We start from the raw sequence: 274,494 nt of genomic DNA on the forward strand, positions 1-274,494 counted from the left end.
CAGGGGCTAAATGAAACAGAAGTAATCTAATCTTATTCCTTGCAAAAACCTTAAACCATTCTGGGATTAATACTTCTTTGTATTAATTATTGCAGTAAAGCTTTCCAGGACACAAATTGGTAACCTGAGTCAATTAAGTTCCTCGTGAGTATAAAGGTGTGATCTAGTTCCATCAAACTGGAGGCGAGAGAAGGTTCGGTACAGGTCTGATGGGGGAAGGGAGACGTTCTTGGGATGGAGACAGGGCCAATGTGGCTGGTCTGTGTCCTGTCTCAGTGGGAAAGGTGCTGGGATGGGCACCTGAGGGTCACTGTTCTCAGTGAGACTGCCTTTTGCACGTCAGGGATTTAGAGAACTGTAACACAGAGCAAATTAGTCACCCCCAGAAGGAATTACTAATGAAAAATAGCAAGTGATTTATTGCAATTCCAACTCAAACTCTAGAAGGAAGCAGCAAGACAAAAGCAAATGCTAATGAGCCATAGAAAATTGCTATTAAGGAAACCTTTTAGGCAGGGCAACAGTTCTGCCCTTGGCTGCAGCAGGAGGTAACAGAATGGCTGTTACAAGAGAGAGCAGAGGTGTCTGCACAGCCCCTAGGCCAGGAGATGACCATTAGTGGCTGCTGAGGAAGAAGGGCAAGAACAGGACACTACATACCTAGAGATACTGCACTAGAATGAGAGCTTTGGGGCTCATTCACTTTGCAAAACATGTGAAGTCTTCATTAGTTGTCTCATCTTTGTATTTGGGCAGGCCAGCTGAGTGTTTTATGTAACACCTACTGGCCAAAAGGCAAAACTTCTTCTGATACTCATGGTCACACAGAGGCCCGGCCTCTTCCCTCCCCTCACCTTGCTCTTGCTTCTCTTCTAGGAGTAGCTTTTCTTCCCATGTAGCATTTTACATTAAAATTGTTCTCTGAAATCCTAGTTCAACACATCTTCAAATTTCCTTCTTTCAACTGCAATTTTGCCATATCACTGACTTTTTTTTTCCCATGGGGATGTGGTGGCAGGACAGTTAAAAGAAACTCCAAACCACTAAATGTTTTTTTTCAGCTTGAATTTTGAGTGCAATAGTAAGACTTCAAGCAAACTACTTTCAGCTTAGACAAAAAAAACCAAAGAAACAACACAATTTGAGCAGTTTAATTATACTACCTCATGCTGAGCAAGTAATGCCAGAACTGTTCAATTACTAATCTACTACTCCAGCATTTTAAAAGGATAGAAGAACTTTTTGAAGAGGCTTATTATTGAAAGCATAAAAACCTCAAGAGATGAAGACATCTGGATCTTGCAGTGGAGACCCCCTGTACTGATTGTGTAAGGCAACAGGAAAGTAGCTGTTTCTAACATACTGAATTTTCTCCAGTCACAAAAGCCAGGAGTTCTGTTCCTGCCCACCTCCCCTCTTTCCCTGCAGTCTCTTTCTATACTGCTTTCTAGTCCCATGGGAACTGCCTGTTACTTACACATCACGATGTTAGAATACAGATCTTTGTTAAAGAGATGATGAAATGAGTCAGGCAACACCAAATTACAGCATCAATCTTTATTTATAAAGTAAATTACAAAATAGACAAGGTAAACTTTGTTAATTTTAGCATCTGAAGGTGGTTTTCATTGAATACATAGACAGTATAAATCAAGAGTTTCCTTTATTGATCTGTTTATCCAAGCAATAGAGCAATTATTACCTTGATTAGTTTTAAAAGCCTCTGATAGGAGTGTTTTAAAAGATCAAGTTCTCCGTACTTTGCAACATAAACATTTCAAAAACAATTACCTGTGGTGTTAATTAACTATTTAATAGCTTGTGAGTTAACTGCAAGCAGCTGCATTGCTTTTGGGCTTTATGAAGGCAAACAACAATCTGAATGGACACTTTTTCAATTATGAAATGACCAGAGACAGAACAGGAGTAACTGTCATTAATGCCCTCATTTTGTGCTGGCTCTGAACGTGCAGTAACAGTAGTAGTGTCATGTGAGGCAACTACGCAGATATAAACGTGATAGATCTCACAAAAAGTTCAGATGCTTCTTATTGCTTTGTCAGGAGAACAGCTACAAGAGGCTGAGAAAGGCAGGCGGCAGTGCAAGACTTCATGAAATTCTCTTTTAGGGGAAAGGTGAGGGGGAAATATGCTCAGGACATGGCTCTAGTGGCTGGTCAGGGGTTTGCACACCCATGTAGAATATTTGTAAGTGAAATAATTTACAGTGTCTGGTTTGGGCCAAACTCTAAAGCAGCTCATTATAAACACCCTCGCATAATCACTTAACCAGCTCTCACCAACCTCCAGATTAAGCTCTCTACCTCGCATCCTCATCTACTTAGGGCAGGATTAGGAAGAAAAAAACCAAAACACAACATGCACATAACCATATCAGGTCAAATGTTCATTATTTAAAACATCTGGTATTGAAAAGCTCAACTTCTTTACTGGCTCAAATAAGTGGAAGAATGTATATGGACTCTTGGTAGGGATGACACGTGGGCATGGATACTAAATCCAAACAAAAACCCCTCTAGCAGTAACTTTTAACTGCTACACTGAAAGATTTCCCTTAAAAAAAAAAAAGGAATTAGGTGTGCTGAAAAGATTCAGAGCTCAACTAAAAATACATTTAATTACAGTGTACAATGAGCTGTACACATATTAACCATGCTTAAAAAACAATTATATTTACCTGACAGGGAGTACACAGTTCAAGGACCAGCTCCTTGCCCAAGAGGGAGAAGGCAAGAGGCAGAAAGAGAACCTGGTAGCTAAGGGCAAGCAGGAGATTAGCGGAGGATCAAGAACTATTGAATTGGATTGATGTAGTGTGTGAGATTAAATGAAAACAGCTGAGGTGTCAGATTTCTACTGCATATATAAAAACACAGCCAAACCAACGACTACTGCAATCTTCACATTCTACAGTGCAATCTCAGACGTCAAGAATGAGCTAGTATCTCCAAACAAAATAAATTTTGTCAGGAACTAGTAGTGTCAAAGCATTATTTCCCTACAAAACTAGGTTAAAACTCACCAGGTAAACACATGATTCAGCTATATAACGTGTACACCCAGCACCTATGATAATATGGAGTGAACCAAGACTTGCAACTCCCATGTAGATTTAACAAAAAATAATTGAAAACCCACAAAGCTCACATACAAGACAGTAAAAAGTAAGTCCCCACTGGGGAATATAATCTATCCACTAGTATTGGCCTCATTACACAATTTTAAATATTTAAGGTCATCCAATACTTGATTTCCACATCTAATTCTTCTTTAATCTACTTATTAAAATAATCTATTCTTCCTTTTCCTATTAAACACATTATTCATAGTTCAATCAAGTTTACGCTTTTCTGGCTGATTTTAGTATTTCAGAGGAGAAAAAAAAAAAAGACAAAATCCTAACCAGATGCTGTCAGCAGTTATTCAATACCTACTTGGATTTTGTTACAGATTTAAGTTACTATTCAAGTTCAAACATTCAGGAAAAGTCATTTTCGGAACACCTTGAAAGTTAAAATTGCAGTTGATACTGCAAACACAATAGGGTCTCAAAAATAACCCACCATTACGAAGTCTGATTCATTTTTTCCTGAATTTACACAGTTTTAGATCCAAGTGCACAGATAATCAATTATTTATTAGAAACCTTAAGCATATTGCTTTGAAAGCAGCTCCATAATCTACTGAGTATACTAACTCATGCACTTTTAATTACCTTTTACTTGGCCTTTCAGTACTTAATATATAAGGCTTACAAGTGGTATAGAAGTCTGGAAAAGCTGTAGTGGTTTTATGTCAGATTTCTTTTAAAGACAATTCCGAGAAATTAGTTATAAATTTTAAGTGACCATGCTTTTGTGTGGGAGAATATCCAACTATTCCTGAACACTTACATTAAATGCTTGATACCGGATTTTAGTTTATATTTTCTATTACAAAAAAAACCCAAACAAACCCAAACAAAACAACAACAAAACCCAACAATGCATCATGTCAAAACCAGAAGAAAGCCACCCATTGTACTATTGTCCATAAGAGCTACAAGGGAAAATAAAGATTTATCCGGGACAATTCTATATAGCCCTTCAGCTCTTCTCACATGGAAAGTCTTACGGATTTCAATAGGTTACTCATAAGAATACAGGTTTGTTATCTAGGCATTCAGTGGCAATATAACCACAGAATACATGGGCTTAATAGTCTTACGTCTGCAAAGTTTATGACCAAATGTACAGATATTAAATAATGGATTCTAATTGAAAATAAACGGCTACTAGCTTAGTTCTTCTCTTCTAGCTTTAAAAGGATTAGCTCTTCCACATGTCAAAACATGGTCAACAAATATAATCGTGTAACAATATAAAAAGTGTTGAGGTCAGAAAAGAGAAGAGTACAAAGAGCCTTTTTTTTCCCCCTAACATCTATGAATGGAATGATTTCAGTTCATTGCCAAAAGCCAGAATTTCACTTCTTAATGTAATACTTAAGTGCAAACAACAGTTTCTAATCACTAGGTGTTTCAGTCTCTGCTGGACCTCTAATGAGTCTTCGTATTCCCCTCTTCCCCGCAGGACCTTTTGGTTTAGCAAAACTTTGTTTGTGAGCATGTGGTTTTGGATGAACCTCCTCATAAAGAAAGTCAGCAGTTAACTCATCACCATTATCTATTTCAATCTGGGGAAAAAAAAAATCCAACATTTATCATATTCAGCTAAAGGTAACATTTAAAAAACATTTTGAAATTTTGCTGAAGCTCTAAATAATATATTGAAACCATATGTGCCATAATGTTCAGAATCTAGCATGGAGATGTTCTCCAACTTGTGCCTCTGCCCTGAGCAATCTTGGGTAGTTTTTCCAAGAATCCACTCTACTCTTACCCATATTAAGTATGATTTGACTTAATTATTTTTCCTGACATTTAAGCACAGATACACAGTACAAATGCCAAGAAACCTCCCCTGTCCCAAGCTTTACCACATTCTACATGTTAACACTAACCAGGAGTAAATATTATATGTGGAAACAAGTGGTTATTTACTCAACTGTAAAGTAACTTCCTTAATAAAAAAAGCAGCACGCAGATCCTTCAGAACTACAATTTCCTTTCTTCATTCTCCCCTCTAAAATCAAAAAAACTTTTCACTGTCTCAATTTAATCTCCATATTTTAAGAATTTTATTTTTATTTCACTAAAATGTACTTTAAAGCAATGTGCATGCAGACTGTGGTCTCCTGAGATGGAAGGGGAGGAGTACAAACAGCTGATAGGATTAGCTGGCTGCTGCAACTCACCAAGTATTCAAGCCAGGGAAAAGCTGTAAGTAGTTTAATGAACAAAAGGGCGGGTTGCTTTGGTTTTTACAATTTAAGCATATAGACCTGGATGGAAAGAAAATAATGTTCTCAAGCAAAACCCCACTGTTTTCAATTCCAGGAATCTAGAATTCAGAGAAATGCTTTGACCCTGCTCTGCTGAGCTTTCAGCACTTCGTAGCCTGCCAACCATAGCACTTGACAGACCTGCCAGCCATGATATTGCTGTTAGAAGTTCCTGCTTCAGAAATACGTCTATGTGAATTTCAGGAGTCACATGGTGCATTTATTTTGTCATAGAAAGGATATTTCTGAGAAATAATTACATATAAAAAACAGGTAGTGATAATCTACTTAATTCATGTCCCTTCTGTGAAAATGTTTAGTATTAACTCTGCTAATTTTTAGGTAGATATAATCCCCCCAGAAACCAAGCCTGAAAGTTTTTTGTAACCATATGTCACACAGTCCATTCCTATGGTCTCTGCTCTGGAGGTGAGAAGGAACTTATTGTATAGTAGCAAAATCTATACAATGTAAGAAAAAAAAAAAAAAAGAAAATCAGCTTGCTTGCAAATCTTTGTTTGCCCCATCAAGGATTCCTAAGATAGCAGTTCTGAGTTCCAGAACTGCAGCTTGAAACTATTTTGAAAATCCTTAAATAACCTTGGCTTTAAAAGAATTTAATATTCAACAATAGCGATGTGTTGTGGTCCAAAATATGACAGGCCTTTAAGTAAGAAATCATGTTAGTACTAAATAGTCCTTCAAAGCACTACTCTCAAACACTCCCTTGATGTACAAGTGTTTGTTAAAGCTATGAAACTGTAGAAATTAGGAACCAGAAAAAAGCTTCCATAACTTAGCTTTATCTCTGGAGCTTTATCAGCAAGCATTTCTTGGTCAGGACAAACTTTAAACTTTAATAGTTACACAACACTTTTCATTGTTTAGAGAAGGTGGTGGCAGAGACAGTTATAGTTGAATATTAAGGAGGGAACAGGGGGATGGAGGAAATACCAGTATACCCAGTGTACTTACCTTCCTGATTATCTGCATCCACAACTGTGTTTCTACAATTTCTAACAGTGGACTTTTGCAACTAGAGTAGAGCATTCTTTCTCGTATACTACAGGTATAGCCTGGCATAGAGTAGATGAACACTGAAAGGGAAAAAAAAAATTAGACCATAACTACACTCCATCAAAACCCTTACCACAAAATCATGTACAGCAGAGACACATTGCAAATCAACTATGCAATCTGAAATGGAAAAATGTAACATCATTCTGGAACTTTTTTGCTTCAGCAAGCGTTTCATTTCAAATGCGGATGAGAGAATGGCCAGTAACTTTGTTTTCACATGACAACTGATTTATGAGTGTTCATAATCAAAAGGGATAGCTTGCTGCTTTCTAAACATAAGGACTCTTCAGAAGTCAGTTTCACAACCAACTGACTCTGAAATTTATGATCATGCTGACAGACAGATTACTTTTATGACACATCTTTCTCTCTGCCTCAAAATTACTGAAGTATGTGAAACAAGCCAATGAAATTTCATATTGGAGAACTTTCTCATACCTATGGATTCCAAATAGTCTCCTTCATGGGTATGCTTATACAGGAAAAAGTGGTAACGCGCAGCATCCTTTGGAATTCTTTTTGGCAAGTCCTTCAGTTCAGTGTGAAGTGTGTTGGCCAAAATAATAGTTTCATTTTTCATATCAATTTGCTGTTAACAAAGCAAACCTGAATATAGTTAATATAAAGAAAGCAAACCAGAGAACGTAATACAACACTAAAAAATCAATTGATCTAATATAGAATGGTAGTTTATCAGTATACATCACCAATGCACATTGTTTAATGTACAGGTAATCTATTTTATACTCACTATTAAAAGAATAGTTGAAGTATTTTATACTTGCCAGTTGTACATAATTGAGTTTCTTATTTTTCAATTTCTCCAAAGCTTGAATAGCTTCTTTAGCAATGGGGAATGCTACTCCTTGCAGTGTTTGATGCTTGGTATCTATACCAACATCCGTTTGTACCTGGAACACAAGTCAATTGAGATGTACACAGAAATCTCTGCAAGCATTTGTTTGGTTTCATACAATAACTGACAATGAGTTGCAGATGATTACACACAGGTAACAGTAGCTATTCTGAAAATAAACTACCCTAAACCATCATCCCCACATCCAACAGACCTGCATTATGTGCGAGAAATGAACAGTTATTTTAAAGCCATTTTTTGAGAATTTATGTTTATCTTAACATTCATGCAGTTTCTCTTAAAATGACCTCTGGCCTCCAGTCTTCCCAAGTCTGAACTTATCATTGAAGTATTAGCTTTTGAATGTATTAACCTCCTTTTATAATTTTGCAAATACATTTAACACTTTTGATGAAGCAGCAAAAGCCAGAAAATTGTACAGAGTGGAAAGTGTGGGTCTTAAATCAAATGGAAGATGTTCAGCTTTAATTAAAAATGAAATATGAATTAAACTCATAAAAAAAAATAGAAAACAAAGATACTTGGGGAAACACCAGGTTATACTCCACATTTTAAAGAATGGATTGTCAGCAACAAGGAAAGAAGGTAAGAAACAGGTGGAAGAGCTTGTTTTTGTATAAAGCTAGATAAACTTATGAAGAAGTTTATATAAATAAATATTTGCAAAATATATCTGCATAAAAGTCGGATGAATAAACATAAAATAGGCATCACAAAAATAATAAACCATAATAAAATACCATAATATATAACCCATATTAAAATACAAGTACAAAAAACCCAAACATAAAAGCAAGCTGTGAAGTGTGGGGACAGGCAAGGGAAAGAGATAACTGATAAGGAAGAGATAACTGATAAGGAATACAAGAGGTCCACGGATATAGAATCTTAGAATCATTTTTTGAGTCAGAAAGAACCTTCAAAGGTCATCTAGACCAAGCCCCCTGCAATGAGCAGGGACAACTAGATCAGGTTGCTCAGAGCCCCATCCAGCCTGGCCCTCAGTGTTTCCAGGGATGGGGCATCTACCACCTCCCTGGGCAACCTATGCTACTGTTTTCCCACCCTCGTAAAAAATTGCTTCCTTATACCTAGTCTGAATCTCCGCTCTTTTAGTTTAAGACCATTATCCCTTGTCCTCCTACAATATGCCCTGCTAAAATGTCTGTCCCCATCTTTCTTATAAGCAAGCCCTTTTTAAGTAATGAAAAGCCACAACAAGGTCTCCCTGGAGCCTTCTTGTCTCCAGACTGAAAAACCCCAACTCTCTCAGCCTGTTCTCACAGCAGAGCTGTTCCAGCCCTCTCATCATTCTTGGGGCCTCCTCTGGCCTCTCTCCAACAGGTCCATGTCTTTCCTGTACCGAGGGCTCCAGAGCTGGACACAGGACTCCAGGTGTGTTCTCACCAGAGCAGAGCAGAGCAGAGCAGAGCAGAGGGGCAGAATCACCTCCCTTGACCTGCTGGCCACGCTCCTTTTGATGCAGCCCAGGGTACAGTTGGCTTTATCAAAAGGGAGGGGAAAACTGAGGAATAACTTAATGACTTTTCTTTGCCTTCCACACACAATTTTTAGGGTTATCACAAACTAGTAGATAGCAGGCAGCAGCTCATTACATAGCACTTTGTCAAGCTGTGGAATACACTGCCATAGGATCTGTGGCAAACAAAAAACTTTATGTGGTTGCAGAAAAACTACAAGACTAGATGATGGATGAACAACCCATTAAGAACAATAATATAGCAAGACACCTCTTGCTCAGGAAGTTCCCTGCCTGCAAAAGTTGAGGCAACACAAGAGTACTCAAAGGAATTATGGCCTCTTGCCCTGCTCTTACACTCCTTCTAGATTTCTGCTGTTGTTTACTCAGGGCCTTGACAGCAGACTAGGCAATCCTTTAATCTGATCCAGTAAAATATTTCTCAGGGTGATTATGGAAGAATATACATATGGAAAATGTTTGGGGTTTTTTTTTTTAATCAGAAAGCTTTTAGTTTTCAGAGTCTAATTACAAGCTTCATAATGGTGGAAATAATTAAGAAAAAAATTATCTAAGTTAACGTATTGCCAGATGCTTCAAACAAAGTCAAAATGGCAGCAATCTATACTTTGTATATCTCTGAAAAGTACAGCTATTGCTGCTGAAGTTTCATAATAGCATAAAGTTTTAGTCTGCATAAATCAGCTGTCAAACACACTGTATGTAGTGCATAACTGATAATACTAATAACAGAAGCAATCATCAATACCACAGAAATTCTACATTCACACATTAGTAGGGTTTTTTTTAAAGCCATTCAAGTAAAACACAGTCTTTGGTGACTATGAATGCATTTCTACATTGGATTAATCAAAATTAGACTTGGAAAGTAACAAAAGACACCACTGGGGAAAAAAAACAAAACAAAACAGTAAACAACAACGTTACAGCACAAGCACAGTAGAGTGAAAACATAAGAAAATATAGAGAGTTGCATTTAACACCGTGGTTTGCTGGTACCCAGCTGCAGAAACAAACCATATTGCAAACACGTGAACCACGGCTGTAAAATACAAGTCTAAAGAACTAATGAGATGAGCACATGACCTATTTTAATGCATGTCTGAACACAAACAGTGATCAAGTGAAGAAAAAAACATGCAAAAAAATCCTCTGAAATTTTTCAGTCACTAGCTAGTTGGCAATCATCAAATTACTTGGTTAAAAGCATTTGTTAGAGGTTTTTCTATAAAGCATTTGTAGCAAAGGCAAATCGGTCTCTTTAAAGCACAAGCTATTTGTTTTGGATTTCTATTTTATTTTTATTGGAATTCTACTGACTTCCTCTCAGTGATAAAGACAAGTGCACTGGTGCTGGAAGTTACGCACGTTTCCTCTAGGAATAAGGCTGCTGAAATACTCCTGGCAATCATTCACAGCAACAGTTGCTATTTTGTGTTTTCTCTACAATTTCTGCCACCATGGAAAATGTAAGTGGGCAATCACAGAATAGCTGAGGTTGGAAGGGACCTCTGGAGGTCACCTTGTCCAACCACCCTACTGCATCAGGACCACCTAAAGCAGGTTGCCCAGGTCTTTGTCCAAACGGCTTTTGAATATTTTCAAGATGGAGACTCCACGACCTCTCTGAGCAACCTGTGCCAGTGCTCAGTCACCCTTCACACCAAGCATATCCAGTGATTTTAAAAGCATGTGAAGGGCCAAAGTTCCAACAACTAAACTCTGCAATTTGCGAGGCCTCTGACTCAGGCATGAGGCCTCGCAAATTCAGCACCATCATGCCACTTCGACTCCAGCTGTCATCATCCTGCAGCCTCAACTCATTGAGAAATAAATTTATATTCTCATCCACTCAAACTTTGTCAAACTTTCTGTTTTCTGTTTTGCCCTTTTTTACCCTAGAAAGACTTTTTCCCTACAATATGCTTTGAAATCCACACCCAGTTTCCATGCTTGAAGACATTATAAGTACCTCATTAATCTTAATTTGCCGAAGTTCCTCTTCTGCTGCAGTCAGAGGTGCAGGGGAAGCCTGTGATATCAAATATTTTTTATATCCATTCAGTGAAACATCATCCTGAAAACACAATATAAATCTTGATCATTTATTGATAATATAAGTTTTCTTCAAAGATGTTCTATGCAGCATAAAACAAGCACTTCCCTCCCACACAATTAAGGTCATGTCATTTGAATGGATTACAAGTGTAGGTGCATTTGCAAATTCAGCTCATCTTCCTGTCCAGCAGGGCCCACTGGGCTGCTCTTTTGTCCAGTTGTACCACGGGCAGCATCTCCACAATCAGTCCCCAATTACCTTGCTAATTCAAAAATTAGCATTAGAGAAGACTGTGTGCATGAAATTATTCAGCCTTCTTAGGCAAAACCTCACAGAGTTGTCACAACTCTAATAAATAATTTAAAAAAACCCCTATTTTCTTACAAAATTTGCATGCTCAGACTGGAAGTTTATTGGTAGTTTTCTATCTAAAAATGGGAGATAGAAATGCTACCTTAGGACAGGGAGCAAGCACATGACACTGCAAATAGTTTAGGATGCAGTGTCACAGAAATGATGAGTTCTGATAACCTCTTTAGGGAATTCATTAATACTCAGTGTCAGTTGTGGCCCTCTCCAAAGAGATTGACGCCAGAGGCGAATACCGTTGTGTCTTTATTATTAAGGTGGTCACTCAGAGAAGGGCAGGACTTTATGCAATCATATTAATGTGATTTTATACTCAAGGTCTGAGGTGAAAGAGAAAGGTCCTTCTCAGCTCTTCCCTTTCTGAAAGAGACAGACCTTCTCAAATACACTTTCCTGTGCCAATATTTCATTATGTCTTGTTTCAGGAGCCCAGAGGTATCCAGGTTCATACATGTGAAGTAGCAGGACCATAAGCAGGTTCCACCAGGATAAGAGGGCTGGTTGCAACTAAACCATCCTTGTGTCTAACAAAATGAACACAGAGTAAATCACTGGATGCTGACGATCAAGATTCTGAGTGAGGTTTGCAACTTCATACCTTGAAGAAGCTGTGATTTTCATACAGATAAACATTACAGGTCAGCTATAATTAAGATGATTATAAAGACACTGAAACCAAGAATACACTGAAACCAAGAATTTAGAGATATATTGAGTTGCAAAATAATGAACCTGGAAAAAGTGAGTTACATTGACACCATCCTCTAAGTGCCCAAAGCACATTCTGAAATAACAGGAATGGACAAATGAATTGCTTCTTCCTTACAATTGAGATGGAAGCTCAGACTTGGGCTCTGAGTCATAAGGCTAGATGCAAATTCTACATATTACATAGACTGCTAATGGTTTGGTGCAAGTCGCAGTGAGAGGTCAGTTGATTGAATAGGCAAGAAAAATTAACATGACCTCTATGAGTAAACCCTCTAAGCAACTCAGTTATCTACTTCTCCAGAATACGGCCTCTACAGAGAGGTTTGTTAGGATAATGAAAATTCCATCACGGGTTATTAATGCTGAATGTAACAAATTATTTATTAGGTGAGCAGCAGAATTATTAGCCTCGTGTCCTTATGGACTTGTGTGTCCACCACAACAGTCCAAGTTTCTTCCACAGCTTTTTTCCCACTACAAAATCCTCAGTTCTTCCCCAAATCTCCAACTCCTTCCCTTCCTTCAGCACCAGCTCCCTGTGTCAATAGTGCTGGTGCTTTGGTTCAGATTTGTGCATTCGATGAACTAATTAACAGGCCAAACAGAAGATAACTGCTGCAGTCTGTCTTTGCTAAAAGAGGAAAAGGGGAATTATAATTTTGATCTCTAAGTAATCATCAATTTTCATGAAAGCTACAGGAATTCTGTATCTTTGAGAAGTCTAGCTTGTATTTCTTTAAAACTAGCAATGGATTAAAAAGTCAAGACTTTGTCAGGCAGACATCACAATCATGTAAGACTCATTTCCAAAAGAAACCAAGGTAATTCAATAGTCTCGTGTTTCCTTACATGCACAGCACTTGAAGGCTTTTCAACATCCCTTAGAAACTTGTTAGATTTCATACATGCACCTTCCAGTTATCTCACCATAAGTGAACAGTCAACTATTAGTATTTTCACTGAACAAATCAGTAGCTATTAAAATTCTGTTTCCATAAGTTACAATGGCAGCCATGGACTTGAGTTACATTTTAAGAAACTGACAGCTTAATATCCTTAGTTTAAGATAAAAAAAAAATTGTTTTCAGATGTTAATGGCTTAAGATCACTGCTCTAACCCACTTCTGATTCAGCACCATACATCCAAAATGGCTCCTCTATAGAGTTGGCCTGAAAGTTGTAGTGTTACAGCTTTTAGAAGATTCACATGCGTGCAGTGAGATAAGCGATGCTCCTATTATTCCTATTTAGTTTTCATAACCATTTGAAGCAAGGACTTCTTAGTCTCAAGTTGATAAATATACTCACTTGCTTCTTAAAATAAGAGCAATTACATTTTAACACTGGAATAATATACATAGCTTTTAACTTTTTTCCTTAATGGAAAAAGAGCAGAAACACCAGAAATTCACATCAGTAACATAAGCTACTATATTCAGTATTTACAGTCAGTGTCCTGACTTAAAAAGAACAACATACCTGTACCGTTCCAAATACTTCATCCTTAATATGACCACCTCCAAATTCTTTCTTAAGGGTTGCTCGTGTTGCTGCATACAACATTTTTTGACGAACCTATCATATAATAAACCAGTGTTGTGTCAGTTTGGGTTCCTTTATTTTTTCTTTGGTGTAAACAGAGAATTTAGCATGTTAGTGTACCAAGTCCCTTAAAAAACATCTCTCCTGAACAAATATTTTAAGTGTTGAAACTGCATTATGAAGTTGTAATTCTTAATAAACTCCACAGAATGAGCTCTGGATTACAATACTAACACATGCCATGAAATTCTCAAGGGCATGATACTATGCAGTATTATCAAACTAATTCCAAAACTAAATCACAGCCTTAGTAAGAGTATAAGGGATTTTTTTCAAATGGGGGGGGGGTTGGAAGTCAACATAAACTTTATTAATTTTAGATCAGAAAAAATACAATTGTTTAGATCTTTTGTCACTGGTCTGTGTACTAATGGATACAATGTATAGAGGAAAAGCAAACTGCAAATAAGTATTTTTTATTTGATAAAATAAAATTTATTTGTGACTCCTGATAGATTTATTTTTTTCCTCCAACTACAGAGTGGAAAAAAACTAAATATTCTGGGAGTAGAAGATCTAATGATGTTTGTTCCCTATCAACTTGTGCCAAACACAGTTACTTATTCCTCTCTCAACAGTCTCATTTTCCCACTTTAATTCACTGTCATGTCATCCTCACAATAATATCTCATCTTTTCCACATAATCTCTTCCATGCACTGCACCTCTTGGTGTCTTGCTGTTTCCTAACTGCTAATGAAGGTAGTAGGACTATTGGAATAGCTTTACTTTCTGTTTTCCCTTACTCTCACATTCCCAGAAACTGTGCAGAGTATCCTAGTTTCTCATAGAAACTCCCAAGCCTAAGCACAGTTCCCTTCCATGTTCTCTAACTACCAACTAAGAAACAGTATATTCTGCAGCAGGTCACAGATCCACGAGTGCCAGCTGGGCAGCCAGCACCAAACACAATATTAACAGCTTGAGCTCACACTATAATCCTTCTCTCCATTATAACACCCATAGAGATTTCTGTCCTATATCCTTCAACGGATTTTCATGAAACACTGACAGAAAGACAGACAAACAAATAGGGCAAAAACATTGTCTTGTCTCCTCCAGTCAGGCTAGAAATAAATTGGATCAGCTGCACTCCACCTAGACCCACTGATATGGGTCCTCAACCAGCTTCAAGAAAGATGTTTTTCCATTTTTTGTGGGGTAAAGTGAGGGGAAAGCTGGGGAATGCTTCATTCCTCAAATCCTTTTCCTTCGCATCTAAGATTCAGATCAAATGGCTCTGCTGAAAAATCATTAACAACATGAAGTTATCTGTTGACTTTTACTTACAGGAGAGTGATCAGGTGACCATGCAATGAAGATCCATTCATATCCTTGAGCATTCTGAGAATCTAATCTGTATAATATATAACATGGCTGTTTGTCTTCAAGAAGGGGAAGGACAAAGGAATCATAATCCTTTTCCCATGATCCAACCGGCCGCCTAGAGGATCCCACAACAAGCTGCTCTATAAGCAATAACCAAAGCTACAGGTTAGCAACAATATAGTTAATAATGTTTTTCAAAATTAACCATTATAATAAACAGTTAATCAGATACTTCATCTTTCATGATTATGTCCAGAAGAATCGAAGTCAAAAATAGTCAGTGTGAAAGTGGGTAAATTCCTACAAAAGCTGTTTATGTTCAAACCCTAACTTGCTTTAACCCAGATACAAATAGTTGAGCAGTACTGTGCTGGTTGTCATCAAACTCTTTGATCTGAAGGGATAAGAGTGACATTTGTATTTTTAGCATAATGTAGAGAGAAGGTAAATAAAAACTGTCTTCTGCCAGTTAACTTATTTTTAAATGGGAACACTTAAGTAGAAACGAGAGTAAGCTTTTAAATTCTAGAATTATTGATGCTCTTGCTATAACATATTAGTGTTTGTACTCACTGTAAGGAGTCAACAACTCAGTTATACAGTGAAAAGAGTTTGGAATGAATATGCTTGCACTAATCACTTGATTATGTAAGTAGATAAACCTCTTTCTAATACAGCTTCATATCTATGGTCTCTTTAAATGACTGAAGTTGTTTATTATGTATAATTGGCTTATGTCTGCATAGAATACTTCAGATGTAAACTGCTGTAGCAACAAGATTTTTCTCTTATTTATAAATAACATAGCAGCTTCCAAAGGAAAATATTAGTATAGTGTCTTTCAAAACATTTTTCAGCTTCTCAATAAACATTAGGCTCTGCAATCAAAACAGAAATACCTTGTTTAAACAGGATTCCATAACAGTCTGAAGACCATGCAGTAGCCAGTATACAAAATATCTTTTGAGAGTCTAGGACCTAACTTCTAAAACTTCAGACAAAAGTACAACAGTACACAAATGACTTTGCAGCAAGACTTTCAGAGCCAGGCACTCTACTACAGTAAGTCGCAGAACATGAACAGCTCATGGAGAGGGTGTTTGTCTCTTCTCTGATTAGATGCAAAGTAGCTGAAGTTGTACAACTAGACCAGAATATTCAGAATGTACTTGCCAGTTCTGAACTCTAGGTGGCTTTATACTCACTTGGATTTAAGACAAAAAGATACCATTGGAGGAACCCTGTTGCCCAGCAGCAAACCTCTCAATAACTCAGATTAGCAGAACCCAATTTTGACTATTATCTGTTGACTAAGAGCAGTTGCCGAAGGCTCCTGCAGATGGATGAGGCAACTGTCCCAGTATTCTGGGAGTCTTAAAGGTTTCTTTTTGAACTGTGGACAATAGTATCAAAGACTGGATTCTGCTTCTACATGGAGCCAAAGTGCATACACACACACACACGTCTTCCATTTCTATCTTATTTCCCGGGTCATTTCATATTAAAAAGTAGCATACGAACAAAAGCATATTGTTTTACTTTGCCTTGGGAAAACAAAAAAGAACCAGACAAAACACCAACAAAACAAACAACCAAACACGAACAAAATCAATGGTATGCCAGCATTTGCTACCTTGTGCTATGAAGACCTCACCACAATGACCTGCTTATAATATTACTATTGCCACTTCCTTAAGGAAAGCAATATTACAATGTCAGATGACTTCTTAAAGTCAAGCAAAAACAAATAAGGTAACAGTAGGTTATTTACCTAACAATAAAAGTATGTTTATGTACATGTACACACATGTACCTTTCTCCAGCTAACAGGTGCTTCAGTGTACTCCAGAAAAAACACAAAACCCAAGGTGGACATTTAATGAATTTTAAAAGATGGACTAAACCATGAAGTGTCTTGTACACTCAACTAGCACTGCTATTAAAAATAAAATTAATTATGCATTCTATCTTGCAATGTTTGCAGCCTTGATCGCTTGCCAAGAAGTTAAAAGATCAAACTCAAGTTCTGCAAGGACTAAGTAATTTTATATTTATGTAACACATGAGATTTAAGGAACAGTTCTAGCTTTGAAATCTTGTACAAAGTTACAGATTTTTTAAGATACTTTCTATGTAGCTAACCAGATTATTACTTAACCATCTGTTTTAATGGGACCTTTTACATGCAGGTGATCCCAGTATAAAAGGCAGGTAACATTTATACTTCATCTATAGTGACTAGCTGTGGTGTAAGAATTTCTCTGTCTAATGGAAGTGACCAAAGTGCCTAAACACTACACTGGTGTGGATTTTTTTTTTTTCTCCTCCACTCTTTATCTAGTAAGAAGACAAAAGTAAGCCTATTTATAGTACCCATAGGAAGTACAGAGCAGTTCTTGGCAAAATATGAACTGATATTTGGAAAAAAAATTCAAATGCAAAAATACAGTAGCATCATGCTGAAAAGCTTAGCATCACCAAAACTTAAATTTTACCTTTTGTAAATGGAAAATGTTAGTAACATTAAGTTTTGCAGACGTTTGTTTTTCCAACAATTGCACATGTAGGTCACTAAAATAACTACGAAAATATCTAAAAGAATCAGAGAAAAAGATTAAAATTTGACTAACCATTGTCAATGACTATTTTTAGAAGCCTGTATTGTCCATTTCTGGCTCCAACAAAGGTGTCTTTAACACTTCCACTAGCTGAAGAAGAGAAAATAAAATTAACACATTTAATGAAAACACCAAATTAACACATTTCACTTCCCTAGGACAAAGAATATTCACAAAGGTAAGAACAACACTGGAGAAGCATATAGTTGGCCCTTCACAACAAAGTTGGACTGAAAAAGGAACACAGGAGTGATATTTCCTCCATGCTGCATACTGTTCCAGGCACTGGCGTGCCACAAAAAGATGACAGGCAACACTACAAAACAGCCCTGGTTTCTACTGTACCATATGATTTTCAACATTGTCAAAATTAAAGGTAACATCACATCATCACTCTCAGGTTTCGGAGTTAACGCAGCCAACACAATAAAAATATGACGCATCTCAAATTACAATAGCTTCATGAAGTCTGCAGGCTTAGTACAAACTTTCAGACAGAAACTTTACGCCTGCCAGGAAAATGTTAGAGCTTGTCTGGTAAACATGCCTGTCTTTCCTGAGGATACCTCTCTGAAGAATACCAGCAAAGGCTGCAACCTGTTGCTCATATTTCATACCACCTTGTCTCCTTGTATGTACCTTGATGACATTGTTCAAACCCCAACCTGTCACAACAGGATAGCTTTATAATGAATTTAGAAAGAAGTAACTAAAAATACTTTTAAATGTCTGTAATCCACATTGACACTATACCACAAATATGATAGACTTACTTCCCTAAGCATACTGAAGAACTGTGCTTGAGCCATGTGAACATCACTCTTATCTCAACTGCTCTTCTAAATCATCTGAGTGGAAATCAGTTTAATTATACCATAGACAGGAGGTTGTACACCATTTATTGAAGAACATGTATTACAAGCTGGTCCTTTAAGTAATCCCACAGCACACAGCACAGCACCAGCAAAACAAACATCAAACCAGGAAACAAATAAAAAGGAGTATTTATAGTCAGGTTCAGGCCAACTGAACAGATGGTCAGATGGTATCCACAAACATTATTGTCCATACCCAAAACATTTTAAATTTGTGCCCACAAACTGATGTCCAGGCCCATTCTGAAATTCAAAAATGGTGTGGGAGGGGAAGGGGTTGTTAAACAAACTGAACTGGGTTACCAGTTCAACTCAAGCTTCATCTCGGTTAGCATCTTCCCACCAAACCAGTGCAGACCCTCAGTGTAATTCGCTGCCAGCTTTTCTAATCATCTTGGCTGATCCTCACCATTCCATTCAGCATACAAATGCTGTGCCACTTTCTAGACCTTTTGGGTCCCACAGGGCTTTTCTTTATCCTCTTCTTGTCTATTATATTTTTGCTCTTTATTCTCTCACGTCAACCCTATACACCAAAACAAGACCAAAATCCAGCAGTCCCTGCACCAATACCACAGCGCTGACAGCTCCCAAAGTTAAAATTTTGAGACAAGACATTTGAGAAACCACCTATCAAGTGAGCTATGCATTATTTTTTCATAAAGGTTTTCAAATTCACAATGGAGTGATATTATTTTCTACTTCAACTTTCTCCACAGCAGAGACCTACAGAATCAAAACTGGTGGTTATTTCACAAGTATTTTACAGGAATGTTATTTAAAGATTATTTAGAAGACTTCAAACATATTCTAGTGTATTTTCTCACAGCTCCATGTATTCTGCGACTTCCTACACTATTTATCATCACTGGCCTATTTGAAAGTCCAGTCCTTTTAGCAACTGCCTGGTACATTTCACAGTCCCCATGACTTCATTTCTGTTTCCAGAAAAAAAAAGCAGCCCATGCTGCCAAATCTTGCAATTGTTTATGAGTGACAGTAGCCTGTTTGTAGCTAAAGCCAGCAATGGCACAACAAGTGCTATTCCTCTTCCAAATTGCAGAAGTTGATGCTTTCCTGCAAACAGGACCCCCGATCAGTGCCTGCAAGGCAGGATCCGTGCAGGAAAGCTGCCGAGTTCCCTCTAGCTCTCCTCAGAGGACAAAAGATTCTCAAAGCCATGAAGGAGAGCAGCACAAGAGGCTTAGCCACTCTTCTTGCTTGTGATAAGCAACAGACTATTCTTCTGCTCCTTCCTCCAGCACTGCCAGGAGAGAGAACAAGGGAATGAAGAACACTATAGCAGCTTTCCCCATCCTGGGAAAAAAAAAAAAAGCTATGCCAGATGCACTCCTAGCCTGAAAAGGGTTGAAGAACAAGAAGCAGCACAAAAAAGCAAAGAATGGCACGCAGGTGAAGAAAAAGAAGAGAGAACAGAAAGGGTGCAGACCAAATGCAAGTCAATGGACAAAAAAGGGAATGGAAGAGCAGTTAAGAGCTGCCATGGCTGGGACAAAAGTCACCTTCAATAATAAATATGGGAGGGCACACAAAGTACATGGTACAAGCAGATTGCAGAAATCGAGACAGTAAAACCCAGCCCCACGTAATCCTACAGTGTAATCCCTGCTTAGCAATTCTGTGATTCTGGGGAAACCCAGTAACAATGAGAAACAATAAACGGTGTTCTAATTGCTCCTCACACCCTTCAAGGTTTGGAAACGTGGGCAAAAAAAAAAGGTGTCCTCCCACATTTCTCTTTCGGGGCTTCCAGTGACGGGTTTTTCAGGACTCCCCTACTCCGGGGCTCTTGGTTCTCCTCAGGGCTCCCACCACAACGGGCCCGCAGCGACCCTCGGCATGTCCCGTGTTGCCCAACCCTCCCAAACCCGCTGCGGCCACTCCGACCGGGCGACGGCTTCTCCCAGAGCCGGGCGGGTCGGGAGGTGCCCGGGGAAGCCCGCACGGCCCCGCTGCCCCCGCACGGCCCCGCTGCCCCCGCACGGCCCCGCTGCCCCCGCACGGCTCCGCCCGCGGCAGCGGGACAACCTGCGCCCAGGGAAGTCACCTGAGCCAAGAGGGCCCTGCTCGCCATTCGGGGCTTTCTGCAGCGAACACTTTCCTCAGGCGGGCTCCCACCGCTCCAAGGCGGACAGGCGCGGTCAGCCGTGCGGATAACGCCCCCAGGTCTGCGCCTGACCGGGGACACGCTCTGGGTCCGACCCGGAGGAGCGGCGGCCGCCCGGGGCCGCGGCCGCAGCAGTTTCCCCCCCGCGCTCAGCTGGCCTCCCCGCCATCCCGCGGCAGAAAGGACGGGCTCGGCCAGCAGCGAACAAAGAGCCCGGAACGGGAGAAAATTCCGCCGGGAGCGGCCCGTTAAACGGCCACAACGGCCGCCTGCCCGCGTCTCGACCCGACCCGCAGGGAAAGGCGCTGCGCCCGCCCGGCGGGCAGGGCAGGGCAGGGCAGGAGGAGGGAAGGGGTCCCGGCTGTCATGAGGGGCAGGTGGGCACCGCGGAGGCGAGGGAAGGCAGCCGGTCAGCGCCGGCGAGGGAGAGCCGCATGGGTACCTTGGATACCGGTCTGGTGGGACATGTCGCGCCGCGCCCCGGGCTGTGCCGTCTGCCGCCTCCCGGCCCGGCCCGGCCCGGCCCGGCCGCGCACACGTGACGCGCCGCCGCCACTCAGCAGCCGGGAGAGAGCGCGGCGCCTTCCGGGCCCCGCCGGCCCGGGCCGGCCCCAGGGCCCCGGCAGCGGCCGCCGCGCTGCTGCCCCCTACAGCAGAGCCCCGCCGGGCGCGTCGCCTGCCCCGTGTCCGCTCCCATTGCGCCACCCCAGGCGGCTCGGTCTCCCGCTCGGGGAAGCAGGGAAGGAGGCACGAGGTGGGACACCAGGCTGGTTGTGTGTGCTGTGAATTCTGCATTGAACGGTCACCCGAGAAGGAGCCCAGAAATTACAGGGCAGAGCCCAGACCCACAGCTCTATCGGCTTAAGCCCTTGCCTCTGACAAGGCAGTCTTTCTCTCTTAATTTTGCATTATTTGCTACGTGGTGGCACTGTGTCAACAGAAATAGTGCAGATTTCTTCTCTCAGCATGGTTCTGGTGGGTGAGACGCTCATCTGTGCTGGCAAGGCAGGGATCCAGGCACCAAGAGGGTGTACTTGCTTCTCCGTGAGTTTCTTCTCCACACAATAAAAGGCTTTTACACCTTTTCAACTTGCATTGATAAATTTTCCCTAAACATTTAAAGTTCCCACTGAAGGAGAGTCCTGCATTGTGAATTTAGGCATGCTCTGAAAGTAGGTTTGGTTTTGCTAGTTTTCTGTCAACAGACACCTCTGTCCACAGGTTGAGAAGCACTGTCTTCTTAACGACAAAAAGATGGCAACTACCTCTTGTTTAAATATGAGTTCTGTGTCCTGTACTTTAGTCAGTGTTTTTAATCTGTGTTGCAGTCTGGATTAGACTCCATAGGTGGAATGTGCAGGCAGCTGTAGATGTAACAGGGCTGTGGACACTTCATGTAATGTCCTGATGTTGACGATTCCTTTGGATTCCCGGGAGTTAGCCCGAGTTTTATGGGTCACTATACAACCTGTGAACATATGAAATGCCAAATATCTAGCCCAGCAGAACAGGGAAGAATAGATGAGTAGGACAAGCACATGGTAATAATTCCCTGGCTCACCTTCCTAGCTTCCAGAGCGCTGCAGCTCAGGAATTTCTGAAGTCAAATGTGTTGATAGATATGGGTGCCTGCACTTTGTCAGCTTTCCAGTTTAAGGAAGTGAGGGTTTTAGTGTCCTATTTGGGAAATGTGAAGCAGCACTCTAACTGCAGTATGTGAGCTCTGCTGTGTAATGCTGGTCCAGCAAATACAAAGTCACTATGGAGACACGTCAGCAGCCAGCGAGCTGGGACTAACTGTGAGGACTGCAGCAGCTGGGGAAACAGAGATGCTGCTGTTTATCTTTCTTCTAGCAAGGAGGCTGGAAGAGACAAGCAAAGACTTCACATGAAACCAAGAAATGAGAGACAGCAGGTGCCTCCCAGGTACCCAGAGGGCAGCTCTAATTCCTCTATTATAAGCCTCTGAGAGCACAGAGGTTATAAAAAAAATAAAACTCTTGGAGAAGAGCTTTTCCAAGAGGAAAGGAGTACTAGAGATGCAGCCAGAGTGGCAAACAAAGATGCAGTGCTATCACAGTTACTTTAAATCATTTGAGCCTAAGCCTGTCACATATCCTGTGTTCTACATTCCTCCCTTGTGTTGGTGTTAGCATTTGTAAAGGATGAATTTGCCTGAAAATTTATGAGGGAAAAGGATGTTTCCCTTGCTAGACAGATGTCCTGGAAAGATTGATCAGTTCCTTGATCCGGTTAGCCATGTGCCCCCAGGAACACTATTTTGGCACAATGTGGTAATGAGGATATGTAGCTGAGACTTTGGAACTGTGCTTTCAATGGAAACCCATGCTTTGACTGGAAATATTAGAGTGGCATGAGAGTATGATGTCTGTCACCACATTGAGATCACCTTGACTATATGAGGTCACATCACATCAATTCCCACTAATCTGTCAGAGGGCTCTAAAGTACAGAAGTAGGATCGTAACATCTGCTTCATATGAAATAAGGCTGATACACATTGGCATTTCATAGCATCTTTTCAGCAAAAAGACAAACTGAAAGGCTAAAGTATTTTTTAAAAATCTCAAGATCACAAATATTTTCCTGTGTCACAGTTTTTCATGTTTAACAAAGAAGAGACTTTGCATAGAAACAAGCACAAGCAAGTAAGGATTTTATCTCTGTTGAAGGTGCCTAAACTTCTGAATCATAGTATGTTTTTCATTATTAAACTCCTATCCAAATCATACGAGTGACAGCATAAGGAATAGGGAGGTTTATTTGTTAGCACATGCATTAGTAACTTTTTTCTTCTTATTAGGTATATTTTCTTGCCTGTACTTGAATTCTTTTTTTCCAGTGGACATTAGGTTTTGTATCTAAGTAAGGCTGTGATTCTTTTGGTAGAGACAGCATATTACAGTTTTCTGAATTTTAATAAGATTCTTTTAACTGAATAATAAATGACAATTAAAAAAATGAAATCTTTTTAACAGACTTTCATACAGCGTTTTCTATGTGACTTCTGGGTATTGTTTTCATTTTCAGTGTCTTTATTGTCTTTCCTTATACATTTACTTCTTCATTCATTTAACAGTGCTCTATTCACTTATGCTAGTTTATTAAATGCTGTGGTTATGATCTCTATGGAATCCTCAATTAATTGTGTTCACAGTTCCATAATGTTGTGCAAACATTTTCTCCTGTTGTGATGTTGCCAGGAAGGCCTGTTCCAAGTTTGACTATAATTGTCCACCTGAGAGTGGAAATGCACATATTTCTTTACATACAGCTTTTATTACTGCAGTCCATACGTATCTTGTGGTGACAGTTCAAACACTAAACACATTTCCAACAGCTGAAGAGTGAAAACCATTTTACTGGGCAATATTACAACTTCATTTTCTTTCTGTGGAGCTCCATTACCTGTAGATCTCTATCCTGACACTCTTCAAAGCTTCAGCTTATATTATTCTTTTCATCGTTCAGCATGTTCTTAAAAAATGACCATATTTTCAGAAGATAATGATAACATTGGAGAGTTAGTCCCTCAGCAAGATGAACTTTCTTCCACATAGAGTAATAATAAATATAAACTTCTTTCAGAAATATGTGAAAACTTCATTTCTCCAACTCTGCTTCCAGTTATCTCCATTCCCATACACCCGCAGGTATCTAAACAAAGACATTAGAAATCACATCACTCCTAGAGTCAGATTTGCTTAAAGCCTTGAGGATATGTGTGAAAGCTGTTCCTAGCAAAATGGACTTGGATTTCTGAGCATACCAGTGTTACCTGTTTGTAAGTCTCAGTATATTCAGCTTTAATCAAGAACACACCGTGTTCAAGTGAAATAAAACAGTATTTATTTGTGACGGCTAGAGCTTATGGATAGTCTGCTATTAAGAAGTATTGCTATAAGAACTCATTGCTCTCTTGCCGTTACAGTAAGTGGCTTCTGTTGCAGTGTGGACAGCTCTTCCTTTACGTTAATCAGTAAGTCTTTATAGCTGTATGAATATATCTCTTAATTTCTTTATGCTCTGAGGTATTTCTCATAGATGAGAAAAAAAAAAAAATCTAACTCCTGTTCTTAATATTCATTACCTAAGGGGCTTTTCTTTCTGGCTGCTGAAACATCTGACAGAGTAGGCATTGTCTGTGGGTGGCCAGGAATGTGATAGATAGACAACTATTTTAAATTGAATTACAATATAGTAGATAACCAAGTCTGAAGTACTGGGATTTTCCTAGCTGCTGTCATAGATGAAAACAGATTTGCAGCAATATGTTTTGATATCCTAAAAGTTGTAGACAACTGATTCTTGTCATGTTTTGGTATGCTTTGATAACAAGAAGCAAATGTCCTGTAACATAAACTGAACAAAGAACATTGGTGGGCATTTCCATTTTTTAACATCTTTCTGTTCTGTTAAGTACTTCCAGATATTATTAAGGAGTTGTTTATGAGTATGGTTTATTGATACCCTTGTCCATTTGTAGGCATTATTCTGATCTGGTAAATCTGTAGAAAAATACTAGACATGGCATCTCAGCTTTCTCTATGTACAGCATAATGGGCAATATGGTGGTCAAATTATTTAATAATTTCAGTGATTTTTAAATTACAAAAATTCTAAAATGTTTGTTCTTTAATATACTTGCCTTAATGGCAGTGATTAACTAACACGTAAATACCACTGCAAAGTCATTGTGCAAAATCATTTGTGTCACCCTTTCTGCCATTCTTTTCAGATTTTCTGTTCTGCCATCGTGGTATGTTATTTGAATGCATTTCTAAAGTGCATTAAACGATACAACTGGTATTTATGTGGTTCTCAATTTTGTCATTTCTCTCCATTGGGAAAAAATATTTTTATTATTCAAAACCTGTGTTTGCTTTGTCAGTTATTGATGACAAGTTCCAAGAAGTTTCCTTGTGTGTAGAGTGCACAAGAGATTTTTAGGAATCATCTTACATGGTGTTCAAAGGGATTCTTGAGTCAAAGAAAGCAGGAAAAACTGTGTGAAGACCTGGACAGGTCCCTTACACATTTGGAATGGATTTATACGTCACAATTTCCATTTTAAGCTATCAGGACTAAGCTAATGCATGTGTGCCTTCTTCCCGGACCATTGTATGCCTGAGCATAGATACCAAGATTTTAAATTTGACAGGTTTCTAGAGGAAGACTACACAGAAAACAGAAGCAGGACATGATCTGCTCCAGTAGGGAAAGTGGCTAAAGAGATGTACTAATTATTTATAGCAAGGTGCATTACATTGCTGTAGTCTAGATCGAAGATGATAACAAAGAAGCCATATTATTATCTTCATTCAATAGGAATGAAGCCTTCTTGCCACCAAGAAGCTCCAATTAAATAACACATATTAAAAGTGAATATCTTGTTTTGGAAAAAACTCCAAGGCAAACATGAGCTGCTGTTTGTGTTAATGTAAAGCCTTCCTCTGGATCACAGTGTAGAAAAAGTCTTCCAATATCCATTTATTTTTTAAGAGCCTGGGTAGCTGAGTACATTTAATGTCTTTCTGCAGCCTCTCCTTTCACTTTTTCATGTCAATTAGGGCTACTCTACCTTCCATCAGGTTTACTAGCTATCTGATGAGAAAGAAAATGTGCCTGGGACTGTTTCAGTCCCATCTGGATGATCAAACTGATAGCCAAGCACATGGTGACTGTAGAAGGATCCCTTTTAGAAAGCTGGTGAGTCCTGGCAGAGAGCCACCAAACACAATGCTGCCACCTAGACTTAGAGCAGACCTTGTCTGCCAAGACTGGTAATTACCAGTGGGTGGCTTGTGTGACCAGTAGTCATGTCTGAGCACAGACCAGTGTTCGAAGTTTGCATGATCTAATGAGCTGGTACGTAGTTTTGAGTACTCTAGAAAGTAACTATTTTATTGAAGATTTCCTTACTCAAATATTTCTGTTATGACAAACATTTAAAAAGTAATAACAAGGCAAATACAATGATTAGGTCAAAATACATGCTACAGAAAACAGAGATTATACTTTTGTTTTTCTTAACATTTTATGAAGGATATCATGACCCTACTGAAAACAGTAAGAAATTTCTCACTGACTTTGGTACAGACAGGACTTCACTGGTAAGGAAAATGCACTAGGGTGGATCCAGTCATTTTCCTGGTGAACTCAAAAGAGGGATGTTTGGAAACATTCTTTTCATACCTATTTCCACTTTCTTTTAATATTTACTTCAGATGAGTGCACTGAGTCATTGTGGAATTCTATCAGCTGAAACACTAGCACTATGCTGATTATGTGCAGTTGTTTATCTTGTTTTCCATCACTACAAAGATGGCGGTTCCTCTCTTGAGGAGGTACAGTAAGTACAAACTAATGCCAGATGAAGCAAAAGTGACCCTGGCCAAGGCATTGTTTGCACTCTGTGTTGAAGACACAAAGTCCTAAATCACTTCCTCTCTTAATTAGGGTGTTGCAGAGCCTCTGAACCTTGCTAAGATTGTTTACCTTGTAGCCTGGGCGTATCAGTATTTGAAAGTTTCAGTCTTCAGTCTTACATTTTCTTTGACATCTTGCCTATCCTTGCTAAGATCCCAGGTTTCTGCTTGTTGTTCCATGGCATGTATCGCTGTGAACATATTAGATCTCATCTCAGGTTCCCTCTACTAGCTCCTTGTATGTTTCTTAATGCTGTTTTATGGTCTTATCCAAATTTCCAAATAAATTAAGAAGAGGTTCACACTGCTGTTAGATAATTCCACTTTTTGATGTAGGCATTCTGAGGGCAGCTAAGACCTTCTGAGAGATGTGGAAGCTGGGTGAAAGAATTAGAGTGCTTGAGACAAAGGATTCCTCCTACTCATGGGATACTACTTGCAGGAGAAGAATTCAGTCAGACAGACCTTTCTCCTGAGTTACTCATAAGTGACACCCAGATTCTACCCATAAATTACTAGTAAAAAAAGAGTAGCAAGAAAAAATGGGAAGTTTTATCCCTAAAGGGCTCCATGAGGCCAATTAGGCATTTAATTACTAATTGTTTGCAGAAAGTATTCTGAGATGTGACAGAATAAAACTGTACCATAGATTTTTATCTGCAGTGCTTACTGTTTAAATAGACAGGAATGTGGCAGAAGGGTAGGAGAAAGACTGGCAGCAAAACCTCAAGTGCTCACCTTGTTCCCTTCTACCATTTAAGACCGGCTGTTAGTGCTCAGCTCCCTGCACTTAGTTTCCAGCAGAATAAGGCCCTCACAGGCACACACAATCCCAGATGGATGCTATGCCTCAGCATTAGCTGAAGGTCTCCGGTCCTTTATTTTAGTTCCAAAAGATTCTACAGTGCACTAACTACTCGTCTTATAAATAAAAGGAAATTCAATAAACAAACAAAAGACATTTTGACCGCACTGTAAACTCTTTCTTGTTCTCTTGGGCACTTATTCAAAGTGCCTGTCCGTTTTCAATGGATTTCCAGCTGCTAAATAAATTATTACATTTATCATTGTAATTTTTTTTTGTCTGACTATGCTTTTTCACAGTGCATTAGTGTGAGCTAAAAATAACAGGCACTTGTTACAGTCTAATCTTTGGCCATTGAAAAAATGTCTATTTGCATAATAGATACTGCACAAGCCTAAATATGATGAGAAGAAGCTTTAAAGAAAGGTCACAAAACTTGGTTTTCTCATCACTTGTCCAGAACTGAAAATCTCACAGCAAAAGAACTCCACTCCTTGGGCATACCAGTGTATATATTATTCTCTTTTTAATTATCTTCAGACTGGGATTAACTCTGTCATGTTTAATATTGTTACATTTGATTATTTTCAGTGAGATTATAGTTCTGATTCACCAAGTGCTACCATTTGGACAGTCACATTGGAGTTGTTAGCAAGTGCAGCTCAGTTGGATTCCCAGGGTTTGATCCAGTGCTTGGTCAAGCCGTGATTTGCACAAGACACCTGTGTGTATTTGCTTCAGTAGGAACAGATTTGCACCTCAATTACATTAGTGCACTATCCGGTTTGCCATAAACTCTAACAAGACACCCAGTGCAACAGCCAGTGCCTCATAGAACCCCATGCCCCAACTGTGTTTCTGTTCCCCTGTCAGTTGTGTCTGACAGTGCATGATCACCTCTCAGATCAGCCTGTATTGTCTGAGATAGGGTACTCCAATTTCAGGTTCGCAGAGATTTGAAAAGAAAGTCATTTAATCGTTTGAGTTATCACACTGTGCTTGAGTTTAAAAGCAGTACTTATGACAAGATGCAAAATTTTTATGTTATGCTACACCTATTTTTATTCTAATAGAAATAGGATCAAGACACAGGAAATTTATATGACAACACAGTAAAGCCTTCAGGCTTTTTTTTTTACAGAGGCAGTGTATTGTTACAGTGCAGTTATACAAAGTACAATTGTTCATTGCAATTTGGAAGAACATCATGAGATAGAGTACTTGAAAATACAAGACTTTTTTTGTCCTATGTTTTTTCCTGAGGTTAAGAAATTATTCCTCATTATTTTTAATTAACTTTTTCTTTAGTATTGGATAAATCAACACAGCTTAAGTCATTTTCCTGTCAGATAGTAATCTGACAGGAATATAAAAAGAATATAAAGCTCATACTAAAACCATGTGATGTTACTTTTCTTTTACTAGAGTTCAGCAACACTAGCTTATATTTTCCCAAAGACTTTTTGTTACTATTTTTCTAAACTTTTGTCTTCCAGATTTAATCCTATCTTTCTGAAATCTTCTTTTACCATCACAATAAACTTGAGCACTATGCTTAAACAGTATCCACGGAAGGATGAAGTCAGATTCCACTTTTTCTTAATTTGTGTTTTCTCTAATTCTTTATATGCAGCTATCAATGTAGCTGCAAGCTGATTATTCCTCTCTTTTCGTGCTACAGAAGTCACATCTGGTTGTTCTATTAGTTGAAAGCATCCATATGGCCAGCAGATGCACATAAAAGGTATTTAATTAGTGGTGTAAGTTCACCTCACTAGACTTTTTTCAGGGATTTTATCTAGGTTAGGTGTAGGCTGGTTGTCTGTTGAAATTAGTATGATTGTGTGAAGTAGAATGATGCTTGCCTGGAGTAAATTTGGTCTGAATGAACAGAAGTAAGTACTTCATTCAAGTGTAGTTTTGTTTATCATCCGACTATCATCTTCTAAAACTTCCAGTACAGTTTCTGCTTTAACCTTGGTAAGCCCTTCATCACTTGACTCCAGGACTGAAGCTCTGTTTCACTATATGTAAAAGGTCACTTAAACTTCTGGCTCTACAGTTCTCCTACAGTTTTTTGTCTGAGTTCCATTGGCATTGCAAAATTAGAGATATATATTAAGTTCTGCTTAAAATAATATTTTTGCAGTTTAAGCTATCAACAATGATAAAAGCACCTCTTAATTTCACGTTGGTAAAGTTAAACTTGCTTAACAAAGATCAAAAAGTACATATTAACCCCCCAGCTCCCAAAGTGCTGCTACCATTTTTAGCCAGAGCATCATTAGACATAGTGATTTATATTTGTTAAAGTCTATATCCAAGCTATTTTTTTCTGCCTTATAGAAACACCAGGTATAATTTGTCCATATTCACATTCACATTTGAGTTGTAATGTTTTGGATTGTACCTAATGAGTAAAAGAGTCCAGAGGTTTAGCATCAGAGACGTGTCCTTTTGCCATTATTGTTGTTTTCCCTCATCTTAAGTAATTTGCAATCTCTTTATTGTTTCATCCATTAAAAATGTTAAATAGAATCAGGAATAAGGCCCTTTATAATAACTTGGAAGCCTATTAGTTAGTATGTGTACTGCATATAGTGCTGATGTCGTGCCATTCTCGTTCTCTCATTGAAATGTCAGTAGGTATCTGACCACATACCTTGAGGAGTTCATGTATACATCAGACCTGACCTCACCAAATGAACCTATTATCTCCGAAAGTGATATCAGAACAGTCTTCCAAAAACCGTGCTCTGTCAGCTTGTAGTATTGCTGGTTGTGCTTGTAGAAACAGAGGCACTAGTTAGGCCAAAACCACTACTAAGTCTGGTGAAAACTCTGACTTACAGTGTGTGTGTGGAGGGGGAGCTGCATGGCTGCACAGCCAGCGACACTGCCTTCCCTTTGGTTATTCCAATTCTTCTCCCTTTCACTTCTTTTAGTAATTAAGACCTAAACATGTCTTTTCCATATTTTTTGCGCATACTTGCTGTTAGCCTGAAAACCCTGTAATTATGTAGGACATCCTATTTATCCTTTAGATATTGTTACCTTGACTTCTAGTTCTATGAAATTTCCTCAGCATTTCAGAAGTTCTTAGGAAACAAATTTCATTATTAACATTGCTACCTATCACGTCTTACATTTATTTTTCTAATAATTCTTTGACCTGCCATTTAAAAATAGATGTTTAAGTTGCTGTGGTTTACTATCTTTTAATACTATTGATTTAATTGAAAGTATTTCAATGTTACCAAATGTGAAAGCACTGTTTATGGTTTCCAAATAAGCAATAGAAACATTTCTGCTGGTCCACATTCTTTTAGGCAATCCTGTTTTTTACATCTAGTAGTAAAGCAGTACTAGTATTTGCAATGACATTGTCTCTGATTAACTTAACATTCTTCCTAATGGATATATTTTTGCCTTTTTTTTTTCTAAGTTCTTAAATTATTTATCTCTTTAGTTAAACACTGCTGTCAGCTTCTGTTTTAATGTTTTAATGGGCTGCTTTCTCTTCTTTTAGACAGTAAGAAACAAGTTGGGGATGCAGATAATGATAATCTTAAGTGCTGTAGCAGAGAACGGGGTACCATAACCATGACGGTGAAATTTCAAAGGGGAAAATCTTTTGTTCCAAGGATGTTTTTTGCAGGTGTGCTGTATCTGGCCTAGGATTAAATTAACTTTCTTCATAGCAGCGATATTGTGCTGTGTTTTGTGCTTGTGGCTAAAAAAATGTTGAAAACACACCAATGTTGTGGCTATTGCGGAGAAGTGCTTGCATAGGCTCAAGGCTGCCTCTTTTTCCCACTCTGCCCACGCTCCTGCCAGTGAGTTGGCTGGGGTTGGGTAGGAATTTGGGAGGGGACATGGCCAGGACAGCTGACCCCAACTGACCAAAGGGACATTCCATGCCGTATGATGTCATGCTCAGCAATAATACTGGGCAGTGGAAAAGGGTGGGGTGGGGATTGGCTTCAAAGCCGGCTATCGGAGACTGACCAGGCATTGATCTGCGTGTGGGCCTTGGTGAGTGATTGCCTTAGCATCACAGTTTTTTGTTTTGTTGGGGCTTTTGTTTGCTTTGTTTGTTCGTTGTTGTTGTTTGTTTGCTGTGGTTTTTATTTTTTATCCTCCCTTATTACATTTTATTAATTCTCACTTGTTTTGCTTTGATTATTAATCCATCTTTATCTCAACCCATGAGTTTTCTCTCTTTTGTTTCCTATTGTCTCCCTTGTCCTGCTGGGGAAGGAGACAGGGGGAGTGAGCTCGCAGCTGTGTGGGTGCTTATCTGCTGGCCATGGTCAACACAACAGTGGGATGTGAGAAAAATACATTAGAAGCACAATTCTTGAGTAATGGGGTTTTGAGGTTTGAGGGAATTAAGTACTTTTTCCAAGCAGCAAGCCAGGGAAAAGGCATTTTCGCAACCACAGATGAACAGAGTGGGAGGACAGGCTGAGAGATCTTCGACTGTTTAACTTTGAGAAGAGGAGCCTCAAGGGAGAGGATCTTATCAATCTATCTAAAAACCTGATAGAAGGAGTAAAGAAGTTGAAGCCAGACTCTTCTCAGTACTATCCAGACAAGAAGCAATGGGCCCAAACTGAAACATTTAACATATGAAAAAACCTTTTCACTGTGAGGATAGTTGAACATTGGAATAGGTTGCCCAGAGAGGTTGTGCAGTCTCCAGCCTAGGTGACAATCAAAAGCCAACTGGACACAACTCTGCTCTAAGCAATGGGCTGGACTAGAGGATCTCCAGAGGTTGCTTCCAGCCTCAGCTATGATGTGATTCTATGAAATTTCATGGGTGTTATGTGATCCACAATTTCGTGGCTCAAGCAGACAAGCACATAGCCTCTATAGATAACTTGGAATACCAGAGGGCTTTCTGAGTTTAAGCTGAAGCTGTAGCTTGGTGTGTGTTCCTGTACCAGATAGAGTTGTCTGAGGCAGCAGAGTCTTGTCAGAGAATTTTCTGGTTCCAGACTAATGTGCAGAAGGCTGATTCCTCATATTTGAGTGTAAAATGATTCTACAGAAGTCGATACTGCCGTACAATGTATACACAGTTAGTTCAATACTCACAGCTCTGTGCTGGAAACTGTGTCAAAAGGTAGCCTTTACACAAATGCTCTTTTATAGTAGCAGTGCTAGTAAAATAGTTTCATTCACAAGTATTGAAACTAGCATTTCAAGATGACTCATTGTCCTGATTTAACCTATTTTTTAGGTTCAACCTACTGGTTTTACTGCTACCTTGTTCACTTGCTGACAATTTTGTCGATAAGAATTTGTTTATGTTCTTCTGTTACTGGCAGTTCCTGGTTTTTGTTGAGTGGGCCTGATCAGTCTTGTCTGCTTAGATTATTTGTTAATTGTTGCTATTCAGGTATGTACACCTTTTTATATGTAAGTGAAATATTACAGCAATGGCAATATGAAATCTGGGGAAGGTAGACGGTGCAGTTATGGTTTTGATTAACAGAAAAGTGGATGATTTTTTGTTTGATCTACTTGGTGGCTTCAAAAACTTGCTCGCTGATTTACTATCTGAAAAGTGTTCACAAACTCTCTGTAGTTGTAGCATGGGTTTCCGTCAGAGCCGAAGAGAATTTGGTTTTAGTGTGTAGGTGCATCAAGAGTGTGATCTCCTGTGGTAGGTGCTGCCTCCTTCTCTGTGGATTCTCATTTGTTAGACAGAAGGAGACTGATATCTGCAACTGTGGCGTTGCACGCAGAACTGTTGCATGAACAGGCAGTGCTGTATGCTGGATTTCTGTACTTTCTCATCACGCATGATAATTTTTGTCTCTGAATTTTAAATTCCTGTTTGCTGTAAATATAGCTTGGGGGGGAGGGGTAGCGTTAAATATTGAATGTTGCATCTCTACCTGAAACTGAGGGTCTCATAGGTTATTCTGCTGAGGAAGATAATGTGGATGTTCTGTCAGATCCTTTCAAGACAGTTATGTTTATTTACAAAAATATATAAAACCGTATTGATGTAAGTACAGAAGGGATACACAGGTCTTCATCTGGTGCTTTTTCTGCCTGTGCTGGTCTTCTATAACATGACTCAGCTAAAGACTCTTCCACATTTCTCAGTGGACATCAGCCACATTCCTCCGCACCTTGGCCTGAAGTAGTGAAATGTATACCCATGTTTTAAGTTTGATGCCATATTTGAGTTACCTGCTTCAATGGAATTCCAAGACTTTTCACAACAGTACATTGAGGCTATGTCTGGCAACTTCAAGTTGTTTTCACCTGTGTTAAGCAATGAGCAGAACTAGTATGTATTGCATTAAGACTTGGGCATGATGCAATGCTGAGAGCATCTTATAAACGTTTTCCTGGGATGTCAGCAATACCAGCACACTGGCACTAGGGACCACATCCATTGTAAAAAGGCTTTGGTTGGCAGTTTGGCTGAAGTGCAATGTCAACAGCTCTGTCAGGCTGCACAGAGGCATTTTGCCTGACACAGTGACAATACCGACTGTCTATGGACCCTGGTGACTGGCCATGGCCTCATGATAGCCCCTTCCCATGTAAGCAAGATAGGTATTGACCTCCCCTCCCTAAACATGAGGGTTTCCCCCTGAGTGATCTGGCTATTATTGCCAACCCCATGCATTTGCTTTGGGGTAATACCTGTCCAGATTTGACCCTGTATTTCCCATATTTGTGATTTTCTGGAGCTAATTTACTTAATGCTGGAGTCTGACCAGTGAGAACTGAGTATCACTCCAGTTCCGTTCACCTCCCCCGGCTGAACGACCCCTCGTGCCTCCCAGGCCACCATTTTCCAGGGTGAATAAAGACACCCGCGGGAACAACGCGCACGTTTCGCGTCCTTGCTGGCAGGCTCCGGGGGGGAGGGACAGGCAGGGAAAGCCACGGGCGCCGGGACCCTGCCGCAGCGGCACCGCCCGCCCCGCCGCGGCTGCAGCACTGCCGGGGCCGCCGCGACCGCGCTCCCTCTCTCGGCGCTCGCCCGCTGCCGGGAGCGGGGCGGAGAGGAGAGGAGGGGCCCCGCCACCGCCACAGCCACCGCCGCCGCCGCAGCCGCTCCCTCCCTCCCGCGGGGGGCGGGACTCCGCGGCAGCGCCAGCGCCGCTGTCAGCGCCCGAAGGGCTGGGGGCCGTGCCGGCCGCGGGCAGCTGCGGGGGGCGGCCGCCGCGCAGCGGAGCGGCACCTGGCCCGCTGCTGAGAGCCGCACCGCGGCAGTTGCGGAGCCGCGCCGCACAGCACCGCGCCCGCGGCGCCGGATCCCCCGTCACGGTGAGTGAGTGAGGCGGGAGCGGGGAGCGGGCAGCGGGCAGCGGGCAGCCCCGGCCCGGCGGCGCTGCGGGAACCCCGGGCTCTGTGTTTCTGTGCGGGGTAACGCGGCCGCGGGTCCCCAGGTGTGCGCCGGGGGCAGTGGGAAATGGGTCGATTTAACAGGTTGCGATGGGCGACTGATGCGCGGCTTTCTCGACATCCTCAGTTTTGGCATCGAGATAGTCAAGAGCAGGGTTTTTATCAGCGATTTCGCACCACTACTATTTCAAATATTGGCTTCTTATGCTATAAAATGCTTCCTGGGAAGCTGCGTCTTCAGTTGGGTGTCTAGTAACTCTCGTGTGTCCAACTGCTGCCAAAATGTCAGGACACAAGGTTGTTTATCTCCAGACCCATTCGGGCTTTAAGATGGTCCATACACGTAAGGAATGTCAAAACTTTTCTTCCCATTAACATAAAGGAAGGGGAACATGAAATAGATTTGGGCATTTTGATGGCTGTTTAATTTCCCAAAAGTGGTATCTTAGGCTACTGGGCCAATGACCGTTTCTTTAACTCACTTTATTAATGAAGTTTTCAACGGGTTCACACTTCCTTTTGAACTCTCTACTGTGTCTGTGGTTTGTTTTTGTGGTGTTTTGTTTTGTTTTTCGTTATTCATATGTAATTTATGCATAATAGGACAGATTTTTTTTTTTTAAATTTAATGAATGCATTGTCTGAATTTGCTAAGAGTTCTATTCTTTTGATGTAATGAGTACAGGTTTCTTTGTAATTTTACAAAAATAAATCGGATTATAGAGTTAAATAATTTTGAAAGGACTACCTAAAGAGAGGCATTGTAATTCAAGTTGTTTCTAAGTTTGCCAAGTGATACTTAGTCAGAAGTCCAAGAAGGGATGAGTAATTGATTAGGGGTTTTTAGTCTTTTGCTGCGAACTGAATTTAGGGTTTTTTTCTCCTGTAGGGCTTATGACATTTGCAAAAATCTGTGCTGTTCAGTTAAGTACACTGTATCCTTCAAGGATCATGCTGTAATAAACAAGCTATATTATTAGATACTCTTCCTTTTTTTTTCTTCCTACACTTTGTGTCTCTTGAATAATTGCAGTGTTCCACAACAAAAAGGCCTTGTATTTTTGTGCATACAAATTGGTTCAACAGGATGAAACAACTAATTTGTTGTGAATAAAAGAAAGAGAAATCAAATGGCAAACAAATGAAATGTTAACCGTGCTCAGTTGCATTTTTCTGTAGCTGTGGTTCATTAGTCGGTAAGTTTCAAAATACAGTTTCTGTATTCGTACAAAACAGTCTGTGCTCAGGGCATTTTTATTTTCTGATTTTGAAAATATACTTAATTATAGGTGTACTCCCTGAAGTCAGTGAAAACATCTCCACAGACTTGCCTGAGCTGCAGGGCTTAATTCTAGTAACTTTACAGTTGTGTTATTCCTTCATATAAACACAAGTTTCTCAAGTGCTGGAGTCTACGCTTGTAAGCTTCCAGGAGATGAGGCAGTGGAAGACCTGACTGGACTTATGGGAGTGTTCCATCCTTCTACGATAAGGAAAAATATTCAGTTTAGGCTTAGCATGAACATTTGTGAAATCTGTGTTGTAATTTTTTGGAATGTGTCCGGAAAGGCACTCTGAGTTTCATGTAGCTGCTCATGTTCTCACATGCTGTATTTTCATGCCCCATGTGGAGCAATACTTTAAAAGAGATAGCATAGAAATGTTTGAGACTGAAAATCCTCTGCTATAATGGATTTATGTTTATTGTTTCTACAGTGGAATGGGCAAAAATTTCAGTTTTTCTGTACCTGGATCTCACATTGTCTTTTGATTGAAACTTTCATTGCTAGTCAAGTGTTAAAAATGACTGGCGACAAGGTTACAGTGACTTGATTTTTGGAACATGCAGGTATCTCTTAAGCTCCAAGAATTCCAGGTATATATATAATATTGTGCTTTTGTGTCTTTACATACAGGCAAAGAACAGCCCTGAAATATCTGAGGATGGATAAAGACTTCCGCTACTACTTCCAGCACCCGTGGTCTCGCTTAGTTGTGGCTTACTTAGTGATCTTCTTTAACTTCTTAATATTCGCTGAGGACCCCGTATCTCACAGTCAGACAGAAGCCAATGTTATTGTTGTTGGTAATTGTTTCTCCTTCGTAACAAATAAATACCCCGAAGGAGGAGGCTGGAGATTTTTGAAGGTGTTTCTGTGGCTGCTCGCCATTCTCACAGGACTGATAGCTGGGAAATTTCTTTTCCATCAGCGCCTGTTTGGTAAGTTGCCTGATGCACATACTGGCTTCCTGATAATGGCTTTCTGACTCCCTCTTTTACCTTTCTACTCATTGCAGTTTTGTAAGCTTTGCTATTAATCGCTTCAACTGTTTAGAGCTGTATAGAACTCAGTGCATCAAAGCTTATGTCATCATGGAAATTAATGCCATGTCTACTTATGTGAGTGTAATTCACAATGATTTCTGTCAAAAAAGGCTAAAAGTAGGGAAAGCTGACATGTTTGAAATAGTTGAGAGGTCAGTGATTTTCAGTACCATAAAAAACACTTATTTGCATCTTCAGAGCGATTTTAAAATCTTATTATATAATTTTCTCAGCAATTAGAAGAAAATACATTGTTCCTTGGGGCGGCAACACTACATGTCTTGTCAAAAGGCACGCAAGTGGAAACAGAGTTTGTATTAGCAGAGCTGTGCTGAAGAGCTCCCACGTGAAAACAGGAATTCTAGAGAAGCAGGACCTGTCTGTCTCTTAGTACAAGAGTGAGTCAGTGAAATGGAAAGGTAGGAAATGGAAAAAAACATGACAGTAAACGCTTTCGTATACAAGATGTGACTAAACTCGGGAAATTACTGCACATGGACTGACTGAAAGGAATGGAATGACCCTGGCTTAAATTCTGAGACTGAGAACTTAGATGTAAATAGATATACAAAAATATCTGTAATTGTCTGAACTGAGTCATAGAAAATGTTGCATCTGAGGTCTGAAGGCTGTCTCTCAACTTTTAGAGATAAGTAGGAATAATGGAAAAGATTACTTCACTCCTGCCAGCTACACCGTTCCTTCAAACGTCTGATTCTGGGTGTGTCATTGCTGGTCTAGGTGGACTAGTCCTATGTTCTTACACTGGTAGGACTGCAGGATGAATGGTTACGGAACATCTGAAAGCACATGAGTAATAGGCCATTTCTGTAGTGTGTTTTGTTCTATTAAGATAGAGAGAGAGCCACTGTTGTTTTAATAAATCAGATGTAAAGCTGTTATATCAAGGACTGAACAAGCAAAGCCACGTTAAGATACTTCTCTTAATACAGACTTCTCTCAAAGCACTTATTCAGAAAAATAGTTGAGCATCTTGATGGCTGTTTGGTGGATATTTTACCTTAACCTAATGGTAAATGTAAAATGTCCTCATAAAGAGGACATTTTACCTTAGCTCCTGGGCTCTGGAACAAACACGATCACAATAATTCTGGCTTCCACAACTGAAGAATGATTTCATTAAATTGGAGAAGATTAGGGAAGAGTAATGAAACTGATGATAAAATTGGAAAATAAACACTATAGTGAAAGGATTGAGAGGATAAAGGGAAGATTAGAGGGTGACTTGCTTAAATTTGACTTGAAGGACAGAACCTTCAGTCCAGCAAATGTATTGCAAGGTCCAGCGCTTGGAAGTGGCAAATAGCCAGCACTTTTTTTTTTTAAAAACTGAAAGGGCAGGCAGTCGGTGGAACAAGGTGTCAAGAGATGCGAATTTTTCTTTTTGGGAATATGTTCTAATCTGACTACAGAGTACTTCTCTACCATCTGTCTAGGTAGGTTATTATGATAATTCCTTCTGGATTTTTAAGTGTATATCATAGATAGGATGCAGCTTAACATAAGTGTTAAAGTGGCTTGAATCAGCATTACTGGCAAAACCAGAAAGTCTGCCCAGCCTTCAGTGTCTGCTGCTCCATTCAGGAAACCAACAGGCAAGAGATTCCCACCCCTGATGGCAATGCTGGATTATGCATATTCATGGTTATGGTTTGGGTGACAAATATGGCTTTAGATACAATCTGATTTGAGGATATTTGCTGCATGTTGAGTTTCTGCCACAGTTTCAACGTCCTAACCGCAGACACACTATTTTAGTGCCTCCCTGGAGCCAGTGCTGCTGTTCCTGTCATGGAGCAGCGAGCCAGCTCAGGCAGCTGATCCCAAGGAAAACCAGTTGCTTCTGATGTTGTCTACAGCAGCTTCTTGAGCTGACATGATCGCTTGGGTGCCAGTGCCGATGCATCGGCCAAGGACTGTGCCGCCAAGATAGCCAGGGGCCACGGCAGCCCTACCTCGTCTTGACTTGAGTGCTGTGGGACTGACTGCACCCACACGGTGTGTCAGTGGGAATGTGTTGTCACTTGTGATACACTGCGAGCAGATGGCAGGCTGTGTGACTGGAGATCTGATTGTGTTACTGATGGATGTGGCCATGCTAGCTGTAAACTAGCTCGTGTGCATAGCAATTGCATTGATGAGATAATGACGTGGATTTACAGTTTGAGTGTGTCTCTGCTTCTCTAGAGGATTTGTACAGGATTTATACATTTGTACAGGATTTATACATTTGCTGAAATCTTCCCTGCCAGTTATTTGCACTGTTTTAATGTCTTCACTGCCTAGAAATTCCTCATTTTGTTGAGATCCTTATTAAGTATGTCCTCTGGATCTTCTAGCATCAAACACTTTATGAATTCACCCTTTGACTGTTTTTAATTTCCCTAGTCTATAAGTAGCTGCTGATTTTGTCCTTTCCCCCCCCCGCCCTGTTTTTTTCACCATGTATAATTGTTTGGAACCATTCTATTTTTAAACCCTTGTTCATTTATTTATATTTCTCTGCTAAACTCTGTTCATAAGGGAAAATGTGACTTGTTGTTTCTTATGGTTTGTGAATAACTTCCTGCAGTCAGGAAACCAAATAGCACCAGTCAATCTTCCCCTGTCAGATCTTGGCTCACAGTATATGCTGCAAATTGAAATTGAGAAGGATTAGTCTGCACATCTCACTTTAGATGAAGAGGAGTGGAAAGGATTTTCTTTCTCCATGCCCTTCCTGCTCTTCTGTCCCTTGTCTTCTGTATTTCTTGCTGCTGAGTTTGCATATGAACTAGAAAAATAGCGTAGCTAGAAGTACATTGCAATGCAGTTTACCATTTGTGACAGACACTGTCTGATAGCCATGACTGGCGTGACTGATAGAAATAACAGAATTAAGTTCAAGCACATTATATTTCTAAAAGTGGAAGGAGAAGTGCTGGAAACATCATTTAGGCTTCATCGCTCTGAGTTTATAGAGGGACAAGGGAGTAGTTAAACTATATTGTTGAGAAGTAGAGATTTCGACCAGAGGACAAGGTGAGATGTTTTCTGTTGGTAATATTCGTTACAACCTTTGAATAGTAACCTCTTGAGGGACTTCTTCAAGACCCTGCTCATGACTTAAAACAAGATTAGAAAACAATTACATTTCTTGCTCTTCAGCCAAGAAGTTACGCCATTTGATAAACATCTCCCATGATAAATATTTCCAAGGAAAACAGCATTTATCTAGTACATTCTTTATATTTTTTTATGGCATGTGGTCAGAAGAAAGAGGATTTTAAAATTGCCTTATGGCTGTTACCCACTATATTCTTTTGATTCATCACTAAGCATATCTTCTATTTGGTTTGGTACTGTGCTCTGCCATGCTTTTTATTTTGCAATGGAAAGAGAAAGGTCGTAGATGAATATTGGAAGTCTGGGGAAATAAAAAATAAAGATATATACCCCTGTTATTTTTTGTTCTGCATGAGAGTTACTTGAGGCAGGGAAAAGTGGCATCTTCTTTGCAGTTACTTAGAGATTTCTTGATTTATTTTCTGCTTTATTAAAAGCAGAAAGAGCTTGCAAACTGACCCCATTTGATAACACTGTGTATTCAGAAAATGCATTCAAATCTTAAATCCTGACTTAAAAGAAATTCTTGAATAAGCTCTTGCACATTTTTCATGTGGCTCTGGGGCACTGTCTGGAAAATGACACAGTATTTACTTTGTAGAAAGTGTATGTTTTTATTGTCACCTTCTCAGCAGATGCACAGTCTCAGTTCTGTACTCCAACCTCAGGCCCAAATTTGGAGTTCAGTGGGGAGTCTTTTGGTCCAAAGTTCAGGCTGTGTGTTTTGCAACAATATATATAAATATGATCTGTCATGTACATTTAAAAACATTTTTCACTTGCATAGACTTTTAGCAGTATGGATATATAGGCAGTATACTTGAAAAATAATGTCTCAATTTTCTCAGTCTAGCATCTTTGCTTTTCCTGTTTCCATATGTAATAATCCTTAGCTTGTGCTGCATATTAAATACATCATTTTTTAAGAACACACTTACTACAAAACCTGCATGTGTCTCCATGCCCATTTTTTGGATTCCAAGTGATTGTAAAAATGTATTAAAATCTGATTAAAAGCCTGTGATTACAGAGACTGGATTTTATTCAATGAGTGTGCCTGGATTTACATTTGTAAGTTCCTTTCTAAATGATGTGGATGGAATCTAAATACTTAATATGTTAGAACAAATTACAGAAAACAAGATATATAGAACTAAAGGCATATTTCTTAAAATAGGGGAATCATAATACTGCAATGAAATCTGAGCAGTTGAATAAATGTTGAATTTAATGGCTGATCTCTTACAAGTGTTCACAGTATGCAGTTTGTTTAGAATTAAATGATAATTTGAGCTTCATAGACACTGGAGTGAATGAATAAATAAAGGAGACATTAGAGGAATTGCATTGATCTGTGGGTACACAGTAACGTTGCACATATTTTAACGGACAGTAGTGCCATGCTGGGAGCAATTTCATGATAGACACTTTCAAACAGAACACCCACTGAGGAGCTGTTGTCCGAAAGGATCACTCATTTTGTCAAACACCTTCTCTGGGAGGCTCTGAAAGATTTTGCAAACCTGTTATAAACAGACTCTTCAATGTTTGCTTTTATGCTGAAAGTTAAATTGTGTATCAACTGAAGCAATAAGTATATGGAGATTGCAAGAGGAAATTAGGCAGAATGGGTTTTAGTCAGGATGATAGTGCACTACTTAAGAAAAGTGAATCTGTTAGGTGGCTAACAGACTTAGGATTAATTAATCCAGTAGTATATATATGATTAATTAGTATCCTTCTGTATTAGGAGTCATGTTAGTGTAAAATCTGAGCTGTGGTATTACTGCTAGTGTTGCTGTGGCATTTCATCTTCATAGTGGTGCCTGTGCAATAGCTAATGAACCAAATGCAATCTCTTTTGCAAAACAAAACAAAACCAAACAAAAACCAACCAAACAAACAAAACCAAAAAACCAAACGAAAGAGAGAGGTGTGATAGATTTTTGTTGGTTTTGTGATTTTTTGTTGTTTTTTTCAGCCAGATTGTTTCATGTTCTTGTTTGATTGTAGTTATATGAACAGTTGTGCCACCATCTGTAGAATGTAGACTCATAGAATGTCCTGAGAACTCCTGTCCCTGCATATGACAACCCCATACTTCACACCATGTGTCTGAGGGTGTTGTCCAGTCTCTTCTTGAACACTGTCAGGCTTGGGGCTGTGACACCTCCCTGGGGAGCCTGTTCCAGGGCTCCACCACCCTCTGGGTGAAGAACCTTTTCCTAATGTCCAACCTAAACCTCCCCAGGCACATCTTCCTGCCATTCCCTTGGGTTCTGCCAGTGGTCACTAAAGAGAAGAGATCAGCACCTGCCCTTCCTGCTCCCCTTGTGAGGAAGTTGTAGACCACAGTGAGGTGTCCCCTCAGTCTCCTCTTCTCCAGGCTGAACAAACCAAGTGACTTTAGCTGCTCCTCATACGGCTTCCTCTCCAAACCCGTCCTCAACTTCTTAGCCCGCCTCTGGACACTCTCCAGTAGCTTTATATTCTTTTTATCCTGTGGCACCCAGCCCTGCACACAGTGCTGCAGGTGAGGCCGCACCAGTGCAGAGCAGAGCGGGACAATCACCTCCCTGCCCAGCTGGCAACGCTGTGCTGGATGCACCCGGGACACAGTTGCCCTCTTGGCCGCCAGGGTGATAGCCTGGTTCTCCAGTTTGTCCACATCCCTCTGCAGGGCCTCTCTGCCCTGCAAGCGATGGGTGCATGGCAATACTTGGATAAAATTCTAACCTGACAGATAGAGCATATTCTTTTCTGTTGTCAGCTCTGCAACTTACATTACAATAAGATCTGTCACTTAATACCCAGCAACTTTGTTCCTGCTTTTTCTTTTCCATTGATGACTTCAGCCTGGTAGGAAGCAAATAATGCAATAGCTGGTAAAAAATACTGTCTTCAAGAGCCTGTTTGGTATGAATTTTAATAACAATTATCGAGTTAATGCTGTTGATGGCATTCAAGGTCTACTGTGATTTCTTCACAGTCAATTCACCTCTTTTGTTTCCAGTAAAATGTTGAAGCAATACAATGAGATTATTTTCGTCCTACAAAATGTGTGCCAAGGGGCCAATCTAACAGTTTGCTAATAATAACACAGAAATGACTGTGAGCAAGCATTTCTGAGAGCCAGAATCCTCAACAACAACAACAAAAGGCACATAGAAAAGGAGAAGCTCACAGCCAGCCACTGAAGGAGTGCAGGCTCATCAGATTCCAGCTCTGGCACATTGCCAGTAATTAACATGTCAGTTTAAAATATACATCATTCACGTGGGAGACCACAAGTGACCTTTCAAATATAAATGAAAAACATGCAAGTGACCTCCTAATTTCTTCTTTTACTCTTGTATTTTTAGAAGAGCTGTAACACCTACTGCTTCCTCTCTTCAGGCTCAATGAGAAGAATGCCATCTTCTGCTCTTAGCATTAGTTGTGGAAACAATCTCATACCATATTACCTTTGCATCGTAAATTATAGTGTTTAATTGGAGAGATACAGACAGTAGCTAGAACAAGATTATTCTCTCTTTGGTGAAAGCTTCGATTCTCCTGGAGATGGGTATCCCATTCCCCAAGGCACAGCGTGAGACTGTGAGAAGAGCTACATGTGTCAGATTATCCATAATGGGAAAGCTCTATAGAATATTTAGCATCCAGTGACTGAAAACTAAAAATAAGTTCATTGCTGCTTAATATTGATGAGTCAACTCTGTGTTTTGATCTTTTTGACGTGACTTCCAGATTTTTATTTCCATTTGAGACTGCGGTTGAGTTTGGAATGATGCCTGCCACTTACAGGAATAATACGTCTCCATTCCCTGATTTCCAGGAATAGAAGTGAGCTTATTCCTAGCTGAGGCAGCCTGATGGGCATAGTGCAGGTGCAACCTAGTGCAGGGGCAAATTGATTCTATCCTTATTCCATACAGTGAGGAGAGGGAGAGGGTATTCGCATGGAACATCACCTTGCCATGTGTCCAATGGAGAACCCGAAGGAGAACATGATCTCCTTGTTCATGCTATGCCCTTTCCAAGGTCCCCTTAGGCTGTCAGAGTGGCCTGAAGGTCCTTCAGGTACCAGGCAACATGTCCCTTTGTGAGATTCTGCTGGGACTCTAAGTCAGCCTGTGCATCTGCCTTATAAAGTCATATATTTCATTTTTTTTTGTGAAGAAATTGAGACCAGCCAAACAAAAATGTAACAACAATAACAACAACAAAAAAACCAAACCCACCACAACATTCTGGTGTTTAAAAACTTCTAATACATTATCAGGATTCAAGAACTATTTAGCAAATAGTAAGTGTGGTTTATACATTTCCTATAGATATTTTGCATATGGCAAAAGTTAAAAGAAAAAAAAAAAAGAAAATGTACTCACTAACCAGAATGACTTTTGAGGAGAAGGGATAGTAATTGTTCCCTACAAGACAGGTAGGGCAGTAACACGGTATTTCTAAATGTGATTCCTGAGGCAGACAAGGCACTTAACCTCTTCAGATGCTGGAGAAGAGTTTTCTGCTTTCTTCTTTCTGTTTTAGCCAAAAGGGGCAATGCCCCATTCCATGCTGGGTAGCCCCTGTCAGGGGATGGTAGGAACAGCAGAGACTTTTCTGCTTTGAGGATTCCCGGGGTCCCTGGTGCTTCCAGGGGAGAACGGAGTCTCCCAGGGCCAGACTGGGTGCCTGGGTGGAGGCAGCAGCAGCAGAGCCTCAGGGCAAGGTGAACTGGGACAGGAACCAAAGGTGTAGGTGTTGAGTAACTACTGTAATAAGCAATGATCATGTAAAGCTTTTACAAACAAAGGACTTTGCATTCAATTTTTTTCAAAGCTTGGTTCGGATAAAGCATTATAATTTCCTTTGTTTTCTAAGTAAGATATTCTTACCCATTTACCATATTTCACTCCAGATACAGCTCTGTTTTATTCCCAAGCAGAGTCAATTACACCATGTATCACATACCTACCTTTTAGGAATGCTTTAACATTAAATCCACAAATAGCCCTCAGTTGTTATTGCCCAAGCACCAGCGTGTTACGGTTCCCTGATGCCATCATGAAGGTGTCATTAGAACTGACTTTCACTCTGTGTAGTTATGCAGCCACGCAGTCTCTGCAGCACAGTGACTACATAGGTGTTGGGGAGGAAGACTGTTCATTTGAAATTTTCAAGTAAAAATGCTGATGGTAATTTAACAATGGTTATGGCAGTATTTTAATGATGACAGTGGAAATCAGACAAACACTGAGTATTTTCCTATTTTATATAAATATCCAAAAACATTTAACGTGTTTCAAGAATTTAGGATTTCTTAGATTGTATCTCCAAATAGAGAGGCAGAACAATAGTTTATTAAGAAACGAGTTAAAAATTACAAGCTACAATGTTTTCATGTTTTGCACATTGCCTTATCTGCACTGATAGATGCATCTATCAATTAATCACCTGGAATGATTAAAAAAATAAAATATATTTGGCATATTCAAATTGACTACTGAATAAATTATAGCAAGCTTCTGATTTTTGTGTGATTATCAGCTATTTATGATGATGATTTAAAAGACCTTAAAATATAACAAACTTTATGGGTTAAACCAGTGATGCTTCTGATTCAGTATCTGCCAGTAGCCCACTGCGGATGATGAGATAAAGGCATAAACCAGGAAAGACTGTACTGATAACTCCCAGAATAGTTTCCCAGCCCTCAATAATTTGTTCAGAGTTCAAACAAAAATATGTCTATTTTTAGATGCCTTTGACAGTCATGCTGAAGACAAATAATAAAGGTAGCGGTTAGCAGTAGTCTTTGTTCCTGCCTACCTGTTACTAAGAAGCAAGTCCTCAGATTTTCACATGTACTAGTAAACCCCTAAATTTACCAACTCCTTAATCCTTCTACTTCTGTTAAGATACTGGGAAATTTATTGGTTTTGGCCATTTGCCTGAAGTCTAGAAAAAATGAAATATTTAAAACCAATCTGTTGGTTGAAAAGAGGCAGATTCTTCTGCTGAGGTCTTCCTGTCTTTTAAAATGCCTTGAATTCATCTCTCGTCTGCAACACTGGGGTATGATCTTCCAAAGTGGACAGCTGCTTAGGGCTTTGTGGGCTCACTTATGTACATGCTAAATAATATTTTCTATTTCTGGGACACTGATGCAATGTGTGTCTTACTAAGAAGCACACTTCAATTCCGTACTAAAGCAAAGAGGAGCCTAAGTCTATACAAGATTCTGCCAAACTCAAACATGCTAAACAAACAATGAAAATGACAATAATGGCAGGGAGGTTGTAAAGAGATGAGGCAAGACTGAGGAAAATGTTCTTAGAAAGTCACAGCAGCAAGTAAATTTAATGTAAATTTACTTCAGAAAAAGGGAATGAGGCCTAAAAATTGAACATCCCAGCTTTAATTAACAAAACCCCACAAATATCCTAGCTCTCTTAATCATCTGTGGTCAGAGTGACAAAAAATATGGATCTTAGTTCAACCTTGATTGTAGTGTGCTGGAGGTATAGAAAGTGAAGGAGAAACTTAAAACTGGTATTTTATGTGGAGTTTCTGTGGGATTCCTGACCTGGGGAATTCAGGGCTTAGCACAGCATTCAGTTTTGTGTCACTTTCATATAGCAAATGAAAATGTAAGGGCTTTGTAAATAGTTTTCTCTGTGCCTTCCACTTTGCTTGATGTTCTTGATACATACCAGCTTTGATTACTTTGAAGTGGTTTGGGGCCACGCTTGCATCCCATGCACCTCTCTGTGGCAGCCAAAGGTGGAGCAATTTTTACCTAACTTAAGAGGTCGCTTCTGTATGGCCTATCTAAATTCGAAGTGTAAACCAGGAGTACTACTCTCTTGGGGATATCTACAGATTTCCATCTCTCAGACTACAGATAAAAAAGCAAACTTCTCTTGAGACTGTTTCTGATTGCTGTGCTGGTGGTACATACCAGAACGAACGCAGGCGTCAGTGGCAGCTCTGCCGCCTGCGCAGGCTTCGCCCACAATGTACCTGGAAAAGTCTTACCCTCTGCTCTCTACAAACACCCATGAACTCTAGAGAGCCAAAATCCATTTTCTTTCAAATACTATGGTATTGTCATACATTCGCTGCAAAACTCTCATTTGGTTTTGTGTCCTCTGGTGGTGATTCATACCTTTTTATTTATTCTGTTTCCACTGATACTGCACAAGTTCCTCCCTGTAGATGAGCTACTCCAGATACTACTTTTCCCTGGAACCCCATTTGCTGCAGAGCACAGGGCCTTCGGTTACCCCTCCTGTGGGTAGTGCTCTGGAAATCAGATTGACACCTGATACAGTTAAGTTAAAAGACCAAAACTGAGAGCAGGAATTTGCACATTACTTACATTGAGGTATATTCAATGTAAGTATATCTTCAATCCCTCATTTTCATTTTTATAGTTACAAACCTTATCCCTCAAGAGAAATGCCATAAAGCCATCTTATACTATTTTGTCTGGTTGAGGGAAGCAAATTAAGCATGTTCTAGCCATTTCCTTGGTGTGACGTATTATGGAAAGGTGAAGTCATTCAAAGACAATTTCCTCAGAGAAGGAAAAACATGTATTGCTGAGGATGCCAGTGTCACTTAGGTGTCTTTGGCACTATGAAAGGCACTATTCATTTTGTGACTGCATAATTCATATTATTTGAAATTGAACTCCTTTATAACTGAATCTCTCCTGGTGTCTCAGTGGATATTTTGTGACCATTGTAAATGTCTCGAGACAAAATTTACAGTTATTTTGCAGTGCAATGACTGACTACTGAGTGTAGCCTAGCAAGATATTCCTAAAATAAATGAAACTTCAAAATGAATGAAGACATTTTTGACTCTGTTGAAGAGGTTTGACTTCCTTACGCTGAAAAGGAAAGGATCTTCCTCTGAAAGAGCTGGAAATGCTCAGCAGCGAAACTGAGAAAGTGGTCCACAACCTCAAGGAAAAGTGCCATGTGCTGGTTTATATCTGTTCCTAGTTAAGACACTAGTGCCCCAAGATGGAGAGCTCTTTTTTGGCTATTTGAAGATTAAGATGTTGTGCTCTGTCATGCTGCACATAAAGTATTCTGGACCTGAAAGCTGTGTCATTGACATGTCTTTATTATTTCTGTTTCTCTTAGATCCTGAACTAAATAAGTTCTCATGCATCTAAAAGTCAGACAGATGCACCTTTAGAGGTGGAATGCTTTTCTCTAGTAGCATCAGACTTCCCAGGAAACAGCCTTTTGCTATGTTAACATTTAGAGGTGGGTAGAAAAGGCTTTCGCCCCCAACAGTTACCAGCACCTTTCTCCTTTGATTATTTCAGTTTTGCTCATTCAGACCTGTCTGGTGAATCAAACTCAAATAGAGTAGCCTCTAAGCTTAGTTAGCTTGCCTCTTGCAACAGCCTCTGTAAAGTACACCAGTGGAGGATTATACTGTGCTTGCTTCCCTTGTGATACTGAAATTTGGGAAAGGCCTCCCGCATGTCTCCTCACCAGCAGGAAGCTTCTCCCTGGGGGCTGACCTTAGTTTTTAATGGTTTCAACCATTTGAACTGCATGGTGACTTTCTCCTTTACCTTCTTCAGTGAAAATGTCCTTTCTAGTGACTGTTGTCTGAGCTAAAAGTGCTGATGAAATCCAGGCTCTGAAAGGATGCCCAGACATTGCATTGCTTAGTGGTCACTTCTAGACTTTGTCCAAAGTTTACAGCTAAAAGAGTCAGGATCTCACCTTAGCCCATCAGTCCATCCTCATTTCCACTTTTCTTTCCCATTTCTCACCAAAATCTTACCCAGTCCCAGATGACACAAAACTTAAAACTCTTCAGACATTGCACAGGCTGAAGTTTTCTATTAGAAAAACTACCATTATTTCAGCTCTCAGTTAAGGTTTTTGTTGTATATACGAAGAGCTTACAGAGGTGTTCTGCATGTACCCAGAGATTTTCAGAATGCCTTTCTGGGTATCAAACTAAATCTTAACTTGGTTGAGGATCACCTAAGTTTGTAAATAAAAATGAATTATTGATCCTTGGATTTCCAGATATGGTTTGATGTCCTGATACTGTTGGTTTGGAATCAGTATAGATTGTATGCTTATATTTGTATAGTTGTCTTCTAGCTTTTTTTATGTTGGACTCACCTTCTGTCTTCAAACTTCAGACAGGTGTGCGAATGTCTCCCTGGGGATGCATTCTGCCCTGAACTGCTCCAGGAATGGGTTTGGTGGACTTGGCAGTGTCAGATTTACAGTTGGAGTCGATGGTCTTAAAGAACTTTTCCAACCTAAATAATTCTGTGACTTTGTGATTCCTAAACTTACAGAAACTGTGGCTCTTTACAATGCATCAGCTCCACTATGGTTTCCACGCATCACCTTCCAGCAAAACAATTGGAGTCCTGCTCAGCTGGGATTCGGATTTATCAGGAAAATGACTGATAATAGGTCTGTTATTCTCATGCTGTGCTAATGGTTATGGCATATGACGTCCTGCTGTTGTATAACAGGGGCAGTTGTTGCCATTACAGTCTGTGTAAACAGCAGGCCAGAACCACAGTTTGGTATCAGAAGAAAATTAGCTTTGAGAAGCAGTTCAGACAGAAATCTTTATCTTTCAGCAGAGGAGCACCTTCTAGCGGTATCGAATGAATATGGCAGCTAGTTAAATGGTTGTTTTATCAAATTAAGTAGATATTTAAATGCTAGACGGTGAATAATAGTGAGTATTTCTGTACATTATTAGTAAATTGATAATTCACTTAAAAACAGAAGAAAAAAACGAAGCTGAGTAGAAAAAGCATGTATTTTGAAAAATTAAAACATTTTCCAACTACAGTACACCCCTCCAGCCTCTGCCAACCTGCTAGCTTACTTTCTATGCACTTACCATGAAATAGCATTTTTATGTGTTCTGCTGTGGAAACCACCCGCCCTTTGGCTTTTTTTTTTAGTAATTTTGGGTTTATTTTATATCTGATTGAGCTCCAAAGGACATTGTCTATGGAACTGTTATTTTGTTCAAAGTTTCACTGATTGTCAACACAGTTTCTCCATCCAGTGTATTTCTAGTAAAGAGATATATCTTAATTTAATATTTGTCATGGTTACTTTTGCAAATAATAGGATCATATAATTTAAAATTAATTTTTTCCAAATCTACAAATAAATACAGTGGATATGGTAATTTAGCTGATATTGTGGATTTCTACTCTTTCAATTTGTATGTAGCAAATAATCTTTTTTGAACATCATTACATAGTATACATAATACAAATGAATGTTGTGCATTTCTAGAAAGGCAAATTAGGATTAATGAGCAATGCTTAATATTATGTCACTGCAGGAGATTTGTGCATTAGTGGAAGCTATCAGTGTGAAACATCTTCATACTCAGATTTTCATGGGCTTCCTCTGAATTTTGCAGCTGTGTGGAAAAATATCAAATTCAAAAAGCCCAGTTTGAAGGTGGTTAAAAGAAGACGTAGCTATAGTTCTGCATTTTAATTCCGTAAACATAATCCTGTGTTATTGAAGTAGGGAAGTTGTGTTTTTTTGCTGAGTAGATTTTTCAGCATCTGGAAACTTCAGCCAGAAGTTGAGATATGTCTTGCTAACATTTTAACCAGTGAAAGCTCCTTCCATGACACTTGTTTTGTTTGTGCCATTATGAAGTACATTTGTTGAAATAACTTGTATTTTTGCACCCTCATCCCATGGTAGGAGGGCAAACGGGTGGTAAGACAACTGGGAACCTGTGGCAAAGTTAATGAAGTCGGGGTTTTGTCAAGTGCTTTTGTAACAGTGGGCACAGTCGCCTGTTAGAAATACAGCTGCCTGACCCTAAGGCTGTTTTGAGTCCGGTAAAATAATAATCAGCTTTCCCATTTAAGGTCTATGCAACTTGCAGCACATATTAATACTGATAGAGGACTTAATTAACAGATTGTGTTCCGTTTTGGTGCTCAGACAATTGTCTGTCTGGATGCGTCTACAGAAGTATATAGCTTATGAAACAATAGTTTTCACCAGTCTGAAAATGTTCAGGCCTAAGTGCGTACCCTTGTATTTCATTGTAGGCTAGAGAGCCATCTTGCTTTTCACTGGAATATATTTACTCTTTTTCCCACAACATTAATTCTCCACTTGTGTTGTGCATTAGGCTCGTAAACATACTCTGTAACCCTTGAGGTTCCCGTGTGTGCAGTGTGAGGTTTAGTCACTGTGTCCAGAACAGACAGCGTAGTTGAAAATATTTATTGAAGGCAATAAATTAAGCAAGACCCATGCTTAATCTGTACATACTGAGATTAAATCAGAAAGCTGTATCTGGTCAGGGTTGTTTTGTGTTTTTGGTGTTGTTTTTTGTTTGGTTGATTTGGTTTGGTTGTTGTTTTGTTTTTGGTTTTTCTTTTCTGAATGCTTTACACCTCTGATTAGAACTAGAGAGAGGGAACCTCCTGCATGGGAGCATTCATAGATACATAGAATGGTTTGGGTTGGAAGGGACATTAAAGGTCATCTAGTGCCACCCTCCCTGCCATGGTCAGGGACACCTTCCCCTAGATGAGGTTCCTCAAAGCCCCATCCAACCAGTCCTTGAACATTCCCAGGTTTGGGACATCTGCAGTTTCTCTGGGCAGCCTGTTCTACTGCCTCACCACCTCCATGGTGAAGAATTTCTTCTTTATATCTAAATCTACTTTCCTTCAGTTTAAAGCCTTTACCCCTTGTTCTGTCACTACATGCCCTTGTGAAAAGTCCCTCTCCAGCTTTCTTGGAGGCTCCCTTGATCAACTGGAGGGCTGTTATAAGGTCTCCCTGGAGCCTTCTGTTCTCCAGGCTGAACTCTCCCAGCCTGTCCTCCTAGGAGAGGTGCTCCAGCCCTCATCTGCTGAGGGGGTTTAGACAAAAAATAATGTGCTCTGCTCTTGACCAGGAGAAAGTCTAGCTCATTTTATTAATTAAAATGAGCATTGTTTCACTTCCTTTGAGACATAAATTGTTTTTATCAGAACACCTGCTGTCTCTTGTATTTGACTGAGCAAGTGATTACATTTTTTGCCTCAAGGAAATGTAAATCCCTTTTTTTTATTGCTCTCTGTCAGTTGTTGGTGGCTCAGCATGCATGGTCAATAGTGACCCTGACATTTCCCACACTGAGTCCCAGAGGCAGAATTGCTTGCCTTAGTCCTGTAGAAAATCTCTGGCAAAACTCATGGTCAAATCTAAATCTCTTTTGAATTCCAGTTCAACACTGGGGCTATTTGTAGGTGGCTGTTTTCTGTCAACCTCCACTCTGTGTGTTTGATAGAAAGGGGCATTGCTCATTCCAAACAAGCTAAAGTTTTATTACGCATATTTGCTGTTGTTTAAACATATTAAACTATTTACAAATAAACATATTCAACTATATTTACAGTTGTATATGCTCATATTGCAATTAGGTTTGCAATTTACTGTGCCACAATACTGCATTCTGGACTGCTTGCCAAAAAGACTATTTCTGAACCTGTAGATACTCCTAGATGGATGATGACAAAATCTGCCTTGTTTTCTGACTCAAAAATGCTTTGTAATTGTTTATTTTAAAAGGCTGTGTGCTAGATAGCTTGTAAGCAACTCTATTTGCTCTTGAAAATAAGCTTGTGAATCAGTTTTATTGCAGTTTAAGGAAAAGAAGAAACAGTATAGAAAAAAAGAACATAAATATTTTGACAAGTCATTGCAGAATATCACTAAACTGGTATTGAAAAACAGAGATTACAGCACTGCCCTTCAGAGTTCAGCATCAGCATTATATGGCATATAAGTACCACCAGGTTTCTTTTATCTGCTGTGAAATTTGGTTTCAAATGATTTCAAAGAAGGAAAACGTAGTTTCTGTAGACACTACATATAAGATGATGAAACATTGTAGCTCTAATATTACAAAAAGCAGAAGGATCAGGAAATTAGTTTTATAGGTCTGGCAGTTAAAAAAGCAGGTTTCTTAAAAATCTAATTCTTAAAGAATAAAGAGTGCAAAAATATAATTAATACTTCCATGCCCTCTAACCAGTTTTTCTTTTGTTATGCAGTGAGGACATCTAAAGAGAGAAAATTTTTTTCACATTCATTTTATAACCTGGGATGCAGTCACACAGAATTAAAAAACCTGCACCTCAAGAACAACTGCATTAGCATTTCCTATTGCTAACACAGGGTTTTCAGTTGCTTCCCTACTAAAAAATATTCTAAAACATTATAGGAAATCAATATCTATTTTTACAGGTTTCCTTTTAACTACATCAGCACAATTGTCTAAACCTGAAGTAATAGCATCAGTAAGAGTGAAGTCTATAATTAAAATTATATGTTGAATCTGTATAATGGGAATTGACAGATGCAGAAAAATTCAGAATTAGGCCTGCCTACACACTGTAATTCTGGCATAGCCTTAAGTCTTCCCACATTATCTGCCTTTTACAGCTTTTTCACAACAGTAGCTCAAGGTTTTGCATCTAGGTAATATTAATGGCATTAATGTAAAGTGAAGAGGGAGATGTGGTGCTTTTATGAGTCCCTGCAACATTTGGTACAGCCGATGGCACTGAACATTACTGCCCTGCTCTACGTTGCCTTTGGGCAATCCATTAAGAAATGAAAATGTCAGTCCTTCCCTTGCAGCAGCACAAATCCATCTTCCTATTCTTGTTTTTGTATTAAAAGATGAATGTACATTCCTATGAATATTTGAATTTCTGCTCTTTCCTTTGAGAAAGAGCAAGCAATCTTTAAAGACTGTGGCATTTTAGAGGAAGGCAAAGGATTATACATTTCACCTCCATTTGCTGACCTGCAGTTTCTGGTTCAGACCAGGCCCTTGAGACCACCCAGCTCAGGTAAGACAGGCTGCACAGGAAGCCTAATGGAAGGACATCTGGCTACTGTCAGTATTCTGACCAGTATTGGCTGGACTGGTGGGAAACTGGAGATCTGAGGTTCCTGGTGCCCTAGCACATTATGTACTTTGCAAGGACATCACTTTTGTAGCTAGGTCAGTACCTGAGACCTTGACTATTAGGTTTTGTGACATTAGGCTGTATTTTACCTTAGACTGCAAAAGCTGAGACGTGCAGTTCTCCCCGATTAAGGTTCACCTTTCGCAGCCGGAGGAAGCCCCATCCATGCTGAGTCACGTGGAGAGGAAAGGACCAAGCTGCTAAGTGGTGAGCTGGGAGAAGGCCTGAAAAGAGAGCTTGGGGGGGCTACAGAGGTGATGGGTCCCTGCATGGGGGCCAGCAAGTCCCATCACCTCTGAGTACGAGCTCCAGGCACAGCGTGGGGAGACTTGGTTGATTCTCAAAGGCAGGAGCAGAGAAGCTATGTTTTCCTGCAAGGTGAATGGTGGACTTAGCCACATTACCTGCCTCTGCCGTGGTTCTTCCATCTGTAGAATCAGTCTAGGCATATTTTTTCTTCTACTAAAGAGCTTTGGCTTCTGCTGATGAAAGCAGTGTACAGAGGTGAAGTGACAGAGCACTGGAACAGGCTGCCCAGAGAGGCTGTGGAGTCTCCTTCTCTGGAGACATTCAAAACCCGCCTGGACACATTCCTGTGCGATCTACTCTAGGTGAATCTGCTTTAGCAGGTGGGTTGGACTAGGTGATCTCTAGAGGTCCCTTCCAACCCCAGCCATTCTGTGATTCTGGTTTAATTGTCTTTTGCTACTGTTCATCATAGCTTTTTGCCTGGTAAGGTGCTTCTAAGGCGTGGAACTTTGATACCAGAATACATTCATGTATGTATGTTGAAGAGAAAACCAAACTTTCAGGAACATTTGAACATTTTCATTAAAATAGGTAAGCTAATGTCTTAATAAGTGTGAAAATTTCAGATACTTTGTGTGTGAGATAAAAGTCGTACAAAGACAAATGGGGAACAGTGGATGCATAGTGGCTTTCCTCAGAAAGCAGCTTTGGGATATTTGTAGCAAAATTCACCTCTTCATCTTAGAGGTTATTGTTTTAATAATTTTGCTTACAAAATAATGCTGAATTTACAGCAGTAAATGAGACAGTTGTTTCTCTTGACCACAGCTGAGAACATATACATAAACAATCAAATCTATCAGGCCCAGGTCTATTTTGTTTTCATCTAGTATATTACAAAGTTATCCACCACTGTAATATCTCATGATCTAGATATGGTACATGAAAACTACCCACACTGTGCAGTCAGTTTTGTAGGTTAATACATTATTACAACATTCAATAATGTCTTCAAACTCATTATGACAGTTGGGCAGTTAATTGGATGCTGTGTCCTCAGATTTAATCCTAACAAAGATTTATGGGAAACCCATACTGAACATATTTTGTCAGAGAAGAAGATGTTGACTTTGTCTCTTAGCTATTTAGTTTATTGTTCATTTATTGTAGCAAAATGGAATAAAGTTTATTTAATTTTATTTGTTTATGTCAATCTATCGGGGGAATGTTATAATAAAACATTTTAGGAGCTTGTTTTTCCAAGTAAAAATATGACCAAGTAAATATGAACAGATGTCTTATGCCTTTTAACTCTTATTTTGTAGAAAACTTTTGATTTCAATCAGGACAGTATTAGAATTAGTTCAGCCTAGTTGAACAAAAACACTTTAAAAAAGTGTATTTAATTGATTATAGAATCACTTATGAACAGGCAAACAAATGTCTAGAAGACTTATCAGCTACTAGAGTGTATTCATAGCTGAGTATTGTGAGGAACATGAATAGCTGAGGGTAAGAGAGAGAAGGATTTTTCATTCGATTTGTGTTCCGAAGATGATTTTTAAAGACTACCCAGTGCCTTTAGACTCAATTCAGCACGAGGCATGTTGTGTGAGAGGCCCAGGCCAGGAAAACAGATGACAGAGGCATTGGGACACAGGTAGTTTTGTAGCAATGCCCCATCTTCTTTTTTCCCTTCTGTTCTTCATTATTCAGAGTTTGTTGGGAATAATCTTTCCAGAAGCATAAGCTGGTTTCTTTCCTTTTCCTTCCGCTTTTTCTCTTATGTGTATGAGCACCTTGGGACTTCTGTTACAGATGGCTTTATTGATATAAAATTAATGAGCTTTATAGGGTTGTGTGGGCCATGTAGGATTGCATCCAGCTATGGAAACAGACATGGAGACAAGGAGTAACTTTTATAACACAGTTTATTCCATATTTTTATTTCAGTGGGACGCAAAAGGAGTAATGCAGAAAAAGTGCAGTTTCAGAGTCCAAACTGTTTGTCCCTCCTTTTGCAGGTGAGCCCAGAGCAGTGAACTGAGCAGCTAGGACACGTGCCTTAGTCCTACATGAGTGAAGTAGTGGAGTCCCCAGTTTGCTCCTGCTTGTCCCCAGCAAAGAATTTAGAGCAGGGCTGCCATCCCTGCTGCACTGCTCATATTCTTGAGGATCAGGGAGGACCAAAGGATCTGCAGCAGAAACCAGTATCATCTTGCTGCATGCTATTTCATGGTGATTTTTATCTTCTGAGCGCACTGAGATCTGCATTCTCCCCTGGAAAAGCAGGTCCCTGCCCATCGGCTTCCCCGGTCCTTCCCTGGCCGCTGGCACAGCACTGTAAGTGCCCCTTGATACTCTCCCAGGGCCACGATGGTAGTTGCTGACATTGCTCTGTCACGTATGACCTGGACCTTGCAGCTCTTTGGGAGGGTGATGCTGACAGAAAGTAAAAAGCATCTCATTTTGCATCTTTCTCTGCACGTATACTTGCATAATTCAGTCACACTGAGAACATAAAGGTCATTCTTGTTCAGCTACATGTGTTTTATGTTCTGATTACCTGATCAGAATGAAATTTCTCCCAACCTTTTATTTTATTTTTTTTTTTTAAGTCAGACTCTCACATTGACTTTGAAGCATTTCCTTACTGTTGTCTTAGTTTTTCTTTTTACACAGTGAAACACAGGCAGATGAACCCTAGACTTTGCTTGAGAATATCTGCAATCCATTTTAATGCTGCTTGTAAAAGACATTGCATGTGGGTGGTGAAAGGGTTATATGTGAAGCTTTTAAATTATTGTATTAATCTTGAACTCATTGGATGCTTTCAATCCAAACTTTAATTGAAATTTGAAGTTTTATTCTTGCCATCTTTGGGTACTTCTGAGCACAGGCTGCATTTATAGATGTTATAAAGGCAGCACTTAAGGAGGAAACAATTCCAGATTTTTCCAAAATCAGGTGACTTTGATAATATTTTCCACAGTTTCTTCTGAACTGAATGCCTCTTTCCTGATTAACAACAAAACATCATTCATCATTCTAATGGTACTTGCTTAAAATGTAACAGTAACATCTATGTAGGAGATACTATGCAGTGAGAATAAAATGATCTGTCTGTACAAAAAGCCAACATTTTAGTATTAAAAAGCACTACAAAATTTAGTGCTGGTCTAAGTAATTGTTTCCTCTCCTGAAAAACCTCACATATTAGAAGTCCAGGCAGGTAAAACCCAAGAATCTCTGCTTCCCAGAGGTGTGAAGTTATGTTTTCTAGCCCAGGACTTCAATGTTTTATGTTTTCTTTTGTGTCCAGAAAAGCATATTTTGCTTTCACATTGAATTTTACTGAGACAAATTAACTTACTAAAAAGCAATACTGAGGTGGAGAAAGGAGAAATAAACAGTGTACCTATACATTTAAAGATTGAAAGATACAAATGGCAAGTGTTTGATTTTGGAAATAGCTTACTGTTTACAATCTTGGGTGCAATCAGATGGGGGCAATAAACTCATTTCGCCTAGAGCTTCACATTAACATTCTCCTGTTTTATCCTTTTTCATGCTGAGAGCACCTTTGTCACTAAATGGCATTGACATTGTTCCTGTATCCCTCTGAGATTTAAGTGTGTATTATAGTAGGTAATTGCCAATAAGTGCCCTTTTGTGGATTAAAAAGCTGCATTGCTAATAACCCTTTCATGTTTCCAATAGACAATTCATGCAAAAGATTTTTTTTAAGTGAATATTTTTCTTTTAAAAAAGAGAAATTGAAAGATTAAGTAATTATCAAAAGAAAACAAACAACACTTACAATGAGTTGAGTACATAATGCCCCTGCACAGAATATAGGCACACAATTTTGCTACAAGATCCTGTGAGTTTGCGGGTACATCCATACACATGTAAAGTATTTCAGATTATCAGGAGCTGGTTCTTCATTTCATGTCACAGTTATAGGCAATTTAAAAAAATGTTGTTCTAGATATTATATATACATATATATTTACTCAATACAATTGAAACATACAACAAGAGGGATTTAATAATCATGTAGAATAGAATCATTTTCACAGAGAAATATGTGAGGACAAAATTATCTAAGAACTGTGGAAATTAAAGAATTAAGACACTGTACAAAGTATATTAAAAAGTACTTTGTCAATAGTAACTTCTGAAAATAAAGTTAACTTGCTCACTGCTACATGGGCTTTTACAGTTATCATGGTAGTGTGTGGGACTTGGCAAGAAAACAGCTCAGCAGGTGGTTGATTATGGAACGTGATTATTTTGTTGAAAAAACACATAGTTAATGACTCTTGAAGGTAGATGTTTTGATGACTATATATTGTGCCGTTTTAATGACTGAAATGCACTATAGACTATCTTACACTGTCCTGAAACTGTGATGCTAAGACCCTAAAGGAGCAGGAGGAGCAGCACTGCTGTGTAGCAGTGTCGCTTTAGTCTTCTTGTGGCTCAGCCACCTCTTTATTTTAGACTTTTCCTGCGCACAGTTCTCCCTGCTGATGAGATTAGAGTTCATGGCAGAACAACATACTCCCTTGAAGCAGAACAGTTCTGAGAAACAGCTGTAATTGCCCGGGGGTTTGGGGGAGCCACCAGTGTGCCCTGCCTGTTGCTTTGAAACCGCTGCTGCCTGGGGGAGGATTTAACAACGATCTTCAATCCCTGCTCGTTTGCTTCACGAGCAGATTCTCTGTGGCCCTGACTATGCTCAGAGGCTTCATCTTGCTGTTTGGCTTTTGTTTTTTGTCGGAAATGTGCTGCTCTTACCCGAGTTAATGAGGTTCCACTGGCTGTGTCAGTGGACCTCTAGTGCAAGGAGCATTAAAAGGAAGTACTTGTGGAAGGCCTCTCGGCAAGTCCTCAAGAACTTCAGCTCTTAACCATCATGATTATTATTAATTATATAGTCCAATCACAGCAGCACTTACAAACAGATGAAAAAATAATTAACAGAAACTCTAAGTAAGCTCCTCAACACTATGTGCTCTTATCTTACTGTATTGTTATGGCCAAGAATTAGAGTAGCTAGTTAAAACTTCTCTTCATTCTTCATTCCATATCACATGTACATACAGATAAGAAGTACTATTTCACAATAAATTAAGGTATATTTATGACAAGGATATTTAAAATACCATTTCTGTAAAGCCAGGAGTTGCTAGTGTTTCTTTTCTAGTTGATGTACACATTAAGTTTTACTCTTCATTGCTGTGTATTGCTTACTCAAGAGGGTGCTACACAATACAGGAGACCAAATTTTAAACAGGGCTGATGACACAGAGCCAAACAGGCAGGGAGAGATGTGTGTCTTTGTACACTGATGTTTAAGTCATTGTTCTTGGGGACAGAGTAGTGTCCCTTACCCTTCCTGTCAGACAACAGCAGCACTGGCATTTGTGGTGACGTCTTCTAGTTTTAATTCTTTGATAGAGTGTCTGATTTGCTACTGAAAAAATGATTGGGTCGAGGCAACTATTGATGCTGCAGATGATCTCTGTGACTTTAAAAATGGCAGTTAATGTGCTCATGTTTCTACAGGGTGGTTGGCAATTAGTTCTATAAATTAGTATTACCATCATCATAACATGATAAGGTATGAAAGAAACAGCAAATACAATCATAGCAGCTGAAATCAGTAACAGAGGTCTAACAAGTCTGTTCCTTCTTTGCTGACGTTTACTGAGTTGTAGTAAAGCTTTGAGAGTCAACATGTAGCACGTAAATATGACTGTGATCGGAATTAGGAATCTCAATACGATTTTGGAGACCATGAATGACACTTCAAATTGTAAATATCCTTCAGTGCCATCCAGGGAATCTATGAATTCGTCTTTTGTTCCAGCTGCAACTGCGTAGTAGATCTCTGGCATTGATGCAAACACTATGAAGATCCATACCGCGGTGGTACAAAACGTGGCCTTTCCTTTGTCCCACCATGTTAGCGAAGTGATAGGATGGACAGCACCTACATATCTGTCAAAACTGATAAGTGTCAGGAAATAGACACTTCCATAGATATTAATACTAAAAAATATATTTATAATATGAAAAAATTCTGGACTGGAATAGACAGCTAAGTTTTGGAGACTATAATAAACTGAAAAAGGTGCCATGAGAGTCCAAGTGAAGTCACACAGTGCCAAATTAAATAGAAATATAGTATTGGTAGTCCATGTCTTCATGCAGTACACATAATGTCGTAGTGCAAGTATATTGCCGAGAAATCCTGCTAATAAAGTGAAAAGGCAAAGCAGAATCAGCAAATAACAGTACCACTGCAGCTTAGGATTTTTACTGCAAATGTAAATAGTGCATGTACCGTTCATCATCCTTCCGTGGAGCGTGCCTGAAGGGAAAAGAGAGACCAACAGCTTTTAAAATAAAAGTTGAATTAGATATATTGAATTTAAAATTCAAAACTCTTAAGTTAAATCAAGCATGTTTGAATGGGCAAAATAATTCAGAATACAAAATGATGTACACACACTCTCCTATGTGAAAATAAATGTAAATTCCAAATAGATAGCACTTAAATCTTACTTTACAGGAACACCAGCACAGGCAGACCTTCATGAACTTTTAACCTAAACTTCATAGTCTTTTTCTCTCTAATATTTGGTGTAGTGCTTGACAGAGAAAAAAAAAGCACACACTCTCAGTATCAGCAACGTCCCCCTGGCCACTGATGTGTCTGTGTCCAGCTTTGGAAGAAGCAGAGGAGAGGATGGTCATTGCCCCCCTCATTCCATCCTTGCTTTGAATGCCTCGAGTGTCCATTCTGGGCCTAGAGACATGTCTAGTGTGAGCAGCTACAGTGGGCTGTGACTGAGATACAGAAGACGACATCAAAACACATCAGGATGAGCTCATGCTTCTCCTGAAGGCCATCAATCTTTCCATCTAAAGCACTGAACAAGCTGAACAAACTACTTTTTTTTTTTTTTTTTTTTTTTAAATATTCTTCTGTTAATTAATGTCCCAGCCCAAAACATTGTCCTTATTGCAGGGCTGGAGAGAATTAATTTTGTCTCCATCTTTTGGCCTGGTTCGTACTCGTGCCTGTATATCTGGAATACAGATCTGCAGTGTATATTTCAAAGCAAGACTGTTATGCTTGCAAAGTCTAACATTTAATCCCAATGATTTTGTAGTCCTAAAAAAAAAAAAGACTGGAATATTCTGCCAGAATGAGCTGTTACCAACTGCAGTTTGTCATGTTTCTAGAACCTCTCTCCAAGTGATGCAGCAGATGCCAAACTGTAAGGTCTGTCCAAGTAGGAGCTTTTTATGAGGGTCATCCAAGTAGCCATTTATAGATCAGAGTCCACCACAGTACTTGATAGGATGACAGGACAAAATTTTACTCAGTACAAAGCACACTTTGAATGGAAGAAAAGACTTTTTCAAAATGTTATCAATTCCTTGAAAATTTTCGAACAGATTCAACTATTAAGTTGGTAGTAGAATCTAATGTTTTGCTCTCATGTCTACCTTAATGCAATATGACTTTTTCAAAGGTGTGTTCACAGACACAATTCAGAATGTAACAAACACGAGCTACAGTGAAGACCTGCGAAATAGAGACTGTATTATTGTGCTTTGCAAATTTATATTTGATCTAGACAGTGAACTGACGAAAAGCTAGTTCAGACTGTATGGAATGAAATTAAGAAGGAAAGTTGTTTCTCTAGAAGGTCAGTGACCAGAGTAATCAAATGACTTTCCTGAAAGTGAATACAGATCGAAAGCCATCTGTTCTGCTTCCAGTGTATTTCACAGGTGGGGAATGTTTGCTCTTGAAATGTATTTTGTTTAGTATTGAAGCACTGTACTTTAACCTGGAGTAGCTGCACTCTTTCTCTACTTTTCTCCACAGCCTTTGTGGAATCATACCTTGTGTTATTTTTTTCTTCAGCTGAAGTTCATAAGATATCCCTGTAAATTCTTTAAAATGTAGCCACTCTAATAGGTACAGTGCACTTAATTAGCACTTATAGTATGTTCAGCTGAAAGGGTTTTGAATATATATAGGAAAATTATATAATATTTTCCTAAAATCATCTTGGTTCTGCCTTCCTTTTAAATAATTCCAAATGGAGGCACTAAGCACTTCATTCCAAGATGAGCTGGCAGTAAAAATAAGCCCTAAGCTGGCTACAAACAGCACAGCCATAGCTGTGTGAAGGAATTGTAATGTTCCTGATCTCATCAAGCTCCTGGACAAGGACTATAGGTAGGTCTGAATGGCGTGCAGGAGACAGCTGTGCCACCTGCTCCACTGTGCTGTAAGTTGGCTGGGTAAAGCCTGGATGCATAGCCTGGTACCTGCCTTAAGGCAATTACAAACCTGAACTAGTATTAATAAATCCCCTATTCCCTTCATGACCTTCTGTTCACTGCACTGTACCCAGCATTGAGCTCTGTGAAGTTAGTTTGTAGCAGGGGGTGCTGGAACGGCACAGCTGGGTAAGGTGCGTTTGGAGATCAGAGAGTCGTTAGAAAATACGTCTGTATTTGCATAGGCATTTCTCATGTGTCCACCTTGGGATTCATATTTGTGATTTCTAAAATATTCTTCCTGTCTCCTATTAATTCTTTGTATTAGAGTAGAGCTTAGAGGCCATAACCAAGACTAGATTCTTGAAATGGTGCTTTGCAATTGGTGTGAGCAGCTCACAGGGTGAGCACAGGGGAGTGAGTGCAGGGATAAAAGGAACCTTTCCTGAGGTAATCTAATAGGCAAGAGAAGAACATCAGAAGATTGTCTTAGCACGAACAGGATAACTCAAGCTACAGTATGTGACTAGAACATCTTCACAGTTCAAGTCCAAAATTTTGCATCTGTAGTTTAAGAAAACTTTCTTTTTTTTAAACATTGCTGCATTCACTGCTAAGTCCTGGTATTCTTAAACAAAGCCAGCAAACACACATAGACACACCTTAGCAGCGGCAGAATGACCAAGAGCACCATGACAGGTGAGGGGTTGCATATGGTGTTAGTACTAAGAACAGACTTCCCAGACTTTGAAGAAAGTAAGACTGGGCTTTCAAGGCTAAAAAAATACTTCTAATTTATTGATATTAATTTTTCAGCAGAACAGTTTCAGCCATTGATGTAGATGACCATGAATGTTAAATGGGTAGAAAGAGCAATCACATGATGTGGCATCCAAAATTAATGGGATATGTCTGATTTTATAAAGGGCTTGATATTAGAATGCTACATATATACCCAGGAAAGGGTTGAAGTTTATGGGCTCCATCACTCATAATTAAGCAAGCATGCTTAAATGAATGAGTAAGAACTTTATGTTTCTTCTGTAAGAAGCAATCTAATGAAATCAACCATTTTGTGGGCTGTGGATCTAAAGATGCTAGAAAAGTTTTAGTTTGTAAAGAAGTGACCTGTTTGATTGACTCCATTTTTGTACCTGCTTATTGGGTTGTCTCTTCTCCTGGACATGAATGAAATGTGACTCTGAGAATGATTATCTACAAGCTCCTCTGTCATTGTTCCCGACAGCATCTGCTCACTGTTACAGAAAATCATGAGGGTTTCAGCTGAGGAGCTGATTTACTGCTTGGTTTGTTGCAGGGCCATGAATTGTCAAGTGTCTACTTCCATGTGTCCCCCTTGCACCTGTGTTGTGGCCTCCAAAGTCTTGGAGTAGATAGAAGACCTTGTTTCAGTAAAAAATTACTTTTTGAGGAAACTTCTTCTGGAACTAAGAGACATTGTGTCACTGTTTGCAACTCTGTTTGAATCTAGTGCAAATCTATTCCAGTCACCAGATAGGTTTTCCACATTTCTGACTATTGATACACAAATATATTTATTTTACATATGGTCTCAAATGTACCCTTCTAGCTCATCTTATCAAATGAGTAAAGCATTTTACAGCGAGTCCTAGATTCCTTTATAAAAATATCAAGCATTATTTGCAATTTTTACTTTAACATCCTACTTGTTAAGTAATCATCTCATGCATTCCCTTTTTATGTTCAACTGAATTGATATGAAAGGATATAATGCAATGTGGGTATTAAATGGAACATTTCACATATTTGAGTTCAACTGCATTTAGCATATTACACATACTAGTATGATGGGAAAAATAAGTAACATACAGCAGTATTTGTATGCAATTAGGCAAGTAGATTGTGCTAATATCCAATTCCATTCCTCTTAATGACTCCTTCTTTAATGTGATTAAGCTACTATTTCTTTCATTAAAAAACGATGTTGATGTACTTACTTGAGAGTTAATGAGAGTTAATGAGAGTTAATATGGCAAACATAAGCTACAGTAGAAAGAAAATTGGCTAGAAAAATAGAAAGAATTTACCTACCAAAGACAATATTTGTGAAAAAGTACTTTAAAAATATGAAATTTATTCATGTATATATGTATTAATCAGTGTGTAATAGCTAAATAGAGAAAATTATATTGTTTTGTAGAATACATGTGCAATTAATACTTAATAAATCTTTCTCTTACCTGTTTTAGAAAGGTTGAAATTATCTGTTTCACAGAAGTCTAGATTCCAGTCTGTGCTTTTCGTCTCCATTAGTCTGGACCTTCTAAAATCAGAACTCTATTTTGAAAGTACTGTTTTAAATCCAGGGTTTTGGTGATATTCCATATGCAATGGCAGCTCTTCAGAGAGCAGCTGTCAAACTGCAAAGGAGAGATCTTTTATCATTAGGCCCCTCCTCTCAGTAAGTCGGGATGAATTGCTATTGCCATAGCAGCCTCTGCTTGCTTTTTAGGGAAGGACAGACTTACTGCACATCACTGTCTAGACAGGCCCGGGGCTGTCATTGTTTCCAGCAGCAAAAGAGGAGTACAGGGGCTTGGGGCATCTATGTGTGTGTTTGCACTATCCATTTCTTCTCCCTTCTTCCCTGCCAGAATCCTTGTTGTTACTGCCCTACTACTGGACCGGTCCATGGATCTATTTTGCTCTTGTCCCATCACAGAGTTTGGTTCACCCCTCCTACCTACCTATAACTTCCTCTACCCAAGAGTTCCCACCTCATTGTAAAATCCCATCCCTGTCAGATAACTCCCATCCTCCAACTGTGCTTAGTCCAGAGCTTAAATCTTACCTATGAGGTCAGCCCATGGCCCAGGTCTGCTCCAGGTCCTCTAGTCTTCCTGCTCCAAACCTACATCTCCAGTCTTCAGCAGTGCACACCTGTCCTGGGATCTTCCTGTTTCATTCCCTGAATGAACACTTCATATTTCTTACTAATGTCCCCCATGTTATAGCTTCATCATGTGTCCAGCCCTAATCCATGCTGAAACTGGACTTTTCATCTCACAGGTCTCCCCAGCCACTCAACGTGAGTATTTTATTGCTCTCAATCTAATCCTTTCTCCTCACCAACCTATGCCAGAGCATCAGAGGGTGTGTTTCCCTTCTTCCAGCATAGAGTGCCCATTTCTCCATCCTACAGTTACCAAAGGCTTCATGCCCTCAAGCCCATTCAGGTCCAGTCAAGAGCTTTGGCTTCCTAATTAAGATGTTACATTTCCCAACCCTTTCCAGTCTCACTGTTACCATCTTATCACCAACCCATACTGGAAGCTTAGCACCTCATTTCCTTCAAGTTTTCTACCCTAGATTTTGTAGTTCAGCAACAGCTCCCACAGATTGCTTTCATCCCAGACCATTCCACTTTTGAGTCTGCATTATCACCTCTCTTGATACTTTCTGTGCAGCTCCTCATTTTCCTTCTGTTTTCCCTATTTCAACATCTTCTAGCACTTGACTGCACTATTTCCTCGTTAGATGCTGTCCTTCACCTTACTGCTTGGATTATCAGTTGTCTTCCTTACACCTCCTGTCTTCTCCTGTGGCACTCTGCCTTGCAAAAGCAAATTCCCATCTCTTGCACTGATGAGATTTTCAATACCTCAGGCAATTGAAGAACATGTTAAAAAAAACCACCTGGTTTTAGAAAAGAAAAATTATTTCTGGAAAAAGGTAGACCATCTATTGTCTAGAAAATTGGATGGTTTTAGCAGTTGCCCTTCCAGTTCATCACTCCTTCCCATTTTTGCACAATTGTGCAGCACTACTGTTCATTGAGCTTCAAGGTCAGCAGGTTCAAATGAAAGAAAAAAAACCAAAAATGTAAATTTTATTTTCTTCTAGATGGGTCAGCTCCCCACTCTTGTTCACTTGTGCATGTCTACTCATCTTGCTGTGCCAGCATAATAGTAGAGTGGGTAGAGATATTAATGACTGAAACAGGGAAACATCAGAAGCTGCTTAACCAGCATATGGAATCACATGTAGTGTATGCAAAACCACAGCCACATTTTGATCAGGTACCACAGACGTGATGTGGACTCCTTCAGACCTCCACCTCAGTGATTCTGGTTGTGAGAGCCCAAAACAGTTTTTCTTCAGTTTGTGGGAAACAGCTATGTAATTTTGTAAGAATACCTGTTCATGCTGAACTACAGAAGGGTAGTATGGCTGCATGATGCTAAATCTGCCTTCCCCACACATAGTGGAATAATTTGATATAAGAAAAAATACACTTTAGTACTCTATTTTGGTTCTGTTATCATGTAAATGTGTATTTACTGACTAAATATGCTTTCTCATAATCTTCATACCACAGGTCAGTTGCTCCGTCTGAAAATGTTTCGAGAGGACCACGGGTCTTGGATGACGATGTTCTTCAGTACCATCCTCTTCCTCTTCATTTTTTCTCACATTTATAATCTGTTCCTCATTATGGCAGGGAATATGAGGTGGGTTACAGAGTTTCTTTTTGTCTCTTTTGCTCTAGAATATATTCTACTGGAAACTTAATATTATGCTGCTTTACAGTGAACAAGAGCTACAAAATATAAACATAGTATTATTCACTATCTTTTTTCATTCCTCTGCCTTCTGAATTTAGGCAGAACAGTAATTTAATTGGTTAATTAACAAAGAAGATTAAAGTGTCAGTTATATAAAGTGGGGTCTTTGACTAATGATAGCAACTGTTAAACCAGGATATTAATGAATACCATACCTATTTTTCTTTGTTTAAAATTATAGCTCAACAAATTTGATTTGAAGCTAGGGCTGAGTTGTTTAAAAATATAAGTATTACTATTGTGCATACTCAGGAAATTCAGAGTTAAAATTAAAAGAAATGGAAACATCCAAACTTGAGGGAGCTTACACTCAAAACATAAAGTGTGTGGTATAATGCTATTTTGCTTATGTACAATCACACTTGCTGATCCAGTTTGTTAAAAGTGTCCTTATAAATTTTTTTTCCCCCATACAATGCTCTGACAGCACAAAATTATGGTTGACAGAGGGATGAACAGCCATCTTTTTTGATTATGCCTGTATTTATTCTAAATGGAGCTTTTTATATTAATTTTATGTCTTAAGAATACTTGTTTTCTCCTATGATCTCAACACTGCTTTCACATGTTTATTTTCCTGAGAGAATCTACATTATTCGTTATCTTATACATACAAAATGAGTTCATTGGACAAAAATATAGAGTCATGTTGTTTATAAAAGGCAAAATTCCATCTGAAGAGCTTCTAGCAAGGCATAAGAAACCCAATGTACATATGAGTAGAAGAACAGTGCAAATAATTGAATTACGTCTTAGCAGAATATCAGAGCCATACCAACAGAGTCTGATGAAGTTATTAAATGGGCCCTGGGGTGCTGTGTTACAGATCTTAAGTGTGTCAACAGACATGTGCAGTTAACAACGTGACATAAAACAAAAGGTAAGAGGCAGACTGGGTGTCACTGAGTGAACATAAATGCAGACCAGCTGGGCTGATCATGAGATAGTGGCATGAAGACTAAATGTATTGATTCGAGCCAGGCAGGTAAAGCAGCAGAATCATGGAGTGTTTTAGGAAATGATCACGGTAATGATGTGGTAAATGTGAATAGGTGCCCAATAAGAGGCAAAATAATCATCCCTGAAATGAGAAGGGTGGGAGTGTTGCAGGTTTATGGCTTCCGTATTTACACAGTCATACTATTATTGGTATTATGTTAAGATTTATATTTGGTATTTCTAATACTCCATAAACTATATCTAGCTGCTAAACAAAGCATTAATGATTTTGAAAGCTTGACTTATGTCTGGAATCAGAGTTCATTTATCCTCGTCAACATTCCCTCTCCCAATATCTGTTACAAGCTTTCATGAGCTGCATTGAAGAGATTGTGTGGTAATCAGCATCCATGTTGATGGAAATAAGCACAGCCTAGTACTAAAATAGCTGGTGCCAGTAAATCTGCCCTCTTGTAAAAGTGGGGTGAAGGCTCTCCTTTCCTGGCACTTGTGCCCGAGCCCTAGATTTGTTGCGATCATTTTGGGAAGCTGACCATTCTGTGCTCAAGGAATCACACTGCCTTTTTTGAAGTGGACTGAAGCCTCATTACAGTAATTTTGGGCATCTGTTACAGCTGTTTTTTGGGTGTCCGTTACAGCAAAAAGGCAGCAAGCAGATACAGAACAAACAGTTTCAATCTCAAACTGCACAACCTAAACCATCAGTCAAACACAGCCTTTGTATCAGTCCTCTCAAAGTTGAGGTAGAACAACGTGTAGTACTTTTGAAAAGAGGGTTTCTACAACAAACATCATCAAAGCCAACTACTTCATGTTGCTATAATAAAGTGTTTCAAGGAGTGGATTATTTTTTCCTGAGTAAACATAATCTTTATGAAACCTATTTGCTTCATGGTTTGTACTTGTGTGCAAAAGAACACCTCTGTCTATGCCTTTTGCCACAGTACCTTACTGAAATGACTGGCATCAGAGAAACTGGCTTCCAGGATAAAGGTCAGAGTCTCCCTGCATGGAGGTTACAGTCTTTGTAGAGACAAGCTGACCTTTGTGCCTATGGAATTCTATGAAATGCAAGCATCCAGAATATCCATCTTTCCAATAAAAGGGCTACAAAAACCTTATAGTTACAGTCTACAAGACTGAATGAAAAAAAATTTTTCTTTTTTTTTGTTTTATTATGTGTTTGTTCCTTGTGCCCCTTGCCCTCTCTCTGATTCTGCTTACCTGGTGTGCTGGAAGAAGAGTGAATCTGAGAAGTTTCTTTGTCAGATGTTTCATCTCATTAATGAAAATCCCTTTGTGGCTCATGAGTAGGAGAATCACACATCTTGCATGTTCATGCCAGCATAGATGTTTCCAGCAGGAACAATATTCTGGTGAGGGCTCAAGAATCCTGTGCCAGGAGCGCATTAAAGTTACATCGTGTTACCATCTCTAAGAAGATATATTTTACAGTTGCCGAGATTTGGAATTTTTTTGAAGTATTTTTAAAGACACTTCACATGTGTCTTAGTGTGGCAAACCTGAAAAGTATGAATGTGAATATATCCCTTGAAAAATGTAGTGATAGGAACTGTAGTTTGCTGAAAAAGCAGAAGCTAAACAAGTTGCTGGTATTTGAATATCTGTTATAGAGCTGTTTGCTGGGTGAAGGTGTGGCTATTTGAACTGAAAATTTTGTGACAGATTGGAATGTGTATTTTTTAATATTAAGTCCCTCTTCTTTCTTCAGTGACATTACCTTTTAGGGAATTCACAGTTTATGGCACTAACTCATTGTACATTAGGTCATTGCTCTTTTAGTCAGGGCTGAACATCTGGGGAGGAAACATGTCTGAAAATCTGTTGGAGAATGGTCTGCAACTATTATTTCTTACTGCTTCTAATCCCTGAGAACAGTAAGAAGAAGCCAAGCTGGACACAGGACCCATGTCAGACCAAATTTGTGTAACCGTCTGAAGGCCCATCAGGGTTGAGGCACAGGCTTCAGGAATGAGGTGTCTGGTCTATTGACTCCTCCTCTGCAAAAAAGATGTGGAATAATGAAGACAAATGTGAAAACAATCCAGAAGTAGGAAAGGCTCAGCCTTTGTTCAGGTTCAGGTTTAGGTTTAGACACCTGGGGAACGTAGCAGGGCAAGTCAGTCAGAATAGAGCAGCTGGCGTCTAAAGGGCAGGCCTGGTGTAGGCTGCTGTAAGAATAAGGCAGAAAAAGTTGTTCCTGCAGAAGTCAAAGTAGTCTTAAGTAGTGCTTTTTGCTCAAAGGAGGAGAGAAGATTCATTTTGAATGGTTTTAATACTTGTGAAACAGTAAAACCAACTGTAGAATCAGAAAAAATATTGTCTTGTATGATGCCAGGTGCTGAGCGGTGCAGGCAGAATGAGGCCATCGAATTTCCTCTCTGATTCAGAAGTTTTAGATTTTGATGTAGAGGAAAGGGCACTGATGGGTGTGTGTCTCTGTTAGCCAGTGACATGGTACACATGATGAGAGGGACTCTGATATGACATGATGTGATGTTCGTTGGTCCAGGGATCACGCTATGAGTCTTGTGGTGGTTTTCTGCATACGAGCAGATGTACAATGTCTGTCACATTGCAGTACATCACACTTGTGCACAATGGTCCATCACACATGCAGACAACGCTTCTCTGCACAGCGGTCCCAGGCAACCTCAGGAAGAGGCTAACTGCCATCTAAAGTGTCCCTCTGTGTGTCAAATCTGTCACTTTGCCAGCTCCGCACTATTCTTTACCCTCACATTGCTGAAAAAAATCCCTCCTTTATCCCTCTTACAACAGCTGTGGGAGCCTGTTTGGAGGTCTTAATTCATACTCAGCACTATTTCCATCAACACAGGCCTGCTCTCTTTACTATATAGAGGGGTTTTTTTATTATTATAGATGATAAGAAGATGGTGTCTGCTCTCTGGTGGTACTCAGCTTCTGCTTTGCTGGTTTCTCTTCTGGAGAAGCATGTCAATTCCTGTCACTTCATCCTAACATATTCTTTGACCAGTGCTCTGAAATCAGTTTGCTTGGAAGCTAAACCAGAGAATTGCCAGTGGTCACTGAGTGAGGCTGAGGGTTGTGATCGGGAGATGTGATGATGAACATTGGCTGCATCCAGTCACATATTTAGGGCTACAAATGCACCCTGGGGTTCAGGCCTCTGTGATGTGGCCAGGTGGCTGTCTGTCTGTGTGTCTGTCCAGGGAGGTGACTGCACAACCCCCTGGGAACATCATGTGCCCGGGGTCCCCCCACCCAGTCCTGAACCAGGTGGTTTTGTTCATAGAGTCCTGAACCATAGATCATTCTTCAAGTACCTTTATGGTCTTTGGAAATATGAATTGGGTCTTCTAAGTGCTTGTAATACCTTGTACTGGACACTATTAATAACGTGCAGTCAGTTATTGGACAAGGCCAATAATGTTAGCCAAGGCCAAGGTTTCTGTTAGAAGCAGTAAAATTTAATAAGCAGGAGTGCTGTTGTACATTTACAGCAAAGCCAAACCTAGTATTTGCAAAAGAAGCTCAGAGCCCAGCATGCCAAAGTAAAGACCGCAAAGGATTAAACAAGCAGATTGTTTAGCAGAAGGAAATTATGGAAAGCTAGGGTCAGCATCGCTGCCTAGCTTGAAGACTTTCTTAAAACATTTTAGAAACAGGAATTCATGTAATGAATGGTAATAAGGGCAACGTGAGAATAACAGAATTTTATTATAATGTTTTACAATATTGGGTGGGTTAAAAAACCCACAAAATCCAAAAACAAACACGACAAACCTCATTAGAGTAATTTTCTGTCTGCTGCTTGGGGGAAACTGTAGCAGCATTGGGCTATTGAATTCTTAAGGCTTTCCCATTGATTCCCAATTCACAGCACGCAGATCTGGTTAGGTGTCAGGCTCCATGGTGCTTTCATCTGATGACCTTCCCTATTTGCTTGTAATGGATATTCTGTGCTACCTTACCAGAGATGTGATTTCTGACCCTTGTCTTTGTATTCATGGCTTCCATTTTTCAAAAGATAATGTGGCAATTATATTAAAATCTTGAGTAGATAAGCCAACTGTCTAGCAGCTTTTGCACAGTGCTAGTGAGCATACTCATATTTTCTGCCCACTTGTGCAGGATGACTGGAAGACTTGTCTCAAGGCAGTCCAGTCCAGTGGACCGTAACATACTTGTCCTGCACTTTGTCTCCTGTATTTGGCCATTCCTGATTGCTATTTTGCAGCTTGAGTTGAAAAGAGTAGATCTGGATTCCACTAAAAATTAAGGGTTGTAATGTGCTGCTGAGACTATTAGGATTTTGAAAATGATGACTCTAGAAAGATCTTAGCTTTTAAAGAACATGCAGATCTCTCAGTCAAAAAGCCAAAAGCTGTGGAAAGAGAGTAGTTCCTTCTTCAACCTTTTATTAGGTCATGTGTGATAGAGTGACGAAACCTGTAGATGTGTCCGGTGTCCTCTTCCTGCACATGCCCACAGCCACGGCTGGAGGACTAATCAGCACTGTTGTGATCTCCTCTATGTTTCAGTACCGTGTGTCCCCATTGCCAAGGGCATCCTGCATGCTCCAAGGCGTGCTGGTGTGCAGTTCCAGCGTGGTTTCACATGAAGAGAGCCTTTTATCTGGATGTTAAAGGTTTATGAAAATGTGCCTAGTACAAATGTGCTGTGCAGGTGTGCATGGAAGGTTTCACAGTTTAAAAAGTGCCAATGTTGTGTCCAGGGTCCAGAGTTGTGACACTTCACAACGCTTTTCAGATCAAGGGCATGTATTTAATTTCTAATGCCTGTGTCACCTGCCCAGCAGCCTGGAGCCATCTTATATCAGAGCACCATCTATTTTTATCGTAAAAATTACCTATATACGTGTGGTTCATGCATTATGTACTCTAATATAAGTGCTATCCTGACAGTTATCAAGTAACTCAGGCCACAGCTTTAAGTCCCATCTGGCTCCCGACCCAGTGAACTCTTGGAACAACAATTAACTTTGTGGTATCTGAACAGGTAGGATGAAGTGAAGGTGTTGTATGTCTTTTATCAAAGTACAATTTAATACTTTTTTTTTTTTTAGTTGAGGGACTTCTGTGTTTATTCGTTAATTAAAGTAATTTAGACTCTTGAACTTCAGCAGTGATTTTCAGCTGTGTAATACCTAACAGATAAGGATCAGAGCTTATTTATTTGAGGCTGTATTTGAAACATAAATGAAAGGAGGAAATCTCTGGGTTTTCTTAATCAAATGGGCAAGAAGAGGACTGCATAAGAATGAAGTATTCGTGGTGTTCACTCCTAGTGCATTGCGGCAGGGCCCACGTGGTGGCAGCAAAGGGCGCATTTTAAGGGGAGACGAGCTAAATCCATGGAAGTGCACAAGGATTCTTCCTATCTGACTTTTTCTCTGGATTTTCCTGTGCCACAAGTAAATTCACAGTCCTTAATTTATCGCGTCTTTCCTTAAAAGAATTTTGTGTCTTGAACTGTCCAGGGACTGTCCCATATTTTTGTTGTTCATGTGTGACTTTTATATGCTTGACATACTAAACTGATCTGAAGTCAGTACCTACATGTATTGAAGTTTTTCCAATCGTATTGCTTTTAGCGGAGACTATATTGCCTCAAGGAAATCCATTCACCCCTTTGGGAGCTTTGATCATAATGCTTTGATATTTAAAATTACAACATAGCAATGTACTTTTCATATGACATCCGAAAGCTGGAATTGTGACTGCTTGTCTCATAAATGTCAACTGTCTTGTCTTAGATAAAGAGATTTTTAATTGACCAAAAGATGTTCAAGTGCATCATTATACAACATTGTAATGTGTCATTAAAGTTGTAGACACAAACCATTTTCTCTTTTGATGCTAATTGTCACATTACTTTACCAATAATAGGAGTTGTTTGGATTATCTTCTTTGTGGTGCAATGTCTCAGGAGAGGGTTTGCAGTGAACTTACTACCTGTGCTGTCAAAGGGTCTCCATTATTCTTATAAAGTACTAGGAGAGAGTACATCTTTTTGGTGTACTTTCGTCCTCTCTTATTGCTCATTTATTTCATAGAAAATGTGTAAATTTACAATACAGTTTACATTAATAGCAGAAATTCCATAGGAATTAAATATATTCCTTTAAATAATTTTAATTAAGATTCATTTTTAAGAGGACTCTGTTTAAGTGATTTAATGGATTAGGACCTCATTACAAACAGTCTACAGCTGACAAATGCATATAAAGATGATTTGTGTTTCGTTTGACAAGCTGCAACAAGGAAATAGCTATATATATTTTTAGAAGCTATAATAATAGCTTTTTATTAAATACTTTATTGAATCAATTACTGTTCCTTTTCCATTTACCCCAATTTCAGCTACATACAGATTATTGTGTCCCTGGAAATGTGTATTTACTGAAGACTTTATACCACATCTTATTCAGGATTCTGTGTTTTAGTTTGTTTGATTGCTTTTTAATGAGTCAAGGATTAGTCATCATTAGCATAATTTTTAGAGCAAGATTTGGAACAAACAGGAATATATTTTCCTAACAACTGTTACTGTTCTATAGAACTGCAAGGTCCACAGTAGATCTGTACCTGTGCTACCTTCAAAGCTGTGTCTACCCAGCCATATGTTTCATGAGCCTTATATTGATGTATACTTTGTATGTGTCTATTTTAATTATGTATTTGTACTGTAGTCATCTTGTAAGGCAAATCCTAATTTTTTTGTTGTGGTTGGTTGGTTGACTGTTGACTTTTTGTTTGTTAATTGTTCAAGCTCTCAGCTACAAAAGAAAGTGAATATTTGTCCCTACTCATTTGGCAAAGATAAATGTGTTATACTGGGAGCTTCAGAAAGTTCAAGATTTTGTGAACTGCTCGAAGGAAAGGTTTCAAATCCATAATTCCTCTATGCTTTTCCCAGAGATTAATCCCTTGAGTCTTTCCCAAACAATATGTGGGAAACAGGGACTCCCTTAGAATACATGGAGATTCTAAACAGCATAGGCCATGACAGGCGTTCACTATGTAACTTATCATATACAAAGGGCAGAAAGCTTAATGCAGTTGCAAGAATTATGGATGAAATCGTTGCTCCAAGAATGCAGGAGGCTGCAGTCTTTAAGCGGTATTCAAGTGAGGCTTTTTATTGCACATTGTCATCCCGGCTGGGATCCTGAGGCACAGGTGTGTGGTGAGTTCACATCAGCAAAAGAAACCATGTTTTCCGAGTCACTGTGATTGAAAAGTCTCTTGAGCCAGTATTAGTACTTGAAAATTAAAGTGTACTTGAAAATTAAAGTTTACTTAAAAATTTCCGGGCTATTTCAAGGTGTTTGAACCTTTAGAGCTAAACATATTCTCAGTCATATCACCTGGCGAAAAAGTACCTCTTGGTTCCAAGTGCTAAATCTGCCATATTGCTTCTGTCTTCTGTAAAGTAGACTTCAGAAAGCTTTTCCTTCTAAGCCAGAAAATGGTAAAGCAAAGAAAATGGTCTGTTTGCATGTAATTAAAAGATGATGATTCTAAAATCCCAAGTCCTTTAAAGACTATTAAAATCATGAATCAAACCACACTCTTTGTGCAGACAGAGGACAAAATAGGTCTTGCACATCGCAGAATGGTCAGCGTAGAATCGTTATAGATCCCAGGGTGGATCCATAAAGACATTTCAGGAGTACCTTGTGGTCAGCAGGATCAAAGGCTGCCAAAAACCTGTGGCACAGTTGGAGCTCTGTCATTGTGAGGTATCGGTAATACATGTTGACCAGTTCGAGAGCAATGATAATCGCTTCGACAGAATGACTGAAATTAATTGGAGTTTGTGGAGAAAACCAAACTTAAAGGAAAAAAATTCCAAGCAAACTGTTTTCCTGTAAACTTTTTCAGGTAGCTTTAAAACAAAGGCTGAACCACAGGGATTCAAGTGACACAGACTGGTTCTGGAAGGAGTTCTTTGTCAAGCCGACCCAGCTTGGGAGTTAGGTACTTGTAATGTGTACTGCCTGAATTACACTTAAGTACTTGTAAGTGTTTAAGTAAGAATTGTTGTAAAGATCCCTTTCTCTAAGAGCTTTTCTCCTATTGCTAAAATGAATGACTCTGGTTTTAAGAAGGTTGTCACTGATCAGAGATGCCAGAGGGAAGAGCTGTAAGTGCTGAAGGCAGCCAGACCTGTTAGCAAGTAACAGCAAATTCAAAGGATGCTGGAGGCTGCTGTGGGAAAAGCTTGAGAAAGATAAAGGCTTGTGCAGCACCAAAGGGGTCACCCTAAAGCCCTGGGTTGGATAAGTAGCCCTGGAGCGAGTAGCCCTGTGCTGTGACACAGGTGTCATGTAGAGCTGCCATGCTGACACTGATGTGACTTTGGGAATGTTGTAGGGCTGTATAGACTGTTTCCCCTTTCCTCCTCTCACATAAGTATCCTTTCCAGTGCTAGGGATAAGTAACTAGATAAATTGATCAGAGAATCATAATGTAGTTAAACCCTATGCAAAAGTTAATTTGTGGTACTTACGTATTTTTTATTTGCTTTTATTCTTTTTTTGAAATATTGTGCTTGTTTAAGGTGAAAAAAATCCAGAATTTAAAATATCCAAATGTCCACTAATATGATTGTATTAATAGGAAACTGTATACCAAAGAATTCATTAAGGAACTTGTTCATTTTTTTATGATATAGTAAATTTGGCCATTTTGGAAGTGTTTTTGTTCACATCACACATACAACAAGGCAGATTTTTCCTCTTCTGGCCGGGTGGGTACTCACTGACATATTTTTTCTTTTTTGAAGACATGGGTAATGGCTACAACATTACTTTTTTGTTTCATATCACTATGAATTCAATTGACATATAGACACTGAGATTTTTTTTCCCTTATCACACTATGATGTTGTCACTGTAGCATTGTCTATTAGGATTATGTGAAAATACTCTGCTCCATCAGCCCTCTTTTCCAGTTCAGGAGCCATAGCATTGCTACTGCCTACATGTAATTTTTTTTTGTCCATGATACATGAGTTTAGTGTCCTGAAATCTGAGAAATTCTTTGCTCTAACGCAGATTGTTGAGTTCCAAACGGAAAAATAACCTGGGATAAAGATGGTGGGTTACTCTGTGTTTGCAGCTCATCATGTTGGGCCGTATGTCTATGGATAATCATGATGCCGGAGGCTGGAAGTCCAAAGCCACGTCCTGAGCCCTGTTAGGATAAGGGCCTGTCAGGATCTGGGTCTGGGTAAAATGTAGTGTCTTCTTGTGCAGGAAATCAGGTCCTCAGGTCACATTTTCTCACCATAAACTAGGAAATCTGTAAAGATGCACTCTGGACTATTAAAGGGTTCTTCCTTTACTGAGCTTGAAACTGGAATTGGGCTGTATCTTCTGCAGTGCAATCTGAGGGGAACTACTGCCAGGTTCTTGTAGCTGAGGAGCTGGTCCATTGCTGTCTGTTTCCTCATAGTAAGACACTCAGATACACACAAATAAAGTTTTAATAAATAGGAACTTATTAGTGAGAACTTCCATAAAAAGCATTTTTTAAGAAGGAAAATGCTACCTGGCACTTTTTATCCTTGGTTTTGGCTGAAAACCCTGAAGATACCAAGTACTCAGAATGCGAAAACATGTAGCACAGCTGCCACCCTGGCGAGATGCTTACTCTAGGTACTGCTACTATATTATCTTTTATTTTTTTATCATCCGTATAGAAGTGGGGAGCAGAGACCCCACCTGTCCCTGGCATCTCTGCCAGTAGGAGGTAGGTGGTAGCAGCAGGTGAGTAGGCAGCTGCTCCCCAGCCCTGCTGGGCTGCTTGAGTGGAGAGTGCGGTTTTGACAGAGACTGCAGAACATGAAAACCGTGGCACAGAAAAGAAAGAACTGGAAAATGCTGGAAGAAATTCTCCAGGCGCTTCCTCTCCTCTGGCAGCAGCAGTAGCAGCAGCTGATATGACTCAGACAAATTTGGTCCGTGTGGTGCTTTCAGCTCCCACAGGATAATGCCTGGGATGACAGTCTGATGGTGCCCTGCTGATGGCCCTGGGTACATTTAATGCCTCACATTTGAATGTGACATCTTGTGTGAATGAAATTGAGCACCTGAGGTAGCCCATGCCAGTTTATGGCCCTGATGCTGGTGGTTAAACTGCTTTTGCTAGAGAAGGCAATCTAAATTATATGTTTTCTTCATTGCTTTGTAGTACAAGAGAAAATGGAGGAAAATGAAAGACTAGGTTTACTTTCATAGAAAATATTACTTGATTTTATTTAAGCATTCATGATTGCTGTTCTACCCCAAAGGACATGCATTTGTAAAACATCTTTTGTTGTCATCTTGAAAAAGCAGTGCACAGAAAATTTTATAGAAATGTCTGACTTTAGCAACTCTTAATACGTCTCCCCGTTGCTTTATCTGATGTTATAACCATCAATCACCCTAAAACTACAACTGTAACAAAAATGAGTTGTCCGTTTAAAAAATATTTACTTGCATTTTTCAGCAATTGCATGTGTTCTAGGGCTGTTTGAAGAGAACCTATAAGCACAATGTAAAGAAAACCGTGCTTTAATGATTAACCTGTACGATTGCTGCAGGTTTTTTTTAAATAGGGTATCTGGCTCATAGGTGATATCTGTTCATTAATATGTTTGTATCTTTACAAATCAGCAGATTAAGAGATGTGCTTGTACATGTGAACTTTCAAATGTTTCATTCAATTTAAAAATTGACTGTTTTTTTCTAATCTAGAAATGTTGTATTTTTGATTAAAGTTTTATAGTGTTGTTTGTTTTTTTTTAACTGAACTAGAGAGTTTCAACATTTTGTCTGTGACAAAAACTGTGAACAGTTTTTAGCTTTTAGAAAAAACAGGTCTATTCCAGTAAACAAAAAATGGTTGAAAATCTACTTGTTTGGTACAAACTTTTTGATCTCCTTGAATGATATGGAGAGATGGGAAATATTCAGTTTACCAGACAATAAGGGGTACAAATTAAGATGGTAGAACAATAGCACATTACATTGCTGTTACTTGCATTATTTTATTTGATGCTTACCTGTGTTAATCTAAAATGAAACTACCAGTATTTTTACTATGGACTTCAAATTGAATCCTTAGTCTTCTCTAAGCAATACTTATAATATGGAGAAAACTTCATCTCTAGTCCCACAACAGGAAAAAAGACAGTAAGTTTGGGGAGGGAGGAGAAATTTTCAAGGTTTGATAAAAGAAATTTAGTCTACTGAGGAGGTTAAATGCTTTCTTGCTTATTTATTTATTTATTTTGATTACTCAGATACATTTGTTGTTTCTTCTCTCTGTGAGTCTTCATGCCAAATCTTGAGTTGTTTAGTCAGAATACCCATTGGATGATCCAGGATTTTTACTTGTTAGTAGCTACAATACCCTACATTCTTTTACTGGTAAACAAAAAATAGTGTCTTTGAATTTTTTCAACCTTCTTCACAGAAATACATGTTAAGCCTTTTTTTCAGCTGCGCTCATCTATGGGTTTTCAAGTGAATGTTTTTACTTGCTGTGCAGCAACACCATGCAAAATTTTGAGAGAAGGCTTACCACCTTTTTAAATTTTTTTTGTATTTGTGCCAAAACTGCGTATCCTGTAGTTTCAGCATCCAAAGGAACTTCACGCTTGAATAAGTAGCCAAAACACCAGTTACAGTGAAATAACAGTTATTATTTTGAATCAAACATTGAATGCTTGCTGTAAAAAGTTAACGCAGTCCAAAATTCTTCAAGAATTCAAAGATCATTTTGAATAATGTACAAATACCTACTTATGGCTGTACCAGATGGTAGAAAAAGATTACTAAATTAATTAAAAGAGCTTTTTATAATGAATGTACCCACATTTCTCCATGTTACCATTGTTCAATTAAATTTAGTGTTAAAGTATTATAAGCAACATTAAATTTTCAGTATTATTCAGGTAAAACGCAATTACATCCACTGAGTTATTTACCTTGTCCGTTCTGTAGGGATATTCTGTGAAAGGAGGAATGGACAATATATTTTAGAGTGTCTTTGTTGTGTTTGTGAATCAGTACCTATGTTTATGTATACATATATATATATGTAGAGACAGAGGAATTTTAGTGATATAGGGCTATTTCTGTAAAAATGAAGAGGCTCTTTTTTATTCTAGAGAGATACACTTTTGCCTAAAGACATTACCAGGAGTCTATTATTTAAAGTATTTTTATCTTCTTCTTTGTTCCCTCCCCCCCTTGCTTTGTTTTTAAGTAAAACTTTTAATGCAATTCACCAAATTACGAATGGATGAGCTTGAAAATAGCTGAGCACAAAATTCCAAGACTGCATGCCAAAGTGGTATTCATACATGCATGCCAAAAGGTTAATGTAAGTTAGGATACAGAAATTTTCCAATACAAACATTTTCCATGCAAAGATTTCTTACAGAAAATTCTTCAGTGCTGTACAGATAAGCTAGAAATATTTTGCTACTTACCGATGCTCACCTAGAAAAGTGTAGGTTAGGAATTTATTTTTAGAGACATTTTTACTGTGAAAGAATCAGCACGACTGTGATAGAGAGCACTGCTGGTTGTACAAGTTATAATGAAACATTGAAAATGACACGGTTAGAACCTATCGAAATGGAAGCGACCTGTGAAAAGAATTGTGAGAAAATGGCTTTCAGTGACACATTCTCTGAAAAGCAAAGATGCACAATAGGTTCTGCTTCTTTCAGGTGACCCATTGTAATACCTCCGGTCTATCTAATGCATAGTGGTGACTGAGAACATAAATTGGTACCAGGTAACAGCAGCCCTTGACACCTGCAATTAGTTCTCCAGTGATGAATACATGATAATAGAATCATAAGAACCTTTTTCTAGCCTTAAAATGCTTGTGAGGTTAAGAAAGATAATATTCCTTTAGCACTTATGTGTCTGAAGTAACGGGGGGGTGACACCCCACTCTGTGAAGCACAGTGGGGGAACTTGCACAGGGCTTTTGTTCTGTCTCAGAGGAGTGAAGGCTAGAACTGTGTGAACTCTCCAGTGCCTCCCCAAACAGTAGGTCCTCTCCTGAGCCTTCTGGCAGCAGTGGCAGAAACCTGCAGTTTTGGTTCTGTGACACCAGCTATTAGTGACCTGCATGTACTGTGCTTCTTGGGCTTAGCAGCGAGGCTTGCAAGACTGGCTCAGGGACACTAGAACAGAAACCTTACGTACTAGGGTTCAGAAACACATGTCAAAAAAGCCTGGAAGTTTCCAGGCCTGAAAATATTCCTCCTAGCCTCTGGTCGTATGTGGCAACATGTAGCACTTGAGGCCAAAAAGACATCTTTTAGTCTTGCTCAGAGTTATATTCTGTATAATTAAAAATGGCTTTCTCATAAAACTTACCCATAAGAAGCATTCCATGAGGAAACGGTTTTCATATATGCATATGAAAAGGTAAACATAAATTAGGATGGAAAATATTACATGCAGTCAAAAATTCTTGCCAGCAAGTTGAAACCAAAATTCAATAAGCTACACTACAACAACCAATCCACCTATGGTCAGTTCATGTGGCTCAGAAACATCCTCTTTCTGAGATGCCAGAGGGCTTTTTTTTGATTGTTTGTTTGTTTTTTCAAGTAAGAATTGTCCACCTTGTCCAGGAAATGGAGAGTAAATGCTCAGTTCTCATATTTGCAAGGTCGAGGAGGAGAACATTGTTTTTTATCTATTGCTGAAAGCATCCTGTGTCCAGGAGACAGGCCATATCCTAGGATATTTCCATAAAGTAGATATTAAAATCCAGGTTATCCCCATTCTGCTTTAAGGTGCAGCTGCATAACTGAAGTGATTCACAGGCAGTGAATAAGCAGATAAACATGATAAACTGCTTCTGTCTGTTTGCAGCTGACTGGTGTCATCTGAGAAGCCCAGATCTGTGGCTGTTTATTGGTGCTTTCTGATTCAAAACAGGCAGTGTAGATTGCACATAGAAGTAAAAAGTAGGGCAAGGTAGAACCCCATTCTTTCTGTTGATGTTATTTGGGTTCTAAATAAAAGTTGAATCAGGTTTTACTTTTTTCAGACTGCTTTCCTGATATCCACTTTTCATTCTGGGAAATTCAATAAGAAAAATGCATGTTGTTTGTTGGATGTTAGAGAAATGCTGGTTTGGAAGTGGGGTGTGGTGGAGTGAGTGGGTCATCATAGCAAGGAAAAACAGGTAGATAGATCACAGGTAGCAGCGCCTGTCATCTCTCTAGCAGAAATGTAGATTCATCTTGTACTGCTGTAGAGCTTGTGGTTCATACAGAGTTTTTTTCCTTCTGCATATGGAAAACTATATTGAAATTATAAAATCAGAACTAAGGCAGCTAGAGGGCACTGTGGCTAAACATTTGTAATCTGCCTTTTAACTAGACCTGATTTCCTTTCCAGACAGAAGCTATAATTCAGAATTAACAATAGCCTTAAAGTTACCCCTCATGTCTTTTGTCATTTCTAGAATGCATCAAAATTACTATAAAAAGGCATCTGAAAGAGGTGTTGTTTCTGTCTTTGATGAGCTTTTGAATGAAGAGCCAAAAATATACAGAACGGGGTATTATTGAATTGCCACAAAATAATCTATTGACTGTAAAACATATATATATTTACAGTTCCATCTGCACATTTTCAGATGTTTAAATCTTCTATATATTACTCATATTTGTCTAATTAATAAATAGTTGTTAAGGGAAGTTGTTATCCATATGTTGTACTAGGATCTTTATGTATGTAAATAGATGACAGATGAGATATGTCAAAGTTGCTTTTCTGATCAGTGCAGTGCATAAAATATTACTTTGTGAGTTTAGTCTTTACTCTAAATGTCTGGGAAACTGAGTAAAAGAAAAACGGATTTCTGTAACCTGATCAGATCCTTCACACATAACTACCAATATTTCATCTGTGAAATGTATCTCAGGGAAATTTTATTGAAGAAAGATTCTAGACTTTGATTTACTGAGAATGGCAGCTTCTGAACACACAAGGTTGGTTTTAAAGTCAGATTTTGTTATATGGATTTGCTCAAGGAACGCCTTAGCCTTCCTGTAATCCCATTTAAACCAGCAGAAAAATCTTTTGTGAATTGATACTTATGTGAGCAAAGTACACTGAGTCTGTCCATAAGTGAACTGCTAGGAATTAATAAGTCAGGTGCCAGATAATTCCCTCTGAATCTCAAGGTAATCTTTGCTGGATATGTGATACATGCATAGCTAATGGAGAAAATAGATAGGCTTTACAAAGTCTTTCTTTAAATGTATACAGAATAGTATCTTGAAATGCTTAGAGTTATAGTTCAATTTAAAAGCAGTGATTCGGAGTGCCAGCATTTTTCCTATATAAAAATGATGAAAAGCAAATGAAATATTACACTGTTTTTCGTGATTCCAGAGTTCTTGGCTTGATATTTCATCAGGATGCAGACGATAGATAAGGTTTTTTAGTGCAAAGTTTACATCTGACATGTCTGAATGCTTTTATCTACATAAATCATGTACTAATTAACTACCGTTATTTAATTACATCATCTATTTGATGGAATGATTTATTAATCCCACCTAATTTGGTGTGTGCCAGCAACTGTTCACAGTTGTGCAGTTCAGCTGGGATTAGTTCCATGCTGCGTGTTGCAGCTGCACTGTGACTCAACTCCTCTCTTGTTTCTGTTTTATTCAGAATAGTGACAATACAGGTAACAGCTGAGCTGGTTATCTGTTTTGAGGTGGACTGAGTGCATGCTCAAGGCAAAGATAAAGTGATTTCTGTCCTTAGGGGGTGGGATTTTTCCTTTTCAGGCTGTTTATGATTGAGCCTATTGTTCCTGATTTTTGGCCTTGTTATTTTCCAGCATCACTGAAAAATATGTGTCTGCAGCTTCACAGCAGCACTAAGTATATCTTGTAGAACATCTGAATTTGCCATAGGCTTGCAAACAGTAAATATAGATACTGAATTTTTGTCACCCTACCAATAGCTATTCTACTTCTGTGAATAATGCATAAAGTATGCTTTTAAAAATGTTAATTGGAACCTACTGTGCTGACTTAAACAAATGGTTGCACTAAGTGTATTAAATTCATGATTTGTAAGATCTGTTACCAGCTTAACCTTTAGTACTTTTAATTAAAGGCAACTGATTTTTATCAGTTCAGTTGTTCTTTACTTTCAAGGAGAAAACTGCTGTAATAAACCACTAAAAAGAAATAAAAGTTTATTGAATTTGGTGTGAAAAGGATCAAATTGACCTGCTAGAATCCATGGATTACAGGGGAACTACCCAGGGCAACTGATTCCTCTCATTGAGACTCAGAATCTCAACGTGAAAGTAAACTCTCTACATTAACGCTTGGTCAATTCTGAGGTATGTTAGAGGCAACTGAACATGCCATGGACGACTTTTATCTCCTTTCCCTTCCTCTGTCCAACAGGAGGCCTAAGTCCCATCTGTCTTGTGGTATAAAGATCAAAACTAAAGTAACTAAGGGATTCAGTAGGGTGCATGTTTTAAATAGACCTGCTAGCAGTTCATTCTGCAAAGCACCTATTTTATAAGTGTGATTTTTGTATAATCCCAGAAGTCCACAGAAAACCAGTTTTCCTATTTACTTAGGAAAATTAATGTTAACTAGAAGTATTGCTCTGCACCAACATTTTGTGACTGCTTACACTGTGATTTAATGTACAGGTTATGAAACCTGAAAACCGCTTTTATTCTGATCAGTTGATAATCCTTTAAGCCCCGTGAGCTGTTTTGGTCCCTGTAATAATTCCTTGTCACTGTTGACAATGTACTGTACATCTAGGTATTATAAGACCAAACACAGAGAAATATCTTGCACCCATTCTTTTCTTATTGATGCGTCATAGTCAACTAAATGGTTAGAAAGGCAGGATGGATCCAAGTCTGATTTATACAGATAAAAGCCTTTCCCAGATATATGGAGACAGACAGGGATTGATTGCCAGGCTGTATTTTTCTAACGAAAAGCTTGCAGAGTATGGTGCAGATTCAGTTCCCTGCTTCTCGTGTATGTGGTATTTATGTGGGTACAAGTGGGTACGAGTAGATATACAGAGTTCTCACCATATTTCAGCCTGTGATTCAGGTGAACCCCTTTTTCAGCCTGCTCTTAGGGACAAACTCACTTCTCAGTCCTCGGAGTTTTGTCTGTGAAGATGCTATTTACCCTTTATAAGTATGACTGCCTGTATATTTGGGCCATTAAATATCTCCTAGTTTTGGACATGAATGAGTTTGACAGGGCTCAGATATACCACCACACAGGCTCCTAACCTCTGTTATTGACACACACTAGGATATACACACTCTGACATCTCATGGAGGAAGATCTGCAACTCTAAAAACTTCTTGATCTGAAGAGCTAAATATGTCAATGGGCAGTGAATCTGCTGCTTCCTTTGGTAAGCTGTTCTGAAAACTCTTATCCTGCTTTTCTGTTGCAGAAGTCTCCAGCTTTGACTCCTTTCCATAACAGATTGAAAAGTCTTTCTGTCCTTAGTACCCTTTTTTTTTTAATTTCCCCATGAGATATGTGTATTCTCTGAGCAGGCCACCTCTCAGTCCTAGTTTAATCAGGTATGTTTTAGAACTCTATGTCTTTTCTCCAGTCTTTTTTTTTGACACAGTTTTTGAACATCCTCCAGAACTGTATGTGGCATTTTGGCATCAGTCTTACCAATGCTGTGTATAAAGGTAAAATGATTTCTATTCTTCTGCACAGAGCTTCTGTTATTGATGCAAATTAGCCACACATTTCCCTTAATCTTTTGGCCTACATCCCTCCTCTAGTGAAGTCTGTCATTCACATCCACCCCTCAATTAGCTGACATTACTCCTGGTGTAAGCAGTATATTAAACCATTCTAATATACACTTTGATTCTTCTCTCACTACCTGTGGGTATTTGGATCAGCACTGAAAAAAACACCAATAAATACTGGTTTACACAATTTTTTTTAGTAAAAAGACCAATTCCTACTGATAGTCTTATTTCACCATTTGTTTTCTAAACTGCTCCCCCATAGAGGCAATTGACTGTATGGTGTCTAGTACCAGTTGCTGTATATTCCTTTAGACATTTTTGAGTACAGTGCTGAACTTGGAAGTACACAGAACAACTTACATCTTAGAGCTTAGTAGGTAACAATGTGGCAGATGACAAAGTATTGCCTCTCAGGGAAGAGGGCTTGGAGTCAATATAGGTAGTTCTGTGAAAATGTCAGTTCAAAGGTGAGCAGAGAGCAAAGGGAGAATATAAGGAATTACTGGCAAAAGAGCAGAGAACAATTAACTGACTTTAGAACAGGAAACAGAAATCATTGTGTCATTGTTCATACCTGTAATGCTCCTGCATCTTTAATAATATACATGATTCTGTTCCCCTTCAGAAAATAAAGTGAAGAACTCAAGAGTACATAAAGAAGGGGAACAAGGATGATCAAAGGAACACCTTCCATATAAGAAGCTGTTAAGTAGACTAGAGTCTATAAATAGGTCTATAAAATCATGAGTGGCACAGAGAAAATTAACTAAGAAGAATTTTTCACTATTTCTCATGTTATAAAAGTTAGGAATTATCAAATTATATCAACTGGTAGGATGGAAACAAAAGGACGTACATTTTTACACAGCAGATGCTGTGGAACTCATTGCCACAGAATATTGCAGATGTCTGTAGGTTCAAAATTGATTTGTAAACTCATGGAACGAGAGTATATTGGAATTTTACACACAGTAATATCACCTTTGGCTGAGGAAGCCCTTGAGTGAGGCTCAAGGTTGCTGACAGCTGGGAGTCGTGTGATGGGAAGGTATCACCTATAGGGTTTCCCTATTCTAATCCTTTCCTTGGGCATCTATTAGATGTGAAATATCAGGACAGACAGATGTTTGATCTGGCAAAGTACAGACATTATATTCCTATTGTTCTGGTTGCATATGTTTCTTAAGAGTTAGATCATAATAAAAGAGTTATTTCAAAAAATGTTATGTACTTACTAGGCCATAAGAAATACATAGTGAAGAGTATTACAGATCAAATTCCCAACATGCCCTTCCTACCATTCTCTGAAGAGAAAATTAATGCTTTCTGAGTCTTCCTCTAAGTAATCTCATAAAAGATAGAAATTATCTTCCAGACACATGAACTGCTGATAAGGTCATGAGTGATGACCTTAGAAATCTGGAGATGCTTTTGCACTGAAAGGAATTTTAGTGAGAAAGTGAAAAGTGGAAAAAAGTTAAAAGAAGTGAAGTTTCGTCTTTGGTGACTTATGTATATATACTTACAAATGGGAAGTTTTGTTGGAAATGCTGGCCCGAGTTTATTTATCCATCTGAAATTCTGATCTCATGTCTAATTCTATCTGGAATTCTGTTTGTGTACTGTTCTATTTGGAATACCAGCATTTGATTTAGTATCTATTATTTAAGAGTTGCAGCAAGAACATGTTCTTTGTATCAAACCTAACTGAATATTCATCAGAGAATAAATATTTTCTCGTTCTCACAATGCTGCTAAACACAAAGGAAGAATTATATTGCAAAATCTATCAATGTTGCAAAATAGTAAGTGAGATTATGATTTACTTGTTTATGTGAAATAGATGAAAGAGTAGTGAATCCTACATAAACATACTTAAGTTCTACTAACAACCTTACAAGTTGACTTCTATCAGACTATTTAATAGCCTTTTCTTATAAAATCTTAAACTTCCCTTCAAAAGAGACTGTGGATAGAAGAAACATGTGGAACATGAACATGAGAAAATGAAAATAGACGGATATTTTGAAAACCTTTTGTGGTGTATCAGAGATAACATTGTAAATTCCTTGGGGTAGGCCGTGTGTTCTAGTTCTGTCCAAATCCTTCTGTTTCTTAACAGTTCTATACGAAAGAGAAACTGCCTATTTCATTCAGTCAGTCTCCAGTTCATTCATTCACTTTATACAGTACCTATCAGACACTGGACTGAATGTATACCATCAAAAGTTTTCCCTACAGTCCTAAAATATTAGCTAAATAAGCCATCAGAAGTGTGACCCTGAAGAGTGACATCTTGTTATAAATATCCAAAGAAGGAAACATTTGAAAGCCTGACAGGATAAATCAGCTTCTCTCAGTCTCTCTGACACCCACACATACACATGCGCATGTGTCATACAACATATTAAAGATTCAAACCCTTAAATTAGTTCAGTATCTGTCCTCATATTTGCAATTTTCATACTGTTTATCACCACAAGTGTATACATATTATGGTTTCCTTTTTACAAATCATGTAGATAACACATTTTTTTGCATGTCACTAGTGTAATTTTGTTTTTGTCAGCAGGCTGCTAAATGACAGTGAAGTGTCTGCAGTGTGCATAAAGCAGTATCTTGTAATAGACTGCAGGTCCCATGCGAGAACTTAAAATGAATACATTTAAAGTTACAGCAGCAGTGTAGCCTGAAAAATTGCCAGCAATAATGTGATTTTAATGTGTGTATGTATTTCTTTTTGACATGCCTGTATGTATGTCAGTGTAAACCTTCCATGAAGATCAGTGACAGTATTATGAACTCCAGATAGTGGCTCAACCTTTTACTTAAGTAAATGGTATTAGTTCACAGAGAGAATATTGATAGGTCTGCTTCTTCTGTAGAACATGTAGAAAACTTGATGCTCTTGAAGGGCAGTATTTCAGTATTGCTAGCAATATGTACCTGTGTATTCAGAAACACATTACTGGGCCGCAAGGTTTTCCTGTGCAAGAATAAAATAGATTAAATTTTAGCTACACTCATATAATATAAAGACAGAGCATTAGTAGAACATTACAGCAGTGCAGATGAAATGAACATATTGCTGATTTTAGTTCACTTATATCAGAAAGTCAGGAAGCTTTTTGCATTATACTTTTTTTAAAAATATGCAAGTTTTAGAACTGAGATGTGTGGGGGGCATTTCTCTTTGCCATCGTAAATTGTACTGGCTTATATTGTATGTAATTCATAGACTTTTTAAGTCAGGGCATTTACAAGATTGATTAACAGTGAAACATTTCTACCTTGTTTCTACTTCATGTTGTTTTACTTAATCTTTCCACCATTTAATGTTGCTATTGTTTCTTAGGCTGGATTAAAGAGCTCTCTGCTATCAATAATCTCCCGTGTAGGTACTTGTATGGTGTAATCAAGTGCCCTCTTAATCTTTGCTTTGATCAGATAGCCACAGATTCTTAAGTTGGTCATTGTAAGGCAGGATTTACTGTCCTCTGATTTAGTGGTTCCTGTAGAAGTATTTTTCTTTTTTTCCTATGTTTTTCTTTAGACCATCAGAACCCGAAACAGCACTCTGAAAATATACATGCTGTCCAAAAATACCTCCACACCTAGGAGTAATACTGTCATTGCAGTCTTGATAGGTATTCCTCTGCTTATATTCCCAGGGATGTTGTTATCTATTTGCTGTAGTACTGCATAGGGACCCTGTGTTTTGTTAGCTATAGTGATGCTCATAGTGTGCTTTCTCAGATGATATCCCCCTCATTTTACAGATTAGCACTATTTTATTGAATATTGAAATGTTATTTGAATGAATACAATGTGATAAATTATCCAGATGACACAGTTGTGCCTGTGGTTTGTGGTATAGCTCTGTGTCATCTGCAGTTTTATTGACAGTAAACTTGTAGTGTTTTCAGATCACTGACAACTGATCTGGTAGGACCCCAGGACAAATATGTACAGGACTGCATCTTATAACACAGAAGAATTCACTCCTTATTCTTTTAGATCTCAATTTTGAAAAATTGGTTTGTTTTTGCATCCAGACAACATGATGGTTTGGAAGGGTTGTGTTCTGTTGCTGCTACCCATACTGTATGTATTTGAAAGATGGCCTCTAGTTAATGAGACTCTTAAATCAGGAACTTTGAGAAGACTCTCTTACCAGAGTATTTTGAGAGTATTCACCTACATGAAGTCTATTATATGGTGAAATGGTACGTTTCAGGCTGTTAGTGATAATCAATGAAGTGAAATAGTGATCAGTGAAAAGTCTTTGTCAGCTATTTCAAAATGTGGATCCTGTTTCTTCTGTTAAAAAGCTCACCCAGCTGCTTAAGCATAAAGTAACTTTTTAAAAGGGAATCAAATCCTATAGGCAGTACCCTTGAGGTTGGCTGTAAGAGATGCTGTCTTTCTCAGATCCTCAAAACCGCACCTCTCCCATTACGGAAATCAATGGAGCTAAGTGAATTTTTATCAGCTAAGAATCTGGCTTAGCTTATATAATAAGTTTTGAATTCACTGGTTAGGCTGACAATCAGATGTTTTGAAGTCAAACTTTTGAGAAAAAAAAAAATTGCTCTGGCGATATCTGTCTCTGCTTAATCCTTCTTCCTCCCACTACCTCCAAAAATACTCCACTTGCTCTCCCAGAACAGATGAAGTTTCACAGATCATTAGGAGGAAAACAGAGCTGTGCTCTCCTAGGCGCTGCACTGATGAAGTTACCCCTTTTCTGAGTGGTATGCTCCACTTCTCTAAGTCGGGTTTTTTCAAACTCAGATGCCCTTACTACAAAGAATATTATCTACCCTGAACAATCATTAAACTTGTTTTCAGATGTATTTTAAGAATTTGGAGTTGTGAACCTGGCAACCCCTTGCTAGGGACAAAGTTCTGCATGATGTCAGGCCAAACACAGTGACAATTAACTCATTTTGCTGCCACCATCGTACAGAAAAAATAATACTGGGAATTTTGTTTTTCTTTAGTGGAACACCAGAGACTGCTGAAAACTGCAGGCATGAAATTCTTGTCTTATAAGAGTGTTTTCTTCTTGCCACCATCTGTGAAAAATTGAAGCTTTAAACATTTGTCTCATGCATTTATGTGTGGGAGGTGTGATACTTTCAGTTTAATAAATGAGTCTTAGCTTGTTTACAGTATATCAGAATTGACTATAATTTGGACAGTGTGCATCTGTTCTAGAAAATGTCTAGTGTACTTACTTTATAATGGAGTGTGATTATGTTTATACTTGATTTCTCCTGCACAATGAACCATAATTAAAATTTAATTTGTAATCCTTTGGTAATACAGTGTGAAGCTGCTGTCAATTAATTGGAAGCAATTAATTCATTAGATAGAAATGAAAGTACTGTGGGAACAATGAGCATAGATTGTTGGACAGTGAAAATATCTGTGGGTGACCAACAAGCATAGTTCAAGTCTCCAGGCCACAGATTTTCTTCAGGAGTATTAGCAAACCATTTGCTACAAAAAGGTGTGCCTGTACCTGTTTGGGGTTTTTTGTTTTGTAATCTGTTTCTGCTTTGTAAACTCCTCCTTGGAGTCTGACTTCATATGTGCATGAGTTTCCATTTCATATTTGGAAATCTCCTTCAGACTGATGAGCATTTGGTTTGGTTTGGCCATTGCTCGACCTTTCCGGGGGTCAGGTGCTTGAGGGAGGATTCAGGGAAGGAGCAGGGACAAGCTGGCCACTGAGTATTACTTGATATCTTGGTTAATTCAGGAAACATTTTTTTTACTCCTGGGTAGCGGTGAGTTTTCCAGCCTGGAAAATGGAAAGCGAGATTCAAAGAAGGGAAGAAGCAGGGTCTGAGAAGCAGAGCCCTCGGCCACCACTTCCTAACAGGCAGCAATGCTGAATGGAAGTAGCCAGACCTAGGACCAGACAAGCCACATATTCTTCAAATAGATCAATTTGCTCACCACCTCATAATAAGAAGGGATTCAAGATGTTTCTTATGTACCCAAGTATCATATGACTCACTTGGCATGCATTAAATCTAGCTAATTTCTTAAATATGGAAATGATGGACTTTCTTCCCATGCTCTGGCTTCTGGGACCACCTCTGTGCCACTAAGTTATAGTCTCTTCTCCTTGTTGTCAAGGTTGCAGCAAAAAAGAAACTGACATCAGTTAGCATCTATACATCTTCCATATGAACAACGTAATTAAGTGGTGTGCTCTGGCCTGTTTTAACTTCAGGGAATCACTTTAATCGACACGGTCAAGACGTACTCTGATCAGTCTTGGTCTTTATTGTTCCTTATTGTTACTTATTTGATGGAATTCTCTTCCTGCTTCCCCAAATCTGTTTGCATCTCCAGAAGATTCTTAGGCTGGTTCCCTGTCCTGATGTGCCTGTATATGATGGACTGAACATAGCATGGGTAAGCCCTACCACTCCTGAAGACCTGGCTTTTATTGTGGTGTCCACTATGAGAAATTACCTTCTGATGCGGTATATATTTAGTGAGCTTGGATATTAAAACTGTTTTCCTGTTGAGAGCCTACATCTGGTCTAAAATATATTTCCTTAGTTTATTTTATCAGGTCAAAATTCACCCTTGCATAGAAAAAGAAAATGCATGGAATGACAAGAATAGGCTCTGTGCTAAGCTAGGACTAACTGCTAGCCTTCTCAAAAGGATAAGATAAACACAGTCTCATCTTGCTTCCAGCTAGGCAAGAGGAACCTGCACAGCCTGTATCTATGTTAGTAAGTTATGTGGCAAAACAGCAGTGGATCTGTAAAGCAAAAAAAACCCAAAACCCAAACATTCTGAGGGCCGAGCATCCTCACTATATGCAATTTGGGGCGTGTGGGGGAGTTACTTCAGTCTAGCTCTTGTCTGGTCCTGGTGTGAGCACCAGTGCCACTGCGGGAGCATGGGAGATGGGAGTTGAGTAGGAAGCTTGGACCTCAGAAGGGTGCAGCTTTCTCTCTCTCCGTTTCATATTTTTCATTTTGGTTTCTATATTCCTCACCACTGGGAGGCAGCTTATGTCCAGGATACAAACCAGGACACTTGTGCTAAGCAGCCTTGAAAATGGTTTGTGTTGTGGACAAACAGATGCTTTGTAGATTGCTGTGGAACAGCGTCTGATCAGTGCAATGAAAGCTCCAGTTTTGTTCTGTCTCAGTACAAACAGGGAAGCACCTTGTTTCCAGCCCACTTGGCTGGTTGTAATAATTTCCTCTTGTGTGGTTTCTGTGAAGTTCTGGTCATCACTAAAATGAGGTGTCTGGAAACCAGTCATTCTCTGAATGCAATACTGTTAAGAAGTATGGGCTAAATGGAGATAACTGAATTTTAATTTCTGTATACTTACAGTATGTGTTTTTTATCAAAGTATCATTTGCTCAACAGGTGCACCAAGCTATGATTGCCTATTGGTATTGTGTACTAAAGGCCATCACAACCTCAGAGGGACTGTCTTATAGTGCAGCTCTTTTGGGGAGAAAAAGTTCTTTAGAAAGCAGAGTTGCTGATGAAATTTGCTATGGTCAAAATATGCACAGTGTTACCACAGAGTGGTAAAAAAACTTGTGGAGCTGTCTGCAGTTCGGACAAATAGGGGTTAGTTGCTCTATGAAGTTTTCCAAAGTGTCCTTGGATGAAATTGTGTTATACCAGGAGGAACATTAAGACATGAATGTATCAATTTTATTGCCAGTATATACATAAATAAAACACTGTTTTCTGTTTTCACTGGGACCCAGCATCAACAAAAAGCTTTTCTAGTGATACATTTTTTTTTTCCACCTCAGTTTAAACTTATGTAGAGGATCTTCTGGAAGTAACATGCCAACATATTTCTTGTTGCAGTTAACACGTCATAGAAGTTATTTTTTGTTTGCTTTTATGTCCTATGAATGTCTATCATCTTATAAGAATGTAAGAAAGGCTGTGATGTGTCAGACTGTTTGTCTGAGTTTTAGAAGCCTCCTATTTCTGACTGCAATCAGACACCTGCGAAAGGAGCACAGAAGAAGGATCAGTGATGCTTCTCCCAGTGCGCCCTCACATTTTCCACCAGTGCAGTGCTGAGAAATTTTCTGACCTAGATGATGTATGTATATAGTAGTAGCTCTTAATGGACTTTCCTACATGAATTTATAATATCGCTTTTTCAAATTGCCTGCATCTTTTGCTACTACAGTACTCAGCAAGAAGAACTCTAGGCTCACATTATGCACTCTGTGGAAAAATTCCATTGACTATTTTCTTATTTTTGTGTTGGGGGGCAGAATTAATAATATTCCCCGTTTGTATTGTTTCTCCTTTTATAATTGAGTCCTGTGTATGTCTTCTGTTGCTGTTTACTTTCTTTTCTCTGAACTGCCCAATTTAAGCTTCAAAAATGTCATTATCTTCAGTGGTAGGCTGTGAACAGAAATGGGAACTAATCTTTTTTTCATTCTATTTTTTTAAAGGCAGGGGGAGGACACAGGTCCTCTTGAATTATTGACATTCTTGTTCATGCAGGGTCATCACCAGGTGAAATTTCAGTTTACAGTGAAGGAAGAATTGCGCGAGAGAATGCAGATAGAATGGGATTTACTTTCTGAGATATACAAAAATAAAATTAAAATTTAAAAAAATCCATCCTAAAAGAAAATGTATAGACTTTAGTTAGATGAATTCCCTAAACTGTCATGGTCTGTATTTTCCCTCCCTTTGTTACACCTACATGCAGGTGACTCTCTTAGAATTTCTTATTGCTCCTTATGTACTAGTGCAGCAATGTAGTTGGCACCAGACACCTTGTAAAAGAAAGCTAACTTTCTGCTTTCTGCCAATGGAAAAATGATCGTTATTACACCCAGAGAGTAGGGAAGTGGAGCAGAGAGAATGATTTTTGCAAAATATCTCCTATATTCAGCCTTTGTCTCATGATGACTAAACCAGCATTGTTCTATTTGCTGGACAACAGTGCTGTTTTGGCTCAGGAATAAATGCTCCTATTGAAAACAGTGCTTCAAAGAATATTTTGTCTGCTTTTCATCTATTGTACTGGTATTTCTAACTCAATATAAAAAGGCAGCATATACTTAGGACTGTTGCCTCTTTACAGAACATTAAAAAACATTTTTTCAGTCTGTGTTTGTCAATAGAAAGGATGTCATCAAGGCTGTGGGACCAAAATTGGACCTATTTTTTATGCTTTGCATAGTGGAAGTATCTACGCTGAAAGCTTTTTACCATCTGCTTATATTATCACAGAGCATTCATTTTAAAGAATTTGATCTTGCTGTCTGCAGGTGAAACCAGTTAAGATAACAAGAAAATTTGATGCGTAAATGATTTGAACTATACTACAAGGCAGCAAAATTCAGGGTAATACTGTGCTGCTGTTAGTATTTTGAAACTGAAATAAACTGAAATACTTCAGAGTGTGATGGAGTGAAAATACACTACCATCTTTATTATATTGGTGGTGAGTTCTGCTGACATCAGTGGTTGCTCTGTGCAAGTACATCACTTGTCTGAGTTTCATAACAAGGCATTAATTTTGCATTGTGTGTCCTCTCTTCAGAAGTTTTGCAATATGCCTTGAAGAGCTTTATTTTGTCTACTGCTCAGTAGTGAAGGTTTTGAAAGGAAGTCTGATTGAGAATGCTGCCATCCTAAGGTTATCTTCTTGCCTGTGGAACACTGAGAAAGAGAAGAGAAACAGAATATTTAAGTTGGGAGAGGAGACAGTATCTTTCTGTGGGTTTATAAATTCAGAAGAGAGAAGAGGAGAAGGGAAAGTCCATTTATTTCTATTTGTGAACATTGTTGTGAATCTTACTTGTGTTTTATGTACATACAGTTTTGGCATCAGCAGTTGAAAAATAGGAGTAAATTTAGAAAGCTTCTTGAGAAGCTACTTCAGACACTGGAAACTAGGAGACTGATAAGTGGGCAAAGCCAAAAGTGAAGAGAGGTGACATGGAAATGGCAAGGTATAAATATTTCCAAATAGGGTTTCACGTCATAGAACCTCCTCATGCATCCTTCTAGATACACATGGTAATCCATGTACAAAATTCCTCATTTTCTGCATTTAATTTCTTCTATTTTGACTTTCTCATTGCAGCAGAAAAAGAATGAGGTTAGCTCTGCTTATGGCTTCTAACCAAGACTTTCATAATGAGACCTTATAGTGTCTTAAAGCAATTTTAACCCCTCAATAAAACCAGACTTTGTTATAATAATAGTAATGCTGTTTAGCACTTACATGTATTTTTTTTAATCTACACGGAGACTTGCATTCATTATGTAGTCATATCTTCTGTCAGCCACTAAATCTGCTGGAGAAAATGTGGCAGAGAACTTAAGTGATATGTCTGAATTTACAAAAGCTACTCTTTTCATCGGTGGGTTGAAACTCTTGAACTACTGGTTTTCAGCACTCCTGTGGTATTTCATTAAAAATGTTTCCACATTTGCAGTCTTGAAATGTTTCCCCAAATTTGTTCTGCATATGTTTCTGATTTCCCTGATGCAGATTTTTCTTGACATCTGCTGTCACGATAACTGTAGCTGGACTTAGGTGGAAAATGCTCTGGCTCTTCAGGTGTTCTGCTTGATCAAATACTGGTTCTACAGACAGGCCCAGCAGGGGAGAATAAAACCCCACCAACCCTCATAAATTTGTATTACAGTGGATAAAACTGTAAAGACAGAATTTTCTACAGAAAATGTGTTTACTGCCAAATTGAAAATTTAAACACAACAGTGTTTACTTTCTTTTTTTTTTCACTTGTAAGGAAAGGTGCTGAAAAATGTTGGCTTTTAAAAGTGTTTTCCATTACTCTTTGCATGAGTCTAAATCACCATGGCAGTTTGTGGGATTTTAGGAAGTATGGTCTAGGTAACTCATGTTTTCAGTCTTCCCTGTTGCCAATACTCAACAGCCAGACTGTACCTCTTGTGATGTGCTGGATCTTCTTGGTAGCACGATAGTCCGCAGCACAGCGTAGGAGATGCATCTGCAAAATGGCATCTTGGAACCAAAAGTTTTCAGAATCTGTCTTTCTTCAGAAAGTTTTCCTCTATCAACTTTCTGCCCCAATTTCAGAGAAAAATGAGTATTGAAACAATGATTTTATCCAAAAATGGAAAGTTTGTATTTTGTCAGATTAAACATGCATATAAAATTAACCTTTTCCAACTAATTCAGGATATTTTTCAAATATCTGCTTGTTCTTCATTTAAATAAAAGCCAAAACATAATATTCTTGGGAACCTTGGAATAAAGTACAGAGTATTTTACATATTTAGCATATATAATATGGACTAGGAGTAGTACAATAGTAGGATGTAGCACCTGTAACATCTTTTGTACAGAATGCATGCTTTATATGTTAGTAGTTGGAATGCATTCAGTTTGCAATGTGAGTAGATGGAAAAGAATAATTATAAGGAATAACTTTGAAGGAATGAAAAATCTACAACTCCTTACAGCAAATATTTCATATTAAGTTTATATAATTGCAAATACAGTGACGTCTTATGAATGATGCTGAATTCTTTTCAGTTGTGCGAGTTCAACAATTATAAACATTGGTGTGCTTGCAATTAGTCATTCAGGTTGTGGAAAAGAATGTTCAGGGTCTGTACCCTTTGAAATAGTGAGAACAAGCCTTTTGTAGGCAAAAATAGCATCAAAACTGCTGTAGGAAGATATAGCAGGCCACATGCTGTCTTGTTTAAATTAGACACAACCAGGAAATTGGAGTCAAGATCTGTCATATAGGTTACACATATAATCTATCAGTGATCTCAAGCAGATACTTTTAACCTACTAACCGGTAACTACAGAATGTAAATAGATCCTTACCATGAGACACTATGACAAGTTCCAAAGTGGAATAATAAATCGAAAGTATCTGCCACACTTGGCAGGAACAAAGGCTTAATATTCTTAACCTGCCACAAAAACTGGATAGAGTTCTTTAACGCAGTTGCATGTATGAGTCATGTCTCTATAATATTCTTTATTAAGTTTTCAGTGGCTTACCTTTTAATTGGATTACCAAAAAAATTTAACATGTGCACTTGCAGCCCATAGAGCCAGTCATATCCTGGGCTTCATCAAAAAGAGCGTGGCCAGCGGGTCGCAGGAGGTGATTCTGCCCCTCTGATCTGGTGAGACCCCACCTGGAGTCCTGTGTCCAGCTCTGGAGCCCTTGATACAGGAAAGACATGGACCTGTTGGAGAGGGGCCAGAGGAGACCACAAAAACTACCTCTGCTGTGAGGACAGGCTGAGAGAGTTGGGGTTGTTCAGTCTGGAGAAGCGACGGCTCCAGGGAGAGCTTATTGCAGCTTTTCAATACTTAAATGGGGCTTAAGATGGAGAAAGACTTTTTAGTGATGAGAAAAGGGTCAGTGATTTTAAACTGAAAGAGACTGGATAGAAGGAAAAGAATGTTTATGATGATGATGTTGAGACACTGGAACAGGTTGCTGTGCATGCCCCATCATTGGAAGTGTTCAAGTCCAGGCTGGACGGGGGCTCTGAGCAACCCGATCTAGTTGAAGATGTCCCTGCTCATTGCAAGGTAATGGACTAGATGATCTATAAAGGCCCCTTCCAAACCAAACCATTCTGAGATTCTATTCTCTGAAGTGTTCCAAATGCCCAGTTACCTCTGACCTTTGGTTTAGTTTTCCTCTTTTGTTTTGGACGGAGAAGCCCAGGGTGGTCATTTATTGGAAGCTGAAAATGTATTATTCCAAATAGATAAATTATTTTCTGTTATCAGAGTTAGTCTGGAGTTGACAGAAATGTAAGCAACAACCTGAACTGTCTTGAGATAAATACATCAAATTCTACATTCCATCCCGTCAGAACTGCATCTTCGTTCTAATCTGCATGGACCCAGCTTCTTTCTTTTTTTTCTGTAGCTTTAGGATTCATTTGAAATGTCATATGTTAAATTGCAAAACTATCTTCAGTGCTTTTGTGAGAGTGAATATCTGTCTACTAGGAGTTAAATTAAATTATTTCTATTTATGTTTGCAACCTTGAAATGTAAGTGGAAATGTCAACCCTTCTGATCTTGGCATTCTCTAGAGTAAGGCAAGTGATTCTCACAGCACAATCTTATTTATCTCTTGTCAGGTCCAGGTGGTTTCCTTAGTCCATATCTGGGATATTCTTAACAGAATTATTTCCTCCTCAGCCGGGTAGATTTGCAGTGTCAGCATCTTGTAGTTCACATCCTAGTACTGTAATCCACAATCTAAGCAGAAAAGATGAATGTTGACATAAGGACAAATAACAGAAAACCAGAAGACTGCTGACCAAACTAAGCAAAATAATAGAAGATATAGATAAAGTTTCAGAAATGGGAATGTGATTAAGGGAATAAGATAATTTCCTCCAGCTCTCCCCCGATTTATGTATTAATACCAGACAGAAATTTGTACACAGTGCCAATAACTGTAAAATGCTATAAAAAAGGGGAAATTAAAATGCAGTAACATGTTTTCAGGTCTGAGTCAAAAAAGCTCAGAAGTATATGTGTTTAATTCTGAACTGTAAGGAATTACCGTAAATTAAATGGTCCCTTAAGTACTTTGCTGATGATGCTGTTTCAGCAGAACAAGTTCAAACATGTAATAGGCACAAATTTGTAGACATTCCATTCTTCATTTTACAGTGGTTTTCTTAAGTATTATTACTTCAGTCTTCTATTATACGTTAATGCTAGTATTTGATGAAATCAATCTCTATGCAATTTAACAACAACTTAATATGTACTGTTAGTGACCATCATCTATCTCATCTTGAGATTCTTATTTTATTTCCTTTCTAGATAGTAACCATCATTAATGTATCTTAATGAAATGAGATAAATGTGAAAGGCAGGGTCAGCTCATCAGTGGGTGTAAATCAGTGCAGTCCGATTGATACCTATGAGGTCACAACTATTTACAGCTTTCCATAACCTTGTGTGGAGTTTCAGAATTATAGTTAAATACTTGACGTTCTTTTTGCTTTTAGTAGTGAATCAACCAGGAATAGATACTGTTTCACACTGATCTCATCTTCATTAATTAATTTTAAAAGTAATTACTGATAACTTATGATAAACTGTCAACAGTATTATGGATTTCACAATTCTAAATTTCACTCTTCATGGAGGTACAGAGATATGTTATTTAGTATCTGGTTGTTTAGGTTAAACCCTTAGAACTGCACTTGTGAATTTAGAAGCCCATGTTCAGCCCTAGCCCTTTTTGTTAGAACACAATTAAAAAGATGTTAAGTTGAGAATTTTGAAATATTATGAAAGCTGAGATTTTGAACTCCCTCTCTGCAAACTTTACATATTCTTCTAAGCAATTTGTGATTGTAGGAGACAGAAAAAATTAATTATTAAACTTATATTTTGTTGTGGAGGGAATTGGATATTAAAAAATAATAAATCCTGTAGTCTGATAGATTTAAAATAACATCTTAAATTTGGAATTTAATTGTTTGATTACATTGATTTGGAGCTGTTAAATTGAGCTTCTAGAGTTATTGACTATTACCAATTAGAAAGTAAATGATTCCCAGTGGGACCTATTTCGAGGCTGGAATAGATCCAAGATACAAACCCTCCGACTGAATATACACATAAATCTCTAATCTCATTGAGCAGGTTATTTTAGGGAAGTCTAGCAGATTAGTAACATGATGCCTTGCAATTCCATTAATGAAATCCTGTCAGAATAAATTAATGAGTAACATACTGATATTTTAGTCTTATTTTATGGCAATGTAATGCAGTTTTTAAAGAACTCATTGTGCAAAATATACTAAGTGTTGTTGGTGCAAAGTAGTAGCTCATGCAGTTACCGTGTGACTTGATTTTTCATTCTAACAGTAGTATTGATTTGGTGAAAAGCAGAATTTACAAAACTATTTTCCAATAAACTTGACTGGATATGACTCGTGTCCTACTAGCACATGAACAGTGTGAGTTCTGTACAAGATTGGCTTAAAGGAATGTGTGTTTTGATTCGAGATTTTAAGAAACATTCATTTTGATTCATAATAGCCTTTTTGTCCAAGGATGTTATAAGCCTATTTGGATTAAATCAGTCGGGAATGAAGTTAAATTCCTACATGCAAAAGTGCACCATTTCTTTATCTACCTATACCAATTTTTATTTATTAATACGGTTTAATATTCAGAATTGTAGAAGGAATGAAAATGTGCTGTTGTCAACATCACTAAAGAACACCATTGTAAGTCAGTAAGGGGGGAGGGACCAGTACTATTGAACATGAGTGACTTGTTCTTGTTTCCAGAAAGAACTGAAATAAAATCAGGCTCAGAATATCTCACACACATTGTTTGAACTAAAGTGTGAACATTAGTCAGGTGTTAAAATGTGTACTTGCACCATTTTTGGTTTAACTTTACAAATCCATCCTTAGCATGGGGTCTCTTCAGATTGCCGTGGGAATTGTCTTCTTTATATTGCTCAAGACTCTGACAATGTTAACTGAACAGAAAGAGCTAGACCACAGGAGAAGAGAGAATAAACAGCAAATCTTAAGCATGTTTGTTTCTCCTTCAGCCAGAAGAACTTGGTTCTAGGGAGCTCTTGTCCAACCAAAAGTTGAATCCTCATCTGCTTTAGTAAGAAGCATTTTTTTCAAACCAAAGCAAGTTGTCTTAACACCACCTGAATTCTCAGAGGCAGCTTCACTTTGCTACTTCACACTTTTACCTTCAGGATCTTAATTGCTCAAAAATTCTGAGATGGGAGCTAGAACTGTGTCAAATTGGTGGCCCACTGTGTTGAAACTGTTGTCCCCACCTGCAGAGCCCATATTCCTCGTCCTGACTGAAAGAGCAGTTTGATCTGGGAAGTCAGCAATCCATTATGCTAGCCTTTTCTAGCTTGGGTCTGTTCTTCTAGCACTGACCTTTAAGAAATTATTTCACCTTGTTCCCCAGAAGTTCCATTTTTCAGGTTCTCTGCTTCCTGTTTGATGGGTTCATGACTGGAAATGGGAGATTTTCTTAAACTGTAGATCTGAATTTAACTGATTGAGGACATGTGAGATTTCTCGTTGCAGATAGGAGAGAAACATCCACATTACATCTCTCTTAAAAATGCCGCTAAAAATCGATGGAAAAAGGGGAAAAATATTTGATAACATTTGTTAGGCCTAGGTGTGTGGTGAACTTGTAAATGTGTTAGGAAAGGAGTCACATCCCTGATCATTCTGTGGCTTTGATCTGTCCTTGCTACTTGTTTCCTTTGTAAGATTTGATTTTGTTCAGAGGCCAAGTTTGCAAGGACTGTAGAACTAATTGTTTCAGGGAAGTCAGGCGACTTATTAATGTTTTCATCCAAATTGCAGCAATTACCGTAAAGCTTTTCACACCTCAGAAAGAATTTTGGTGGGATCAAGGTCAGCTATAATAATCAATTCCTCTTTGTTGACTTTGAAGAAGGAATAAGTAGACAAAATGGAAAGAGGGAACTGCTTCACTTTCTTGATAGCTTCATAAAGGAATAGGTAACGGGTAACCCACATAAACTCTACTTCTTCCTACCTCTGAGGAAAGAAATTAATTAATAAAAAGAATTATCCAAAAGTAAAAATAGTAGCATAAAAATAGCACAGTACCTGAATAGCACTGTAGATGGTTTCAACAGAATCGGTACTTTCATAAATGAGTACATGTACCAGCAAAACACTTTTCTGCTACTGCAACTACTCCTAGTAGAGCAATGCTCTTATTTTGTGCATGGCAAGTATAATGTTATGATATATACCACAGTGAATTTAACATTATTTTTTTAAAACCTTGACCAAATGAGTTAATGTTTAAACTTGGATTATTTCCTAAAATAAGGAGACATGGATACAATATCATACAGGTTCCATATGACAATTCATGGGAATTAAAAAAAAAAAGGCACAAAACTTTAAGAATAGAGCAAAAAGCATGCTTTGTGGCTTGAGAGTGTTTGGTTTATACAGGAGTAAGTCATGAGGAACTTAAATGAAGCATTTAATTACTGAGATGGAAGATAAGGTTTCTGGTAATGGTGCATTTAGTTTAGCAAAGGGGTAAAACATACAGTCGCTGAGCGCAGTCTGGACAAATTCAGTGTCAGAATAAAGTGCAGATATTTAATAGTGAGATTAAGTAACTACTGGAAAAAATTGGTGATGTGTACACCCTCTGTATGTATGCTTAGAGTACTGAAATAAATACTTTTAATGGACTTAACCACATCTAGAAAGAGTATATTTCTGCTAAGAATTACTATATAGAATTTTATGACCTGAATTATGCAGATCAGAGTGGATTATTGTTTTACATTTTACAGCCTTTAAATCTGTAAATTCACAACTATTCTGTTAACCATCACATGCCTTATTTTTTAATTGAAAATCAAATATTCTAGTGAAAACTTTGTAAACAAGTAATTTAAAAGTTAAAATATTAAAGAAATTAACTTCAGTTGGACACCATGCAGATAAGGGCAAAATGATGTAAGCAGTATTTGCAAGCAAGTAGCAGTCAGAGCTTGAAAATCATACTACAGAACTGAAGGTGAATGACCTTGACCTTTATCTCCACTTATAAACTTATCAACTATGAGTAGTTTCACTCCATTAAAAAAAGACTGATGAGTGAGACTAGAGGCCATGCAGAGTCTGAAATAACAAATATATATGAATTCCTCTCTTTCAATATCGCTTTTCTTCTTGGCGCTTGCCACGCTAGTGTTTCAGGGCTTTCATTCCAGTAAACAGTAGTCACTTAGCCTGCCTTAAACATAAATTTCTTTCTGCAGCCATGGGCATCAGCTTTTGAAAGAGCTACCTATTAATAATGAAAGCCTCTTTGTTGTGGCAAAAATCTCTTTCCAGTAAGAAAGCTCACCGTAGTGCCTCCATTGCCCAAGAGAAGAGAGATTGATGATAAACTTTTTCATTACCCTTTTCTTCTTGTTACTGATGTCTTCTTTATCATGTCAAATTCTTTTTATTTATTGCAGCCTTGGCCAGAAGAACTTCAGGATGAATTGTGTTGAAAATGAAACCTACTTTTACCTTATACTCAGTATATACTTTATTCTGACCATAGTGCTTATACTTTTTTTGAAAATGTCTCAGGAAAAGTTTCCAAGAATTCTTAACAAATGAATGGGTTTTTATTTTACAACAGTAAGAATGTGAAGTGTCAGCATTCCAAATTTGGCCTGTCAGACATGTGTCATCATATCTTACTTCCCTTTCTTATCTTTTGGGGAATTTATCCCCAGACCATCTGTGGGAGAAAATGTTCCCACTAACATAAAAGCTGTTCCACTTTCTAGATTTTCTCTGCCCTAGAGGTCATCTGAGAATATTGAAAGCTAATATTTGTTCCAAACTGGCACTGCTGGCAGCATCAAGAAAATGGTATGCACTTGATTACTTTCTCTCTTGAAGGACTTAGAACACTGAGTGTCTCTACAGTCCATTCAGCATTTGCAGAAATAGGATCAACTTCCTAGTCCCATTCCAAAGCCAACCTTTTCTGCCTTCATTGTTTTGAAGTAAACTGTTGCCTTTTTTTTTTCTTTTTTAATTGAGGAATAAGAAAAACATGACACCTTTTAATGAAAACAAATCCTTAATAAGGGAGTGCATCCAAAGCATAGCTGTATCATATCTTGCCTGTCTGGCCAAATCACTTGGGCTTTCTTCTACATTGACTCAAAGAGCAATCATCCATGTTTTGACTAGGTAAGCCTAGTTAAATGTCATCCCTGTAAATAGTAATTATTGAATCACTGATTGCAATGGAAAAAGATTTGCAGATGAGAAGGCTCTAAGACTAGATTTTATATAACTAAAAGTGTCAGCAATTAAAAGCTAACAGAGAAAAATAAAACAGTATGCTGCTGCATAGCTTAAGGTTAATGAACATCTATTTTGCAGGCAAAAAGACTCATTTCTATATTTTCTAGAAATAGATTTTCTTTTGAGATTTCAGTTTTGTCTCAGGGTAGTCATATAACTTTTTGTGAGAAATAGAAGTGCTGGTAACTAAACCTTACCTGAGAGACATGCAGAGAGATGAATGTAACGATAAGCTGACTGCTAGGACTGTGGTAAAAATAGAGCAGTAAGAAAAGGGATAGAAAACCCTCAGAAACTTCTGTTGGTGAGGCTGTTTCTCTTCCAGACTGAAAGCAGCATATCAGCAGAGTTCATGTGCTCATTTTCCAAAGCCTAACTTATTCCTCTGTCTGGGAAAAGCCATATGGCTGGTGCTGTCTTCCCACAGGTACATTTGCATAACAAGGCAGCACTGTATTTATTGTTACAGCCAGCCATACCAGTTACAGTTTGGATATGGGGCTGTGCCATTGACATTGTCAAGCCTGCAACAGATTAGAGGGAACACGAGGTGTTGGAAAAGTAATGGAAATGTATCATGACCACAGCACATCAAGAACCCAGCTGTCTTATGGAGGAGACCTGTGTGTTCCTCGTCTGTGAGATGGTTTCTTTCAACCCTGAGTGGTCTGCTTGTAAGAAGAGGTTCTCTTAGTCTTAGAAATGTGTCCTGACGATGCGATGAATTCATGCCAAACTCTCATTTTCCTTTAAGGAAACAGAAAAAAAGAAATATTTAAAAAATTGCTAATTACTATTTCAGCAGGTCAGTTAAAGACCACAGCTAGCCAAATGAAGATGCCTCCTTAACTAGCCAAATGTATAGCCATTTCTTTAGCATTCTATTAGTAAATCCTTGTTTAGCAAGAAGTCTTTGTAGGCTTTTCAGCCCAAAACCAGTGAACACTTTTGTTTTTATTTTGCACAGTGTTTTCCTTTCTGTAACAACATGATTACTGCCAAGATGAATGTAGTTCATGTGAAATTTTCAAAACTTGAGTGCACTTTTTCATCAGTTCAGAACACTTATCAGAAAAAAAAATAAGAAAGAAAAACTTAAAACTAAGAAAAATAGTATGTTTCTGGCAAAAAATGCTATTACTTTCACTTCAAATTTAGATGAGTGGAGTGTTTGCCTTCATCTTTCCAAATGTGATCCGTTGAAATGTATTTAAAGTAATTAAATCAGCAGAGCACAGAGTAAACCTTCCTTTTGGAGTGTCTGCTGCTGTCAGTCTTCCTGAAATGGGTCATCCAATCTGCAAAACAGGGCAGGGATATTTATATTGTTATTTTAATAGAACTCTAAGCAGTTTCCCAAGTGGCATCTTCAGCATAGCAGTAGGTGTCCCTCGTGTGCTCCTCACCTCTGACTCTGCTGCAGTTGTGGAGGTTTGAAACTTCAGCAACACCCTGAGTTGTTCTCTGCTTTTGAGGGAAGATCTTGACTTCCTTCAACCTGATGAGGTTGAAATCAGCCCTATCTTGAGCAGGAGTTTGGAGTAGGTGTTCTCCAGAGGTTCCTTCCAACCTAAATTATTCTGTGTTTTCATGGGAAGTAGAAAAAGATGAAAATATGTAAAATTCATTCTTTTACACTGCTACTTGCCTGGTTTTTATTTGGAATAATCACCTGTAGAACAGTTGAATTCTGGTCAGTACAGAAAAAATGTGCTGGCAAATGACCACACTGTAGTATAATGGGAAATGTGAAAACTGGAGGTGAAAAAGTGGAACCGGATTCCTGCAAGGGGCAGATCTCCTGCCAGCCCCGAGATACAACCTTTGGGGAAATCAAAGAGACTGACTCAGTGCAATGCACAATGTGCCTGTACAGCCAGTAAATCAAAAGGGACAGGGTCACAGTCTGTTCTTTTTTTTTTTTTTTTCCTTATCTCGCAGAGGATTTTGGTTTCATTTGCAGTACAGAACAAGAAATTGAATTTCAGTTCACAAATGTGACAGAATACTGACTGAATGGCCTTCAAAGGAAGACAATAAAAGGTTCTTTAAACATTACGGGATATAAACCCACTAACATGGAGGTGCTTCCTTTTTAGGTTTTGCATAGATTGTCTGCATTGTCCTGTTAGTGTTGAGAGTTCTCATTAAGTTGATACATTTATTATAAATATAAATATATGATATTGTGAGGTTTTCTGCTTCATAAATTTTGAACTGAAAACCTAAGGGTTGTAAATGTCCCAGACAGTGACTGAAAGTGGATGATATAAGGTTGATGTATAAATAGGAATGCAGTGCTTCTATCTAGATTAAAGTGAGTTGAACAAAATGTGAGAGTGGAATTTTACAGACCTGTTGGTATTGGTTTTGTAAGTAACTGATGTTAGCATATGAATCTCTAATTGTGTTTATTTTAATACTATGTAATTGAGAGCTAAATATGTATGAAGGTAACATTCAAAAAGATGAATGTAGGTGCTGGGCATCTCTGAAAATCCTACCAGAAACTTTGCATTGTAATTCATATTTGAAACGTTATTTTGCTGTTATTTAAAGTCATATTAAAATTAAATCACAGTACTACTTTATCAGTTGTGAACTCTTTTTGCTACTAGGAAGACACCATTAACACAGTACATTGTGGTGGATTGACCTTGGCTGGCGGTCAGACTCCCATACAGTCATTCTCAAACTCCCCCTCTTCAACAGGACAGGCAAAGAAAATAATAAGCTTGTGGGTTGAGGTAAAGGCAGTTTATCTAGAAAAGCAAATGCCACGCACAGAAGCAAAGAAAAAAGAGGGAATTTGTTCATTACCCACCAGCAGGCAGATGTCCAGCCAGTTCCTGGGAAGCAGGGCCTCAGTACACATATAGCAATTGCTTCAGAAAACAAATACCATAACCATGAATGTCCCTCTCTCCTCCTTTCTCCCCTCCTTTTTATTGCTGAGTATGACGACATACAGTATGGAAAATCCCTTGAGCCAGTTCAGGTCAGGTGTCCTGGCTGTGTTTGCTCCCAGTCTCTTGCTCATCTCCAGTCAACTGCCCTTTTGAGTGGTGGGTTGGAGATGCCTTGATGATGCACAAGAACTGAGCAATCACTAGAATACTGGTGTGTTATCAACACCATTATAGCTACAAATGCAAACAACAACACTATTATGTGGTGCTATGAAGAAACTTAAGCCCATCCCAGGCAGACTCGATACATATGTCAAAAGGAGATGTGCAGTTTTATGACTGATTTAATGCTGTGACCTGTCTTTGGATACAAATTCCTTTTCTGTAAACATGTGAGCATTTGAAAAAGACATTTGAAAAACACTTAGTGAGCACTATATCTGATATACAGCTAGTGAAGTATTTATTTTTAAAAGTAATAAAAGTTTAAAGAAAGATGCATTTAAATTCTAATTACAAATGGGATTTAAAAGCCTTGAAATATGATAATTTAGTCATACCCCACCTCTACCCAGTATTTTCTGTTGAATAAGTCTCACAGTATTTTACTGCCTTCTACCTTCATAGTGGTGTGTCCATTACTGCTTGAAAGTGAGCTGTTTATTATCTTTATCTTCTTGTTTAAAGAACAAAATATTGTACAAGGCTTTAAAGAATTGCATTTTGTCTTGTCTGCTTCAGAACAGGCACTTTTAACCATTATCATGTCCTCAGCTGGCTTCAGAATGCTGGGAGAATTTTTGCAGTGGCAGTTCCTGAGCAGAGAAAAGGGTTTATAATTGCTCTGAAAGCCATCCTGCAACCTTCTCTTCCTTCCATTCATCATTGTAGAATACCAGTTTAATTACAAGACCTCCCACATAATCAATAAGTAAACTAAGGAAATACCATAAAATACATTGGTATTGCTCCTGAAGCTTTGTGAGCATCCACATGTAAAGATCTCAAGGTATTCTTATTAATGACACTATTTGCTTCAGCTAGTAACATGTAGATGATAACTTTCAGACAGTATGAAACTGTCTCTGGATCAGATTATTGTTGAACAGTAGCACTTTGAAAGGGTTTCCATGATGAACATTAGACAAAGATAGAATATTTACTCCATAGTTTAATTCTGGTTATATCTATCCTACTAGCCATCTGTTCAACCTTAAATTTGCCTTAGTATTTTAATGAAATCTTAATTGCAATTTACTCGTTCTTGTAAAGGTTTCTTACTGGCAATATTTTCTCATGTAATCTTTTACACTATTTGAAAACATCTTTTTCAAACTTACAACTAAATAAAAGGTAATTTTTTTCAGTTAGAATGGTATTTTCCAAAACTGCATATTTTATCTTTAGTATCTCACTGATTTTAGTTGCAGTTTGGGATGTGCGCAGACTTGCAAGGACATTTTATGGATGTGAGACCACTCTTAAAACATAAAAATCCATTTCTTGTCATATCTCACAGTTTAAGAATCCAATAAAGATGAGTCTAAAGCTAACCAACTACATTTACATATAACTGAACTGAGATCTCCAGAAGATTATTCGTCTGATTTGGAGATATTCTTGCAGGTTAATGTCAGTAGGCAGCACTAGTGTGTTATCAACACCTTTTTGGTCACAAATCTAAACCACAGCACCATATGAGCTGCTATAAAGAAAACTAACTCCATCCCAGCCAAACCCAGTGCAGATGTCTCAGATAAGTCAGACAAATTACTTCTGTAAAGTGCTTATTTTTCTCCATTGACTGTGGAGAGAAATCCACTTTTCTAGGGGATCTTTTTTTTTATTATTATTTTTTTTAAGTCTGTAGATGAGGTGAGATGATGAGATGAAATGAGATGAAACCCAGTATTTGTAACTAACAGGCCTTAAAAATATGGACCAAACCACCAAAGTTTAGTGTCTGGGTATCAAAAATGCACATACATGTATCTCTCCATTGTTTGATGATGTGCTAGTCCTTTACTTGGGAAAAATTAGGAGAATATTATTTTTGAGGATTTTGAGAATTTTTCCATTGTGTGTCTTAAAGTTCTACTACAAGTGATAGTGCCCGAGCAAACACTTGCAGTGTTTGATTTTGACATATCTGTGTTCTGATAACTCATTTTCAAGTCATTAAAGGAAGACTGTATTGCAAAATGGACAATTATGTTGATTTGAGGATAAAATTCTCAAAAAACTTTTGACATCTCCCCACTTTATTTCAATGATGTTTTCATTTAAAATGCTGAGTAGTGTAAGAAATTGTAAGTCAGTAAAATACAGAGCAAATTTACAGCAGATCTATTATAGCATTGGACTCTTCAGATTATATCAACCATTGGATGGTCAAGTAGTCATGATAGAGATGTTTGCTTTGTCAGCCAAAGAGTGAAAGAACAGACTGTCTTCTTCCCTGCATTTTCCATGTGTAATTCTCTGCCAGGATCGTATGCCAGCTCTTGTCAGATGACTGGCCCTAGACCCAGTTGTTCTTTATATATCATTTTCAAGTAATATAGTAAAGAAGCAATCTCCTCGGTTTATTGATCTGTATATTGCTTGAAGTCTAGTTCTATTCCATCTGCTCTGCAATCTGCTGCTGTTATTATATTGTGAGAGAAGCCAACCAAATCCTCAGACCAGCTCCTGAGTTGTCATATCAGATTTTCTTTCCATTTCTTCTCAAAGGTACTTGTGAGAATGGCAGATCATTACTTCTTAACTCCCAACAGTTTCTGTATTCCAGCCTGGTTTTATAGACTGCAGCAAGACTGATATACACCACTCATCTTCAACAGATACAAACCCAAACATACATAACAAAAAGATATTTTCTGTTATTTTGTACCTGTAAGTAGCTTTAAATAATAACTTTTTCTCATATGAGAGTTTCCTAGTTTATTTCGGTGTATGAACTGAGTACTGGCTATGTGTATACAGACTGTAGAACTTGGATAACATTTTAGAACAAAACATTTTCAGAGGAAGTGTTTCAGAAGGTTCTTATTTAGGGTTCATTTGTGACTGAATCAAATTGTAGTATCCGTCTTCAATCTGAAAAAACTTGGATTTTGGGCTGAATTATTGTTTCTACTGACATGGTTCTTTGAGAAACTTAGTAAGGCTGACATGCTAATACCATTTTGGGTCTTCATAAGACCTTCATGCAGTTATTTGTGCAATTGTGTACTCATGTTCTGGGCTGATATACACTCTCAATTCCTTGAATAAACTGAAATTTCAGTCTCCCTTTATCTGCACACACCCTAATACAGTAAAGCATCCATAAGCAGCTATAAGCAGTAGAGTAAACATTATAGAAAGCTTGGACCTATTCCTTTGTTTGAAAATAAGATTTTATCTGGGTGCTTTTCAAGGAAGGAAGCATCTGTCCTTTTTTCTTCTTGCAGTGAGACTTGGTCTACAATGCTGAGATTCTAGACAGTTGAATCTTTACAAAAGGAGTAACAAAATAAAGCTGAATCTGAACACTTTTCCTGAAAACATTTGAGGATCGTGACCACATCTGTTCCATTCTAGCATCTGACCTTTCTTCCTTTTCAAATATTTTGTTCTTGAAATGTATTTCTGCATTTCTGTGTATACTCATCGTCATTTCCTTCCCATCAACTTTGTCAGCCCAGTTTCCCAGTTCTCCCACCCTTCTTCCTTCTTTTAAGTATTTTTTTTAATATTCTGCTTCCCCTATTACACATATTTTTCTCTGTTTTGGGTCCATTGGTGGTCTTCTTTCATCATTCACTTGGCATGCTGAGAGATTCCCTCACCCCCTGGTGGAATCCATGGAGTAGATGTGAAAGCCCTTAGTGTTTGTGAAGAAGGAACTAAGCAGAGATTCTCCAAGGGCCTTTGCTCCATTTTTTGTTCAGGCTTTGCCTATATAAAACACAAAGATCCTATAGGAAACAGAGTTTATATTTTCATTTAATTGTACAATTGTACAATTTAATTGCATTTTGACTTATTCTGTCTCTCAATGTAAAAAAACAAAAAAACCCAAACACCTGATATTCTGCATAAGGAAAATGTCTCTGTGTGTATGTTTAACTTTTATATTATTTACACTAATATAAAATACATTTCTCTTATTTTGAGGGGAATATTTAACAAAAACTAAACCATGTAATGATGTGAGGTTAAAAATGAAGTACCATCTTCCTTTATTTTATTGAACTCTGATTGCAGGATAGGAAAGGGAAAATCTTAGCTGTTTGCGTAGCAGTATTCTGTGCTAAATCCTTGGCTCTTTAGCACTGTGGTAAATGGGTAAGGTCTTGTCATAATCAAAGACATCACTTGAACTAGAAATCCAGAGCAGTCAACTGTAAAGTGCACTCATTCCTAGCATCCTTTTGAATTTTGTTCAGGAGTTTAACAAATGTTGTCTTTGCTTTTGAGAAAGGATTTAGATTTAAATAAATAATCTTAAATGAACATGATTTAAAATAAACAGCCTGTAAGCATAAACAAGGCCTTGGGCTATCTGATCTGGCCACTTAGCCATATTTAGCATGAGGGGCTGGACAAGTTCATCCCTTGAGTTTTCTTCCAACCTATTTTTTTTTTTCTGTGATTTTACCTGCTTTATTTAATTATTACTAATTATTTGATGGATCTGTCAATAATCTAACACTTAAGAAAACTTCATCTTATGCTTGAACATCCATGAAGCCCAGTTTTGTTTCTACTAATTCAGTGAGCACCCCACAAGCTCCAAGCAGGGATTACTTACTCACTCTTCCTTTTTTTTACTAAAATTATACTTCTGCAATGCAATGTAGCAGGACTCTGCCCCACCATCCTTCCACTCAGTCTCAGATGTTGTCACTGACTGGTCTTGTTCCTGACTCATTCATTACAAATATTACTTGTCTTTATAGAGAATAATTTAAAGAAATACTTATTTTTAAAAAATCAGTTTAGTTGACTCACCTGTTCTACAACCTTAACACTTCTGTACTATTTTTTACAAGTTTAATGATCATGATATGAAGTTCCAGATTGGTTTCAATGATTTAAAATAGTCATTACATGACCTACACAGTCCGTTTTACTCATTCTCTCACAGCATTGTTTACATACTGTGGTACTGGCTCATAAAGAAACATGATAAGTTTTTTTGTGAAAAAATAATATTTCTATAGAAATCAGGAAATTGGTAAACTGATTTTGATACTATTCAGATTTAATTAGGCTTTAAATTACCTTACTGTTGAAAGATGAATGTTTTCATATCTGTAGTTAAACTTTGAGTCCCCTAAAGGAATATCTGACCTTATTCTGCATTGTAGTTTGAGGTAGAAATACATTTTTCTGAAAGAAAAAACTTGCATAAGAAATGCTAATCTAAAGTTATTTGGACATTAAACTTTTTTTTCAGTCTCCCAAGATTTTTTTCAGATTGGAAGGATTTCCTATCCCAAACAGCAAAATAAATTAAAATGATGCAAATACATATGATTTGCAGATTTGGAAAGAAAGCTAGAATGATCATCGAAACAGGCTGAAAAAAAAAAAACCCTAAATATTTCTAAGTATAAGTAACTTATTTTTTAAATCAAACCACAATATTATTTTCAAGTTGAGAACTGGCAAGCTTTTTGCATTTTGTAAATACGCTTGTATTTCCAGTTATTTCTTTTTTCTCCCAGTCTATTAAAAACAATATGTTCCTTCAAGTGATTACAGATTCTGAATGACCTACCATTTTATAATGACAGTAAAATGCTCCTGACCATTTTTTACTCCTGGTAACTTTGAAAAAAGAGACAGAGGTACCAGCAGCACTGGCACTGCAAGCACAGAAGCCAAATCGCATATCTTCATATCTTACGTAAAAGGTAATGTGAATGGATTTGAAACTGTCATTTAAAGCCTGTGTGTCAGGGAAATCACCTTCTAGCCTGTAAAGGATGTCTCCTCTGCTTCAGATACCCTGACATGTCTCCGTAGCAGAACTCTGGAAACAAAAATGTCAAAATTCAAACTTATCACACTGTACTAATACAGTAATAAATAAGCAAAAATATATTTTTTAAAGCAGCCTATTTAGCAGCAATTATACTCCTTCAATACGTGTTTACATATTTTGATGCAGTTTGTGAGGTGAGTCACATGTAAATCTCCACTGCTTTAAAAATGGACATCCATATGCAGGTTGCGTTCATCTGTATTTTCAATTACTTCTCAAAGTCAAACTCCATTCAAGAGGTTAAAATACTGGTCAAACGTTGCTGTAGAGAAGCATCTCACCTTGTTCCAGTCAGAGGTCCCTGCAGTGTCTAGCACTGTTTGGTAAAGCACTACAAGTCTCCTGGTCTATGCTGAAAGGACAGTCCTTTGGCCACTTGTCATTCAGCTGCAGGGTGTCTGCGGTTCTTGAAAATAAACTGTTAAAAGAAGGCCTTGTTTCACCCAATCACTACAGCAGACCCTTAAAATTCAAACTAATATTAATCTTCACAGAACCTTAAAACATTATCGTTAAATAAAAAATCTACTTTGTTTATAAGAAGTTATTTTTAAAAGTGAACTCCTGAGAAATTTTCACAAGTTTATTTTACATTATGGGCTTACAATTCTTTTCAGAGCCAGTTCAAACTCTTTTCAGCAGAAATCTGTCAGCAGAGATTCTATGCCAGCCTTTCCTTGTTCCCTCAGTTCCAACAAATTAACTTGTGACATGTCGTTTGTAGGTTTCTGGCATTTAATTATTCTACTTTATCAAGTCAAACAAACAAACAACTATTTACGAATGACTCAGGGAAGTTTAATATGTTAAAGAATGATTAATATGCAAAATTGCATTATCTGCTAATACTTATAAGTTTCTACTAAAGTTTGCTAAAATATATTTCTGCTTTTGCTTTCCCAGTTGGGCTGCTACTTACATGCAGAGTCTGTTCAGTGTTTTTTACCAACTGCAAATTGGTCTAATAATACTGCCATTACTAGTTTATTCAGCACTATAATAATGCATTTAAACTTCTCTGCCATCCCTAAAACTGAAATGGATAGAAAGTACAAAGTTGATGCTGGAATCCACAGAAGTTTTAAATGTTTTCAAAGCACTTGGTCAAAGTGGTAGAGTTCCAACTATTTAATTTAATTTTGTTTAAATTCTGGGGATGATATGAGGAGTTCTATCTCTCTCTCTCTCTTTTTTATTTATTATTTTTTTAAGTGGAATATTTTTTTCTTGTAACTGCCAGTTCTGAGAATATTGCTGCACATCTGCCCTTATCCCTTCTTAGCTGTACTGAAATGTCAATGCTGGAAATGGTTGCATGTAAGCCATTTCCCATTCTGAAGAGTTCAGCAGTGCAGCATCGTTCAAAACCATTCTTACCAGTATTGCGCCAAATATTTATTTAAAATACTATGTTTTACTGCATCTCTCTCTTGGTAAATTACTAACCTGACTTAATCTTCCCAAATGCATTGCTTGTTATATTCTCTAGTATCTGTGAATGTTATTTTTAACTTTTAGTAACTATTTTAAAAAATATCAAAATATCATCCAGTTTTTAAGATAAACAAACCTACAACATTTAACAGAATATTACATGTAAAAAAAAAAAAAAAAAAAGCTTTATAACATTTTTCTAAATTTTAGAAACTCTGAACATACATTTTTCCTCAGTGTACATGTGTATAATTTAACTTCCTGTTTAGCAACATGTTGAAAATCAGCACTCATTACCCTTCTCACGACATGTACTGCAAGGGCTGAGACTGCAAGCTTGTATGTCTGCAGAGTGTATTACAGTCTGATGAGTCAAGATCCTCTTTAAACCCTCAAAATGGGTATGTCCAAGGCCACTTGACCTGCCTGTGTCTCTGGGCACCTGTGCTAGCATTTTGGACCTTTTTACTATATGATGATTCATTTCATTAATGAAGCGTATCAAATAAGCCATATAATGTACCAGCTCATGCTACAGTTTTGTGGATTAGTTCCAGAATTTTACTGGCCTATTAAAAGAGATGCTAATTACTGAACATGGTTCCCTTAACTTATTTGATTGTCCACTAAAACAATTTTCAATGGACAGTTCACTTAGCAGTAAGTAACCATCTTAATCCTTTCCTGTAGTACCAAACAGACATGTAAGAGGCAAGTGTTTATTTCATTGCTTCATTTAAAAAAGCTTATGTGGTGGTTACAGAGTTTAAGTGGAAGCATAAACAGCTACGTATAAGAAGTCCACATAGGGAACGAGAAACTCCAACAATTTGCAATAAAGAAACTATATTAAGGATGGGAATATATTTTAAATCCTGTCCCAATTTGCTTGAAACACATTAATTACAACTGTACTTGTGATCTAATCCAGACTCCTATCTTGACCAGTGGCATCCATTCTGCTTCTCTAAAAGTGAAGGAAAGGGAACATGTGTTATATGTAAAAGATGATACTTGTACAAGATATGGAATCATAGAATCATAGGATCATTTTTTGGGTTGGAAGGGGCCTTCAAAGGTCACCTAGTCCAACCCTCCTGCAATGAGCAGGGACATCTCCAACCAGATCAGATTGCTCAGAGCTCCATCCAGCCTGGTCTTGAGTGTTTCCAGGAATGAGGCATCTACCACCTCTCTGAGTGTTTCAGCACCCTCATTGTAAAAAATTTCTTCCTCATGTCCCATCTAAATTTGCCCTCGTTTAGTCTAAAACCATTACCACTTGTCACAACAGGCCCTACTAAAAACTCTGTCCTCCTCTTTCTTATAAGCCCCCTTTATATATTGAAAGGCTGCAATAAGGTCTCCTTGGAGCCTTCTCTTCTCCAGGCTGAACAACCCCAACTCTCTCAGACTTTCCTCCATTCCTCTGATAATTTTTGTAGCCTCTTCTGGACCTTCTCCAACAGGTCCATGTCTTCCCAGTACTGAGGACTATACAGCTTCTGTTACCCCTCACTTAAAGGAGGCTGAAACACACATTTCTTATACTCCTGGAGAGTACCATTTACAAAAAAACCCTGCTGTCCTAATAGGGGTTGGTCATCACTTTTGATTTTCATATTGAGAGTGACAGTGAGACAGAATTCTCTAACTTGGAAAGTCATCGAACCAGTGTCCCTTGGAATAGGTACTGGATGTCATGTGTTCCCTACCGTCCAAGTGAGGTGCATACACCTCTTCTACGTTAACAGACAGAAATGCAATTGCTTCATTTTCCAATGGGCCTTGTCTTCTAGGCAGGCTTCTAAAACACTTCACAGATGGAAATCCACAGGCAAACCAAGTGAAGGAATAAACACTTTATGCATATCAATCAATACAGGATGTGAGCTATAAGCCAGATGGCTTATTCCTTTGAAGAGTGAGCAGCTCTGGTACATGCCTAGCAGCAGAACTTTAAATGGCTTGGGAGCTTTAAAAGCTAAGTCCTCAGTGTAAGTTAGGCAGTCCTCAGACCTGTAAACTGATAAGCAGAGGTTTTTCAGAATCACAGTTCTGTTTTCTGTTTTAAAACAAAAACAAAAAAAGCACACATATATAAGTTACCAAACAGTAATGTTCAGTTACAGCATCAGTCCATCAGTCTCAGGTGTTCTGTACTGTGCCATGGATCTGTCTCTCTATGGCTAAGCTGGTTTTGCATCCTCTTTTTGTTATGTTCTTGGAGATTAGCCTGCTCAGCCTCTTGTGGCTGGCACCTCTTTGACATCCTCTCAAGGAAAATCACCAGTTCAATGCCCTTAATTCTCTCTGTTGTAGTGTCATAGAAAAAGTTTCACCTGAAACTCCAAAGTCTGCACTGGGGCTGTTTAGGGACTATATGACTGGCTGCTGTGCTCTTCATACTGTTTGTTGTGCATTGTGCCATTCTCATTATTATGTGCCAACTTGTAGGACAGCAGGTTGTCTTGTCTCCATGCATCTTCCAGTTCCCTGTGGCTCTGACTTCCGTTTCTGGCAGTAGAGGGGTAGCTTTTCAGCTGAGAAAAGTGCTACCAAGTGTCTCATTTGCCATTCTGTCATTTTAGAGTGAGAAATATGAATCAGGAACTGTATGCAGTCTTTTGTGTGTGTTTTCATTAATGCTGACACACTTTGCCTTTGCTAAATTAAGAACAATGGAAGCTTGTGGTGCCACATCTAAGCACATCTTTGCAGCCTGCGTGAACTCCCATACTATCCATTGTTGGTTGTTGTCAAAGCATTTCGCTTTGCCAGGTGCAGTAAGGAAGATGAATTCCATATAGATAATCAGCTATTTAGGGGTCATGCCATATAATAGAACTGCCTCAGAAAAGCACATATCAGACTGCAGAACATGTGCAGACTTTTTGTCACTCAACATAAAAGATATCTAGTCTTCCCTCCTTTTCAAAGAGCCTTAATTTACCACTCTCTATGGGTGTAGTTATTAGAGACTCTGTACAGAACATGCCCTGTGTGCCATGTGCCTTAGATACTCTAGAGTGTATAAAAAGCCAGCTGAAGGGTATTTGAGATGCACCAAGGTTGCCAAAAGGCATAAAAAGGAAACTAAATCCTTCCAAAAGTGGCTATGCTTTCATTGTAGTCCATGGAGACCTATGGTTCAGTTGAATCTTCATTGTCATATTTGTCATAGGCCTTACGAGAGATCCAGATCTCTTTGGATTATCATCTGGTGACCAGGATATGCATAACCATCCTGCAGCAATATAAACAAATCCTTCACCCAGCATGTCAGCAGTAGTGTAAGGATGACTCATGCTCTAATCTGTATTGACTATTCTGACTGGGGCTCCATTGAGAATTTGGATCCTTGGCTTACACTTAAATTTAAGTGTCCAAATGTAAGTATCTAATTTCAAGCTATATCCCAGTTTTAGAGTCTTGTAATGGTCAAGAAAACATAATCTCAGCACCGAGTTTCAGCCATGACTTTTATTCCAGTGCCTAGAACAATGCTGATAGCACCACAGTGGCCTCTACATCTTTATCCAACTTAAAATCAAAAATGTTTCATTTACTTTCAGACTGTTCATCATTTTGGCAGCTGCTGAAGTATCATCCTTCTTTGAAAAACATGCTCTGATATCTTCCTTACTCTGAACAATTCATCTTGGCTAGTGCTGTTGTTTCCCTCTTCGTTCTGTGCACAGTCTGCTGCTGACTCTAGAAGAGTGATCAAATGCATTGGACTCATACATCTTTTTACTGACTTGCTGCTATTAACTTACCTTTTGCAACAACATGTAGACAGCACCTTATGATGTGATTTTTTGGACTCTGTTTTAGAACTATGTGTCTCAGCCTTCTTTTGGTTCCTCTGTTTTGTCCTGTTCTGTCAGAATTGTGATCTACCTTCAGTAGGATGGGCTCTAAAGAGCAATTTCCATGGCTTTGCAGCTTCCAGTTTTACTGTCTAAGGTTAATAATGGGTTTGTCCCAAATTCCAATTGCAAACTTGTCCCTTATCTACAATATTCACAAGCATTGGGCCTTCAACATTTAATTATTTACACTTATCCTGTCAATTTCTGAAGAGCCTTTGACTCTCATTACGAGCTTTAACTGCTGTGTTTTTCCTCTCAGTGTTTTCTTAGATTGTGCAATTCATGCAATATGAATGTACCTTGCTACAGAACATAAGTATGGCAAAGCAAAACGGGGCCTTTTGACAAGCTATAGAAAATATAGGCTGCCCATGACAGTTAACTGGAACCCAACAGCTGTCAGCCCTCCTGCAAGGTGCAGACATGGGTCCTAGCCAGGAAGTGGAGTAGCCAGCTAATGGAAACTGCTCTAATCACTAGCTACAGACAGAAAAAAGTGGGGATTTTTCCACAATAGAATTAATTTTACTTTTGGTACTCCTAAAATATACATCCCAGTAACATCAGCAGGCAATCATGGCTTTTTTGGAAATGTCAGCTGCTCTCATTTATAAACTAAAGCCTGAAAATTCAAAATGGAGGGGTTTTTGACTTTTAGCAGCCAAAAATGCATAGTTTAAAAAAGTCAATTTCTCTTTGTGTAAACTGCAGAGAGTATAAAAGACACAGGATGCAATACTAATAGTTAATAAAATAGCTAATAAAATACTGGTGTATTTCTTTACTAAGAAGATAATGAATTCTAATAAGATAAAGACAGTGCTAAAACATTTTTCGTGTTCCATAGAAAGTTGTAGCTGTATTTCAATCAGTAAATGCACTTAAAATATGAGTAGGTCATGTTTTTAAGCATTTCTTTATAACAATACGTTATTTTAACTCTAACTGAAGGTCTGTCAATTTACATATTTAATTTAGGCCTTAATTACTTATAGACTACAATGTACGATTTGTACTAGGCATCCTGGATGCTTTCATGTTTAAAATGTTTATGTTTCAAATTACAAAAAGGACTGTTAGGATGATATGGTACTTTCAAGACTTTCCTATGTATTTAAGTATTGTATCTAGCTCATCCAACCTTATTATAAGCCTTCAGGTACTTTTAACATTTGTAAAAACAAGTGGCTACATGGAGAATTTCAATTTCCATTAAAAAAAACACCGAATGTCTGTTTTGATTATCTCTTCTTTGTGCTAATACCTACATTCAGTGATCAGTGACTTCTCAACCTGTTTGGATAGCCTGTCCTGCGTGCACCAGAGGTGGCTGTGGCAGGCCCGCCATATGAGGTGGGGCTATTGGAGTTACCCATGTGGCCTGTTTTTCAGGTGTATTGTGCAAGTGTCCATTTAGTTTCTGTACACATTTCGTGACCTTTCAGCTAATATGTCACTAACAAAAACACGATCTGATTTTCTTCATCTGTTGGTCAGCACATAAATACTGGCTCAGATTTTCTGCTGGAATTTAAAAAAAAAATCCAAGCTATTCTTCATTATCGCAATAAGATCATGAGTATTCTAAATTTGATGTGTTGTGAATTCTCACTGAAATTCTGCAAAACTTGCTTGCACTGTTGTGTGACTGGTAGAGTAAAAAGTTAAGTGGCTCAATTATCCTTTTAAAGAGAAAAGGAATTTCATTTTTTTCATGAAGATTTTGCAAAGTCACTGATTCTGAGAATGCTGCAATTCCATTTGTACAAAGGAAGAGGTAAAAAGTAAAATAGTTTGTATTTCCAGAAGCGTTACAAAATCCTAAAACCTTTGCCTATCATTATTTTAACACCTTCAAAAGACACATGGCCTGTAAAATCAGATTCACGTTTCCATTTCTAATTGAAATTGACTCATCGTGGTTCAGTTCTATGGCAAGACTCAGATCTAGCAGAAAAAGAAATGGGAAGTCTTTCCACAGTAATAATAAATTTTGTCTCTTGAGCAATTTCTTTATAACTGCATTAAGCAAATGTGTATAGCTTACACTGTGTGTTCTTGTTTCCATAGTGCATACATTATAACAGACTTCATGGGCATCAGGAATGAGAATTTTATGAAGGTAGCTGCAGTTGGGACTTGGATGGGAGATTTTGTCACAGCGTGGATGGTAAGAAACATATTATTACGTTTTAAAATAATAGAAAAGGAATATGTCTCTTGGTTTCAAAGGAGAAAGGAGAGGAGAAGAGACAAAACTCAGTTTCTTGAAGTATTCGAGTATTTCAACCCAGACAAGTAGAAAGTTAACAAAAGCAAATTAGCATAATGGCAGGGTATTTAATTAGCTGCTCTTCCAGAAGAGTTTTAGTTAACATATATCAGAGCAATATTCCATTTCTTCTGCTGTGAGTGAGAATTTTGCCATTGACTTCTCTAAGGACAGCATGGTGGCCCTTCTTTGCTGTGAAATAATGTCATGACTTCCTACATGGTCAAACAGTAAGTAACAGCTAGAGATAAACAAGTCTAATGAAAATGATTTAAAAAGAAAAAAGAGAAACTGAAAGAAGTTACAAAGAGTGATGGAGGTGAGAGAAAGCAAGCAAGCCATTTGCACTCCAGAATTTGAAGGTAGTCTGATATGAAAGTATCACTTTAAATTTGTCTCTAATTTAGGATTTAGAAGAATAAGGTTTTCATTTGGATTATAATTGTCATGAAGGTTCTCTCCTGAAATACGGACAACGCAAAGATCAGCTTAATGAAAGAGAAACAGAAAATGGCAACCAACTGGGAACAAAATGAGGCATGTGTACATGTTTTCATTGTTCAGGAAAAGCATTTCTTACACACAAAGTCATAATTTTTTTCTTTTTAGTAAGATTAGGTCTTTATGGATAGTGTAGGTACAAATTTTAACAATTATGACTGTCACATTCATTTAAATTGAGGGAAGAAGTCTATGATTTTTAAGCTTGCAGAATTTGCTTTAATTAATCTATATTTTTTTTTCCTGATTATTCATTGATCACAGTATCACAGTATGTTTGGGATTGGAAGGGACCTCAAAAGATCATCTAGTCCAATCCCCCTGCTGGAGCAGGATCACCTAGGTGAGGTCGCACAGGAACATGTCCAGGCGGGTTTTGAATGTCTCCAGAGAAGGAGACTCCACAACCTCCCTGGGCAGCCTGTTCCAGTGTCTGTCACCCTCACTGAGAAGAAGTTTTTTCTCAAATTTAAGTGGAGCCTCTTGTGTTCCAGCTTGATCCCATTACCCCTTGTCCTATCATTGTTTGCCACCAAGAAGAACCTGGCTCCGTCCTCATGGCACTCACCCTCTATATATTTATAAGCATTAATAAGGTCACCCCTCAGTCTCCTCTTCTCCAAACTAAAGAGACCCAGCTCCCTCAGCCTTTCCTCATAAGGGAGATGCTCCACTCCCTTAATTATCTTTGTTGCCCTGCACTGGACCCTCTCCAACAGTTCCCTGTCCTTCCTGAACTGAGGGGCCCAGAACTGGACACAATATTCCAGATGGGGTCTCACCAGGGCGGAGTAGAGGGGAAGGAGGACCTCTCTCAATCTACTAACCACCCCAGGATGCCATTGGCCTTCCTGGCCACAAGGGCACAGTGCTGGCTCATGGTCATCCTGTTGTCCACCAGGACCCCCAGGTCCCTTTCCCCTACACTGCTCTCTAATATGTAATTTCTCAACCTATACTGGAACCTGGGGTTGTTCCTGCCCAGATGCAGGACTCTACACTTTCCCTTGTTAAATTTCATCAGGTTATTCCCCGCCCAACTCTCCAGTTTGTCCAGGTCTTGCTGGATGGCAGCATAGCCTTCTAGCATGTCAGCCACTCCTCCCAGCTTAGTGTCATCAGCAAACTTGCTGATAGTACACTCTATTCCCTCATCTAAATTGTTAATGAATATATTGAATAATATTGGCCCCAGTACTGACCCCTGAGGCACTCCACTAGATACTGGCCTCCAACTAGACTCCGCACCATTGACTACCACTCTCTGGCTTCTCTCCTTAAGCCAGTTTGCAACCCACCTCACTACTCTATTGTCTAGACCACACCTCCTCAACTTAGCAACTAGGATGCTGTGGGAGACTGTGTCAAAGGCTTTACTGAAGTCAAGGTAGACCACATCCACCGCTTTGCCATCATCCATCCACCTCCATTTGTCTACTCAAAAGAATCAACAATTTTAGAGGAATTCATTAACACAGGGAACATTGCCTGATGGTGAATGTTTATCATACATCACATAAACATGGATGGAAAAGATCTCAGCACTGGATGTAGCTAGTGACTGCAATAGTCTCTGACATAAGCAAAGAAACAGGCCAAGGGGGATAAATTTTGGAACTGTGGTATGTGTTAGGAGAAAACACTATATGAGTAGTTCAAGCAGGCGTGACTGTAAGATGCCAAGTCTATAGTCTATAAAACTGTGGGAATAATTTTAGAAGGGTCATCTGAGTTTCTGTCAATTTATCTTCTATCTTTGACACATTTGGAACATACTGTACAACATACAGAAGGAAAAAAAAAAGTATCAAGGGTTTTTTCAGCTTGTTCAAGACAAATTGTGCTCTATGAAATGGTGGCCATGAAAAGCAGGTATGGAGCAAATAATCTATACATATGTTACAGTAAAGACGTAAAGACATTGCAGAACTGGTGCATTGACTGATGTCGACAATTAATGTGGATTTCTTGTGAATCAGTAATAGCATTCATGGCTAATTCTGAATACCTTAATCTTGACCCTTTTATTTTTTATGGGCTTCCAAAGCTTTATCCCACTATGGATGGAAAAATTATGCACAACCTAAGCTGAGTTGAGTGGGGTCATGTTCATGATACATATATAACTTAGAGCTCCAGTGATAGATTATATGAGAGTTGTACTACATTAGGTAACATTCCATTTTTTCAGTCCTTCTTTTCTCATTTCCTTGAAAAAAGCTGTATCATGCAGCGCTATATAAACCATAGAAATGGCTGGATTCAAGAGGCTTGAGAATCCTGATCCTTTTCTGTGTACTCAATGACCTCAGGTCTTCAGCAGCAGAGACATAATTGGATTGTGCTATGACAGATTCCAGTGGTGAATGGAGTGATCACTGAAGAATGGGAGAGAGACTGGGAGAGACTGCAGAGGCAGTTTGGGAAGGGGAGGCTGTAAACTAGGCTGGTTCTATTGGCTTTCAGGAAGAGCAGAGTGCATGGGATTGGAGGGTCATTGTGTTTCAGGACATGCTTTGATTGCACAAGGAGAATTAAGAGGTGTGGTGGTTGGTGTTCAGATCTTCAGAGCCGAAGAGAATAGTGAGTTTTATTTTTGCAATGCAAATGTCTAGGCAGTTTATAAATCAGTTAATGGAAATTACACTGTTTGAGGGCAAATAAGCTACAATGTCAGATAGAGAGGTAAGAGTAACAGCAGAGAATGAACACGTATATTGGTACAAACCTCCCAGACAAGCTAACTTTAGCAATCTTATTCTATATGAAGAGAAGTTATCATGTTGTTTATAATATTTGAATTTGCTTGACTTTCTGCATGTCAAGTCCAACATGGAATTGGTATCAAAGTGACACGAGTCTTCTGTGGGATTATTATTCTTTATAAAGTTCTCCAAACCTGTTTGGAATCCAGAAAGAAAAAACAAACAGGCAAAGGAACCTTCACACATCTTCCCGTTCACAGCAGTGCTTATATTTTCTAATGTTTAAGTTTCTGTAAAGAAGCCAACCATCTGCAAAGGAGCAGTTGAAAAAGCAGATGTGGCCTTCACCTCACTCAGAACAGCTGAGATTCCATTTTAAAAATAAGCAATCAATAAACAATAATATTGCCCTAGGAGAGTGAGTAGAGGCTTATTAATTCATTAAAGTGATTGAAATGGGAAAATATGTTTGGATTGCTGTTTGTTTTGGATTTAAGAGGCAGAACTGAGCCACCCCCATCAATGCTTCCTAGCTCACCAACTAGTTTGGTGACAGGGTCTGACTCAATTTGTAATAAAATCAACAATATTCTTTATATTGTGTGTGATGAGAATGGGGCCATGCTATGGGTGCACAGGAGCTTCTCCTTTGTACCTCTGGACAGGAACTTCTGCTACTAATAATCATCTTTGCTGAAATCTGTAGTAAGTGTTAGATGTTCTAAATAAGTCAGTGAAAAGGGGAATGGATGCAATGCACTAGCTGTCTCTGCATTTTTTCCTCTTTGAAACCAGGGAAGGATATGCTGCACCTGTATTACATGCTCTCCTGCTCTCATAAAGTGTCCATTTGGTTCTCATGGAGAGTGCTTTTGATGCAGACACCACAGGATTTGGCACAGTAGCATAGCTTTGAAAAAAAAAAAAGTTGGATTACACCCAGACAACCCTATGAACAAGCAATTATGGGTTTCTTCTGAGAGAGTGAGCAGACTGAGGAAGGAGCTGATTCCAGGGTAGAATGTCTGATGATTAGAGTTGAGGGGCCTCCTGACCCTCTCTGTAAAAATGAGAAACCTGCTGCAGCTGTGTTTTTCTGAGGGACCTAGTCCTAACCAATGGTAAGCCATGCTCAGAATATACCTGGAGAGTGGATGGCACTGAACATTGACACAAAGGGCAGAGTACAACCAGAGCCTCCTCTGTTCTTTGCAGCCTCCTGGTGAGGTGGGACAGCCTGTTTCCTCCTTTCCAGGCACTGTTGGCTTTTAGATCATCAAACCTGTTGTTCTCCACTTTGAGTGGTAGCTCTTTGGGCTCTCCAAAGATTACATATTGACCCTGCACTATGAATGGTACTAGGACCACATTGAGGGATTTGCTTACCAGCCGCTATTGCCATTAACATTAAAGACATATCCCTGCCTACAAGTCCTACATATGTGTGAAAGAGTCTAAATAGTAGAAGTAAATTACATCTTCCTTAGACCTTTCTTGCTAGGATTACCAGAAACTGAGGCAGGCAACTTCAGCCAGAGGCTGGCACTAGTCTCTATAAGTGTATCAGGTACTGATCCTCTTAACAGAAGATCCTATTCCCATTTACCTTCCTTCTGAAAGGCAATGTAATTAAGATTCTCTTTTCCCTCATTAATTGCTAGAGGAAACTGAGAATGTTTGAGAGATCACTGAGCATCAGAGACTTTACTGGCTCACATCATGAGAAACAATGATATAGTTTAGTTTATTATTCATCAAACTAGTATTTACAAAATCAGTACCAGCATGTTCTTTTTAACGAGGAAAAGAAGAGACTTCTCTCAGCACTTACTTTAGCACAGTACTTGGCACAATGTCTTGGAGTGTAAACTGGCTGTTCTTTCTGACACCTTTACTTGACTTCTAGTTTGAATCTTCCCTTGCTTGGGACCATGAAGACTCCCAAGACCATTTCTGTCTTTCATCATCATAGGAGAGGAATTAGTAGGAAGTTAGGAAGTAGTACTTTCAGTGTAGTCTGGATGTAAAGGTGACAGGTCACCGCTTGTTACACTGACCCATTATCCAGCACTGACATCGACACATCCTGTCCACTTGGATGCATGGATATGGAGGTAGACACCTTCTACACTTCTCATCAGGACATAGTATTGGGATTTCAATATTATTACTGAGTAGTGAATCCACATCCCTCATTAGTGGGACTGGATAATGACCCTCATATACACAAGTTTTCTTACCTTCTGTGAAGTTTCTCAGGCAAAAGAGTTACATTATTAGGTGATTGTGCATGCATATCATAGCATATAACTTGTGGTGAAATACTGCTCCCCTTGATACATCTTATCTGTTCTTCTGTGAGAAGGATTTTCTGTTCTCTGAGATTTTTAATGCTAGCTTAAAAACTCCAGGAAATGTACTTATGTGGCCAAATGGACCAGGCTTTCAGTTATATAATTCCAGAGGACAAGTCTCACACCATTATGTATTCTGGCTTTGGTAGTTATGAAAGAAATGGAGTTTGTTCTGTTCTTTTAATTCTCATTTCTATGTTAGGCAATTTTTGTTTTCATCCTCTGCTGAAGGAGGCTTCTGTATTTTCCCATTTTATGAGACTAACACGTCTTACGTGGCTGGTCACAGTGTAGCTGCAGAGGAGCCTGTGGCTGGTTCATAAAGAACACTAGAGGGCTGAAGCCTGTCCACATGGTCCTTGATGCTGACAGCTGACAGGTTGAAGCAAATGGTTACTACCATGCAAACATACAGTAAATCTGTAGACTCCTAAACCAGAACTTCTTTGTGTCGTGTGCACCATGTTAGAATTCAGGCTACACCTGAAAGAACATAAGAGTTGTATCTGGTCAGACAAAAATCCATCCAACCTAATATCCTGCCTCGAACTGTGACTAAGAGCAGAAGTCTACTGGGACAGTAAGAACAAATGAGTCGTATATGGTAGTGTCCTCTAATACTCTCTCCAACTGCATGCAGTTTTGTGTACATTGTAACTCTTGTCCTTGCCTAATCTCACCTTCAGCCCAAGCACTTTTTTAGCATCCACAGAATTATTTGGCTTCGAATTCCAGAGGTCACTGTATAAGGAATCACTTCCTTTTTCTTGTTTTAACTTATTTCCTCCCAACCTAATTTGATGTCCTTAGCAGTTTACTGAAGACAAAACAAACACTTCATCCCTGTCTGCTTTCTCCCTATTTTTTATTATTTTGTAGACATATATCATAGTTACTGTAATTTATCCCTTCCTCAGGCTGATGATCTCTAGTAAGTTATTTCTCATACACAAGCTGTTCCATGTATTTTATTATCTTTATTACCATTCTTTGCAATTTCTGCAGTGTTGCTATGCCCTTCTTCATAGGGAGATCACAACTGCCCATAGTATTCAAAGTGTGAATGAACTAAGGATTTTACAGTGATAGAATTATGTTCCCTGATTTACTATTCCTTTCCCAATAGTTCCTAACATTCGTGGTGGGAGAGGTGTTGGAAATATGTGGCACTAAGAAGCATGTTTTCATGGTACTATATTATCGTAACCTCAAGATCTTGCTTCTGAGATATAACGGTCAGCTGAAGGCCAGTCGTTTCATAAATGATCCTAGAATTGTTTAGCCTCCTGAGCATCACTTTGCATTCATCTACAAAGAATTTCATCTGCCATTTTATAGCCCAGGGACTTACTTCCATAAGGACTTTTCTCAATTCTTCACAGTCAGCAAGCCATCATCCTTATTACCGTGCATAACTTAATATCATTATAAAGCCTTCTCACCTCACTGCTCACCCTTTTTACCAGGTTGCTTAGGAATATGATGAATGACTGCATCCCTTGCACAAATCCCTGTGGAACTCTGCTAATGACCTCCCTTGATTGCAAGAGCTGTCTGGCTAACCTATTTACCTTCTGTTCCCTGTCTTTTAACCAGTTATTTATCAACATAAAGACCTTCACTAAAGCTTTGACTGTTGTGTTTCCATAGAAGCCTTTGGTGAGGTATTTTTCAAAAGCCTTTTAGAAAATTCAGGTTAAGCTATTTCAACCACATTTCCTTTATCCATGTGCTTTGTTGACCTCATTCAGTAATCCTGTTCTGAAATATCCCCATTCCTGATAGTCACAGAGCCAGCCACTTAGCACTCCATTCGCGCCCTCAGTGTTTTCTGCTGCCATTAAAGAGATATTCAGATAATGTTGAGTGGCCCAGAAAGTGCTGTCTGCATGAAAGACAAGAAGTCCCAGCTCAGGAGCTATGAGTGTGTGAAACAGTAGCATGTTCTTGCACATAGCAGAAGGGTCAACAGAGCCTGAACATAGCTGTTAATATTATTGTGAGACAGAAACATCTCTGCTCGTGGTAAGACCTGTATTCTGAATATATACATGGATTGTCTGTTTCAGAGAACATCAATCACAGATACATGACCTCTTTTTCCTGAAAACTTATGTAGTCTATGGATCTCAGGCTGAACAGGCAGAGTCTTAACAAGTTTTTTTAATTTTCATAGTTAAGTGGAAATTTTGAATCTTAATTTTGGACATAAGAGTCTGTGTATACTAAAGTCATTATTTGAATCAGGGCCCATCCCGACCATCTTGCTGAGAAACACCTTCTTTTTCCTTCCCTGCTCTACAGGCAGTAGACACAACCTAACTGCCGTAGTTTAGGATAGAAGCATTCAACTGCTGCAGATGTATATGTGCTTAGATCCTCCTTTAGACCTTGTATATGCTGATGTGGTCTTTCTCTATAAATTTGAAGCATAATGGTCTAATATACAGTACAGAGTAGGGCGAAGTGATGTAGCGCATGCATTACACCTTAATAAACCCATCATTTGGTGTTGTCTTCTGATAGATACCTCATACCTGTAGATTATGCTGTGTCTGCTTTCTTCTTTATTAATTTTTGTAGTAAGAATAGATGTTTACTTATTTCTATTAAAACATTTTTGATGGCTTGCAAGTGATTGGCAAGAGTTTTAACAGTATTTGGAGATATTTACTTTTGACTGTTACCATTGCAATCCTGAAAAATGGCATTTATTTGTAGAATAGGAGAACAAGCTATTGAATGATTTTGAAGTGCTTCCCTAGTGTCCATTAAGAGAGAAGATTATTCTTGTCCTCATTCGGTCTGAGACATAACTATCTATGTCGAAATCCTAGGCAAATTAAGGATTCATTGCCACTGTGCAGAAACTAGGTTGTTTTACCTCTTTATTTTTATTTTATTTCATAATGTGTATGTGTTGTTAGGGTATGTTCAAACAAAGTGAGCAACTTTGATGCTGCAAATACTACTGTGTTGCTGAAAATGTCAAGCACACTAAACTGTTGCAGTGCAAATAGATAGAAATGTGACTAAAACATGAAAACTTCTTTAGTACAAGGAAGGACATAGGTGTAAAAATATGCTAAAATAAAGTGAAAGAAAACATAACATCATCATTAAAAATAATAATGTTTCTGGATTTTGTATGTAAAGCAAAAGAATAGACACAAATGTTCACTCTTAAATTTATGTGAGTCTTAAAAAGTAATTCTTCTGTTCAGGAAATTCTATTCAGCAAAGCATAGTATATTGTTTTATTTGTGAGCAGTGAAGAATCCACCATTTTGATGCACATTCCAAGGTAGTTTGGAGAGTCAGGAATCTTGAATGACTGACACCTTTTCTAACTCATGCTTCTGTCAAAGATTGGGCATGACAATTCAGATTATGATCAGTGTCAATCTTCTTGATTGTTTCTATTCCACTAACATATCAAATGACAAAATAAAACTTTAATTGAAATTCAGTGGCATCTGAAATACTGTGTAGCTAACAGCTCTGCTGAACTTCACTAGTGGAAATGAAATTAAACTACGAAGCATGAGGTGGAAGGAGCAAAGCAGATGACACGTTACTAAACTCACTTGCCAGGACTGTGACTAATAACATCAGTGGTGGCAACGTGTTTCCTTCCATTCAGAGAAGACAGCACAACGCCAGTTGCCCTTTTTGTTCTTCTGTGTTTCTGTTGTCTTTTCTTCATTTCTCATCTTAAGGGCCAGACCAGTTGCAGAGCCATTCTGTAGCTGATTCTGTCTTCAGGTGATAACCCACACGTAAATTAATTGACACAATGGCTGTTCCTATACCCAGTCATACAAATCCTGCTAATTTTGTATTTTCAGTTTTGTAGGGCGTGAATGTGCTCACATCCTGCTCTGCTTCATGGCTGGTACTTAGTTACATAAGGTGGAGTGTGCCTGGTGTCATCTGAGTTCATCCAATCATCCCGTCAAGTCAGATTGCACTATTATTTATTCATTGATTGATGGTGTAGCCATCTGTTCATGTGCTCTAGATTATAATTATCTGCCATTTCAAGCTTGATCTTTTTTGTATTACCCTGTTACCTTGTCATTTGAATTCTGACCAGGCATTGCCAGAGGTGTTACTTGATCCCTGTCTGTTTCCCATCCGGTGAGTTCTTCTCATCATCATAGCAGGTATCTCTGTTGATAACCATTTTCTGGGCTTTAAAACTTGCTATATCTAGCAGTAGAAGGCTCAGGATTTTCTTCTGAACAAGGCCACCGCCAGCTCTACATCAGAGCTTAAGAGTAAGAATTGGAAGCCCCAAAATATAAGACGTATCTGCTCTTTTGTGCTGCCACGGTCTTGTAGCAGTAGCATAAGTTCATATATTAATAGAATGCTTTGAATAGTTATTTGTCTGGTTATTAATCTAGTTTTACTCTTTGGAACCTGCAGTTTTTTATATAAAAACAACACTTAGTCCAACAGTATTTTCGTGTTCTAAAGAGGACTTAACAGAAGGCCAGAAATTATAGCAAGCAGAGAAGATTGTAGATATCCTTCAGAAATTGAAAATTTTAATTAGTTTCCTGGTTGCTGGAAAAGAGGAAGAGATAAATTTTTAGTGTTAGTTTTCTAATTAGCCTAAGTTAAAGACAACATACATGTGTTATCTGAATGCACACTGTTCTTCCATAGTTTTGGGTGTAGGGTCGTGGAAAAAAATCTAAGTACACTGTTCAAACAAATCCAGGAATTCAGTATTGGAGAATGTCACTCATTCAGCCTATCTGCTGTCTTGCGTCCTGCAGTGGTCAGTGTGATGCTCACAGTGAAAGGTAGTGCGGTGCCCTCGTAGACTCTCTGGGAGGGTGAAGAAGATGAGCAGTAAAAGAGGGTGGAGAGGTACATTTTCCACGGAGCCTTCAACAACTAGAACCTCAGCTACAGTCACTGGAGGCCACTGCAGAGCTTGTTTGCTCCATCTGCCCAGCTGAGCTTTTCATGTTCAAAGTAGGGAAACAGTTTCCTCCTGGGAAGAGATGGAGGTGAAGACTAAATGGGATAGGAATGAGGTGTAGCTGTTCTTCACTGGAGTGAAGTAAGTGGAGCACAGGCAGATTCTGGAGGAGGCTCAGGAGGTGCAGGAAGTTGAAACAGATATTTGCTGTTTAGATGCTACAGGTTTTGTGTTGAATGCTCTGACATGCACTACATTCCTCCTGAGAATTTGGAACTCTGTTTGATTAAAAAGTGAAGTCAAATCTCTTTTCTTGGTGTCATTTATTGTGTGATTTTCTGATATTATAAAATTAAAACCAGTGATACCTCTTGTGAGGACTTCTGAGATAACTTAGTGTATCATCAGATTCTGTGTTTGTTAATGCATTGTAATTGATGTCACTATTAAAACAAAAAAGCCTTTTTCTGACTTAATTTTCATGTGTTCCCTTACACCCTCCAAAAGCCCTTAAAAACTAAATAATGCAGAAAGTATATCCATCAGGCAGGTGAGAATTCTGCAAAAGTGGTCAAAAAAATCCATGGTGCCTTGCCCTGGGAAGCTGTGTGACCAGAGCATGCCTCACTGATTTCACCATTCAGTGATGGTTCTGTGGTGGCTTTTCCCATGTTACTTGTGTTCCTGTATGTAGAGCATAAGGAACTGGACTGTTCCAGACAGACGAAGAAGAGGAGCTAGCAAGTCAAGAACTGGTGACCTAGACAATGGTGTGTGCTTAGAAGTTAAAAGTGACTGTCTTCTGACAGCCACAACCATGAAACTTAGGCCCAGTACTTGCACTTATTTGTGCATTTTATTCCGACAATGAAGTTTAATTCCAGGACAGTAAAGAGATCTGTTCTGAAATCTCCAGTGTTCTGAGATGCTTTAAAAATGCATGAAGGATCATGTCAAATATTAATGGGAGACATTCTGTTCTCCAAATTTTGTAGGTGAAAGATATGGCTCTATCTTTTTCAAAAGTCAAAGTGTGAGGGAGAACACACATTTTCCTGCAACTCAAATCTTGTCCAATTGATTTGCTTTGTGGCTTCAGTTAGCCATACAGTTAGAAATTAGTGAGACTGGTGGCCCTATATTTTCTTTCCATCTTTATCATACTCTCTGTTCTTTTTTGTGTAGAACTGTGTATGCTTCTTGACGGTATTTATGCAGCAGATCTTGACATATACTGGTTACATGTATTTAGAAACTCAAGTCAGAGTATCATGTAAATTCAAGTAACTATGCAGCAATTCTGCATTCTGACATGATGTACTCCTTAGAAATGGTGTGAATGAGTGGGTATCAGAAGTGTTGCAGAAGTGGGACTCTAGAAACAACATGTTCTTACTTAAGATCTTTGAGTACAGATGGCAAATGTGTAAATTGTTGGAGTCTCTAAGATGGACACTTCCTCCCTGGAACAGTCTGGTTCTGCATGAGATTGCAAGCACAAACCTTTTTCACTGACTGGCAGAAGAAAATAATGTTCTTGCTGGAAGCAAAACTAAAGCCATTATCTCATTAAATCTACAAAGATGTGCAATGAGAAACTCTATAATGGAATGGGAAGAGGTTACTTCATAAGTATTACAAAAGAAATATTGAACTGACCATGCAAATTCAGCTAAAGATCTTTAGTGGATTAAATATATGGTGAAATAAGACCCTCTGCATCCACAGAGAGAAATTAGCAGCAGATGGCAGTGGTACACAGCAAAGCATTTCTTTAATTCTGAATTCCTTCAGGATCTGTAGGATGAACTGTTAGAAACTCTGTAAAGGGAAAAGAGAAAAGAAGGATGTTTTATTATGAAAAAGCATATAACAGCACTCTTGCCTAACAAAATGATGTGTAAAATCCATACTTCTCTACAAGGGAGATCATGGTTGAAACTGGTATACTGAAAGAGAAGAGACTACTACTAGTCTTAAACTGCATTACTTTGAGGGATGGATGTTCATCTGAAAAACTTTATTATGAGGTTGGAAGAAGCTGCAGATGCATCTGGTGTCTGCTTCCCTTCTGTGTAGACTTATGTCTTCTCTTTTTATGCTTTTCATTTCACACTCCCTAGAGTGTAATCATAATAATTGAAATAAATGATAAATTCTTGTTGTCTGGATTTCATCTCTGATGCTGGTTTGTAGACAAAATATATTTAAACTATGGTCAGAAAAAAATGGTTTAGATGCCCAGGTTAGCAGAATACCATTCATTTTGTGTTGGATTATACCTAAAAATAAAAGAAGGTTACCTTCACAGCAGCTGCAGCACCTTGAAAATGGAATCCCATATTACCATAGGTTAACTCACACATTCTGAAGGTCAATACAATGTATCAGAAGACCACTTAAGCAAGTGCTTGTGTAAATACAGTGCAGAATTAATTTTCCTGTGTGGTACTGCATAATGTATTAATTGGTTGTAATATGGTGTGAGAAGTCTTCTCTTTATCCACCCTGCTAAAAAATAGCAGAATATTGCATCAAATTGCGTGAGAATCCTTGACTTGTAAGTGAAATCACTAACTCTGCCCTGTAGGTGCAGAAGATGACAGTAATGCTGAGCCTAAAATGGGGAAATCTTAGGAATTGTCAGTGAGACCTATGATGCTCTAGCCAGAAGGTCAGATTTTTGATATCCATACTTGTGATTGTGCTCAAGAAGCACTGAAAAATCAACATGTTCAAGCACAGTTTCTGCAGAAAACAAACAAACAACAACAAAGCAAAACAAAACAAACAAACACAAATAGGTCAGCTTCCAAAAACTCTTTGTTGCCAAAACCCAAGTCTAAATTTGGTGTAATTCTGCTGACTTCAGCAGACTTAAAACACACAACTGCTTCTTAGAAAACAAGATACTAAAATGAAAAATTTCAGTGGATTTGAATTAAAATTCATTATAAAACTTCATTTAATAAAAGGCACTTGGTAAGATGAGCCTAATCTTTTCATGGTCTCTTTTTATTGTTATTTTACATTACTTGAAATGGGTACTTCAAGTACTTTTTAAAATGGATAGAAAGATTGTCAAGTTTCACTTAAACTTTTTTAAGTACCTTTAAAACCTCCATTAAGAAGCTATTTTTGTAATGTCTTACAGTACTAGGCTTCTCCAAATCACAAAAGAAATCACTGCCTCCTACACTGGCAGTAATAAAAAGGGATTTGTATTTTGCAGACATTAGGGATTGATCTTTATAGCAACTCATGGAGATGGGTATGCTAATATCTCCCTGTTTTACAATAGATAACTGAAGCAAAGGAAAAGGGAAGACATTAAGCTTTTTGAGGTCAGATTATTCAGGTGTTACCCACAGCTTCCAATAGAGTTACACTGACCTTTACATTACTGTAAATGATAACAAAAAGATTTATTTGAGGCAGCATATTCTCAGTCCTTATATCTTGCAGCTGAAAATGCTTTGCTGCTTGTCTGGGTCATGCAGGGAATTGGTGATGGAGCTGACACAAGAACCTGCTGTATTTGTCCCAATACTGTTTTTCTCAAATCTTTAAGTGAAATTGTTTTCTTTATCTCCATTGATGGCAGCATTCCAATGTATCTAAAAGGTATCTGTCTCTGCAAAGACACTGAGTAATTTCTTTTACGGAAAATTGGAAATGGCGTGTAAGCACACTGGGGATATATAAAGGTAAGGAGCTGCTCTGGGTTTTTATTCTAGCTGGTAATTAAAGAATATTATAAGATTTCCCCTCACCTGTATGTAGGGGAAGGGATGCTTCCAAGCAGTGGATGCCCTGGACTGTGTTTCCCTTTCTCCTGGCTTCAGCTCGATATTAACCACAGAATACACATTTTTTTCCTATGAAGGTTTGTTCTGTGCCCATTTCTGAAGATCTCCGGCCTGTCTTTTCTTCTACTTTGCATTCCTTTTATGCTTGTGCAACGGTACCAAAGTGATGGAGTTTATACTAATGTCTGTGGAGAATCATGGCACATATTCCAGTTCTTTTAACTTGAAATTAGCTGGATTTTGCTTAAATTTTTGGCCCATCATATGATGACACAAAAATTAGTTTTACCACCTGACACCCCAGTTTTATAATAAAGAAACAACCTAAGTAGTGTTATTAGACAAACAACTTCCTTCTAATGAACAGAGCACTATCAGAAGGATTATCAGAATGAGGATAAATCACGTGATTACATCAGTGTACCAGCACTGATGCAAAGTACAGCTCAAGTTACGTCACTTAGTTGTTATATTAGGCAGGCACATACTTTTCAGACTGCAGACATATTTTGCACATACTTATTCTTATCTCTCATAGGCCTCCAGAATATCCACAGCAGATAAGGAACAGGCTTTATACATGTATGGGTTTACATCTAACAGTTAAGTCCCAAGTTATCCATTTGCCACATGGTATTCACTGTAGAGGAAGTGGGAATATTTGTGTTTTGCTTGGGTTAATACATGACCCAGAGAATGAAGGTAGGATTTGTTCAACCAAATGGTGGTTTGGTCACAGAATTCGTATGATTTATATTTAGACAGCTAAAGATTTTGACCTTGTAATCTGAGCTGATTTTCTGGGCTATCTTAATCAATGGGGAGAAAAAGGCCTGTTAAGTCACTGGGGTATATTTGATATCCGAAATAACACAAATTAATCACCTAGTAAGACTACTTATTTCTCTCCACTGATAATGAAGTAATTGTAGGGTGATTCAGATTTAGATGTTTGCATTTGAGGTATTCAAGCTATGTATCTGGATACAGGGGATACAAAAATGCCAGAAGCTGTCCCACAAACCAGCAAAGCTAAAACATGGCAGTATTTACTGTCAAACATCTCTTGGGAGCTAAAGAAGGTAAAGGAATACTTCAAGAGTGGCAAGGCTTTCCTGGTAAGACTTTAAAAGAACATTATTTAAAGTCTGAGGCTCATGCAGCAGTGAATAAATTATACTATAATGCAAATAAAGCATAAAGAATTTACACGCAACTGCAGTGTGAAATCAAGGATTGTATGGATAGTAATGGGAACAAACATGACTCTGTATCCTCCAGAACTTTAAATTTTACATTTAAGTTAGAAAAACTGCTAAGAAGAAATGTTATTTAATTTATCTAGAGTTCAAGACCCATTTCAAAGGACGCTTCTGGACATTTATAGATAAAAACATGTGTGTCCGTGTGTGTGCACAGATTCGGTACCATGCTTGAGAGACAGACTTTTTTGTGTTATTTCATTACTAATACAAAACAGCCTTAATCTTTGTGACACAGCTGAATATTGTTAATATCAAGGTGTTGTAATCTCTATAAGACAAAGAAATGCACCTTATTTACAACTAAGCTGACCTGTGACTATGGCAAATTTCAGATCGTCGATTTCCCCTGAATTTCCTATCCTGCAGTGATTTCCAGGCATCATCTTCTTATTGGCATGTCTGAAGCCAAACTGGGACTATAACTGGGACTACAATGTTTATTCCTGCTTTGCTAGCCTATTGTTTATATTGATTTAACATATTTCCAAGGTCATCTTATCCTATTTAGTAGACTAAGGGCTATTAAATGAATTGAGGTAACACGAAAGGCCTGAGTCAGCCACTTGATGCTCCAAGATTGATATTTGGGAATGACTTCAGAACACTGGTTGATTTTTCCTGTGTGAGGGCATACATCTGGCTTCTTCTCAGGTCAGCTGCACAGCTCCTTACACCTTTGGAAAGGCACAGAGATTTGGGAGCTGAAGATCTGGTACCATGAGAGCTACATGTCACTCTGACATGGAAGGCTATGTGATGCAGCTTTACTGGGTTGTTGAACACTTGTTTGGTACTCAGTGGAATAGAGCCTTGTATTCCTGGAATGAAAACCCAAATTATTTAAAAGTATTACAAAATCCCAGTGATTTGACAAGAAGTGCTAACAAGGAGGGTACTGAAAAATTAGCTGTAATGTGGGTTTTCTTTTAAAAGCTGTGAAATCTTGCCATTGAATGATGCTGTCATAATGTTACCTCAGAAATTAGCTTTTTCCTCTTAGATGGCTTGTTTTGAACTCATCCCCTGTCATTAATTTCAAACTGTAGTTGCAAAAATATTGTCTCTTTCTACTCTTATGTCTGTGTGTCAGTATTCTGGGATATTCCTAGTAGTTCTGAAACATCTTTTATTTCAACTTCTGCCTGTCTCCCTTCCTGACATTCCCCTTTCTGCACACCACACAGCGATATTTTAAACTCTAAAGAGTTCTTTCTGTGTCATTTCCTCATTCCAAGTCTCTTGATCAGTATTTTTAGACAGAACGGCTTCTCAATACACATTGAACTCCAGTTCTTTCACATGGAATTAAAAATCCGCCCACTTAATTTATGATGACCTTGTCTATTGTACTTCTGTCTTCTGTGTTTTGTTTCCTCTGACACCTCTATGCTGTAAAAAAAGGCACTGACTGTATCTTTCACTGGCTGTTTCTTTTTGTTTGTTTCTTTTTGTTCTTGTTTTGCAAGAGGTACAATGCTACGGGTATGCTGTAATAATAATTATAAACATCAGTGCTGGTTGATTTTTTTAACATTAGCACAGTTGCTCCACTCTCCTCTTGTGTCGTGGGCAATGAAGTGAGTCCTGCACCCCTGTGCATGTTGTTGTCTCTGTTGCAATGATGCAGTTTGTTTTGATGCTCAAAAGGGACACTGTGCAATGTTACAGCTCTCACTGGCACCGCGGACCATGCTTGCTGAGCAGTACTGATGCACATTCTCTGATATCTGTTTGCTCCTCTTCAGCCCAGGAGAGACCTCTCTGTCAAACATGTCAATAAAATGTAAACGGTTGAATACCTTTTATTGAGGTTTTAATCAAAGTGGCCAACAAGACTATATAGGAGCAACTGAAATTGGAGATTGACAGGAATACAGCAGGGGCATGACCGCAGCAATGCACTAGCCAGTTCTAATGGCTATAATTTCACAATACTGTTAAAGGAAATACAGAGGACACTGTGGGCTGAATTATCCCTAGCTGTAACTGTTGTCTTTTGCAGAGATGCACAAGGCAGCTCTTGGTGAATGTGGCCCTTTCTCTGCAATTAAACTACAACTTTATACCTGGTGTTAGTGATGATGCACAGATGCTGACTGAAATACATTGACTGTAATACTCCAGTGTAGTGCAGACTTGTCAGAGAAAACTCAGATTGGCATTAGATATTATGATTCATGAAATAAAATTAATTTCTAAAAGTATATTCATTTCAGAATTAAGTGTACAATTGCTGCAAATGATTAGTTTACTTTTGGAAGAGAAGCAGATTGAATCACTTGTATTGAAATAAAAATAAATTCTAAAGCATAGTAGTAGCACAGGAAAAATGTACTCACTTCAGTGCATTAGGTTGTGTACAATTCACAAATGACATCACCAGGCAGAGAAACAACATGGGTCCTTTACAGAAGCACTCAACGTGCCATCCATATGGCTACAGCTTGTGAACATCTGTGCAAGGTGTCCTAACATCAGCAATAGTATTGATAAAGTCTGAAAACTCCCTTTATTTTAGCCATAGGTTAAAAGTACTGATAAAGTTAGAGACAAGATATTTTTGAAATAAAAGAGAAGGCTGAATCCACACACACGTTTATACTAATATAACTGCATCCTTATAAAAAATGACTTGGCTACATAAGAATGATCATCCCTTAACTTAATCAGTTGTATTGGTATAAAAAGCAGTGTATGGGTCAAACCACACACCAGGGAATGAGAAGGAGCCCCTTAAACATTTTGGGAGAGCTACCACTCCTTCTAGGCTGTACCTTTACTAGATGCTGCTTCAGTTTCAGTTAACTTAGAAATGTTGAATCCAACCCCCAGCATCATTTCACTGAGGTCACTTGAGAGAAGAATTGAATTATTCATTGTGTTTTAAAAAGTTTTTGAACTTCAAATGTTGAAGAGTTCACAGTCTATTCTATATAAAATACTGAATGACTTCAGAGAGCGGTGTTGATTTTACTCTTGGGGTTCTGCTGCTGTCCATAAAGCATTCAGGCAATGTTCTTGTAGTTTATGATGTCAGAAGTGTAATCCCTGGGGTGAATTATATATATTTGTATTCATGCCAGGTCATCTTATTACCCTAAGGTTTATAGTCCGGCTGCTTCCACCAGCTGACAGGTTCTTAAAGTCTGGGCAGCACTTTTCTTCAGTAGCACACAAATCTCAGGTAAGAGGAAAGTCCCAGGCCTGAAGTGTGACGTCACGATAGAACAAGAAGAGTGTTAAAAGTTCAGGCCTATTCCATCTGATCCTAATAAATACTTATGTGAGTCTACACCCTTTTACTTTCAGATGCTAACAGTGCTTTTGAAAGAGGATATAATTTCTTTGAGATTGAATCTTCCTATCCTTTTTCAAAAACACTCAAGGGGCATTTTTTCTGTCCATCTCAAGCACTATACTGTTTAAAATACAGCACTTTTAAGCAGACGGCTTTATATTTGCTGTTGAGCATATCACCAATGTAAAATACAAAGTATTTTATGGGAGAAGGAGAGAGAAGTGTCTTTGCTGGTAGTCAGTACCATTATCTTCCTAGGGAAAGAATTTAAATTGTAATTATCAATCATTCTAATTCAGCAAACAGGGAATTGGGGAGAATGGCTTGAAACTAAGTTTTCAATTATTTTCATTGATCTCAGTATATAATACATTTGCGATAGAGTAAATGGGCAGTCTTCTAGACTTATTTTCTGGTCTAGAAGGAACACAATAAGAGCAATTATGAAAGTATGTTATTCATATTACTGTTTACATCTGGCAATGATTATACACTGATGGCTGATACCCAGTCCAACCATTTGTTTTGCAGGGTTTGGTTAGGCAGGGAGTAAACTTACTGGGGAAGGTAAGCTAAAGGTCTGACAACTGCAGCGGGTGAGATTTAGTCATTTCCCTCTCTTCTGAGTGGTAGTGCTCTCATGGAGATTTAGCTTCTGTAAAGTCAGGTCTTCTGCATTGCTGAGCCTCTTCCCTTGGCTGACAGTTTTATTGTTTCAAGGGAACAGAGCTGTCAGAGAAGGTCATTGCTGCAGAGGGGATGGCAGTCTCTCAATACCTAAGGCCAGTCCCACAGAGAGTTCTGGGGACCCTGACAATGACTTTCACCTGGACTCTGAAATCATGGGGGAGTTTGCGCAGAGAGCAGCATGCCAGGATGATGTGTTCATAGTGGCTTGTGTTGCTAAGCAGACTGACAGCTGCTTTTTGTAGCAGTGGGAGTTTGTTCACTATATGGTTTTCATTCTTGGACACAATGGGATGCAGTAATTAAGCCTGGAGGTCATACACATATGGATCCTTGCTGCCAAGGCTGTGTCTGATAGATGCTGGAGAGAAGTATGCTTTTCAGTACTTCGTTCAAAAAATGTTGGTGTTTAATAAGGTGGCAGATATATATTTTTTTTTTTTTTTTTTTTTTAAATTTCTGTGTTGTCATAATTGTGAGTGAAAAGGAAGAAGTAGTGGTTTGACAGGATGTAGGAGTAGTTCTTGCACCCTGTGCATCCCGTACATGCTCGGGATACATGGTCTCCATGGGTACAGACTGAGGTTTATGTGTTCTCCTGTTTGCTCACAGGATGCCAGTTGTTGACTAGATGCTTAAGAACACCCTGTTAAAAACTGTGTTTCAAATTTAGCTCTATATTAATGTCTGTGTAACTAAGGAACAAAAGCCCATCTGTAGTCTCATTGCTTTCCTTCCTTCTCCAGTGCTTTCTTTAGCTTTTAATTTGCTTGAAAATAACAACAAAAAAGTGTTTGCATTGAACTAATTGGCACTTTAAGAAAAAAATATGCACATCCATTTCCTCAATGTAAAAAGAGGAGACTTGGTGTGCACAAGCGTGTCTGACAGCTAGACTAAATACCCTGTACAAACAGTTTTCATGTCATACTCTTGAAATATTTTTACATAGAGTAACTAACAAGACATTGAAGGATTACTCAAAATCGTGTTTCTGTTGAGCATGTATTGCCACAAAGAGGCAGCGAAAAAAAAAAAGGAAGAAAACTCACTGCTATCACCACTAATATTACTGTAGTATTTTGTGGGTGTTGCAGCACTGGCTTATGTTGGTGGCAATAAGCATATCATTTATTTTTAAGTATTTGTGCACTTTGCTGATTTTTATAGGCAGCCTAGCAACCCTTCATTCATCATGCATGTTAAAAATGAGAAGGGAGAACTTTTTGTGAAGAATGCTGATCAGAAAGGGCTTGGAAATTGGAAGCAAGGAATCTGTCTCCTGCTGCTATGTTCAGCAAGCCACCGTGCTAACTGAAGCACTTAACTACAGCACCTATATGCAAAGCATCAACACCTTTGTGCCTCTCTAGGCAGCGGAGAGACACTGCTACCAGGTCCTGTTCAGAGAGCAGGTCAGTCTTTCCAAGAGCTGAGTGGCTTCTGAAGGTGTCCACCTTTTCATCTTGGTTGTAGAGGAAACAAGCACAGAAGCTAAACTTCTGAACTTACTAAAAGACCGGGCTGAACCCAGAAAAAGAAACAGATGGTTTGTACTTCTTTCTTTTTTCTGATGTTAATCTCAGTCCTTGCATTCTGTTAGGGCTTCTGAGCTTAATCTGTCAGAACCTAAGTAATTTAAATGCACATACTGAAGAGAAATGTTATTCTTTCTTGCATCATATATTCCGTGTGCTTATACTGGTTGTTATTAAATTCTTGGAACGCTTAAGTCCCCTTTGTGCTGTACAGATGTTGTAGCTTATTAGGACATCTCCATGAGTCGGTAGAATTAAGGAATGCTCTGTTTTCACATGCTGATTTTCTACACTAGCCACTCTCAACTTAAAATATAAAATATTTTATCGTTGATCCAAATAGTTTCTTCATCTCTTCTAATGAGCAGAAACAATTATTGAATCATAGAAGTGAATAATTCAGTGTGGGAGGGACCTTTAAAGATCATCTAGTCCAACCCCCCTGCAATGAGCAGGGGCATCTTCAGCTCAGTCAGGTTGCTCAGAGCCCCATCCAGCCTGGCCTTGAATGTCTCCAGGGATGGGACAACTACCACCTCTGGGATATCTGTTCTGGTGTTTCACCATCCTCATTGTAAAAAATTTCTCCCTTGTGTCTAGCCTGAATCTCACCTCCTTTTAGTTTAAAACCATTACCCCTTGTCCTATCATAACCAGCTCTGCTAAAACATCTGTCCCCATCTTTCTTGCAGGCTTCTTTTAGGTACTGAAATGCCTCAATAAGGTCTCTGAGGACCCTTTTCCACACTGAAAAACCCCAAGTCTCTCAGCCTGTCCTCACAGCAGAGGTGTTCCAACCATCTGATCATTTTTATGGCCTCCTCTGGACCTTCTCCAGTAGGTCCATGTCTTTCTTGTACTGAGGACTCCAGAGCTGGATGCAGGACTCCAGGTGGGGTCTCACCAGAGCAGATCAGAGGGGCAGAATCACCTCCCTCAACCTGCTGGTCACACTTCTTTTGATGCATCCCAAGATATGGTTGACCTTCTGGGCTGCAAGCACACATTACTGACTTTTGTCCAATTTTTCATTCCCCAATGCTCCAAAGTCCTTTTCTGCATGGCTGCTCTCAATCCCTTCATCCCCCAGTCTGTATCAATATTGGGGGTTGCCAATACAGGACGTTGCACTTGACCTTGTTGAACCTCATGAGGTTTGCATGGGCCCACTTCTTGAGTTTGTCCGGGTCCCTCTGGATGGCAAAATTGTCATCCTTCCCAGAATAGTGGTTTTTTTCATTACACTAGGGCAATTCTGGTTTATTAATTTACCTTGAAATGACTAAGAAAAATCCTGACTCACTTAGAGTGGATACATGTCTGTTTTACTAGTAGGTGCCTACATTCCTACCTTCTTCCATTCCTTCTTCCAGAGCTGACACAAGGAATCTCATTGGCTACTTGTCCCTTCACTGATAGCAAAGTAACTCTAAGTAAGGCAGTGTCCCATAATAATCCCATAGTCTACTGAGGACTGGAATGGGCAACTTACTACCAGAAGTGATGCAAAGTAAAGAGGATTGCTCTGGTTCCAAAGGGGCCATCAGACTGGAAAGCTGTATCCATGACCAATTCTTTCTGTAAGATGAAGGAAGGAAAGCCTGTTGTCCTGACTGTGCGAGGCGGTTGTCCAGAGCAAGTCTTCTGACAGTGAAGACAACTTCTGTTAGTTCTCTGGTGGCACAGAACAATATTGGGCACTTTTATTTCCTAGTTCTCCAAGTTCAGTGTTAGGTTGTTATTTCAACATAATTGGAAACTTGGGAAGGAGTCCATGATTTGGCTTGTTTTGGTACGATGAATGTGCTTGTTGTACATACATTTTTACTGAATTTACAGATCTGTATTTGCAGTTACCCTTCTTAGAAAAAGTATTCCTAGATGAAGGCTAGCAGAGGTTGTCTAGGTTGGTCTTAAAATAGGCAAAAGCAGAGTATTTTGATAGTATTAAAAATGTCTGGAAAAATCATTAGTCTGACAGGGAAAGTTCTAGGGCTCCTCCCAAGCTTAATTTAGTTGAAGAATGTGAGAGTTTTGGAAAACAAGGTATTATAAAAGCTAAAATCATAAGTTAATATTTAATCTGACAGAAATTATTAGTATTAATTTAGAAACTTTTGAGATGTACTCTTTATTAATACAGACAAAACAGATAGCTGATAGAGTCTTTTTACATCATTCAGTATAGGCACATTAAATGTAAAATGAAGTCTGAGATATGAACCAAAACATTATTTTTAATATTACTAATAATTACTTCCTGTGTTACTAACTAAATGGTGGTAAGTAATGCAGGTAGCATTTTTGCCTTTAATCTAGTAGTACGCCGGAAATATGTTTTGAAAAACAGAAACATAGAAGTAAGAAAACCCAGCCAGAACACAGCTGTGTGTATTGAAGGAGAGTTATCAAAGTCACCTCATTGCATCTTGATATTGTGTTATATTTCTGCTGCATTCTCTTGGCTTGGCTAGAAAAGTAAAGCTTGGAGACAATTAACTACAACTACTGAGGAGTTCAGTAATAAGCCCAAAAGAATAATAAAACTGTGTTTAAGTCAATAGCTTAAAGGAAACAGCTGTGCAGGAACAATGACTGGTGAAAGAGTGTATCTTGACAGAAGCTCAGATCTCATATATTTCAGCCTTGTTCATTTGTCAACATAAAGGAAAGATAAGGTCTTGTGGGATTAAGTAAACTCCATAGCTAAAAATATAGTTTGACACTTCTTGTAGACACACGACAAGTCTACCCAAAGAATATATTGATATTCTTTTCAGCTATAAAAGAATGTTTTTAAGAGAGTGTGAATACCTTTTTTGAATTTGGATTCAAGCAGTGTAGCATTAGTACCTTCAAATAATTTTAACCAGATGTTGTTACATTTTTCTTCTTCTCAAGTTTTACAAATACAGATGGTAAGGAAATCATGTGTGAAATATTTCTAAATGGAACCCTTAATTAATATTTAGAAACTATTTTACAGTTGGTAAAATTTCTAATACTGTTTATCTAATTTCTTAAACTGTGTGCCATAATTAGAACTGAATAATTTTCTTAATTTTGTTTGGTAAATGAAAAATTTTTGTCATTTTAGGTTCTGTATTTCATATGCACTTTCCAGCAACTTTATAGCATACCTATTCCTAAATTCACCATACTCTCCACACTGGTGCTAGTTGTGCTATATACATTATGTATTGTTCATGAGGAGCAAATGTCAGATCTGTAATTTACATCAAACAGTTCTGGTGAGAGTATAATAAACTGTGACAGGAAATTCTGACTGCCTTGTGAAGCACCAGAATGCAAGAAGAACAGAAAAGTCTTTAGGCTAAACTCTGTTCTCTTTTAGGTGAGTATAAAATAATGATCTGTCTTGCCATACATTCACATCAATGGGCTTGTCCTAAAGTTTACAGCTGTGTAATGGAGACCAGAATTTAGCCTTTTCAGCCTTTTTCATAGTAGCTTGCCACTGATTTTGGCAATACAAAGAGCATGAATCAGAACTACTGTTAATCTTCAGAAATGAGCAGGAGCTATTTTGGAATCCCTTGTGAATCATAAACTCCTCCATCTTTATTTTGGTTTGGTAAACCGATTTGTATTGCCACGTGTAGAACATCTGAGGCTTTTCTTCCACGTCAAACATCACAAGGTTAACTTTGCAAAGGGCAGTTCCACAGAAATATACTCTACTTTTCATTCATGGTCAGTCTCTTGGATTTTTGTGAGAAGTGTCTAACACCAGCTCACCCTCCAGTAGATATCTGGATGGTCCCAAGCCATACTTCCGTTAAACAGAAGAAAAGAAGTCCTTGGCAAGCCATGACTGCACCTCATCAGTCCAGGTGTGTGAACCTCACTACTTCTAGAGGAGTGAGGTATCACCAGTGAGGTCTCCATGCTTATAGCTGGAGCTACAGGTGTGGCATGTCACACCCTTCGCCTGGCCGATTGATGGCATGATGATGACATGATGATGATGATGCCTTGAGGAGGTCAGCAAACAACAGTGATGTGTAACAATCTGAACATTAAGAGCTTGAAGAGCTTGAAGAGCATTAGGAGCAGAAAGGTACAAAGTTTTTACTGTCCTCTTACGCCAAAGTCTCAGACTAGGGATTTGGGCCAAGAAGTACTGTAATCTTAGAAGCTTATTTAAAATGCAAGTCACATTAGACTGTTTTTCACATGGAAGACAAATGTCATTTACCTGCAAAGACAACTCCAGGAAAAACAAAGCATGTCCAAAATATGCCTGTATCTTGATATTAACTGATAAAAAATGCTGAAATCTCCTGTATAGCAAACAGGAACAGCTCTCTGAGCAAGTTCATTCAAGCTCAAATAGTAAAGTGAAATGGGTTTTGTTCGCTTGCTTTCCTTAACATTTTGGTGTGGTTGATACCGTTTGTCTAGTTATTTTTTGTATCCCACAGGAGCTACAAAGCAGCACATAGTTACTGCCATGACGATGTTGAGGTCAAACAAAAGCATGAAATGGAGATGACCATGGCCATGTAGAACCTTCTCAAGTGTCCTCTTCAGTCTTTTTCCACTATCCTTCAACTGGATATTACAACCGCACACACAAGTCAGCAAAATGATTCACATGAGCCCTCTTCATGCTCTTCAGTCCTGCCAAGAGCTTTGTTATTTTCATCTGAGAAAGCTAACTACGGATTTTAAACTCCCCAGTTTTATTCATAAATGAAAAGGTCACAAAACAATATAAGCTGTAGGAATCTGCTGCTAGTCATGTTCCAACTGACAACTTAATCTATTCCTAACCATTGTGCCATAATATTTGTTGCTGGCTTTCTAATTTATAGTGCAATTAATGGGAAAGGAGTGTAGTCAGAAGCCACAGGACTTATTTGCAAGCTGGAATTTTGTTGCTATCACACTACTAACAAGAAAGAAAAAAATCTTTATAAGTTATTATACTTATCTATAAAGCTTCTAAAAAACTAAACTAATTATCATTAATGGATTTTCTCTGAAGTGGATGCTAATAAAGATACTGCAAAAATTAAAATCCAAAAACTTACTGGATAGGAAAAATAAAAAGAATCTAGAATGTGAAAGAGGACGGAGGCTGAAAAAAAGGTGATTTGGAGATTCATCTGTAGTAATTCAGAATTCCTCACTTAAAAATTTTTATTAAAACACTTCACACTCAAACTAACCAGATAGGTAAATGACAGTTATGAAACCAACAATAAGTAGAGGCAAAGTGTATCTTAACTCCATTTCAGTATCTTCCCACAGTAGAATGAGTATTGTAAAAATTTATTAAGAGTGACCATTTCTATGCTGTCTGGGCTGAGTGCACATTCTGCTGTAAAATAGTATGGATGTGTACGTATCATGTATTTAGGATGTCATATAAGAATTTTGGCACATAAATGCCCTTCTTAAATAGCACCCTTCAGACATGTATCCTTTTCATTACTCCAATGAGGACTTTTGTGATTATATAGCTAAAACCACATATGTAAATATGCCTTACTTGTTTTGCTTGGTAAACACTTAAATTTGATATTAATTCTTCCTTTATAAATAGTTAATTCTTTACTTTTGTAACACTAATGTTGCAATATAACGTCTTCAGCTCTGCTTCATTCTTCTTTCTAGAAGCACTTTCTCTTGCCCATTTTTGTTTCCTGGCATTTTGAAATTTATTTTTTGCTAATAATTGCAGTGGAGTTGTGACAGTGTAGAGGCAATGCAGATTGCCAGAAAGCTGGCATATGTTTTCCTTTCTCATTGACTCCCAAAGAATGCTTTTAGATCATTTTGTGTAACCAGAAGAATCAATTGAAGAAATCCCTCCAGATTGATGGAGGGCAAAATTAATCACTGAGCTTGTACAAAACCAAATCAAAACAAACCTTTGGAGCCTTGAGATAATTTATGTATTAGATAATATTATTTCAAGATGAGAATGGGAAGAGTTTGAGACCAGTTTGAGGGTGGCATGCTATTGGGAGGCAGGTGGCAAGCAGAAGGGTCACTCAGTAAGAGTGTGGTATAGTCCAGTGTAATGGATTTCCCCCCCTTAGAGATGGGGGACAAGACCTTGAGCCTGGCATTGTTGAGTACATTTGACTTTCTAGTCTGTAAGCTGCTGTTCATATGAAAGTCTTTCTGGAACTGGGACCTGAGTTCATTTTTCAGGCTGTGAGTCTCCGTCAGTCTCATCTTATGAGCACTCTGTTCAGGCCAGAAAGGCATATGTGTATGAAATATTTATTCCTATGTTTATGCATAGGATACATGCATGGACAAAAATGCATGCAAAAATGCAAAACAAAAAGTGCAGATACACCTGTCATTTATGTATAAGCTTTTTTTCTTGTACTAGCATTAGACTTGTGAATATCACTTTTTAGTGTACTAATGAAAAAGTCTCCATTAAAAATAAAATTATTGCTAATGTCATTTTACAAATTTTAAGCACTGAAGAAATTTATTTTTCCAAAAGCCTACATCACCCTTTTTCTACTTGTGAGAGGGCTTAATATAAGTATCTCCATGACACAGAAATCAAGCAATCATTTGCTGCTTTTATACTACGTTGGTTGTTATACTGAAGCAACTAGAAAATTGTTATTTTTCCTCATTTTTTTTCATCTATTCTATGCACTATATTGTAGGTAACAGCTTCAAATGTATCCTGTTTACCATCATTAATAACTGCCAGCATATTTTTGGAACTTGTGTACTCAGAAATGGAAAAAACCAATTTTACTATAAATGGTAGAAATATTCATTTCCAATTCTGACTGTGAGTGTTGTGCTGTGGTTAGAGAACTGAGACTGAAGAATGTGATGCATGATCGTCCCAGATCTTTCACAGTTTTATTTTTATAGTGGAAATGATTGACAGTAGGCACATTTGCATGGAAGGCCAGGGGCAGATAGTTTTACAACACAGGATTCAAGAGCTGTTCAAATTTATGTCCTACATTATTGGAACCCAAAAGTTTCCTGGTTGCTGGGATGAGTCTTGGCTTGGTGAAGAAGCTGTATTGGAGGTATCATTCAACTGTGTTAATCGCCTTCCCATTTCTACTCCTAGTACAGAAGAAGCCCCAATTAATCAACATTTGATAGATCATCAATCAGAGCAAAGAGAAAATTATTTTTTTAGTGTCTTCTCATACTAAACTGCATTTAATTGCTGTTTACTGAATACAGGGCTATGACATAGTTTAAACTGTTAGCCTGTTAACTGTACTGAAAAATTCACATCATGAATCAGTTTAACTTCATTACATTTAATGTGTCAATTTGAAAAATACAGCAAGTGTCCAGTCTAATTCCAAATCTATAAAATCTAAACCCCGGCATAGGAAGCACAAGGATGTGCAATGAATAGACATCAGGCCTGGGTTGTAAGAATGAAATCTGTGGTTTGTGGTACTATATCAAAGTTAGTATGCCTGCCTCTCAGGAGGCCAAGGCATTTTAGGTTAGCTGCCTGTGAAATCAAATTAAGTACGTGCAGATGTCGTTCTGGCCCACTAAGAAGACACTTTGACTTGTGTCAATGCCAGTTTATATACTGAGCATGACGTCACAGGGCAAGGAAAACCTCTTTGGCCAACTTGGGTCAGCCATCCTGGCTTTTCTCCCTCCCAGCCTCTTGTGCACCTGGCAAAGTACAGGAAGCTGAAAAGTCCTTAACTACCCAGCAACTACCAAAACATCAGTGCATTATCAATATTCTTCTCATACTAAATACAGAACATAGCTCCCTACCACCTACTAGATTAACTCTATCCCAGCTGAAACCATGTTGGAACTTTAGATAGTATCTATTTCCTCCCTGTCTTTCAAGCACATGATAACAGTGGGGTCTTAGACCTGAACTTTCTGCTCCCAGAAGTTGTGTCTTTTGTCTCTCTTGACTTGGTTCTTGTCCTGTGGGTTGATCTCCTGTATTACATCAACAGCTGTTTGGATTCTCTTTTTGAACACTTCAGGAATGAATGGTCAGCCTGAGATGTTGTAGGAGATATTTTAGTATCTAGCTTAAGTTGGCAACTTTCTCTAATCTAGGGACAGCTTACCTGTCAGTGGCAACCTTCATTTCTTTTAAAGGAACTGTAAACAAGTGCTTTTAAGCTCTGAACTGGATCTCCATTCTTTTGCATTTATACATTAGTTTGTCCATTTACTGAGTTTATTTCAACCTCATGCTCTCATTTTCAGTATTTAATAATTTCCACACTTCTCTCTTCCTATCTTCCATCAAGGTCACTCTCTTTCTCAAACTTGTTTCGGTTATCTCTGACTGTCTATTTTCTTGTTTCATTTTCCCATAAAAATGATCAGATTTTTCAAAGCTGATAAGGGTCTTTATTAAACTTTCATTTTCTGTGCATAGGATTCAAGAGGTCTTATTAGAAACTAAAAATGCCTGTAAATACTGTATTTTTACATGAGAAATACTTTGTACCAGACCTAAGGTCATACCAATTTTAGCTAATCTAGAGCTGTTATCATCTTTCATTCTTCATTGGTTATAAAATGTTTTTGCCAATATACACAGAGGAACTGCAATTTTAATGGAAGTGTTTACGGATATTACTGGTTTTTAAGCATATATAGATTTACGTTTATATGCTTATGTTAATAAACCCAAAAAAATCTGTTCCAATTTTTCAACCAACTGGCAGGGACATTTTCTTGAGAATCCTATTTATGTGACAAGATAAATCAGGGAACCTATATTCCAGCTTTATGCATTATATGTATACCAAGCGTCGCCACTTATATTTGCCATTTATGCTTGAAGTTTTACCACATTAAGTCTGCTAGATAGTCATTAAACCATCAATGCCTCCTAGGTTAATATGTACCTAGGTTAAAACGCAGGTGCATCAGCACTAGCTCAGTTTTCCTTGGACTGTCTTTCAAATGGGAGATGGAATGGAGTTGTCAGATACAATGTCACAGTGCTCTCGTACAATCAAGCTGCTCCGTCCTGGCATTAATAATTTTAAAATACATTTTTCTGAGCAAGGACTTATGTTGAACAATGAGAATTCAGAGGCACCGAAACTGGAGTCTAGGGACTGGTTCAAAGATGACCTATCATAGTCAAGGCAGAGAGGATGAGACTTCAGTAATGCAGAAAGTATATATTTGATACAGAGTTGACATAACTTAAGTATATTAACTGTAAATATTTATTTAGTTTACCTATGACAATGCTAGATACCCAGTAAATATAGTATCCTTTTCTTTTCCCAGATAAAGTGAATTTTGTTGTCTCGTACGCCTTGAGAATGTGCAGTTATTGTTTGAGAACACTAATAATCTGAATTTTTGTCTTCTCTTTACAATTATAGGACAAAGGTATATTATTTTTCAGTCCTTATGTTTATGCTTAGTCATTGGAGAGCTTTTTATTTCTCATTTATCAATAAAAATTTCTAGAAGGTATTAAGATAACATGATCTGGGCTGTGGAGGGGGACTTACATTTTCCCGAAACATGGTGTTTCCCTCCTTGTGCTAAGAGAGCAAAGCAAACAGCTGAAGCTCAGCCAAATGGTCTACTCAGAAAAGCCCAAATGATAATGTTTTCTGGGTTATGCTAATATCATAAAGGAAGCACATATAAACATAGACAGAATGAATGAAATAAAGGTGATTTTAAATTGTGCATTATAGCTAATCGGAGCATGTAAATATAATCTCCATTCAATTTCCTGAGAACTCTGGGGGGAAATGCAAAATTACTTTGTCCCAAAAAACCCCATCAAACACCTGATCTGGCTGAAGAAAAAGAGTGACTTAACAAAAAAGAAGAAAGGGGATAAATACAAAACTAAAACTAGTATTTTATTTTATTTTATTTTATAGAGGTAAAAAGGTCAAATCTTAAGGAAAAATAAGGCAGTCTTTTTATATATTCTCCATGGCATTATGCTAAATGTAAAAAAGCTTAGCAGCTTCATTAGAAGCTGCTTACCAACATTATTAATACATAATTTTGTAGTTATTAGAGAACATTTGTTTTTGCTTTGTAAAGACAGAATTTAATATACCGATTGTGAACCCTTCAAAAGTTATGGAATGAGAAATGTCCAAAGCCAAAGTAACATGTTCAGAAGTCAACTGGTTTTCAGCTAAATACCAGCCAGACAATTTTCAACAGAAGGTGCACAAACTTATGCAAAACACTGATTAAAATGCTTAATCAAGTAAGCCAAGATGACAAACAAGACCAGCTGTAGAGCAAAGATTGGACTGCATCAGCTGTGCACACGGCATGGTACAGCCTTAAGAAGTGTCCACATGAGAAGTAATAATTGACCAAAAATTGTTGTTCAAAAGAGAATCTGATAAAAAAGTCTGCTTTATACTATGTTGATAAAGCACCATTCTTTGATTTGTAACATCTGAACTTTTAAGGAAACCAACTTTCCCTTTCATGTAAAGTCGGTCTGCTTGAGATTTTTCTCCTTTATTCTTTTTTAAAGAATACATTGTTTTTCTCTACAGTGTGTCTTATGAATATGTATAAGTTAAAAGTACGTTTTAATGAGTGACCATTAGCTGACCTCATATGGATTTGCGTGTAGACAATAGATAAAGAATAAACATGTCAAACAAATGGCAAATAACTGTGCAACCATGGTCTAATGTTATTTGCATTCTTCTAAATTATATCAATCCTGCTTCCTCATGGAATGAATGTTTACAGATAGATAGTGATGAATATGAAGCCAGGAAAGAAAACTTGAAAAAAGTCTTGATTCTTTATTTATATAAGAGAGATTCAACTTCAAATGAAAGTATAGCATCGACACAGACTGTATAATAAGACTGAATAATGACTGTATATTAAGGATTGTGTTTTCAAGTGTACTTGAAAGTGGAACAACTTTCCTTCCATTGTCTTTGAATGTTCTGTTTGCCCTGAGGTCCTGACATTCTTTCACGCCTTATTGTCTAAAGAAACAAAAATAAAAAGTTCTGCCCATGCTTGGGTAACCAAGCACTTTGGTTAAAGACTGATATTTTCTATGGCCGAGGGGATGTGAGAAATCAATGTTACTACCAATCATTTCTACCCATCCTTGACTTGTCAGCCTGCAAAACCTGGTATCTACTTACTGTCAAATTGACTGTGGAACATCTTTCAGCACAAGTCCAGAAGGAGGTATAAAATCCTGTCCCTAGAGTTACAGCAATTTCTCTCAGCTCTTATCTTACTGTATCTCCTTTTTCAAAATAACCTCTAGCAACCCAACTAGTACTTCAGAATTCTTCACAAACCATTATCCCCTATGTATATTCAATATTCTTCCCAAACAAGGATCAGTATGAAACATTTTCAGTTGTATCCATTAATGTTTAATGACCAGCTTTCCCCTTTGGTGTTTTTTATACAAAAAGATATCAATATTCCCAGTTGTTAAAAATGGTAATATTTTGTCTTGACACTGCAGTAACAGGAATTTCATCTGAAAGCCAAAATTTGGAATTTTATGTGACTATAAGAGTGTTTTATCTTCCACTTTGTTTCAAGGCATTGTATTTGGTGGGAAGTCTTTCAAAACACAAACCTAAAACCTTTAAACCTAAATGCAAATAAAACGAAACTTAATAATATTATCTTTCTTAATTTGGTATATCTGAGCTGGACCTATCTCATCATTTTAAAGGAATAGCAATATCACTATGTTTGAAACCCTATAGGCCTCCAGTATTATTATTTTTTAATAGAGACAATTTAAATGATGATCTCCATTTTCTGAATAATTAATCCCAAAAGTTCCCTATTCAGGGAATAGGGACATTTTGTGTTCCTCTTTCAACACTGAACAATCCCAATACAGTTTAAGACTAATCACTATTTCTCTGCTTTTTGAAAAGAGACTACATTGCTTTTGTGCATTTTGATGGATATTTTTACATTTTAATTATAATTTAACGTGTTAAAAATTGACTGTCTGAATGTTCTTAAAGAACAGAATCTGACACAGAAAATAGCTGACTGACTTTTTCAAAGTGAAATATTTGTTATTCAGAATAGCAACTGACTTTGTAACAGCATCTTGAGATTTTCCTCTGTTAAAGTGGAATTGGTACAAATCACCTCCCACTGAGTACCTTCCATTTAGACTCTTTATTCTGGAAGTAAGACCGAAGTTGTTTTGTTTTGGTTTTTTTTAATGGATATTGGACAAAACTGTGACCATGCTCGCACATCAAGTGCAGAATTGTACAGGAAATGTGGACAAATAGAAGGATTTCTAAATCGGATTGTGTTTTCAATGTGGTTGTAGCTTCAGTATATAAGGGTAATTAAAAGCAATTAATAATGTTGCCCATAAATTTGGCAAAAGACCATGAGTTGAGCAGAAAATTCTTTTAGTTAATAATAATAATAATAATCCCTTGTAGTGTGATAAGGAAAATAATGTGAAGAGCCATGGGAAGGTTTTTAAGACGTTCTTAATGAATTTTTTCAGTTTGTTTTCTGTTAGCAGTTTTCATTTTCAAGTTAGTATTTCTAGAAACTACAAGAAACTTGTTCAGAATTGTTCTCATTCTCTACTTTGAGTGAAAATATAATCATATAGTAGCTGTGTTTGTTGAGTGCAGGACAGAAAAGGCCACGTAAAGGAAGTTTCAAGTTCCCATTTACTTATTCCGAAGCTACAGCTTCTCTGTGCCAGGCACCATAAAGAAGTGAAATGGATTGAAACCACTCTGAGCTGTCAGCACATCACAGCTCTGAAACAACCGGAAAAGCAGTGTGGTGTCAGCATCATGGAGATGGATTTTCCTTTAATTAGGCTCTTTGTTCTGGCAAGAGGAAGCAGGCAAGTGCCTCAGCAGAGTGGCCTATGTGCATGTTGCTGGCGACCTCCAGGTCTTCAGGTGGTTCTCCTGTGGCTCATGTGCCTGCGTGTGACAGAGTGGTGGAAGACAGAGGGTAAACATCAGAGCTTGAAATCGTATCCTTCATTTTTATTTCAGTTGATGAATTCATTTTTACCAGTTTCTGCATCATGTAGACACCAACAGAGATTTTTGAAAGATGTGCTTATGCTTCTTATGTTTACTCTAGTTAATGTTTGCTGTTGATCTAGAACACACTGTGTAAAGTGAAAACAATTCCCAACAACCAAGTGACAAAACATACCCATTATACCTCACATTCACTCAGATTCTCCACAAGAAGATACTTCCTCAACAGTAACTAAGTGGAAGTTAAATAGAGAAGAATACAGCAACATCCCGTATTATTCATTAGTAGTATGCTATTGTAACAGAAGTTTCTTCTTCTTTCACTCCCTCATCTGCCATAGAATCACCTTAACACTATGTCCTCACTGGAACTGTTGCCTATACATTTGATGGCCTTCTATCACCCCTTAGGTCACCAAATAGAATTTAAAAGTATTAGTGGGAAAGGGAAAGGCAGGTGAAAAGGCACCTAGTGGTATTTGTGTTGTCACTTATGGACACCAACATTTTTCTGAAGAACAGCAAATTATGACCTTCTGGCAAATCAAAGCATAGACTACACAAAAGAAGTTGCATTGACAGTTTACAAGTATAACTGTGAGTCTCTGAGGGCATCATGATACAGATAAAAATGTTGCCACTGCCCAAGAGGAGCAGTCAAAGGCCCGTTTGCATCAGTTACAGCACGTGAACACTTGCAAGTCTTATCAAGAAAATGGTTAAATGGAGATGTCAAAAGAAGGCAGACCTGAAATTAAATCTAATTAGTAGGAACCTTTATATTGTGAACATGTCTTGCATCCGACTCCCTCGTGTCTTGTGAACTGACATTGGACATTTTTAGATACATGCCTGAACCAGTAGCTTGCTCTACAGACGATAAGTTGGTAAACTTCCTGTTTGCAAAGTGTGGAACTCTCTTTGGAGACATACATTCACCATGTTGATACATCCAGAACTGTTGTTAATCTAGCAAGAACAGTTCAGCATCTATGTTGTATTAAGCCAAATCAAACCAGATTTTTTTCCCAGTTTTTCATTGCTACTGGTAGTGACCTTCCTGAGCTCTCTGTCCTTTATGAGATCAGTCAACTGATCTTGTTATCTGTGATTTGCAGACACATTCAGACATCAAGATATTGCTTAGGTTAAGACAGTCTCAGAGAATGAATCACACCTTAGTTATTATGTGCCATCATTTAATGTATAGTTTCGTATCTGCTAAAACAAATACTCCTATGTTTATGTGATTTGACTGTACGGCTGTGAGCCTGGAATCTGTATGTTGCTGTAGTTTGGAGGTAAATGTGGAAATGCTTACATTCCTGCAGTATTCTAAGATATGATGGATCTCACTCTAACTTAAGAACTACTACCTGCATTTTGCTAAAATATTCGCTTTCAGTGTGAACACATTTTGAACATCAAGGTAGCAGAGGCTACCTATTTGCTCATCACATGCTGGCTCAATTCTTTCTTCAGTGCTTTGCTTTGTAGCTACGTGTACAAGATTCATAGGCTGAAATAAAGGATAGATTGCAAAAAGGTCTGAATCTGTAGCTACATGAGATGAGGAGTCCTGAAGGCTCATTCTTACCCAAGGCACTTGGTGTGCTTTTTGCATTAAATCAGTGAATAAAGCCTATAACACTGGTTAAAATTAAAGCACTGGTAGATCTGAGACTAAAAATGGGCACTCCCCTTTTATATCTTTAATCAATAGTCTACCATGCCAAAGTAAAACAGTGCATCTTTGGTATCATTCCCTAGAGAGATCTTCATTTTAAATCTCAAAACCACAGAAATACATCCTGTGGAAACCTGAGTCAAGCACCTAGGCAAGTACCTCTGTATCTGGTATTTGCATTGGCTGACTCTGCTCACCAGATTGGATACCCTTTCGTGATATGACTTGTCAGTTCTCGACAATCCTTTGCTTGGTTCCCTCCAGGACTTGCCCAAGGAACTTGGGCAACTTGGAGAGTTGGGCAGGGAAAAATTTAATGAAATATAACAAGGGAAAGTGTAGAGTCTTACATCTGGGTAGGAACAACCCCAGGTTCCAGTACAAGATGGGGAATGATCTATTAGAGAGCAGCGTAGGGGAAAGGGACCTGGGGGTCCTGGTGGACAGCAGGATGACCATGAGCCAGCACTGTGCCCTTGTGGCCAGGAAGGCCAGTGGCATCCTGGGGTGTATTACAAGGGGGGTGGTTAGTAGGTCGAGAGAGGTTCTCCTTCCCCTCTCCTCTGCCCTGGTGAGACCACACCTGGAATATTGTGTCCAGTTCTGGGCCCCTCAGCTCAAGAAGGACAGGGAACTGCTGGAGAGAGTCCAGCATAGGGCAACAAAGATGATCAAGGGCATGGAGCATCTCCCTTATGAGGAAAGGCTGAGGGAGCTGGGTCTCTTTAGTTTGGAGAAGAGGAGACTGAGGGGTGACCTTATTAATGTTTACAAATATATAAAGGGTGAGTGTCACGAGGATGGAGCCAGGCTCTTCTCAGTGACAACCAATGACAGGACAAGGGGTAATGGGTTCAAATTGGAACACAGGAGATTCCACTTAAATTTGAGAAGAAACTTCTCAGTGAGGGTGACAGACACTGGAACAGGCTGCTCAGAGAGGTTGTGGAGTCTCCTTCTCTGGAGACATTCAAAACCTGCCTGGACACATTCCTGTGTAACCTCATCTGGGTGTTCCTGCTCCGGCAGGGGGATTGGACTAGATGATCTTTTGAGGTCCCTTCCAATCCCTGACATTCTGTGATTCTGTGAATATGGCCCTTTGCCTGTGATGAACCCTCATTCCTAATGAGCCATCACGCATATCATTAACTAAGTTAATGACACTTTGATGAGAAACACTAAGAAATGTAGGAAACAAGGTTGGGATTCATATTACCAGACTTCCAGTGTCAGCAGTGTGAACATTTGAGCAGGTTCTGTTTTAGAGTGAAGAGAAATAGGTACATCTTTACAACCAAACCCCTTTTGAAATGAACTGTGCCCCAGAAATGCTTTTTTCTTCTCGCTACCTATTAAAAGAATCTGCATTGGTCTAGATGCGTATGACATATGTGCACCAAACACAGCATGACTTGGGTCTCTGGACTTTTACCAAAACCACTAAGCTCCCTAAATGAGTAAAGCAATCTCCTGCCATGTCAGCCTAAGATGGAACTGAGTTGAATGCCTTGAATAAAGATCATGGTGTGGCTTTATGCCCTATACTTTGTCATACGTGGTGTTATGCAGATCTCTGCTTCTGCATTTACGACACTAATAGGGTAAAGCAAGAAGAAAGAATTTTCTGAAACATGGGATCGGTGGTTATATAAACAGCAAGTGCTTGCAACATAGCAGTCAGTATGTTTTTGTTGCATATATACAGTGATTTCTGTGCACAGTAGGGACTTGAAACATCATAGGAAATGAGGTGGTGTAGTTTGGAATTTTTTTTTGCTAAAGCCCTACTTCAGTTGTACAATCGTTCCTAAATAGTTATTGATATTTATAAAGTGTCAAGGAATTTCCACTTAAAAGAAAATTATTATTCTTTTTTGTTTGTTTCAGATTGATTTAAAAAAAAAAAAAAATCTATTCAGGAGTTATTTCTGCTGATATTGAAATACAAAGTGTAATTTCCAGAATAGACCTGAAATAATTGCAGTCCAGATTTCTCCTTAACTCACCTTTTGATATTTAAAGAAGTTTTTCACCACAAAGTGATTGTGGGCTAAACACTGGCTGTATGGAGCATTCTGTCCTAACTTAAATTGGAAAATGAAAGGAAGTGCTGACAGGGGAGACTTTTCTAAACTTGAGCCTAAAATGTGTATATTTTTAGTTATTCATCTCGTTCCTGAGTTGTTATCCCCGCATGGATTGTGACTATGGCAGAAACTGCTATGATAATATTCAAAAAACCAAATCAAGATCTACTGGCTAAAAGAGAAGAAGATTTCTTCTTCCTCAGTGGGTGAAGAAATAAATTTGCACGGATCAGTAAAGATGGTAATAATTAATATAACACCCTTGGTTCTCTAACTGGTGGAAATTCGGATATAAGACAGTGCATGTGTGCAAATGCAGGGGATCAGGAGAGTAAGATCTTGTAACATTCTGGAAACATGTTACTGGTTGGAAATGTGCAAATGCACAAAATAATACTGAGGGCTATTGAAGAAGCAACAAAAGTGAACCATAATATTATTTATCATTCATATTGATCACTGAATTGTGACAGGAAGTTAGTGTTGTTTTTCAGGATTTACCTATTGTTAAAACAATACATGTTAGTAAGACAAGAATAACATGTTTGCTCTGATTAAAATGAGAAAACAATTAAAGAGTAGATTGAAGGGGCCGTATTTTATCTTTGTGATTGCTGTTGTTTTGAAAATGCTAATATATATAAAAAAAACAGCACAAGCTTGAATGTTTTCAGGGTAGTAACAAAACTGCATTAAGAATGTTTGAAAATCTAAGAAGCAGACAAAACTACTTTAAAATCTAGCACCATATTTACAGCTGACTATTAATATTATCTTGAAAAATAACATCCTCCTTATGGATCAGTAAGCTCAAGTACAAATACTTGTTACATTTGTTTCCAAACATTTACACATTTTTTATATTCCAAAATGCAGCAGAGTGGATTAAAATAAATTAACAATTATTTCTGAAGGATGTGTAATGAAGTTTTTGATATTTCTCTTCAACTGCCAAAACAATTTAATAACTAAAGAAGGCATTTCATATTATCACTGTGTAAGCCATGGAAGTGTTGGTGTATGATCCACAGAAGATAGTTTTTTCCCTAACATCCACACGAAAAAGCATAAAAGCATTTTCCATATAGGTTACTTCTGTACATCAAGTGAACAGCTCTACAGTTATTAAATATCTCAAAGAAGATGAAGACAAAAATGATGGATAGAAGCTTTTAATGACTGAATACTAAATGTTTCCCTGGTTTGGTATATGATTACCATGATAGTACTTGAAGACTAAGATATGATAAAGAATTGATGTGTAGTTAGCGGGCCACCTATATATAGCTCTTACCTAAAAGCACATAGCAACAAAGCAAAGGGAGTGTATGCACTCAGCCATATATTATACATTACCTCTCATTGGCTTCACACTGAGTTCAGGAAACATAATTACTTTAACCTGATTTAGCCCCACTTGCTAGAAAAAATAAGACGTACTTTTCAGAAACTCACAAGCGGTGCTGAGTCTTTGCAAAAGATGTCAAGGGGTTCTTTTGATGTGGAACATTGTGCTGCATGAAACCAAGCAACGTGCACATGCCTGCTCTGGGAAACAGCCCTCAGACCTGCCCCGACACTCTGGCATCCCCATCAATTAAATTCCTCAGTTGTAGGACTGCTACTTAGGAACTATTTAAAGGCTGAGGTTCAAATTAAACTAATTTAATTCTACTGATGAAGAAGGTTATGGTTTAAAATAAGATATTTCAAGAATATAAAGTGATTAAAATAGAAAAAATTAACACTTAGTACTGGAGTCACGTACTTGGCAGTGGCAGATATATGTCTTTTTCCAAATGCAGAGTTATTCAGGCTACTCCCTTTTCCAGCAATAGCACCATGATGTCCTGTCCTCCTGGCTGAGTAGTTGCATATGAACAGCTTCTTTAGTGATATGAGATATTGGAGTCCTTTTGTCCATTAGACCTTTCACTGCTCATTCCTGTATAAAAATAATAAAAAAGATTTCAGAGTTCACCATTAGGTTTGTATTTCCAGGCTTTTCCTGTGGATCTTGGCTTCTACATTCTGTTAAATGCTGGTGGGCTGTTCTTACCCTGTTTTGAAGATTTGCAAATAAGAAATGGAAATCCTCCACTGAGTGTTGGTCTCTACTTAATGAATGTTACAGCGTGGAATACATCACATCCTAGAGAGCTTGTTCAGAGTCCATTTCTCTTTCAAGATACAGTTTCTGCAGTTGCTTATGTGCAGAAGTGCTATTATGAATCTATCCAGTGTACTTTTATACTTCTAGGTTTCTAAAATGCAATTTGGCAGATGAAAACAGCTTGGCCAGCAGCTCATGCCCCATTAGTTTTCCAGGAATTATCAGTTTGTGCTCTGAAGGTGACAGCATAGTTCCTACTAGTGAAGAATTTGGAAGATACTTTGAAAGTGCGACCAAAGTATTAGGTCACCTTTTTTTTAATTGATTTTTTTTAAATAAAGTTTCACTTGCAGTTAGCTTATTAATTTTAAACATACTTAGCCTTACCTGAAACTCCCACTGCAGATATTGACTCTGCTGAGAAGGATCCTGTTGACATACAACACAGCATCGTTTGACATGACTGTCTAGGGCAGAGAGATCTAAAGTGTGTGCTGAGTACCCTGAGCAATACATTCAAAGAGCAACTACACAGAAGGAGTAAGCAATCCTTAAGGACTCTTATTGTTCCATTTAGCGTATCTCAGGTGCCTTATGTATCCTACTGTTTTGTTGGTGTTTTTTAAAGTTTTTATAATTCTGCTTTCTGCAAAATTTGCTTTTGCTTTTTGCCTGTGTCAGTTACATGCTCTGAACATGACTTTGAGTCCTGGGTTGTTTCTTCTATAAGATATGACACAGTTTTCCAAATTGTTGTAGTATATCATATCAAAATGAACCATTTAATTTTCTGCAACAAAATTGTGAATCATGACATTTTGCTACCCATTTAATGATAGTAATATTCCTTTTTAAAAGCATTATAATTATCTTCATATTTAATGTGAAATGAGTGATAAGAATAGTTAATAAAATTTTTGTTGTTTGTTGTTTGGTTTTTTTTTTTGGCAAAGTGAAATTTAAGATACCATAATATATTACAATGTATTGCAAGGCATACTCATTTTTTATGATGATATTTTGTTGTGGCACTTGTGTAACTTAAAAAAAAACAGAGAATATGTATTTTGCAGTTTGTGCACTTTAATAAACTGTAAACATTTCTCTCATGAGGCACTAAATAAAACGAGAGTACACAGTCATTATATGTAGGGGCCATTCCTTTCCAAATTGAAGCAGTGTAATTAATTGATTAAAGTATATCACATCTTTTAGTTCAAGAAAAAAATACATTGCTTAATTACTTTGTAAGTGGCTTTCCCTGTTTTATCTTGATTCTGTAGTATGCATGCATCCATAGAATTACTAAGTGATCAATTGTTTTTTATTCCTGAGTATCCACAGTATTTTCAAATATAGTTGACTAAAAAAGAGAGAAAAGTTTTCTGGCCAGTAATTGCATTGTGAAATACAAAGAGAGGGGGGAAAATGCACACTTATGCATCTCTTTATGCTAAGTTGTGCAAATTAAATTAAAATTTATATTTTTTTCCTTTTTATAAAAGCATCATTATCCTTCTAACAGCAGCAATGAGGTTTTGATGTTCCTATCTAAAACTTATTTGCACGATATGACAGTGTTGAGTGCTTTTCTCCCATGAACTGTTTTCCACAGTGACTGTCCTTGACCGAACCAGAAAATGAATTTGATTTCTCTAATGCTAAAGGTAATTGGATTTCCCTTTATGGAATGCATCCTTTTAATGACTGTCTTTGCTTCAGCCAATTTAGCTGCAACCAACCTGACATTGATCTGGTGATATGACTTTAAATAAATGCCAAATCTGGGAGATGAAAGACCAACTGTCTGATATCAGAAAGAACATTTCCTGCCTCATCTTGCCATTTTCCTCAGAAAATGTCTCCTTCTTGAATGTCATTCTTATGAAACATGCTACTCTAATAATTGGTCACACAGCAGCAGATTGCATCCTTCTACCAAATGCAATAAGTATTTCCCAGAAAGTGTCTGGAGAAAATATTTTGAAAATGCAATAAAAACTCTCAATATATCTGTTCTTCTTTGCAAATATTCATTACTACATAGAATCTTCCTAAGAGAAAAAGGTATTACTGAAGTAGTGGATTAAATCGTCACAGAGGCCTTGTTCAGCATTAAATATTTATCAAAATATTTATTGGATAATAGGGATCTTATAAAAAAGTATCATAGTATGCTGATCAGAAAAAAGATTTATCTATATAAAACAATTAGGGAAGATGGTATTTTAGGGTATAATCGGTTCTTTCTTCAGGCTAGACTTAATGGAATCATAAAATCATAGATTGTGTTTTTCTATTTATTTAACGCGTTCATTATTCTTTGACCTGAGTCCCAAATGGAATTTGAACCAAAATTTAGAAGCCGAATGTAGTTTGTATGTAGTTTTAATTTAATCATGGGCCGTGTGTTCTTTTTGATAAACACTGTCATGTCATTGATCGAAAGTGATAGCTCATACTCTGACTGGTAAACTGGATTTTAAAAACTCTGTATATCAAAATAAATGTAGTGGGGGAAAAAATAGAATTACTGACTTCATTTTGAAGTTACTTCTGGAATCTTATGAAGAGTTATTTTCAGAATAATCAAAACAGTTCATAATTTTCCACTGCGTACTAATACCAGTGACAGATAGTAAGAATTTGTTTTACTTATCTGAATTTTTAAGCAGGTGCTCACCCTTGTTTCTTTTATCTGTTCAATTATTTCTTAATCTCTACATATGAGTAGGTTTTTTACTCTTCTGGATGTTTTGCACAATGGAACTGATGAGTTTCCTGTAATATAACTTTCGGTGCTTCTTAGTACAGTTACTTGAAGTATACGGATATGAAAACACAGCACCTCAAAGATGCAAGCGCCTAAGGGTATTCACCTCCCTCATTTAGCTGAAAGTCATTTTTAATACTTTCGTGTTCCACCCAGATGCAGTGCATGCATATGAGTCTCTGGACAGAGAAACAGATGGTCTCTTTAGATAGGAATTATGAAAATGAGAATAAATATTTCATACTTTTAAAATTTTGTGCAAGTTTTAAGGGATTTTCGTGTCTCTATTCCCAAGTGTGCTTTTCTTACTGATACCAGGAAGTGAGAAGATATGATAAATGGCATATAGTGCTTAATTCACAGTCTTGCACTCCCCAGCTACAGCTCTGATTTCAAGAGTTGAAATTCTGCTGATGCTGTTCTCAGGGAAGTGAATCCTGCCACCCAGGCTGGACTGGAAACCTTGAGAGCCATAGGGAACTGTAGCTTATGGACAGCATTTTTTGGTAACTTTTAGTTACGATTTTTTGGTTCCTCTTCTTATCTTTGGATCTCCACAGGATTCCTTGTTCATTAAGGAGCATATGTAGGCCAATATACTTTATCTTGATTGCAAATAACACTGGAGATACGATTTTTCTACTGTCTAACTATTAAAATTATCAGAACTGAAGCAGGTGTGTCATACATAAAAGAAAGTGTTTGTAAAGTCCACGTTAGTCCTTTTTTTGTGACACCAGTTTAACCATGTATTATTCCTTATTTCCTTGTAGGTCACAGATATGATGCTTCAGGACAAACCCTATCCAGACTGGGGAAAGTCTGCCAGAGCTTTTTGGAAGAAAGGAAACATTAGGATCATTTTATTCTGGTAGGAAAATAGTAAAATCAAATTATTGGAAATGAACCTTTTACAGAACATCCAAAAACATATCTTCTAATTGTCTGCGACAGTAAGAAATATAAATGGAATATATGGCTGGAAAAAAGGAAACTTAGTCTAACAAAAAAATAAACATTACAAAAGTTGTACATGAGTGACCAATTTCTAATCAGAATAGTTGGTACAAAAATGTAATTTCAGAGCGGGTTTTACTGCTTTTTTTATATCTTTGATGCTTTTTATAACTGAGTTGCAAAATTTTTGCTATGTGTGATAATATTTAGGTGTCCCATTGTCAGTCCTTGTAATTACATTAAGTTGATGTGTCCTTTTGCGACCTTGAAATTAATTGTAGCAATTTTTTGAATTAACACATCAATGGGATTTCAAATAGTGAGTCATCTTCAGATTATTAAGAAAAATATTTAAAAATCAATGGGAAAAATTATGAGGCGTAAGCATTTATTTGATGCCAAATGTAGCCTCTTCCAGGTAAATTGTAACTGTTAAAACAGAAAACAAATTGTAACAGGAAAAAATGGAAGATGAAAAATGTATAGTGTAAGAAGCAGTCCGAAGACCTTATAGCTGAAGATGAAACTGCAAAGATTTTTTTCAACTACATTTGAAGCAGAAAACCTTGTGAAAACATCAGTAGATGTGCTGTTTTTTGAAGAGTACATTTAGAAGGAATTGTTACAGAGAAGTTGAAAAATTTATTTACATGGCTTCTGCTACAGAAAATTGAATGAAATATCTATACTTTTCAAGCAGTAAAAATAAGATATTGTATTCAATTGAGGCAATTAAAGGAAATTATAAGAGAAGTTTAAAGACTAAAAAGAAAGCAGAATCAGATGGCTGATTGGCTGCAAACAAGGTTTATAAGGAACTGAAGGGGCTGAGCTGATGCAAATTTTACTAGCATCTAATTGCCTATTGAAAAACTGAATGTTAAAATTTGGCTACTGTTTTTTTCATGGTGGTGGTGGTTGTTTTTGTTCTTGTTGTTGTTTGTTTGTTTGCTTTTCCAACAAACTAGAATTATCATACTAGCCTGTAAGTCTGAGTTCAGTATTAGCTAAATGGATTGAATACATCATCAATAATAGAATCATGAGCAAAACTCTAGATTAAATTTTCCTAAAAGAAGCCACCATAGGTTTGCTGAAAAAAAACCTTCTCTGATGTGTTAGAACTCTTTGAACATGTCATCAAAATAATGGATGAGGAAGAAATGCTTGATCTAATTTATTTGGACTTTCAAAAGGCTTTTGACAAGGTTCTATACTGAAGGCAATTAAAAAAATAGTAAGCCCCATGGACTGTGCTAAACTTTTACGAATCAGTTCAGAAATATGCAATGAAAGATATAATAAAATAATTATTCTCTGTTACATTGATAAGAAAGTAGAGTCCCATTATCTAATGTTAGAAGTAGTATTTGATGTTTGTATACATCATATATATTAGTGACATGACAGAATTTAAAGATGAAGTAAATAATTCAACAAATGCTAGTGTGAAAGAGGGATCTTAGAAAAGCTATTTGGAAAAAATAACATGACCAAACAGTTTGAGATATGGAGGGTGTGGTGCTCAAACACCTCCTTGCCATCATTGTGGGACATGTAGAGGAAGATTCTGTCTCATTGTGCTGAAATGGGCAAAAAGTAGCACAGATGAATAAAAAAATGCTCAGACAGGTACCAAGTGGGCTAGCAATGATTACAGTCACTTGGTTAATTCAGCAAAAACCTCAGTCTAGAACATCATTGATTTTCTTTTTTACCGTTGTCTGAAGAATACCCTTGTCTGAAAGAGTGGAAATGAGATTAGTTAAGAGTCACGAGAAAACTTAATTAAACAAATATACTGAAAGAATGGAAAAAAGGATTAAAAGCAAGGTGACATGATAGGGATATTTCAAATGTACATGCAAGACAGGGAGAACAATAAAACACTACTGAAAGTACTTAAATATTTTTATGAGAGAGGTTCTGACTTCTTGCAGTTTGAAATGTTATAAATTCATGTTTTCTTTCAAAGAATATTCATATTAACAAATCCTACCAAAAGTTTAAAAGGAAGATAAAGTAAAAAATGATGGTTCTTTCAAAGCATGATTCTCATACTAAAGAATATGCTTAATGGGGATTTCAAAAACCTAAAGGGTGACATAAGTGCTTTTATTTTTAGCTTTAAGCAGAGAAATAAAATGGCCCTGGGCAACAGCCGACATTCTGTAGAGACATTATTTAGATAGCACACCTCAGACATCACTAAAACTGGACTTTTTCACCCTTATAAGTAGGAAAAATAGAATGGCGAGTTGAAATACTGATAATGTTTTAATGATAATGTGGGGTATTTGTATTTCATTTCTTGTTGCTTAAACAGTGTGATTTGAGCAGCCTCATATTTGAAATATCCTAAATGAAGCATCCTCAATAGTTTGTCCTGCACAGTCCATTTATTCAGGACATTGCCTAGTGGCACACCTGTTCAGCAGAGATAGTATAATACAGTGCACTCTATTTTAATCATTCCAAATATAGATATGTGATGCACAAAGTACTTAATGTAACGAAAAATTTAAATACACACTGGAGCTGCTTTTCTGTTAATGTCATTTTTATTTTCAGGTTTACTTTGTAAAATTAGAAAATGTTTATGAAAGTACCAAAGACAGATGGATTGTCATTGGGATGAAGGCACCAACCACTTGTTTATAACAGTTGATCATGTGACTGCTTTGTGTTTCTCATTTGGAAATATTTTCAGCTCTCCAATGCAACTAATTAGTGAAGGTTTTCATTTAGCTTATCAACTCCTATTTTAAATCATTCTCTGAAAACACTGGTAGCAGCTGGTCGTTGGTTGCTCCTGAGGATTCTGGCTGCCTTTTGAATGTCTTCTCAACATAAGTCTTCCACAAACAGCTCAGCTAGCTCAAAAATGTCTATTTGCTATTTGCCTTTGTTTAGCCCATCATTAAGGAGTTCATTGAAGTGCCTTCTACTTTTTTTTTACAGTGAGGAGCTCTCTTTTTTTTTTTTTTTTTTCCCTTTTTATAAAAAGGTCTCTGTTTTGGTCATTTCCAGCTCTGCTCATGGCTAATTCCACCATCCAGAGGCACCTATGTGTAATGGCTGTTACCATCTATGTTATATTGCATGATGATACAATGCAAATACAAACACACTTTCTTGCTTTCTTGCACATTTAAGAAAGCATATCGTCAACATGGCTTTTAGAAAGCACCCCAGTGGAATTACTGGGATGATGCAGACATGTTTGTGGGTTACAAAAGAAAGATACCCATAGAGAGTTAAATATCTGCACCACCTGGCAGTCAGATGAGGCTGCGGTAGAGAGACAACTGTCTCCAGTGCTCTATGGTTACCACCACTACTGCAAAGTAACAAGCATGAATTGAAATAGGCTAATTTATATTTTTTTCATGTGTTGATAATTTGGCTATTTTAGGAGAGGCAATTTTTATATGACATGAGAGAACTGACATTTGAAAGAACCAACAAGAATACAAGGTTCTCCAATTAAGCTAAATAAAGATCTTGGACAAGACTGATGACAAGCTGATAGCAGTAGCTAGGGATAAGTTAAATAAATAGGATGATATAGAACAGTAGTTATTTTTAATGTTGGATATTGGAGGAAGCAGAGAGAGAAGTACAATGTGAGAAGATTTCTTATTTTGCAAATAATTTTTATTCCCCTGGAACGTGAAATAAGTCCAGTCTTCACAAAAGGTCTCTTTATAAGGATTTTTTGTAAGGAAACCACTTGTTAAGACAGAAGAAAGACAAGTAAATGCATTAAAAATGAACTACAAATGGAAGAGAATAATGTTAAGTGCGTTCATGAAAAATTACTTTAAACCAATTTATTAAATAGTTATGGGGTGTCTGGTTTTGTTGTATTTATATTATTTTTCCACGTGAACAAATCTGTGCAATATTGAGCTTTCTAGATGGTACACCAAGCTTTTCTGAGAACATAAGGCTCTTACACATCTGCACAGGAGCGAGCTCTCACCAGAATTGCATGGAGGTGATGTTGTTAAAGGCAGCAAATGCTAACGCCACAGTATGAGCTCAGGTTACATAGTTGTCACCTGTATTAACATACAGGTCTCTGCCACCGAGGCCTGTGGTTAACCTGTGCCTAGTTTGTGCCTGAAATCACCATCTCCTTGTTACAATGTCTTCCACAGTGTCCCACCATGTCCTGTGAAGAATCACCGGGACATCTCTGAGTTGTGTGTGTGGTTTGGGTAATAGGCAAGACCTGAATACTCTCTCTTGACAAACTGTTCCAATATTAATTGTCCTCAAAACTCTCCTAATAGAGGATGGGGCGGATTATAGTGAGCAAGACATAAAAGTTCTTCATGTGAACTTCTAGCTATAGGGGAAAAAAGAACACCAACAAAAAGAAATGAGTTTACTGGAGGAAGAGAAGAGAGCTGCTGAGGTTTGTGTCACCAGGGAAGATAAAATTGAAATACAAAGGTAGATTATCAAATGGTGGAATGTAGAGATAACAGTGCATTGTGCAGCTGAATATTGATTGCAGGCAGGGTGACAGAATAATATATACAAGCTGCATGTTTGAATATGCAAGTAGCAGACTGGAATCCATTTCCATGGTGCCTCTGGGTAGACATTCATTGTACATGTACACAATAATCAGTCTTACAATCATAGAATCATTTAGGTTGGAAAAGACCTTTACGATCATCAAGTCCAATCATTAATAATGTGTCTTTGACATAGGACTTATGTCTGAAATAATACAAAGAACATGCCAACATAGAGAAGAAATAAAGTAATATGGAGAATTGTAAATTTGTGATTCCCTACGAGTGCTGTGTTTGACTTCGCAAACTAAATAATCTTCTTTTAGTATGTGTTTCCATAAGCTCTATCTAGCTTTCTTTAATAAAAAATAAAACCACACATGCTCAGAAATGTATGTTAGTAATCACAGTACTTTGATTCAGCAAGTTAGTAACAGAGGTTTAAAAGCTTTTATTCAAATTGATTTTTCAGACTTGCTACAGAGTACTAATTCATGCACATATGTTGTGTTTATAGAGGATTGTGTTAAACTTGGGTTTGTGTAGGATTCTTAATTGGAAAATATTTTATACCCTGGAAGTAGAGGAAGGTTCTTTATGAGGTAAATAGCCATGTCTTCCATACAGAAATAAAACTTAGCTTCTTTAAGAGATTTTATATTGTGCACATCTTTGAGTGTTCGGTTTCCTAAGTTATATTTCCTTGTTCTGTACTTTCATGGTCAAGATAAATGCATACTGAACAATTATGTTCTTTTCACATATGTGAATGTAGTTCATTCGTTTCAAAAGACAACTTCTTAAAACATCAATTGTTTTCATTATAGCCTGCGCTGATAAAAGCTAAATAGACGTTATAGCTTTGTCAACCTAAATTATATACTAACCCCTAAAAAACAAACCTTTCATTAAGTTTGACTAAATGTTTTTGCGATGCAGTCCCACAAATAAATAAAACTGCAAATAAAACTGCAGGAAACAAGAAAATAATTGTATCTATAATATACATGCATATACATATACATACATTATTCTCTCCTTATTATGGAGGTTTTTATTCTTACATATTTAAATAACTTCTCTTGTGATAAGATGCTGACTACTGAATGGAAACCTGGGATAATCTAGAAGGTGAGGCAGATTTCCTGGTAAATAGTATAAATAGTATAAAAAACCCATAAAAATATTTGACAATATTATTGCTCTCAGTAAATCACAGAATCACAGAATGGTTGGAGTTGGAAGGGACCTCTGGATATCACCTAGTCCAACCCACCTGCTAAAGCAGGTTCACCTAGAGCAGATTGCACAGTAATATGTCCAGGTGGGTTTTGGATGTCTCCAGAGAAGGAGACTCCACAGCCTCTCTGGGCAGCCTGTTCCGGTGCTCTGGTACCCTCAAAGTAAAGATGGAACCTCTTGTGCTTCAGTCTGTGCCCATTGCCCTTCATCTTATCATTGGGCACCACAGAAAAGAGTCTGGTCCCATCCTCTTGACATCCACCCTTGAGATATTTGTGAACATTGATAAGATCTTCTCTCAGCCTTCTCTTCTCCAGGCTGAACAGATCCAGCTCTCTTAGTCTTTCCTCTTAAGGAAGATACTCCAGCCCCCTAATCATCTTTGTAGCCCTCTGCTGGGCTCTCTCCAGTAATTCCTTGTCCTTCTTAAACTTGAGAACCCAGAACTGGATGCAGTACTCCAGATGCGGCCTCACCAGGGCAGAGTAGAGGGGGAGAAGAAATTCCCTTGACCTGCTGGTCACACTCTTCTTAATGCACCCCAAGATACTGTTGGCCTTCTGGGCCACAAGGGCACATCGTTGACTCGTGGTCAACCTGTTGTCGACCAGAACTCCCAGGTCTTTCTCTGCAGTTCTGCTTTCCAGCAGGTCAACCCCCAACCTATACTGGTGCTTGGGGTTATTCCCCCCTAGGTGCAGGACCCTACACTTGCCCTTGTTGAATTTCATCAGGTTCTTCTCTGCCCAGTCCTCCAGCCTGTCCAGATCTTACTGAATGGCAGCACAGCCTGCTGGTGTATCAGACCTTCCTCCCAGTATGGTACCGTCATCAAATTTATTTTATCCTTATGGTATAAACAAAGTGAATAACTTCAATTTGGATAAGAGAGACAATAAATAAATTCTGTACTATTTCCTTTTTGTCTCAATGCAAAGTATTCACTAAGGTCCTCCATAGAGGATTTATAGTGGGTAATCTGACTACTAATCTGGACAAACATTGTTAAATGTATTCTGAGATGATAAGTCTGTCCATGAATACTAATTATTATATTTAGTCTGGTAGTCAAGATGTATGATTACCATTTGTCAAGAGATGACTAAAATGTTTTTTATAGCATTTATTTAACTTCTGTGCTTAATATTATTGGTAAACAATGCTGTAATATTGCAATTGCTTAACATGGAAAAATGTTGAAAATAAATCAGCATAATCGAGACTACTGGACTTTCATTAAAATGGTAGTTGTTTAAGGTTTCTACCTATTTTTACTTTTCATTTAACCATTTTAGAATATTGTATATATATGAAAGTATTGTCTTATCTGAAATAATCACACAAAATTTATTGTTTGTTTGATCCTGTACAAACTCTCTGGTTCATCTCCTAAGGAATACTTTTCCATTTTGTTAGCAAAGTGCTTTTACAGTGTCGAGTGTGGAAAGTAACTGGTCAAGACTCACCAGAATTGTTGAAGCTTGACAGCCACGAGTCAGACCCATTTTGGGGACCTTATACATCAAGACTACAGTGTCAGTAATTTAGGTTTCTCCTACCTATCCGCTCTCCCCATTGAATATTCTTTTCAGCTGGAAGCATTACTCAGTCCTCTTCTAAGACGCTCCTGCCTCCTCACTTATTTCCAGTACAAGCAACCACTCCGGTCCCTGGGGGAACATATCTGTCCTTTTCCTTCCTCCCTTTCTCCTTCCCTCCAACATAGCAGCAGCCCAATATTCTGCCAATGTGTGCATAAGCAGGAGAGAAAGGGCAAGGCAGACCTGGAGCTCTATGCCAGCCATGGGGTAGTTGGCTTCCAAGACAGCATTCACTACTCTAACATCATGGCCTGCCTCAACCTTTCCTTGGCTTTTCTAGGAAAATCCAAGGAGATAGGAGGACCTTGGGGAATGCAGTCAGTCCACAGGCCACCCATGTGGCCACATGTTATTCACGGACTAGTAATGCACTGCACGAGAGCTAGATGCTTTGCATGACTTTACTTATATATGAGCAGAGAGAACATATCCATATGTGAAGGGGTGTGCGTGAAAGTCTCCCATCTGTCTCACCTATCAAGAAAGAAATTTGTATCTTGTCTATGCCAGTCTAAATTTGGAAAGGCTGTATCATGTATTTTTTCCCACTCTATTTGTGATGGGAAGAATAGTGAGACAAATTATTCCTCATCTCACTTCTCTTCTCAGAAGGGAAAGCATTCGAGGGAGACAAAATCAAGTTTAGGGAACTCTGAGATCTCAAGTTGAAAAAAAAAAACTATAATTGTTGCTTTAGCATGAAGAGTAGGTGTGCTGTTTATCTTGTTCAAGTAACATACAGTGGTCTCATCCTGTTTATTTTTTTCTGATGGAGACTCCTACAGATCAAACAAAAGCTATATGTTGTTTCTTACTTGCATTTGAAAGAGTAATAGAAGGGTTGACAGAATGGGAGAGTGAGTGTAGCGTGGCAGCTTTCCTCCGGTGTGAAGTATGACATGTGCACATAGACACGTGCAACCACACACTTGAGACAGCAATAGAGTGGAAGAAGGGAGATCCTCACACCACTGCACAAGCACCATTCCTCCATTAAGTTCTAGTCTGGAAACATTTAATATCATGGGGTGTAAAAAAAAATTAAATAATTAATAGAGCAATCTGGCTGTAAGAGTTACGCTGAAGAGAGAAAAGGATCATCCATTAGCTATAGTGAGGTTTTGAATTGGACCCATACGCTTGAGTTTCACCCTTGATTTGGCTTTAAATTCTTTGAACTGCTGTAGTACGTATGTATTTTATAGCATATTTTTTCAGTTCCTGAGCCTGTTTAAGCTTTTTGAGTTATATTTGGTATCTACTTGCAATTCAATAGCTGATAGCCTGTTAGAAAAAAAGGCTGTTTTTATTTCTACATAATTGCTAGAACCCTAAGTATACCCCTCATAATTGGATGGATATGGCAACCCATCCTCACCTCTTTTAAAAAGTACTTTTTCTTCTATCCTTGTTAGCAAGAGGTATATCATGAACAATTACTAAAAATATCTTAGCCAATATGTGGCTTTAACAAAACTTCTTAAAGTGCAGTATCTGCAATGTTTCAGTAATGATGGTACTTCCAAGTGGAAATACTTTCACAAAATCACATGCTATGCCAAAAACTGAAGAGCTCTAATTCTTAGATTAAAATTTTCCTTAGCAGGTTTCAAAAGTTCTTTCTTTGAAACAGGCAGCTGCAATCCTCAGTTCAGGCACAGGGCCAATGTGGAAGGGATGTTGCAGCAAGGCCTCTTTTAGCACCTTCTCTCCACTTTCCACAGAATTTTTGCTGAGCTGGGGACACCTCTGCCTCCACTCAGGCCCTGTGAAAGGTTTTCCAGGAGGAAAGCAGAATCACTGATGTGGTTGCTTTTTCTGTCAGTGCCCTCTTTCTGCTTAAGTGCCCTCCCTTCCTTCCTCTTCCACAGTATAAATCCATTTGTTATTGGCAAAAACATCTTTATATATCATTAGCATTTACAGGTAGCCTAGGCCTCATTCTAGGTCTGGTAGGATGAGTATAGCTGTCAGATAATATGCATTGTGTGATCATGTAGACAGAAAAAAAATGCTGGAAGTTAAACTATAAAAATATAAAATCAGATAATTGTGACAGCCACCCCACAGAAGTTCCAAGTGTCGACAGTTAGATCAGCATGCATAACGTAGACTATTATTCACACAGATGAAGAATAAATTTTGGATTATGAAGGTAGAAATTCCCTGTCTTGCATCCAGTGTGCATATGCCTGGCAGAATCATAGCCCCGAATGTGGTCAGTTCAACTTACTCTCAGGTCTCTTGGGGGAAGCTTTGAAGAATCCATCAAATAAAGTCACGCTGCAAGGAGACGATGCAGCCTCAGCCAGTAATTTTGTGCAAGATGTGCACCCTGAAAGCCCACAGAGTTCACTGGAGTCAGAAGATGAGTGCTTCAGCTGCTTGTGCCCACAGCCAGAGTTCATAGACGTTGTCATGGCTGGATTCCAAAAATCAATTCAGTTTTGTAAAAGAAATGTGATGATTAAAGCAATTAAATTATGTCCCTTCCTGGAATGCTAGAGTAGTTTTTAAAAATTGTATTTCTCCATAATGGCATGTTGAAATTTGTGCCTTAGAATTCACCGATGTACTTAGGTGAACTCCTGACTCATCATCTTTCTCATATTCCCATATTTCCCATAAATATTGAGTATTTACACATTCTGGACTGGAAAGCCCATTTGAATACACAAAGCTATCATGGCAAAGACTGCAAGAAATGCTGATCATATCAAGCGTTCTTTGACTTGCAGATCCATGTGAGGAACCCATTCTGAAACTGATTTGGGCCCAGTGAAAATCAGTTTAGAAACTGTTTTTAGGGCCTGTGGATTTCATGTGTAACTGTGAGCACTAACACAGTGAAACTGTTCTGCCAACACCCATGGGGTTTTTCAAAAGGGAGGGCTGAGAACACTCTCCCTGAGTACACATTGGATGAGATTGTTAGTCTTCCGCTGGTTTCAGGAGGACATAGCAGTTGTCATTCATTGAATGCCCAATTAGAAAAGTTCTATTCATCTTGATTTCCTGATAGTCCTTGATGACATGATTACTGCTGTGTCTTGGGCATCAACAGAATTTTCCAAATAAAATTTAGGAAAACTGCATTGTATCAACTTGTTCTGCTGGTGCAAACAGGCAAACAAATGACGAGAGTGTAATGATGTTTCCAGTGAAATCACAACTTGAGATCCAAAGTGATGCACGGGACTAGAATTTGGCTGTACTGATGCTGAGTTACTTTCTAACTGATGATGCTTTAAAAGATGAAAAAAAATAGCTTGTTACATCCAAATTCAGTAATTTAGAGCCTACAGAAAAATGATGAGACTCTGTCTTTTGCAAGGATTAGACTTGAAAGTGGAGCAGGAATTACTATTTAAATGCTACCAGGCTTCATCCCCTATCCCATTCTGTCCCTTTCAGATTCTTATACCCTATGGCCACTGTCAGAATAGAACCATTTCAAAAAAATGAAAGCTTAATTAAAAATGATCTTTCAGGATGTGCTTAACACAACTATAAATATGTATGTACATCTAATTAATTAGTCCTTGTGTAAAACCTCCATTTACAGGTAAGGAGCATTTATTTTGTTTCTTACTTGCTTTTCTATTTAAAAAAATCAATATGGTTGTAAAATTAAAAGAATTTGCCAACAGCATAATGAGAATATTGTGGCTGTATTTTCATTTTAAATAATTGCATGTTTTCTGTCTGTAATTGTGACAGTAAAAAAAAGCAATGTCTAAAACAAAGGGTAGATTAAATTGTCAGTAAAATCACAGCAAAAGGTTGTTAAAAAATGGTGCCCTGCAGGGCTTTTGCTTATACATACATAATGTATGTTTTGATACTTCAGCATATTTTCTGGATTATTTTTTTTACAACACAAAAAATTGTGTTGTTAGCAGTTATGTCCTTACAATAACAAATACCACTTAAGTTTCAGACCATACATATTTCAGGTACTTTGTCCAGCAAGAATTTATTCTGATGAACATAATTAATTCATCATACTGACTAATCAAAGTCAAAGGCTTCAGTGAATAATGTGTAAAGAAATACACTATTAAAACAGTACTAAACATTTTTCATCTTTTCAGATTCTTTACCCACTGAAAGGAACGATCCTTTCCTTGAAGAAAATACACCTTGACTACAGTTTACTGTTGTTTGCTTTCTATTACTGATGGTGTGCATTGGTGAGCAGAGTGCTGCTCCTCATGCAGACAAAAAATCCTTCTGGATTGCAATGGAAAGGGCATCAGCCCTTTTTGTCTGTGCCAGACAAAGAGGTAAGGCAAAACCAGTGTCAACAGTTGGAAAAAAATCTATTCAGCCTTGAGAAAAGCTCATATTTTTGGACGCTTTGTTTCTCATACTCTAGTTTGCTGCTTCCCCATTTCTTTTTCATACATTCTACAAGAATCCACTAGTTCTGCCACAAAGTAATTTACATTTAATTTCATTAAGTAAAGCATATCTTACAATTGGAAAGGTGGAGAACAAAGGCCAAGAAATTGTCAATATATTACATTAAAATAGAAGAGGTTTTCATTTCAGTTTTGTGACCTATTATGGCAGGTTTAGTTTATTCAAAGATATGCTAAAAATAAAAAGAAAGTATTTCTTATTTTGAAGATACTACATGCAGCTTTCTCTCAGTGCTGAAGAAACATTCTTTTTGAGATTCTGTGACTGTGTTGGCTCCAATGCAAGCTCCTTGGCCTTTCTGCTTTTTCATAAGTTGGTGAACTGCATGAGATGTAAAATACACAGGATATTTTTCTCTTTTTATTTTCCTTCTTATTCTGCTTGGTTAGTTATGTTTTATTTAGATGGGTTGATTTTAATTTTTATGTGAATTTATATGTAGTTGTTGGAACTTTAAATAATGAAGTGTCCTAAGGCTTCTCTACTATAAACTGAAACAGATAATATATTTAAAAGCTTTAGTAAATTAATTTCCTTTAAACAACTACCCAGGGCCATTGTTTCAAAATGAACAGCTATTAAAAATGCACTCATTTGGGCCCTCTATTTTGCTAGTATTGTGCAGCACAAGTGACATCTCTACCCCAGGAACATAACTGTGTGGAATTTCTACTTCAAAAAGAAACACGGCACAGAAATCTGTTAAGTCTCTCATCTACAAATCCATATTTACTGCTCACAAAAATAACACATCAGTAAAAAAATAGCCCTTGATGTATGCTCAGCTTTTGGTTATTTGCATGTTTTGACCTGATCTCATTTACTGAATATTCAAGACCCGTTGGCATAGAGCAGGAAACATCATTCTTGGCCAAGGAAATAGAGTGAGGCATGTTTTCAATGACAGTAAACAAGACTGGAAATATCTTATTTGCCTTTTGAATGATATATTGAGCTGGAAGACTTTGAATTTAGGTGGGAACAATCATCTTTGAACAAATTTCAGATGGAGAATCTGGAGGAAGGCAGCACATGCAATGGCAACGTCATTTAAAGTTCTCAGGATGAAAGTTCTCTCAAAGGCAGTCCCATATTTCGTGTCTAAGCTTCTCTGCAGTCACATGAAGTCTAACATAGTCATGCTTATAAAATTTATAAATAAAGTGTAATATGAAATTAAATGTTTCCCAGGGATTCTTCTGATGTCTGATACAAGCTTGGCCAAGCTGCATGAACATACCTCTGTTATAAGGAAGTGTATTATGAATGTAGAAATTTTTTATTCAAACTGTGATACAAATTATTTTAGTTTTAATGTCTTAAGTACTAAAGGTTTAAGACTGTCCCTAGTTTTCAGGTTAGCAGAGAAGCCAGGCAATGCTTAAGAACATCTTCAGGATTGTTTCCTCAGGGTGGCTTACTTAAGATTTGAGATGCCTCAATTTAATCATGCTTATCTTTAATAGCTTGAACAAGAAAAGTTTTGGTACACAGTAGAATAATTTACACTTTACAACATTATCTTGGTTTGAATAAGACCTTAGGAACATTTAGCTTTTCCCCTTGTGTGCAACTAAATTGGTAAAATTATCTGTACTTCTTTAGTTTTATTGTTATGGAATTAAAAAATGTTTATTTTATCCCAAAGCGAATCAATTTACAAGATGCAAGCACAGATGAAAGCATGTGGTATGTGATAATAATATTTCAAAGAAGGGTTGTGTTGTGTTTCAGAAAGGTAGGATTTTGTACTTAGAATTAAACTTCTGTTAAAGTATTCAGCAGAGTTTATCAACCCATTGCATTATTTCCATCTCTTTCTACGTGAAACGTTTCTGTGAAGCAGTATTTTGGTGTCTTCAGTTGGAAGTACTGCTTTCTTCTTGTGCCACAAGATATTTCAGTGACTACAGTATATTTTGGTTGGTTTCAAGAAGCATACACTCTCTTTTAATCTATACACAACCTCAATTAGTGTTCAGGTCAGTAAGTGGGAAGACATTTATGGAATCAATCATTTTGGGTTAAGGAGTACATATACTGCAAGTATACTAATGGAATGGAAATAATGCCTGGAACATCTCCAGAACGGTCACAGTCTCAATGGAGCAATTAAATATGTATGAAGAATGTTTGCAGTGAAGTTCAAACACATCAGCCTGAGGCTTATATTTTTGGTTTAATTTATTCACAGCCTTTCTGTGTACTGCTGCTTGATGGTCCAAAAACACTTCTGCACACTGCCTTCTGCATCATCTATGTATCTACTGACTGACAGATGCTATTTTTAATCACCATCTCAGGAGCAAGGAGTTGAATCTGTAGTAGAAATGTGCAGTGTTAGTGTTCAGGTTAACGGTTTTTATTCATTAATAGATTTGACATCATTCATGGTATGGGAAGTAGTCTTCAGAATTAATTTAGATAAGTGTTTGAGTATTTAGGAAAACTTCTTAGCTTGAATGTGCTGGCATTATTAGGTCTCTAAATCAGAGTATCGCATCATATGGCCTGTATTCCATATCTTCATATCACTGTTTTTATCCTTCATGAAAGACATACTTGTACTATAGCTAGAGGCTGCTTTTTTTCATGTCATCATGAATGTTAGTGCTTGTATTTCCTGATAATTATAATTTTTTACAAAATCTATAAAGGGATACATGCTGTTTTCAAGGTTGGTAGTTGTTTGCTTTCTCTACTATTTTCGATAATAAATAAAACCAAACTATTTGGGGCTTTGTGAAGACAGTTTGTTTCTTTTGAGGAGTTTCAGTTCTGCAATTTGTCACTGATCAGAGAGCACCAGCATATTAGCCAATTCATCCATTATCAATTCATAAACTATGAGTAAGCAGGATTGTGATATAACCAAGCTTAGAGCTATTGTCAAAGCAACTGAGCAAATACAGCCTTTCAAAGGGATTCCTGGTAATGTAATTCCTTGTGAAAGATGTACAGATATCTCCTGTGTGAAAGTGCCAGCATCTTAATATGTTCTTTAAGCAATAACATCAGTGGAGTGAGAGCTTGTGTTCCAGTAATGGTACATACTACTGGTGGATAACAGCAGAGTGAACCAAAAGCATTTGTGTAAAGTAAATACTGAGCTAAAGCCAGAAATGTGCTTTTCTTTCTTTAACTAGTTTCAAGGCTGTTATTGAAGCAAAACTTACTTTCTAGTGACACTGTAATAATCTTATTAAATGTGATGGAGTTGTGAGACCTCAAAGCTCCCAATATTTTTTCTTCTGGTCTGGAGACATACTCCTGTTTATATCCCCAGTTAAATCTGTAACTGCTAATAATATCAATAGTGTTTACAAAAAAAAAAAAAATATGCTGCTAATATGAGCTCTATTACTGCAGGTGTCTGCAATATGGAATAGCCCCCAAATCATATAATTTTCTAGAGAAGCAGAATTAATTTAGGACATTCAGTTCAGGCATAGGATAAGCAATGCTGCTGATGTTGCAAAAGTAAAGAAACCTCTGTGCTTGTGAACAGTTGTGGTCAATGGCTTTTGGTATCTTCTTTAACCACAAGATGATTGACTTATCCTAGTGAAAAAGAAAATCTGCATAAGTGTATAGAAATAAGCACTGGACCTTCATCTTTTTGAAATCTATGGTAAAAGTCGAGTAGTCTTCAATGAAACTTTAATACTCTTTTAGGTACCGACCACTTTTCTTTTCTCTTAGTTGTAGGGGACATTTTTCCCCACAGTATTTAATAAGCTCCATTGCATTCGTACAAATAGATTTCTGAAGCATACAATGACAGGTAAGCTCTTTGACTAGTCTAGTCTTAAACACTTTCTTTCCTCACCTTTGATAATATTTCCCTCTTGTAACTTCTGTATTTCTTTCTTCACAGCGTTAGTTCATATTTTCTCATTATTCAATAAGCAGAATTTTGGCACTTGGTGCATGTTTCTCTCTGTGTTTTTTTTGTTTCCACTTCATCAAGGTCCTTCTTCCATTCATTTATTGAGTTTTGCTATTGACTTGTTTTTCTTAAAGGCTTGTTTTCTGATTTTGAGTAATAATAATAGTCTTAGGATATATATCCTTATGATATCAGAACTCTGACTGGATTATTTCTTATGATATCTGGGCAAATAGTCTGGCTTTATGAGTGCCAGAAGTTACATGCTTACCTTCTGTAGTGCGGTGCTCTACACTGTAAAATATCTTGTGACAGCAGGTTGTGCCTCACAAGAGCAAGATTAGATTAATAAAGGAAGCTGACACTGAGATCTAGGTATGTGTAGTCAAAAAGTGATGCATAGGAAAAATGCTTTACCCTTCCTGGAAAATGAGTCATAGTCAAAATATTCCTACCTTAGCCATATGAATTTATCGTACTATCCTATATTATTATTTTAAGCATCTGAATATATAAAAATTTCCCTTGAACTTTACCTACATCAGATTTGTGGGGCTTGCACTACTCCAGAAAATTAGACAATTTAAATATAATTCCCTGCATATGGATTTAGCATACTAGCTTAAGACACAAGATCAAGTTGTGTCATAAGCTCTTTTCCTGGACCATGTGAAAATTTCACGTTTTAACTATCTGTTCATCTTGTCAAGCCATCTTAATATGCTCATTATTGTGTTTTCTGATTAGTTTGAAAACAGAGACAGTTTAAATATTTTTAGGAGACATGAACCTCTGCTTTGTAATGCCGTTATTCAACCTACCTCCTCACTTCTATCCTTGTAGTTTTTAAGATCAGTCAGGCTACCTGGATATCTGCAGTGAGGTGACTTGCTGTGATTGAGGTAATTCCTAGCACAAGGACAAAACCAGAGCTCCTTGAACTCAGAGAGGCAGCATTCAGCTTCACTGTCTCTCCCTGTGTAAGCAGAAGGAGAAAGAAGTTATTATTATTATCCCATCTGCTTATATAGTCATGCTATAGATGATGCTGTCTAAGGTCTGAGATTTGGGTTGTTTCAGGAAACCGTACACTTTGTGACACAGCTGTGCTCCTTAGGACATCCACTGCCTACTAGGGCTTAGTTTTGTCATTCTCTTTGCAACATGGGCAAACTGGACGAGCATTAATAAGACTCTGCTTTGGCAGCAGGTGTGACTATATTATAAAATAAACCAAAAATTAAAGAATAATTTCAACTTGCTACATTTTATTATTTTTTTTCAGTAATAAATGACTAAAATGAAACAATCATTACCAGGCCTTGGGTTATAAGAAGAACAGGCTTAACAAATAAAAAAAGCATGATGACATAAGTAGAAAAGTCTTGGAGATGTTTTGAAACATTTTATTTATAAAGAGCTCCTAGGGCAGTGTTTTCATTTGTGAATGAAATTAATGGAAAGGTCCAAAGTGGAGAAGCTGTCAACACAGCAGACACACATTGCCAGTATAGTGTGTTAAGCAGGAGCTGAGATTTTAAACAGTTTTCACCTGTTCTAGGGCAAAAGTTCATTCGAAACTCCTTGACATGATAAGCTGTTCTGTTGTCATATTTCTAGAAGAGATTTGAGGACATTTGTCTACATGGTAATTCTAGCTGGAAAATAGTTTTGGTATTTCAAACTGAATTATGAAAACCTTTTTTTTTTCCCCTTAAGAAATACGTGATCTATACATCGTCTTTGAATTATGCTTTGTAACCAAAAACCTTCACGTGCTTAGTTCTTCTCGTGTGAGTAAAGGAACAGAGCCTTTGCTAGTGTCATTCATCACAGAGCCACACATCCTGTCTTTTGAGCCTATTTGGTGCAAATGTAATTCCAGAAATCTAAATAGAATTAAATGTGTTTTGTCCCAGCATTTAGATTTATGCAAATTCTGGGAAGCTATCATTTGATTGACAGAGAAACTGGTAACAGCATTAGTCAGTGGAAGCATTGTTTACATTTATTCTACGATGCATCATTTTCTCAAGAACTTGTGCGCTATATTATATCCCATGCTGAATCTAGCTGTGGACTTCTTGCTTAGGGGGCAGCTGGCTACAGAGGAGATGTGGCATTCTGGAATTACTGTTCGTAGCACGACTGGTGGTTACCTCAGTACTGTGTAATCCATCTCTGAAGCCACCTTTAAATGTTGAATGATGTGCACCTATAAGCAGTAATTGGTTATAGGATTTGCTTTTGCTTTACTTTTTGAAGTAAAAAACCAGCTAGTCTAGCATAGTATTTCACTATATTTAGGAGGTTTTAAATGTAAAGTCTCTTCCCCCCTAAATAGACCATCAAAATACCTCCACTGCAAAGTGAAGACCTGCTTTAATTTAGTGAAGGTATCCACTGCCCCAGATGAAATAGATTTCCCTTTTTTAGTAGACTTTGATAGAGTTATCAACCCAGGAATCTCTGTGATAGATTGCCAGTAATGGCTGGAAAAGCTGAGGAATGATTGTAAATCTCATTCATCTTTCAAGGTGTCCTAGCTAGAAATGACAGCTATTTTCAAGGCTCTCAGGAAGAATATAAAGCCAAAAAACTCAGTGAAGAACTCACCAAATTAATTTAATATCATCTCTGTACAGTGATTGAATGACATAAGAGAAAACAGAAGACAATACTACCAAAGTTAATAAAAATGACTAAACAAAACTTTCTGAGAGACTATACCAAATCCCACAAGCTGTCCTCTATTTTACAGCCTTTATGAAATGGATGTAGTTATTTGCTCTGCAGAGGTCTAAAAATGTAGCTGATTCTAGTCTCTCCAGTGGCTATTGATCAAAGAAGCCAAGTGCATCCATCTGTTCCAAATGCTGATTTGTTTCAAAGTCTCATCAACAATACAAAGGTTCCCTGTTTTGAGAGAAAGTGAGGCGCGGCAAAATATAGCCCTTCCAAAAGTATTCCTCCAGCTGCTCTCTGTAGGCGACTGCTAGAGACTGATTGAGCAATCATACAAGTGATGGGGAGACAGCCTGTAGGCTTTTATGCTTGTCAAACACATATGTTGAAGTATTTTACAGGAAGAAAAGGATCATATAGCTGTAAAACTGGATGGGGCTCAAATCAGCATTGGGTAAATTAAATATCTATTTAGTCATGACGTATAATAATTTAAGTAGTATAAACATGCAGGCAAAGCAAAAATTGATGTAGTATGTGGGTTTCTGGAAGGTAAACGGAGTGGATACCTAACCTAACCTAAATGTGGCCCCTTATTCTGTCAGCTTGCCTATTCCATGGGTAAGAGAAAAGGGCTGTCCCCAGCTTGTAGCCTGGCTCTGGTGAAAGAACTACCTTGATGGATAGGCATAAGGTGGGATGTTGACGAACTATCTTTAATGCTACCAGATGGTTATAACACTAAAGGAGATCCACAAGAGAAGACTGTAGGAGAAGCAGCAAATGCCACTAATTAAACTGCAGAAGAAATTAAAACCGATGCCTTTTTCCACCGTCGGTCCCCACTGCCTGGATTCTGCAGTGTGATCCAGTACTGCCTTAGATCCTGCTAAGGTGTTCTTAGCAATTTGCATGAATCCCAGATCACCAAAACACTGTCAAATCTTAGGGCCAGAGAGGCCATGGAACAGGTTATGGATCACATTGAAATTAATGCAGAACTGAAGTTAGGTCAACTGGACAGGTCAGGAGGAAAAAGCAGGCCTGAGATTCAACAGAGAAGAGACAGAATATGACAGTAAACTACTAGAGTACTAACTGCCAAGGAAGAACATCAGCAAAAACCAAATTTTTTTTAAAAATGTCCAATTACATGGGACTGAGCTGGGAAATTCTGAGCATCTTCACATCTGAGTCTTACTTGTTAGGACATTAGAAGTTGAAGAGACCAAGGCTGGAAAGTAAAGGACAACAAATTATTTCAGGATGAGAGGGACCTTTGCTTGTACTTTGTTGGGAAGTCTGCAACATAACTATTTTTGTGTGCTTGTATGAGAAAACTGAAACATTCAGAAATTCATCACTCACTTTTGATTAAATTTTCATTGAGAAATGTTTCTTATCTGTGGGAAGGAATTTCTGATCAAAACTAGTCTCCTCAGAGTAGCCAGTAGCATGGTGATAAAATCCATGTGGATGAAAGTTACTCTGAGCCCCTGGACTTCTCAGTGCAGGAGGGGGAAGATGCGGGGAGAAGCTTCAGTCTGGATTTACTGCATCTTTGCTGGATTCCGTGAATATTGCTGTTTCTTCTAGGAGTTATCTGTTTTCTGATTTCTGTTAACTCCAGCAAGCTGGGAAAGAATGGAGATTAGTCTCAGGACAGAACGCAGGGCCTTTTCTGATATACTAAAAAAATTCAGTTTGAGGGGAATAGTCATTTCCCGAGAAGTTCAAAGGTTAACCAAATGTGTATCTGGGCATCTTAGTGAATTCAGCCATAACACTTCTCAAGTTCTGTTGTGCTGCTTATTTCTTGGAAGTTGTTCTGGAAAATCAGCAATACTCACATTGTCATAGAACTGGGCATATCACTATCAGAGTAGCACTGGTCTTCAGCATGTATTCTTGTGAGTCTCTTTATTAGCTTCTTTTTGTTTATTCTTCTTTCTAACCCTGTTCTATTCATAGGAATGCTAACTTTCCAGGAAATCAAAATCTTAGCAATTTGGATGTGATTTTTCATTATCTTCTAAGAAGATATGTATCAGCCTTATATTGGAATTGTCTCAACATGTGGAAAAACAAGCATCTTAACTTTTATTTCCTGAGCAACTTTTGAGTTGGTATAAATTCTTCTTGAACTGTCTACAAAAAGTATTATACATTGCAATTACTGTAAAGGTCAAGTGAAGTTTTGAGTGCTTCTATTTGTAAAGTCTTAGTTGGAGCAACAATGTAACCTGAAATTCAGAATTTCTATGCACAAAAAAAATCCTTTCTGTTTTGATCACACAGATTTTTTTTTCAGGAGGAACTGTAATACTTTCTTTTGTTTGTTTGTTTGAGGCTAGTGCCATTGTTGTTCACATTTTTTTCTGTAGGCAGATTGGATTGCTTGTTGGATAATAAGGTCATGTTTCCTTCATAAATGTTAATGATGTGTAACTTACATGCTTGGCTACCAGGATTCCTTTACGGGAGGGAGAATATCATGGGAGCATAGGATCACAGTATAACTCAGGTGGGAATTCAGGATCTCAGGAGGTAACTAGTCTCCTACTCAGGCTTAGCTCTGAGTTAAGACTAGGTTGTTCAGAGCTTTATCCATTTTGGTCTCGAAAACCTGTAGGGATGGAGACTGCATGGCCTCTCTGGGCAGCCTCTTACACTGCCAGACAGGGCTCCTTGGAAATAGTTTTTCATTATCTCCAGTCAGAATCTCTCTTGTTTCAACATACACACTTTCTGTTGTCCTCCTGCCATTCACTGCTGTGAAAGAGGTTGTCTCCACCTTCTTGCTAACCTCCCCAGAGGTACTGGAGGACAGTTGTTAGGTGCTCCCAAAGCCACCCCTTCTCCATGCTGAACTTGCCCTCATCCCTCAGCCTCTCCTCAAAGAAGTTCCCAACCAGAATGGGGACCTTCACTTTAGTTTATTGGTGCTTTCTATGTTCTGGAGCCAAAAACTGGATGTGATATTCTGGATATGGTCTAAAAAATGCAGAGTAGCAGGAAAATAATAATTTCCATACTAGTGGCCCTGCTCCTGTTAGTACAGCCCCAGACACAGTTGGGACCTCTTTGCTGCCAGCACACATGCCCAGCTCATGCTCATCTTGCTGTCTACTAATGCCCTTTTCTTACTAAAATAAGACTGATATTCTTTGGAACACTTTTGACATAGAAATGCATTGCTCAGAAGGCAAGATTAAAGCTGCTTGGACTTTTTTTTTGTGTTGGAGTTGTTTTAGAAATATGTTTAATCAGAATATAATCAATCTGTTAGATGAAAGAGCCTTCACTTATTCAAAATGCTTTGGCAAAAACATTAAAGAATAGTGCAAAACTATTGTAATTACATTTTACTTTGATAAGGTTTGCAGAAATGTAATTGTAAAAGGCAAAACATCTTGATGAATGAGAAGTTGTATCCCATGGTGTATGAAACCTAAAATAATGAGAAATTTCCTATTCAATTAACTACTATATAGCTAAAATATACAGCTAATCTAGTCCAGAACACAGAAAGCTATGAAACTGTTATGATTAGCTTATTCTAAATTTGAATAATATTTTTTAAATTTTGGTTGTGGATATAATATGTTGTCTGAAAACCTGTGAGAATATAGGTGTATACTATACAGCCCTCCCACTTACTCTTATCAAAAGCTTTGTTTAAGGGCAACAACATGACAGCATCTGGGCAAGGCCAGCGTGTTCCATATGTTCTACATAGATAGAATCAGGCTCTATTTTTATCCTGAATGCTTTCTAACTCATGATCACAAAGAAAGTGTGAAATTTTATGGGTTTTGCTCTTGTTTTTTCCAAAAACATGCAAGGATAATTTTAAGACTCTGTGACATCAAAATGCTCTGCAAAGTCATTTCAGTTTTATAAAAATGTGTTTTACAAAGCAAATAAACCCCAACTTTTCAGTGATGTTTTGATAGTTTCTAAATAAAACTTTTCCATTATTTTATTGAAATATGAGTTTTCACGGTTCCTAAATAAAATTTATTTCTTTTCCAATTCAAGCAGGCTTTTCAGTATTTTCTTGAAAGAAATTAAAAAGTGGAAAATTGAATTCACTTTTTAGATTCAGCTCTGGATTCACATGCCTGGTATTCACATCTTGATTATGGCTGTTGACATGCCAGCTCCTACTACAGCTTTGACCAATGCAGATGATGGTCATTCATTTAGTTTCAAGTAGAAGCTTGTATTTAGTCACATGATTAATTTTCCAGACACTACCAGCTGAATAAGGGTGGGATTCAGGTGCCTAAACATATGAATTGACTACAATTTGAAATGCTTTAGGGTGTTGAAAAAGTCCACAGGCCTGGAACACATAACATAGGACTCAGAAGACACCTTCTGTTGCAGAGTCTGGAGGCCAGTCTTCTGGAGGTACTTCACAGTGCCCCAAACCACACTAAGGGCATATGTTTAGGAAACTAAATCTCATCCCTTCTTACACTAAATCTCATGCTACTCCCTTTTTACAAGGAGTCACACGGAAAAGGCGAGTGGTAATGTGTATAAGTTACTCCTGGGGAGATTCAAATTGGACACAAGAGGGAAATTTTTCACAATGAGAACAATCAGCCACTGGGCTAATGTCCCTGAGAAGTGGTGGATTCCCCAACATTGGACAATTCAAGGTCCAGCTGGATAGGATGCTGGGCCATGTTGTCTAGACCGTGCTTTTGCCAGGAAAGACTGGACTAGGTAATCCCTGTGGTGCCTTCCAACCTCATATTCTATGATTCTATGATGATCTCTGTCTACCATAATGTGAGATTAGATATGTTAACTCACATGTAGTTTTCTACAAAAAAATACCTATGCTTAAATTTCTCACTGAATCTGTTTTCCTTATAAAATATTTTAATTGTACTGAAGTAAACCATATGTAAAAATACTCTGTGTTTAAAAAGAATAATGATCAGTTATTCACTTGGCTCTAGCCAACATATAGCAGACTTCACATGTGATTTGCTAAAAAAATGAATAATTTAAATGCAGAAAAGGAATATGAGTCTATAATATCCTGAAGAAAACATTCAGTGTTTTCCACGTAGTAAAACTTTGATCAGGGCTAAAGTTTCATTAATTATGAAATAAATTGTGAATACAAACAATGCTAGTAAATTCAATAATTGGGAAGTAATGAATAAAGTTATTTATTAATGAAGGAGCAGGTTTATTAATTCAATGATTTTTACCACCTTTCTGTTTTGCACGTTCTTAATTGGATCTTCTGAAAATCAGTTTGTCTTAAATCAACTATATAGAAATCCAAATAACCCAGATCATAGATAGACTTGAAAATGTGGTGTTAAATACATACTTATGCTGTTGCCTTTTTCTAAAACTAGAATTTAATAACATGTTTCAACTCAGAAGAATCAAAGAAGTGTTGGGATATACCTCTAGCTCCTGCTATAGATCTGAAGAGCCTAATTTAAGGCTCTTAGAGGAGCATTTCAATTGCCATCTAAATGCATTTGAAATGGGAGTTGTCTTCTAAATATAAAGACATACGCTTCTTCAATTTCAAAAGCTTTTTGCCATTCTATATTGGAATGAATTTAAGACTTTACTGAGTGCTTCATGATAAATGAGAAAAAGAGGCCAAGAATATTTTATTCTCATAACCAGTTTCTGTGACAGTTACTGGGGATGCCAAAGTCCCTGTCATGTATGTTTTGGCATATGGCACCATGTCTTGCCTCTTTGGTGAGCCTTCAGCTCACTTTTACCAGGGACTGAGAATAAGATGATGACTTATTAACTAGCCACAGAGACACTCAGTTGAGTGTAGGAGATCTGTGTCCAGAGACTTGTGCTAATGTTGATTTGTTTATACAAAGTAGAGTGGCACCAACTACAGAGGCTGATCAAATAGCACCATGTAGCATCCAAATGCCTGGTGATTATGGCATTCAGCTGGTCTCTTTAAGACTGATATTCAAATACATGGTGTATATTACCCAGAGCAGGTATTTTCCCCTGGTGTGTTTCCTGATCTTGTGCAGCTGGGATGCTGCCCTAACTCCTGGCTCCTTGACCCCAGTGAGGTGCAGGAATCATGTCCAGTTCTGACACAGCTTCCCTCACATTACAGAAATCACCCCTTTTAAAGGTAAATTCCATGTATTGATGAACTGCCCTTGTCTGAATATAAACCATTTTCACCGAAAAAATGCTAGGCAGGTCTATCCTAAGGCACTTTCAATGCTCTGAAAACATTTTAGAAAATGTTGTTGCTGTTGTTTCTTGAGTCAGTTCTCTTCCACCCCCCATTCTGTTGACAGAGTAAGTGATGTATCCGCCTGAAAGTGTACGAGAAATATGGCTTCCCTTTATTTCATATAGAATTGTGGGGTTTTTTTCAAAGTTCTTTCTACTGGAGTTAGGCAATTACCTTCTGACTTTGGGAGTTGAACATAGAGTAAAGTTTCTTGGATATAACTCATGTGAGTCCTATGCTACCTTGTGTATGATAGATGTTGATTGAAAATATTTTTTACAAGGAAGACCATGAACCTTCTTACACTATGTTTCCTTTTCTGTATCACAGATAGGAAAAAGCATTTGAAACGTAAAGCTTACGTCTGATGAGTTTAATTTAAATGAGCTGCTGTTTGAAACAGATAACACTTTCATTTAGTAAATTAATGGCGTGGCAAAAGGAAACTCAAAGATGTTTCTACCTATAATAAAAAAATATGCTCTCTAGAATTCTAATATTTCACCATGTGATTACATTACCTAATCTTATTCATTTTATTACATGAAACATAGTAAAATGCATTAACATAAATGTAATTTCAGACTTTATACAAATTTTTGTGTGAAAATCCCAAATACCTCTGGATTCATATTGATAACACTATAATAAAATTGCAACTGTCTCAGTCAAAGGATCGAAGTAAAGCAAGGTTTGTGGGAGAGATAATATCCTTTCTTTGACAAGCTGATATAATTGGAAAAAATAAACTAGTGCTGTTCACATTTACAAAAGTGTTTTTCATTTTTATAAGTAAAATGAATGTGTTAATATGCAGAATAAACAATTCCAGTTTTTCCAAACTCCAAGCATCCTTTATACTCTGCTGTGTCCAGTTTCTTCAGCTTACCAGGCAGAATAACAAGAAGCATAGAGAAGAAAACTTAACTGGGAATGCAAGATTCTCAAAATGTGGTATCTGCTATCGATAAACATTTATAAGCCAGTCCCAACATAGAGTTCCCTTTACTATACTCAATTTGAAACAGAGTATTTCAGAACTTGCAATTTCAGAACAGATATTTCGGAACTAGGAGCTACCAGGCAATACTGAATTACTTACCCATTAGTTCCCACTAGAGGATAGGAGTCAGAAGTACACTATCTTGATTACCTTAAAAAAGGTAATACAATTCACAGTTTGAATTAAAAATAATTTTCTTCTAATTGGTATTTGACTTCAGATAATTAAGTCTTTTTGATGGTAATCCATGTTACTACACTTTATACTACTTATTTTTACCTGCAGAGCCTGCCATGGGGGTGTGAAACTCTGAAATCTGGCAGTAGTATTATTCCATCTCTCTACCACATATTTGTCCCTATCAGGGGAACGAGCACCGTATTTTAACAAAAGCGATTCAGTGTCATTAATTTTCCAAATATTCCTAGGTATTTGTGGTGAACTACTTCTTCTAGGGTATGTCTGTATTGCCAGTTCACCCCAGTAGCACTCTTCTGAAGAGGATCTCCCACCTGCCCTTTGGTTCACAGCATGGACTGATCTTGGGGTGCGCAAATGGAATTTCTTCTGGGTGCAACTGAAGTGGAAGCTGCTCTCTGGGATCCCATCTAGCAAGCTGCAGTTATGGATGGGTGCCCAGCTCAGCCCACAAGATGCAGACACTGGAGAAAATGAGGCTGAGGGGAGACATTATTGCTGTCTACAACTACCCAAAAGGAGGTTGTAGCATGGAGGGTGTTGGTCTCTTCTCCCATGTAGCAAGTGATAAGAGGAAATGGCCTCAAGTTGTGCCAGGGAAGGTTCAGATTGGATATTAGGAAAAATTTCTTCACAGAAAAGTTTGTGTAGCGCTGGAACAGGCTGCTCAGGGAAGTGCTTGAGTCACCATCCCTGAAGGTGTTTAAAAGATGTATAGATGAGGCTCTTAGGGACATGGTTTAGTGCTAGATTTAGGTTATGATTGGACTCGATGATCTTAAGGGTCTCTTCCAACCAAAATGATTCTATGATTCTCTTATGGGGTCCTCAGCACCAACTATGTCACTCTATGGCACCGCACTACCCTGTTCCACTGCAGCAGCTGCTGATAAAGGCAGAGCTCTGTCTGCCTTCAAAGCACTGTCTCATCCGGGGCAGGAGAGCGGTGGCCAACTGGAGGCTTGAATCCGTGCTGCTCCAGAGAACCCAGATGCTTTTTACCAGCAGAGCATCTCTCCTTTACACTTGCTTAATTGCGGAAATGATGCTGACATCAAGCAACAGGCAGACTAAATATTTTATTTTAAATGGTTTTAGAGTTGCTATTTTTGACAGATTTAATAACAGAACCCTTCTTAATTAAAACAAGTGAAATAAAAAGTTGGCATTTGCATATGAACATCTGCAGTAGCATTGTTCTTTATAGTTATAGTACACAGTGGGACGGTATGTTTGGCCAGTGCTGATTCTGGGATTAAAAATTATGAATAGTATTTAACTTGATGGATGATCTTTCTTTCCTGAGGACTGGAAAGCATTTTTAAATATCAAGAGCAGTAAAATTTCTCTGTATCTGTTTTCACAGGGTGTTTTTAAGTATTTTGGCATATTAATGAAAAAATTACAATATAAACCACTGCAACTGAAAATATAAATAGCAATTTATAAAATATTGATTAGAATTGCATTTCTGTTTCCTAGAGCACCATCTGAAGCCAAATGTTTTGATGAATGCTGATTAACCTCTAGATGATTTTATACAGAGTTTAAATATACCTAGACTATATGCTAGGTAATTTTCTTTATTTAGTAGTTCACATATCTATTATATATTTTATAAAGTATATATACTCATTTTGTTAACATACAATAATAGGAATACAGATTTTATGATTTCATTTCTTTATTAATGCATCCTTCTGTCCCTAATGTACATAGTATAAAACAATATCTGGAGTGCTTATTATTGATGCTTAACAGTTTTTAAATAACCTAGCTTAGTGGCAATTATGTGTGAAAGTGTGATGAAAGTTCTCACGGTGCTATGTCATACAAATCTAGGAGCTACTTTTGACTGAGCGCAGGTAGTTTGGTGGTTTTTCAGTTTTGTTTTGGTTTGTGTTGTTTTGTTTGGGGTTTTGTTTGGGTTTTTTGTGTGTGTGGTGGGGGTTTTTTGTTTGTTTTGGTGGGGTTTTGTTGCTTTCTGGAAGAGGTGTAGTCCAAGTGCAAGATACTGCTTTTTGCCTCTTGGAAAAGACAGAATGAAGATAAGGAAAACAGTTACATTTTGTCTTTCATCTCTTCAGTTGATCTTAGGAAAACTCTTGCTATCTGATCATCAAAGCTGCAGCTTCATAAAAGATTTGGCAGAGGGTCATGCAAGACAGAAGAAAATTCTAAATAGCTCTAACAATGAACAGCTCAAAGTTACTGGTAAATTGAAGGCAGTATTTTCTTCCCCTTATGTGTGGTTGTGCAAAGTATTGCATTTGATATCTGATCAGTGAAAAACTTCACTTTCACTATGTGATGATTTGAGAAATGAGGTCACATCGTAGACCAGAATTTGGTTTTGGTACACTTTACCCTGCTGGTTTAGACATCAAGAGTCAGGAGACTCAGACTGGAAAAAGTTCTTGTTTCCAACATTAAATGCTTTGTGAACTTGTATACATTTTTTTAGTTTGTCTTTATCTTTCCAGGGACAAATTCTGTTTTGTTCAGTTTTCAACTCAGTACAGACAAATAACACAGACTGTTTCCTGGAGATGTGGCTGGATGGAGTCAAAGCTCCTTCTGGCATGGGTCTGGAGGGAATGTGCTATGAAAGGTTTTGCAGTACCAAACTGGGGCCGCAAGAGGATGAGTCAGGGCCACATGGACTCTGCCTAGAGAATTCCTGATGCAGGAGGCAGGACATGCAAAACAGCAGTAGAGGGTTTCCCCAAGCAGCCATGCCCCAGGATCACTGCAGCACATTGTGTCTTCTCTCAGCCAAGACTTCTGAGAATATCAGTAAGTTCATGCTTGGCATACTGACTTAATGAAGCAGCACCGGCAAGTCAGCCTTCCAGTTTGAACTGCCTTTGTCATGGCCCATGGTATTACTGAGCCATTAGGATGTGTGCATTTGTGTGGGCAGTTTATAGATATAGCCAGAAAAACATCGTAGCAGTACTGTTATTTTGGAATTAAAGCAAAACTAAATGCTATGGACCTCCTTCCCCCTGAAATAGAGCCAGAAAATCTTAGGTTTGCATCAACACTTGACATTGGTTGTAGTAGATTGCAAAGCATGGATATTTCCTTCCTCTCCCTTTCTGTCTTAGTCTCTCACAACTCTTCCTCCAGAGCCCAACTTTGTGTTTTGGAGGAGTCCATCTGCTACTCTGGCACACAGTGCTCTCTCCAGGCAAGGACTGCACAGGCATGGCATGGTGCTAATGGCATTTCCGAAGGCAGTGGTGCAATTTCCCTTTGGGCAGGCAGACTGCAAACCCCTCTGTGGCAAACAGGCTGCACACCAGGCTGCACAGACTCAACTGTGATGTTCCCTGCCATGCTCTTTGAAAAGGAATTCCCAAACGTCTGTCTTACGGTGGGAGAAGGTCTTTATTTCTTGCTAGTTATTGATCTAGAGAATTACTGATTTATCTGAATGCAGTTACAGATTCACAGAACAACAACTGCATTACCAGGAGCATCTTTTTCTTTTCTCTGCAGACAAATTTAGGTTCATCTTGTTCATAAAGAACTTGCAGTTCATAAACTGTTCATTGTGCAGGTTCAAGAATAGAGAGAAGAGTAACAGACGAGTCAGCCAGGGCAAGGGCAATGTCTGCAGGAAGATGAGAGCACTGTCAAAACAGCACTGTAGGGGAATGTGCAGAGTCTTGAGAGTCTTCAGTGCCAGACAGAGCTAATGAAACTTCTTTGGGAATTAACTTGTTAAGACAGTTACGTCCAGCATGCAATGTGGCAGCTCCTGCTCCTCATAACCCAGGAAGCTGAGGAACTCAGATTGTCCCTACCACTTGGAAATGGAAACAAGCCAGGCTTGCTTGGAGGCAATGAGAAAAGTCACCTTTACTTTTGCCACTATTGAGTGATGTCACCCATTAAGTAGCCCAGAGTGTAGGAAAAGAAACACTTCCTGGGGAAAGATCCTGGCAAAGAGTCCTCAAAACAAAGTTAGGTCCTCACAGCACTGGATGGATTACTCACTCCACTGGGTTTTGTGGTTTTTGTTTTCTTTCACTGAACATTTAGGATTTATCTTAGACTTCAGGAAGACCTTTTTAGGAAATCCCACCTTATCTTCAAAATTTTGAAGTGGACTGAAAGCAGGTAGTCCTGGCACTTTAACTTTAGTGTATTGTCTGCTGAGGAATGGCACAGCTCTGTTCATTCGAATGCGCACTATTCTCATTTTATTTTCTAGGGAATGTGTTGGCCTCAACTTGCCCCCTTTTTCTTGTGCTACTTTGCTGTGATGGAATGAGCGCATTGGCTTTGTGTCTTTGGTCTTTGTGTCCAGGTTATTTTTTTCATCATGCTTTTAAAGTATGTCTTCTTTATTTAATGTGCATATGTATCTGATTTAAGTTTTCTTAGTTCTTGTTCACCATTTGGCCACAACTGTGCCAGACTGTGGTGTGCAAGGCAGCTGGGCACTGGAACACCAGGAGAGAAATTTCTCAGAAAGCCCCATGAGGAGACTGTTTCTCAGAGAGTGAGGAGAGGGCACTGGCAAGGGAGGGATGATGAAGAGGCAGCTTCCTTTGCAACAGGATTTTTATTTGAAGAATCTTTAGGAAATTCCAGCCTGATCTCTGGTTATCATGTAGCAAGTGACAGCTCAGGCATTGTATACAATAGTCAGAGTGACAGAAAGCCTGGGAATAACTTTTTTTTGTGATTTTTGAAGTGCAAGAGGTGTTTAAGAGAAGGGCGCAATGTTTTCATCCCAACAGGCCGAAACAGGGCTGAGATAACAGGCATGATGACCACTGCACTTGTGGGTGATGTAGATATGTATGGACTCTCCCAGAAAAATGAAGCTCACTATTTCCTATGATGGTCTTATTAGCAAAGTTCCTTCTTTAGCCGAAGCCATGCAGGGCGCTGCATGCTGGCTTGATGTGCACAGGGTTTAGGAAGCTTGTACCCAGATGAACAAGTGAAGTCTGTGATCTCTCATAGCAAAGCAGCCAGATGCATGCTCCATAAGCATGTGGTGAAAATTACTGGCATATCTAAAAAGATTTCTGGACTGAGACAGAGACAGCAGGGACAGCAGGGAATATGCAGCACTGCCTAGAGTGCAGGCCAGCACCTGTTTACTGGATTGCCCTCAATCAAAGATGTCCTGTTTTCTAAACAATACATGCAAACCTGTTAATCCACTATGATCTGCATTATGCTGCAGTGACAGCCGTTTTCTATTCACATAACTATGACCACCATTGAGCAAACAGAAGATTCGTATTTGACCAGCATCTCAGACTTTTTCAAAGTTCAAGAAATCACACAGAGCAAAGCTGTGGATGACACCTGTGATGGGAGTGTGTGACACCAGGTCTGAATTTCCTCTCTTCTAAGTGCTTTTCAAACAACTCATTGAGGTTGGCTTGCCCAGACTTCAGAGGATGATGGCTACTTTCTTGGACACTAAGATGGCAGTATGAAGACATCGTAGTTAAATTAATCCCAAGTTCTTTGTGTAATTTGTTGAAGGTGGCCCATTGCATGTGGATGTTCTGTGCTTACTACTGATTGTAGTAGTGTAGAAAAAAATGAGGTGTCACAGCCTTTCTGCTCCTGAAATGGCATTTCTACATGACAGAGCCTACAAAGTTGAGGTTATGACTCTATCTGCCATGAGGGATTGTCTGCAGCAACCACCAATGACAAAAACCTGCTCAAGCTTTTGGCCCATGTTGTGCATAACCTTTCGTATCATAGAATATGCTGGGTGATAGATACTAAGTGGCTGGTCAGCTTTGTCAAAGCTTACAGTCCAAGTAAGTGCTGTTGTGGGAAGGTGCAGAAGCTAAAAACATCTGTTTTGGCCCTTGCTAAGAGTGTGAGGACAAAATTAATGATCTGCTGGAAAACAAGGGCCAGCAGTGTGGATTCAGTTTGGCATGAGTGACTTGGTTTAACAAATTCAAGACCAAACTCAGTCCTAGCTATCAAATATTATAGAGATACAGTCTAAAAAATTACCTACTTCTTGAGAGGTTCCTGGCAGTAAAAAGTTCTTTTTAAGCTTTCTTTCAGTTTGGTGTACAACTAGGGATTTAGATCATCACTGGCAGTGATAAGCACAGGACTGACTTTTTGGATCTACCTAATAATTTTTACTTCTCAGTATGCAATTGGTCTGGACAGAGTTTTTTTGCAGACATTTTAAAAATTTTTATTCTTCGTAGCAACCTTGTATCTTGAAGAGTATGGGCTAGGTTGTAAAATGTGGGTTATTGTAGCTGAATAGGTACTCAGTGCACATAATCATTCAATACAGCAAGCTAGAATTAGACAGGAAATACAGAAGTGTATTTCATCTGTGAAGTGCAGAAAGAAGTTGCATTTCTTCATGTCTGGTACAGAGAAGAGTCAATCTTCCCTTGCCTTTCCCCTCATAGCCTTTCTGTAAGCAGATAACAGAGAGGTCCAGACAGCAATTCTGTGAATAGTTTGAAGGCGTAGCTCTTTCTCAGTAATATGCATTGCAGGATAGAGGACAAACTAGACTGGCCTAACTATTGCAGGGTAGTTCACATTGGTTCATCTGATACAAGTTAATGTAAAATTAAATGAAGTCCTCAGCTGCTCTTAATCCCCAGGACACTGGGGCTGTGGTTTGTCTGTGGGGGTGTCAAGTGCATCTGCCACACTATACACAAGAAGTGAACTGAACTCTAACCCAGACAAACTCAGTTTTTTAATAACTCCCAAAGCACTTACTGAATATTTTGCTGTGTTCCAGTATCATAGGTCAAAAATACAACTGATTGTTAATTATGCTCTTTAATGCAACGATTTCAAAAGTCTATTTCTAACCTTTTTTGTTGGTTTCACATTTTCTTATTCTATTAGCAGACCATTTTCTGCTCCCTCTCTCTCTATTTGACATTTCAGAATGAATAATGAAGCAGTTTTGTAAGTGCATATGCATTTCCTCAAGGAAATCAGGGTTTGAGCACATACATTGGTCTTTGCATGCATGCTGATGAAGCATGCATAAAAATATGTCTGCCTTTGCTTGCGTACGTGCCAATGTCCAACCTTCCATGCTTTGAACTCTTACTCCAAAATGCAAATGCATAATTCAAGAGGACTGAAGCAGAACAGTGTTGAGCGTAACTTCTGGGTACATGATTCCCATAGCAAACTATGCAGACTTCTATTACGTTTCTAAACGCATGCTTCTAAACTCTCCGTGCACTGGGAGATGTGAGTTCCTCAGCATGAGGACAAGAAAAATCAGTGCACCCAACAGCCAGATCAGTCTGCACTGGGTGGCAGACAAGCACAGAAGACCGTGTTCTTTCTGGACAGCTTCTCAGCTAAAGTGACAACATTTACCTCCATGTGCATTTCAGATACAAAGACAAAATAGGTGGGAAAAAACACCTTTGTAGGTCTCAAGAGACATAATGAAGTACTTTCTGAAGTAAGCCATTCTGGGTATGGAGCCTGTAGAAAAGTCCATCAGGTTCAGATACTGACAGGTGAGATGGTAACTAAGCAAATATTTTGGGGAAAAGCAAGCTTGAATATTGCTTAGGTCTAATTCAGTCTAATATACCTATTTTTTTCCTTTCTGTCCCAGATGCTGGTATTATACTCAAGGGATACTGCTACAATTCCAACCAGTATTAAATATAACTGAAATTATTTATTAAGAATAAAAATGTATGTTCAAAGGTAAAGGTCATAGCAATCAAGTCATTTTATATCTCATTATATTGCAAAGAAGCACAGCCCGTGAAGCCACATAAGAATGATGTTTAGGAGTCCAAATGTGTATACTACTGCTTATGTGCATATTTATTTTCCCTTCCCACACAAACACAGCCAAGGCTGATATATAAAAAGAAGTGCCTACAGACTGGGAGCCTGTGCCTACTGGTGTACAGATTTTTCTTTTACTCTTCTGAGCATTTGTCCCATTTGGAAATGTCGTGGGAAATATCCTTCACATTGTTTTACAGCCCTTGGTAGCTGAAGAAAATTAGATTTTATTGCTGTGGAAAAAAACTTCACCTTGCCACAATTATTTAGCTCTATGTGCGCATTCAGATGTTGATATGCCCCTATTATAGCACAGATTTACTGACAGCTATGGCTGCTGGGAGACGCCTTGCTCCCCCTCAAATTATTCACTAAATTTGCCTCCTTCCACAGAACCAGGAATTCAATCAGTCATTGCTGCCAACTCTGAAGGATATCACCAAAGTGCTGCTGGAAATGATGCAGAGCTATTTTGAGGACATAGCTTAGAAAGATACTTCTTAAATACCATATTGCAAAACTGTATAAATTAGTAAAATGTGTCTTCTGGAATTCTCATAGCATTCAAATGGAAGCTTTATTACTTTTGTAATTCACTCTTCACTGACTTCTCAGAAATGACATAAGACGTTGAAAAATTGTACAAAGGACATCTTAAAAGACACAAAGCAAAATCCTTCTACAGCCCCCAGACTTTATTAGAGATTAATTTAGTGCAATGAAAATTTCTTTCATACACCTGTGTTTCTATATAAAAATTAGACTTCACAGTTCGTGTCCTATAGCTCCCATGGCTGAGAAAAGGCTTTGCAAAGGTTCTAATGTCTTTGATGCCTTAGAAAATGTTCTCTCAAATTGTTCATTTGAATTTGGCCAAGGTCATACAGTCCTTGTTACCTTATTATAATGTATTTCTTTATCATTTTACTTAATTGCTTTGCATATTCAATCAAAAACATGGAATGAAGAACAAGAGTGATACACTGCAGCCTAATTTTGCAATGTGCTTAGTACTAGCTACTAAATTTCCTTTTACTAGGGATACAGCTGACTGCTTTCCTATTTTGAATTAAATGATTTGTTTGTATGCTTAATTTTCTTCAATCTCTTTTCATCATTGGAAAAGTACTGATAAAGCACTAGCTGACCATTAGAAGACAGATCAAATAGAATGATGCATCTTCAACGATACATCTTCATTACTATCGTATTCTCTCTGAAACTATTTTTTTTCCCTTGCAGGACAGTTCTGTTTACTCTGACCTCTGTAGTTGTGCTCGTCATCACTACTGACTGGATCAGCTGGGACAAGCTGAATCGTGGATTTCTGCCAAGTGACGAGGTCTCGAGAGCCTTCTTGGCTTCTTTCATCTTGGTGTTTGACCTTCTTATTGTCATGCAGGTACATTCCTAATGTTTCGTTTTAGCTGCTGAGACTGCCTAGTCACTCTGTTTCCAGTAGAGCAAATGGTGTTTAGCTAGGACTACGTAAAGGTAAATAAATGTTTAATTTGCAATTGCTGTTTGTAGGTGCATTTTATAACACCATCCTCGGTGACTTTGCAAAAAGCCCACTGGCCTTTTATTATGAAAACATTGCTGATTTCTATTCCTAGTTTGTGTCTCTCCAAGATTGGTGTTTTCTGCAAAAAATGACACCAAATAAAGAAACAGAAGCTAGCTGTTTTGTAAATTCAAAGCTTCTGTTAGGATGATGAGAGAAATTTGACCAATCAGTAAGGAAATACTTCCATATTTCAAGCATCTACAATATCAGGTATACACCTGGTGTACATTGCAGCATTTTAATCGATGGAAATTACTATTTGCTATTAAGATTCCACTTTCACGTAAACATTTCTTTACTTTGATGACAGGTCCTTGTACTGCAGTGTCTTCTGCCAGTGAGGTTAACTGGGGAGATGATTCCTTGTAGCCTGCCTGATGTCTGCTCTTTTGAATCTAGCTGTTAAGAAAGGAATCTGGGTCACAAGTATTTGGCCAAAAACCTCCCTCATGTGATGCTCTGCTCTACTCTTTGCTTTTGTCTGTGGTGTGAGCCCTGTGTGAATTACTCACCTGATGCTCTGTGAAGAATTACATCATTTGGGCTGAAGCAAGGAAAAGGAGCACTGAAGACCTGAGTGACTTTTCCTGTTAGTCCTTGACATGTCAGACTGTTGAACTGAAGTTTAGCAAATAATTTGAGAAGAACTGATGGGTCCTTTCCAATATATTACTAACTAACTCTGCTAGCAAAGACCATTTCTGAGACACACTGTTCTTTTTAATGACGTATCTATTGCTTGAGTAATTTTTGTAGAGGTGACACTGTGGTGGCACTCAGAATTTATCACTGCTGTACTAGGACGTTAAAGCAACATGAAGTCCTATGGTTCAGTTTTATTTTCTAATGTTCACCACTGTTCAGTGCTCACTGTGCTTCATGGTTAGAACAAGGAGGATAAGAAAGGAAGTACTGTTTTCTAGCAAGATTTCTGGTGCTTTCCTTTCTCTCCCTTTGCGTTTTACACTTTGTTTAATGCTTCAAAGCAGATTCAAGAAAATGTATAATAAATGATTGTACTTCACAGGGCTGTAATGAAAGTGTGAATGAAAATACATGATGTATCAAGCTATATTGAATTTGATATTGTATGCAGGGTAGAGAAACAAAGTTGTCTTCATACCAAATAATTATTAAATCATCCTTTTGACTTTGAAAAATGAAGTTCAAGTACTTTGACCTTGTAGCTGCTGAATATAGGGAAGAATTTTATTTGAAACAGTCTGTCCCAAGTACTATTTCATATTTTTACGAGAAGCAAGAGGCTCTTTCTAATTGCATTTTTGACTGATGTTTGTGTGATGGAGTTATTTATTTATTTAAAGTTATTTGGACTCCGCAGCTAAGTTGGCATGTTTTATGTACAGTGTAGTTCTAGCATCATTGCATTGCCACTGCAATAAAGTCAAGTTGAGACAGCAAAGTATTAAATCACAGGTAAAGACCATCAGGATCTCAATCCTTTGACTGAAGTATGCTTTGGAATTACATGTTTCTAGAAATTAATAGTGTTTTCTGTTTTGTGGATTTTTTTTCTAATTTAGTAAGCTTAGCAAGTAACTGGTAAAATGATTTAAAAAAGGAAAAAAGCTTAGTATTAAGAAATTTCTGTTGGAGGCTGATGCTAACAAAGACCACAAATGAAGTCTCATCTTTTTTTTGGGTGCAGTCATTTTCTGTCTCTCTGAATACTGTGTTTAGCAACAAGAGAAAACCAGTTGAGTTTTGAAACCCATTCTCAATTCTGTGAAAAATAATTACATAATTGTAAGGGATGGCTTTGCCTTCTTAGTATTACTATAATTTAATATTTGTCTAAGCCCTATGTAGGACATAAGACAAGAAATAAAGGACTGAGGAGTCTTTGCCCTCAAGAGCTACCTTTATTCAATTAGACATAATCCAGGCAGACATGTGAAGAGGAGAACACAGACAGTTGAACTTTATACAGACAGTTATACATGAGTGTTGCTAAAGGGTACATGCACTTTTTAGCCTTGGTTTTCATTCTACAATAAACCCTGGCTGCCTCCCAGCCCCACTCTCCTTCCAGTGTGCAAAGTCTCCTCTGGTCTGAGGGATGCACCAAATATTCAGGGGATGGGTCAGGGAGAAAAGCACAAATGAGAGACAGAGTAGAAGACAGAGACTTGTGTCTGAAATGTAAATGTGAAAGTTATGACCACAAAAATATATAAGACAATCTGAGAAAACAGATCATGGAGAAGGTTGCAGGACTACAACAGGACTTCATGGGTAGTGTGGCTGGCTTCTGGCTCAGGCTCTATTCCTGCCTCTTCTGCTGTGACAGTTCAATATGTCCACCCTCCTTGGGATGAAGTGACCCTGAGTGCCTGTCGTAGATGGCAACTGTGTGTACATCTCTACCAGCTTTTAGTCACTGTCTTTATAGTCAATGGAGACATCAAGGTACAGTTGGGGTGCTTTCAAACATCTACAGTAGGATGAGATGCAACAGGCCCTAGAGGAGAATAAATAGACCCAACATGATGAGCTGAGAGGAGCCATCCCTTAAGCCAGACTCAAAAGAAATGTTATGAGGGTTGCATGGTCTGAGCGCAGAGCTGCAGCTTTGCAAGGGTCCTGCTCAGCTATTTCCACAGCTGGTCAAAGGGTCAAAGTATTATGGCATTTGTGTGCTGGTGTTTTATCAATGAGACTTCTTTAGAGCATGTCTGACTCTTGCAGGCAGGGTGAGCTCCACTTCTCCCATTGCTGCGTGGCCACGGTTGAAAAGAATTGACATTTCACTGGGTCTAAGACAGACTATCAGAGACAATAACTATTTCAGGCTATTTGAGAGGCAGCACAGAGGTCTCTGTCCAGTCCTGGTTGTCAGGACATTTTATCCAATGTAAATACAAACACTGATTTTATTTATTTATTATTTTTTTTTAATATAGAGATTGCGTATTTTCTCACTGAAAAACAAGTGATGGAATTCAGTCCAATGTAGGTGAGCCTTAGTTCCTTTTGAAGGATACATCCTTGCTTACAGTAAGAAAGTAAGAATTCTACAGGTTAGTTATTTTTCTCCACAGTATGGAAGTGATTAAATCAGTCTTTTTCACAGTGTGTTTAATGATGCCTGTCCTGATAATTGAGGTGGCAAGATGCTAACGTATGTATATTTCTGGCACTTGTAGCATTCACTGCTGTACATGAGCACCATGATAATTTTAGCCTTAGTTTCAGACTGGGTGAAAGACCACATATATTAAAGTTGGATATGTAGCAATACTTTTATCATGCAATAGAAATTTTTACTCTTTTAACCAAAAAAATCACATATTTGGTTCTCTTTCTCAAAGATGTAATGGAAAAGCTGTTAAATAAAGGAGTAAATATCAAAAGTGAAACTAGAATCCCACATTCCAAATACTTCTATTTGTGCAAGTAAACAGTAACTCGTGCATTAGCCTATATTTTTGTGTGTGTGTGTGTGTCATGTTCTTAGCGACTTTGCTAATGGGTAGGAGCCTGTGGTGGCTGTGTTATTAAACCTCCTGTGTTCACAGGAGATTAATGGGGAGATTAATTTTGTCATCTCTGTAATGTCTTTTGTGAGTGTTTAGAGATTTGCCCAGACCTCTGAAAGACCAGGGAGTATTTCAGCATCACTGTGGAGTTACACACTGTAGCTACCTCTCTGAGCACTTTGCAAGTCCCATGGTGTAAATTCTTATAACTCTTATGACTTACTGCAACTTCTTATCTGACAGTACAATCAGATAAAATGTCTGAATGATTTTAAAGCTACCTGAAAATACTATTTGATCCCAAAAGGAGAATTTATTCTTCAATAACTGAAGAGACTCAGTAGCACCTGACTGGAATAAACAGAAGCCAGGAAGCACTTACATCTAAGATTGTTTGAGACAGCTCTTGTATGCGAATCTTTAACCAAACTAGCAAAATAATCCTGTTAATACCAAATACTCTTGTAAATACATAGAATAGAATTTTGTCCTTCTGGGTAGTTTGAAAGAAATGAAGGTCAAAGAGAGCTAGAAAATTAACAACATTCCTTATGACTAGTACTGGATCTCTGCTTACGTAGGTATTAGGGTATCAGCAGACATATTTTTATTTTTTTAAAAAGAACCATTTTTCAAATGTATTTTTCATAATGTTTTTGCATGTAAATTGCTTTAACATGTAACCGTAGGTCAATCCTTGCTACTTCACTTGAAAATCAACATATTTAAGGGGTGGTCTGTCACTTCTTTTTCATTTTGTTTCTGCAGAATGTCTGGTCTTCTGTCTTGGGTAGAGTTTCTAATAAGAGAACTAGAAAGTTAACAGTTTGAAGAAAATATGTATTTAGACTGTCTTGTGTTTTTTTCTTCTAGTTTTTCATAATTCTCAGGGGAAAAAATGTAGTTAATTTAGCTACTTTATAATGTTAATTATGTTTTGTCTATATGATTATTAAGCAGTAACACAAAACCATTATCAGCAAAATGGAACAGACTCTGGTCTTTTTAACAAATACGCAAAGTGGGGACAGTTCTATTTATTTTCAATTTTACGCTGATGGAAAGCCTATTTTGATTAAAAACTAGTATGACGTGTGAGCACGTTCAAAAATACCACCCACAACATCAAGTGCATAGAGGAAGATATAATTTGCTTGAATAGTTGAAGTGAAAGATAGAGTAGATATACGGTCTCATCCACACAAAGTGGGTAAAGATTTGATTTTTAGAGGTTTTATTTTTTTAGAAAATCTGTTTAACTTTGCAAACGTAATTTGATTGTGGCTTTTAACTGGATTTACACTCAGTAATTTGATAGAATTAATTTACACTTATACAAATGAGAGGAGCATCCTGATTTACACTTCAAGCAGAATACACAGGTATAGTAGTTTTCCTTTGAAAGAGATAAGCAAGAAATGATTTTGTGTTCATAGACGAATCAGGCTATAGAAAATAATTTATCGTTCCTGTCAGAGTAGACCTTCTCAGCTGTACATTTGATTCAAGAGTGGTATATAAATTTTTTTGTTTCCTAACAAGCGGTAGCAAAACGTACTGATGTATAGTTTGTTCCCGAGGAAGTTACCAAACTTGGAATGAAAATATCCTTCTAAAAACCTCCCATTCAGCACAACAACTTCTGAAGAAGCAAGCACTTGAATATCAGGGTACTTTCCATCATACCTTTGCTGGCTTTTGAAACATCTGAAAACACAATAATAAAATATAAGTCAAAACCCATGAGACACATCTGTTAGTGAAGTTAATAAACAACTTTTGAATCACCTCTGACATTCAAGATTTCTGTATGTGAGGGGCTACTATCTTTTTTTATTCATGTACTACCTGCCTTTTCAAGATGGGAAGCTAGCCATAGCGGCAGGTGACCAGTGACAAGTTTTCCAGAGGAGTCAGGATAGATGGGAATTCACCTTGAACAAAACTGACAGCAGATTCATCTCCATTACTGGTGTCCCCAGCCAGTACCATATGTCAAGGTTTTACAGGGAAGAACTGTACCCTGGACTACTTTTTTTCAGATATTACGGGGAATGTTTCATTCCACTCAGAGTGCATTGCTCTTCACTAGCAGATTTTAGACATGCCTGTCAAACAGCATTACAAAAGTTGGTAAGCATTTTGAGCACATGCTTGTACTCAGCTAATTGCTCAATGTTTGCTGAAGAACCCTACTGTGAGGGTTGGCTCTGGGGTCTTGTACCTCCCATGGCCTGCGGATCTCTGAAGGAGAAGGGGACAAGTTCAAGTGAGGTAACTTTGGGAGAAACCTTTCTATAGCAAGTAGTAGATTTTACTTCCTGCAAAGTCTTACACATAGGAAAGACTTTCCCCTCTTCTTTTGTCCTTTCTACATCCTTCTATGGATGATGGAAAGGTTCTTTATTAGCACTGATGTAAAATATTCAAAAATAATCCTGAAAAATTAAGGTGAACTAGAAGAACTAGAAAGGAACAGCTCTTATCTACAGCTTCACTTTATTTGTACTTACTACAGATTCAAGTGACAGACTTGAATACATTCCTAAATACTGTTTTTTCAATATATTGATAATATTTCTCATGGCATTATTTGCACTGTGGCCCTTCCTCCTGCTGGGTCAGACTCAGGTCTTTCTTACCTATCCTAGAATTGTTCCTCTTCTTGAAACTGCCTCCACAGCTGCTACTCTTGCATTTATGTCTGCACTGAATTTCACAGTCTCAAATTATTTTTTTTTTTTTCCCTGAGAGTCATTGGTTTTGAGGGTATCAGATCTTACTCTTTTCTATTTAGAACACAGAACAGTAGCTTTCCTGAGCTCTGCTTTCATCCATCCCATCAGACATCTGTTTTATGTTAGCTTTCCTCTATGTTCTGTCTGTGACCACTATCAATGGAGTGGGTTATTTCCTGGCTATCATGTACTGAGGGGGACAAGTTAGTGTGGTCCCAGAAACAGCCTGTTTGGCAGCTCAGGAATGAGCAGCTAGAAATGGAGTCAGCGTCTCACAGAATGAAGTTGTCCCTGTCCCTCTCCTGGCAAGGAAATGAGGCTTTGAGGAACCAGTGCACGGATTCTCATCTTCATCCCATCTACCTCTTCATATTTTTGTTTTCTGTGGACAAGGCAAGGAGAGTAGAAATGTACTGTATTTATAGATCAGAGAATAAAATTATACATTTGAAATCCACTGCTTTTATGTTGAAGGGAAACACCTTTTAAGTTTGATGGAAGTGTACATAGTGTTTATGTAAAAGGGTGATGAGGGGGGAAAAGTACAGCATTGTAACGTGTAATTAAAACCCAGAAGTCTCTGTTGGAATATTTTCAAGATCCAGTTGGATGTATAAATTCACCTTGAAAACTCCTTCTCCCCACTGCCAGAACCCACTATAAAGTACAGTTTATTTCTTCAATTCTTCTAATTCCTTTGGACATAAGAAAATGATAAGTAAAATCCTTTTCCCTGAGAAAAGGTGGGGGTACTTTGTCCCTTCTTGCACATTATATACCCTACCTTTTTAATGAGCTGTCTGGTTTATATTGCAGCATTTTCGTAATTTTATGTGGTGGATTTTGTCAAATACGACATGCAAAATATAGTATTTTTAAGTACATTTCATCCCTTGCACTGTTTGCACATGGTTAAATCTCACTTACATGCGTTATATTTGTCTTGGGCATTATAGATTCAATTCCAGGATTTGCTTCAGCTGCTGTAACTTGGTGTATTTGTGCTGACCTGAATCCTATTGTGCCAATTTATACCAGCTGAGGGATTGGCCCTATTTTAGCTCTCTGACTCAGTTCCTCATTTGCTGAAAAGGAACAACTGTAGTTCTTTTCTTTCACTACTTGTCTGATTGTCTGCTTGGCCCCTAAGGTGCTCAGAGAAGGATGCTGTCTGACTCGGTACCGCTTCTAGCATAATCAGGCACCAGTCCCAGCTGGAGCCTCTTAGCTTTGAGATGACTACACACAAAATGAATTAGCTGGAAAAGCTTCTCATTTGTCACAGTCATTCCCTTTTACCCTGACAATGGGTACGTGCCATACATGTGACACTGAGGCCCTTCTTTTGCAGTGTAGATATTTGCCTGGCATAATGAAACAGTTCTGCAAAAGCAGACCTGGGATTTTCATGCACTATCCCCTGAAGCCACCATATCCAGGCTAAATGCACCCCAAAAAAGTGGAATTTTAGGAACAAGAAATGCCAGAAATTGTTTGCAAGTCTTTCACAGGACTACTTCCATCTTTAGTTGCAAGGAGAGTATTTTCACAGATTCTGCTATAATCACTGTGTGATAGGTTTTGTTGTTGTGGGATTTATGAGTGATGAGTGTTGCATTACTTAACATTATATTGCAGTGATAGATGTTGATATAACAATAATGTTGACATTCAGATAATTCTGCTCTCTTTGGGTTTGAGATGCTCTAGAATATATTATTTGCTTGTAGAAATCTGCTTTGTAATGAGCAGGTTTTTATCTAAAAATGAAAAATCTGAGATGAGATTGAACTGGTTCAGCTGTTTATTAAGTGATAGAATTACATGCAATTTGTAAATGGAACCATGTGAGTTTAAATAAAGAAAAAAAAAAAGAAGGATAAACCTCAGTTTTCCATAAATAGATAGACCCTTGCCTTTAGACCAGTCTTATGCCTATCCATATTTTACATTTAACTACATGACATACTGAATTTGCAGGATTTAGTGACAGGTCATTCCTGAGCATACAGATCCACCTAGCAACGATACTGAGTTCAAGTAAGGAGAAGAAGCAAAACTAGCTTGGTTGCTCTTCATCAAACCTTAGAGGGGAACAGAAACAAGAATATGCCTAGTGTTGTTGGTCTAACTGCATTATTTCTGCAAACTGGATTGAATGACAGTTGTTTATCCTTCCTTTGAAAGTTTGAAGGCTGTTATATGAGACATTAACAAAAAGACATGCTTACTTTTATTGCCTTTGAGTTCTTCTAACATTCTGTAAAGCTGCTGAATTTCTTTGTATAACAAAAGGGACATATGTAGTTAATCATTGAATGTCTTGAGATACTGGGTACATTAAATATTTTTGCACCTGTTAGAATCAGACTTTATTGAACTCATCAATGAGTAATTCATTCTCATATGTACAGAGCAGGGGAATTATTCCCTAGTACTTTTAGTGATTTCAAATTACAGTTGCAGTGCTTTCTGATTTTGATCTAACATTTAATTACTCAGCTGTATTGTGTTTGGAATCATGTCTCTGTGGATCATAGGTGTTGTATGAGTGTGGTCTTAAGTCAACAAGGCTTCTAGTCTCCTATGGGTCAAAACCAAAATGATTCTCTTTTCTGGAATCTGACCATGTTTGTCTGCCCATGCTGTAGTGCTCATTAGGGAGAGGAGATTCCCCAGCATAACACTTACCATATCTCACAGACAGATTGGGGACCAGCACTGTGTGACACAGTGAGGATCTGTGTTTCCCACTGGATCGGTGAAGCAACTAAACCAACATGCCTAGGGAGTCTCCCAAACAGTCTCAGTAGTGCACTGCAGCTGACTTTGGACTGTACTATTTACCAGCTGGTCCCCAAATAATTAACCTCTTCTCTGTCTCTTCCTGGTACCTAAATAGTATTTGCAACATAATTTTTCATTAAGATTCCTTAGAGCCCTGCATGAGCCAACAGGTGTTGTAGGTGCGTTAACACATTGTCACTCTTGTGGAACTGGTACAGAGACAAAAACTATATTAATCAAACTGGGAAAGAACTACAATTTTCACCTCCCTCCCCCAACACTTGTTTGATTGCTGCAGTAGCTGGTAATGCTGATCTTGTCTTGATACCACTGATGCCAGAGAGACACAGCCTCAGGTAGTATGTGATGAGCACAGCTGCCTTCATTTCCCACTTCGTCAGCAGCGAGGGCAGCTGCTGGCATGGTGAGAACTATCCATTATCAACCAATGCAAGATGGACCTGTCAGGGTCTCCAAGCTTGGTTACACCAGGCACCAAAACCATTTCTCCCTTCATGAAGATAAGTGAATTAAAGAGCCACTTTCCAGGCTGGCTCTGAGCAATGCAGTCCGTGTTGCTGGGGGTGGTTTGGAGCACTTTTGGGGGCTATAAGGGAGAGAAGGGCCTGAGCCCCACAGCTGCAGCTCTGTGCTGGCAAACTCCAGCTCCAAGCATCCACTTGCAAACAGTTCCCTGTCTCTGAAGAAAGAGCATGGTGGTCACTGGCTGCTCCTGCCCTGCAGGGTAGCACAGCAGTGGGGAGAAGCAGCTGAAACTGCCTCAGTCCCTGAAATCCTCTCCCAGTAGCCAGCAATGCTCTGTGGTGCACCTCTGGCACAGGGGTAGGCTCAAAGCAAAGGCAGATGCTGGCGGTGGAGCCCCACTCCCAGGATGAAGTACTCGTGTGGTTTCAGTGACCCAAACCTGGCAGAGCTGCTTCTCTGCTGTGTCCAGCCAAATTTGGCTTGCACCTTCAAGAAGCCTTTGTTCTGTCTTGGCCAACTCTGTTTTAATCTTTTCTTTAACAACCACAGAAGCCTATGGAGTGCTGTGTTTCTCAGTGCATTCATGGCTTGCACCCCTACCAGCATTAATTATGTGACACAATAATCCAGAAGACTGAACTGTAGCTGTTCTGGCTGGTAGTGGTCATTTTTGTGTTGTGATTTTATTTCATTTTTCAAGAGACACGTTCTGGCTCTTTCTCACATACAAAACCAGCTTTGATTTCCCTCCATCAGTTCTCTCTGAGCTCTGCTATGATGTTGTTTCCCACATCAGGTACCACATGAGGAATTAAATGATGGAAATTTGTGGCTAGGTAATCCATTTTATCGCCTTTAGATGAAAATGAGAAAATGGCGTACATCTCTTTCTAATGTATCTTGCTATGGATTTAAGGATTTAATCCTATAATCTTTCTTGGATGACTCTGCTTTTAGTTTCTCTCAGGTGGTCTTTGGGCTTGACGATGTACAATGTGCAGCACACATTAGATTTATAATGAAATTTCATTCCACTTCAGAGCTGTGTGCCTAAAGTGGAGAAACAAATAATCCTCAAGAGCAGCAGTGATTCCAGGTACAGCACACGATCTTTTGAGGAGTAGGTGGCAGAAAATAAGTGATTAAGTGATCTGCTTTGTCAGGCAGACAGAGTTAGAGGATTCAAAAGGAACTGCTGTCCCATCTTGAGTCAGAAGGTGTAGTTTTTGATGGCTCTGTTTTGGTGTGGTTTCTGCAGATTGTGTGTTGCTCAAACTCTCCAGACTGAGCCCCGTAGCATTTCTGAAGGCAGCTGCTTGGTGCTGCACCAGCCACCTGCGGCTGCCACCTCCCCAGCGAGAGCTGCAGCGTATCCTCTTGGCTGCGAGTTGGCACTTTTGTCCTGACCTTAAGTTGCGAAGCAACAGCTACATCTTCTTGAATGAATGTTAAATACCCTTGGGAATGTTTCTGGCATCTGGGCCAAACAATTACTGCACTAATTTAAATTATATAAAGTCCTACTATTCCTCAAGGTCAGGCTGCAAAGATTTGCATATCTGGACAAAGAGTTCCAAATAAAGGGAATGAGAGAAAGAAAAAGCATCATGTAAACAAGCTTAACATCAGAAATGAGCAGATGATGATTTAAGCAAGACAAATACAGCGACACATAAAAAATTGTGTAAGAAATGGTGTTAAAAATGAGACGACACTACTGAGGCTGCACACTCATGCATTCAGAAATTTGGAAATGCCAGAATTAAGGTTGCTGATCCAAACTTTTCACCCCTATTGTGCATATGCATTGTGATACAATCTTTAATTTTCTATTCACATCCCATTTTTCCACAGGACCTCCGTCTCATTTGCTGCACTGAATGAATGGTGTTCACTTAATGAGAAGCTATTCAATATTTTGGTTTACCCTTTCTGTACAGCATGTGCCCCCAGGCTTTACTTACTGCATACTATTGAAACCTTGATATGAAGATGAAATAATTCATTTCCTCGTGGACTTTTTTGTGACACTCATCGCTGTACTTCCTAAGGGCTTTTCAAGCATTAATGTATTTATCTTCACAATAGCCTTCACAATAGGAGTATTATTGCCCATTATTGTCCACATTTTATAGTGAGGCACAAAGAAATTAAAGTCAAAGTGTCCCCAGTTTGGGATGTCTGAGGACATTGTTATGAAAATGTATATTATTACCCATCTTTTACCTGAGCAGTTACCTAATTGGGGGGCGGGGGGGATGCTGTAGCATATTATTTCATTAGGAACAGACAGAGCCACATATTTACTTGATTTAATCTTCTGTGTTATTATACCGACAGCCCTAATTGCCTTGTAGAATTCAAACAGTTGTAAAAACAATTTCTTTATTGTTTTGAGTGATGGCTATAACTGTGTTATATATTTGCTCCATAAAATAGACTGATTACTTTTTATGCTGATCTTAAAGGAGTACAGGGAAGTCCTATCTAGGTAGTGCTATGCACTACAGGAATCTGACTATCCCTCCAGATATTTTGTCTGTCCTTCCTCTTCTCCCCAGTGGTGGTATGTTCAGGATCAGTTCTCATTGATTTCAATATCAGCCATGGGTGCTTGTCACTCGAACAAATCTAAGCTTAGGTAGGATGTTGATGTAATCACACAGAAAAAATAAGTAAATAAATAAGTAAGTAAATAAATAACCAAACAATTTTTAACTGCTTGATAACAGTTTAGTTTTAGAAATTCACTGAGTATCTCATAGACATGTCATGGCAGAATTGGCCGAATTCAGTTCCTTCTGGCAGCAGTGACCCTCATAACAAGAGTTAAGTGTTTTCACATCTGCTGCTGTCTCTTGCATTTTCACCCTTCTTCCCACACACCTTCCAGCTTGTGCAGCAGATGCAGAGTGCAGGAGATCTACAGGGCTCTCTGTCACTCTGTATTCCCACCTCACAATCACAAGTTAGAGACTCTGTAATGAAAAAGGGTCGTGTCCTCTGGAACAGTGTGTGATCACGTAACTAAGTAAGGATTGTACCATGCATATACACACAGTACAGATAACCTTAACCTGACATCCCTTAGTTCATGATTCTTCACCACTGAAACCTCCAGACAGTTTCTTTAGTGCAGAACTTTATGTGTGTATAATTCCTTTAGGTTTTACAGGAAGATGATAGAAACCTCAAAATCAAAAAGTCTACTATACAAATCTGATGGGTCTTATCAGGGTACTGGAACCATTAGCTCCCCTGCACAAATTTTTGCAATGTGAGCTACCTGCTAACAGCAGCATGTGTTTTTCTTCCTGTGAGCCACTTCAGAAGGAGGATTGTGCTTTGCCTCTGGCCTTCATATTTGCTTGTCACAGCAGAGGGTGGTGATAACTGGAGTCATGGCAACACGTCCTCCAGAGCCAGAGGCCCTGACACTTTCCAACCGTTTCCCCAAACTTAACATTTTCCTTCCTGTCACTTCCAAATCCCCTCTCCTTATCTCCCTCTCTGCCCCCATCCTGGGTCCTCTTCATCCCTGCTTCTGTGACATATCCCATCACTTTTATCCAATTTCAGTTTTCAGTCTTTGAGTCTTTCATTTCTAGTCTTCACATCCAGTGACTCCTAATAATCAACCCTGAGCCTTCTCAAAATCAAAATCATAATCTCTTCTCCCTTCTCTCTCTCCCCAGGTCATTCCCTTTTCCTTAGCCAGCCAGTCTCACCCTTCTGCTCCCATCCCGACCACCCTTTCTAACTCTCCACCCCCTTGCCTGTCTCAAGTCTCTCGCCTCCTCCCACTCCCTTTGTGTAACCTATCCCAATTTTCCTGTCACAGCATGGCTCAGGTGAACACAGCCTTCATTTAACCCTGTGGCTGCAGATGGGTATGCCAAGCCTTCTGCTTGGCCTCTTAGAGAGTGCTGGTGGTGAGGAAGGAGGACAGGACCTGGGCCATTGTATCCCTGCTAGACTCAGACCTGGAGCTGGAAGCTCTCCTGCCCCCATCTTCACTCAGGTCCAGGTGCCTGGCTCTGTCTGCATGCAGAGTGCTTGGATTAGGAATTAAGGGAAATCTGGCTCTCTATCCCTCAGATGCTGTGTGGGACCTGCTCAGTCCCCCTTGGAGAGCAGCTTAGAGTCCTGCCACAAGCAGCAATGGGAGGAAAGGAGACATGGAGAATGCTCTGTCTGTTCTCTGACAGTGGCAGTTTCATAGTCTGATGATCTCTGGGAGCTGAGAGACACTTGGGCATGCTGAGTGATGCACAGTTTGTGAAGATACTTTTTTCTGAACCTTTAGCTAAATTCTTGCGAGCATGAAAATTATTGACTTTTCAAAGGCACCTTAAACTTTTCCAGTTTGGGGCAGATATTCACAGGGAAGCAAAAGGCACATCTATGACACAAAGTTAGTCCCTTGCTAAACTGTATGTCTCTACTTCAAAGCATTAGGTATTTCCACAAAGCAAAGCAGCTTACTTTCTCTTTAGTCTCTCTCTCAGAAGTGTTTGAATGGTGGTAGCTGAAAATGTCAAAACCCTGAAACAGAAACGTAGAACTAAACAGAGAAAAAACAGCCTGAGGCAGACACCTGGCATGGGCTGTGTTCAACCCAAGCAGTTAAATTTGGAAAAGTTATAAACAAATGAAATTAGTATTGTGTATACAGACACAGTGCTGTGATTCTTGTCTGTCCTATATGGCACGTAGTGCAGTGGTAATTGGGTGCCCTTTTGGTATGGGTTGCATTAATTCCTCTAGTGACATTTCAATAGTAAAATAAACCCCCAAAAGTTCTCTTCTTTGTTGCATTTCTTTCTTTTGCACTTATAAACTATACCTCAGGACTGAGAAGGGGGAAAATCACCCATGTTTCCCGTAGCGTTTTTTTTCTCTTTCACTCAGCAGTTGGGAGGAGTCCAGAAGGAAGAACAGCCTCTGGTGTCTTCACCTGCTGAATCTCAGATCTACAGAGGTGAGGCTCTTCCCAGCTCTCCAGGGCTCTACTCCAGTACCCTGGCTCCAGTTTTAGCCTTCACTCAGACAGTGGCTCCAACTTGACCCAACTGTGTTAATTTACAGGCAAAATGCCTAGTTTATACTGGTGATGCTCAGAGTTTCAGCAGAGTTGTTAGAGTGATATATCTAATAATTCCATCTAATATTTTCTCAACCTCATTTTCATATTCATTTTTATAGCAATAATACTCTAGCATTTCCTTTACATAGCGCTTGCAAGAAAAAGCAATTTTTGATACTGAAAATATCTAAAAAATGAAATTTTCATGCGCCGTACAGAGCTGGTCGGTAGATTTGCACAGTGTGTCCCAATGCAAATATGAACAGTTCTGATGTTTCTTCTGCAAGGAATGCCTTAGTGAGTATTGCTGAAGGGACTACCTGCCAGGACAACATTATCCATCACATGCAATTATTTATTCTATCAATTACCAGTATTCTTAGTTTATAAGACACAAATTGCCATTGGAAATGCAGAAAAGTAGTAAGTCTTAAAAGATAATAGTTAAACTACAGATTCCTTTAAGGATGGGGTAACTATGTCTGTATAGGCACACAGAACCGCACTGACATACAAGCTAGACGGGCCTCCAGCTTGTAAAAGAAAATAAAATTAAATTATTAATGTATTTTATGGGGAAAATGTAGATTTGTAAAACATTAAATTCAGAATGAGAACATGAAGCCAGTTTTCCTTCATGTTCTAGTTCTAAAAGGTAACACGTTCTGGTAGAAATCCTTGTGCAGAATCATAGTCATAAAAAGAGAAATTAAGAGATCATGTATGTGATTGGTAATTGACTTTACATGACAGAAATCAGAAAAGCTTTTGGTGTTGTTTGCAGGGAAGTAGAATATTGTCATCGGTGACAATTAAGTACCAGAGCCTTGAATAACTCTCTCCTGTAAATAGCTGTTTCTGTTGAATAAACTTTCATGAGGCTTTGCTTACTTTTATTAACATAAGAATTTCCATGTATCTAGCAGGGATTCACAGAAAACAATTAAGTCTTTAGAATTAGGTGTGAGACAGTATGTACTGGACCTGTATATCTTTGTCAAGAAGGAAATACTAGTGTTTCCTTCTTAAGTGGTTGCTACAAAATATACAAGAATGACATGAGTGATATCCTTGTATTTTGACTCAGCATTTAAAGTGAGAAGTTTGGCAGCTGACTGCAGGAAAACTCAGAGGAGAAGTTGGGAAATGCAGATAAAATGAGAGGGGAGAAAAGTAATGAACACTTTTGGAAGGAGCAGTTAATTCCTGCCTATTTCATTAAATTGTTATTTTGAGTTTCTGATGAAAGCTTTGGTCAATACTTTGATCAGTCTTTAGGTTGATTAAGATTACAAGAAGACAGGGAAATGTTACTATGAGCTTTGTGTCCTCAAGCCTCATGAATCCCCCACGCTGTGGTACTACAGGAGCTTTTAATCTTTCACAACACTCATCTAAACCATCATTAAAAGAATTTCTGTTCTGATCGGTGTTTTTTGTCACCCAGATGAAGAGAGTCTGACCTTTGTGAATATCTATGATTTGCAGTGGAAAGACCATGAGAAGGAGCTGTCGCAACCTTTCAGCATCTGCACGGTGTAGCAGGGGCTTTGCCAAAGTCCATTAGCAAATGTTATTTTATTAGTAACTCAGATTTTGAATTTGTGCTTGTAGAAGCCAGTGAAATTGATTTTAGGCCAGAGTAGAACACTTGGCCAACTTCTGTTGTCAGGCATGCTGACACAGACCAATAGCCCAGTAGTCTTTAATTCCTAAATAGTACATTGCTGTAATAATAACCTGTGGTGTGGTTCTAAATTGCTTTCCTGCATTATACCTCTCCACCTCTGATTACAGATTCTTTGAAATTGCAGAAATACTTGTTATAATCTGGTTTGCTCATACTTCTTTCATACTTGAATGCTTTGCAGCCGTGCTTTTTACATGCAAACTGGATAAACCTCAGTAAAAATGTACTGAGTCAGAGGAGACATGAAAGCAGTAGTCTCTGTTTTCTCTTAAAAACATGGCAGCAAGAATATTGCTCTCTGGGTTCTAAGTGAATTTATATATTTAACAGCAGAAGTGCCCAGACAATAGTCATCACATGGTGGATACTGCTACTACTGCTACAGGCCAACACACCCCTAAATATATTTTGTGATGCATTTCTCATACCTAAACTGCTACATTTAAGTGTGTGGGTTTTATCTATTCATTATTTTACTAAATGTAGATTGCCTAGGACCCTCCGATGTATAATTATATGTTTGAATGAGCACAGCAACTTCACTAGCAGACATTTGTTCTGTAGACATGCTAGGAGAATTATAATTGATGCCTTTTTTATCTCTGAATGAAAAAAAAGATAAAAGTGCTGCTATAAACTGGAAGTTGAAATAAATTATGTAAAATACATAATTCGCATAATGACTGTCCCTTTATAAATGTTCGTATTAAGTAACCATATCATTTGGGATAATTCCTCCTTGAGGAATGCTGTGAAAGAACAGCTCATTCATTATCTTGACTTGATGAATTGCTCTAAAACATCTCCTCTGATGAGAAAATTGATTTAGTATTTCTTAAAACAATTGACAATAATGCTTGAATTCTATATTTTCCTATCCAGAAAGTTTCAGTAATGATCTGCATTATATAGCTTTCACTATTTAAACTGGAACTCCCCCAAAAACACACACATATCTACCCTCCTCTATATACATATACATATGCAGAACTTTGCTTTAAAACCCCACCTGGTCTATTAATCACACTGAGAGAGTAATCACTCAGCAACTGTAATTTGGCTCCCTTGATTCATTGATGCCAGTAATTAAGAGTTTTGGAGTCATGCTTGGAAGCTTGGAAGCCATGCATTTATCTACAAGCAGCACATTGCATCTGCTTACTGCCCTCCTAACAGCCTCTCTGACAGCAGGCAACAAGTCATTTCACAAAACTTTTGTCAGGAAAGCTCTTAAAATTAAAAATACTGGATTAAGTCTACCACTTGTAGATGTTAAGGATAAAGTTATGGAAGAAAATACAGTGAAGGGAAAAGCAGGTGAGTACTATTGTTAGCTCAAAGATTACAGAGATGTAAGGTTATGCTCATAGGTGAAAGAGAGCCAAATTTCTGAAACAGCAGGTAGCGGAAGAGAACACCTTCCCCACCAAATAGGGGCTCATGGAACACTTAAAATTGACCCCAAAGAGAATTTTCTGTGTAAGGAAATTAGCAAGTTGTCTTCCAAAAGAAGCACTGGCAGTGAGGAGGAAAAGGGATTTCTTGCAGATCAGAAGTAAAGACTGAATAGAAGGGTTGCAGGAGGACATCCTTCAGAAGGGTCTGTTACTTTGGATAAGCTTCTGCCAAGTGTTTTATATATGATTTCTTATCTACGCTGAATTTCCAAACCTTTTGAGGTTATCCACCCTGCCTCATCTGTCATTTTTTTTTAAATATAATTCAGCCTTTCCTTGAGATCAGCATAGTTGCTATATTTAGATTCAAATCTTACTAGGAGAGCACTTTAATTCATTCAAGGCACACCACCAGCCTCTGATTTTGTCTCTGAGATTCAAAAAGAGACCTTAACAACATTCTCTCTGCTACTGAAGATTTTGATGGGAACAGTTTTGAAATTCAAACCAAACTGTTATGTTTGTCAAGACCAGGGTGAGTTGGTGCAATTAGGACTTGGTTCACCGTGTTTCTGACAAGTTCTCCCAGGATGTTTCTAAACACTGAAAACCTTTTAGGATGAAGTTCATGTTTTCTGAATGCACTTGGCAAAAGCAGATATATTGCTCCGGCATAAAAAGCTGAAATTGCATTTTTCCTCTCTCACACTCCAGAAGTGAGCTTCTGCACTGGGGTCAGAGAGGAGGCTGTAGAGAAGAGCTACCTTCCCTAATTTTTATTCACATTGGAGGCTGTATCTTGGGGTTTATGATTTTGATCATTTTTTAAGGCATGTTAATTTATGTTTGCATAACATACAGAAAGTCCTGGCAGCATTTCCTCAAGGCATGAGAAAATGAATCGGTTTTTGGAGAGTGGAGGGCAGATAGGAAGGGGAGAGCTTAAGTAAACAATTTTTGCAACTATTAAGTGACATAAACTGTCTTTAATAAGAGGATATTTCATGTCACTGAACCGTAGTGAATGACTAATGTATGCTGTGGTCTATATGGAAGATAGAGTATGATAAACAAAGCAGCACAGTAGTTTTATGTAGCCTCTTATTACTGAAAATAACAAAACTAGTAGACCTGTACTTAGGAAGGGAGGCTATTGTTTTCTTACTTTTCTCAAAGTCCCTTTAGTCAAATGATGCCAAATACAACGAAACAAAGGTATCTTATGACAAAGATCTTACAGTGGTTCCTAGTAACTGGATTTTCCTACAAATTTGCTTCTGTGTATTGATGAAGATGAGTATGTTTCTGATTCAGTAAATTGTTTTGTAATTAAATAATATCTTATTTTAGAAGTTAGGAGAGTTATTTATTATAGTAGAGTAATACAGTTAGAATTTAATACATTTATAAAAACACACTGTACATCACTTTGAGGCCTTGATCCAGTGCTGAGGTCTGCACTCACCAGAATTTGCCTGAGATGTGACCACTACCAGTGTGAGAACCTCTCATTTTATCTTTCACAGTCCCTTGTGTTAAACTGGGAGGGGGCACCTTTGTGTTCACATCCCTTTTTCCTTATCTGGATGGTTGGTGTTCAACATCTCAGTCTCTGAGGGGACACTGTAAGGCAGAAAACCCTCTGGCACCACAAGCTGCTGAGAACTCTGAGCTGATGCTTTTAGTTGTGTGGTCAAACATTGTTTCCTGGGTCCGTTGTTACTCACAGTCTGTATCTCATGCACCAGACTGAGTCTGTATTTTACACCAGCACAGTTAAGAAGTCTCTTTCCTTCTGTTTTTATCGATTTGTACTTTCCAGGAACTCTTCCAGTCCATTTCTGTCAGAAGGATGGTCCATTCCGTTCAAATTATGTTGAAAAAGGTAGTGGTTTGCACTGAGATTTAATTTCAGGAATTGAAGTTGAGATGCTCTCATTTGATGAGGATACAACTTACCAGAGCAGCTCAGTGATTGTTCTGCTGTTTCGCTTCCTGACCTGGTGAGGGAGTCAAGAGAAGCTGTCTCATATGATTATTAAAATTATTATGATAGATGGAAGAAAGCAGATAGATTGCTGCAAACACAGAAAAGGTATTTGGAGACCATTAGACCAGCTATCATTGCCAGTTAGGCCTTATTTATTATGAAGAACTTCAGTGCAAGAAAGGACATCTGCTTTGTAACAGGTACTGACAAGCCTTGCAGGGCTCATCAGACCTATGGAGTGAGACTCAGATGAAATACCCAAAGTGTGATCAGCTTGAAGTCCAAGATCCCTAAATGTATGTGGCTACAAGGCAGCTAGCTGTATGCTAGTTCCCATCTTGGTGAATGGCAATTTAATTCACACAATAAATGTTAGAAACTGATTTGGCAGCATGTATAATGCCAAAAAAAAAAAAAAAAAGACAAAAAAAAGACAAAATAAATGCTAGTATAACATATATATATATATATTTTCACTTGTATTCTATATTGTTGATGGCAGTTTGAAAACACATCCCAGAAATACTGATATGCAAGCAAAGCTGATTTTATTTTTATATGAATGTTTCCTAAGCTTTATGTGTTTCCTTATATCCTCTTTTGCTACCCAGATGTGTTTACATAATGGCTGTGCAAACATAATGTATGCAGTTCCTACTGCCCCCCTACTGATACCAAACAAGCCGCAGTTACTTTGGGAACAGATGTGCCTAATGGCCACACCACAGCTTTTGAAGATAAAACTGGGTGTAGAGCGGGAGCGCAGAGGAGGAGCTCAGGAACGGGATCTGTTGCCTTCAGGTAGTGAAGGCAACTCGTTCACAAGTACAGTGTGCTGCCGCTGCTAATCCTATTAGCAGGCTAAAACTCAGGACACAGAAAATTATTTTAACTTCGACTAAAAACAAGAGAGGGAGCTAGGAAGACCAAATATATTCCATATTACTGTTGTCCCTGAAAGAAAAGCTTAAGTGCAGATGGCCACGGTTTCTGAAGTCAGCCTTTCTTCTTTCAATATTTTCATACAGTATCCTTTTTATTTTCTTACATATTAAAGTATAGTAATGAGCACAATTATGAGGAGGAAAATGATTTTGGAAAAGAGTTATTACTGATTTTTTTAAAGGAAAGGGAATTTACACTGACTTGTTTGCAAACACCATGTTTAAATTTATGAGACAGATTCCTCCCTGCATACCATATACATCTGGTGGTTTCACTTTCTGTCATCTTCTTAAGCCCTATTAATTTTCTAGGTATCAGTCAATAGAAAATTAATACTACTGTTTCACTACATAATCACAGCAAGTTGAACCCTTCACAAGCATGTGTAATTTACAGTTACAGCTACATCAAAACAAGTTGGATGAAAGTTTCAAACTGAGACCATTGGTCCAAACCTGCTGCTTCAGATCATGCTTAATACCAAAGGGCAAGTTGATAGTTTTGTTTGTAACTGGCCCCAAATTTTCTCAGAACAGGTGATGGTAAAACTCTTCAGAGCATTTATGATCTGAAGGAATTTTCTCCACAACAGAATAGCTCCTCAGTCATCCATTTCTAACATTGAGCTGATTTACTTTCCATCTACAGTGAGCAACATATAGTAATTCCCTTGCTCCAGATACCCTTCATTTCTGGAACAGCATTTTTATTATGTTGCAAAGCTCATAGCAAGGAAAATACCTGCAAATCTCTCTTCTTGGATTTAGACAACACTAAAAAGCACCATTTGATATCAGTCAACAAAGAAATTCATGTCTGTGGGTATTTGGAAAGAGAAAGGGATAATATACTTTTTAATGCAGCTGAAATTAACTGGAGACAGTTGCCTTAATGCAAAATTACTTCAGAGCTCTAAGTAGAGCTTACTGTCCTCAAATAGGTACAAATGTCATCAGCAGTCTTTGCAAATCCTGAAATGCTCCAGATTTCATGTTACTGTTCAGCTGCAATGTGTGTGTATATTTCACAATGCAATGGTATGTGCCTTAGTGCATATGTACTCATACTGCACAGCAAGGTATTTTAAATTTATTTTTATTCTCAACATCATAGTCACATGTTTGGTCTTCTAGGATGCCACAAAGATTGACTGCTCTGTCTTAGGTGACTTCCCTTGACAGCGAGCTGTAGTCTCAGTAAATCTGTAAATATAAGTATTGCATGTTATTATTGAATGTTAATTTCTGCTATTCACCACAGAAATGACTTTCATGAAGCATGTTGCTGAGGTAGTCAGAAAAAGCATTATAACTGACTTGCTGGTGGTTTAGGGAAGTTTCATGTAGAGAACAAGACAGTTGCTTTTCAGAAGCTGTTTGTCTCTTACAGGTACACAATCTTGTAACATTACCACTTTATTTAGCAGCTTATCAGACTGCAGAATCAACTGGAAAAGCTCCCATTGGTGTTTCTCATCCAGAAAAATTACCCGATAGCTATTTAGCTCAATCAAGGTCAGACATGAGTGAGACAGTAAAGCATGAGTAAAGGTTTACAAAAAAATGGAGAAACTCAGAGCCAAGATAGAAGAACATTTACTTTTGAGCAGCTTTTTTCTCATCAGTGTTTTCAGCAGTTGTGAATAGGTGATCAACAAGTGAGAGCTAGATATAAAGAAGAGGAACCTCATGGTCGCACTGAGACTATGAGACCTTGCATTTGCCCAGTAGAAAAACTGGTGGACTTGCCCCCAGGGTGTGCACAGAGGCTTGTGCTTAGTGGTGCCTACTGCACCTCTGGCATGGATAAAGTTCTTTCACGTTACTTCTCTTTGACTCTCAGCAGGAAATGGTGATTACAATTTTTCCTGGTCAGTACACATATCAAGATGTGAGACTGTCTAGTGTCCATCCTTCCTGCGTGCTGACTTGTTTCCAAACACAATTCATTCCTAATGTAACAGAAAGACTTGATAGCCGTTAATTCTTCACACTCTTAGCAATATTTGTCCTGTCAAGGAACTAGCAATGGTCGCAAGCAACTGGGGCAGCATTGTGCTAGATGATGCTCAAAGACAATCAAAATTCAGCTCCAGTCCTAGAGCATTCCATTGCTAAAGAAAAGCCAAAAGTTATGGCTGGTTAGATAGGCAGGTATAAGCAATAGCAATGTCAGTGGTCAGGATGACAGGTAACCCAGGATGCCTAAGGCATCACAACCTTGTGTTTTGTCATAACAAAGAGGAAGTGAAAAGGAGGATGAGAAAAGAGAAAGCTCTGCAGCTGATAGGGAACTGCACAGGGGAAAGTTTCTTTAAATAAAGATTCATAGCCTGGATTTATAGGTTGATTGAAGGAGCAGCTGTCATATTGACAGTCTGTACCTAGGGTAGTGAAAGATCTGAAGGGATTTGAATATGAAAGGAAGTGGCCTACATTTTATTTGATCAAAGAGTGAAATGGTCGAAGAAACAGATGAGGAGAATGGTCTTTGCAGCAGCATATCTGTGTTGGTGGGGAACAAACTGCACTTGTGAAGGCCAGAGGGGAACACACCAATGTAACTGAACGGCAGATGATGAGAACCTCGATAAGAATTTTAGCTGTGGGCTTTGATAGGGATTGTCCTATCTGTGATATGCAGAAAAGATATGAAGTATCAAGGCACTACCAGATTGTGAGCAGTGAATAGAAGATGATACCCAAGCTACACTTACAGGGGAGAGAGGGAGTGCCGTCTATTTCAAATCAGGCATCTGCGAGTGCCTATAGGCGTGGGTACGTGAGATGCAAGCATTTATTGATTTAGGTGGTCTGAAATGATGAGATTACTTTGAGTCTGCTGTGGAAAAGCCAAATACCAATTTCGTATTTCAGTAACAAAGGTCACCGTTTTAAGGACATGTGCATATGCAGCTTTGTCTAGGCTCAAAATGCATTAATGTGTAAATACGAAGTGCAGGGACACAGGGCTTGTTTGGGACCTGGGTGTCCTGGGGATTGTTGCTTCTAAATAAGCAGAAATGGATAATAGACTAAAGGATTCTGTTATGACTTTTTAATGGAAGGGGTCATTCAAGACCAAGCACACTGAAAAACAGAGGCCATATTGCTGTTTTAACCCTCAATGCAGGAGTTATTGATGTCTTGTTTCCTCGAATAAGGGAGAAAATGGGCAAGACTTGCAGTGCTTGTTCTAGGGAAAGGCCAGGAGCTTGAAGAAGCTAAGCAAAGGCTGAGGAGGAGAGGAGCATAAACATCATGGAACACCAGCAAAGTTGTGGGTATTTCTGTGCCTTACATTGCCACATAGTGCAGGGACAGCCTTTCTATACCCATGTCTGGTCCTGGAAACTGTCTTTAGTCTTCCGTCTCAGCAGCTTGGTAGAAGCTGGAACAACAGCCAGTGTTGATACAGCCGGGGTGTTTCTGGTATCTTGTGTAGTCTGGCTGCCAAGGGGCAGCTTGCCTATTTCTACCTTGTTTTACAATGTGGTCTGAACAGGAGAAGGGCAAAAACTGACCAAGTCCTGATACATGTCTGTGTGTACCCAGAAAAGTCTTCTCATTGCAAAGGCAAAACAGAATGAACTGGTTGGAAGCAGAAACTAGAGGAATTTTGGACAGAAATAAATCACTTCTCCAATGCATTTTCTGAGGGGATATTTCAACACTGAAGCAGTTACTTGAGTGGATTTTCCATATTTAGAGTTCTTTGTATCAAGACTAAAAGATGTAGCTGTGTCTGCAATCAGGGACTTTGTGCCACAGTTCCCGGTGGGGTTTTGTGATTGTTATTGCCAATTACAATCCAAGCAGGTGAAACCAAAACAGAAGAGCAGCTCAAACAAAAATTTCTGGCCTTGAAAACTCTGAATAGATTAGCACTGAGAGTATTAACATGAAGCAGGAGGTCTTTTGAAGAATAATGTGCCATCTTTTACTGTGGGAGGTAAGGAGGCCCACTGAAATCATACAAGTACACAGGTAGTAATGTTAAGAGTAAGTATATATTTTTGGTTTAGTGAGGGCTAAAACCTGCAGTGTCCATCAAACCTCTTTCCTAAGAGGTATTGGCAAAAACCAGGAGGCCAGAAAACGAACAGTACACAGGCATAAAAGTGAGTGCTAGTAATGCCTGATGACTTCTCTTCTTATGTATGTTTGAATGAAATATTAAAATGGTGTTTATACTTTAGCAGCTCACAGCTGAAGAAATCTCAGCTGCAGAGACCACTGCAAATTGCAGCACTGCAATGAGCTTAGAGATAACCGTAGAGGAATTGGGCCTTTTTCTCTGGATTAGAGCTGTTTATTTCTTACTTCAAACACTTGCAAAAATATGTAGCCATTGCCTTTCATTAAATTTCCTCTTGCTGTCTTCCTGTCTGCCATGTTCTGAGAGTTGAAACAAAGCTATCTAAGAGATGCAAAGATAACCTGAAAATGCACAGTCTTCTATCTCAGAAATTAAGAGGATTTTTATAAATGAAATAAAAATTACTATAGGCAGTTCTGGAACAAGCGCATATATACACATTCATATATGCATTTTCTCAGTTATTTCCCTCTGTTTTTGTTTATTCTGTGAGGTTTAAAGTACAAATGTGTTTCAAGCATTAAATACAGCATATGTCATCACTACTTAAAGCAAAAATACTTTGTGTATGTTTGTCCTCTTTCATGATTATATCTGAACAGTATTTGTATTATTTTGTGTGTTATTTTATATTTACCCTATAAGCTACACTCAGACAGGAGGAGAGAGGAAAGCATGGCACACAAATCTTTACTGTTTTTCAATCCTGGTCCCACCTTCTCTGTGACAGTTTTCCCTGAGAGGAAAGGGGCTGGTGGCTGAGGGACATAGAGTTGTGTGTGTATGAGGCATGGGATGCTGTCTCCTGAGAGCTACCTTCACCCTCCCAGGCACCTTATAACCCTTGCTGAATCGTGCTGGTGCCTGGTCCTGGTCCTCTGGGTTTGGGAGACATGACCCAGAGCCTGCAATAAAAGGCACCAAGTGGCAAGGAGCAATCCTGCAGCCAGGTGGGGTGATGGATGTTGCCAGCATGGCCCTGGGCTGCCTGGCCGGCCAGGAGCCTCGGGGCATCTGCGTGTCCTGGCTTGGGGTCAGGATGGTTTTTCACTAGGCAATGTCTTCTGTGTTTCTGAGGTGATGGCAGAGAAGAGCCAGATCATATCAGAAAGTGTGGCTTTGATGCTCAGTTACCATTACTAAAAATATCGTTACTTACAGAGGTACCAAATCAGTGCTGCAAGCTCCACTGTAGTGTCTTAAACCAACAGTGACATTGCAACAGAGTGTGTGTGTTTGTTTGGCTTTTGGAATTAAAAACAAAGGGGGAGAAAATGAAAATACCATGATCTCCTCTTTTGCAGCATCCAGTTTTGTCTGTGCTTCTGGGTTTAATGGATGGAAATCAGAGGTGCTTCCTGTTCCCATTGCAGCACTAGGATGGACCCCTCAGTGATCTTAGATTCACCCTCTGGATGCCCTTTTCCCATGACCAGAGTGAAATGAGGCAATAACCTCATTTGATTTGCACATCCCACAAAACTTGCCAGTGAGGTTAGAGACCTCTGTGCAGCTGACTTAAGCCTTCTGTTCTGGGTTGGTTTCTTCTTCATAAACTGCATAAAGGTGTGTTGCCGACCTGCTCAGGCTGCAAACCATTGAACTAGATGAATATTAGAAATTTGGTGCTGATAGATTAAAAGAAGAAACAATCTATTCATGCAGTATGAGAGATGCAAACATGAGCTAACAGTATAGCTTTATTTTTCGAATCATGCAAGTGGAGATGCATTCTAAATATGGTATTTTGGGCCCGGTTCCTAATAAGATCCTGATATGGTAGAGCACAAACAACTCAGCAATAAGGACTAAGTGAACTTTGTGTGATTATGAGCTGAGAACTTAAAGAACTCATGTCTTTCATGTCCCAGAGGTGAGCACAGACTGACAGTACAGACTTACATCTGAGACTACAGAGAGAAAATACCATGTATGAAAGCATGATTCAGACTTGAGCTGTGTTCCAGAGGGAAGCAGTTAGATTTATGGGCTTGTGCATTGGCCCTATTAGTGTACCTATTAACAAGTGAGGTAGATTATTCCTACTAGGCACCTTGAATTTCTTAGAAGCATGGTTTTCTGGATATTGCTGAAATTAAGTTGTCTTTTGCTTGTCAGTAAGGAAAAAAAAATGATGATAGAGTCAAAAGATTTTGGACAACACTTTCTAAATAGCAAATAGAATCTAAATAGCAAAATGGACACTTTATTGGGTTTGGATTTGACAACTTGATATTGGCCTTAGCCCAAAAAGTTAATAGTCATCTGCTCTTCTCCTGCACAATAGTAATACTACAGCTATGTGTCAGCAGATGATAATGTCACTACCCGGACAGTACATTCTCACTCTTACCAAAGCTGTGAGCCAAATGAGCCCCGAAGGCTATTTAATCACCTAAACTGAATCTTCATTTTCCTAAGTGCTGTGGCTGTAGTGACTTTCATGGAAGTCAGTAGGCTTAATTCATTATTTTAGTTTCCCTTTTTAAAATCTTGATTTCAAATAAATTTTATTGTGTTTTCCTTTATTTTGGTTTGTTTTTTTAAAATTTTATTTCTGTATTTCCAGTGGGAGTGTTCTTAAATAACAAATTTTATAATCATAATGATAAAGGCGTTACATTCAAAACCTTATTTATGGGTGAAGAAGAAACACTTTATAGATAAAGCCAAGAATTTATTATTAGTATCAGTGGAATTTTAACAGTGTGATCCAAGAACAGTGATTAGTTGAGATTTAACTATTACAGAAAATAATACTTCTATGGAGAAAAAGTTTCAGTAATTAATAATAATAATGTATATTACTACTACTACTACTACTACTACTACTACTACTACTACTAATAATAATAATAATAATAATAATGTCATAATTGTTATACACACACTCCTTAGTTTCTACTGCTTGTCTTGGTGTTTTCTCCACCCTCCTCCTGGTCCTGTGGACCCTGAAATGGGTAGTTTCACTCTGGTGGGGGTCAGTGGGGGTGTCATAGCGTGTCATTGGCATCTGGAGACCTTTGCTGGTAAGGACATGATGTTCATCTTGATGGTTTCTTTTCTCTCACTCTAGGTTCTACCTGGGGACATTTTCATGTTTGCTAACACACTTTTAGACTTTGTTTTTTCTTTACTGGTCTGAACCTCCACATTGCAGCCAAGTTTACCATACACAGCACCTTCTGCATGTGGTAAATACTTCTTTGTTCTCCTTGTTACCACTAACAGCAGTTTTCTCCAGCCCCAGGTCTGCATTTATTTAGCTGAGCATTAGGGAGTTGTTCATAGCCGTGGGGTCTCCAGTGCCAGCCTGTGCCCATCTCTTACCATCCCATGTCTTCCCTCCTCTGTGCCACGTCCTGTGGCTCCACTTCTCGATGCTGCTGCTGTCCTACCAGGCCGATATTTCTATATACTAAATAGTAGTGTTAGAGTTGTAAAGCCATGGCGATACCATACAATGGCAATACCATATTACTGGGCTACAGGGTAACAGAGGTCATGATACTTTTCAGCCATGCTTCACAGTATGGGATATGTGTGTAGAAAATAGAAATAATGTACACCTGAAAGGTAGCTGTAGTTTGGAGTGTCAAATATGTATTTTTCTAATGGGCTCTCCATTCATCTGTTGTAATGTAAACAGTAGCAACTGTTTGGGTTGGATTTCTCTGTTTTGCTTTTAATTTATTAAATATTTCCACTCTCAGCAATTATTTGCTGAGACAATGAATACAGTAAACTGCACATCTGACAGAGCTGGCATTCTGGTTACTCATTATCAGAAAAAGTGCCGAACTTTTTTATAAACTCAGATGCAAAGACACAGTCCAATATGAAATTCTGTACAGTGGAATTTTATCTGTAAATCAGCAAAAGGCACAGTAGGGGCACTGGGGCAAAGCAAGAGATGGAGGCTGGATTTATAGTCCCATGTTTACTTATTTGTAATGCAACATCCACAGCTTTCCATTTGTTTATCTTCAGGAATAATATATTTCTTCCTATTTATTCCTGGAGGAGAGTATGTATGAATTAACATAAGACACAAGGCCCGAGATGTATGTTAGATACTGTGAACTGAGAGTGTACACCCATAAAATGTTTCTCTTTGGGCACTTTTTGAATGTCTAGTGCCTGTGAGGAGATGGCTGCAGATGCAATGTAAGGGATTGTGCAGCTGGGCAGCTATGTTCCTCCCTCCTGACCAGGAGTGCATGCATTGCACTAGTGATAAGGGAAAAAGAGAGCATCCTTATTTCTCTTATCTTCTGCATCTGTAAATTGGCACTTTCTGTATCACTGTGAACATTGCGAACCAGGTACAGAGGGTCAGGTTTTCTCCTTGCTTGTACTCCTGTTAATCCATTTAACTCAGTATCATGATATGTTAGCACAAATCAGCTGCTGTTAGTGTTTGGGCTATGCTATTCCCCACTCATAAAACTTTTCCATTTCACTTCCACTGCAGAAAATGCCAGAGCTGCTTAGCAATTATTGGAAGTTAAGTTATAGATAGTGATTTCTCTTTCAGAGATGATTCTTAGTTTTGAATACTTTTTTTTTTTTTTTTCATTACCCTGGTAGGAAACTTTCCATCCTTATAAAACTGAATAGAATTGGGATTGGTTCTGTTGGAGAGATGACTGTGCTGGAATGGTTTTCATATGAAGGAAGCTCAAGTCACAGAGCTCCTCAGATTACAGACTCCTTTACCTTACTTTTAGCAATTCAGATGCTGGTTACAGTAGCTGGTGGGATACAAATCCAGATGTATGCATGGGAACAGGGCCAGTGTGTTTTTAGCCACAGATCGCCAGCAGCCTGCAGACACAGACTAACCACTCTAGCAGTAATCGTACTGATTCTAGCACTATTGCTAGACTTTCAGTTTGGACTGTAATGAGCCATGCTATTATATCCATTTTCAAGTGACCAACAGTGGGTGCAGATAATCAAGCGAAAAATTCCTTTAAATGCAGCTCCTCCTCAGCTGGGTTACCATATGCCACCAAAATATGCATAATAATAGGTAAAAGCTTCCACGTTTCCAGCATTACCTAGGCAGCTGAAATATAGCACTGGAGAAACCTGTGTTTGGATTGATTCAGGCAGATTATGCTGAAAGACCTGAACTTGCAGGGCGTGTTTATTTAGATGCATTAAGGCCAAATACTGAAAACGCTCTATAAGCTGAACAAGTGGAATAGAGAGATACGAAATGTTTGAAGTGGTCAGGCCTTCTTTGCCAATTTCTTACCTGTAAACTGTTTGCTGAATTAGTTGTAACCAGTATTGCAAGGCTGCTATATAGGTATTTGTATGTTTATACTATTTTGTACTATCAGCTGGTACAGTGGGTTCAATATTGTCATTCTGAAGTGAACTTTTAAACACAAAGTTACATAGACCTGAAGTAAAAATCATATTGTAATATCTAATATAAACAAGGTATTCCATTTCAAGTGGTTCAGTCAAACTTCACATAAGAAAATCCAATAATGAGAGGCTTAAAAAAAGCATCTTTTCCTTTTGTTAGTATAATTCAAGGCATTTTAAAGGGCAAAAATACACCATGAAAGCTTATATTTACTTTCTTATCTTTATTTTTTTAACAGGACTGGGAGTTCCCACATTTTATGGGTGATGTTGAAGTGAATCTTCCAGGCTTGCCATCTGCACACATGCAGTTCAAAGTTCCTTATTTCCAAAAGATCTTAAAAGAGGAATATCACATACATATAACAGGTATGTAATATTACAGATTGTGACACAGTCACATGGTGAACTGCTTCTGTGTAAGAAATGTATAATAACATGCTCTTTATCACATCCTTTTTGTGTTGTATCCCTGCTAGATTACTATTTTTCTGTCTATCTGTCTGTATCCATATCATCCATATATAAACATCTCAGGGAAATGAGGAACCTGTTTCTTATGAATCGGAGAGACCTGCTGTTTTTCATGGATTTCAGCAGCTTCTTGTGACACTAAGTAATACCTAATGTAGCTTCAGAGATCTTTTATCTAAAATTACTCTCCAGGGGAATTAGCAGATTATTTCATTTTCAAATCTCTTATGCATTCAGGTGCCTTTGCTAAGATTTATACTAATATCTTTTCATAACTTCAGTCATTCTCATCTGGCAAAGGCCACTCATAACCATACTTTCATCAGTCATCTAACCAGAAGCAGACAGTTAAATAAAACAGATGTGCAGTTATTCAAATGGATGGTACGTATAGATAAAAGTACTTGATCCTTGCGTACTGTGAGACAGTATTTTAATAACAGTAGGGAATGAAAAAGAGAAGAAGGTTAAATACGGATAAATATTTTGGTTTTACCTTCAGGCTATGCAGAAGGAGCATAGCTTCTCTCTCTATAATGGGAAGAGGTGGGTAATAATGGATAGAAAAATAATGCAGGTGTGAATTGACGGGGGTCTTTAACTGCTCATATAAACAATCACAGCACATGATATAGAACAGGAACAAGATAGATGAGAGCATCCAGTGACACAGTCATATGAAACTCCTGCAGACCAGGGATAAAAGGAGCATTCAGAGATAATACAAAGATAAGACCAAGAGCTAGCAGGTGAGTCACAAGCTCACCAGGCAGCAAAAGTGAAGGGAAGAAAATGTGTGGAGGAGGAAAGAGTGATGAACCCAGGACTCAGTCGAGATAGGCTGAACGAGGCTTCAGAAAAGGGATTTTCAGTAGAGAAGGCAGAAATCTGAGTGATCATATTAAAACCCAGAAAAGGAGCTAAAATCAGTGCAAAAGTTACCTTCTGGCTATTGAATGAGGGAAGGCAAATGGGCCAATAGGAAGTACAGATGGCAGGATGGAAAGTGTTTTGAAACTGGATGTAGGTGCATTGCTGAAATACTGAGAGAGACCAGGCAGCCAGCAAGCAGAAAGAAGGGCTGGGGCACATCTGAGTCAGACTGTTTGAGCCACCAGTAGTTTATGGAACAGAATGAAGTAAATTATTCCATGATCAGTAACTTGAAGATGTAGAGTGAGAGAAGATGAGATGTGTACATGGTGAACATATTTTTCTCTCCCAAGTGAACAAGAAGGGAAAGGAGAGGAAAAAGAGGAGTATAACCATCGAATATTTGATGTGAACTATAGGCGTGGTATTCAGGGATAGTAAAAAAGTGGGGTTTTTTCTGCTTTTCAAGACTAGAGGGGTTCAGTCTCACAAGGTTCCTGAGTATCCTGCAGTTTTTCCATTGCATAAAGAGGTGTATGAACAATGACTGAGATCTGGTAGGGTTGGCTGCACCACCAGATACAGAAACTCAGGATGTAATTAATGTAGATGAAAAACAACGGGTGATCGAAGAGAAGAGAGACTGAAGAGCCAAGAACAGTTTTGCATTGTAGAAGAGGCAGATATATTGATGCTAATCAGGGAAAAGCAAACAATAAGCAACAGCAAAGAGCATAAATTAGGGATCAGAAATACAACTGCTAGCATCGCTGCTGTATGAAAACAGACCAACTGAGATAAACCAATATTTATGCTTTGTAGAGTCTTCTGCAGAGAGGACTGGAGGCCTTTCTGATTTTCTGGCAAGAAGGCACTCTTTTAATGAGGATGAGCTAATGAATAGGGACTGAGGAATATTTTTCCCTGCTCAGCATTAACAAGATCCATTTATTAGATTCGCTAGACAAATCAATCCATTTGACTGCATGTCACGTAGTCTGTCTACTGAGTGCCTATTTTATCTTGGTGCTACACCACCCTTTAGGAGATCTAATAAACAGCCATAACACATGGCACAAGAACCTCCCTTTGGGTAAGTTTTGCTTGAACCATCTGTTCTTGCCATCAGATCTTGTCTTAGGTTCGGGTATCATCTTGGATCATTTTCAAGCTCCAGTTATTGTGTGGATGTGTAGATACTTGTAATTTTTTAATCAAATCAAGGAGCTAATAAAAGAAACCAGAAAGAACTGGTTCAATATATATATGACAAGAAGAATGTAATCCAATCTGAAATGAGGGTAGAGAGTGATGCACATGAATGCAACTGCAGCAGATGATATGGAGGTAGGACATTGATAATGTCAGGAGCCTGCTGTATTTAAGCCCTGTTTAATACATGGGATCCAGAATGTTAAATTTAACCATAGGACATCTTTTTTAATAATAAGCAGGAAAAGAAGACTGAAGTCTGAATATTGTTTATTTCAGTTTTTGCTATAGGGATAAAGTCAGGCTATAAATCTATGATGTGTACCCTGATTTGCAGAAACCAGAAACCCTTTTTTTCCCAAATAGCAAGAAGAAAGCAAGCATGGCTGAATTAACATTTACCACCTTTTTCCTGACAAATTTTATTCTTCACAAGTTCTTTCACAGTCTGTTTTGGTCACTGCTGATGTAAATAAGAGCAGCCCTAGGACTCCACTGGGCAACCCTATTTGGTGCTGGGTTGCTCTAATGAGCAACGGTCTCATAAAGCGGTAAAGAGACATTCAGAGGAGTAAAGGACTTCAAGCCACCTTGCTGTCGGTGCATGCTTGATGGCATCAGGCAAGTTCTGTACAGATGAAGATTCCACAGTTACATGACCTGTGTTGCCAGCTCTCCTGATTTTATCACAAGTCTTAAAACAGGGGTTTTTGTTGCTTTGTTTTATTTTGGTTTTGTTTGTTTTTTCTATTTTGCATCAAAGTCTGAGCCCCTGAATTCAGTGACTATGTGAGAATTTTTGGCTTTCATATTTTTTAAGCTAAAGCTTGTGATTGCTGAGAAAAGAAAAAAGGTTGCTTCTGCATAACTCCACATCTAAAAAAGGAAGCAAATAAAACAGTACGAAGTGTAATTTTTTTAACCCATCTTGCTACTTCAAACTAATAACATGCTTCCTTAGGCCTGACTTGTGATTTCTGAATGCTGTAAATTGGCAGTAATGTTGAATTAACATCTGCAGCTTGTAGCTGATATACTTCAGGGTAATTTTAAATTTACTATCAAAAGCATATCTTATTTTTAGTGGTGAGTACCATGTTTTACTCAAATTTCTCTGCATCTAGGAACTCCTAGCAAGCATCTACTCAGTATTAAATATTTTTATCCTGTTTTGATAGCTGCTTTTATCTATGAACATCAAAAATAACTTGAATCCTTGCATCTGCTTAACTCATCTGGATTTCCCTTGACAGATGGTTCACTGCAATGTGTGTATTTTCCTTCTTGGGCTGCTGTTTATGAAAATACATAGTCTATCCTAGTTTCTGAAATAGCCAGGGAAATTTGTAAGAGTTGAAAGTAAATTTTGTTGCTTCAGATTCTTTCATAGTTAAAAGGCACTAGGGGGCCTGGCTGGTACCCTTTAATAGCAGAACTGGAGATCCAAGAGCATCTGCTGTCAAATGTATGGATAAGTTTCAAATAGGAAATGTTAAGGTTTAGCTATCGAAACAGATGGCACATTTTTCTGGCTGTTTATAAATGTGTTTCTGAGCACTGATCTAGCCAGAGTGCCCTTCTGCACAAAGGAGAAATTATCACCTTCATTACTGGTGAGTGCCTTGCACGGCTGGCTTGTGGAGTTAAACCAAAAGTGTGTCTAGATTCAGGCCAAGCATCACCTACACAGGGAAGCCTGAGGGAGCCTGTGGGCAAAAATAGAAAGGTTAGAGGTAAAAACAAAGCTGTCTGTGCACACAGATGTGAAAAAGCCTCATAGGATTTGAGGCTTAGTTCAGCTGTGAGTGGTCTGTATGCCTGTATCTAGCTAATAATGTTAACGTGACAGAAGAATGTTTCGGAGATACCTGAATGTTTTACAGAGGTGTCTGAATGTTTTTAGACACAAATTGCAATTGAGATAAGAGTCTAAAGTCAACATTTCCTACACTAGCCTCTGGCTGCAGTTACACAGCATGAGGCCACTGGAGTCTAGCCTTAATAACTGGGATTTTTCACATTTCCTCTTGACCTCAGGAGAGATGCTGAAGACTGGCTTCTCCAAGAGATCTCTCTTTTTTTTTTTTTTTGGATGTGACTGCTTTGTTGCAGAGTGGACATACAAAATTAAAAATGTTCCAGAATCAGCAGCTGGTGTGGGGTAGTTGGATCTGTGGAATCTGCCTCAGATGCGCAGCAGATCAGCTGCATGTGGGACTGTGGACTGGTTGCTGAACGTCTCATACTCCTGATCAGCCTTTTTGAATATGAGCCCTGCTCAAACATTTTGTCCAGCTGACAGAAATAGGTTCCTTCCTGGAAAAGGGAAGATTAAAATCCAACCTCTTTCATCACGAGAGATCCCCTGGCATTCATGTGCAGTGCACATTTATTGTTCAGATTCTGCAGGGCAGAGAGAGCGTTTCTAAGCAGAGTCCTATATAGGCTGGTTTTCAGAGCATGGTCCTACAATGCAGGTCCAAACCAATGTAAGTGGAGATAGTTCTAGTGTCAAGGTTTCCCTTCCGGTGAGTGCCCTAGCCATGAGGATACAAACCTCCTCAACAGCCATGCTTGCTCAGAAAATAGGGATCCATTTTTCAGCCCCAAGTAGTGGCTGTAGACTACAAAGCCTAGAAAAGAAAGTCATGTTCTGCAACACAGTCTCACAGAGACACTCAGTATACACTCTTGGCTAGCTACGTACCTCCAATTTTTCATTTTGGGGATCCTTATTGCACCAAATTTCAATATTGCAGCACATTTCCCGATATACCAAACCAGATTCCTGATTCTCCAAATATCATAAATAGCATGTAAGAACTTCAGTGCTGTGAATGCCAGTGATCAACCTGGTCTCTTTTTAGGTAGTGCATGGCTGAATGACACAGCCTGTTTTACCATCTGATTTACTTCACTGAATCTTCATTGAAGATTCTGCATAGAATTATTTGCTGAAATTATTGAATAGCCTTCCAATCTTGAGAGCAAAATGTACTACATTATTCCAGTTTAAATCGTGTCTATGAAAAATCCATGTGCTTCAAGAAAGACTAAATGGTACCAGGTGTATGCTACTATTCTTGGCCACACAGACCTCATTGGAGCAGAACCAACCCTAAAGCAGTAGTGGTACTGATCCTACAGAAGATGGTTAAGAGACAAATTAAATGTCTTCATAGTGTGGGAATCCATTTTCCCTTATCACTTTTCATCTGTAATGAAATTTGAAGTGCTGTAAAATGAATTATAAATATATTTTAAGAAAATTAATATCTATAGTTTTGTAATATAATTATTCTGACTCTTCACAAAACTATAAGCTTGAGCTTGTTTATGTGTAAGATGAGAGGTCAGGAGTGACTTCTAATTTACAAAGTTTATTTCCTGTATAAGCTTGATATATGACTTAAAGCTTGCTTAAAAAATATGCTAAAATTCAGTTGCAATAGAAAATCATTTAATAGATATAGATTATACACATGTATAATAGATTATACACATGTATATAGATTATACACATGTATAACGTGTATAGATTAGACACATGTATAATGTTAAAGCTTGGTCAGTATAATAAGTCTCAAAAATTACTTGTCATGGGGAATTATCATCAAATAGATATTTGTGAGTGGAGACTGTCAGACCTCTTGGTTCAGTCTGCTTCAACATGTTTATCACTGATCTAGAAGGATTGCTTGGTAAACTGGGCTTATTTGACTATTACACCTGTTAGTACAGCAGTAAAGTACATGTCTTTTGGACAGACAGCAGAGGACACTCTATTGTAGAATGAGGCAAATACTTTCTATAAGTAATGAAGACAGCACTAACTCCCAGTCATTTTGTGTCTAAGGAGATTAATGCAGCCTATGGCTACAGGGAACATTGAGTAGGTGTAGGAAGATGTCGTTGGGTTCATACATGGTTATACTGAGACTGTTACTCGTATACAGTATTTGATTCTGGTGACAACAGTTTTCAAAAGAAAAGGAAAACTCATAGAGCTCATCAAGCATGACAGTGATGCAGAAGATGGAAATATTGTCTAGAAATTAGAAATTTAAGGAGTTCGAAGAAGATCCACTATAGAATAGAGGTGTGTCTCAGGCAAATAGCTGCCACTTAGACATACAGCTTGTGATTCATCTTAATTAACGGGGGTTTCAGATCTAAGCTGTTTTTCTAAGTACCCTTTATAGTCCACACAGACCCAATGATCCCAACAGTGGAGCTTAGGGCTGTGCTTCTGCCTAACTGTCTAGGAGCTGAGTGAAGGAGTTTACGTTCATGCTTTTAATGAAACCAGAATAATTGAAATGTTTATCTCTCTTGTATCAGGTGAGCACTCAAATTTTTAACATTTAAACAGATCCATCTTAGAAGAGATTCACGATTATGAAAACACAGTGTAGGGTAGGTACAACATGAAGCCTGAGATGAAGCGCCTGGCTACCTCTATTCAGTGTTTGCAGTGTTTTCTGCTGGCTTCTTGGTCAACATCTTCACCAGCAGCAGGCTGCCATCTCAAGTCTTACTCGTTAGAGTAAGAGACTTAGTGGTTTGCACTACAACGTGTTGCATATAGGACAATGTGGTCACACAGGTGGTTGTTATGAAATCCACTGGGTGTCAGTGGTAGGTCATAGCTCAGCATTGCAATGTCTAAGTTTCCTTTGTTGGTCATACCTGAAACCTACAATCAAGAAAACTGTAACAATTTCTTTATAAAGGACATCTCAATAATGTCTCCGTTTCATTATACTTCTCATTTTGGTCTTTCAGCTGTCTGTTTTCCCTACACATCTTCAGTCTTGTCATGTCTAGCTGAAGGGAAAGAGCAATACTAGTCCTACATAAGTTTTTCCCCTTCCTACCATCCCAAAGGTCTAGCAGATCTCTCTGGAATGTTGCCTGTCTTCGCCCTGTGGAAACATAAAGTACCATAGATAATACCATAGATAATATTTTGATGAAGCCAATGGCAAAATGATGAGAAGATTTTATTTTTTTTAATGAGTTTATGATGCATTTTCATGGGAAAAGAACATGGCTAAAGCAATTAACTTGGGGGCAATGCAGCAAGGGGTTGCTTTCTGGTTGAAACAACTCTCTGTTGGAAATGCAGAGAAACAATTGATTAAAAAATGTTCTTTCAGAAAGTGCCCAAGAGAACAACTACAACAGAGAAAGGACATTTTGAATGGAGTTAATTCGTGTTTTCATTCAAACTGGCCATGGATAAACAGAGAATGGTTCTAACGTTTGTTTTATTGTTATTTGTGTTTAACCTATTTTCTTAAGAAAGTGAGAATTGTATGATCATTTTCTCTGTGTAGGTTGGTCTCACTCTCTATCCAACACTCAGTCAGCATCAAATAACTTTTGAACCCACAGCCGGTTTAAAACAAAACAAAACAAAACAAAACAAAAAAAGGGCAGGGATCTGAAAAATAGTGACATTATTATTATATCCTAAGAAATGGCAGAGAGTAAGTAAAGGAGAATCATCTACCTTAGTGCCCAGCTGAGAAAAAAGCAGGAAGAAATCAGTTATTATATTTTGTTTGACAGCTGCCAATTTTTCAGTGAATGTGTGTCTCAGCCAGCCCATCAAAACACACTATGATATATTCTGTCTGTTGAAAGGTCATACATTATGGGGAAGTCAGGGTTAATCTGATGGAGAGAAACACAGGGCAGAAATCGACAGGAAGCAGTATCAAACTAGATTGTATCATTTGTTATTGTATTTTATATTTGAGCACCATTTTCAGTGTCTTGGTGTTGACTCAAGGAACTTGAATATCATAAAGTGTGGTAATAATCTTCTAAAACCGTATTTTTCTTTAACAAGTCAATTATAATACTGATGAAAACCCAAAGAGGTGGGGGCGGGGGAAAGATATGTTATTCAGGAATTATGTTAACAGGATTGGCTGCAAGGTCTTTTCAGTGCAGTTTGTTTTCTGGATAGTGATAATAACACAAGACAATTAACATCTTTGTTAATTTTCAGTCTAAGTATAATCTAGATTGAAGAGGACTACTAAACACTATTGCTGAAATACAAGTTACGCTCTGCACCTTTCTGGAGCATTCTAGTCTTACAGTATGAACACACGGACTTTCAGGAACTGGAATCCTTTTATTCTTTACCAAGCCAATGATCATTTGATACTCGGGTGCATTCATTTTCTTTTTCACTTGAGACATAATTAAATACTCTTCTAGCATAGATCAATATAATACATCACCAGCAGGAGCATTCCTACCTGAATGTCCTTTCACATAATGCTGACACGTAGATTTGCTGAGTTCTTGGGTGGTACCAGTCAGCAGTGCACAACTAAGATCATCACATATGTCCAGCTAGAATGCAAGAGAAGCTTGGACTATGGAAACAGTATAATTTGTTTTCTGTAATCGTAGAATAATCTAGGTTAGAAGGGACACTTGGAGTTTATCTGTTCCAAAACCCTTCTCAAAGCAGAGCAAATTGCATAAAGGTGTCTTTCATGTCTTTTGGATGCCTGGAGGAAGCATGCAAAAGAGTATTTTTAAATAATAAAGGAGAAAGGTTTCCTCTGCCAGTATTGCAGGAGCTCAATGTAAGACCATGAGTCACTCCTTGGAGGAGTTTCTCACTACACGGACTGTAAGAAAAGCTAAGCTGATTAGCCTCCCAAGACTACAATCAGCCCTTGCTGTTTCCTAAGGGTATAATATCTCTAAATCACAGTTTATCCAGTTGCCCCCACCCAAATATTTCTATGCACCATGGTTAGTATATCAAACAATCTCTGTACATACTCCTAAAATCTGCATAATTGCCAAGCCCAAAAACTTCAGTCATTTCAGTCATTCCTAGCATAGAATCTGTGCTATCAAATATGACGTTTCCATGGAAAATTTCCATGTGACTATTTTTTAAGCCCTGGAATTAATGCTTTTTAAGGTTAATTGATCTGTACCACATCACCAAGGGTCTAATCAACAGGTAACCTACAAACTGCAATGTGAATTCAATTGATATACTGCTGTGCTTGTATTACAAAATTATTTTATTATGCGCCCAGACCTGATCGTGCAATACTAAGGGATATTCAGCATAAATCTGACTATGGTGGAAATTTTATTACAGCTTTGCTTTACACATTAATTAAAAAAAGGGATTTTTTTTCCTCTGAGTAGCTTTTAGATATGACTTCATTTATACTACTTATAAAATGGATATATCTGGTGACAGAACTTTCTTTTTCCAAACAGGCAAATGGTTTAACTATGGAATTATCTTCCTTGTTTTAATCTTGGATCTGAATATGTGGAAGAACCAAATATTTTACAAACCTCATGAATACGGTCAATATATCGGTCCTGGACAGAAGATCTACACAGTGAAGGACTCAGAAAGCTTGAAAGACCTTAATAGAACTAAGTTGTCTTGGGAGTGGAGATCCAATAACACTAACCCACTGACCAACCGGACCTATGCCGAAGGAGACATGTTCTTGCACAGCAGATTTACAGGCTCTAGCCTTGATGTCAAATGCCTGGCTTTTATTCCAAGTTTGCTGGCTTTTGCTTTGTTTGGTTTCTTCATCTGGTTCTTTGGGCGATTTCAGAAAACTGACCAAGGCATGGAGAATTTAGACAAATCTTACACAAGGATGAAACGAAAGTCACCATCAGATATGGGAATGACACGAGAAAACACACAGGTGTTAGTAGAAGAACCATTAAGTTTTCAAGAACCACATCTCGTATCCATAAAATCAGACTTAAGTGAAATAGTTTTTAATTCTTCTCTCCTAACTTCTGAAAACTTGAACGCACAACTGAATGAACAAGATAGCCCTTTACAGCCAGTACCAGAGTCCTCTGTCCCTAAAAGTAATCCTGTGACATAGAGGGAAATACCCAGGAAAATCAGTTTAAATAAGCAGTTACTATAAGATTTCAGTTTTACCTTTTGTAAGTTAGGATTTACATAGTGTTTAGAATAAGAAACTCAACCTATACCAAAAGGTGCTGAGCATGCTTTTTCTAGGAATTTTGGGTTTTATTTGTATTATAGTATGTGCCTACTGTATATCTAACATTCCTTTATAGATTGCTTCCCAAAATTGCACAAGGTGTTTATTAATACATTACCTTAACTGTACAATAGTGTATTAGATGATTACTTGCAGGTATAAAATTCTACCGTGGTGGTGCCTTGAGACATTAAACTGTTTTTTAACTCAACACCAGATGTATAGCACAGTTCTTCTGATCTCTTTTGCAAAGCTTTTTGTATATGATTATTTCAAGTATCATTTGATGTCTTGACAGAGGAGATAAATATAGTTATTCCTAAAGAAGTGTTTATGTTAGAACATCACAATTTGACTTTGTTATTTACTCATCTGTGAAGCCAGTGACTTTGATGACCAGACTGCAGAGAAGCATGTCAATTACATTTTAATTTTGGCTGGCTAGCTGCCAAACACAAATACAGATTTATTATGTGGTAAACAGCAGAGTGATAATAAAGCACGGGTCACTACTTGTGAAAATATGACTTTCTCTATCAGTAATAGCAATTAGGTGATAAAACCTAATTATATTTTTCCTAATTAAAGATAAACTGCTCCTTGATTAAAAGTTTTGCCCTTCACCTTTTAGAAACAGAGGTGAAAATATGTGATCAAAGCAACTCCCTCCATCATTACACCAAACCTATGCAACATCAAAGAGCCAATGGAGTGATAACAGTAGAGGACACAAAGCCCATTAAATCCAGTATTTATGCGGATCAGTGCAGTTATGGTCATACTCCAAATACTGAAGAAATGTTTAAGGGTTTTAATTAAAACAGATTGATAACTGAATTTTATTGTACACTTTTTTTTTTTCCCTTCATTCATTATCCATTAGTAAGTGTAACCTGGAAGCAGAAACATAAAGAAACTGGGTTTTTTTTCCTTTTTTGAAGGGGACTTTCTAATGTGAATTCCTCTGTTGTATGATCAAACTATATGCACTAGAAAAACTGCATATCTAAAACATCAGAAAGACTCTGATTTACCTCTAATTTAGTTCTATAAATTGTTGCTACAAGTTACTAAATAATAAGTCATTTTTAAGTCTGAATTATTTCCCTGTCATTTACTGGTGTTGCTGTATTTTGTCTTTGTGACTTTTTTATCTCCACTGTTTTGATCTATCTGCTTTTAAGTTTTTGGAATGCTGAATTTAGCATGCATAATACAACTATGCATTTATTAACTGTCACTTGAGAGTCAATTTTAATAAACATCATTCAACAATTGTTTATTATGAGGCAGGAACATACTCTGTTAGTTTTGCAATTTTTTTAAACATTTTACCAATTCATTGTCCTATTTAAAATCATAAATATTTCTGACACTAAAAAAGACAGACAGTATCACAGTAATGGCAGAATCAAATATTTTCCCTATGGAATATTTAATATTTCATCAAGAGAAAGTTCATTTTATAATCACACTAAATTTTTATCCATTACAAATTATGACTAAAAATAAATGTGTAGCTTTTGCCTATTGCAGCCTATAAACTTCTTTAATTGACAAGATATAGTCAAAGACAAGCCATTAATTACTAATGGTAAAACACTGTGTGATCCTGCTTGCACCGTGTAAGAGGTGACTGTATTGATGTTTGACTTTCAAACAGAATTTGATTTGTTAAGTAGTTATGGAAGTGACTGATTAATTTTGCAGATACGTGCTTCTCTGTATGTTTTGGACACTGTAAACCCAAGTACTGAAAATCTCCCATTAACTCATTTCTCCTTTTTGTGTATGGGAGTGGCTAAATCCATTAATATGCAGTCAGAAAATGAAATAATTGCTTGAGCCTTACAGCCTGCGTGATTACATGACTTTGAGAAAACTGTTATTAAGCAACTGATCCGCAGCTAAAATAATTCTGTGACCTCACATTGAGTTAATGCTTTTAAGGTCATTATAAGCCTGCATGAAAGAGAGAAAAGCATCAAGTAATCCTAGATTTTGCACAAGTATTTAAATTAATGGTCAAGCAGAGAGACCGCTTATATCATGAATTCGTAAGAAGCTGAAAGATTCAGTGTAGCCACTTACCATGGTCAACTCATCAGTTTAATGAAAGGAGAAAGGACTCCTCACTTGTGTGGGAGTCTCATTTGTAAACACAGGCAGAGGTGGGAGAAGAGATGGGTATTTCCTCTCCACTTGCAGTGCTGAGTTTGAGAAGCCTGACTTAGGTGGCTAGGTTTGCCCCGATCTCCTGAAGCAGGCAGAGACTTGGCAGCTGAACGTGCTAACGTGATTCAGTACCTATCTTTAGTCATTTATCTCTGTATAAGTAGGTAGCACAACTCGGCAGGAATGAGTTTGTGGGTTTGTGGAGTGAAACAGTTGGTGCTGAGGACCCAGTACCCACAGTTGGTGAATTTCACTGTTTTACTCCAGTTTAGCTCCTGTCTGGTCCTGGTAAACTGAATGCACAGCAGTGGCTGGAGTATGTTTCGGACAAATTTCATTCATGTGCAGAGACCATGGAATTTGAATTAGGGTAAATGGGCACAATCTAAACTGAATTCCTGAGTTGAGTTACTAAAGGAGAGACATCCTCAGACTTCTCCTGAAGCAACTTGTCTTCCTTAGTGGACTATAGAAGGATCCATAGGAGACTGGGTGGCTAAGTAGGAGGCCTAAAATTGGTTACCCAAAATGGAGCTATTCATCCTCCAAGTACATTCATTGTTTTCAACTGTTGTTTATTATTAATATTCTGAAATGCTTCGCTAACTCAAACCACTCTGAAATGCTTTCTAGTCTAGTACTCATCACTGGGACCTCGATACGTATGGTTGACCTTTTCCTGAAAGTCTAACAACTACACAAAATTTTCATTATTTTTTTTTTATTTTCCCAAAGAAGCTGAAGAATCCATAGAAAGGAAGAAAGTTGAGGAAGCGTCATTTTTTTTCGCACACTGCACAAGTCCCTATTCCGTCCTTTATAATAAACCATCTAGCAGCTGCCATCACTATAGGGCTGGCCTGCATCTGCTTTGTCAGAGATCAGATTTGGTACAATAGTTCTTTTTTTTACCACAGATACACTGTACAGTGATGGATGATAGATACTGCTTAAAATAGCACACATAGAAGAGACATCTCTAGGATAAGCACATAAGATTTATGAGCCCACAGGTGCCTATAAATTGCTTTAGCATCCTCAGCAGTTACCTTTGCTGAGACAGAAATGCCATGGAGCAAAGAGAAGGTAAGAATGCTTGTAGAAAGTACCTTAAATATAATATTCATGCTTATGAAAGTGTATATGTATGTCTAAAATCCAACTGTATAAGACTTGTATGTGTACATAGGTTACGAGTCTAGGGATTAGTTGACTTGGGGAAAACCGCTGAGTCTCTTAAATAGACGAATCACTACAGCCCCCTTTATTCTACACTGCTCCACAGAGTTACTTACTCCGGGTTACTTCATCTCTTCTGCCTCCACTTCTGTTGCGTAGAAAATGCAAACCCCAAAAAAGTATGTGCTTTCCCAAATTATGTTTTTGTTCAATTTATGCAGAAAGTAAACTTGTTCTGTTTTAAAAGATTTATCTTCTCTCCACCTGCTCTGGGCTACTGCACCGTACTACAGTATGTGTTGAATTGTTGCTTTCCCTGCAGTGAATACCTCCATCATGACAACCACCTGGAAACAAAGAGCACACACCTCTCAAAAACTGGAAAGGCAGCAATTCAGATATATACTAGATTGGCAAGCTCATCTTCCCACAAGTGAACAGGTTATGACTCACTAGTAAAAGATGCAACAGATTTTTAATACACTGCTCTAAATTTTAACAACTTCCTAGGAGGGGCTCAGTGGGAGAGAACTTTTTATCTCAGGCCATAAAGCTGAAGTAGTTACAGTCCTGCAAACACAGTGTTTCAGCTTCTTAGGTTGCATTTAAAAGTAACCAGCTTAAACTTTGAGCAGATTGAAAGAACCATAAAAATTAGAGAGACCAAACTGTGAATAAGAATATAAAGTTGATTCACTTGTAGCTGCCCAGTGTAGGGAACAGACAAAACACACATTCATCAGATGTTAGAATGACCCTGTGCTTGGGATTACAGACAGTGACATACAAAGATTCAAACTGTATTTATTAACAGTTACAGTCCATTCATCAACAGGGATGCCACTGTAAACACTAGACAGACCAGCTCTTCTAACATACGGCCCCATTTCTGTCCATCTATTCTAAGTCATAAATGACAACGGGGTTGTTAAATTCCCTGTGCTTTCAAAACAGTCCTGTGGGGAGCCTGGGCTCCCTGAATGTGACATGACATGTCATTGCAGTGCTTAATATACAAGCTCTGAGTAGGACAGCCAAGGACAGGCAAAAGGAGGAAGTCTGGTCTGTGAGTTCCAAGGCCTTGATGTGCAGATGAATGCATTATGTAACCATTTCAGAGGCAAATCAATATAGATGGAAGTCCTTTTTTATAGAAACACTGGGGGACAAATGGAGAGACAGCATATTGCTATAAATCTTTTCCATCTCCTTCAGATATTCAAACAGAAGCAGCAAGTCCCTGTTCCCAAATGCTCACAAACTATTTTCAGCTTCCAGATGACTTTTAGGTGAGTAGCTTATCTGAGTGACTAGGTTTTAACACCAGCTTATTTCCCTCCTAACACTTCCTCTGCATGGGGGACATCAGCAGCTTTTCACCATTTGGGGGAAAGGGGTAGATTTCTGAATGGGAAGCAGGGAAGAAATTTATGTAGGAGAAACCCCCAGGCTGCTGCTCTCTGCAGAAAACTCCTCACTGGAGAGAGGAAAAGCATGAATCCAGCTGCTTTGCAAAGAGGAGAGTAGTAGCATCAAATCCTTTCAGAAATATGTTACAGCAGCAGCCGAGTCACAGAGATGCTGTAATCTCACGCTTTTCCTTTGAAGTCTGGCAATTGGGGTCTGCGAAGAGCAGCTTATCTGATTCCTGCAGGCAGGTTATAGACCTCGATCTCATGCTGCTTTGTCACATCTGGATCACTTCTCTGCATATTGAATTCTTTCTCCTCTTCCTTTTTTTTTTTTTTTTTTGCCCCCTAAAGTTTGTTTCATTCTTCTGTTTTTATACCAGATATTTTTTTGTTGTTAGTGACCTGAACCAGAAATCACTCACCAAAGGCCCATAGCTGCTGTTATTGATGAAGTACCATCTGTACACAGGCTCTGTCCTGCCAAGGAGATTCTGCCAAAGCAGCAACAGGTACCTTTCCTAAAGCTCTTTCCTAAAGCTCTTAGGGACAGATGACAGCTCTAGCATGAAAGTCATTCATTGCAATACTGTGTGGTACATCCAGAAAGGTTTTGGGTCCTTCTAACCAGGTCCCTCCATTAAAAAGGAATGTTTACAGATAGGTTTATTTTTATCACTTGATGTATTTACTCAAAAAGATGCATAATTGTAACTTGCTTAAAACAATCAGACCCCATCTCTCCTGCTGCAAGTGACCCGCCTTGCTGTCAGCCACATTCAAAGGAGACATGGGCCCTTTGTTTTCCTCAAGTTTGCCCTTGTTCTAGCTCTTCTGTTTCCAGGGAAAAGGGACTTCCAGCCTGTTCATGCACAGAGCCCCCGTGTTTCCTGCCTTGCATGGCTTTGTGGATGGGTATTTTAACAGCGAGCAGGCTCCTTCACTTCAGACAGACAAGTGCTGCTGCTCTGGCTGGCCATGGTATAATTCTTACTTATTGTCAGGGAAATCAGAAAGACAAGCAGAAAGGAGTCATAATAGTCAAAACTTAAATTTAATACTTGTTTCTAAAAAGTCAATATTGGCTGCTTTTTTTGTTCCCTCCTTTTTACCATTTTTCAGAAAGGCACTTTGAAATGGATCAGAACATTTTCTCAGTTTTTAACTCCTTTTTTTTTTTTATTGTTTCTTTTTCCCATGGGATCCTTTCCCATCTTTTCCTGCTATTTAACTCTGATTGTCAACATCCTCCAAATGCAGTTTCCATTCAGGTTCCTCCTTTCCTTTCTGCTTACCTCCCCTTCAGTTTCACAGGTCCACAGGATAATTCAGATGGGTCTCTAGCAAAGCTCTTGCACAAAGCTGAGTCAGCTCTTAGCTCCAGTCAGGACGCTCAGGGTTTTATCTTTGCAGTCTTGAAAATATCCAAGCATGGAGACTGCACAACCTCCCTGGGCAACATGTTTCAAAACCTTGTCAGTATTGCTGTGTAAATGTTGCCACTGGTAAAAATCTCCAACAGAGATTGCAGTAGTCGTGAGTGGGAATGAGCAAACTACGTGCAAAGCATGATGAGTGACACAGTGTGAAGCCAAAGCTATCAAGATGTGAGCATGGCTCTGTACAGGGACACTCTGCCTTGTGGGAGTGAACCTGTACCAGCTCTTGCTGGGTGCTACACAGGCATAACTGAAAACAGAAAATGGCATGCAAGCATTGAAAAAAATCAAGACAGTTTCTTTGTGATGCTGAAGTTAATTGTAATTATATTTCATACTGATATAACTGCTATCTGTTTATTGCCTGGTACTGTATTTGCATATTGAAGAAGTCAATTATCTCTTCAATTTGCAATCCTTGGCTCATGTAATCAATTACACTGAATGAATGTTTAAAATTACAAATGAAAGAATCATACTTTATTATATTTCATCTGGGAAAACCAGTAGCACCCATTAATAGAATGGATTATTACATTTTTGGAAAACCTGTACGGAGTGGTCAGTAGGAAACAATTTGAATAGCTGAACTTGTGCATTGCCTGAGCCATTACTCTGTACAACCATACTGTGATCTTTATTAACTGAAAAATCATTTAGATTAACTGAAAAAAGGCTTCTTTCTTCTCAGACTTCCATTTGGATTGACTTTCCATTACTGGCCTCGTATACGTCTGCACATACGAGTGTTAGAAGTGGTCTCCAAAAGGAAAAACAGATTAGAAACCAATGCTTGCTTGTAATGTGGGTGAAGGCCAGTCTGGTCAGGTGTTTGGTTTGTTTTAATTAAGGTTTACATAGTGCAACTAAAGAGCACTTCCCCCGCAGCATGTCTAGGAGAGGCAATCAGAAGAAAGCTGGTCCCATTCAAGTTCTTGTCTGGGAGGGTGGCAGGTTGCTTAAATAAATGTGAAAGGGAGACTGACAACTTTGCAGAAAAGCAGGAGACTTAAGCAGTAAAGGAGAGGATGAATGTACAAAGATCAAACAAATCAATACAATTTAATCCACATTTGTGTCTTAAAGCAATAGCTTATCTGAGGAGCCTGTGTAATTTTAAAGGATAGAAAGACAAAGGCAAAGGAACTAGGTAATAAGACACTGTCTTATTCAAAACCAGCTTTTAAAAAAAGTATTGAAGGACTCTACCTCCCTTTAAATAGAGATTAATGTCAATGATGACTGCTTTTGAGACACTGTATGCCTTGCTGACTTTTCCTTGACAGGTTCAAGAGGACATAAAGGGAATCAATAGTGGCTACTAAGTCTTTTGGACAATGAAACCTACACACAGACACAGGCCCAGTTTCAGTATTTAATCATAAAATCATTTGCTGGAAGCAGGTATAGCTTGAGCCAAGAGCAGCTAGCGTTAATATATTCCAGAGCTGCAACAGCTCCAGCTGCCACAGATTTGTGTAGACTTTTGTGAGGTTCCTTCCCTGCTGGCTGTGGCAGCCTTGCCAGGTAGCACTGCTGAGGATGCATGTATGGCTCAGCTTCTGTGTCATCCAGCAATAACACAAGCCTGATCCCACAAGTACAGATCATTTCCAGTAATCTTTCTTTCTATGTTTCTATGGTTACTGGAAAGAGAAAAAAATTTCTATTTTTGCTTCATGAAACTATACAAAAACTGAATGTTTTCCAAAATATGTGCAAGGTTAAAATTAAATTGTGAGCAGACAATATAGTCATTTTCCCTTCATGCATGCCATCTCTTTACTCTCTCTTCACCCTTTCCATCACTTCTAACCTGCACAAATCCCACCAGCTCCACAGGAAACTACTCCCCAGAAATAATCCCAAGGGAGCTTCCCTTGGGGTTCTGGAGAGACTTAAGGCATCATTCATTTTAAAAACAAAAAAAAGAAAAAAAATATTGGTTCCAAGGTCTAACGAGTTTGCTATTTATAGAAATAAACACAGCTACAGCAGATATGACAGAAGTCAACAGTAACCTCCCGCTCCATCTTCACAGCAAGTCTGTCCACAAGAGCCACTATAACTATTTGTTGAACCTATCAACTATGGGTAGGCTTAGTATACAGTACTTAATGAAACTTTTGTGGAAATGTGAGGGGTTTTTTTTCAGTTTTCAAGCGCAGGTTACACCTCTATCACATAACAGAACACGGTGATGGGTCCATAGTAACCAGTCTGTGCTAACAGGTTCATGAAATTCATGTGGGGTCAGACAAAGGTACAAGCTCAGGTCCATGTGAGCTATATGACTACTTTAGGTCACTGCACCTGAACAGTTAGCTCTGTTGCTCTAAAGAGAGTTACAGAGACACAGTGTAATACTGTTCTGACTAGGCTTCAAAAGCATCTAGCTGATTTGAGTGTATTCTAGTGCCTTGCAAAAGGCACATTAAGGAATAAACATAAATAGCCCAAATGTCCCTCCTGGTGTTTTGATAACTCCAACCTTACATCACTAAAATCTCCACCATCTCTTTGGACAACTGAAACAGGCAGTTGACAAGACCTTTCCTGAATACCTCTCTGCTCCATCTTCTGTGCTCTGGTGAAAAATGCACTTTACTCAAACTCATTGTATTGCTCTTTTGTTACTATTTATATGATAGTAGCATGTAAGTACCTTCGACAAATAAGACTATAAAGATTGGAAAGGAATTGCTTGATGAATTTGCAATACAAAAGACATGCAAAGGTAGAAAGGAAAATTAAAATGCTAAGACATGAAATCGCTTGCCCAAGTTCCCAGAAATGAGGTATCCCACTGCTTGTCTATTTCATTAGGACTTTGACCTTTCTAGTTTGTTGCTGTCAAATGTTTTATTTGCTTCATGAGATTCACACACACAGGCACTCTATGAAACATCCCAGGAACAGGATTAGGCATATTTTACCCTGCCATATATTCCATCTGGAGAAATGAAGTTTTTGAAATCTGAAGGCAGATTTGCTAGCATCAGACACCCATTGTCTCCTGCCATGAAAATGCCTGCAGAGTGACTGTGATGAGAAGTGGAAATACCTCACTTCTTCCTTCAACTGCCTTCTCAATTTTGCTGATCATAGTCTGGGTTCACACATAGTGAGTCTGGAAAACAGACTTCAACAGTGCTTCGTATCATGGCAAGTAACATGCAAAGAAGTTAGGAAGCTGCTCTTTTATCACACTGGATGTTGACATCCTATTGTCTCTTTGCAAATTATATTTTGCAAAATGAAGTAATTAAATTCCTTTTCATACTAAATGAAAGGATCACCAGAGTTTATGTGATGGCACTTCAGCATTTATACTGGGTTGTGTTTTTCCTTCAGCTGTTTCAATGCTGGAGGTTCAGAAGACAAGCAGTGAAAAATGTTCTTCTAACATGTTCCTGTCATGTAGGCTCTGAGTGCATTAATTTTTGCCTGAACAATGAAACAGGGAAACCTGTAAAACAACAATCTATTTGTAATGGGATTCTGCACACAGTGTCCTAATATACAGTCTCGTCCGAGATGTGAAAGGGCCCTGCCAGTGTCAGTGTGACAAATACTGTTGTTAGGGACAAGATGAAGGGAAACATCAGCCCGGTGAGGGCGCGTGTGAGCAGCAGAATGTGACAAGTGCTGTGCTATGTCTCAGCCTGTGCACAGCCGCGCTGGGGTGTTTTGCCAATCCAAGTCGATCTGTCCACACACAGGGAACAGGGAACGGGGACAGGCAGGGGGTGGGCGAAATGCTGCTCTCCCTTGACGTGTTGTGCTGCACCACACTGGCCATGCGCCTGGGCAGCTTTGGAGATAGTGGCGGACATGCAAAACCCTGGGCTGGGCTGCCTGGCAATCTGATACTGAAAGCATTTGTAAATCACAACTAACAGACCTGCTGCTGCTGTGAATGTCAGTGTAATCTCACTTCTAAGCAGCCTCCAAGAGGTGGGAGGGGAAAAGCCAGGGCTCTCTGAGAGTCGGGGTCCTGGTCAAAGAGTGCCAAGACATCTGTCCCAACAGTGAGTACCTGGAACTGAGAGAGGTGGCATCAGCCCTTGTCTCTGTCCCAGCATGGTGGCAGGGCAAGAAGGTAGAGCAGGTCCACAGCCTGCATCTTATATCCCGCTACTGGTAAACAGACAGAGAAGTTTCTTCTGCCTGTGCATTTCATCTGTGGAACCTGTGTCTTCTGCTGGTGTCAGCGTACTTCAGCATGGATGAGACACTGCATCCCTGAGCATGGGGCTGTCAGTGCAGCTGGAGCAGGATGCCAGCAGAGCTCCATTTCTCTCAGCCTGGCTGGCAATGGCTGTTTTGGTTTGGAGACCAGGAAGGGATCTGGGGGTGCAAAAACACAGAGAGTGGGCTGGAGGTGGGGGATGCTGAGATGCATGTGGGTGTTAAGTGGGGCTGAGCCACAGGGGTGAATGGGGGTTTCTTGGTTCTATAAGGGCTGCTGGGCACAGGAACAGAGGTAAGGAAGGTGGCCCAGGGGTACTCATTGGTATTCAGCTTGTCTTCCTCACTGCCCTTTCCATGGAACAAAATGAGTGTGGGACAGGATGTGCTGCTTGCATGCAGGTGTTAGTTGAGGCCACAGCTGTGCAGGTAGGTGAGTCTCACCAGATGACTGCTGTGAGAGCCCTGCTGTGATCTGATGTTGTACCAAGGGCAACACAGCCTGGGTGCCCTGCACGTGGCCCCAGAGAGACTGGGGATGCGGCAGGTGCCCACAGGGGGAACAAGCAGGGCTCCCCTCCCTGGGTGGCACCACTGGGGCAAACCACAGGAACAGCCTGCTGCAAGCCAAAGCTGCTCAGCTCACATGGCTTAAATCAAGCCAGGATCAGAGGGATTTTTTCAAATAACAGCACCTAACTAACCAGCAATCAGTAGTGTTCCTGATGCAGCAGAGGGATTGGACTAGGTGATCTTTCGAGGTCCCTTCCAGTCCCTAACATTGTGTGATTCTGTGACTTCATACTCAGTTTTGATATCAGCAATACAGCAGACAAACCACATGACTAGACACCTAGCAAATGTTAATAAAGACCAATAAAATCCTATACACCCTTCAAACACCAAAACCTTCTGGTCAGCCACACTGATACATACGTGCACACATGGCTGCATTGTGGGCTACACATACGTTGTGTATCCAGCCATCTGAAAGCCAAACAACACACTGCTATCAGAAGCCTTTAAACATTTAGGATGTTTGCACCTTATGGAAATCTCAGTGTTTCTCCCAGAATCCAAGATGCCTTTACCATCTGGTATTTCAGACAAAGTGTCATAAAGGCATGGTATGGGGGGGACTGTGCAGGCCAGCTGCTGGATGTGTGAACCCCTAGGAGCTGGCAGATGAGAACTGCTAATTTGCCCCATTTAACACAAGTCCAGTAAACCTGCAGCCCTTCGCAAACTGTTTAGGATTTTCACTTATCAAAATGGAGTGCCATAGACATTTAACTTTCCAAATAAGTACTGATAGGCCTTTTGAGAGTAAAGCAGTATAATAACCCTAACTCCTCTTTTATCATTGGCTGCAACATCTGTGCATATGATCTGAAACTTGTGTTTCACCTGTGCAAAAGACTTCACTCACCAAAAAAAAAAACCACCTATTTGACACCTCCTCTGCACAACTGTGAGAGAGGAAAATCATGATCTGTTCTTTCAAATGTCTTTGGTTCTGTGCCACTTCCTCTTAATCCAATTCACTTTTGTGTGGGTGAGGTCACACTGCCTGTAATGAAAGAATATCCCACTATGCAAGGAAAAGTTTGGTCTCTCCTGGACAGATAAGACCAGCTCTTGACTCTCTCTTCATCCAAGACCTATGTCTTTTAAACACATCTATCTGCTGGCATTTTATCATCCAGACTTAACCTTTCCATCCTCCTAGTATCTTGGGTCAAAGCTTCACTTTGAACAACTGTATTAGAGGATGCGATACTGCTAGAATTTTATCCTGCTGACTGCATCTTTTTTTCAGATGAATTCAATGATACCTCGAATTTTAATAATCTAAACTGGACATTCTTGTTGGCAGAAGAATCTGAGTATTGTTTCCCCAAAACATGAGAAATTTATCTGATTACATGACCGCATCTTCAATCAATCAGACTGGTAACGCTGAAGAAAAAAAATGCCTAAAACAATCTGAAAGGGAGGAAACTAAAATCCTTCAGCCTCTTAGGTAACTGCAATATAAGAAAGTCATGTTCTCTATTCTGGCAGTTTGTAGAAATGTGATGTTCCCAGGGCTTTATCTCATGCAGAGTTGTTTTGAAGTTATTTTGGTGATGTTCTTGTTTTGGTAGAAGGAAGGACTTTGAGTAGATCTGCAGTTTAACCTTGAAAGAAATCAGCGTTACACTCCCGGAATAAGCTGCAGTTGGGCCCTGGTGTTAGTGATCTATTTTGCAGCCCCACTACAGAGTGGGGATTTGCTGAAAGAGTTCAAATTTCTCAGTCCCTGCTGCAGGTACAGCCTGAGAGCCTGGCTTTGCGTGCAGGGCTGAAGTAGGCCCTGTGGTGCAAAAAGGCTTGCAGATACTTATTTCATACTATGTTCAGATTTAATCCCACTTTCTCTGGCTTGTTTTGCCTCATTTCTGAAGAGGCTTCTCTGAATTATGCCTGCTTGCTAAGTTGTGCTTAACTTCCCACACAGTCCCCTGGACTCTAAAGGATGGTGGCCTTAAATAATGTCCCTGAATTCACCTTGGAAGCAAAGGTGGACCTGCTTCCCCTGGCTTCCCGTGGCTGCTGGATGTGAGCCCCATTGCACAGGAGGACCTGCCCTCTATGTGGGCTCCAAAAACCTTATTTTCCTGAAACCATGTAACAGAATTAATCCACTGTAGGAAGTTTGCCAGCAGCTGCAGGCTTGGGAGGGTTCTCCCAAAGGTATCTCCCCAGAGTCACCTGGGGATACTATGTGCTTGGTGTTCAGTAGAACCTAGGAACTTCACTCACACCAGAAAATCTAAGTCAAGACCGGATAATTTATTGTGTTATCTAATTCAATAAGTGTTGCATCTTGTATTTACCAGCAAGGGAGATGATGGCTGCAGCTGTGGGGAAAGTGCAAAGATTATGGAGTAGTGACTTTAGGGGTGACCTTTCTGTGAAGGACAGGTGGGGTTTCCTGGAATGTGACCAACAGTGCACAGCAGTGCCTGAAGAGTTTCAAACTGCCTTTAGTGTTGGGAGCTCCTGCCTCTGGTTTGCTCTGACTGGGGGGTTTGTGCTGAGATGAGGATGGTTACCCCTGGTAGCACTGCAACTCATCTTTTGCTTTTCTGGATCTCATTATCTTAGAGCTGTTACCAGTCATATTCAATGACTACCAGGAGTCAATTCCTTCAGCAGTCTTTATCTCACACAGAGACAATATTGAGTTTCTTTTGTGGTAGCAAGGCTTACCAGCGTATAGAAAGAAATATGTCAGTAGGTACCTGGATCCATGTATATACACTTCCTGTAGAGACATCAGATGTGACCCAAGCAGGGCATGCAGGAAGATCAAGTACCAGATAATAACATGCTACCAAGAGCGTATTAGCAGCTGAGTGTCACAGTCTGACACAGGCAGCAATCTGTTCAAATGTACATTCCTTGGATGCCAACAGTGTTGGGGTCACAGAGTATTTGGGGTAAGAAAGGTCGGGTCTGTATCTTCTTTCATGTTTTAAAATGGCTTTCTTGGATTTGTTAGAGCACTTCCACAGACATGTAATCAGTTCTGAGAAGGGAGGAAAAAGACTGAGTTACAATAGTAAAAATCTGTTGTTAAACTGTACTACATTGGCAAGTCTTGATGGATGTGAGTGCTCGACTCTTTTGAAAACAGGAATATATGTGTAGGTGGCAGAATACAGATTCAAGTGTGTCTTTAAGCAATACCAAATTTAACTTTAGCCAAGAATATCCAGAACTGAGGTACTTTACAGGTGTTTGTTCTTATAATGGTACAAATAATTTTTCCAACACTCAGGCTTTCTCCCTCTTTTTTGTCAGGGCTGTAACATCTGGCAGCCTATAGGAAGCATCAGTGTGCTGCAGTACATCACAGCTGAGACTCTAATGAATGTGTAAGGGGAAACTGACAATTGGATGAGGTAGAGCCTTCCAGTCTGGGAGGAAATAAAGCTTGACCACTGCAGGTCATAGCTCAGAAGCACAGTTTCCATACACTGACATAGTCTAACTTCATTACTAAACTAATCTAGGACAGCAATCACCTGTGATCTAATAGATTAAATTTTCAGGAGTCACAACAGACCCTAAGAAAGAGGAGCTGAGGGCAGGCAAGTAGCCACCACACCACCCTTGTGGGCAGCAAGGTTCTGCAGGTCTGGCTGAAGCCAGCAGGCTCTCAGTCAGCAATTCAAGATAATAGGCGAGATTTTATTGTAATGTAGGAGGTTTTGATGAACATAGCCAAAGGCAAGAGACTGAGATGAAGCTCAGCCCACTTTCTCTCCTGAAGTCCTCTTCATCACATCAGAGCAATTCCAGCTAGCTGGAGCTGCTGAAACTCAATTATTATATTAAGGGGAAAGGCATAGTCCTTCCAGAAAACTCTGAGGCTGATCCGACATAGACTTCAGATGTTATTGGACACTTGAACCAAATGGGTATGCCATGCTTTGACCTACATATATGTGGGAAAGGAAGAAAAAGGATGCAGCATGAGAAATCAGAAAGACATCTTCAGCCAGGGGAGTAGGGATGAAGACAGCTAAAGCAAAGGCTGCAGCGAGCAACACATCTGTGGCTGATGCCAGCAGACATCTGTGAGCCACTCATGGGTTGTGAGCCCAGAGTGAAAACGCTGGCACCTGGTCTGCAGAACCCAATTCCAGAGGCAGTGTTCTCAGCTGCGAGTCGAAGATGAGGGCACATACTGAGAAATGCTGAAGATTAACTGATCAAGACAGCCAACAGTTTAGGAAACAAGTCACAGCAGCACATTGAACTTCAAGCCTTTTCTCCTCCATACTAATTAGTTGCTTGTTCCACAGCTGTCAAGATTCTCCCTCACAGCCTCTGTACCCCATCTATGCTTACAGTGTTTTCAGGTGTTTCTTTTTTAAGGAAAAAAACAGTGAATTAACATGCTGATTGCAAACTGTCGCTCAGTCTTGATTCTTAGCTTCTGCAATACATTCTCTGAGCCTCTGCTTGCCTTGCCCTGTTAAAAATAAACTCTTTGTGAAAGGAACTGTTCAATGCCTTGGGTTGTAGTTAGAAGGAACAGTTTCTAAACTGGGCACAGAATTACCAATAACAGAAATATCCTTTTTCTTATTTATGCTTGGCAGTTTTCAGCAGTCATTGCCTTGTGTACAACTTGCGTGGTTATGGGTGGAAAAAAATAGCTTATAGCTACTGCATGAATGATGATATATCATCAAGTAAAAAATTATAATTAGTGATAATATATGAATTGTTATATTCCTATGGTTTGGTGCTCAAGCACTGATCTGTGCTTTACAGAAATAGCTTCTAGCTATGATCTACATGCTGCCATTACAGCAAACCAATATTTCATCTCAATCTGTACATCCCCTGAGAATTTTAACTGCAATGTGAGTATGCAATTGGCCAGAAAAGGAGGAAGCATTGCTTTTATGTCATGGTTTGTGCTCTTTCCTTAAGTCTAATTTCTTTCTTGAATTTAGACCAGCTGAAAGTGAGTCATGCAAATGTTGTTTCTCTGCACTTTGTGATGTCTCTGACAAAATTATCATTAAATTCTATTTCCAGAAGAACTGTATGGTGTACTTTTAACAAAGGTAAGCTTCAAAAAGTACAGTAGGGAGCATTATATTCTGTCTTTGCCTATGTTGATATGTGGTGTCATTGACTTTGAACTTCCAGTTGATATCAGCCAAAACAGAACTGAACTCATATGAATCAGTTATGCTTCAGAAGTTACAAATGAAAGTGGATCCGTACCTCACTATATTTAATTTTGAAAACCAAAAGCTGGCTGCCATAGCTTACTCTCATTCACTTAAGAAGCTTTATGTTTTTCCACTATGTGTCATAGTTTTTTTCAGACATCAGGGAGGACTGCACTTTGTTTGCTCATGGTTTCATTCTCTGAGATTCACATGAACATTGCCTTGGGTTTGAGCCTCCTGGTTTCAGTTTTAAATTTTTAACCTGAAAACTCAAGGGGAAATGAAGGGCTTACAGTGAGCTTACAGTGTTGCACTCTGATAAAACACATCAATGTTGGGTTTTGTCGATGAGGTCTCAGGCTAACCAAACTCGTCTCAGGAGGGTCCATTGTCACTGGGTCTGCGCAAGGACTGGCTTCCCCAGAGACCTCAAGGTCTGAAGGAAATGGATGTGGCAAAGCACTAGAAAGACCCAGGCTGAGCTCCAGGGTTCATCATAGAACTCGGGCTGGTCTGAACTTTAAGAGGATATAACATAAGAGTGTTGCACAAATCTCGTTTGTATTCTGATGCTTTCCACTAGTATATGAAGGGCCTTAATTTGCACACAAATTCCCTTTGAGGGTTGAGCTGCCTCTGTAGCTCTCTTGATGGTGACATGTGGAAAATGGAGTACCTACATTTGAATTTTAAATTTCTTGTATTACAGGGAATTTGGCCATACTGATAGTGCTTTAGATACACTGAATGCTAGCACTAGCTTTCTTGAAGCCAACTTGACAACCATCTTATAGGAAATGACATAGATACGAAGAAACTGTTGTGGAGGACCCCTTGTACACTCAGCCCCTGTTAATACAGAGCTTTTACAAGTGAGCATAAATCAGGCAAATTCATGCAGTTATTTTTTGCCAAGCAGTGACTCTCTATGGAAAAAAAAAATAATGTGTAATAAGCATTGTGAGTGGGATGACCAACCAGACCTAAATGGATCATTCTTTTTTGGCATTCCCATACAGTGAATGATTCACTTGGCAATCACAAGGTCCAATTATCTTTTAATACCCTTTTTTGGATGTGATTATGATATATTGTGCATAAAAGTAGAAAATCAATGCTTTCACTAATAATGTTTTCAATTTTATTAGTGAGTGCACTGCAAAATACAACTTATTTCAGCTCTCTTCTAACTTCGGAAGTATTTTTTATACTGATATTGGTATTCTCCCTTATCCTGGTATTAAAAATTACCTGTTATTTTTATGTGTTCTATGACATCCACAGAGCAGAAAAACACAGCCTTTCTACTGTCAGTTGGTTCTCTACCAACTTGTTCTGCAAGAGACATAAGGAGCTGTGCCATACAGCCACACAGGGAAAATAATTTCATCAGAGGGCATGGAAGTATAGTTGCTGGGTTTTTGTAAGCCAAAATCTCCTTTTTTTGTGAGGATCAGCATAAGTCAGGATGACAGTAAATTCAGAACATCTCCTTTATTTCTTGGCTAATCTTAACATTTAGTGAGCACATGCAAAAGTAAGAACCACTTTAAGAATTTATAACTGTACTTGGCAGTTGAGGGGGCTAAGAAATACAGCAGAGCCAGCAAGACTCTGAAGTTCTACCATGATAGATTTTACCTGGAGAAAGCACTGCAAAGCTGTCAATAGCTGCTTGTAAACAGTAGAGCTTGAAATAGGGAAAACATGTTTTTTTCCCTGTCAGAATGGCACAAAGCCTTGGCTGAGGCCTTTGCCTGGCCTATCCATCTGGCTGATGTGAGAAATGGGATATTGATTTTTCTTATACCATACTATCAGAATCTTAGAGGAGCCACAAAGCCAGCAAATAACACACAGTTTAGTATGCTCTAAGTGAGATGTTGGAAAACTTTTGCATCACAATCTTTTGATTTACCAAATGCAACTTAATTCACATTATTAACCAAATAAATATAGAACGCACACTGCTAGATTTGCTTCTGGTGAAAATTGTACCTAGGAACTGGCCTACACACTACATCTTTCCATGGTACACATGATTTGTTTAGTAAAGGAAATAATTTCTTAGATAAAAATAAGCTGTAAATCTGTGATTTTTCAGAATCACCCCATTAAATTAGAAACACAGTTGCTGCTCGTTTCAAGCAAATGTGTACATCCAAATCCATTCTGTATCCTTGAAATCCTCATTCTAAGCACCCAGATTGGTCCCTTATCTAGAAAATAGTACACAAGAGAAAATAAGAGTAGAAAATTTCATATATTATCATTAAGAAATTACAAGGTAAAGGCAAGAGTACCTATAGCTACTTGCAAGAAATTAAGATTTCAATGTACAACAACATAAGATACTTCATTCTTTCTGCTCAAAGTGACTTACCTATAAGAGCCAAAATAGAGAAGTCTTGAAGACCCAGAAACATTAGTGGGAAAGAGAAAGACATGCTGCTGGCTACAATATTTGGCATCAATGACAAGTTTTCATTATTTATCCCTGCTAGAGAGACACAGTATGTTGTGGTTTAGCCCAGCAGGCAGCCAAATGCCACACAGACCCTCACTCACTAGCCCGCAGTGGGATGGGGGAGAGGAATGAGAATAATAGTGAAATGTGTTGGTTAAGATAAAGACAGTTTAACAAGACAGAAAGGAAAAAAAAAAAAAAAAAACCAAACACCAAAACAATAAAAGCAACAATAACAATACTACCACTAATAATGGAGTATACAAAACAGGTGATGAACAGTGCACTTGCTCACCATTCGCTGACCGATGCCCAGCTTGTCCCCACGCAACCATCTCCCCCAGCCAGTTTCACAAGTTTATATACTGAGCATGACAACATATGGCATGAAATAACCATCTGGCCAGTTTGTGTCAGCTGTCCTGGCTGTGTCTCCTCACAGTTTCTTCTGCATCTCCTCACTGGCAGAGCATGGGAAGCAGACAAGTCCTTGATTTTGTATAAGCACTGCTTCGCAATGACTAAAACATCAGTGTGTTACCAACATTATTCTCATACTAAATCAAAAACACAGCTACTAAGAAGAAAATTAACTCTATCCCAGCCAAAATCAGGCCACAGTAGGGTAAAGCTTTCTTAATAAGCCAAAAAGTTCCAGAGGGCTGCAGCATCCCACTGGAGTCTTCTAATGATAGACCAGCACTCATGTCCTAAACATCTGTTCTGCTGACTGCCATTAGTTTAAGTAGTCACTCTGCCTGTCTGCATTTAAATAAGCAACTGGATAGACAGGCTTATTTCAATTTCAGAAAGCGTTACCAGTGCGATGAACAAAACACCAGGAGGATGGCCACAGCAAAAGGCATGAGGTCAGGAGGAGGTGTTCATCTCAAGGCCTGCAGGCTGTGAGGGGCTTTGTCTACAGCACATATGAGAATGCGATGCTGCTCCTGACGAGTGACTTTCCAGGGTTTGTTTGAAAGCCAGCCAGCTCAGAAGTGGGAATGTTCCTCAGTATTCCCCAAAAAGCAAACAGAAACACAGAATGAACCTGATTCTGCAGTCATAATGAGAAGAGGTAAAACAAGCAAAACCCAAGCCCAGCAATTAACATAAACAACCCTCACAATGAAAGCACAAGGGACAACCTTAATCATCTATCAGTATACAGGTATCTAATGTAAGGAAAATGTAAAAGCTAGAGTACAACCGTAGCCCAGCACTAAGCTGAATCTCTGGAGTGTGTTCAACCATCTTTTCTGTGCTTCAGAGATTTTTGGTCAGGGCTGTGCACCCCCTGCCAGGGCCTGTGCTGCCTAACCAGGGTCTGCGGGTACATTCTGGGCACATCATGGAAAGACCTTCCCTCTCCTGCAATGTCATCAGGCAGTCTGCTATACCTTCAAATCCTATGCCTTTTTGTTCTGGACCTCACAGATCCAGACTGGGTCTGTGTCCCGTGAAGGCAGGTGTGGACTCTCCATGCCTATACCACCTTGGGAATATCCACCCATCTCTGGATCACAGGTGGATGCAGGGGCTGAGGTGCCTCTTCTAAGATGCATTGCACGATTGGGTTGTCTTTTCTGGAGGCTGATCCTCCTGCCAAAGCCAAGGAAGAGTGAGGGCTTTCTTGGGAAAAGGGGGATAGAGCTGTTCCATTTTTTTGCCTGAAATATTGTGTCCAAAACACTTGCTGCATCTATGAATAGCCCTTCTACTTTGTTTTGTTGTCTGAGAGAGTATAACTGTTTAGCTACAACCTCTTCTGTCCTGGAAAGTTTCACAGGACCTTCTTCATTCTACCAAGGCATTTCCATTCTGTTTTAAATACTTATTACATCAATGAGAGACTAGTTGTCAGTGCCAACAGAGTTTGTTACAACTGACTTCTAAGCGCCCTTTGCTCCAGAATGCCCTACAGGATGTAGCCATGATAACCATGTGAGATCCAACTGGGAGCCACTCTGAGCCAACAACCACCCAGACTGCTCTTGACTAGGGGATGGTAGGGAGTGTTTGGTTACATGACAAAAGCTGCACACCCAACCGGAATCCCACCAAAGAACACTGCAGCTGGAGGAACCTCAATACCCCCCTACCCAGCTCTTCCTGGGTCCTCACAGGAGCCACAAACCCATGAAAGACTCATCCCCACAGCCCTGAAGGCATGACAGCAGGAGGGACCGCAATGTCCCAGTCAGAGACAGGAACCCCTGCTTGTTGCAGGGCTTTCCCAGCCCCACAGGCCAGGGGACACCCAGTACCAGGAGTCAGCGAGGAGGCTCTCTGGGTCACCCGTAGGCTGGGGGCACTGCCTGTGGGGACAGGTCTTGTTCTGGGGTGCATTTTGGGACTACACACGAATTATGATGGGGTATTTAGGGGAGGTAGGAGAAGAGGAGGGATCACAGTGTTTTGAGGAGGAACAAGTGTGGGAAAACAACAGGAGAAGGGGAGAAAAGGAGTTGGTACTGTGCGAAGAGGCACTGGCCAGGATGCAGTCAGTCCTGATTTCTGACTAAACTCCACCTCTAGTGATCTTGTTGGGTGCGGGGCTCTCTGGGCTGTGTGCCTGTGTGTACAGGGGGCCTGAGAGCCAAGGATGGACCAGGGATGGGAGTCCCACGTGCCCATGGTGCCAACATGAGGTGTGATGAGGGTGCACTGTCAGTGCATGGCCCTGGCTAGTCCTGAGCTGGACCAGCTGGTGAGTGGGGCACATGGCCTAGGGGTCAAGGGGGGATGACTCTGGCAGTGGGGCACCTAGAGGCATGGTCCGAGCCCAGGGAGCTATGGCAGTCTCACAATTCCCAGGCTGCTGGATTCAGCAAAGCTCTTACAGGGAGGACTCACTCCAGCCCTTGGTTTTAAGAGCTGAGCAAAGACATTCTCTGAGCACGTAGGTCAGGTCAGGCATAACTGATGAGATATTTGGTTTGGCTCCCACTCAGGCTTCAGCAGGAGGTAGGTGCTGAGCTGTTTAGCATATCTAGTCTGACACAAGCTAAGCCCAGTCTATTTGTTTGGGATGTATACACGTTTGCATGTGTCTCAGCTGCACATCCAAACAGCATATTAAAAAATATGTCAGGATGGTGCACTTTCAAATGAACATTTCAAACAACAAAAGAAAGTGAAATGCCTTACACCTCCATGTGTTCTGGTCCAATGAAGGCACACCAGGATGTTTTCTCACTATTTTGGGAGCCTATATTCCCCAGTCTGGTGTTGCCCACTTCTATTGATTTGTGATGCCATTTTTTTTCTCTTTTAGCTTTCAGATTCAGGCCTAGAAGTATATTTGTTCAACTAGGTTTGGGGTCATAAATAATTGAAATGCACTAAGAAGTGGTAGTTTTGGTTGGCTGATTTATATAGTGAGGAGGGTCAAGTGGTTTTGACCTCTTGGCTCTATCTTTATCAAGTATATAACCGGGAGGCAAGAAAGAGGCTCAAAAGCATGCCTCTACATGGAAAATGAGACACTTTTGCTTATGAAGACATGAGGATGTTCTTCTAAATTGCCTCTCATTCATGCAATGCATGGTTTATGTATTCATCTTTTAACAGCCCTATTGGCTTTTCCAGACATGCTGGATATTCCTCTGTGTCTTGTTTGGTTACATTTGGTTTCAGCGGTCAGAGAATATGAAAGCAATACAAGCCTAATGAGTGAAATCATTGTGCATACAGTGTCAGGAACCTTTGCAGATAAACTCCTGGAAGATAGAAAAACAAGAGCAGAGAAAGGAAAATGGAGTAGGAAAAATTCCCAAGCTGAGCCTTTGGTTTGTTTTCCTGTCCCACAAATGGCCCTCAAAGAGAGGTGAGTCCTTCACACAGAAGTGAAGGAAATAAATTCCTTTGGTTTAAATGTGGTGTAGAATCAGCTCCCTTCTTGGTCACTTTTGCTGCCTATGTGAGTTCATGCCCCCTGCAGGGTTCACTGCCTTTAATTCTCCCATGTCAGTGTAAATCACTTGTGACCAGAGAGGCAGGACCAGGTTCCTTACTTATCTGTTATCACCTGAACACGAGAAAGACTCTACCATAAGAGAAGCCACTATGATGCCACTGTTTCTGCTCATCTGCTCTGACCTAATGCTTTCAAATGGTTTATTATTTATGGAGAGAGTTTTAGGTCTAGTGTAAAATATGTTGTTCTTTTTGAAAAATCAAATGACAGTATGTTAAGCATGAAATTGATGGAATTCTTTATATTTTTAGTTCTTGGTGTATATGATGAAATGCACTTTGCGTCAGTCCTTGCAGCCCTTAGTGTCAATTTTTTATTAATGCTTCCCTTGTAATTCTGTGTTTGCTTCTAGTGAAGATGGGGAATAAAATGGGAGCTCTCCAGTGACTAATATGTCATTTTTTAATTTTCATGGATGTTAACAAAAGACTGTGCAGTCCAGTGAATAAAAGCTACTTAGTAAGTTAAAAATGACACTGAGATTATGTCCCATGTGGATTTTTTCAAATTAAAAATAATTCATTAAATACTTGTTATTTTCCTGTAAGACAATGTTTCCAAAAAGATTCAGCAGTCCATAAATGAAACTGGAAAGTTCATGATCATCTGTCATTCTGTTATTTCATTAGCTCTAAATCAGTGTGGGTTGTGGGTGCTGACAACCCGTTATCACTGAGCCCTTGGTCTGTAGCACTCGGCTTTCTGTCTCCTAAGAGGCACTCACTACAGGCCATTTGAAAGCCAAACCACCGGGTCACACTGGTGGGTGGGTCCTTCCTCACACCCACTCCATGACTTGCGGTAATGGGACATCCAGGAATGCAAGTGTCCTGGGCAAAAAAGAGACTGAGTTAAAGACAGCGTGGCTGGGCTAAAGGCTATGGCACTCAGCTAGGATAGGTGGAGTTTTTCATGAGATTAAAGAGGAAACACAGGGAAAAGGCAGGGATGGGACAAGAAGGGTGCAGAGGGTAAAGGCTGAGCACCTGCCTCCTGAGCAAATGAAGAAGGAAACAGAGAAGGAACTTACACTCCAGGCTCCTCCATCCCCAAAGAGTACTGAGATGTGCCACTGCGACACAGGTCACCTGAGTACAGCTTTTACTTAGGTGAGTAATTCTAACTTGTCCCAAAGATCCCTTGAAATAAAGCATTCATCTGATTCAGTACTGCTCTCTGAAAATTTACAGTGTTGAGGCAAATATTTTAGCAAAAAAAAATCTCAAATTCTGTTCATTTCTTCAGACTAAACATTTTCTGATACATACCTTAAAAATTCAGGCCATGATAAGTGAAGTACCTTAAAGACAGACTTTGGTTTGATGTATTATGTCACCATGCCATGTAAAAAACATTGCCACATACACATTATTCAATGAGCTTCTATATGTATTTTCATTGAATATATTGAAAAAATGTTGCTTTAATGAGGTATATGCATAAAACTGCAGCATAGGCAAAGTATGAAAGAAATACAGATCTGAGGAACTGCTACTGTACAGAACTAAAGGTGAAAGTGATTAAGAGAAATAAATTGTGTTCAGAGTTAAAAAGTGATTTTGTCTCAGAATAAATATAAATGAGTTTTCCAATGCTTCAAAGTTTTGTTGTTGTTGTTTCTTTTTTCTGGGTTTGAAGCTATTATTCTGATCATAAAGGAAGGAGGGAAATTATACACAGTTGTACAAATAGGATCAAAAATTCGTTCCATTTGAACTTTAGCCTATGAATTAAATAGGATGCGGATTAGCTCAGGCTGCAAATCTGAACAGAGTTAGGAAATGTCAGCTATGTTAATGAGCAAGCAGACATTTATCAGGGAACCACTGTGAAAGTAATCTTCTTGCTAAGCCATTGAAGATATGCCAACAGGTTGCATGTGTAATTGGGGGCACCAAGGTGCACAATTGGACAGACCAGACCCCTCTTTTCACAGATGTGGTGTTTCAGTCACGTATCTGCAAGTCTTCCTGGTTCTTTGTGTCTGTAATTTTGTGCATCACTGCCCCTAATTGTGGGCCCTTTGAAAAACTGCCCTGTATCAAATGGATCCTTTCCTTTCTTTGCGACACTTCAACAGCCGCAGCCAGAGCCTTCCTGGCATTACCAACCCCCAGCTCCCTCTCAGAAACCAGAGTAACTTTAAAACAGATTTTATTTTTTCCCCTCTGACAAACAAAATAGACTAACTTTATTTCTAGTCGACATAACTTTCATGTTTATATATATAGTTATAGCTTCTTTGAACTTCATCCCTGCAGAGTAGGTGATGGAAGAGCACACCTGCACTGTGCCAGATGTGATGTGTAAGTGCTCCAAACCTACCAAAAGCACATGGGCCTAACTCAGCTTAACAGCACTCTGACATTTAGCATGTGCATCAGTATATGAGGGCCTGGCTCCTAAGATGAGGGGAAAAATCTCTGCTGTTGCCTGGACCTTGGATCCACTCCTGGATGTCTGTTCGGTGTCTCCTCAGGCAAAGGTCAGCTTCCCTGAAGACAAGAGCTAATGTTGGCAGCCTCCTTTCCAGCTCTCCTACTACTGGGAGGTCTCCATGACATGGGGCTCTTTCAAAACCAGGTGCCTTTAACCTGAACCAGTACTAAGGGTATGGATAGACAGCCACAAGCAGCGACAGCGATTCGTGTCAACCACCCCTTGAAGACCTTCAGCCACAGCTCAGCTGCTGTCGTGTGTCTGCTCTTAACTGGCTGTCAGGGGAGCTGCAAAGGAGTCAGCTGTACCAGAGCAGAGGGGAGGTGACAGCATCCCTAAACTGCTCCTCCATCACCAGCTGACCACATGTTCAGATGCCTTTCATGCAAAGTATCTAAAGCTCAGTACATGAAGTCCTTCAATCCAGGACACTTTTGCATCTTGAGGAAGTTTTCTAATAGCTGACCAATATCCCCCACTATTCAGTTAGTGCCATTTCAGGATTTTCTGGTATGCAGAACTCAGTAAAAATACTATAAATTCACCTCTAAGCTTTCCTCTGCTCTTGCTCTCGCTAAACCTTGGGAAAAAATTTATTACCTAATTCACTTGAAACCATTCTGTATATTTATTTTTGTACATGAAAAGCATTTTGGTTACAGAGAAATCTCTGCTTCTCTATATTATTACAAATGTCCATGTATCTTAAGTTTTGATTCACATTATGCAGGCAATGGCTGCAGTTGACCCTGTACTGATTGATTGTTGAAAAACCCAGGTTTACACCTACAGACTGGATTAATGCAAAACTGCTGGAACAATCAAACACAGAAATTATTTATTTCAGATACTAAATCAAACACAAGTTTTGTTTCACTATAATGCACCAAGTTCAGCTCTCTGTAGAATTTGCCTCTGCTGACCAGGTGTGCACAGGGATATATTTAATATATGAACCCAAAATTCTAACAGTTCAAGAAAGCAAAATACAACAGCTGAAAAGCTTTATGAGCAAATGGATATAACCCACAAGAAGCAATTCAAAGACACGAAGCATGCAAAAATCATTTGAAAGCCACACAAGTGGTGAAAATTTGCTACAAAAGAAATAAAAGGATCACTTAAATGGTCTGTATAAATGTCTGAATATCTATAGCTTTGTTGGGAATTGATGAAGCATTTTAAATTCTGGTGTAAGGTGATTCAGGAATTTAGACCTATGGGGTGCAAACTGGCCTTCTGGGCTGCAGATTTTGGAAGATGCTTCAGTGGAAAAAACAAAACAAAACAAAACAAAACAAAACAAAACAAAACAAAACCTTGGTTCCCTTTAGCCCTCATTTAGAAGAAAAGCAAAGATAATTAGGATTTCAGCAAGTGCTTTCTCAGTCTGGTTCAAGTCCCAAAGCAACAGGAAATACATATGAGTCTGAACTGTGAAAATTGAGACTAAAGTAAAAATTTTACTCCAAACTTATCCAAATTCAATCATATTAATTGTACAGTTTCTTAGGAACTTATAAAATGCACAGCAGGCATGTATACATTTTCATTTTTGTAAAGGGATGATTAACACTGTCTGAAACCTCTAAAGCAACACAAGTGATCTTTCTTTAGCCCAAGGAGTGATAAATTCTGTGTAAGAAAGTTTGAAGACATGACAGGATAAAATGATCTGTGGTGCGAACCATGAGTGCTGCGCTGAGATAGGCCAGCACTGAAAGTGATCTGCCAGGTGCTGATATCAGTGCTCATAGAGGAGATGTAGATGAGAGCAGCACATAATTTTCTGAATAAAATACCAAGCAAGAGGTAATGCAGTTGCAAAATCCAGTATGTTTCCCTTTCCCCGCTCTATTTTCAGCCAGGTGAAGCTTTGTGGTGATGGAGCTAATTTGTTGTGACAGGGATGTTAAAAGCAAGTGCTCTTGCTGCTGAGGCTGGAGGGCACATGCTGCCTGGAGCAGGCAGGGACTGGGTCTCGGTGTGATGTGTGTTTCTGCTTAGCTGTGCTGGTTTTGGTGGGATTACAGGCTCTGTGGGTTGTATCTCTCCTTCCTTTGAAGGCAGCATCAGCTGAGCAGCCTCTCAAGTTTACCAAGTGAGAAAAGTGGATTATTTCTTCCTCACCTGCAGTATTCTTCACAGGAGCATCAGGGACCATCAAACTTAATTATTACCCAACAGAAAATTAAAAAGGCAAACCAGACTAATTAAAAATAGACCATATAAACAGTATCAATATCACCCCTTCACCTTGCCACCAGCAATGTCTGCAAGGCTAAATTTTCTCACCATCTGCATTAGTTGGACTTTGATATCCATTTGTCACCAGCTCAACCCACCTGGGCAGGGAAAGATGGGCTGGCCAGTCCAGGCCATGCAGGCACCAGATGCAAAGCAGTGTCCTCAAAAAGATCCTGCAGAAGGAAAGCTGGATGTGGAAGGGGGTTCACTCTCAGTTGTCTGGGGTAAGTTCTACAGAGCCATATGACCACAAAACACCAAAGCAGTAAGAGAGGACTGCACTTTGAGAGGTGTTTGTGAGCACCCACATTTTGTCCACAGACAATGTGAATGAGGTGATTTCTGCCTTGGAAAGCAAATAAAGGGCCTGGTTTCTTTCCTCCTCACAGGGAAAAATATTCCTCAGACAATAAGAATTTTTTGTTCCTGATCTGAAGGCAGACCAGGCTTTCCTGGGCTGTGGGCTGCACATCCCTCCTCACTGACAAAACATTTGACTCGCAAAATCCATGTACAACAGCCAAAAGGGGAGTTTATTATCCCTTGCAAAGTTGCAAGAGGAGCCAGTTCAAGCTGGGTCATTTTGGTCACAGCTGATGGAGGACCTAACAACACACTGCTAATAGAAGAGCAGAATTGCACTGTCACCTTTGGCCAGGGTGCTGGTCCCCCACCCACCAGACTGGTGGCCGCAGCTTGCGCAGGGGCAGGATGCTCCGGGTGAACGGCTTGGCCTTGAAGTGGGCCAGTCCCAACCTTAGGGAAAAAACCCTATGCTTTGTGGTGGCCTTAAGCACTTTTTACATTTTTACCAAAGGTGCTAAGAAAATAAATAGGAAAGGTCTGTGACCCACTCAGTCAAATGAATTATTCAAAAGAAGCATCAGCTGAAGAGCTTCTTATAAGAAGTTAGGTAGCCAAGCAAAAGGCCGCATCTTTCTTTTTGTTCAGATTAGCAGTCATTAAAAGCAGGAAGAGGACGGAGTTAGCATCACTGAGATTGTTGGTTGTTTTTCTGTTTTGTTCCCATCTCACCCTGAATGAAATTGCCCCTCTCCTCCCCACAAAATTGCACTTGAGTCAGTACTTTGTTTCTGCTGTTCTATTTAGACGGATGCTCTAGTTGTGGTGATGCACTACTAGTTATTTTGGTTTTCAAATATGACTCAGCCCTTAAATAAACCCTTGAACATTTTTATATTTCCAAGCAATACTGCTGATACATAAATGACATCCTGGGAGTTATATTTGAAGACTAAAATGGTAAAATGAGTTTACTGATAAAAACAGATTTTAAGACGAAGCATAGTAATTGAGTTTCTCTCTCTTATACATGAAATATTGTGTGATCAATAGGTTATTATGGTTTGTAGTAGTTAAAGTTTCATGTTACAGAAATAATCTATGAACAGATTAGTAGAATATAGGGTTGCAAATCTCCTGCTGTAGTAAACAATGGCTATTTGGCATTTTGAAGACTGTGTAAAATACTGGCAATAAGAAAATACTGATTAGTGCAGACCTAGATGAGTAATTGATTTTAACAATTGATTTTTTATTTTTATCATTTTGCATTAGCACCATACTGAGAAAAACAAAGTGAAATACACTGACACACTAGTGGTCATTCACATGGCTGGTGAAGAGCCACAGAGATCTGAGAAACAGGGTTCGCAATGTCTTTTTTTGTTCCGGTCCTCTCTAAAATGCTTACTCAAAAATCCAGCGGTGCACTTTGTCTTTTCTCCCAGGATAGGCATTTGACCACCATGCTAAAGCAACAAGAAGTTTTAAATTTTTAATTAGAAATTAAAATAGCAACAGAGAGATGTCCAGGACTGTGACTTGATAAGCACGGCTGTGACTTGTGCAGAAGACACGATCGCAATGGGCTTCACCCGCGCACTGAAGAAGAGACACTTCTCCCTGGGTCACCCACCCAGGAGATGCCAGAGCTCCTCTAGTCTTCTTACTTGTATTACTCTGAAATACTTTCTTTATGTAGTAGGCAAAAGCTAGCTAGTGATTTCTAACTTAAATTATTAACTGGTCTAGGGACAAGTTAAACTGCATTTGCCTGTGAGTTTCACTGTTAAAAAATGTCTAGCTGAGCCCTACTTCAAAGACACTGCAATTTTTATCTGAGAAACCAAGGGAGTCCCCACCTGTTGAGAGGCCATGTGAGTTGAGCATCGTCACTGGGCTGCAATAGGACTCTCCTCCATATTGAAGAGACCCCCAAGCGCTGTCTGGCCCATGCAACCTACTCCACAGCTGAGCACTTTCCCACAACAGGGACACAGGTGACCTGTTCAGGGTGAGAATCACCATGTCTGAGGAGCAGATGTCACCTCACACACATCCTGCACTTCAAGTCAGCAGCTATTGATACTGTGGCACAGAAGGAGCTGAGATCTGGGCTCTGTGGCTTACAAGGTGCTTCTCTGAGGCACCTTGGCTGTGGGTGAATTGGCTGTAGCCCGATGCCGTTAATGACAAGACCCTTTGCTGGCAGTAGAGGGCAGTTACATCAGTCCCTGTGTGTATACCCACTTTTAGGCATCCTAGAAAAAAAGCAATGGCTAGTATTTCAGCTGTGACTTAATGACCGTGTTTCACCAGCTGTGCTGCTAAAGCTGGAGCTCGCACAGAAGGCAAAGACATCCATAGCCATAGGGAGGACTGAGGCATCCAGGCCCCTGTTCTTGCCCATGGTGAATGTGAGTACCAGAAATCTGCAGCTGCACAGTCAGCTCCCTGTTCAACAGTTAACAACATGGCTGCTTGTGGTCAACTTGTTTCACCATAGCAGTGAATTCAGCATTGTAACTAAAGACATCTCTGTCTTTGTATCTGTAGGTCTGTTTACATAGGGCAATTATTTTGCAGAGAGGTGACAAGTCCTTTATGGAAGTTATTGAATTCTGGTACTGAAAACACTGCAAACAGTGCATCAATAATGAAAGACCAGCAATAGAGCACAACATACCTGCATTGTTCAGAAATATGTATTTTTTAAATGGACTATATATTCTGACAGATAATTTAGGTCTGAAAATTATACATAAATTTTTAATAATATCTAAATTTACTTTTCAAGGAAAATTAAAAACATGAGCTACTAATTACTGGCTTGGCTGAACAGGAGGGAGAAGGGGAAGAGACAGTGAAAGGGAATGAAAATGAGGGTCATCAGATGTCTCATTGGGGTTTGCTGACCTTTAGAAGAACTCCCAACTGATTAGTAACCTTGAACATTGATAAATTAGATAATATTAACTCAACCCATTCTCCTTTTTTTTTAGCAGAGAATTCCAGCTTATTTCAGCAGCATGACTTCTACTTTTTACATACATGCAACACTGACTGTCTCTCCAAGGATCTGATTCAAGGCTTAACTATTATGTCTCCATTCTTGGCTTTTTAGCCTGTTTCATAGTGTATTGCACTGTGCTTCATCTACAAGAGCAGAAAGATCCTATGACACTCAGGTGAAGGTAGGCAACAAAAGGAGAGATGCTTTTTTTCCATCCGTACACCATTTCAGTTTTGATTAAAAGCTGGGATTAAACGTCAGTATTAATCTGCCTTTGAGAAAGGAATGAGAAAAAAAAATCAGAGGTAGTTTTCCTTCCAGTTCTCATATCTGTTATGGGTCTAAATCTGTTGTTGGTGGATGCACTAACCCAGATTAAGGGCAGGGACACTTGCCTTACCCATAACTTATGTATCCATGGACCCAAAACAGGGATGCTTACAACTCTTCTGTGAGTATCTGCCCTTCTCTCTACCAGCTCCACCACTTCCCTTCAGAGCTTTCTACAGTCTCTGTCAGAGCCTCAAGATTCTGCCCTTGAAAAATATTTGCTCTTTTCACAAAAGAAGTCTGGTCTTCATGCATTACCTATGTCTATCTTATACCTATTCTTGAATGAAATTGAAGTGCAATTGCTAAACATGACAGCTTCTGCTAAACTTCTCAGAAATAGGCATGCAGCTGCCCCTGAAATCCACTGGAGGTGTTCCTCTGTGTTCGAGGGGAGAATGTGACCTCCTGACAATTAATGGCAGGCAAGAAAATACTGTATGGAAAACAGATTCTTTGTCAAGAAGCTAATCCTCTTCTTTAAAATCTTTGATTGCAGCTTGCCAAGAACTAGACAATACAGTAAAACCCTTGAGTACCTGTTATTTATGGAGTAGGTGCAAAAGAAGGTTTATTTGGTCTGAACATCTTCATAGCTTTGATGGTTCAAGGTACACTATCAATTTGGTGGGTTTTTTTGCATTTTTTTTTTCAGAGTTTTAGTTTCTTGGGTTTGTTTGTATTATTTGCATTCAGTAGTCTAGCATTTCTTGTATTCCCTGCTCCAAATTCATCCAGTACTCAGAAGACACTAGGGCTCAAGGGAATACGTACCAGATACAGGCAATTGCATGGCATTCTTTTGATCTCCTGCTGTACATTAAATGCTCTGAAGCAGCATCTGTTTGCAGGAATATAATTCTGGTTTGTAGAACACATATACATGGACTTCCCTTGTAACTTAGTAACACACGGGGCTAATATTAATGGAAGTTTTGCCTGTCCAGGTTGCATGACATCTACTGAACTGGTGAAAGAGATGCTGAAGAGGAGCAAGGCACTTTGAAAACAACATGACACCTAACACAGTGTTTAAAGGATGCTGTCATCTTGGGCAGTTTCTTCCTCTCCTGTTTTGTCTCCACTGCTCATGATGCATTCCTTACAACTTTAGTCTTTTCAGCCTATAATTTACAAGCACTGCTTTATTCTTTATTTCTCTTCCAGAATAACATAGCTTTGGTCACGCAGCCTCTTCTAGTTATTGTCCCAACAGTACAGTAATGAAAACAGGGTTTGCATATTGAAGTGATCACTATGCTTTAAGATACTTTACATAAACCACTGAAACAGCTGTGGAGCTTACAGAAAGACAAACCAACCCGCAGCAGCTCAAGAGAGGAGGAATCTGGAGAAGGCCTCCAGTAAATCTGAACAGATGCAAGTCACACACAAATAGCCTGTATCCGCTCTGGGTGACAGCATCATTCTGGTACATAGGGTCTGATCTTTAGGCACATGAATTTTCTGTTCAATCCATTGTAGTGACTTATGTATTCCCAGAAGAATAACAAAGATAAGACACGACAGGCATAAGTTTGTGCTGGGCAGAAGCTCCCATACGTAGAGGACCTAGACTGGTGATAACTCCTTCTGTACTGCCCAGCTGCCTCAGCATGCTGGCAAAGAGGGAGCAGTAAGAACATGCATTAAAATGAAATCCCTGGAAAGGAAAAACAGCACAAAGAAAAATCAAGGTAAGAGAAATATTTATTTAAATTTGCACAATAACAAGCTTATACTGAACAAATTCAATCAAGAAATAATAGTAAGTGCAGTAAAACAAGGAAATATTGATGACTTTTCCCATCAGAAAACATTAAGAAGCCATGCCTGTGCATTTGGGGGTTTTTTTTAGTTTTTTGTTTGTTTGTTTTTACAATAACTTCTATT

General features: G+C 38.6%; 3 protein-coding genes across 3 annotated transcripts; 1 reads left to right on the top strand and 2 right to left on the bottom strand.

Moving 5' to 3' along the window:
• Positions 1-4,524: 4,524 nt before the first annotated feature.
• On the bottom strand, positions 4,525-21,064 carry TWF1 (twinfilin actin binding protein 1; the record flags this gene model as incomplete). The annotated part of the gene is made up of 9 exons (XM_080363618.1): positions 20,994-21,064; positions 17,561-17,638; positions 14,892-15,070; positions 13,480-13,575; positions 10,834-10,938; positions 7,269-7,394; positions 6,922-7,072; positions 6,379-6,500; positions 4,525-4,695 (listed from the first exon to the last, which is right to left on the bottom strand). The coding sequence occupies exons 1-9, from the start codon at positions 21,016-21,018 to the stop codon at positions 4,525-4,527; spliced, it is 1,053 nt and encodes a 350-aa protein (XP_080219744.1). The 5' UTR covers positions 21,019-21,064.
• A 16,065-nt stretch (positions 21,065-37,129) lies between these two features.
• TMEM117 (transmembrane protein 117) lies at positions 37,130-241,563 on the top strand (the record flags this gene model as incomplete). Its single annotated transcript, XM_080357883.1, has 7 exons — positions 37,130-37,406; positions 67,583-67,715; positions 121,876-121,975; positions 165,611-165,708; positions 200,671-200,830; positions 231,334-231,463; positions 240,923-241,563. The coding sequence occupies 7 exons, from the start codon at positions 37,130-37,132 to the stop codon at positions 241,561-241,563; spliced, it is 1,539 nt and encodes a 512-aa protein (XP_080214009.1).
• LOC308053062 (P2Y purinoceptor 1-like) lies at positions 60,270-65,514 on the bottom strand (the record flags this gene model as incomplete). Its single annotated transcript, XM_080363801.1, has 2 exons — positions 60,270-61,291; positions 65,445-65,514. 2 exons carry the CDS (start codon positions 65,512-65,514, stop codon positions 60,270-60,272), a joined length of 1,092 nt encoding a protein of 363 aa, XP_080219927.1.
• Positions 241,564-274,494: the final 32,931 nt, after the last annotated feature.

The sequence above is a fragment of the Nesoenas mayeri genome (assembly GCF_963082525.1).
Source record: "Nesoenas mayeri genome assembly, chromosome: 1".
Lineage (NCBI taxonomy): Eukaryota > Metazoa > Chordata > Aves > Columbiformes > Columbidae > Nesoenas > Nesoenas mayeri.